This window comes from Scyliorhinus torazame, chromosome 10 (assembly GCF_047496885.1).
Source record: "Scyliorhinus torazame isolate Kashiwa2021f chromosome 10, sScyTor2.1, whole genome shotgun sequence".
In the NCBI taxonomy this organism is placed as follows: domain Eukaryota; kingdom Metazoa; phylum Chordata; class Chondrichthyes; order Carcharhiniformes; family Scyliorhinidae; genus Scyliorhinus; species Scyliorhinus torazame.
In genome coordinates, this window is record NC_092716.1 from 72,778,560 (window position 1) to 73,042,736 (window position 264,177).

At 47.9% G+C, this 264,177-nt stretch overlaps 1 protein-coding gene across 2 annotated transcripts; it reads left to right on the top strand.

The window, feature by feature from the left end:
• The first annotated feature begins 1,423 nt into the window (after positions 1–1,423).
• On the top strand, positions 1,424–241,332 carry rbl2 (retinoblastoma-like 2 (p130)). 2 transcript variants are annotated; one of them, XM_072518251.1, is made up of 22 exons: positions 1,424–1,750; positions 9,262–9,392; positions 10,281–10,484; positions 17,649–17,713; positions 120,689–120,817; positions 148,718–148,878; positions 149,602–149,666; positions 170,120–170,306; positions 173,849–174,015; positions 183,885–183,997; positions 185,332–185,435; positions 187,062–187,199; positions 191,304–191,468; positions 192,398–192,509; positions 192,939–193,214; positions 194,453–194,712; positions 196,159–196,335; positions 204,744–204,815; positions 229,682–229,784; positions 231,175–231,389; positions 234,935–235,099; positions 236,661–241,332. In XM_072518251.1, the coding sequence occupies exons 1-22, from the start codon at positions 1,604–1,606 to the stop codon at positions 236,829–236,831; spliced, it is 3,327 nt and encodes a 1,108-aa protein (XP_072374352.1). In that variant the 5' UTR covers positions 1,424–1,603; the 3' UTR covers positions 236,832–241,332. The 2 variants fall into 2 exon arrangements, with proteins under 2 accessions (XP_072374352.1, XP_072374353.1); XM_072518252.1 differs by lacking the exons at positions 229,682–229,784; positions 231,175–231,389; positions 234,935–235,099; positions 236,661–241,332 and adding an exon at positions 223,647–224,086.
• Positions 241,333–264,177: the final 22,845 nt, after the last annotated feature.

The window sequence follows — 264,177 nt, forward strand, 5'->3', positions numbered from 1 at the left end:
ATGCCCTAAGCAGGGTAAATTCCTCTTCCTCATGCGCCAGGCTTAGCCTGATTCAATTTAAGGTGCTACATAGAGCACACATAATGGGAGCAAGATTGAGCAGGTTCTTTGGAGTGGAGGACAAATGTGGGAGGTGTGGCGGGAGCCCGGCAAACCACGCACATATGTTTTGGGCGTGCCCGGCACTGGAAGGGTATTGGAAGGGAGTGACGGGAGTGATTTCGCGGGTGGTGAAGGCCCGGGTCAAACCAGGCTGGGGGTTAGCTCTATTTGGAGTTGCAGAAGAGCCGGGAGTGCAGGAGGTGAAAGAGGCCGACGTTGTGGCCTTTGCGTCCCTAGTAGCCCGGCGCAGGATCCTACTCATGTGGAAGGAGGTGAAACCCCCCGGACTGGAGGCCTGGGTAAATGATATGGCGGGGTTCATTAAACTGGAGCAGATAACGTTTGCCCTGAGAGGATTGGCTCAAGGGTTCACCAGGCGGTGGCAGCCATTTCTCGACTACCTAGGGGAACGTTAGAGGGAAGACAGATGACCAGCAGCAGCAACCCAGGGGGAAGGGGAGGGGGGGGGGGGTTTAGTTTAGTTTAGGTCAAAGATAAAGGGGTTTTGTTACTGGTGTATTGTTAAAAATTTCTGTATTGTTATTGTTGCGTTTGCTTGGTAAGAGGGGAAAAATTGTTGTTTGGGAAAAAAATTTCAATAAAACATATTTTTTTTAAAAAAGCAAAATAATGTGGACCCTGGAAATCTGAAATAAAAACAGAAAATGCTGGGGAAAGAAAAACCCAGCAGACCTGATAGCATTTGTGGACAGAGAGAATCAAAATATTAAAATTTGCTTCATCTGCAAGATTATATAATGTAATGTCAGCCTGGCACACTTCAGTGTGACCACACAGTGGTTAGCACTGCTGATTCTCCCAGTTTCTGCTTGGGTTTCCTCCCAGAGTCACAAAGATATGCAGGAAAGTTGGATTGGCCATCATCCATGCGTGGGGTTGAAATGGGGGGAGCGACGTAGAGTGCAGATTAAATGGGCCGAACGGCCTCCTTCAGATTCTATGGAAACTCTCATCTCCACAGGTAGTTTGCACATTAAGAGGGTTTCCACACTGGCAGCAGCGACTAGTGTGGGCACACAAGCAACACACCAGCCCTGGTTGGCATAGCTGCCGCTGCAGCCTGGCTCCCACATACAGCCTCCGCTGCGCACTTCCAAACAATGGGGGAGGGGAGGGGGAGGGCGGGGCTGAGCCGTGCAGGCGCTGTGATTGACGCGGCGGCCCGGCCACTCGTGGGCGAGCGAGAAGAACACAATGGAGCGTTCGGCAGGGCGGGCGGGGCAGGGGAGGAACCAATGAGGAGCCGGCGCGAGGGAGGGGGCGGGGGCCGGAGGAGCCAACTGTCAATCAGCGGCTTTAAATGGCTGCAGTGCCACCCGCGAACGCTGCCTGAGGCCGCCGGGGGGGCGGGGGGAGCAGCAGTGCCGGAGGGGGGCGCTTCCGCCACCCTCCCTACATACACACACACTGCACCCCCTCCCCCCCCCCCCACAGCAGCGTCAATGACAGCTCGATCATCCACTGCTACTCCCAACCCACCATGGCCAGCGAGGAGGAGCAGCAGCCGGGCGGCCGGCGGACCAAGCAGAGGTTCGAGGAACTGTGTCAGAAATTGAACATGGACGAGGGTGCAAAATGCGATTCTTGGGCCAGTTACGAGAGCATCAGCAGGAAGTACACGCTGGAGGTGAGGGGGCGAGAGCCGGCCCGGGGAGGGGGGTGGAAGTGGTGACATCCGCCCAGTAAACAAACAACGCTGCCTGACAGCTGGAGGGAGGGGGCGGGGTAGAGGTGACCGAACGGCTGGAAATCAGACTGCCCTCCAGCAGGCGAGGAACACACATCGCTGACACTCGGTCGGCTCGCAATTTAACGTTTGTCCGCGTGAGGGGAGGGGGAAGGAAGGAGGGAGAGAGGGAAGGAGGGAGGAGGGGGCGGCTGGTCTGCGTTTAAAGGCCCGACCTCCCCACACACGACTCCGGCAGTCTCCCGAGGATCCAGTCCCCAGCGGCGCCCTGTCCTGACCCAGGCTGCCGGAGCAAAAAAAAGAGAAAGTTTCTAACCGCCCACCTAAACAAATAAATAGCCCCCCCCCCCCCCCCGGGGGTGGGGAGAGGAAGAAGGTGTGGGTTTGTTTACGCTCGGGCGGGGGGCTTCCGAGTGACAGCTGCGCGCAGAGGCAGTGAGAACAGTGCGAACAACTCGGGAATATCACACCCAGCACAGCATCCCGCCGCCCATCCCTCCCTCCGGCAACTCCAGGGCTTTTGCAGCTACTCCCCATGCCTAGCAGTGTACTCCCAGTGCTGACCACACACACACACACACACTGTGTGAAGCTACTTCTGTGACAGCAACTTTGAGTATGTGTCCTGGACAGATTGAGGGTGGCGCTTGCTCCCAGTGCCACAGTTGGCTTTGGGGGGGGGGGGGGGGGGAAAGTTGCATTTAAATAGCACCTTTCGCGTCCTCGGGTACACCCCGAAGCACTTTTTACAGCCCATTTAGTACTTTTTGAATTATTCGCTATTGTTTGGAGGCATCATATTGCACACAGCAAGGTCTCGCAAACAGCAATGTGACAAACGATCTTTTTTTGTAGTCTTGGCCCAGATAAAAAATGTTAGTTATGACACCAGGGCACCTTTTGTAGTGCCCATTGAAAGTTGTGTGTCTATTTAGGAGGGCAGACAGGACCTCTGTTTAATGTCACATAATAGTTAAACAACATAGCAATTCACTCAGTCCTACACAAAAATGTCAGTAAGAATATGCACAAATTATGGACTGAAGAGCAAATGTATTGATTTAGCAGAGCTCAGTGCTTATAACAACGTTCTGGATTTATGAAACTAAGTCTCCATGGGCGGAATTCTCCATTCCTGAGGCTAACTGCTGGCGCGAACGGAGAATCCGCGGGAGTTTTACGACGGGAAAATCACGTGAACCCCTCACCGATTCCATGCCAGTGAGGGGCTAGCATCGGCGCCGCATGAAACGCCTGTGGATCACGCGGATAATGGCCAGAGAATAGCCAGGTCCCAGACCGCGCATGCGCAGGGCTGACGGCCAGCACCGGTCGTGCTGGGAAACATGGCGCCGGCCATGCTGGAACCGTAATCCGCCCACCCGACCGCACAGCCTACCCCCTATTCACCCCCCATCACTTCCTGCAGCCCTAGCAGAAGCCCTCCCGGGCCGCGGCATGGATCCCAGCGAGTGTGGCAGCGCTGGACACTCCGCAGCCAGCACGCCAGGTTCCTGGCAGCTGGGGCCACACGTAGCCCGCGCCGTCAGAAACCCGGCCCATCGGGGGTGGAGCATCACGGGTGGGCCGGCTGATGACGCGCCAATGGCATTGCGGCTGTGAGCGACGTGCGCCCTGGCGACGCCAATTTGGAGAGGGTGGAGCATCAAAGCGGTCCTGCCTCGGATTGGGCGTCGGAAGCTATTCTCCGCCCTGTACCAATCCTGATTTTTGCGTCAGGCTACGGAGAATCCACCCCATGTTTCTCTCATTTATTTTGTAATTTCACACTTGGGATCAACCATGTGTCTTTTCTCTGCAAAATTTCCAGAATTTGTATCAGCTCAATTTTGCTAACTAAAACTGGACTTGCTGATTTAGGGGGCCATTGTTAATATAGATGGTAGACACAGCTACACAAGGACATAGATTTCAGCACAGACTTAAAAATAAAATCATGATTCACACCAGTCTTCATTTCCTTTTCTGTCCAAGTGGTGGGAAGAGAAAGTCAGAGAGACCCAACCGTATACTGACTGTCATGACTTGTAAAGCTTTTAGGAGCCACCAGGGCCATCTTTAGACCAAGGTTAAATCGCTCCCAGGATAATGTTTCAAGGCGTACAATGCCATTTTTCAATGCTGCTAAGAATATTCCCAACAACTCATCGATTACAAAACTACAGTGGCAGTTGACATTCTCCAGTCTGTCCCCAAGTGTCTATCCAAGTGCCCTGTGCTAGAATCCATGGATGAACCAGAAATGGGGGAGCTGCAACAAACACGGATGAAATTCAAAGCCTATAGCTCCAATGGTATTCCAGCTGAGGTCTTAAAAGCTGGTGTGCTTTTGCTCACATCAAGACTCCGGAATATTTTGAGCACTTCTCATACATGGCATCCACTTCTCTCACAAGGCCACCATTGACGAGGAGATCCAACACTGGGTCAGCAGTGCTAGCTCAACCTTCTACAAACTACTGCAGCAAAAGAGCTCTGCAAGTCAACAGAAGTCCTAGTGTACAGGGCAGTTGTTGTCACCACACTCCTGTACTGCATTGAGACATGGGCTGTGTATCAATAACACAACATCGCTAGAGAAGCTCCACCAGCAATGCCTCTGTTGCATCCACTGTATTCTATGGAAGGACCATTAAAGAAATGCTAGTGACCCTCTTAAAGCCAGTTCCATACGCATATAGGCAAAACGCCTGCAAAATCAACTATGATGGACAGTCCGGATGGCTGAAAAACCATCTTCCCTGCCAGTTCCTGTTTTCTCAACACTCAAATGACCAGGGTTGGAACGGGCAAAGAAAATGCTTCAAAAACACAAGCTCTTTTTGATGCATTGCAGCATTGATATTAATGACTGAGAGGAGCTCACTACCAATCGTTCAAAGTGGCAACAACTTGTCCATCAAGCTGCATCGTGGTTTGAACCCAAAAGCCTTGGTGATGAGATGGAGCAACAGCAGAGGGTGGGGGGAAGCGGGGTAATGGAGAAAGAATAGGAAGTCAATCCTGCACTGTGGATCCCTTTACCTTATAGGATGTCCTATCCCTTGTCCCAAAGATCTGCATTTAGACAATTAGCTTCTTCTGTCACAAGACCCACAGAAGAAACAAGTGTTGCTGAGGAGTTAATGATAATAATGTCATGAACTGGTACAGAACAGGATTTTAAAAAGTGGGCAGCACGGTAGCACAATGGTTAGCACAGTTGCTTCATAGCTCCAGGTTCGATTCCCGGCTTGAGTCATTGTCTGTGCGGAGTCTGCACGTTCTCCCCGTGTCTACGTGGGTTTCCTCCAGGTGCCCCGGTTTCCACCCAGAGTCCAATGATGTGCAGGTTAGGTGGATTGGCCATGATAAATTGCCCTTAGTGTCCAAAAAAAGGTTAGATGGGGTTACTGGGTTACGGGATAGGGTGGAGGCGTGGGCTTAAGTAAGGTGCTCTTTCCGAGGGTCGGTGCAGACCCGATTGGCAGAATGGCCTCCTTCTGCACTGTAAGTTCTATGATTCTATTCTATGACAGAATAGATGTCATCCTCTAATTGAGGGACATCCCATGACAACTTCCTGTCCAAGGTTCTGGAATGTTACTTCCCACCTCACCTATCTCTCAATTCCATTTTAATCCCTTCAATATGGTTCAGCCCTCAACAATGGTGACCATCCTGGTGAAAGTAAAATACATCCTTTATAACCTCTTCATGGTCTCCACATAGTATACGGTAATTGGCCAACTTCATCACCTCACAGAGCCTCTTCTTTGCAGCCTGTGTTCACAAGTCTACCTATTTCATTTCTGTCAGATAATCTCATTGGTTTTTCGACCCACCTCAGCACAGTTACCCAGTACCCTTTCGTTATAGCCTTGTCTGCTTCCTTTTCCTCTTTTACATGTTGCTCCATATTGACACTATTCATGTGTTCATCTGGCAGCCATTTCTGTTTTGTCAGTTGGCAGATCTGATATTAAGACATGGGTGAGCTCTAGCTCCCCCAAAATGAATCTGAGGAAGACTGAAATAATTTAATTTGTCCCCCATCAAAAAACTTACCTCTAGTGCCTTGAAATGAAACAATGCTACGTTTAGGACTTTCCTCACTAGTGTCATCCAATCCTAGCTTGCAAGCACCTACTTACTTCCCAGCTGTAGGCCTCCACTGACCTCCATTACAAGCTCCTTCCACCCAGTAGAGTTGTCAAACTTGAAATTCCCTTTACTACTGCTGTGTGTTTAAATATTTCCACAGTACGCCATCTTTTCAACTATGTTTTTGTTTTTATTTTCTTAACCCTTCCAATACTGCTTGGTGTATGTTTTACATTCACATGGGAGTGAAACCTTCTCTGTAAAGCTGCAATATAATTACAAGTTGTAAGGTGGGATAGAATGTGAAAAGAACAAACATCTTCAGATCTTCAGCACTCCACATTGCCGAGTCCAGCTTGAGCTGCTTGTAGCTTAAGAGTTGTGTATCTATTTCTTAGGGGCAGGACGCTGGTGTAGTGGTTAGCACTGATGAAGCATGGCGCCGAGGTCTCAGGTTCAATCCCGGCTCTGGGTCACTGTCCGTGTGGAGTTTGCACATTCTTCTCATGTTTGCGTGGGTTTCACCCCCACAACCCAAAAGATGTGCAGGATAGGTGGATTGACCATGCTAAATTGCCCCTTAATTGTAAAAAATGAATTGGGTACTCAAAATTTATTTTTAAAAAGTGTATCTATATTGTGTTTAGTACTATGAAGTCAGTTCATAGCTTTGCATGATGTGATGGTATATTTCAGAATATGCATAAAAGAGTTTCACAATCAAGTAGCAGTTGAGAAAGCATTGGAGTCAGTGACATGACTGATTCTCAAAATGAAAATATATATCCAATATATTATTAATCAGCTGTAAGAAACAAGGACAGACTGGGGGAAAAAAAACTTGAGCCATTTGTTTGTAAGCTGAAACAAAAACGTTTTCAATACAGTGGAAATAAGTACTCAATTTAAAAGTGTCCCTGTTGCAGCAATTGATATTTTTCTTTCAAACTTACTCATCTTCGTTCACTATATTAATACTTCTTCACCATCCTTTACTTTGAAGCAGTTAAAGCAATTAAATGGTCCAATCATGGATTTCTCCATATTTGCCAGGTAAAGTCAATTTTTAAAAGTTTTTGAGTCCCCACAAAAACCACTATTGACCAGCATAAGAACCCAATACTTCAAAGTTTGATTATTTTGAATTTTAAATTTATCTCTGTACCGTAACATGCAAGGGAAATTTCCCATTGTAATCACACAAGTTCACTTGTCTCCATGATCTTAGCAAGGTCAGAAACATGGTTCCATTTTTGACTTTTGTCACATTGACAGTTTGCATTTATACAGTGCCTTTAATGTATATTGTTCCAAGGTGCTTCATGGGCATTCACAAAGTTTGCCAATAAACTACAGGAGGAGATGGTAGGAGAGGTGCAAAAGCTTGGTCAAAGAAGTAGGTTTTAAAGGAGCATTTTAGAAGGAGAGAGAGGTCGAAAGTCCAAAGGAGGGAATTAGAGTTCCGACTTGTGCAACTAAAGATACAGTTTCTAGTGGTGGAGCGATTAAATTCAGGGATACTCAAGGAGGCCAGAATTGGAAGAGTGCAGATAGCTCGAAGGTTTGTAGGTCTAAAGGAGTTAGGGAGGGGCAAGGGCTTTGAAAACCAGGATGATTATTTTAAAAGGAAGGCATTGCTCTTCGAGACCAGTTTTCTATTCTCACTGTTGCTTTATTTGGTTTGGAATCAAAAATCTTGACGAGAGTTTCCAATTAAAAGTGGCCCAGTGAAAAATTGATTTTTTTCACTGATCCAGCAATGCCATCATACCTCACCTATCACACCAGTGTTCTGTTTCACCTTCTGCCTGAGCATTAGCGAAATTTGAAATCTCAAGCAGCCAGTCCAAGTACATGTCATAAACACAAGTAGCTGGTTTCATATTTCAGACAGAAAAATTGAACTTATTGAATGCAAACCTGCATTGTGGTAAATTTTAAAAATACTACTTAGCATCTGGCATTAAAATAGGGACAGATTTGCAGAGTAACTAGATCCAGACTATCTAAATTATATAAGGAAAGAGACAAGTTTCTCCATCCACCTCCCCAAACCAAAAATGTGAGTATGGATGATGACAACCACATCATTCGATCAGTTTAATTTCTAAACTAACCATTTGTATTTCTACCCAAAATAGCTACAAGGAAGGACAATTTATGTAATACACATACTTTGAAAAGGAGCAATCTGCATGGCTATGGACAAAGAACACGGAAGTGGAACTAATTGGCAGCTCTTTCAAAGAGACATAATGCACAGAAACAATGGGACAAGTGCCTGTTTCAGTGTTGTCTATTATATACTTGTATTGCAAAGGCCAAGACATTTCTGACCATGCTTAGTTCAGTTCACACAAAGATTGGATTAAAAGAGAAAGGAATATCTTTTACTTGGCCCAAGAACCTCCTAGGTTTCCTTTGAACCATCCACTCAATAAAGGCAAAGGTGTTTTAACAGCAAGTAACTTGTGCCGCATAATAATCTATAATAATCTTTATTGTCACAAGTAGGCTTACATTAACACTGCAATGAAGTTACTGTGAAAAGCCCCTCATGTCAACATGAGTTTTTATTTGCTTTTCAATTGCTTTCTCTCGTCTCTCTGCTCTTTGTCAATCACAATACTATTTGGGTCCCATTCCTCTATCTCATGCCCCACTGGTTTACCACATTTTCTCTTCAGTTTCTTGTGTTTTCTGTCGTATAAAGGATCCATTTACAATAACAGCAAATATTCATTATAATTCCCAGAAGCACAATCATCTAGATATACAGACCCACCTAATAAAAAGCAGCATACTTGAATTTTTAAAAAAATCCTCATATTGTAAATTAGATATGTCAGTTTGTGTATTTTAAAACAATGTATGTTTTGGAAAGCTTGCCATTTGCAATGTAGGTTAACTTAAGTCTATGACTGGAAATAAATCTCAAAACAAAAATCCATGCCTGAATGGAAATAATTAACTGCACTATATGATAGGGTTTTTCTTGTGTTTGAATTTTCCTCAACACCTCTGCCCGGAAGCTGAAGCTAACTAATCTGGTTTTACAATAAAATTCAGATCACTTTCACTTGATCAAATGAAAGTACATCAGAATCAAAGTTTCCAAAAATCTATTTTTCTCAGCTCTCCATTTCATTGGTTTTTCTTTTTGCAAATTGGAGCAATAATACATGTTGTTTAAAAACCCCAAATCAACAATAATTGAGCTAACTGAACAAACTAGAGACAGTTGCTTGTAAATCCCTGTTTGTAAATGATAAAATGAAGTCATTTAACTGAAAGGTTGTAGCTATTGGTAATAGTTGTATAATTCAAAGAAGGTTATTTTCTTTCAGGGAGAAGATCTTCATTGGTTGGCTTGTGCCCTGTATGTTGCATGTAGAAAAGCCATTCCATCAGTGGGACGAGGAACTGTGGAAGGGAATTGTGTCTCCTTGACAAAGATCCTACGCTCTTCTGAACTCAGGTAGGAATATATAAAACAACGTTAGGTTAACATGATTATTGCTTATCATGCCTCACGTGCAATTCATCTACCTCATTCTTACCAAGGGTAGATTTATGCTTCATAATAGATTCCCTGAATAACTTATCTTCAGTCTCTCGAGGTTGCCTAGAGTGACAAACAATGTGGTATCACTTTTATGTCTATACTGAAGAGAAATGGCATCAGGATATACATAGGCCAGCTACATTCTGTAAAAAGCAAATTTTGGAAAAATTATGGTGGTACAGCTATACTATTTCCTACCCTACCACCAATTAGTAGGAGAAGAATATTGCACTATTTAAATCATTAGATACTTAATTTCCATTATAATGTTGAATATCAAAAACATCATCATTCTGAACTGTCCAGTGCTGAACAATAAAGTTACAGATCGGCACAAAAATGGCCTAGAGATAATTCATGCAACCTCAAGATCAACCATATTTTGTGAATAAACCCCTTCACGCACAAGGATCTGCCACCAAGGTGTGCAATAATCAAAACCAGTCAAGGAAAAGTACTGTAGAGGGATAGGAAGGAACAGCAATCGTATTTTTACCTATCCATTGGTTATGGAAACTGGCTTGAGATCCCAGAAGCGAAGCCCCCATGCAACTTAAGAAAAGTATTGCAAAAAACTGTGTAAAGGTACCTTTGGGGGCCTGTCTATACTACATTTATCAAGGTCAACACTGGGTCAGTCATGTGGTAGAAGCCGTTCCTACTCCACTTCTGACCACAGCAGGATGATCCTGCTCTGGAATTCTCTCACTAGAAGAGCTTTCAAACCATAAATATATTGGAATGTTAGTGCATTAAATTCAGGAAAGCATTTACTTAAATGGAGTTTTGTATGTGGAACAGCTTGATCGAATTCTTCAATAAGATGCAAAAATGGGCAGACATGGCAGATCTGTCCCAAGAATTCAGGGAACGTACCGAAAAGCTGGAGAGGAACTTCACAGTCTCTGCTGTCATATTCAAGAAGTGCGAGCCTATCTTTCATGACCTTTTTAAGGATCCTCAAGAAGAACAGCCACCGCGACAGCATAGGGGTCGGAAACAGAGGTGAGATCTGAAACACCAAAATAAATGTTCTATAGTCTGTTCAGACGTGGTAGTGATTTGCGGCATATTTAAACGTAGTCCTAATTGGCAATATTACAAATTTGCACAAAGCTGCTTCTGCTTCAAATCTGTTAGTAGCGCAAAGTGTTTAGGTAAATAGTACATTTTACAAATTGTTAGTGAACTGTTTTATGTTTTTACTGTTGTACTTGATATCTGCTCATGCTCCGTATAGAAGCTATTTACAGTTATCGGTTAGTAAATTAATTGTAGGAGAAATTCAACTTAAATAATTGATATTTGGATTTGAAAAATATAACTGCCATGGACATAGTTTAATTTTCTTAATCTTAAGAACAGAGTATTGAGGTAAATGTATTCGATTAAGGCGTGGGGACATCAAATTCTGTCTCGGCAATATCCTGAAACAAAACAAGAATGTTCCCCTTTGCCTCCGTGAGTGGTTCTCTACAAACTCTAAATTCTGTCTATCCTTACACATATCCATAGCTCTGGTTATCCCTGTGTACAACTTGGATGGGGTTTTTAACCCTTTGCATTGTGTTTCTACCCCTTTGTCTCCAAAAGATATCTAGGTTGTATGTACAAAACCATTTCTTGGTTTATTAACACAAATGATTTACAATTGCTAGGTCTTTGTCACATTTAAGAACAAACTAAATGGTTTGGAAATAAATCAATGTGTCACCCTGGTCATTAAGATTTAAATTTATATCAATTAGATAAGCACAGGAACTACAGTACAACAGATGCCGACTTTGAATTGAACAGGATCTGGTAAAGATCAGCATGGCATTGTATAGTCTATCCTCTTTAACTCAGTCAATTTCTTCCCTGAATCAGAAACTATTCCTGTGCAGCTTTATTTTAAAAAATGAATTATCCAGTATTTTGAATTGAGCACAAGATTTTATTTTATTTATTGTCACGTGTACCGAAGTACAGTGAAAAGTATTTTTCTGCGGCCGAGGAACGTACACAGTGTGTACATGGTAGACACAAGGATAATCAACAGAGAACATTGGCAAATGGTACATCTCCAAAACAGTGATTGGTTACAGTGCGGAACAAGGAGCCAAACAAAGCAAACAAGAGCAGCATAGGGTGTCGTGAATAGTAGAAATGGCTGAATCAATAATAAATTCCACATACAAATGAAATCCTGGAAATTCATAGCAGGTCTTCCAGCATTTAGAGAGCAAGGACAGATTAAAATTAAGTCATGCAAAAACATTGCACGTGCTAACTTTCTAATGGCAAAGGTTTGGTACCAGCATTCACCAATTTACAGCACAGCCTTCTTTTGCAAACACTGACTTTATTGCTTTGCTTTTCTGAAGTTAGACAAAGGAGAAAAAAAAAGCAATTGGACTCAGATATACAAATTTGTGCAAAATACTGGTAATCAAATGTAAAGATGTTTAAAAAGGAAACACATTTGTTGCTCACGTGAAGTCGTGCAAGTACTCCATGCTGTGTTCTCAGTTAAAACCCTACCAGTACTGGTAGTATAACTGCAGTGTGGAATTACCCAGACTAAAATTCACAATCTGTTGTACTGTCTGCAGAAAGGTAGGTGTTAATCTTAGAGGGGGGAGAAAAATCATACTGATCGGTTCTATTATCTACTGGTTTAACAGTGGCCCTGACTGAAGATATGTGGATCATCTCAGATTGCTGCTGCTCGATTTAGTGGCATTCCATAATATGTTGGCGCAATACCAGTTATTCGTGGAACCATGTGAATGAACAGCACAGGGTTGGTTATGCTCTGCAGCTGTACCATTCTGCTTGAAGACATCTACACAGCATTTCACACTAAGATGTTCAACTACTTCTAGTGGTGCCAGTTCTTATAACACCGATGTTAGTCAATTGCCCATTATTGCAAACAATTAAAAATTATTTTTCATAAAACGTTTTTAAATTATAAATTTAGAATGTTAAGCTCAAGACTTCACTAGACATTGGGTGCAACAGAAATACATCATTTAACAAATGAGAGACTCTTGTTCTTGATTCATTGGCAGCATCGCAATAAAAGGACAGGAAGAGAGACAGAGGTAACCTAGCTAATGATAAACCAGTTTGTTAAATTAAATATTAATTTAAAAATAAAAGATTGTACATGATAAAGGAGTTATTTCTGTTATGGTGGATGGTAAAAAATAGTAGGCCTGATGTACATGGATTGTCAAAACAGTGGCCGATGGAATTTAATATCAGTTAGTACAAATTGGTAGATTTTAGTTTAATTATATTTTGGGAGTCATTGAGTGATGTGGCAGAGAAAGTTGGAGGTTTAGACATTAGGAGATGCATTGAGTGGAAATTATCATAAAAGCCAATTGAATTCTAGGTTTTATAACACAATCAAGGTAGGGCAAACAAATCCAGATCCTTGGATGACAAAGAGATACTGGTTATGATGCAGAAAAAGTGAGACACATGTCAGGTGGATAATACAGGGGATTGAAAAAGTAAATAAGATAAGCAGAGAGAGTATGAGAAGAAATTGGCAGCTAACTTAAAGGGAAAAGTCTTCTATAGGCATAGAAGTAGCAAAAAAGGTGTGGGGTTGATAAGGGCCCAAAAAGCGGATTTACGCATGGAGACAGGACGCATGGCTGAGGTATTAATATTTTGCAGTAAAGAGGAGATAGTTCAGACACTTGAACGGTTTAAAATTCATAAAATGTTGATACAATCCTTGTGGAGACATAGAAATTCTAACTTCTAGTTAGTAGTTGAAAGAATGCCGTGCCAAGATTTAGTATTTAAGACATTCATTGTAACAAATGACTAAAAACATTTAGCTAAACACTATCTTTGTATGCAACTTGTGCATTAAACCACAAAATGGAATAGTCTCTTGGCAATATGAACCACATGGACCTTGTACCCAGGTAGAAATGCTAATTAGCTATTTTTTAGTCTGCAGTCGCCACGCCGGGTTCCCGACCACTGAGACCACACGTCAACTGCGCAGTTGGGAACTTGGCCTATCGGGGGCGGAGCATCGGGAATGCCTTCAGGTGATGAGCTAAGGCCGTCCTAACGCGTGCGGCGCGCAACGCGATGGTGCCATTTCAGAGGGGCGGAGCATACAAAACCTGCATAAAACAGACGCCCCCCCCCGATTTTGCAGTCAGAAGGGATTCTCCGCCTGATTGCCGATTATGAAATCGGCATCGGGGAACGGTGACTCCCGCCATGGACTTTCTACAGGTCACAAAGTTAGTTACTCTTTAGTTTTGTAACCAGGAGGTGAGTTTTCTGTATTGATGGAATTTCAAAATGGAACAAGCTTGGAGACCTTATGATGTTGTAGTTTTCAGCAGTTATAGATATTGCTGCCCTCTCTGCTGCTGTTGCTGTTTCTACCATTATTGCATCTTGCAGACAGCACTTACAGATTAAAACAGTTATAGATATTGCTACCCTCTCTGTTGCTGTTTCTACCCATAATTGCATTTTGCAGACAGCACTTACAGATTAAAACAGAGACCAACATGGCTGCCTTTCTAAGCGGTTTCTCACAGTCCCCTTTTCCTACTATGGTGTTGTACTTCAATGGATTAGGCACAACCTGGACTATTGTTGCAGAAATTTACCCTGGGGGATTGAGACAATCACTGTCTTGGTTTCAGAAAGACCCATTTAAACACCTATTGGATGGTTTCAAGAGATGAATAATGACACTCTTAGTCAGGAATGTGTCCTACTGTTCTTTCAAGAATCCAAGAATCCACAGAGCAAGTCTGGTACCTCTTGGCGACCATCTGTTGCAACATTTTAATCCCATTTAAAAAAAAATTTAGAGTGCCCAATTCATTTTTTCCAATTACGGGGCAATTTAGCATGGCCAATCCACCTGCCCTGCACATAGATCATAGGGTTTACAGTGCAGAAGGAGGTCATTTGGTCCATTGAGTCTGCACTAGCTCTTGGAAAGAGCACCCTACCTAAGTCCACACCTCCACCCTATCCCTGTAACCCAGGAACCCCACCTAACCTAAGGACAATTTACCATGTCCAATCAACCTAACACGCACATCTTTGGACTGTAGGAGGAAACCGGAGCACCCGGAGGAAACCCACGCAGACACGGCGAGAAAGTGCAAACTGTGCTAGCCATATCTTTGGGTTGTGGGACGAAACCCACGCAAACAGGGGGAGAATGTGCAAACTCCACACAGACAGTGACCCAGAGCCAGGATCGAACCTGGGACCTCGGTGCCGTGATGCAGCAGTGCTAACCACTGTGCCATCATGCTGCCTTTAATCCCCATTTTAAAAGAAAAGTTAATTTCAGAAACTTTCACGCTGCATATGGTTTATGTTTTAAAGTTATGGGTATGATGTGCCTTTACTGGACAGGACACCTGTCAAACCCTTTCAAAATCTGCTGTGTTTCAATGAGGCTGGCTTTCATTCTTCTAAACCCCAGAGCATTTTGGTCCAATTTACTCACCTTCTCATCATAGGTCAACCCTCTCATCCCAGGAACCAATCTACTGAACCTTTACTGTACCACCTCCAATGCCAGTAAAGCTTTCTTTAATTATGGAGATCAAATCTGCATACAGTACTCCCGGTCTAGTCACACCAAAGCCCAGAACAATTGTTGCAAGACTTTTTTAGTCTTGTGCTCCAATCCCCTTGCAATAAAGGCTGACATGCTATTTGCCTTCCTAATTGCTTGCTGTACCTGTCTGCTAACTTTCTGTGTTCCTTGTGCAAGTTCACCCAAGTCCCTCTGATCATCAACATTTGGAAGTTTCACCCCTTAATCCCTACAAGAGCAATATTTACTGATTTTATTCAATTTGAATGATGATTGGTCAATGTTAATTTGTCTCAACTCGTTCCTTACTCTTTCTGAATTGTTGCCCATTTTAATTGAACCAATAAGGAGATACAGGGTTGCTCCAGTGTCATGAAATAGTAGTCCCGGCAAAATTAGTGTCTTAGAAGGGGGCACAACCTAAAGCCCAAATCCTAAAAAAGGCAAAGGAAATTTAACAGTTTAAATTTCCTTGGAATATTGCGCACAATTCTGGTCGCCACATTACCGGAAGGATGTGGAGGCTTTGGAGAGAGTGCAGAGGAGGTTTACCAGGATGTTGCCTCGTCTGGAAGGTGTTAGCTATGCGGAGAGGCTGAATAGACTCGGACTGTTTTCATTAGAACGACGGAGGTTAAGGGGTGACCTGATAGAGGTCTACAAGATTATGAGGGGCATGGATAGAGTGGATGGGCAGGCATTCTTTCCCAGGGCGGAGGGGTCAGTCACCAGGAGGCGTACGTTTAAGTTCAATGGGGCAAAGTTTCAAGGAGATGTGTGTGGCAGGTTTTTTACACAGAGGGTGGTGAGTGCCTGGAACGCGTGCCAGGGGAGGTTTTAGAAGCAGATACATTAAGGGCATTCAAAAGGCATCTCACCAAATACATGGATAGGATATGGCACTAGGAAGTGCTGAGGGCTTTGGCTAAGGGTGGTATCATGACCGGTAGAGGCTTGGAGGGCCGAAGGGCCTGTTCCTGTGCTGCATTGTTCTTTGTTCTTAAATTATTTTTCCTGTGCCCTGTACAGACTGCAGCCCATGTGATGCCCACCAGTCACAGAAGACACTAGTTTTGTACCAGCAGATTCCATATTGTCACACGCGCTCCACACATAGCACAGTCCTGCTCTGCTGTATTATATCTTGGAACTTTTTTTTTCTCCTCACACTTCATTTTCTTCTCTTTGACATTCATCTCTGACTGGACTCTTCACTGGGCATTCCCATTCTGTCAGCTTCCATTCTGATTCTGACTGCTTGTTGCTTGTTCTGATATTGTTGTGATTTTTTTTACCACCTCATAGTATTCAAGATTGTACTGTGCGAAATGTTTATCTGTACTTGTATTGTTATTTATACAGTATGTCATTAATTCATGGAGTGCTGAATAACTTTGGTATATCTTACCTCAACAAAGAGCTGCAATACAGATTATAGAACTCTTCTGATGACTCGTTCTAAAGTAGTAATAATGAAATGCAGTGGACACAAAGGTCAATAGCTTACTCACTGAACTCGATTTTAATTCACTCAAAACCCATTAGAGTTAAAATCCGGCCCATTGTGTTGTTGGAAGCAACCGGGGTTGTTTCATTTTTGACTTTGATGCAGAAATACTACAATAGTTTTCAAAGTGTTAGTATAGTAAAATAAGCTGCACAAATTCATGAAGCCAGTAATTGCTAAATTCTGAAAAATCCTTATATGGATAAACAGACATGAATAGAAATATATAACACAGACATTTTTGTATTGGACCATAGATCAATAGCCATAAATATTTTTGAAGAATAATCAGTTTTTACTTATTTGGCTGTTTTTTATGTCTGCGTTGCCAGCATAGGACTCCTTGGGCGAGATTCTCCGACCCCCCCGCCTGTCCCGCCGGCGTGGATTAAACCACCTACCTTACCGGCGGGACAAGGCGGCGCGGGCGGGCTCCGGGGTCCTGGGGGGGGATCTGGCCCCGGGGGGTGCCCCCACGGTGGCCTGGCCCGCGATCGGGGCCCACCGATCCGCGGGCGGGCCTGTGCCGTGGGGGCACTCTTTCCCTTCCGCCTCTGCCACAGTCTCCACCATGGCGGAGGCAGAAGAGACTCCCTCCACTGCGCATACGTGGGAAGCTGTCAGCGGCCGCTGACGCTCCCGCGCATGCGCCGCCCGGAGATGTCATTTCCGCGCCAGCTGGCGGGGCACCAAAGGCCTTTTCCAACAGCTGGCGGGGCGGAAATTCGTCCGGCGCCGACCTAGCCCCTGAAGGTTGGGGCTCGGCCCCCAAAGGTGCGGAGCATTCCGCACCTTTGGGGCGGCGCGATGCCCGTCTGATTTGCGCCGTTTTGGGCGCCAATCGGCGGACATCACGCCGTTTCCGGAGAATTTCGCCCCTTGTTCTTCTGTCCCTTTTCACACCACGTTTTTTTAAAAAAAAAAAAATTGTAAAACCTTTATGCGAAAATGAACAATCTGCTGCAATGGTCTGGTCAAAGAATGCTGTTCACTCGCTGTAAGTAATATGTCCTTCAGCATGTAGTGAATTATGCAACAAGTGCTGATTTTATATGTTCTTTCTCTACAGACGACAACCTTGTACAGTTTCTGAAGTGTTTAACTTCTGCTGGGTGCTGTTTGTTCAGACCAAAGGTAAGTGGGCAAATCATTGTGAGGAACCAGCAGAGATAACACCTGTTTTTTGGCCTGTAGCGCTAAATTATTAAATCAACAGCAGAGATACATTGAACTGAATGGCATGGATTATTGCATAAATTATGACAGTTAAAAAGAATAATTCATCAGAGAATGTAAATCATTGTATCATCCTTGCAGTACATTACTGCACCTTTTATAATCAGTGACTAGGACCAATTTTCTGTCTCTGCTGAAATGCTTTTACTTCCTTTTTTTCATAAATTTAGAGGAGCCAATTATTATTTTTTCAATTAAGGGGCAATTTAGCGTGGCCAATCCACCTAACCTACACATCTTTGGGTTGTGGGGGTGAAACCCGCGCAGACATGGGGAGAATTGTGCAAACTCCACACGGGCAGTGACCCTGGGCCGGGATTCGAGCCCGGGTCCTCAGCGCCGCAGTCCAAGTGCTAGCCACTGCGCCACATGCCACCCCAAACATGTTGGGCGCGATTCTCTCATGCCACGCTGCATGGGAGAATCGCCGTTCGCGCCATTTTTTCCCGCGTCGCCGGTCCACACCCGTAGGCGATTCTCCGAGGAGCGGAGAATCGGCGCCATTTGCGCCGGCGCGTTTGGCACGGCTTGGGTCGCTGTCCGCAGCGGGCTGCCGATTCTCCGGCCATGATGGGCCGAGCGGCCGCGCGGAAACGGACAGAGTCCCGCCGGCACTGTTCACACCTTGTCGCAGCCAGCGGGAACTCTGCGCGAAGGGTCGGGGAGGCCTGTGGGGCAGGGAAAAGCACTCCTTCACCGGGAGGGGGGCCTCCGATGGGGTCTGGCCTGCGATTGGGGCCCACCAATCGGCGGGCCCGCCTCTCCAGCCCCGGCCCTATTTTATTACGCGGCCGACCCCTGAACCCCCACGCCATGTTGCGTCGGGGGAAGTCCCCTGCGCATTCGCGGCTTGGCGCGGCGCCCATTTGGCGCCAGTAAGGGAGGCAGGAGTGGCATGAACTGCTCCAGCGCCATGCTGGCCCCCTATGGGGGTCAGAATCGGTAGTGCCCACACCCGTTTCACGCCATCGTGAAACGGACGGCATTCATGACGGCGCAAACACTCTGTCCATTTCGGAGAATCTCGCCCATTATCGCTATAGTTCCTGAGCAGATCTCAAATATTATTACTAGTCCCACACAAATATTTTCAGTTGTGACTGCTCTGTATGTGGAATATTTTTAACATGTAGAATTAGGTTATACAGATACCAACAAAAATGCTTGTGTTGCCCGAACTAATAAAATAATAGTAATCTGTAACTGCAAATAATTTAGAATAGTTAAGGAAACAAGGCATATGATTGCCAGTATGAATATCGCAGGTCAACAATGTTTTTAATGCCACAAATTTCAAAGGCAGTTCATTATTTTTATAGTAAGCTAGGTGTACATGCGACATGTCTGTAGCTTTTTATTTCATTTTGGTATTTGTAATCTGATGTTTATTAAAATTCAAAGTTTCAATATTTGTCAAATCTCTGAGGTTTTGACCTTTATCAATAAGTAAGTTACATACTGAACCTGAAGTTCCTTCCTTCCTAAATTCTAACAATTACTTCAAGTTATCATAAACTCTTCCTTTTGATTTCTTATTGCAATTACTGTTCATTTATAATGCATCATCTGATGTTGTTCTCATTGCATATAGTGTGTCTGGTTCAGTGTAGGTAACGCAGATTGACACAGCAAGTTTATGTAGTTGCTGATGGACAGTCCTATGGGTTGGTTCCGGTGACTCATTTCAATATTATTATTATTTTGGTGTTTTTCTGAGGGTTTTTGCTACCCACTGGATTTATTTCAGTTGAATTGCCATAGTCAGAATATATTCCTTGTCAGAGAACCTAAATACTTACTTTAAGCTTTTGTACCACACTGTAGTCTTCTGGGGTTTAATCCAATTTGTTTGAAGTTTCACTATGTAGCCACTGTTGTGATGTACGAAACAGAACAGCCACGTTGCGCACAGCAAACTCCGACAAACAGCAAGGTGACAATGACCAGATTATCTATTATTGTGATGCTGATTGAGCGATAAATATCGACCAGAACACCAAAAATAACTCCCTTGTTCTTTTTCAAAATAGTGCCATGTGAGAGGGCAGACGGGGCAGCAATTTAACATTCCGATCAGTGCAACACTCCCTCAGTATTACAGTGGAGTCTTAGAGTGGAGTTTTGTGCTCAAATCTCTGGACTGAGACTTGAACACACAGCTTCTTGACATTGAGCCTGAGCCACAATCTACATTAACACAGCTGTACTGAGGAAGGAATTGCTGCATTTTTACAGGATTCATCCTCTTGAGCAATATGAAACCATTAGCTGAAATCAGTGGTTCACAGTGGATGTTAATAATGCCATGACAATCTATTTTCAATTCTGCCAGTGTGCTCTCTCAGCCACCAACAATGAAATAAATGAATCGCCCATTCACAAATCATTGGGTGCTATTCTCCCACTTTTGACCACTCTCCAAATTTTCCCCATGTTGCCCCTAATGATGCCCATCCCTGCCAGGGTCAAATATTCCTGACCTAAGTTTTCAAATTCAGACATTTTATATTTCTGACTTGAAAAAACAACATATTTATTATGAATCATCTGACTCTCACAGTTGAGTGATGCAATCTGTATTTCTTATATTGAAATGACAGTAACAGGATTTGAGCTGTAGTTAGTGAGTGACACTAAAGAAAAAACTGAGCATAAGGTGGACTTTTCATAGTAAACTTTGGTGATTAATTTAAAACCCAAATAATATAGTTTCCACATGTCGCATGTTTTCCTTTTTGTATTATAACTATGATACCCTTTGATGTTGAAACAATTTTTGTCCTGAACTGTGCCAACTATTTTAATAATATGATCTGCTTTAGCGACTCAATTAATGGAGTGTTTGGGTACATCAAAACCACTTATAAAAAGCTACTAAATAAGCTAAATTATGCAGTTAATGTTTTCGAATGCCCTTATCTCTCACTGAACCCAATCCAAGTTTACTCAAGATTATATTTTGCAATGCTAGTTGCTCAGTTATATAAGAATGCATAAAGCTTATTTGGTACTTGTTTTGCTACTACAGTGATTGGCACTCAGTATTTAACAATGCAGAAATGTGTAATATTCAGTGAAGTGTGAAGGTCACAAACATCACCTCTCATTAACAACTGCACCAGAACTACTTGAAATGAGCCATAGAAAACAGGAATTCCTTCCCCCTGCCAATACTGCTTATGGAAATTATTTGTTTTTCAATGTTCCAGTGACCCTAGTTCGTTCCTCTCCTTATCAGTCCTATCTCCTCCCTGTTAACGTAATTCCTTGGAAGATCATTTTTGTTTTAATCAGATTTCATTGTTATCTGTGTTTGTTATCACACTCTGAAGTTTAGATGCCAAAGTTTGCTTTCTGAAATTGCTAAATACTTTTAAACGAAAAATCAGATTGGCACAACTCGTTGGTGTCTCAGCATACTGTTCCATGGTGAAATACGTGCACGGTGAGTTCTTTAGTCTCAGTACATTACTCTAAGGATTGGTGAGCTGAAGTCAGGCTTCTCCATTTGAAAAAAGGGAAAACTACAACATTAGCTTCATCACCTGCATGCCTCCTTACTCATAGAATCCCGTCAGTGCAGAAGGCCATTTGGCCCATCAAGTCTGCACCGACCCTGTGAAAGAGCACCCGGGCCCATTCCTCCACTGTTTCTCCATAACCCTGTAACCCCATTGATGCGACCATCAATTCACACAAAACCAGGAGTAGACGTGAACTGTGGCTTTAATCAACTAGAACAGTGCCTGCCTGCGACTGGTCTGTTAGTGAGAGCCGCCTACAGGGCTACTGCTCTTTATACCTCTCCTCAAGGGGTGGATCCAGGGGCGGAGCCCACAAGGCACCAACATGATACATTACAGGTAATACCTTACAGTGGTCCATAGGTGGAGCCCACATGGGCAACAGCGTGATACAGTTACATACATGGTGAATGGTTACTGCAAAACATTAACTACACCCATCTAACCTTTTCACACTAAGGGCCAATCTACCTAACCTGCACATCTTTGGACTTATAGATGGAAATCACTAGCCAGGGAATGTTCATGGCATGGAAAAGCTCCAAGTGAAAAGAATTAAAGAGAATGATTTGTCAGTAGAAAGAGGAAGTATATTTTTGGATGTGAGAATGGGTGAATTTTACCCAAAGGGAGAGCTGTCTATATAAAAAAAGTAAAATTTTTGTACCCATGCACCAAAAGGTAATAATCATTAATTGAATATTACACAATTGTTTAATGCTAGATCAGACATGCTGCTGTCTTTTTTAATCCATTCATGGGATATGGGCATTGCAGGCCAGGCCAACATATATTGGCCTTCCCTGATTGCCCTTGAGAAGTTGGTGAACTGCCTTTTTGAACCGCTGCAGTCCACATGGTGTAGGTACACCCACAGTGCTATTAGGGAGGGAGTATAAGACCATATGAAGTAGAGCATAGTTGCTCTGGAAAGAGTGTAGAGGAGATTTACAAGAATGTTGCCAGGGCTTGACAACTGCATCAATGTGGACAGATTGGCTCGGCTAGCGTTGCTTTCCTTCAAACAGGGGTGACCTAATTGTTGCTTTCCTTCAAACAGAAGTGATCTAATTGATGCATACAAAATTTTGAGGGGCCGAGGCAGGGTAGACGAAAAAGACATGCTTCCGTAGCCGAAGGGTCAATTACCAGAGAGCATAGATTTAAGGTGATTGGTAGAAGGATTAGAGGGGCCATGAGGAAAAACATTTTCACCTGGAGGGTGGTGGGCATCTAAAATTCACTGCCTAAGTTGGTGGTTGAGGCTGAAATGCTCAACTCTACCTGGAACAAAAAAATGACTACGTGTCACCTTGGCAGGTTTGCAGGGTGATTCCAGCTGGGTGTTTGAGCGCATTCCAGATCTGTATTCACCCGCAATTAGTCATTTATTTGGATTTTGGGAGTTTCTCATTGAAAAATCGCACACTTAGAATTTCTTTCTGCAGTGGGGAACTAAAGACACTGAAGGGATTGGCACCTCAAAGATCAGAGCACCATTTTGAAGGGTGACAGATCTCATTAGTTTGGGGGAGCCCACCCCACCCCACCTATGGACATTGAGACACCCCGCAGACATGGGCAACACCCTCGACCCCAGATGTGCAATCTCCCCCTCATTATTAACAGTGCGCTTGCATGACCCGGTCCCACACAGCATCCATCCTCGTAGACATTGGGGCATCGACCCCCCCCCCCCCCCCCCCCCCCGGCCCCCTCCTCCCCAAATTAACATATCCCGCTCTGCTTTGGAGTCACAGAGGGCCCACACACTTTTAAGACCCCCCCCCCCCCTTTCATGGACATGGCCCACCTCCGGCCCTGCACCCCTGGCACTCTCAGTGCCAAGTTAGTACTGCTCAGGCTCCAGGTTGGCACTGCCTGGGTGCCAGGCACAGTCCTGTCCCCGACCACCGAGGGACTCCAATGACCTCCAAGCTCCCCGGTGTGGCCTTCACACCTAGTTTCAGTTTCTGGAGACTAGTACTAATTCACGCCGGTGTGCGGCCTTGCTAGTGGGGCTGGTGAATGCCAGGAGCCGGGAGACTGTAGCTTTGAATGGGATGTGCATATTTAAATAAGTTGTATGACTCATTTAAATATGCTGATCTGCATCATGGTAGTTGGGTGTAGCGGGTCAGGTGCACCACGCCCAGCTCGGGGCCCAGTGCTAAACCCGTTTTTGACCTCTCCCGCAAGGCACCTGACATAATGGTATCAGCGGCAGGTGCTCTGCGGTCGTAAAATTGTGCCCAGGTGCTGGAATGTGGGATTAAACTTAGTGGCCAGTTTCTTTTTATGGCCAGCACAGACACTGGGCTGAATGGGCTCTTTATACACCATAACGTTTCTATGGCTCTATTCTTTGGTTCTAGAACATTTGGCCACTCGAGCCTGCTCTGCTATTCAATAAGATCATGGCTGATCTGACTGAATCATTAACTCCACTTTGCTACCTGCACCATAATCCATGACTCCCTCTCAATCAAAAACTTGTCTAACACAGCCTCGTGTATATCTAATGACCCAGCCTCCATTGATCTCCATGGAAGAGAACTCCAAAAGACTCTAAGAGACAGTCAAAAGCCTGAGCTGGAACATGGGCGCAATTCCACCAAAATATTTCCAAGTGTGGTCCCCGGTTCGGGTACAGTCGGTTAAAATGAACGTGTTGCCGCGATTTCTGTTTATTTTTCGATGACTGCCGATTTTCCAGCCAAAGGCTTTTTGCAGAGAGATTGAGGGAAGGATTACATCGCTCATATGGGGAGGGTAGGTGGCCAGAGTTAGAAAGGTGCTGCTGCAGAGGGGAAGGCAGGCAGGAGGTTTGGGTCTTCTGAACCTGATGTATTACGACTGGGCGGCAAATGTGGAGAAGGTGCGGAGCTGGGTCGGAGGGGTTGATTCCCAGTGAGTCAGAATGGAGGAGAGTTTGTGCAGGGGGTCGGGATTAAAAGCACTAGCAATAGCGCCGCTCCCGATAGTCCCGGGGAAATACTCAGGGAGTCCAGTAATAATAGCTTAATTGAGAATTTGGAGGCACTTTCGCCAACACTTTGGGTGGGGGCAGGGTCAAGGGAAATGCTGATTCGGGGGAACCACCGATTTGAACCAGGGAGCTGGGATGGAGATTTTTGGAAATGGGAGGAGAAGGGGATTAAGACACTAAAAGATTTGTTTCTTGGGGGTCGGTTTGCAGGATTGAAGGAGCTGGAAGCGAAGTATGGGCTGGAGCAGGGGGTAATGTTTTGATACATGCAGGTTCGAGATTTTGCCAGAAAGGAGATATAGAACTTCCCGGTAGAACCGGCCTCCACATTGCTGGAGGAGGTGCTGACGACAGGGGGACTGGAGAAGGGGATAGTATCAGTGGTTTACGGAACTATTTTGGAAGAGGAGAAGACACCACTGGAAGGGATCAAAGCAAAGTGGGAGGAAGAATTGGGAGAGGATATGGAGGAGGGGTTCTGGTGTGAGGTGCTCTGGAGAGTGAATGCCTCCACCCGTGCGCGAGGTTGGGGCTGATACAACTGAAGGTGGTATACAGAGCTCACCTCATGAGGGCGAAGATGAGCCGATTCTTTGAAGGAGTAGAAGATGGGTGTGAACGTTGCGGGGGGGACCCCGCTAATCATGTTCATATGTTTTTGCCCTGTCCAAAGCTAGAGGATTACTGGAAGGAGGTTTTTGGGGTAATTTCTAAAGTGGTGCACGTGAAACTGGACCCAGGCCCCCGGGAGGCCATATTCGGGGTGTTGGACCAGCCAGGGTTGGAAATGGGTGCGGAGGCAGATGTTGTATCCATCGCCTCGTTGATTGCCCGAAGGCAGATCCTGTTGGGATGGAGAGCAGCCTCTCCACCCTGTGCCCTGGTGTGGCGGGGGGACCTGTTGGAATTTCTGACTCTTGAGAAAGTTAAGTTTGAACTGAGGGGAAGGATGTAGGGGTTCTACAATTCATGGGCATCATTCATTATGCACTTTCAAGAACTGGATAACATCGAACATTAGTTGGGGGTGTGGTTGGGAGGGTTGGGGGGGGGGGGGGGGGGGGGGGGGGCGACTGTGTGTGTTAATGGCGACTATGGGTGATCCCTAATTCCTTTTTGTCATTTGTTTGTGTGAACATGCGGGCTAATGTTTGGGGTTTGGTGGGAGGATGGAATCGTTGTTATTCATATGGGGATTGACATATTTGTTACTGATTATTGTTTATTGTTGGTGGGTGTAAATTTGGGAGAAAATGTGAAAAAGAATAAAAATATTTTTTTTTAAAAGTGGTCTCCAGCAGCGAACGAGGTGCAATTCCCACTGGGTAGTGCAACCCACCCTCACTTTATATACATGTTTTTGGAGATTGGGGTGAACCGTGCCGTAAAGGAGGTGAGCGGGACCTGAAGATGCCATCAAGGACACTCCTCTCCCCCCCCCCCCCCCCCCCCCCCCCCCCCCAAGAAAATACCTCCCACCCTTCCCGCTGGCAAAGGCTCCCACCCTTCTCACCAGCAAAGGCACCCACTTTTCTCACCGGCATTTGGCCCCAACCCCCAATCGCAGGCATCAGGCATCCCACTCCCCCAATCGCAGGTATAAGCAGCTCCTCCAGGTGAGCAACACCCCGCAATGGGATCACCTAATGTCTCCACCCCCTTAATGCTCCCCCCCCCCCCCCCAGGCTCTGCCCACTTGGGCACTATCCCTTGGCACTGCCAACCTGGCCATGCCAGATCACGCCACCTGGAGCAGGCCAGGAGCTTTGGAAACCCGCACCCGACTCAATTCCTGTTTCAGGCCGCTCCCGAATTCTCCAGATGTGCCGGCGCAAACCCTGCTACAATGTGGCGGGGGAATCACCCACATTGTTGAAGGCAGGTTTGACCAGCACTGTGCTCAGGCAATAAATCTAGCCACAAGTGCTAGGGGGTACCTTTGTCTGCCTTGACCTCAGTACATCCTTATCAGCCATCTATCACCGGATTGATTTTGTTTGGTGACCTTCAGATTGTCATCAATGTGCAGAAATTTTTTTTTAAATTTTTTTTAAAATAAATATTTTATTGAAAATTTTTGGTCAACCAACACAGTACATTGTGCATCCTTTACACAATATTATAACAACACAAATAACAATGACCTATTTTATAAACAAAAAATGAATAAATAATAAATAACAAAAATGAAAACTAACCCTAATTGGCAACTGCCTTATCACAAGTAACACTCTCCAAAAATATAATTTAACAGTCCAATATATAATTATCTGTCGCAACGACCTATACATATTATACAGTATATATTAACAACCCTGAGAGTCCTTCTGGTTCCTCCTCCCCCCCCCCCCCCCCCCCCGCCCCCCCACTCCCCGATCCTGGGCTGCTGCTGCTGCCTTCTTTTTTCCATTCCATCTATCTTTCTGCGAGGTATTCGACGAACGGTTGCCACCGCCTGGTGAACCCTTGAGCCGACCCCCTTAGAACGAACTTAATCCGCTCTAGCTTTATAAACCCTGCCATGTCATTTATCCAGGTCTCCACCCCCGGGGGCTTGGCTTCTTTCCACATTAACAATATCCTGCGCCAGGCTACTAGGGACGCAAAGGCCAAAACATCGGCCTCTCTCGCCTCCTGCACTCCCGGCTCTTGTGCAACCCCAAATATAGCCAACCCCCAGCTTGGTTCGACCCGGACCCCACTACTTTTGAAAGCACCTTTGTCACCCCCATCCAAAACCCCTGTAGTGCCGGGCATGACCAAAACATATGGGTATGATTCGCTGGGCTTCTCGAGCACCTCGCACACCTATCCTCCACCCCAAAAAATCTACTGAGCTGTGCTCCAGTCATATGCGCCCTGTGTAATACCTTAAACTGAATCAGGCTTAGCCTGGCACACGAGGACGACGAGTTTACCCTGCTTAGGGCATCTGCCCACAGCCCCTCCTCGATCTCCTCCCCCAGCTCTTCTTCCCATTTCCCTTTTAGTTCATCTACCATAGTCTCCCCTTCGTCCCTCATTTCCCTATATATATCTGACACCTTACCATCCCCCACCCATGTCTTTGAGATCACTCTGTCCTGCACCTCTTGTGTCGGGAGCTGCGGGAATTCCCTCACCTGTTGCCTCGCAAAAGCCCTCAGTTGCATATACCTGAATGCATTCCCTTGGGGCAACCCATATTTCTCGGTCAGCACTCCCAGACTCGCGAACATCCCATCCACAAACCGATCTTTCAGTTGCGTTATTCCTGCTCTTTGCCACATTCCATATCTCCCATCCATTCCCCCCGGGACAAACCTATGGTTGTTTCTTATTGGGGACCCCCCCAAGGCTCCAGTCTTTCCCCTATGCCGTCTCCACTGTCCCCAAATCTTCAGTGTAGCCACCACCACCGGGCTTGTGGTGTAGTTCCTCGGTGAGAACGGCAATGGGGCTGTCACCATAGCCTGTAGGCTAGTCCCCCTACAGGACGCCCTCTCTAATCTCTTCCACGCCGCTCCCTCCCCCTCTCCCATCCACTTACTCACCATTGAAATATTAGTGGCCCAATAATACTCACTTAGGCTCGGTAGTGCCAGCCCCCCCCTATCCCTGCTACGCTGTAAGAATCCCTTCCTCACTCTCGGGGTCTTCCCGGCCCACACAAAACCCATGATGCTCTTTTCAATCCTTTTTAAAAAAGCCTTCGTGATCACCACCGGGAGGCACTGAAACACAAAGAGGAATCTCGGGAGGACCACCATCTTAACCGCCTGCACTCTCCCTGCCAGTGACAGGGATACCATATCCCATCTCTTAAAATCCTCCTCCATTTGTTCCACCAACCGCGTTAAATTTAACCTATGCAATGTGCCCCAATTCTTGGCTATCTGGATCCCCAGGTAACGAAAGTCCCCTGTTACCTTCCTCAACGGTAGGTCCTCTATTTCTCTACTCTGCTCCCCTGGGTGCACCACAAACAACTCACTTTTCCCCATGTTCAATTTATACCCTGAAAAATCCCCAAACTCCCCAAGTATCCGCATTATTTCTGGCATCCCCTCCGCCGGGTCTGCCACGTATAGTAGCAAATCGTCCGCATACAAAGATACCCGGTGTTCTTCTCCTCCTCTAAGTACTCCTCTCCACTTCTTGGAACCCCTCAACGCTATCGCCAGGGGCTCAATCGCCAGTGCAAACAATAATGGGGACAGAGGGCATCCCTGCCTTGTCCCTCTATGGAGCCGAAAATATGCAGATCCCCGTCCATTCGTGACCACGCTTGCCATCGGGGCCCTATACAACAGCTGCACCCATCTAACATACCCCTCTCCAAAACCAAATCTCCTCAACACCTCCCACAAATAATCCCACTCCACTCTATCAAATGCTTTCTCGGCATCCATCGCCACTACTATCTCCGTTTCCCCCTCTGGTGGGGCCATCATCATTACCCCTAACAGCCTCCGTATATTCGTGTTCAGCTGTCTCCCCTTCACAAACCCAGTTTGGTCCTCGTGGACCACCCCCGGGACACATTCCTCTATTCTCATTGCCATTACCTTGGCCAGGATCTTGGCATCTACATTTAGGAGGGAAATAGGTCTATAGGACCCGCATTGTAGCGGGTCCTTTTCCTTCTTTCAGAGAAGCGATATCGTTGCTTCAGACATAGTCGGGGGCAGTTGTCCCCTTTCCTTTGCCTCATTAAAGGTCCTCGTCAATACCGGGGCGAGCAAGTCCACATATTTTCTATAGAATTCGACTGGGAATCCATCCGGTCCCGGGGCCTTTCCCGCCTGCATGCTCCTAATTCCTTTCGCCACTTCTTCTACCTCGATCTGTGCTCCCAGTCCCACCCTTTCCTGCTCTTCCACCTTGGGAAATTCCAGCCGATCCATGAAGCCCATCATTCTCTCCCTCCCATCCGGGGGTTAAGCTTCATATAATTTTTATAAAATGTCTTGAACACTCCATTCACTCTCTCCGCTCCCCGCTCCATCTCTCCTTCCTCATCCCTCACTCCCCCTATTTCCCTCGCTGCTCCCCTTTTCCTCAATTGGTGTGCCAGCAACCTGCTCGCCTTCTCCCCATATTCGTACTGTACACCCTGTGCCTTCCTCCATTGTGCCTCTGCAGTGCCCGTAGTCAGCAAGTCAAATTCTACATGTAGCCTTTGCCTTTCCCTGTACAGTCCCTCCTCCGGTGCTTCCGCATATTGTCTGTCCACCCTCAAAAGTTCTTGCAGCAACCGCTCCCGTTCCTTACTCTCCTGCTTCCCTTTATGTGCCCTTATTGATATCAGCTCCCCTCTAACCACCGCCTTCAACGCCTCCCAGACCACTCCCACCTGGACCTCCCCATTATCATTGAGTTCCAAGTACTTTTCAATGCACCCCCTCACCCTTAGACACACCCCCTCATCTGCCATTAGTCCCATGTCCATTCTCCAGGGTGGGCGCCCTCCTGTTTCCTCCCCTATCTCCAAGTCTACCCAGTGTGGAGCGTGATCCGAAATGGCTATAGCCGTATACTCCGTTCCCCTCACCTTCGGGATCAACGCCCTTCCCAGCACAAAAAAGTCTATTCGCGAGTAGACTTTATGGACATAGGAGAAAAACGAGAACTCCTTACTCCTAGGTCTGCTAAATCTCCACGGGTCTACACCTCCCATCTGCTCCATAAAATCTTTAAGTACCTTGGCTGCTGCCGGCCTCCTTCCAGTCCTGGACTTCGACCCATCCAGCCCTGGTTCCAACACCGTATTAAAATCTCCCCCCATTATCAGCTTTCCCATCTCTAGGTCCGGAATGCGTCCTAGCATCTGCCTCATAAAATTGGCATCATCCCAGTTCGGGGCATATACGTTTACCAAAACCACCGTCTCCCCCTGTAGTTTGCCACTCACCATCACGTATCTGCCCCCGTTATCCGCCACTATAGTCTTTGCCTCGAACATTACCCGCTTCCCCACTAGTATAGCCACCCCCCTATTTTTCGTATCTAGCCCCGAATGGAACACCTGCCCCACCCATCCTTTGCGTAGCCTAACCTGGTCTATCAGTCTCAGGTGCGTTTCCTGTAACATAACCACATCTGCCTTAAGTTTCTTAAGGTGTGCAAGTACCCGTGCCCTCTTTATCGGCCCGTTCAGCCCTCTCGCGTTCCACGTGATCAGCCGGGTTGGGGGGCTTCCTACCCCCCCCCCCTTGTCGATTAGCCATCACCTTTTTCCAGCTCCTCACCCGGTTCCCACGCAGCTGTATCTCCCCCAGGCGGTGCCCCCCCGCCCATCCCCTCCCATACCAGCTCCCCCCGCTCCCCAGCAGCAGCAACCCAGTAATTCCCCCTCCCACCCCCCCCACTAGATCCCCCGCTAGCGTAATTACTCCCCCCATGTTGCTCCCAGAAGTCAGCAAACTCTGGCCGACCTCGGCTTCCCCCCGTGACCTCGGCTCGCACCGTGCGACGCCCCCTCCTTCCTGCTTCTCTATTCCCGCCATGATTATCATAGCGCGGGAACCAAGCCCGCGCTTCTCCCTTGGCCCCGCCCCCAATGGCCAACGCCCCATCTCCTCCACCTCCCCTCCTCCCCCCATCACCACCTGTGGAAGAGAGAAAAGTTACCACATCGCAGGATTAGTACATAAAACTCCTCTTTCCCCCCTTTTTAACCCCCTCTTTGCCCCCCACATTCGCCCCACCACTTTGTTCAAACGTTCTTTTTAATAACCCGCTCATTCCAGTTTTTCTTCCACAATAAAAGTCCACGCTTCATCCGCCGTCTCAAAGTAGTGGTGCCTCCCTCGATATGTGACCCACAGTCTTGCCGGTTGCAGCATTCCAAATTTTATCATCTTTTTATGAAGCACCGCCTTGGCCCGATTAAAGCTCGCCCTCCTTCACGCCACCTCCGCACTCCAGTCTTGATAAACGCGGATCACCGCGTTCTCCCATTTACTGCTCCGAGTTTTCTTTGCCCATCTAAGGACCATTTCTCTATCCTTAAAACGGAGGAATCTCACCACTATGGCTCTGGGAATTTCTCCTGCTCTCGGCCCTCGCGCCATCACTCGGTATGCTCCCTCCACCTCCAACGGACCCGCCGGGGCCTCCGCTCCCATTAACGAGTGCAGCATCGTGCTCACATATGCCCCGACGCCCGCTCCCTCCACACCTTCAGGAAGACCAAGAATCCTCAGGTTGTTCCTCCTTGCGTTCTCCAGTGCCTCCAACCTTTCCACACATCGTTTCTGATGTGCCTCATGCGTCTCCGTCTTCACCACCAGGCCCTGTATGTCGTCCTCATTCTCGGCTGCCTTTGCCTTCACGACCCGAAGCTCCCGCTCCTGGGTCTTTTGTTCCTCCTTTAGCCCTTCGATCGCCTGTAGTATCGGGGCCAACAGCTCTTTCTTCATTTCCTTTTTGAGCTCTTCCACACAGCATTTCAAGAACTCTTGTTGTTCAGGGCCCCATGTTAAACTGCCACTTTCCGCCGCCATCTTGGTTTTTGCTTGCCTTCCTTGCCGCTGTTCTAAAGGATCCACTGCAATCCGGCCACTTTCTCCTTTTTTCATCCGTATCCGGGGGGATTCCCTTCTGGTTTACCGCACAGTGTTTTTAGCCGTCAAAATTGCCGTTGGGGCTCCTATCAAGAGCCCAAAAGTCCGTTTCACCGGGAGCTGCCGAAACGTGCGACTCAGCTGGTCATCGCCGCACCCGGAAGTCAGAAAAAAAATAAAAATTATTAACTGTCCCTTGTTCTCCATCAGTGAACTGTTGCGATTGTTTATTTACTGTGGGCTGCGCTGGCAGTCTTGAGAGGGATTTGTCCCTCCAACTTGATTTCAGTTTGCTGAGACTGTAATAGAAGTAGCTTTCCAGGAACAATGTTGGATTGTGGTGATAGTCACTCCAAACCATCATGTTCTCTCAGTAACCTTATTGATGTCAGTGTTTTTCTTGGCATTGTCAATGATATATTATTCCCCTCACAACTATGGGCGGAGGGACATGTATAATTAGGTGGGAAGGAGTGGGGTGGCGAGTCTGTTGATTTGCACATACCAGATTAATTCAAGGGCAGGGAATGTTGAAGCTGCTTTCATCCCCTATGCTAATTGAGGCACAAGTGACCAATTAAGGGCCATTTGAGGCCTTCATTCCACTTTCGCTACTTTCTACCAGCAGCAGGATAATGCTGCTGGGGTTAAAGAGCTACCGGCCATCTGATTGGAGGGGGGATATTTGCCTTTAGAGACGAGTAAACCCCGGGGCAGGCAGTTAACTGCCTGATGGGCATTTCATCACTCGGGATCTGTCGCAATTGGCTGTGGTGGGTTTGCCACCAGATTTCCAGCTAGTGGAAATTTCCATCACTGCAGCTATTAAATTCAGTATATTGTGTGGAAGGTGGAAAGATGAAAACTTGCTGATCCAAATTGGCACTGTAGCTATTACGAACAAAATCAATTTTTGCCCCATTATTCTCCAACATTTGGCAGAAGAGTGCCATTTCTAAATTGGTCCACTTTCTAATTGTATGATACATTTCAGATGGAATTCAACATCATAGAAACGGCAGGAGGCCGCAAACTTTCATTTCCCAAAATTTTACACTGAATATAAAATATATCTGTTTGCACTAAATTGTAATTTGACTCTTAAATTCATTCCTTTCTGGAGCAATTACTTTGTCACCATAGGGACATAGGACATAGGCACAGGTGTAGACCATTCAGTCTGATCCAGACTGATTTTGTACTTAAATGCCATTTTCATGCACAATCCTCATATCCCTTGATACCTTTAATATTGGCACACATGTACACATGCCATAATTTATTTTGATTCGAGCATAACTAACAAGGTTGGCATTTATTGCTCATCCCCATGCCCCCTCAATTCCCCTTAAGAACCTGATTAATTTCTTGACCCACAGCAGTTTGTGTAAATTATAATTTTTCATAATAGTTTAGATACATCCGAGTGGCTTGCTAGGCCATTTCAGAGGGCAGTTAAGGATCAGCCACATTTCTGTGTCCGCAGTCACATAAAAACTAGAATGGGTAAGGACAGCAGCTTTCCTTCCCTAAGGACATATATGAATCAGTTAGCTTTTACAACAATCGGTAGTCTCATCGTCACCATTACTAATACTAGCTTCTTCTTCCAGATTTATTTATACGGTGGGGTTGATGTTATTACAGCATAATACATTTACATCAGCAGTGTTTATGCTCAAAATTAACCCAGTAATTTAGAATAGAATAATAAAGTTAAACCGCAGAATGTGTGAATTTAAAATAGGGATTTAATTACACAAATTTATCTTCATGTTCTAAACCCATTTAATCCCTAAGTCTGTAATTGATCTGATTACCCCAACGTGCAATTCTATTAAATATACATATAATATATATTCACCCGCTGTGACCTTGAGGGTGATTAATGCGTCTTCTCCCACTGGAATCTACTTCAACCACCCAAACCCTCTGTCTCTAGTTTATTACTAAAGGGCCTCTAATGAAGGTTGATCTTTAAGCCACATTTCCTTGTCCCTTAAAAATTCTTTATTAATCATTTTGCCTTGTTACCTTCCTGTAAATGCCTCCAAGAAACCTATCTTTGGAATCACACCCCCCCCCCCCTCCCCACTCACTCCAAATGTTTTCATATCTTGTTATTATTCATTAAATTATGTTATAGTACAATGAGACTCGGTGAAGTCGCTAAGTTAAAGCTTCTTTTCTAGTTGCCCAATATGAGAGGACCACACACCGATACGATCTTAGTATGAAAAGAAAATTGGTTCAGCAAAGGTTGTTTTAATCCTTCACATTGTTGAACTCAATTGCCTAACTGTTAGCAACATTGTTAACATTAAGGTGTTGTTGATTCAGTATAACTTAGAAAATTCTTACAGATGGATTGTCACTGATGCTACCAATACTGTCTAAAACCCCTAGCTGTAGTTGAGGTTTCAGTTGGAAACACCCTTTTTCCATTACCTATCTTCAACAGTATAACCTAGGAAAATGCTCCGTGCGGTTTCGGACAAAGCTCGGCACAACATCGAGGGCCGAAGGGCCTGTTCTGTTCTGTACTGTTCTATGTTCTTGTGCATGTCTGAATGCACACATCTGTAGTTCTTGCTACTAACGGTAATGATTGATGTTACTGTTATTTAGAGTGGAGTGGGCGAAAGTCCCTGCCCTCAGTTGATATCAGCTAAATTTGAAAAGCACCCAGGAGGCCCAGCGGTTCACTGAGTAGTTTGTAAACTAGGTATGAGGCATTTCTTCATGTGGTGTCAAATCAAAGTGATAGCAAACTCTCACTCTTCTTCAAAGGAGTGTTAGTTTGAGCTCTAGCTCCAGATTTAACAAACAATTTTATTGAGATATTTTTGGCATTGTAAACAGTTACAGATAACAGAAATGTGCAAACATCAATATAAAACCAATACTTCAATCAAACCATACTGCACGTGTCCACTCCTCTCCCATAGACACTACCCGCCTATTTATCCCTCCTACTCTACTCTAATCTCCCCCTCCCTCCCTCTTCCTCACCCCCCTTCCCCTGCTGACATTCACTCTCCCGCAAAGAAGTCAATGAATGGTTGCCACCTTCGGGCGAACCCCAGTACAGATCCCCTCAAGGCGAACTTAATTTTTTCCCTACCCAGAAAACTTGACATGTCCGAAAGCCATAGTTCGGTCTTCAGGGGTTTTGAGTCCCTCCATGCCAGCAGTATTTGCCGCCGGGCTATTAGGGAAGCAAAGGCCAGTACATCTGCCTCTTTCTCCCCCTGGACTCCCGGGTCTTCTGGAGTCCCGAAAATTGCCACCCCTGGACTCATCAGCACCCAGGACATGACCCCCGCAAATCCCTCCCAGTACCCCCTAAGCTTTGGACATGATCAAAACACGTGAACGTGGTTCGTTGGTCTTCCCGCGCATCTAGCGCACTTGTCCTCTACCCCCAAAAATTTGCTCATCTGAGCTACCGTCATGTGGGCCCGGTGAACGACGTTAAACTGAATCAGGCCGAGCCTGGCACATGTTGCGGTTGAGTTTACCCTACTCAGGGCTTCCGCTCACAGCCCGTCCTTCATCTCCCCGCCAAGCCCCTCCTCCCATTTGAGTTTCAGTTCCTCCGTCTGGGACTCTTCCCCCTTCATGAGCACCTTGCAGATATCCGAGACTCTACCCTCTCCTCTCCTCTAGAGACTATTCTGTCCTGGATCCTTATTGGCGGAGGCGTGGGAAGGATGGGACCTGTCTGTGCACAAAGTCCTGCATCTGTAAGTACCTAAAGTCATTTCCCCTTACCAGCCCAAATTTCTCCTTCAAGCCCCTCAAACTCGCAAAGCTCCCCTCCAGGAATATATCGCCCACCGTCCCTACCCCCGCCGGCCGCCATGTTCAAAACCCTCCATCCATGTTCCTGGGGGCAAATCGGTGGTTATCAGACAGACGCACCCACCTCCCCTACATGCCTCCTCCACTTACCCCATATCCACAGGGCCGCCCCCACTACCGGGCTGGTGGAGTACCTGGCTGGCGACAGCGGTAGGGGAGCCGTGACCAGGGCTGCCAAACTGGTGCCCCTGCACGAAGCCGCCTCCACTCGCTCCCAGATAGACCCCGTACCCACCATCCACTTCCTTATCATGGCTATGTTAGCCGCCCCGTAGTAGTTGATCAGACTCCGCAATGCCAGTCCCCCCTCACTGCGGCTCCTTTCAAGCATCGCCTTCTTCACCCGTGGGGATTTTCCCGCCCAGACAAAGCTCATGATGATTTTGCCAGTCCTTTTGAAGAAGGACCGTGGGATAAAGATTGGGTGGCACTGGAAGAAGAACAGAAACCTAGGGAGGAGTGTCATCTTTACAGTCTGCATCCTCCCTGCCAGTGACAGCGGGAGTGCATCCCATCTCCAAAACTCCCTCTTCATTTGTTCCACCACTCTAGTCAAATTTAACTTATGCAACCTGCCCCAGTCCCGTGCCACCTGTATCCCCAAGTACCGGAAGCTTTCCTCCACCAGCCTAAATGGCAGCACCTTCAGTCTATTCTCCTGGCCCCTTGCCTGCACCACAAACATCCCACTCTTGGCCATATTTAATTTGTACCCTGAAAACCGGCCAAACTTGCTCAATGTTTCCAGTATATTTTCCATCCCGGCCAGTAGGTCCGACACGTACAGGAGCAGGTCGTCCGCTTAGAGAGAGACCCTATGTTCCACCCCCCCCCCCCCCCCCCCGCCCCCTCCTCCCCCCCCCCCCCCCCCCCCCAGTCATTCCCTTCCACCCCTTCGCAGCTCTCAACGCAATCGCAAACGGCTCTATGGCCAGCGCGAACAGCAATGGGGAGAGTGGGCACCCCTGTCTGGTCCCGCGATGTAGTCTGAAATAATCTGACATTATCCTGTTCGTCCTAACACTAGCTTTTGGGGCCTGGTACAATAATCTGACCAAATTAACCAGTCACTCCCCGAACCCAAACCGTCCAAGCACCTGCCACAAATAGCCCCACTCCACCCGGTCGAAGGCCTTCTCAGCATCCATTGCCACCGCTACCTCACCTCCTTACCCGTCGGGGGCATCATGATCTCATTAAGCAATCTTCTCAAGTTAACTGTCAGCTGCCTGCCTTTCACAAACCCTGTCTGATCGTCCCCAATCACCTCCGGTACGCAGTCCTCCATTCTAATCGCCAGGACCTTGGCCAGGAGCTTGGCATCCACATTGATCAGGAAGATTGGCCTGTATGACCCACAGGATTCCGGGTTCTTGTCCCGCTTCAATATCAGCGAGATGGTGGCTTGCGACATCGGCGGCGGCGGCAGGGTCCTTCTGTCCCTTGCCTTATTAAAAACCCTTGTCAGGACCGGTCCCACTATCTCCGAGAACTTCTTGTAAAATTCTACTGGGTATCCATCCGACCCCGGGGCTTTCCCCAACTGCATGGCCTTTAGGCCCCCCAATACCTCCTCCGCTCTAATCGGGGCCCCCAGCCCGTCCACTAGTCTCCCGCCTACTTTTGGGAAGGTTAGTCCATCCAGGAACCTTTTCATCTCCTCCGGCTCTTCTGAAGTTTACAGCTTACTATAGAAGTCCCGAAATACCTTATTCAGTCCTGCCGGATCCTCCATTCTGCTCCCCTCCCCACCAACCACTCTACTTATTTCCCTGGCCGCCTCCCTCTTCCTGAGCTGCTGCGCTAGCAATCTGCTGGCCTTCTCCCCATGCTCATACACCACTCCCCTCGTCTTCCTAAGTTGTTCCACGGCCCTACCCAGTTCCGCTTGCAATCCCCGTCTCACCCTGAGTAGGTCCTCCCCGGGGACCCCGCATGCTCCTCGTCTATCCGGTGAATTTCCCTAACCAATCTGTCCATTTCTGTTCTGTCCGCCCTGACCCTGTGAGCCTGAATTGAGATCAGCTCCTCCCTCACTACTGTCTTCAGCGCCTCTCACAGGGTCCATAGCCCCCATTTGCTCCATGAACCCTTTCAGCTCCCTTGCCATGCTGGGAGTCTACCCGTTCTGGGACATGACCGGTCCAGCCCCGGGTCAAGGACCGGAATTAAAGTTCCCCCCATTATCAACTTATGTGAGTCTAGGTCCGGGATCTTCCCCAGCACTCTTTTAATAAAGTTAACGTTGTCCCAGTTTGGCGCATATATGTTCACCAGCACCACTCTTCTCCCCACCAGCTTGCCCCTTACCATAAGGAATCTGCCCCCCATGTCAGCAAAATAACACCCCCCATTTCCCCCCCAGCAACACCTCTAGCTCCAGATTTAGCCAACAAGTTAAGTCTCAATGCAAAGCGGAAGCCTCTTTGTATCACACTTAAATTAGAATGAATGTGCACCCTTTTGTACCATTCATCGTTCCAGTTGGGATGATTGCAGCCTTGCCACTTCTGTCCAGAGACTTTTGATATGAGTGAAAACAGATGAAAATGCAGAATAGTATTGTTCTTGTGCAATTTTTTTTTAAATAAACATTTTATTGAGGTATTTCTTTGGCATGGTAACAGCAACAAAATCAACAATGTACATAACAAGGAAAATATTAACATAGTGAAAATACCGCCTCCCACTCCCACAGGTCCTACCATTGTTTACCCCCCTAATCTATGCTAACCTAACCCCCCCCCCTCCCCCCTTCTGCTGATGATTAATTCTCTGTGAGGAAGTCGACGAATGGTTGCCACCTCCGGGCAAACCTTAACAGAGACCCTCTCATGGCGAACTTAATTTTCTCCAGGCAGAGGAAGCCAGCCATGTCCGAAAGCCAGGTCTCTGATTTTGGGGGCTTTGAGTCCCTCCATGCTAGTAACATGTGTCTCCGGGCTACCAGGGAAGCAAAGGCCAGAATATCTGCCTCTTTCTCCTCCTGGATTCCCGTATCCTGCGACACCCCAAAAATCGCCACCTCTGGACTCATTGGTTCTTGTGCAATTTCAACACAACATAAACTTTATAGCCTGGTTTCAAAGCTGTCACAGCATAAAGACTTTAAATAGTAAAAATATCAATGCATTGCACCCTGTTTCAACCAGGATTTTGTGATAATGGACACTAAGCAGACTGTGGTATCACTATTTTTTATTTCAAATTTCTGCTGTGTTTTTACCAATGCTGTTGCATAGATTGAAGCTAAAATTGATCTGTGTAGAAAGGGCCCGGAATCATGCAATTTTCACTCAGGAAGGTGGCGTGGGGGTTGAGGGTGCAGGTACAGGATGACGTTGGATCCAGAAGCAGAGCACAGCAGCGAGTGTCAAGGCAGGCTGGTTAGACGGCCTACCTTGGTTCTCTGGAACTTCATCCTAGTTGTGTGATAAGATTTTAAGCCCTCCAGCTTCGCCTCCTCTTTCTCCCTCCCCCCATGACCCTTTATATCCCCCATGCCAACTCATTCCAACTCCTGTTCCCCAAGCAATTTCACGGTCCCTTCTATTTCCATGCCAACCCACTTAGTATCCATCCTGGAATACCTCCGAAGGCACGCGGAGATCAAATATAATAAGTTCTAAAAATCTAATATCATTTTCACTATACAGATTTGATGGGTTAAAAAATAGTAATGAAAGAACATTCCATTAAAAAATTTAAACAAAATCTCGAGTGCTTAACCTCTTATAAAAACAAATTTTATTCATACCCCACATCAAAAACATCTAATCCTTTGATATGTGCACCTAAAAATTAGGAGGAGGAGTAGGTCATGGGCGGCACGGTAGCACAGTCGTTAGCACTGTTGCTTCACAGTGCCAGGGTCCCAGGTTCGATTCCCGTCTTGGGTCACTGTCTGTGCGGAGTCTGCACGTTTTCCCTGTGACTGCGTGGGTTTCCTCCGGTTTCCTCCCACAAGTCCCGAAAGACGTGCTGTTAGATAGTTTGGACATTCTGAGTTCTCCCTCTGTGTACCCAAACAGGTGCCGGAATGTGGCGACTAAGGGCTTTTCATAGTCATTTCATTGCAGTGTTAATGTAAGCCTACTTGTGACAATATAGATTATTATTATTATTTGACCCTTTGTGTCTGCTCTGCCATTTAATAAGGTCGTGGCTGATCTAATTGTGGCCTCAATCTGTTTATCCCCAATAACATTTGACTCTGCTGTTAATCAAGAATCTATGTAACTCATCCTTGAATATATTCAAGGACCCTCCCTCCACTGTTCTCTGGGAAAGAGAATTACACAGACTAACGACCATCTGAGAAAACAATTTCTCTTATCTCCATTTTAAATAGGAGACCTCTTGGGCGGGATTCTCCCTTCTGGGGACTAAGTCCCCACGCCCGCCGGAAAACGGACGAGAATCACCAAACCTTTTCCTAGAAAGTCCGGGGCGATTCTCCATCTTCAAGGGGGCTAGCAGGGCCCCGGCCTGCGTCCCGCAGCTCTGGCTGCTGGCGGGGCCCTGCAGTTCTGCCCACGGGTCCGTGCATGCGTGCAGCGGCCACCTTTGCGTCGGCCCCAGTGCAACATGGCAGAGCCCTACAGGGGCCTGGCGCCGAGGAACATAGGCCCCCCCCGGAATCAGCGTGCCCGCCGATCGGTAGCCACCAATTAGGGGCTTGGCCACTGTGGAGGCCCCCACCCCCCAGAGTCGGATCCCCCCTGCCCCCCACTAAGACGGCCCCCACAGCCAGAACGCCGAGGTCCCGCCGGGTGGGACCACATGTGAACCACGCTGGCGGGACTCGGCGGAACTCAGCGAGCACTCGGCCCGAAGCGGCCCCCGACTGGTGCCGCGTCGGTCGCTGGAGAATCGCGTGCCGGCGTGGGAGCCTATTTTGGGTAATTCTCCGCCCCTGCACCGAGCGCAATTTCAGCGCGAAGGGTCGGAAAATCCCGCCCATGATTTTAGTGTCGAGTTCTAGTTACTCCCATAAGGGGAAACATCCTGTCAGCATCCGCCCTATCAAATCCCCTCAGGATCTTGTATGTTTCCGTAAGATCACCTCTCGTGCTTCCGAAGGTACTATAATTGAAGCTTTTGGAAATCAGCCAAGCAGTCATAATTATATACTGATAGCATGATAGCTGTTCAGGAAATATCGACAAACAGCTGCTGAAACTAATAGAACAGAGTTTTTAACTCTCACTGGTAACGTTTGAAAAACCATATAATTACAGTTATACTTATGACTCTCACACTGTAGGTTATAGCCCTCGCATCAGCCAAAGTGCATCTGTTTGAACTCCGCATTGAGTTCAAATGAACTGCTGAGTTTGGGTTTGCCTCGTGCGGGAATCATGCTCCACATTCTTTCCCCTACCAGCAAAATGTTGACCTGTGAAAATGGGTAGGGCTTACACATTCAGATCTCATTCCGAGCCATTGAATCTGAAGAAACAGAAGAGAAAGTATCTGTCACTGGAATTTAACTCATAAAATGAACTATTGGCCTTAATGGTACTCACTTGATAAGAGAGATAGAGTGTATGCTATACAAACTGCCAGTTCCTATATTGAACAGATCAATAATGATTTGAATAATAATAATATTTTGTTATTGTCACAAGTAGGCTTACATTAGCACAGTGAATGAAGTTACTGTGAAAAGCCCTTAGTCGCCACATTCCGGCACCTCGTCAGGTACACTGAGGGAGAATTCAGAATGTCCAAATTACCTAACAGCACCTCTTTAGGGACTTGTGGGAGGAAACTGGAGCATCCAGAGGAAACCCATGCAGACACGGGGAGAACATGCAGACTCTGCACAGGCAGTGACCCAAGCCGGGAATCAAACCCTCTTTGAGCTGTAAGGATGCTCCTGCAGTGCTTCTATAAAAAAAGTAGAGTAAATAAGAATCAGGAAACTTTAGGTTCATTCACCTAACAACAGTTCCAAGCAAATTTCTAGATGGTGTGATCAGAAATGTGATATAGATAAAGAGCAATGAGAAATTATTAGCATGGCTTCTCGAAGGGAAGATCCTGTGTAACAATTTTTTGAAGATTTTACATATTTGGTGGATGATGGAAAATAAGCAGATATTGTGGCCACAAAACTTGAAAAACGGCATGGGGATTGCAATGCACGATTACGGATTACGCCATGCCTGTTCCATTCAATGCACTCTGGAGTGATCGGACATGCATCTCCAGTCAGAGGTAAATGTTTGTGGGATTAGGGTGATAGGCAAGGGGTTACAAACCAGGAGAGAGAAGGGAGTCGACAGCAAGTGCAGAGAGTTGGCTTCTTGCAGCACTCCCCTTCCTAATGCTGGGTCCTTCAATTGAGCACAGGGAGTCAGTGCACCTAAGACACAGCGTCGCACCCCAACCACCACTCCGTTATGCTACTGGCAAACTTAACATTGCTGGGCAGCCTCCCCGGATGGTGGATCCCCCCGCCCTCCGGTTAAATGCGATTGGTGGTGGGATGGCCTCCACCCTGCCTGTCTGGAGATTGAACACATTCCCAGCTGTGTGAGGTTAAGAGAGGGCTTTAATTAGAGCTTATTCTACTACTTTCAGCTCATCCTCCCCACCTTTTCTAAAATGAAAAGTGGTGCGCACAGCACAAATACGATTTTGCACCCAGAGCACTGAAAATACAGATGCTATGCAATCAAACATTACAGATTATGCATCTATATTTTTAACAAACCTTTAATAAAGTGCCACGGAAAAGGCTGCTAAGTAAGATTAAATAAAGTAGGTTTGGCAGCAGATTTTTGATTGATTGCATTCATGTAGATATTGTAGTTGTCAATGGTAGTAGCTGTGTGTGGGGAGTGGTCATTAGCAGAGTCCTGCATTGATCCTTATTCGATCTGTCATTCTTTACCAGTTTTATTGATGATATGGCATCAGGGGAACAGTCCATACTTGTTGATGATATAATTGTATATTTAGAGTTAGGACTTTAAGTTAAATAAATAGTCCGCATGCATATCTAGATGGACTGGGCCCACATGCGGCAGATGTCTTACAGTTTATACAAGTGCATTGTGATGCCTTTGGGCAGGGGGAGTTCTAGGCATATACCATGAAGGATTGTATGTTCATGGCTGGTTAGCAAGAGAAGAACCTTCGGTTGTACTTCACAGAACATTGAAACTTTGTGGGGTGGATTCTTCGCCTCGTGACATCAGAAAGGCGGATCGTGATTGGGCAGAGAATCGGGCGTCTGCCGAAAATTGCGGCTGGCGCCAAACCGACCGCTATGCTCTGGGACCTCACTGGTGGTGACAATGTGCTCCATGCCTGCGCCGGCATCGTCATGCAAAACTGCCGTTTGCATTCACTAACATATCATTACTGGGGTCAGCCCAATATTCTCTGGGCCTCCACGATGCTTCGCCCTCGCCAGGCAGAAGTGACGCTGACGCAGTTCACTACAGGCATTTAAAAATGGGGATGGGCACCATGGTGGCTGAGGGAGAGGGAGGAGGTAAGAAAAGTTTCCAAATTCTCAAAAGTGTGCTGACAGTTGTGCATCTGGCTGGTGGCGTCTTCCAGGGCTGGTGGGGGGTAGGTAGGCAGCGGGGCCCGACTCAGAGACAGGCCATGGATTCAGGCTCCTCTGCGTGGGATTGGGGTGACTGGGCATGGACGGCCATTACACAATCCACAAGGCCATTGTGTATAGTTTACAGGCCCCTGGCTGCGCACTCCGCTGACTGCCACTGTGTCCTGTAAATGTGCAGAGTGCCACCCGTTGTTTGGGTACTCCCCCCACACACACACCGTGGGAATCCTCAGAACCCAGCTGACTCATCAAAGGATGGGTGTGGTTGCGCAACCAATAGCCCACCAGGTATTGGCACTCAGGGAAAGTAGGGCAATAGCAGAGCGTACCATGAACACAGGCATGCACCATGGCCTTTGGCACCCTCCCTAGCACTGCCCCTCTCAAGGCAGCGGCCCCACCAGTCACATTATCAGCTAGCCCACTCCACAGGTCCCTCAGCTGTCTCCAAGCCCTGCCTGCCTACTGTGCCCCTGCTCCCATCCAATACCTGACCCCTGCCTTTGGTATCACATTCCACACTCTGCCTGGGTGATCTACGCATATGTGCTGGTTATTCCATCTCCTGGGCCCATAGACTATGGGGAGGTAGGGGGGAGGAGGGGGTGGTTGGTTATCGGGGTGGTGAATAGTGATGGGTCACACACCGGGTATGCTGTACCACATGGCGTCCTCACATCTCTGGCCCCATCCCCTGCCGCCTCTGAGGGAGACTCCGGGTGGGACATCGGACTGTCTTCCTCCAACTCCCATACCACCAGCCTCCCACATTCCCCGACCCGGCACACCCTCTGCACCCAGCCCAGCCCATCCCTCACACACTTCAGAGAGAGTACCGAGGCAGTTTGGATCGTCGGTGAACGGGTGTTTAATTTTAATAGTGCTATGTACAATTATTGTGCTCTGTCCCCGAACGTTTGCGTGGACCAGTACTGAATGGCGCCCAGCTGCGGCCTCACTGGGGAGGCGGGTAGATTTTGGGAGGCCGGTAGATCCTGGGATGCTCACCTAAGTAGGTTTAAAAGCTAATGGGGCGTGTGCTGTTTGATGAAAATGAAATGAAAAAATGAAAATCGCTTATTGTCACGAGTAGGCTTCAAATGAAGTTACTGTGAAAGACCCTAGTCGCCACATTCCAGCGCCTGTTCAGGGAGGCTGGTACGGGAATTGAACCGTGCTGCTGGCCTGCCTTGGTCTGCTTTCAAAGCCAGTGATTTAGCCCTGTGCTAAACCAGCCTCTGATTGGATTGAATTTGTTTATTGTCACGTGTACCGAGGTACAGTGAAAATTATTTTTCTGCGAGCAGCTCACAGATCATTTAGTACATGAAAATAAAAGAAAAGAAAAAGAAAAACGCATAAGAGGGCAACACAAGGTACACAATGTAAATACATAGATACCAGAATCGGGTGACGCATACAGGAGTGTAGTATTAATCGGGCCAGTCCATAAGAGGATCATTTAGGAGTCTGGTAACAGTGGGGAAGAAGCCCCCTTTGGATGGGATTCTGATTTTGACGCTTCACAGGACTTGTGTATATCCTGCAAGGCGTAAAAGCTGCCGGAACGCCCGCAGGAAGTCTCTCCCGTGACCTACTGGCCGCATTGCGCTCGAGAGAGAGAGAGCGTTACGCGGCCGGTAGATCGCACCCATAGTTTCTCAAACAGAGAATTGCAACCCATAACCAGTGATATGAAGCTTTTGGAAAAATGAATAGGGTGTGAGGAAGTATTGCTAGGATGAATATAATACTATTCAAGGTAGTAGCGCGTACCAGGATTTTAATTTGGCCATGTCTGGGATACTGTGTCCCAGTTCTTTTCTTACCTCTCTCGCAGGTGATTGCATGAGTGCTGGGGGCAAGGGGAGAGCAAGTAGGTGATTATTAGTTCACCATGTTGGAATGGCAGGCTTGATTGACCTGTTGTAATGCTCAATAGGAATAAAAAAAAGTCAACTCACGATTTGAAAATAAGTTGCTTGCATGTAAAAAAAGGCAATATTACAATAATCATGGGGGACTTCAATATGCAGGTGGACTTGGAAAATCAGGTTGGTAGTGGATCCCAAGAAAAGGAATTTGTGGAATGTCTAAGAGATGTTTTTTTGGAGCAGCTTGTGACAGAGCCTACTAAGGAACAGGCAATTCTGGATTTGGTGATGTGTAATGAGGCAGACCTGATTAGGGAACTTAGGTGAAGGAACCCTTAGGGAGCAGTGACCACAATATGATAGCATTTACCCTGCGGTTTGAGAGGGAGAAGCTGCAATCAAATGTAACGATATTACAATTAAAAAAGGGTAACCACAAAGATATGAGGGCGGAGCTGGCCAGAGTTGATTGGAAAAGGAGCCGAGCAGGGAAGACAGTGGAACAGCAATGGCAGGGGTTTTTCGGGGTTATTCGGGAGGCACAACAGAAATTCATCCCAAGGAGGAGGAAACATGCTAAGGGGAGGACAAGGCATCCATGGCTGATGAGGGATGTCAAGGACAGCATAAAAGCTAAAGAAAAAGCATACAAAGTGGCCAGGATTAGTTGAAAGCCAGAGGATTGGGAAGCCTTTAAAAGCGAGCAGAGGACAACTAAAAAAGCAATAAGGGGGGAGAAGATGAAGTATGAGTGCAAGCTAGCTAGCAATATAAAGGAAGATAGGAAGAGTTTCTTTTCAATATTTAAAAGGTAACAGAGAGGCAAAAATAGACCGCTGGAAAATGTGGCTGGAGAAGTAATAATAGGAAACAAAGAAATGGCAGACGAACTGAATAGTTACTTTGCATCAGTCTTCACGGTAGAAGACATCAGTGGGATGCCAAAGCTTCAGGAGAACCAGGGGGCAGAGGAGTGCAGTGACCATTACTAAGGAGAAGGTTCTGGGAAACTGAAAGGTCTGAACAGGTGGATAAGTCACCTGGACTGGATGGACTACACCCCAGGATCCTAAAAGAGATAGCTGAGGAAATTGTGGAGGCACTGTGATGATCTTTTAGGAATCACTGGAGGCAGGAAGGGTCCCAGAGGACTGGAAAGTGCTAATGTAACACCACCGTTTAAGAAGGGAGTGAGGCAGAAGACGGGAAATTATAGGCCGGTTAGCCTGACTTTGGTCATTGGTAAGATTTTAGAGTGTGTTATTAAAGATGAGATCGCGAAGTACTTGGAAGTGCATGGTAAAATAGGACTGAGTCAGCACGGCTTTGTCAAAGGGAGGTCGTGTCTGACAAATCTGTTAGAGTTCTTTGAGGAGGTAACAAGGAAGTTAGACAAAGGAGAACCAGTGGACGTGATTTATTTGGATTTCCAGAAGGCCTTTGACAAGGTGCCACATAGAAGACTGTTAAATAAGTTAAAAGCTCATGGTGTTAAGGGTAAGATCCTGGCATGGATAGAGGCTTGGCTGACTGGCAGAAGGCAGAGAGTGGGGATAAATGGGTCTTTTTCAGGTGTTATGGGCGAGGCATTTTCAGAACCCTAAAATGTATCATGGAGTTCAACCAACCTCCCCCTTTAATGCTATTGTTGCTTTTCCGAGCACACGGCTTGTTCCCTAGGAGTGGGATTACAATTATGGACACGTGGGTTTTTAAACACAAAACAATGTTTATTCCATGAACTCAACTTAACATCTGAAATAAACATTGGGTCTCTTAACACCCCTTACTTCAAAGATAACCCAGAAAATATTACAACACTAAATAATCCTTCAGTTATTCCTTTCAACATCGATGAGACTTAAGGGGCGTCATTCTCCGACCCCCCGCCGGGTCGGAGAATGGCCGTTGGCCGCCGTGAATCCCGCCCCCGCCGAAGTCTCCGAAGGGAGAAAAGTCGGCGGGGCGTTAATGGCGCCGCTGCCGCGGAGAATGTCACGGGCCTGCGCAAGGCAGCCGATTTTCGGCCTGCCGATATTCTCCCTTCCGGATGGGCCGAAGTCCCGTCGACGTGATGACCGTTCACGTCGACGTCAATCAAACCTCCTTTTCATCGGCGTGACCCGGTGCTCCAGGCTCACGCCGACCAGCGAGGAGGTGAGTGACGGCCTGGGGGGTTGGCTCTGGGCAGGAAATGGCGTGGCCGCAGACTGATTGCCTGAGAAGAGGTGTGTCTCGGCTTGTGTGTGTGTGCGGCGGGGGGGGGGGGGGGGGTGGTTAGAGTAGGCTGGGCTCCGGGGGAGTGCCGGGAGGGGGTCCGTGCCGGGGTGGAGGTTGTGGAGGGGGTCCGTGCCGGGGTGGAGGTTGGGGGTTGTGGAGGGGGGTCCGTGCCGGGGTGGAGGTTGGGGGGGGGGGGTCCGTGCTGGGGTGGAGGTTGGGGGTTGGGGAGGGGGTCCGTGCCGGGGTGGAGGTTGGGGGTTGTGGAGGGGGTCCGTGCCGGGGTGGAGGTTGGGGGTTGTGGAGGGGGTCCGTGCCGGGGTGGAGGTTGGGGGTTGTGGAGGGGGTCCGTGCCGGGGTGGAGGTTGGGGGTTGTGGAGGGGGTCCGTGCCGGGGTGGAGGTTGGGGGTTGTGGAGGGGGTCCGTGCCGGGGTGGAGGTTGGGGGTTGTGGAGGGGGTCCGTGCCGGGGTGGAGGTTGGGGGGGGGGGGTCCGTGCTGGGGTGGAGGTTGGGGGTTGTGGAGGGGGTCCGTGCCGGGGTGGAGGTTGTGGAGGGGGTCCGTGCCGGGGTGGAGGTTGGGGGTTGTGGAGGGGGTCCGTGCCGGGGTGGAGGTTGGGGGTTGTGGAGGGGGTCCGTGCCGGGGTGGAGGTTGGGGGGGGGGGGTCCGTGCTGGGGTGGAGGTTGGGGGTTGTGGAGGGGGTCCGTGCCGGGGTGGAGGTTGTGGAGGGGGTCCGTGCCGGGGTGGAGGTTGGGGGTTGTGGAGGGGGTCCGTGCCGGGGTGGAGGTTGGGGGTTGTGGAGGGGGTCCGTGCCGGGGTGGAGGTTGGGGGGGGGGGGGTCCGTGCTGGGGTGGAGGTTGGGGGTTGTGGAGGGGGTCCGTGCCGGGGTGGAGGTTGTGGAGGGGGTCCGTGCCGGGGTGGAGGTTGGGGGTTGTGGAGGGGGTCCGTGCCGGGGTGGAGGTTGGGGGTTGTGGAGGGGGTCCGTGCCGGGGTGGAGGTTGGGGGGGGGGGGTCCGTGCTGGGGTGGAGGTTGGGGGTTGTGGAGGGGGTCCGTGCCGGGGTGGAGGTTGTGGAGGGGGTCCGTGCTGGGGTGGAGGTTGGGGCGGGGGGGGGTCCGTGCCGGGGTGGGTGATGGGAGGGCAAATGAGTTGGTCCACCTGGCCAGGTGCCAGCCTCCAACAGTTGGACCCATGCGGTCCATGCCACCTGGCTGGGGGGAGGAGGGGATATGGGCAATGATGACATGTCGTCGTTCCCCTCCCCCCCACCAGGTCGTCATGTTTTCAGATCATCCAGCGATGTTGGCCGCCGTGGTGGCAGCCGCTCATGTCTATGTTGCCCTGGATGAGGAGGAGGAGGAGGAGGAGGAGGAGGAGGAGCGTGCCAGAGAGGCGGCGCAGGCTGCCGCAGAGGGGCAGGCGGCAGCCGCCCAGGCTGGAGGGACACCTGACCGACAGGACGAGGAGGGGGAGGAGGACGTCGCGGCCCCACGGCAACGGAGGCACCCGAGGGCGCCCCGTGTGTACCGGCCCCGGCAGTCATACCAGGACCTCACGGACCGGGAATGCAGGAGGAGACTCCGGATGAGCCGGGAAACCGTGGCACACATCTGCCACCTGCTGGCACACCTGTCACCGCGTGGCACTGGCGGGGGACACCCTCTCCCCGTGTCCGTCAAGGTTACGGTGGCCCTGAACTTTTATGCAACGGGGTCATTCCAGGCACCGAGTGGGGACCTGTCCGGCATATCGCAGACATCGGTGCATCGGTGCATCCGGGCAGTGACAGATGCCCTTTATGCCATGGCGCACCGCTACATCCGCTTCCCCGTGGACCGGGCCAGCCAAGATGCCCGGGCCGTGGGCTTCTCTGCCATTGCCGGGTTCCCCATGGTCCAGGGCGCGATCGATGGGATGCACGTCGCCGTGCGGCCACCTGCAGATAACAGGGCCGTGTTCACTAATAGGAAGGGGACCTATTCGATGAACGTACAGGTGGTCTGCGACCACCGCATGATGATCCTGCACGTCTGCGCCCGTTACCCAGGCAGTGTACACGACTCATTCGTGTTGTCGCGGTCATCCATCCCCGGCATGTACGAGGGACGCCATCCCCGGCTGAGGGGCTGGTTGCTGGGCGACAGGGGCTACCCATTGCGATCGTGGCTGATGACGCCTATACGGAGGCCACGCAATGAGGCGGAGAACCGCTACAATGATGCCCATGTAGCGACAAGGGGAGTGATCGAGAGGTGCTTTGGCGTGCTGAAGATGCGTTTCAGGTGCCTGGACCTCTCTGGGGGCGCCCTCCAGTATCGGTCAGATAGGGTCGGCCGCATCATTGTGGTGTGCTGCGTCCTGCACAACATAGCCCAGCAGAGGGGCGATGTGCCGCAGGCAGAGGAGGGCGGAGTGGAGGAGCAGCAGGAAGAGGCCCAGTCCTCCCCAGATGAGGGGGATGGGGGCAATGGTCAGGGCAGACGGGGTAGACACAGACGGGTGGCTGTCCACCGTTACCGGCTGGCCCAGCGGGCACGGGACAGACTGATAGACGCCCGCTTCACTGACTAGATGGGCGTGGGAATCGGGTAGTATGGCCACAGACCGCACACCATGACAACAGCCGACCACCCACACCCCCCACCCATCCATCCACCCAGCACCATCACCCCCCTCCCCAACCCCACACACCCCACCCGCATGCACACCACCCCCCCACTCCCAATTGCCGATCCACCGGCGGCACAACGGGCCGGGCTCACCCAGTTGCGGGTGGACGCGTGTCTATCGCAGGCCATGGAGAATGATGACAGCCCGCCTCCGATGAGCTCCTGGCTCTACATCGTTGGACTATGTCTGACCCATGGCCACAGTACCACCATCCACCCGGACCATCCCTGCATGCGGCTGTGATACTGCAGCGCACGGTCCCGTCCTCTGCCCGGGGGATGTTGATGGCGGCCCAGGGGGAAGGGGGCAGACTCACCTGGGGCTGAGGTAAGACCACCCCTCACACACACACTTGCGCTCAACGTACATGACACCCCCGCACACTTTGGACAGAGCATAAAGGCAGCTTCGGTAGGTGTAACATTGACTTTAATAACCAAAGGAGTTCATGCACGTGCCCTAGCGCCTAAAACTCATCTGTGCCCTGCACCCGTGCCAACTTACTCAGTGTCTAATTGTTTGGCCTTACGGGCCCTTTGACTACGTCTACGTGGTTCCCCAGACGGTACAGCAGAACTGGAGGTGGACTCCTGTGATTCCTGCCCTCTGACACTGGATCCCTTTGGCGGCCGTTTCCTGGGGCGTCCTGGCCTAGATGGGCCAGGCTGCGGCCCGGGCGACTGGGATGGCGAGCTGCCAGCCTGTCCTGCCCGTTGCCCACCCGATGCACCTGGGACGGAAGGGGGGGAGTCCGAGGTGTCGCGGTGTACCGGGACCTCCCCTACAGAGGGAGCCGGGATGGACCACACCACCTCCTCCTCCCTCGGGGTGCCCGATGGCCCCCAGGCCTCTACATGGGTGGGGGATGCGAACGGACTGGCCATCCGACGCGCCCCCGACATCTGGCGCTGCCAGTCCTGGAGGCCCGTGCTGGTATCGACAGGGGTCTGCAGGTTTGCAGCCATGGAGCCCAGGGGGTTGTCGAACCCTGTCTGCGACAGTGCGACGCCAGCTCGCACATGGCCACTGGCGCCGATGCCCTCAGCGATGGCCTGCTGAGACTGGGCCATGGCCTGCAGAGACTGGGCCATGGCCTGCAGAGACTGGGCTATGGCCTGCTGAGACTGGGCCATGGCCTGCTGAGACTGGGCTATGGCGTTGAGCGCCTCTGCCATCTGGCGCTGGCACTGGCTCATGGCCTCCTGTGAGAGGGCAGCCATTTCCTGGGCCACAGACGCCGCCTGCACGGAAGGCCCCAGGCCTCGCAAACCGTTCCCCATGTCTGACACCGTCGCACCCATTGCCTCCACCGCGGACGCCACCCGTGCGGTGTCAGCCTGGGTGGCACGCATGACCGGGACCACTCCCAGCTCCTGGACGCGGGTGGACTCCTCCACCTGCGACCGCAGCCGCCGCAAGCCACCCGTCACCCTATTCGCTCGTCTCCGTGTCGGTGGTTGCATCGGATCTATGTGTGGGTGTGGTAACTGCAGGAACCCGGGATCCATCTGGGCGGCAGATGTTCGCTTGGCCTGGGCTGCCCTCCGACCGCCCGGTCCCTCTGCTGCTCCTACCTCCACCTGCTGTACCGGGACGGCTGTGTTGTGCGCACCAGTGAGTGTACCAGACGCCTCATCACTAAAGTGCCCAACCGTGGTGAGTGTTTCTGCGATGGTGGAGGGTGTTGGTGACAGCAGTGGCGTTGTGTCGTGCTCTTCGTCCCACTCTGAGTCCATGGCACTTTGGGGTGGGGGTTCGTCTCCACCCATCCACTCTGAGTCACTGTCCGGTATTTCGTCTTCCCGGGTAGGGGTGTCCTGGGTAGTGCTGTCCCGGGTAGTGCTGTCCCGGGTAGGGGTGTCCTGGGTAGTGGTGTCCCGGGTAGGGGTGTCCTGGATAGTGGTGTCCTGGGTAGTGGTGTCCTGGCTCGGATGTGACGGGGGCCTGTGGCTGCCCCCCTCATCGCTGGGTGGTCGCTCCCGCACGTGACGGGGGTGTCGTCTCCCTGTTGCTCCAGGTCTCTCCGTCTCCCGTGGTCTCCGAGGGGCATCCTGCGGGCGTCGCATGCTGGAGGGTTCGGGTCTCTCCGTCTCCCGTGGTCTCCGAGGGGCATCCTGCGGGCGTCGCATGCTGGAGGGTTCGGGTCTCTCCGTCTCCCGTGGTCTCCGAGGGGCATCCTGCGGGCGTCGCATGCTGGAGGGTTCGGGTCTCTCCGTCTCCCGTGGTCTCCGAGGGGCATCCTGCGGGCGTCGCATGCTGGAGGGTTCGGGTCTCTCCGTCTCCCGTGGTCTCCGAGGGGCATCCTGCGGGCGTCGCATGCTGGAGGGTTCGGGTCTCTCCGTCTCCCGTGGTCTCCGAGGGGCATCCTGCGGGCGGTCTGCATCTGCGGGGATGGGTGCCTGGACGTTTGGTCCTGCGATACACAATGAAGCATGCATGGTTAGACATCAGGCAGTGATCAGGTGATACGGGAGAGGGGGATATAGGGGAGGGGGGATATGGGGACGGGCTGTTGGTGGCTCACTTGCTCGTGGGGCCCCGACCTCTGCATCAGCAACCTCCCGGTCGTCAGGTCCGCCAGCCAGTTCCAGGGCCCTTTCCTCGTGTACGGTCAGCGGCCTCTCATCAGCGGGCCCTCCTCCAGTCCTCACATGCTCCCTATTGTTGTGTGCGCGCTTCTCCTGGGGGGGGGGGGGGGGGGGGTGGTGGCAGGGGTAAAAGGCAACAGTGTTAGGCAGGTATATGAATGCACGCCATCGGTTGCGCGTGCATTGCAGAGGTTAAGGTTAGGGCTGGATTCACTTGGGGATATGGGGGATATGGGGGAGGGGGGATATGGGGGAGGGGGGATATGGGGGATATGGGGGAGGGGGGATATGGGGGATATGTGGGAGGGGGGATATGGGGGAGGGGGGATATGGGGGATATGGGGGAGGGGGGATATGGGGGAGGGGGGATATGGGGGAGGGGGGAATATGGGGGATATGGGGGAGGGGGGATATGGGGGAGGGGGGGATATGGGGGAGGGGGGATATGGGGGATATGGGGGAGGGGGGATATGGGGGAGGGTGGATATGTGGGAGGGGGGGATATGGGGGAGGGGGGATATGGGGGAGGGGGGATATGGGGATATGGGGGAGGGGGGAATATGGGGGATATGGGGGAGGGGGGGATATGGGGGAGGGGGGAATATGGGGGATATGGGGGAGGGGGGATATGGGGGATATGGGGGAGGGGGGGATTTGGGGGAGAGGGGATATGGGGGATATGGGGGACGCTCACCCTGCCTGCTCTGACGAGGTCGTTCACCTTCTTGTGGCACTGGGTGCCTGTCCGTGGTGTCAGGGCCACAGCGGTGACGGCCTCTGCCACCTCCCTCCACAGACGCCGGCTGTGGCGTGGGGCAACTCTGCGGCCGTGCCCGGGATACAGGGCGTCCCTCCTCTGCTCCACCGCATCCAGGAGCGCCTCCACATCGCGTGACTCGAACCTCGGGGCTGAGCGACGGCCAGCCATCAAGTCGGGTGTTGCGGTCGGCTGTTCCGGTCGGGTGGGGGGGGAGCTGCGCGGCCTTATGAGCCGTCACGCCGTGCAGCGCGTATGACGCTGCACGGCGTGAACCACTGCGCAAGCGCGGATCCCGTTACGTCGCTGCTAGCCCATTTCGGGCCGCAGACTATCGGCCCATTTTTATGACGTGACGCAAGTGGGATTTGCGCCGTTTTTTGCGCCGATCGGCGGAGTTTCCGCCGATAACGGAGAATTTCGCCCAAGATCTTTAAACAGAAACACATCAGGTTAAAGGCTTTACTATTATGAGTTTAAATCACCCAAAAGATCCAGAGATAGTCTTTCATAGCAGAGATCACAGCAGATCCAGCTCACTGCAAACACAGACACACACCCAAGCTCTTTTCCTCAAAACTAAACTGCAAAATGGCTGAACTAAAACCAAGCTCCACCCACACTCTGACATCACTGCATTTCTTAAAGGTACATTGCTTAAACATCCATTTCTTAAAGGCACTCTCACATGACACCTCCCCCCAAGAACAAGAAACCCATCAACTTCAAGATGGTTTTATTTTTCACTTTTGCACCATCCACTAAGAAATGTACACAGTAAATATACCTTTTCATTTAAAAAAAAAACAACACACGCAAACAGGTATAATAATATAGTCCATTTTCCTTTGTTCTTCTTCCTTCAACCGAAATCCTTCTCGATTGACCGTCTCTTTGAACAAAGTCTCTGCACGATTCATCCATTCCTCTACTCCTCGGCATTTCTCTTTAGAATCAGATACTTTAGTTCAATCTGACAGTCCCTTGCAATTCTCCAATATAGGAGCATTGGCGATCACAGCTTTCAGGCAGTCAAATGCCTGTTGAACGTCCGCTGTCCATTGAATGTTTTAGGTTTCTTCAGCAATTCCATCAGTGCAGTAATCACGCCACAAAACTTTTGCACAACTGTTCGATCAAATCCACTCATGCCAAGAAATCACATTAGTTCCCTTCGTCTTGAGGGTATTGGAAACTCCGCAAGGAAAGTGATTCGGGCTTCTCCAAATTCACTTTCGGCTAGGTTCGTCATTAAACCCGCCGCCTGAAGTCGATCGAAGAACTCCATACGATGTTTTAAATGTTCTTTCCATGTCTGTAAGTTGAAAATACAAGCAGATTGTCCCACTTTCTCAATGCAAACGTGGGATAGGATAAGAGTTCGTTCTTGTAACTGCATTCACCTTTCGATAGTCCACACACAACCGTTGGGTACCGTCTGATTTAGGTACCATCACTATGGGTGAGCTCCATTGGCTGCAACCCACTTCAATTATGCCATTTTTAAGCATACTCTCAATCTCTTTGTTAACCTGTGCCAATTTTAAAGGATTAAGTCTATATGGATGTTGTTTGATAGGAACAGCATTTCCCATATCTACATCATGTATAGCCATTTTTGTACTTCCCAATTTATCTCTACAAACTTGCCCATGTGATATCAATAACCCTTTCAGGTCAATTCATTTTTCCTCTGGAGGGTAACTTAACAATTCATCCCAATTGGTAAGAATATCCTCATTTTCCAATTTAATTTGAGGTATGTCATATTCACAGTCATCTGGATTTGGTTCGTCATTTTGAGTTTGAGTTAGAATCACTAAAACCTCCTTTTTCTCTCCTTCCTTTTCAAAGTACCTTTTCAGCATATTCACATGACACACTCGGTGAGTCTTCCTTCTATCTGGTGTTTTTACCACATAATTCACCTCACTTAATTTCCTTTCAATCGGATACGGTCCACAAAACCTAGCTTTTAAAGGTTCACCTACCACTGGTAACAACACTAAAACTTTATCTCCACTGGCAAAACTACGAACTTTGGATTTCTTGTCCGCTACCCGTTTCATCACATTTTGTGCAACTTTCAAATGTTGTCCAGCCAATTCACCTGCTCTATTTAATTGTTCCCTAAAATTTGACACATAATCCAATAGTGTAATTTCCGATTTCTCACCCACCAATTTTTCCTTAATCAATTTAAGTGGTCCTCTTACCCCATGACCAAAGATTTGTTCAAAAGGACTAAATTTGGTAGACTCATTAGGTGCATCCTAATTGCAAACAATACGAATGGGATTCCTTTATCCCAATCCTCTGGATCATCTTGACAATATGCCCTCAACATTGTCTTTAATGTCTGATGCCACCTTTCTAACGCTCTTTGCGATTCTGGATGTTACGCAGTTGATTTAAATTGTTTTATTCCTAAGCTATCCATAACTTCTTTGAATAACTTTGAAGTAAAATTTGATCCTTGATCCGATTGAATTTCTGTGGGTAGTCCATATTTAGTAAAGAATTTAAGTAACTCCTCCACAATCCTTTTAGCTGTAATATAACTTACTGGAATGGCCTCTGGAAACCTCGTAGACACATCCATTATAGTAAAAAGATATAGATTCCCACTTTTTGTTTTAGGAAGCGGTTCTACACAATTGATTAGGACCCTTGTAAAAGGTTCCTCAAATGCTGGAATGGGTATTAAGGGTGCTGGTTTTATCACTGCTTGAGGTTTCCCTATCACTTGACATGTGTGACATGATTGACAAAATGTAACTACATCTTTATGTAGTCCAGGCCAATAAAAATGTATCTGGATTTTAGCTTGAGTTTTCCTTATTCCCAAATGACCTCTCACTGGTACCTCATGTGCAACTCGCAACACCTCCTTTCTATACCCTACCGGCAATACTACTTGATGAACTTCTGCCCACTTTTCATCCGCCTGCATATGTACAGGTCCCCATTTTCTCATCAAGACATCACTTTTACGGTAATAACATCTGGTATACTCTCAGATTCCTCTTCCGTATATGCTTTCTGATATATCCGTTTTATTTCTACATCTTTCTGTTGTAACCCCGCCACTTTTCCTGAACTAAAAATATCCGCCTCATCCTCCACCTGTTCTTGTTCTTTTTCAACCATCTGATCAAAAATCGTTTCTGATTTCTCCTCTTGTCTTAACCTGTGACTTTGCGACCTTGTTACTACACAATCCAGAAATATCCCAGGATATTCGTCCTTCAACACTTCAGTTGACTGATTTTCCACTGGCTTATCAACCGCAGTAGGCATCACTCCCACCTGCGATCCAGCTATATCATTACCCAAGATAAACTGTATTCCTGGGCAAGATAGTTTATCTCTTACTCCTACTACCACTTCACCACTCTTCACTGGACTTTCCAACCTTACCTTATATAATGGAACGCTACTCCTCTCACCCTGAATTCCACATATCACCACCTTTTCTGGCAACATTCTTTCCAAACTACATAATTCCTCATCTCTTACCATTAAAGATTGACTAGCCCCTGTATCTCTTAAAATTGTGACTTCTTTACCTGCTCCTCATGATACACATGAGTAAACTTTACCCACACAAGTAAATTCTTTAAAGACATCTGGCACCTTCATAACAATTACTTCTTGAACAGGCTGTACAATCGTTTGCACCTCCTTCGCTTCCCTTGGGGCTTTCTTTACCACTTTAACAAATCCCACTGTCTTATCCTGTTTTACCACATCATCCTTCCCAGTGCTTTTCTTCAACCACCAACACTGTGACTTTACATGGCCTAGTTTATTGCAGTGAAAATATTTGAAACTTTTCATTTCTTTTCCACCCTCCTGGATTTCTTTTTTAGTCTGAGGTACACTCTCTTTATTGTCTCCCATCAGATCACCTTTACCTATTCCACTTGAGTATTTCTCATGTCCCCAGTTTCTATCCCTCACCGGCTGAAACTGATGTTGGAAACCAATCTTTGATTTATGAACTAATTCATAGTCATCTGCCATTTCTGCTGCTAATCTCGCAGTTTTAACCCTCTGTTCTTCCACATGAGTTCTCACTACATCAGGAATTGAATTTTTAAACTCCTCCAAAAGTATAATTTCTCTGAGAGCTTCATACGTTTGGTCTATTTTCAAAGCCCTTATCCACCTATCAAAATTACTCTGTTTGAGCCTTTCAAACTCCCTGCATGTTTGACCAAATTATTTTCTTAAATTTCTAAACCTTTGTCTGTAAGCTTCAGGCACTAGCTCATATGCACTTAAGATGGATTTCTTCACCTCATACGTTCCAGATACCTCCTCCGGTAGTGATGCAAACACTTCACTAGCTCTACCTATCAGCTTTGTTTGAATCAGTAATACCCACATGTCCTGTGGCCATTTCATTTGTTTAGCTACCTTCTCAAATGAAATGAAAAAGGCCTCCACTTCCTTCTCGTCAAACCTTGGCAATGCTTGGACAAATTTAAATAGGTTCCCACCAAGACTTCGACTATGACGCTCTTTCTCACTATCCTCATCACTATCCTCCAACTGTACGTTTCCCTTTACGTCTGCCAATTTTAACTGCCTGTCATGGTTCATGGCCATTTTCTGAAGTTCAATCTCCCTCTCTTTATCTTTTTCCCTTTCTTTTTCTTTTTGTTCTGCTTGGGCTATTCTTTCTTTTCTCCTTTCTTCTATCTCCTTTTCTTTTTCCTCTCTCTCTCTTTCTTTCCCCATCTCTCTTTCGTATTCAAGCCGCTTTAATTTTTTCTCATGTTCCATTTGTTCAATTTGCAACTGAATTTTTGCCATTTCCAATGAGTCAAACGGTATCTCAGGCAACTTTAAATGCTTAACCACCGCCATAATTACCTCATCTTTTAGCATTTTGTCAGGTAATGTTAACTGCAATGTTTTTGCCAGACGTAACAGTCTGTTTTTACTCTCTGAAAGTAAGGTATTACGTGTTATCGGGTCCATCCCCAAAAACTTCTGAGCCTCTGAAAGAGCCATTGTCCACGACACACTTAAACTAAAATACCACAGCGGAAAAGCAAAAATCCTTCACTGTCTTTTAAGTTCACAAAAGCCAATCCAATAGATAGACTTCTATCCCCCTCGAGCCCCCAATTGTTATGGGCGAGGCGTTTTCAGAACGCCAAAATGTATCATGGAGTTGCTATTGTTGCTTTTCTGAGCACACGGCTTGTTCATTAGGTATGGGATTACAATTATGGACACGTGGGTTTTTAAACACAAAACAATGTTTATTCCATGAACTCAACTTAACCTCTTAAATAACCATTGGATCACTTAACACCCCTTACTTCAAAGATAACCCCGAAAATATTACAACACCAAATAATCCTTCAGTTATTCCTTTCAACATCCATGAGACTTAACACCTTTAAACCGAAACACATCCGGTTAAAGGCTTTACTATTATGAGTTTAAATCACCCAAATGATCCAGAGATGGTCTTTCATGGCAGAGATCACAGCAGATCCAGCTCACTGCAAACACAGACACACACCCAAGCTCTTTTCCTCCAAAACTAAACTACAAAATGGCTGAACTAAAACCAAGCTCCACCCACACTCTGCCATCACTGCATTTCTTAAAGGTACATTGCTTAAACATCCATTTCTTAAAGGCATTCTAACATGACACAGGATGGCAGCCGGTGACTAGTGGTGTGCCTCAGGAGTCTGTGCTGGGACCACAACTTTTCACAATATACATTAATGATCCGGAAGAAGGAACTGAAGGCACTGTTGCTAAGTTTGCAGATGATACAAAGATCTGTCGAGGGACAGGTAGTATTGAGGAAGCAAGGGGGCTGCAGAAGGATTTGGACAAGCTAGGAGAGTGGGCAATGAAGTGCCAAATGAAATACAATGTGGAAAAGTGTGAGGTTATGCACTTTGGGAGGAGGAATTTAGGCATAGACTATTTTCTAAATGGGGAAATGCTTAGGAAATCAGAAGCACAAAGAGACTTGGGAGTCCTTGTTCACGATTCTCTGAAGGTTAACTTGCAGGTTCAGTCGGCAGTTAAGAAGGCAAATGCAATGTTTGCATTCATGTCAAGAGGGCTAGAATACAAAACCAGGCAGGTACTTCTGAGGCTGTATAAGGCTCTGGTCAGACCCCATTTGGAGTATTGTGAGCAGTTTTGGGCCCCATATCCAAGGAAGGATGTGCTGGCCTTGGAAAGGGTCAAGAGGAGGTTCACAAGAATGATCCTTGGAATGAAGAACTTGTCATATGAGGAACGGTTGAGGACTCTGGATCTGTACTCGTTGGAGTTTAGAAGGATGAGGGGGGATCTTATTGAAACTTACAGGATACTGCGAGGCCTCGGTGGAGTGGATGTGGAGAGGATGTTTCCACTTGTAGGAGAAACTAGAACCAGAGGACACCACCTCAGACTAAAGGGACGATCCTTTAAAACAGAGATGAGGAGGAATTTCTTCAGCCAGAGGGTGGTAAATCTGTGGAACTCATTGCCGCAGAAGGTTGTGGAAGCCAAATCACTGAGTGTCTTTAAGACAGAGATAGATAGGTTCTTGATTAATCAGGGGATCAGGGGTTATGGGGAGAAGGCAGGAGAATGGGGATGAGAAATTATCAGCCATGATTGAATGGCAGAGCAGACTCGATGGGCCAAGTGGCCTAATTCTGCTCCTATGTCTTATGGCCTTGTATACCTTTGACATGGAGCAAGCACGCCTCCAGAGAATTGTGTTCTACTTTACCATTTGCTTGTTAAAATGAGTCAATATATAGTTCCAGATGGATCTTAAATATGTATTTAAAATGTTTTAAGCTGTATGATATGGATCCTGGACTTCGTACTTGCCATTTGTAGTTCTTTTCCCAAGAGTTAAAGATCTTTTTATGAAAAGCAGTTTTAGCAAAAAGAAATACACTTTACATGCTCACAGATGACAGTAATACATCAATTGTACACCATCATGCATTTATTTATTTTGCATTTCAGTAAGGAAATGTGCTGCTGAAAAATTGGTACCTTATCCAGAATAATCCATCTGGTTTCTCTGTATTGAACTCATTTGGAAAATTGTTTGCCATCTCATCAACATGGTTACAGGGATTAGAATGTCATACTTTTGTTGACTTTGGATGGGGAGTCTCCTTTTGGCTGAAAACGCAGCTAAAGACTTAATTGTACAATGACATTTCAGTACCATTTGCCAGGTAATTTGCTTCAGCCTAATTTGCTCCAGCTGGGACTCTCCAGCAGAGGCAGTGTTTGGTCATGCTGGAACTTAGATGGACTCTGCAGCGATGGCTAATTGTATTTACAGAGATTTGTGTTGACTTGTGCAGGCTTGCTCGCTTCCTCCACAGGGTTCATCAGCTGAAGTCTTCAGTGAAAGCTTGAGCTACTCTTTTCTTTTAACTTTTTCCACTTCACGGTTGATTCACTAATGCTTTTCCAGTCTCTGGCCTGGAAGAAATGCTTGGGAGCTGTAAACCCGAGTTCATTGCATTTAATATTCTACAGGGGATGCTAACAGCTCCGACAGCTCTTGATTGCTGAGGTAAGAAAAGTTATTTTCAAGCTTGTTGAAAGCATCACACATCATGAAACTGGTGTGCAGCACCAACTTATGCCTAATATCAGTTTTACAAAGCTAGTGATTTGAATACTTTTGAAATAATCTATGCATTTTGGGGAATTTGAAGGGAAATGTTGTGACTTCAACTGCATTTTTAAAAAAAGGGTACAAGTAAATCTAATTTCAAATGAGAGAAAATCAGAAGGAGGAGCCCGCAGGAAAAGCACTAACCTCTTTCTTGTATATTAGCTGCATGCTAAGTGCAACCTTGCCATGGAGTAAGGTAATACATTTGCAGCTTTGATTATGCAATGAGCAGTATTGATGCAAGCTTTGAGTAGATCATTTGCCTCAGTTCTCAGTAAGTCTCCCATTTTCAACCACATTTTGCTTGAGGTGAAGCAGGAACAGTTAACTGTAACACGGGGGGAATAACTGCAGAAGTGAAGCCAATATATTTTCTGTTCACTGCAACAAAAAGAATAAATCAAGTCATAACATCTTTTTAAATAATTCCCGGACACTGGTTGGGGAAACGAATGGGGGAAAATGGAGCTCAAATGATAGAATTTCTGCTGATTTTAACAGGAAATTGAATGAAAGCGATAGCTTGCATTTTTAATTTTTATGAAAGTCAAAAGATCGTGCCAAGTCTTCAAATTATGTGTAAATTACCATAATTTGCCTTTGCAGTACATCTGTGAAGACATTCACCTCACAACTCTTGCGTCTTTGAATCTCCGATAGCGTGGTTGAAGCTGCAGCTAGATTTGTATTCATTTTCTCAGACCCATTAATTTGGTGACAAGGAGAATAATTCCTGTTGTAAATTTAATGTGAGTTTTTTTTTTAGAAACAGGCTATAATTTAAAACTGAAACCTTATTTTAATGTAAACTATTTTGGTTCTCGAGTTTAAAAAAAGGTTTTAATTTTGGATGATGGGAACTGCTAAATGTTTTTGCTAAATTGTTTGGTCCAAGCATGGCCAAAGGAGCCAAACTCAAAGAGGTGAGGTGAAACATCAAGGCAGCATATGACCAAGCGCGGCATCAAGGAGCTCCAGCAAAACCAGTCAATTGAGAGTCGGGGGTAAACTCTCCACTGGTTGGAGTCAAGATGTGCAGGTTAGGTGGATTGGCCATTCTAAATTGCCTTTAGTGTCCAAAAAGGTTAAATGGGGTTACTGGGTTACGGGGTTAGGGTGGTGGTGTGGGCTTAAGTAGGGTGCTCTTTCCAAGGGCCGGTGCAGACTCGATGGGTCGAATGGCCTCCTTCGGCACTGTAAATTCTATGAATTCTATGAATACCAAGAGCAAAGGAAGGTGGTTGTGGTGGTTGACGGAAATCATCTCAGTTCCAGGCCATCACTGTAGGAGTTCCTCAGAATAGTGTCCCAGGCCCAAAATCCTCAGCTGCTTCATCAATGACGTTCATCATAGATTATCATAGAATTTACAGTGCAGAAGGAGGCCATTCGGCCCATCGAGTCTGCACCGGCTCTTGGAAAGAGCACCCTACCCAAGGTCAACACCTCCACCCTATCCCCATAACCCAGTAACCCCACCCAACACTAAGGGCAATTTTTGGACACTAAGGGCAATTTATCATGGCCAATCCATCTAACCTGCACATCTTTGGACTGTGGGAGGAAACCGGAGCACCCGAAGGAAACCCACGCACATACGGGGCGGATGTTCAGACTCCGCACAGACAGTGACCCAAGCCGGAATCGAACCTGGGACCCTGGAGCTGTGAAGCAATTGTGCTATGTGTGCTATCCACAATGCTACCGTGCTGCCTTATGATGTTCATCATAAGGTCAGAATGGGAATGTACACTGATTTCAAATGTTCAAGTTCACCATAAGGTCAGAATGGGAATGTACGCTGATTGCAAATGTTCAGCACCATTGTCTGCACCCTCCCTACTAGCGAGAGTGGGAGTGTGCCCCACCTCTGCAGGTCCCTTTTGACTTCCTCCACTAGACACGTTGGATTCCATTTTTGGATCTATGTCCAGTCGTGGGCTATTTGTATCCCCAAGTAGCGGAATTTGGTTTGGAATTTTGAATTTAGAGGGCGATTGCTAGTGGCTCGATTGTATGGGCGAACAGCAGCATGGACGGCAGGCATCCATGCCTCATGCCTCTGTGCAGCTGGAAGTATTTGGAGCTGTTTGTCTGTACGCCCACCATGGGAGCGCTGCACAGTAGTTTCTGGCCCAAGCCCAAACCACTCCAGTTTCTCTATGAGGTACTTCCACTCGACTCTTTCTGCATTCAGGGAGATGGTCACTTCTGGTGATCTCTCCCCAGATGGGGTCATTATCATATTCAGCAGGCGTCAGATGTTCGATGTTAGCTGCCTGCTCTTGACAAAGCCCCTCTGGTATGCAGCTCTCCAGCCGCTTAGCCAGGGTTTTTGCCAGGATTTTTGCATTTACACTAAGTAGTGAGATGGACCTGTAGGTCCCGCACTCAGTCGGGTGTTTTGTCCTTTTTGGGTATCAGCGATATTGAGGCTTGTGCCAGTGTTGGTGGCAGGGAGCCCCTTACCAGCGAGTCTGTAAATATCTCCCGCAAGCGCAGGACCAGTGCTGTTGCAAATTTTTTGTAAAAGTCCACCGGGAATCCATCCGGCCCCGGCGCCTCCCTCGCCTGCATGAAGTTGATACGCTCCATGACTTCCCTCAGTCTGAAGGTGTTTCTAGGCCCCGTCTCCTATTTTCCCCCATGATCAGCATGTCCAGTCCGTCAAGGAACTGCTTCATCTTCATGTCCCCCTCGGTAGAAGGTTGCAAAGGCTTTGTTGATCTGTTCTGGCTCTGCAACTAGCTTGCCGCAGTTCTCTTTTGACCTGAGCTATTTCTTTCATGGCTGCCTGCTTCCTCAGCTGCTGAGCCAGCAGAATGATGGCTTTGCCTGCAGGCTTATAGAAGGTCCCTTGTCTGGCGGAGCTGGTGATCTGCTTTCCCCGTGGAGAACAGGTCAAAGTCCATTTGTAATTTTTTCCCTCTCCGCCGTAGTTCCACGGTTGGGGCCATGGAGTACCGTCGTTCCACCTCCAGCATGGAGTCAACCAGCTGTTGCCTGGCTGCCCTCTCCTTTCTGTCTTTGCGTCACTTGAATACGATAATTTCCCTGCTGATCACTGCCTCCAGTGCCTCCCAGAATGTGGAGGGTGAGACCTCCCCATTCTTGTTGTTGGTAATGGCCTATGACCCGTGATATCCGATCTCAAAATGCCTTCTCGGCAAGGAGGGCAGTGTCCAGCTTCCTGCATTGATCCTGTCGCCGACCACACATCTGCATTGTGTGGTCGGAGATTATGATTGTGGAGTATTCCGCTCCTACTACCACAGGAAGTGACGATTTTTCCACTACAATGAAGTCAACCCTAGTATAGACCCTGTGTATCTGGAAGCGTGAACCTCCAGGGATCCGCTGCTCCATGAAGGCATTCAGCTCTCTTGCCATATTCGTTAGTTTCCCCGATTTGGAGCTGGATCTGTCTGTCCATGGGCCCTTTTCCCAGTTAAAGTCCCCCCTCATGATGAGTCAGTGTGTGTCTATGTCGAGGATTTCTGCCATGGTTTTTTTCATGAATTCCGCATCGTCCCAGTTGGGAGCATACACATTTACAAGGATCACTGGTCCCCCTTCCAATGTGCCACTAACGATGACATACCGCCCCCTGGGTCTGTGACCATCTTTGTCACCTTGAAGGCTGTCCTCTTATTTAATAGTATGGCTACCACCCTCACCCTTGTCCCTTAACACGATTGGTGCATCTGACCCACCCAGCTTTTTCTTACCCGCAGTCGGTTCTTCTCCCTCAGGTGTGTCCCCTGGAGGAAGATAACCTCAGCCCTCAGACTTTTCAGATGGGCAAAGACTCTGGATCTTTTCACTGGGCCGTTGAGGCTCCTCACGTTCCAGGTGACCATCCTGGAGGGGCTTTCTGGGGGTTACCTTGTGGATGCACCCCAGTACTCCGGGGTTCCCCTTTATCTGGGGGCCATCCAAATGGCCATGGTCACTGTGCTCACCATGTGCTATGCCCCTGCACTCCAAGGTTTCCCTTTGTCCAGGGGGCATCACGATGGCCACCATTGGCATTTACTCCATGTGGATATGCCCCTGCACTCCGAGGCTTCCCTTTGTTCGGGAGTTCGCCAAGCTGGTCGTTCCTGGTTTTGTTTTTTTTCGCTGCCGCCATGTGCGGCCTGTCGTAGCCAGCATTCTACCCACTCCCCCCCCCCCCCCCTCTCCCCCCGCCTCCCTCCTACCCCCAATTTCCCCCTATTAGGTCTGTATATCTCCTTTGTCATCCCCACCCACCCCTCCAGTCCTTTCCCACCTAACTTTTTCCTCTCCCCTTCTGCCAGGCATTCCCTCCCTGTTGGGAGCTGGCCGCGTTCCCCCACCCGTAATTCCCTACGCTGGCTTGCCCGCTAGTGGAGTGACCCTCTGAGTGGCAGTTCTCCCCATGCAATTGTTCTTTTCTTCTCATTACACAGAGTTTGTTTCGACTCTTGCCGATGTTGTTGCTGTCTTCCCAGCCTGTGCACGAACCCGTCCATCTCGGTCTTAAGGTGAAGTAGTACTCCTGCCCCTGGAAGGTTGCCTACAGTTTGGCCAGGTACAGCATTCCAAACTGCACCCCACTCTTGTAAAGGACCACCGTGACTCCATTAAATTATCTCTCCCGACCAGCTTACTCAGCATCTGGGCCACATATTCCGTGGGGTTCCTGCCCTTGTTACCCTCTGGCAAACCTATGATGTGGAGCATCCTGGCCCTTGACCTTCTTTTCGGTGTCCCTTGCTTCGCCACCAACCTGGCCATTTCTGTCTCCAAGGAGGCAATTCGGTCACTCTGGTAGGTCGCCGCTTTCTCCCAGGTCTCTGATTGTCGCCTCTTGTGTTTCCAACCATGGCTCTGTCTTTTCTAGCGCCACCTTGAACGGGGCCAGGATGTCTGCGACCGTCGCCCTCACTGTTGCCACCATTTTGAGCTTGATGACGTACCTGTGTTTTAGTAGCTCCTGAGTCAGGAGGTTCATCCATTCGCTTATCGGTGGGTAGTCCGGCGTGCGCCCCGGTGACCCAGCCTGATCGGGTGTGATCGGCTTCGACTCGACCTGTGTGCTCGCCGCGTCCCTTTCCTCCTCTCTAGGCTTCTGCTGATTCTGCCGTCTTTTTGGGTCCGGGAGTTATTCCCGGGCATTTCCCGGTAGTTGTGGTGGTCTTGGAGGTGGGGTTGTTGGGGACTTTTCAACAGATTTAGTGGCCTATTTTTGTGCTAAAATGTGCCAATTTTCTGAGTTCCCAGAGAAGAGCCACCTTCCCTGCGTCTGCTCAGCACATCCCTGTCACCAGAAGTCCGGGTTACATAATTTCTTGACGAACAAGGGATTCAAAGGATGTAGGAGATTGGCAGGAAAGTGGTGTTGAGGCCATGAGATCAGCCATCATCATAAAATGGTGGCCCCAGGTTCAAGGGACCCACTTCTGCTCCTAATTCATATCTTTGTCCGGTTTCACCGCATAGCATGGACAGGCATTTCGTGGCTCTCAGTTATGTCATCACTGATTTCCTCCATGAGAACTTCATAGAATTTACAGTGCAGAAGGAGGCCATTCGGCCCATCGAGTCTGCACCGACTCTTGGAAAGAGCACCCTACCCAAGGTCAACACTGCCACCCTATCCCCATAACCCAGTAACCCAATCCAACACTAAGGGCAATTTTGGACACTAGGGGCAATTTACCATGGCCAATCCACCTAACCACTTCCTTTCAGACCTGTTAATTTAACAACAGCTCTCAATAAATACCTGAGCACATATCATTAAAATAAACTCTTTAACCAGATGCAAGGAATTAAATAAAGACCCTGATTAATTTTGCAAGCACCACTCCTGCAATAATATTATTTCACGGATTATTGTAGAATTTTATAGCACCCCTCCTGAAAATCTAATGGTAATTTTCCTTCCTCCACCCCATGCCCTCAATGTTTTCTTTTGGCTCGATAGGGCTTTTCCAATGCATTTGGAATTAGTAGAATATGAGAACAAAAAAACTGCATGGAATTAATTATGATTAACAGAATCTATGTATACAAATTGTCACTTTGAATGTAAACTGGGAGAAGGTATGATGGGGTGCAGTGGGAATTTTCCTGGCAACTTTCCCTCCCGAACCTCTTGGCTCAAACACCTGCGAGTGTTGACTTGGCTAAGGGTGGAAAGGGAGCGCAGTGAAGGTTTTGAAATAGTTTTGGTAGGTATTTGGCCCCCTGGAATTAGGGTTTTATTATTCTCTCATAATTCCTTGAGACATGAATGTTACTTCCTGTAAGTTAACCAGACTTAATGTCGGTATATGCAAGTAAATCATTTACGATTGAACGTTATACAGGCTATTTTTTGTAATTAATGAACTGTTTCAGAATGCTGCATTATTCACCGTAAAGTGAATTAACCCGCACTTGGGGGTATTATACAACTAAATGATATGGTTGAATTCCACTCAAATCTTCATGTGTTAACATCACGATCAAATCAAACTAGTCATTGTTGGCAGGTAAAAACTAACCCACTGATATTTTATTGCTGACACAAAGCTCTAATCATGTATTACAGCTTGATAGAGAATTTTATGTGGCCTAATGGGCATTTAGTGGTCAACCTCTCACATTAAAATAAAAGGATTAAACTTGGGGGGGGGGGGGGGCAATTGCCGATTGGCCGGCAACTCCAGCAGTGTCACGAGTGGCCACTACCTGGACTACAACCAGTGTCAAGTGGTAAATCCGGGTTATTGGGCAGGGAGGGTTCATCCAGCCTGGTGGGGGGGGGGGCTTTTTCTTTTAGGAGGGATACCCCCCAATGCGCAAAGGGTAACTCCCGAAGATAGTATCTTCCCTTCTTTAACACCCTTTTAATGAATTTTCTTACTAAAATAGCCTGCCCATTTCCACCCAACTGCCCATGGCAACCCCATTATGACATGGGCAGCAAATATTATTGGGGTCAATTGGCTTGTTAACACAACGGCAGGGACATATAAAAAAGTCACACAGTCTCTGTTATTTTTGCCTGTGTTGTAACGGCTTTCTGTATTGTACTGGGTCACATTTAGAAGCTGCCTTTGGACAGGAAACCGTTGTTAACCATTTTTCAAAGTCAGCTGTGCTCTTTTACCTAACAAACCTTTGCAAATAGATAACGAATGACTAATGAAGCAACGATGGCAGCATAATTCTGATGTAGATTTTAGATGGAAGGAAGAGAAGAGCTGGATAAATCCCTTGCCATTTTCATTGCAAAATGTCATGAACAACACCATAATTAGCCTGTAATTTGACCGAAATTTGCATTATAGTAATAGCGCATCTATGGTACATGCTATTATTATGCTGCAGAAATTCCATAAATTTAAATTCAATAAGAAAATCCGGAATATAAAGCAACTCTCAATAATGGTGATCATGAAGACTATCATCGATTGTTGTAAAAGCCCATCTGATTTATCAATGTCCTATAGATAAGGAAATCTGCCATCCTCAACTGGTCTGGCTTACATGTGACCGCAGCTCCACAGCAACTCTTAAATGCCCTTTGAAGTGGCCTAGTAAAGCACTCCGTTCAAGGGCAATTACGAATGGGCAATAAATGGTGGCCCAGCCAGTGATGCCCACATCCCATGAAAAAAGAAAAAAATACTTTGTGTCTTTCCGTAACCATTATTGTGCCGATTGCAAATAAACCAGTCTGACAGGCTATCTTGAGTTTAAAACAATGAGGGTTTTATTAAGTAAAAATACTCATCCAAGATGCAATAATATGTAAAAAGATAAACCCACATCTTGACCTTTCGACACACACATACAAAAGCATACACAATTTAGAAGTTATATTGCAGGTAGTTACTTTCATAACAAAATTAAAGTTCAATGCTGAAAGGTTAAAAAAAATGAGACTTCACTGTTTGAGACCTTGGCTGTGGCAGATGTTTCTCCATTGTGGTCTTGAGATTTCGGGAGTTGAAGCCTATGTTAAATGGCAATTGCTGGATAATTGCTGGAAACTAAGGAAATTCGGCTTGTCCACAATGACTCTTACCAATTTTTACAGATGCACCATAGAAAGCATCCTATCTGGCTGCATCACAGCCTGGTATGGCAACTGCTCGGCCCAAACGTCGTAATAAATTACAAAAAGTCATGAACACTGCCCAGTCTATCACGCAAAACCACATCCCATCCATTGACTCTGTCTGCACCTCCCACTGCCTTTGGAAAGTGGGCAGCATAATCAAACACTCCTCCCACCTGGGTTATTTTCCAACCTCTTCCATCGGGTATGAGGTACAAAAGTTTGAACACGCACTAACAGGTTCAAAAACAGATTCTTCCCGCTGATACCAGACTCTGGAATGACCCTCTTATAGACTGAACTGATCTCTTCGCACATCTTCTCTACTGAATAGTACGACACTCTGTATGCTTCACCCGATGCCTGTATCTATGTATTTACATTGTGTATTTATGTGTTCGTATGTTTTTTCATGCATGGACGATCTATCTGGACTGTACGCAGAACAATACTTTTCACTGTACCTCGGCACATGTGACGATAAATCAAACAATTTATTTTTAAAACATATAATCCAGCTTTCCCAGAAGTTGATGATTTTTTGCATCCAAGGTTCTTTTCGATGGCAATTGACCATTTTTGTGCTGGATTTTTAACTGGTATATTAAAGAGTTCAGTCACATGACCTCTCTCCCTAAAATGATTTCAGAGGTGATTGATTAGCTGATGTATGAACTGACTCAGGCTTTTATTTCATGGCCAAGGTGATTAGGTTCTGTAATATCCCGACTATTAACTCCTGAATATCCATTATCCACCCACGGCGAAATAGGAAGAGCGCCTTTCTGTGTAGCGGTTGTCCTAGTATACTTCCTGTCTTTGCTTGATAGATAGCTTTATAGAAAAGCAAATGTGAGGCCCAGTAAATCTTCTTGAAGGAATTATTGACATCAACAATTTGCAGAGAAGGATGTTGTGACACGTCTGAATTCTAATTCACTTTGGAAGTTTCCAGAAACCGGTCAACTTGCACTAGACACAGCTGACTCACGGAAGCGTAATGGGGGGAGAGTTAGTGTTAAGCTGGTGCTTGACTTGGGAGATTGGGATCGTGGGGCTGTTGGAGGGGAGGGGGATGCTGATTTGCTGATAGAAAAGGAGCCAACTTGGGGCAACAGATGGAGAGTTGGGGAGGGCTTGAGTAAGTGGGGGACATGGGCTCGTGGCTCGCCGAAAAAGGGGGATGGCTAGTTGGCAGGGGAGGGGGGGGTTAACCCCTCATCCAGGTTGATCACGTGGAATGTGAGGGGTCTGAATGGACCGGTCAAAAGGGCTCGCGTGTTCTCGCTCCTAAAGGGGTTAAAGGCAGACGTAGCCATGCTACAGGAGACGCACCTAAAACTCGCAGATCAAACAAGATTGAGAAAGGGGTGGTTGGGCCAGGATCCTTCGGGGCTGGATTCTAAGACCAGAGGGATAGAAATTCTGGTCAGTAAACGGGTGGCATTCGAGGCAGGGAGTATTGTGGCTGATAAAGGGGCCAGATACATAATGGTTAGTGGGAAGCTGCAGGGGACCCGGGTGGTGCTAGTGAACGTCTACGCCCTGAACTGGGATGACGTGGAATTCATGAGACGCGTGCTGGGTAAAATTCCAGACTTAGACTCCCACAATTTGATCATGTGGGGTGATTTCAATACAGTCATTGATCCTGTATTGGACCGGTCAAAGCCCAGGTCGGGAAAGCGACCAGCGGCGGCTAAGGAACTGAGGGGTTTCATGGAACAGGTGGGGGGGCGTAGACCCATGGAGGTTTGCTCGGCCGAGGGCGAAGGAGTTCTCTTTTTTTCTCCCACGTCCACAAAATGTATTCCCGTATAGATTTCTTTGTTGTGAGCAGGGCGTTAATCCTCGGCTATTGCAGTCTCTGATCATGCTCCGCACTGGGTGGATTTGCGACTTGGTGAAGAGAGAGGACAGCGCCCATTATAGAGGCTAGATGTGGGACTGCTAGCGGATGACGAGGTTTGTGGGCGGAGACAGAGAAACATTCAAAACTACTTGGAAACTAATGATACGGGAGAGGTAACGGCGACTACGGTTTGGGAAGCTCTAAAGGCAGTTACTAGAGGGGAGTTGATCTCTATCAGATCCCATAGGGAGAAGAAAGAAAGAGCGGAGAGAGAGAGGCTAGTTGAGGAGATACTCCGAGTAGACAGGGGTTACGCGGAGACCCCCGAGACGGGGCTACTGAAAGATCGGCAGAGACTGCAGGCGGAATTTGATCTGCTGACCACAGGGAAAGCGGTAGCACAGCTGAGGAAGGTAAAAGGGGCTGTCTATGAATATGGGGAGAAAGCGAGTAGAAAGCTGGCGCACCAACTTCGTAGGAGGGAGGCGGCCAGGGAAATTGGGGAAGTTCGGGATAAGGATGGTAACACAGTCTTGGACCCAACGAAGTCTTTAGGGTGTTTTATGGTAAATTGCATGAGTCAGAACCCCCAGCGGGAGGGGAAGGGATGAAGCAATTCAAGGACCAATTGAGGTTTCCAAAGGTGGAAGAGGATCTGGTGGAGGGATTGGGAAATGTTACATATTCTTGTTCTTTTTTTTCTGCATATAATAACGTTTACCTTGTGTTAAATGTTGTTAATGGTTATGCAAAAATTATGTTTTGATAAAAATCTGAATAAAAATAATTTAAAAAAAACTTGTACTAGACATTAGGTGACTTGAGGTTGCCATTTTACATCAGTGTCTTTGCTGGTGTTTTAAAAGTCCTTTTTAAATAGTTCAATGCATGTTTGATCAGCCAATTAAGTTCAAGATTAATATGTCTTGTGCGCAAGCCACATTATCATGACACTACCATGAAGTAAGCTGAGAACTAACCCCAGAGTGGTGACCAGACATTTTGCTTTGTCATCCAGGACTTGACCTGTATTTTGAACCTCTATCACTTTTTAAAGGTGGTTTATTTGAATAATATTCTTACTGTTTGGCAATCTTTTTTATAGATCAAATCTCTTATGGGATAGTTTGCTAAGTTCATGCTTCCGACATAGTAGAAAATCACTGGTAATGTGTTGTGCTTTCTTAATATGTACAGTGGTGAGAAGGCCACACATTCTTTTTAAAAATTAAGTTTAATTTCTGACTATTCTACAGGATACCTTATTCCATCATCTTATAAATTCTCCCTGTCTCTCTATTAGAGTCATAGAGAGTCGTTGAGTTTTTACATCATGGAAAGAGGCCCTTCGGCCCACCATGTCCATGCTGGCCATCAAACACCTCTTCACTCTAATCCCAATTTCCAGCACTTGGCCCATTGTGTATGCTATGGCATTTGAAGTGTTCATCTACATACTTTTTAAAAGTTGTGTGGGTTCTCAACTCTTACCAGCCTTTCAGGCAGTAAGTTCCAGATTCCCACCATCCTTTGAGTGATAAGGCTTTTCCTCACATCTCCTATAAACCTCCTAACCATTACCTTAAATCTATGCTCCTGATTATTAACCCCTCGCTAAGGGGAAATGTTCCTTCCTATCCCCCTATCCATGCCCCTCAGAATTTTAAACACTTAAATCAGGTCTCCCCTCAGCCATTTCTGCTCCAAGGAAAACGATCCCAGCCTATCCAGTCTCTCTTTTAAAAAAAATTTTGAGTACCCAATTCATTTTTCCAATTAATGGGCAATTTAGCGCGGCCAATCCACCTACCCAACACATCTTTGGGTTGTGGGGGCGAAACCCACGCAAACACAGGGCAAATGTGCAAACTCCACACGGACCGTGACCCAGGGCCGGGATTTAACCTGGGACCTCGGCGCCGTGAGGCAGCTGTGCTAACCACTGCGCCACCGTGCTGCCCTCTATCCAGTCTTTCTTGATAGCTGAAACGCTCCAGCCCAGGCAACATCCTGATGAATCTCCTCTGCACCCTCTCTAGTGCAATCACTTCCTTCTATAATGTGGTGACCGAACTGCATACAATACTCCAGCAGTGGCCTTACCAGCGTTTTATACCATTCCATCATAACCTCCCTGCTCTTACATGCCCGCCTTGGTTAATAAAGGCAACTATCCCATATGCCTTCTTAACCACCTTATATACCTGTCCTGCTGTCTTCAGGGATCGATGGACATGCACACCAAGGTTCCTCTGATCCTCTGTAGTTGCTAGGGTCCTACCATTTATTCTTTATTCCCTTGCCTTGTTAGTCCTCCCATAATGCATTACCTCACACTTTTAAGAGTTAAATTCCATTTGCCACTGTTTTGCTCATCTAACCAGCCTGCCTATATCATCCTGTAATCTAAGGCTTTCCTCCTCACTACTTACCCCATCACCAATTTTTGTGTCATCTGTTCATAAATCCTACACTCATGTCTAGATCATTAATGTACACTAGAAACAACAATAGACCCAGCATCAATCCCTGCGGAACACCACTGGACACAGGCTTCCAGTCACAAAAATAACCTTCGACCTCTGCTTCCTGCCACTAAGCCAATTTTGGATCCAATTTGCCAAATTGCCCTGCATTCCATGGGCGCTTACCTTCTTGACCAGTCTCGCATGTGAGACTTTGTCAAAAGCCTTACTGAAGTCCAAGTAAACCAGATCAACTACATTACCCTCATCTACACACCTAGTCATCTCCTCAAAACATTCAATCAAATTTGTAAGACATGGGGCAAAATTCTCCCCCAACGGCGCGATGTCCGCCGACTGGCGCCAAAAACGGCGCCAATCAGACGGGCATCGCGCCGGCCCAAAGGTGCGGAATGCTCCGCATCTTTGGGGGCCGAGCCCCAACATTGAGGGGCTAGGCCGGCGCCGGAGGGATTTCCAACCCGCCAGCTGGCGGAAATGGCGTTTGTTGCCCCGCCAGCTGGCGCGGAAATGCGGCGCATGCGCGGGAGCGTCAGCGGCCGCCGACAGTTTCCCGTGCATGTGCAGTGGGGAGAGTCTCTTCCACCTCCGCCATGGTGGAGACCGTGGCGGAGGCGGAAGGGAAAGAGTGCCCCCACGGCACAGGCCCGCCCGCGGATCGGTGGGCCCCGATCGCGGGCCAGGCCACCGTGGGGGCACCCCCGGGTCAGATCGCCCCGCGCCCCCCCCCCAGGACCCCGGAGCCCGCCCACGCCGCCTGGTCCTGCCGGTAAATACCAGCTTTGATTTACGCCGGCAGGACAGGCAATTTCTGGGCGGGACTTCGGCCCATTCGGGCCGGAGAATTGAGCGGGGGGTCCCGTCAACCGGAGCGGCCCGATTCCCGCCCCCGCCCAATCTGCGGTACCGGAGACTTCGGCGGGGGCGGGATTCACGGCGGCCAACGGCCATTCTCCGACCCGGCGGGGGGTCGGAGAATGACGCCCATGATCTCCCTTTGACAAGTTATGACGACTATCCGTTATTAATTCTTGCCTCCCCAAGTGGAAATTAATTCTGCCTCTCAGAAATGTTTCCAATAGCTTCCCCACCAGTGAAGTTTTGGTAACTCTCCCGTGGCCAGAGAAGATTTGAAAATTATTGTCAGAGCCTCTGCAATTTCTTCCCTTGCCTCCCACAGCAGCCTGTGATACATTTCATAGAATTATAGAATTTACGATGCAGAAGGAGGCTATTCAGTCCATCGAGTCTGCACCGGTTCTTGGAAAGAGCACCCCACTTTGGATTGGATTTTGTTTATTGTGTACCGAGATACAGTGAAAAGTATTTTTCTGCGAGCAGCTCAACAGATCATTAAGTACATTAAAAGAAAAGGAAGTAAAAGTAAATACATAATGGGGCAACACAAGGTACACAATGTAACTACATAAACACCGGTATTGGGTGAAGTATACAGAGGTGTAGTGTTAATGAGGTCAGTCCATAAGAGGGTTGTTTAGGAGTCTGGTAACAGCGGGTAAGAAGCTGTTTTTGAGTCTGTTCGTGCATGTCCTCAAACGTTTGTATCTCCTGCCCGATGGAAGAAGTTGGAAGAATGAGTAAGCTGGGTGGGAGGGGTCTTTGATTATGCTGTCCGCTTTCCCCAGGTAGCGAGAGGTGTAGATGGAGTCAATGGATGGAAGCCAGATTTGTGTGATGGACTGGGCTGTGTTCACGACTCTCTGAAGTTTCTTGCAGTCTTGGGCCGAGCAGTTGCCATACCAGGCTGTGATGCAGCCAGATAGGATGCTTTCTATGGTCATCTGTAAAAATTGTGGACATGCCGAATTTCCTTTGTTTCCTGAGGAAGTCTAGGCGCTGTTGTGCTTTCTTGGTGGTAGCGCCGACTTGGGTGGACCAGGACAGATTTTTGGAGATGTGCACCCCGAGGAATTTGAAGCTGCAAACCATCTCCACCTCTGCCCCGTCAATGCTGACAGGGGTGTGTATAGTACTTTGCTTCCTGAAGTCAATCACCAGCTCTTTAGTTTTGCTGGCATTGAGGGATAGATTGTTGTTGCTGCATCATTCCACCAGGTTCTCGATCTCCCTCCTGTATTCTGACTCGTCGTTATTCGAGATCCAGCCCACTATTGTCGTCAGCAAACTTGTAGATGGAGTTGAATCAAATTTTGCCACGCAGTCATGTGTGTACAGGGAGTATAGTGGGGGGCAAAGTTTGCAGCCTTGCGGGGCCCTGGCATTGAGAACTATTGTGGAGGAGGTGTTGTTGTTTATTCTCACTGATTGTGGTCTGTGGGTCAGAAAGTCGAGGATCCAGTTGCAGAGTGAGGAACGAAAGATAAAATGCTGGAAAATCTCAGCAGGTCTTTGACAAAGCTTTGACAAAGAGTCATTGGACTCGAAACGTTAGCTCTTTTCTCTCCCTATAGATGCTGCCAGACCTGCTGAGATTTTCCAGCATTTTCTCTTTTGTTTCAGATGCCAGCATCCGTAGTAATTTGCTTTTATGTAGAGCGAGGAGCCAAGTCCTAGGTTTTGGAGTTTTGATATGAGCTTGACTGGGATTATGGTGTTGAAGGCGGAGCTGTAGTCAATAATCAAGAGTCGTAAGCCCACACTTCCACCCCATCCCCATAACCCAGTAACCCCACCTTACCAAAGGGCAATTTAGCATGGCCAATCTCCCTTACCTGCACATCTTTGGACTGTGGGAGGAAACCGGAGCACCCGGAGGAAACCCACGCAGACATGAGGAAAACGTGCAGACTCCACAGACACTCACCCAAGCCGGGAATCGAACCTGGGACCCTGGAGCTGTGAAGCAACAGTGCTAACCACTGTGCTACTGCGCCGCCTGGGCATGGGAATTTGTTCACTTTTAAGCTCGCTAAAACAATTAATACCCCCTTCATTTCAATGTTAATTAGTTCAAGTACATCACAATCCTCCTCCATGATTTCTATACCTATTTTGTCCTTCTCCATGGTGAACACAGATGCAAAGTACTCATTTAAAACCTCCCCTACTTCCTCTGGCTCCACACACAGATTGCCACGTTGGTCCTTAATGTGCCCTACTCTTTCCTTGGTCATCCTCTTGCCCTTAATATACTTATAAATAACCTTTGGATTTTTCTTTATTTTACCCGTTAGTGTTTATTTCTTCGCCCTCCTAATTTATTTTTTAAGTAACCTCCTCCACTCTCTATACTCCGCTGTTTTGAGCATTCGGATCTGCCATAAGCCTCCCTTTGGTATTAGACAGGCTAATACAACTGCCTTTCTATTTTAAGTATAGTCCACGGAGTGTCTCGAATGCTTTATAAAGTGGCCCTAACACTTCATTGAATTTATAGGGCCAGTTTGAATTTATAGGGCCAGTTCTTATTGGAGTGGGGCATCTCGTAACATGCTCTGTTAGTTATACTTGTTTCCACACCATGCAGCTCAAAAATATTTGTGCCAACATGCTGGAATTGTGAACTGATAACCGTATGGTGAGAGCAATGGGGCATCTGGGTCCTCAGCAAATCTCTGTAAACTGAGGGATTTAAGGATTGAGAATTAAACTGAGAAGACCAACTGAGAAAAAGGGTCAATTCTAGTAAAGTCGTGTACAGAAAGAGGAAAAGCGCAATTAGGAGACATAAGGGAAAAGTACGGACATCCGGTGATGGCGGATGGAGGCAGCCGCACACTGGTGGGCTCCTGCTCGGGAATAGAAATTTTGGGGTTTTAACGTCCGGTCCCAGGGGCAACGGAGGCTGAGAAAGCTGTAAGAAGGCACAGGGAGGAGAAATGTCCAAGCTTGGGAAAAAAAAGGCTGTGAAAAAGAGGGTTAATGAAAGTCTGCTGATGAGTGGAAAAGTCAGCACAGGAACTTTAAAGAAAGCGGAGGCTGAAGCACCAGGGAGGCCGCATCACTCACAGCAGAATAAATGACCAAAGTGATGGTTGTGGAACTTGTAAAACAGTTCACAAAGCACATGGAAGTGATGAAGAAGGAGATGGGAGCAGTATTGAAAGTGCTGGTGGAGGAGGTGATTGCCCCGGTGAGGGCGGCGGTATCAAGCGCAGCGGCGGAGGTGCGGGAGCAAGGTGAGACACTGAAGGAAGTGGAAGAGGTATTATCACAGAACAGTGATCAACTCACCTCGATGGGGAAGGAGTTGCGGAAGGTGACAAGAGACCAACATGGGTCTGCGAGCCAAAATGGAAGACCTGGAAAACAGATCCATGGGCAGAATCTGAGGATTGTGGGTCTGCCCAAAGGGGTGGAAGGCCCGAGGCCGACGGAGTATTTTGCCACGATGATGGCGGAACTATTGGGGGAGGGGAACGATTCCTCTCGATGCGAACTGGATTGGGCTCATCTGTCTTGGAGGCCTTATACCAAAGGCAAGTGAGCCGCCAGAGTAAAGGCAAGTGAGCCGCCAGAGTAGTAACTGTGTGTTTCCGTAGGTACAGTGTGAAGGGGAAGGTCCTGTGCTGGGCAAAGCAGAAGCGGGTGGTGCAGTGGGCTGGAGCTGGTAAACGCATATACCAGGACTTTACGGTGGAGCTGGCGAGGAGGCGGGCTGCCTTCAGCCTGGTGAAGAAGGCATTGTACATCAGCAAGGTGCAGTGCGGCATAGTATATCCAGCTAAGTTAAGGGTGACCTCCAAATCCAAGGACTTTTATTTTGGGACGGTGGAAGCGGCGGAGGAGTTTGCGAAGGCAGAAGGACTGTGGCAGAATTGAGAAATGGGACTGAGAGCGGGTCGTGTACTGAAGTAGCCTCATGTAACTTTATTTTTTCACTGTGTGTTGGTGTATGTACTAAATGAGTCAACGCTGTGTATTTGGGCAAGGGAAGAGTTGGGACTTTCATTTGCAATGATGGTTCTTTGGGGCTTGGGTGTGTATGCGGGGTTTGTGTGCTAAAGGGGATTCCTTGGTTTTCCTGGGACCGGGCAAGGGGGCAGGAGACCCGGGCGGGGGCTTCCACGCTTGCCGGTTTAAGCCGGCCAGTGAACGGGAGTGAGGTGGGGGGGGGTTGCGGCCATCGGAGCCTGGTGGAACAGGTTTCGGTGAGTCTAGCCGGGGTGAAAAGTTGGGGGAAGGTACTGAGGTTGGGGGGAGGAGCTTACAAGAGGAAGTGGAGGGGAGGAGTCTGGGAGGGGGTAGGGGGGTGTCTACAATTCGTGTGTGCCATTCACGGTACTCTTTTGGGGATTGGATGGCATTGAATATTAGGGGGGGGGGTTGGTGGACTATACATGTCAACGGTGACTTGGGGCGATTCCTGATTCCTTTTACTTTTTTACTTTTTTCCTCCTTGGGAGGTTTAGTTTTATTTGATGCTTATATTGTCAGGTGGGCCGTTGTTTGGGGTGGTGGGAGGATGGGATCGCTGTTGTTGATAAGGGGATTGACCTTGTATTCGTTACCATTTACTGTTTGTTGGTGGGGTGTAAATTCTGAAGAAAATGTGAAAATGGAGAATAAAAATATTTTTCTCCGCACCTTTAGGGGCCAAGCCCTCACCTTGAGGGGCTAGCCCCGCGCCGGAGTAGTTGGCGCGCCGCTGGCCAGCGGGAAAGGCCTTTGGCGCCACACCAGCTGGGGCCGAAGGGACTTCACTGGCCGGCGGAAGTCCGCGCATGCGCAGGAGCGTCAGCGGCTGCTGATGTCATCCCCGTGCATGCGCAGGGGGCGGGGATCACTTCCGCTATGGTCGAGACTGAAGGAAAAGAGTGCCCCCACGGCACAGGCCCGCCCCCGGATCGGTGGGCCCCGATCGCGGGCCAGGCCACCGTGGGGGCACCCCCCTGGGGCCAGATCGCCCCGCGCCCCCCCCCCCCCCCCACCCCAGGACCCTCCCTGACGGCCTGCCTGCGCCGCCAGTTCTGCCGGTAAGGGAGGTGGTTTGATTTACGCCGGCGGGACTGGCATGATAGCGGCGGGACTTCGGCCCATCGCGGGTCGGAAAATCGCCGGGTGGGGGGGGCCGCCGACTGGCGCGGTGCAATTCCCGCCCCCTCCAAATTTTCAGTGCCGGAGAATTCGGTGGCCGGCGGGCCGGGATTCACACCGCCCCCCCCCCCCGACGATTCTTCAACCTGGCGGGGGGTCGGAGAATCCCGCCCCTGATATCAATAAACTCTCAAATGTAATTTAGCATTAAAAGGAATATTCAATTTGTGGACCAGAGAGGTTGATTAGTCGTGTGTTAATAATTACCTCATAGTTAAAAAATGTTCTTGTGCTGTTAACTACCAAACGTAAATTTCTTTGAGGGATTTGTTGGGCAATTAATGTGCAAATAAAGCAACTACTTAAAACCAATGAGGGGGCTAAGAGCGAAAAGCTAGTTGTGTGAAGCAAATAGTAGAGCAGAGTAAATTGACCAGCAAGTTCTGGAGCTTTGCAACTCATGGCGTATCTTTAATTCCCTGCAATATTCCATCAAGATCTGGCCCATGAACTATCCATACACCACAAAGTGATATTTTCTCTTGTGACATCATTTTGGGTATAATGTAGAAAATCCATTTGTCTCACTTATCCCTCCAGTGCATCCAGAGAAACAAAAAGATAACTATATTATATTGTCATCCTTTAAGTCGCCAAATCTGTGGTAAGGGCCATGTGTTTTGCAGTCTTCTTCAATATGTTGCTTTTCATTTACATGAGTGGTTCCAGATATTGCCAAGTCGGAACTACTTAAGTTAACATGTTTGTGCTGCAAATAGTCAATTTAAAAAAATATCTTTTATCAGATAAGAATTAGTGAATAATTAATTTTATTAGCTTTTGGGGGGTCTGTACTGGTTGGGGATGAGAAGCTGAAATGTTTTGCTTATTTTCAGTTCTTATTGACATATGGTTGTTGTCAGCTGCAAGAACCTCACTACTACATTTGATGGTTGACCTTGGTTTATGTTAGTCAGGGGACCAGTGACAATTAGTGCATGCTCTTAAATATATTTCTTATTTCAGTTTAAATGTTGAGAATGACCAGGAGTTACATATTCTTGAGGATTTTCTTGGGTCACTCGCCAGCAATGGTCAGACTGCTGCATTGTGCAGTATGAATAATTTACTGTTTCTGTACCACCAACCTTTTCTGTCTCTTATCATAGCAACGCCACATACACAACAAGTCCAGACTTGTCTGCAGGATTTGCCCCGTAACCTGGTGGTTATAACTTACTTTTTATTTAAATAGGCATTGTAGCGTCATATAGATATCTTCCAAAGCAGCATGTAAGTATACTTGGTAGTTCATTTCACAGTATGTTAGTTTGAAATTATCATTAATGTAGCCTTTGTTAATTTTCTGCCACTTTAATATAAATAGTCTGTAAGAAATGTTACTATAAATTAAATAAATCTAAATACCATTAATAGTAAGAGAATAGGTGAAGATTTTCCTCTATGTCATGCCTCAGGAACATTTAATTGCCAATACAGTGGGACGTGGTGTCAGAGAACTATTAAATCAAGTTTCCTGGACTTCTTAGTGTTAATGTTACTGGGACTGCACATGCAGTGGCCCAGTGTTAGGAAATGGAAGAGTGAGGGACATTCAAAGCTTTCTGCTCAACATTTCTCAGACTTCATCTGTGAAGTCTCCAAATGGAGGAATAGCCCAAGAAATCTGGTGATGGCATTTGCATCAGGATCACCCATGAGCTGCAGGATCTAAGTGGTCTTAGGAGCACATGGAAGAAAAAAATAACAAGACACTTAAAAACCTATTTCACCCAAGACAGTCTTCAGATCATGGAGCCTATGGCCACTGTTCTTCTTAATACTGGTTTTGGCCAAAAGTAAAGCGGCAGGTTGCTAAGGCCTGTAGTGTTACTCCTGTTTTTGTTTCCTGATGCTGGTGCATTACACAATTTAGCCGACTTCTCCCTTCGCAAGTGCATTACCCCTCCATTATTCTGCATTTGCCAGGCAGCCAGTGGGGCTGACAAATGAAAATCATTTCTTGAAAGCTTGTGACGTCACATTGGATTGATGGGTTACAATCATATAATTATAGGTTATGATTAATATTACTTGTGATGTTTTAGAAGACATTGCCTTTATTTTGTAAATTAGTTAGTTCATGAAATTTATTTTTAATGTGTACTGACAGAGCTACTATCGATGTCCTGGTTTATGAGACTAGGAACATTATATTATGTGAAATGAAAACGTGTGTCCCTTTCAGGCTGCAAATCTAATTGCTGTTATGGCTTACCACCACCGTCTCGAGGGCAATTAAGGATGGGCATTAAATGTTGACTTGGCCAGCGATGTTCACGCATGTGAAAGAATTAAAAAACACTGGGTTCACATGGAATCATTTTAGAGACTGCAGACACGCTAACTCCAGCAAATTGTGTTCTTGGAGAATTTCTTTGTTTCTTTATTTTCTTTGAAGTGTGATGAAGTTGAATGTAATGCTTGAAATGCCAGAGAAATGTGATGGACAGAAAATACATGCTAGAAAAATCAGTTTTAGAATGAAACTTGCTATCCTTTTGCTTCTGCTAATTTGGAGGTTTTATCAGAAAACGTTAGGTGGAGTAACTTTATTAGGGGAATTAAATAATTACACTGGGGACAGCACTAGAATCTGAGACCACTGGGAAGGTAACCCAGAACTGGCAGTAGCGTGTTGGTCCTCAGGGTTTACATTACTCTGAGGGATTCAGGATCAGGGATTAGAGGGTGCAAAGCATGGAAAAAGGTTCCACTATTTGGAACCCTGACTGAGAAAGGGACCAAAAAAGAATAAGATCTGAACTGCCATGACCCTCTTGAGCCATTGGGCACTTCCACAGTAGGCTCCCACTCTTCACACTCCTCTCTTGACAGATATCTAACCCTTAAGAACCATCAACCGCCCCCACACCGTTTTACCCACCATCAGCACATTTTTTACCTTAAAGATTCTTCATTGGTTGATGCTGAAATCAGGAAATGTGATTGGGCGGAGAATAGGTTCCAACCCCAAAATCGCGCAGGCGCCGATTTCACCTTGACAGCGGCGTCAATGTGTTCCGGAGCATATGAACAATAAACACCGTTTGCATATCATTAGCGGACCTGACCTGTCATTCTCTGGGGCCTCTGCGAATCTCCTCTTCCAGTGGGCTTCATGGCTGATGAGGGAGCGAGAGAGGAGTAAGGACACAGAGAGGATTGAATGTGGGCTGCCGGGCCAGACACTAGCCAGACTGGTTGGGGTGGGATGACTGGGGTACAAGCCGAGTGGCCGGGATGACCCCCCACAGAACTGGGGCGGTGTCCAGTCCCAGACTGCCATTACCGCACGCTACCTGCAAAGCAGCCATGTTGCTGCGCACCCCACTGATGACCCACCTTGGGTCCCTGATTCTGCAGAGTGACACCGGCCGTATGGGACTATAATCACCCATTGACTGTGCCACCACCTTCTGGGTTTGTGTTACATCAGCCAGTGACTGCGCCATCTCCCTCTGGGACTGGACCACCTCCCTCTGTGTCTGCACCACGCCGGCCAGTGCCTGGGCAATGCTGCAGACGTTCCCAGCCATGGCCCGCTGTGAGTGGGCCAGGCTCAGGAGCTCTGCTGCGATTTCCAGGTGGACCTGGCAGATAGTTGCCTGTCCAAGTGGCTCTGGCACATGGCTGCCTGTGAGACGGCAACTCTGCCCTGGGCCTCGGCCAGCGCTTGCACAGAATTCCGCATGCCTTGGACATGCTGATCCATAGCCAAAACCATCGCCCCCAATGCCTCCACTGTGGACGCCACCCGTGCGGTGTTGGCCTGGGTGGCACGCATTGTTGGCACCACCTCCTGCAGCTGCATGCAGTTGGACAGCAGGTGCTGGATGCCCGCCGACAATCCCTCATGTAGTCCCTGGCTCTGCGAGTGCATCTCCATGATTGATGGAAATGTCCGTTCCAGAAGCCCGAAACCCATCTGGACAGGAGCTAGTTCCTGGGGTCGGCCAGCCCTCCAAGGCAGCGGGAGGTGTAGACCGAGTCGATGGATGAGAGGCGGGTTCATGTGATGAACTGGGCGGTGTTCACGACTCTCTGTAGTTTCTTCCGGTCTTGGGTCAAGCAGTTGCCATACCAGGGTGTGATGCAGCCAGATGGGATGCTTTCTATGATGCACCTGTAAAAGTTGGTAAGTGTTAATGTGGACATGTCGAATTTCCTTAGTTTCCTGAGGAAGTATAGGCGCTGTTGTGCTTTCTTGGTGGTAGCGTCGACGTGGGGGGACCAGGACCGATTTTTGGTGATGTGCATACCTAGGAATATGAAGCTGTCAACCATCTCCACCTCGGTCCCGTTGATGCAGACAGGGGTGTGTACAGTACTTTGCTTCCTGAAGTCAATGACCAGCTCGTTAGTTTTGCTGACATTGAGGGAGAGATTTTTGTCAATACACCACTCCACTAGGTTCTTTATCTCCTTCCTGTATTCTGACTCATCGTTGTTCCAGATGCAACCCACTATGGTCGTGTCGTCACCAAACATGTAGATGGAGTTGGAGCCAAATTTTGCCACGCAGACGTGTGTATAGGGAGTATAATAGGGGGCTAAGTACACAGCCTTGTGGAGTCCCAGTATTGAGGACTATCGTGGAGAAGGTGTTGTTGTTTATTCTTATTGATTGTGGTCTATGGGTCAGGAAGTCGAGGATCCAGTTGCAGAGTGAGGAGCCAAGTTCAAGATTTTGGAGCTTTGAAATGAGCTTGACTGGGATTATGGTGTTGAAGGCGGTGAAGGTGGTGTGGGTGTGCGGATGGTGTTAGTGGGGGTTGACACACATGTCACAGGTTACCACAACTAAGCGGGGTCTCTCACGTCCTCGCCCATGGCCGAACTCTACTCAGCGACCTCCCTTTCCTCCGGGCGGCCGACCACGTCCAGGGCCCTCTGTTCTGCCACAGTGAGGGGCCATAGGTCCGGCAATCCACCTCCTGTCTTCTCTCGCTCCCGTAGGCTGTGCGCACCTTCTCCTGGGGAAGGGGAAACAGAAAACGACAGTGTTAGACAGCCCAGGGGTAGGTAGCTGGTTGCCTCAATGGCCAGGACACCCGATATGGGTGCCGGCATATGGTGCAGAGCAGGGGTTTGCCCACCCTCGGGGTTCGGTGGTGGGTTGGTGCCAGGGGCACAGTGTTGCTTACTCACTCTGGCCGCCCTGCAGTTTATTGCAGCAGTTCTGGCCGGTCCGGACGATGTTGCCCATGGCGCTGACTGCCTCTGCCACCCCAGGCATGGCGAATGGCGGCAGCCTGCAGCCTCCTTCCTCGCCCGGGGTACAGGGGCATCCTCCTCTCATCCAGTGCATCCAGGAGGGTCTCCAGTGTGGTGTTGGGTGCTCTGGTGCACAGATGAGCCAACACAGTTGTATGTGGTACAATTCTATTTTATTTTAACTCTTATAATACAGTTCGTTCTGGATACTCTGCACGTGCTGTCTCCCTGAGTGTGTTTGGTAACAGATCTGTCCTGGTCCTCCTCTGCAGCTAATACTGACCACCGGGGGTCGTGTCTGTGCTTTTATATCTTTCTGTCATTGGTTGTGGTGTTATGTGTTCTGATTTGTCTGTTGGTGTGTCTATCATGATGTGTGTGTTTGAATATCATGACATCCCCCCCTTTTTACAAAGATATGTGCCTACGTGGTTATAAATATAATTGTGTCGTGAGTGCATCTAAGAGTGTGTGTTGTGTACAGCGTGTGTATATGACGTAACTATTTACATGGGGCGATGTCGGGTGCGTCACACTAACAAGGTTGTACCATAACAAAACTTGGATGCGAGAGAAGAAAAAAACTTGAACATTGGTCTGGTCAGACGATATCTGGAACAATAAACAACAACAGGTTATAATACAGAAGTGTTTGACTTTTTGAACGTATGAACAGCGTTATAAGTCCAGTCTAATGGGTGACCGCCTCAAGAATGGGCTGGTCCTCAAGCCGGTTCAGCTGTGGAGATTTGGGGTCACGCTGGTTCACCTTGGACTGTTGGAGGTGATGCTGTTGCCGAAGTCTCTACTTTACCATTTGTTGTACTTCGTGCAGTGCTTGGTTTTTTCATTCGTGCAAATATAACATTCAACATCTTTGTTAGTGGTGCCTTGGCTGTGGTTTGGTTCTGGTGGCGATGGAAGGGGCATGATCCGTGGCATCTCCACGAAGTCACCCTTGGGAACCAGTGGAGGATCCGGCGTGTGCGTACGGTTCAGTTGCGAGCGTGGAAGGTGGCGCAAAGCTCGCTGATTGCGCCTACGCACCAATCCATCCGCCCTGCATGCCAGGAACAAGGTGGAGTCTTTTTCTTTTTATGTTTGTGGTGGACGGCATCTTGTAGCCGATGGGTCGTTGCCATCGAAGTAGCACCATCACTAATATCATGCAAGGCGATGACTGTGCCAGATGTGGAAGTTGGCCGAGACCGTGCACGCTGGTTCCGGCCACCTGCTGTGCCGGAAGGGCGACTCCGCAGAGAAACGTCTAAGCATGTCGCCTTGGAGAGAGAATTGTTGCTCGCATCAACGTCTGGCGATGGCGCGAATTGGTGTGTCCATCTTGGACCGCCGGTGCTGGTTGCCACTGCCGACCCAGTGGGACTGCCACGCGATCCATTCCCTGTCGCCGTGGCATCCGGCGTCACCCTGAGCGTGCCATCACCGAGGCCGCGACACCGCCCGTCCGGAGCAAGGTCTGGCGTGCGCAAATCAGAGTCGGCGCTTGGCTGCTCCCCATCTGGAGTCCGGTCTGCCTTCCGTCGATGCCCCCCGTCCGGAGTCCCAACAGGTTCACTGGAGGCAGCCGAGATTCCCTGAAGCTGCACTTCTGGAGTCGGAACATGCAGGAATGCACCAACCAGTGGAGAGGGTCGAGCCATCGAGGGAGGAAGCGGTGCGCCGCCACCGCAGTCGTCAGTGGTCCCACCGTGATCGTCGAGTGCCTCGGTACGCACTAGGCGAGGTCTGTCACCTTGCACCTTTTGCATGGGAAGTGGGATGCTGTCGTCACTCGTCTCGCATCCCGTGGATAGATCCTCATTAGCAGCTTGCTGTTCACTAGGGTTAGGTAAATTGTCAGAGTTTTCATCTGGTGGTGCACACCATGTCGGTGGACTGTCATTGTCTTGCCGTTGTCCTTCATTTGGGCTTTTCTTCTTTGGAATTTTAAATCTTCCCCCAGACATTGCAGAACCTTGTTTATTACCCCCAAATTCTCCCATATGTATGGTCTCGAATATAGGATCCAATGTTTCTATCGACATTGTACTATTTTCCAAAGAACATTCCGTTTCACTTTTCTTCTCAGGTACCTCATATGTATCTTTGTCTAATGTACATGCCTTCATGGTCTCTGGGTCTGATTTTGCTGGGACTGGCATGGTCACAGTCTCTCTTTTACTGTTCTCAATTGCCCACATTATACTCCCCATACATAACTGCTTAATCACTGGGGTTAGTGTGGTACAATGGATAATCGGGTCGACCTTATCTGCATCTTCACCATTAGTGGAAAGCACACTTGGTTCACTTGAAACTGCTGTGGGTTTTAAATTCGTTATCTGGCTACTCGATGTCGGTGTCCTCAGGATTCTTGCTCCAATGTTCTGCTCAATAATCAGTGGAGTGTGTATAGGTTCAATGCAATTAATGTTCCCCTCAAGGTTTGAAGAGTCATTACTGACTAACTGCTGGTCTCCGAAGTTGGGATTTTGCGGCGTTGTGTTGAAGGGAGACATTTGTCCCCGCTGTAGATATGATTCAGGTTGTGTTATTTCCATTACCTGCGGATCAATGTCTTGTCCATTTTTTCGATCCGTACTAAAACACTGGCAATTCTCAGTCTGCTCCTTGCAAGTTAAACATTCAATTAATTTCGTTAGCAAATCCTCAGCATCCTTCTGTGGCCGTGCAGCATTATTAATCTCTGTTCGGCTATAATGATCCTGAAGGTCAGCGAATAAACCTTTTTACTTCGGGCTTGGACGAGGCGATTCCTTTGGCTTGTCTTCAGTTGGGCTTGAACAGTCTTCAGCGCTGTGCCCTTCATTGTAGCATGAGAGACCGTCATGGTCATGCTGCTGTGTAGTGGAGCATGGTAGGCCGTTATAGCCTTCTTGCTGTTCACGTGAGCATGGCAGACTTGCATCGTCTGCCGCTGGTTGGTCAGGAGAGGTTGCTAGACCCTCGTGGTCTTGTTCCTGCAAGGACTGCACATTGGAGTCTTGCGTTGCTTCTATCGTGGAGGCTGTCCACGAGCTCTCTGTGGAGGCTTGTGACACTGGAGTCACTTCTTGTTCGTGCAAGGACTGCGCTCTGGAGTCTTGCGTTGCTTCTATCGTGGAGGCTGTCCACGAGCTCTCTGTGGAGGCTTGTGACACTGGAGTCACTTCTTGTTCGTGCAAGGACTGCGCTCTGGAGTCTTGCGTTGCTTCTATCGTGGAGGCTGTCCACGAGCTCTCTGTGGAGGCTTGTGACACTGGAGTCACTTCTTGTTCGTGCAAGGACTGCGCTCTGGAGTCTTGCGTTGCTTCTATCGTGGAGGCTGTCCACGAGCTCTCTATGGAGGTTTGTGACACTGGAGTCACTTCTTGTCCGTGCAAGGACTGCGCTCTGGAGTCTTGCATTTCTGCAATTGTGGAGTCTGTCCACGAGCTTGCTGTGGAAGCTTGTGACACTGGAGTCACTTCTGGTTCATGCGAGGACTGCACTCTGGAGTCTTGCATGTCTTCTTTCATAGAGTCGGGAACGTTGAGCGGGACGTGGACCACGCTCTGTGTGGCAGCAGGGCGCTCGCCGTGTGCTTGCACCGCTCCCTGTCTGTTAATGTCAGGCTGCAGCATCATCCGGTACTGATAAGTTGGAACGTCATATCTGCTGGATTGAAGATCCTCAAATCCGAAAAATGAATCCGCATCTGCGTCGGATTCAATGTGGGGGCCGCCAATGTGCAACACGAAAGGTTCGTCCGAGTCATAGTCGTATCGGACCACGGAGCTATCATTGGGCTCGCGAGGTCCGGAAACACTGTAAAGATCGTCATCGAAGTATTCAAGGTCGGAATCATCGGCTTGTGCGTAGGTAACTGCTTGTCGGAGGGTTCTTCGGAGGTCAAATTCATCTCCTGGGTCAATTTGCGGCAATGTGCTGTCATTCCAGGTGAGGGAAGGTTGTTTTACAGCTTTAACAGATTTTTGTTTTTTTGATTTGGGACGTTTCCCTTTTAAATTGGATTTGGGACATTTCCCCTTTAAATTGGTGCAGTCTGGGGCCTCTGACATCCTGACGCTCGGTATGTAGCACGTAGGAAGCGACTGCGCATGCTCAGATCGCTGTTCCTTTACCGATGGCCGTTTTCTTGACTGCGCATGCGCAGCATCTCGCGCATGCGCAAACGAAACTTCCAGTTCTGCGCACTGCTCGCGCAACTGTGCTAGCGTGATACCTTTAGCAAGATGGCCGCCAACCTCGACCCAGCCCTCTCTCAGGCCCGGGATTTCGGCCTCTGGGAATTCGGGCTCCGGGATCCCAGCCACGAGGTGAGTACTGCAGCTTTTCTTATCTTTACTTGCCGATTGGATTGCGTTTTCTTCACAGTACTTGGAGAATTTGTCCAGGACTGCCTGGTAATCGTACCTTTGCTGCCTCCTGAAGAACCTGAACCTTGTGAATATTTCTCTTGCCCTTGCACCGGCGATGGTGAGGAGAAATTCAATTTTTTCGCTATCATCCAGGTCTTGGAGTTCAGCTGCCACCAGGAACAATTCGAACCATTGCCGGAATCGCCGCCAGTTTTCGCGGAGATCGCCGTAGCACTGGAGCGGCTGCGGAACCGGGAGCTCTATCATTTTGCCTGGGCACTGCTGGTTGTCTCTGTACACTGAGGTATGCCGGCAGGTATCGATCCACTCCTGTACCATGTGGTGTTGGGTGCTCTGGTGCACAGATGAGCCAACACAGTTGTATGTGGTACAACTCTATTTTATTTTAACTCTTATAATACAGTTCGTTCTGGATATTCTGCACGTGCTGTCTCCCTGAGTGTGTTTGGTAACAGATCTGTCCTGGTCCTCCTCTGCAGCTAATACTGACCACCGGGGGTCGTGTCTGTGCTTTTATATCTTTCTGTCATTGGTTGTGGTGTTATGTGTTCTGATTTGTCTGTTGGTGTGTCTATCATGATGTGTGTGTTTGAATATCATGACATCCAGCTCGGCATCCGTGAATCTTTGGGCTGCTCTCCTCACTGCCATCTTGTTGGCTGAGATGGTGTTTGTGGGGAGTGAAGTTTGCATATGTGAGCTTGTCAGCCTCCTGAGTGTCAATTGTGAAACCGGTGAATCCGGCACCGTTTCTCATTAGGATCGATTGTGTTCCACATGGCACTGTTGCTAGCCCTTAACAGTAGTGGAATCGGTCCAGGTGTGGCGCCAGTTTTGCTGTTGTGGAACTCCACGAATTCTGAGTCGGCGTCAACACTTAGTCTCAGAAACGGAGAATCCTGCCCTCTGTCTTGAAGCACAAGTATTTATGTTTGCTCACTTACATAGTCTGTGATAAACTCACAAATCGATCTCCGCAAAAGTGACTTCTGAGAACAATACATAATTCTTTGTTCATTTTTCAGGTTATATGCATTTAAGTCCTAAAATGACTTTCTTACAAGGTTGCAAAATTCAATGACCCCTAAAAATGAGGGTGGGCTTGCGCTCTAGGATCATTGCTTCTGACACAGGCAGTACACAAACTTTCTGATGCCTGCTCAAATAAATGTGCTGTTGAGTGGTTCCACATCTGAACAGCAGGCACTGAATCATGAGAGGTTAACACAGATTAAACTTCACTTCTTAAAGCAAATCTGCTCCTCTTAAAGGCGAGGTGCACTTTGGCTGGCGCAGGTGCTGAAAGTTATTGTAAAAGTGAGTTTGGTCTGGGAAATGCACAAGATGTAAAGGGTGGGCTCCAAGATTTTCTGCGCTGTACTGGGGATTCGCGAGGTGGAGAGCAGGAGAGATGTCACCTATCCACATGGCCAGGAGGTCCTTCAGACAAATTTCCAATAAGTAATTGGGTCAGATAGCCATGACGGTCAAGAATCAAATCCTGAGGACCTGGATGGAGCGCTGCAAGATGTTCAGTAACCTCACAAGCGTGGTCAAGGTAAATAGACTGCACTCCGATCATATACCAACCAACCATTTCTATCAATCACTGCTCTGACTTCACATTCAAAACCTCATCGCACCCTCACACACTTCAAACTGTTGCAAGCCTCACGCCGATATCTCACAGTTTGCATACAACTGTGACAGCTGCACCACCCAAACACATTGCACCACAATCATTGACGCACTCTCCTGTCTCTTGCAGGACAAGGTTGTCACACTATTATTATCCCAGACCAGACCCCAACAATAACTAGGATACTGGAAGAAACCCCAGTATTTCATTTTAATTTTGTAAGACTCTGAGGAAAGAGTACTTTGCCCCAGGGGTTACTGCACAAAGAAATAGGGATATAGTCTATTAAAACAAACTTTATTACTAACACAGTATTAAAATCTTTAACATCACACCAGAAAATAACTTACAATTATCTTTTCAACCCTACTACTCAATAGAGTAAATAGAATACCCATAATTGCTATCTTTATTCCCACTTAAACAACAAGAAAATAAACCACCTCAATGCTCAATTTGCCTTAAACACAGAGGAATACTTGCTTTACAGAGTTATTCTTTGAGAAAGGGACCTCTTGACACTGCTTTACAGAAAAGATGTAACTCCGGTCAAACCCATTCAGAAACTCTGGTTGTATGTCTTCAAAAGCAGTTTCAACTGAATTGTTTCAGCTCCCCCTTGTCCTCAGACAAGTCTACATTGCTATCAAGACTGTTAATTTCTTTTAACTAAACTGCAGAGAGCAAAACCTGACTTGTAGTTCTAGCTTCATCCAGAACAGAACTGAACTGAAAATGCTTTCCCAAAGAGCCTGATGCCTTAGCTCCACCAAGCAATGACATAATTTCACCAAGCTGAAAAGCTAATTTAACTCCCTCTTGATCAAAACAAAATTGCATTAGCCCAAGCTTTTTACAGTGATTAATTGCACCTCTGGTTCCCAAAAGCTTTGTTGTCTTTTAACCTAAGAATATTCTAAAACATGATTTCAGCAGTCAAACACACTCTAACCCAGACTTTTAACTCTTACTTTACCAAATGCTTACAATACACTATAGCTGAAATTCCACGATCCATCACAGCACAACCTGAGGCAGCAGCACCCAACCAGTGGGGAATGACATGGCTATATGTTCTCACCAGCCAGGGAGGAGATGATGGTCACCATTATTGGAGCAACTATGACTGAGCCCATGGTTGTGGTGGGGTTTAAATCATTGAAGGGGCAGTGTCTTCTTCTTACAACTCACTTCCTCCTTATGTCACAATTTCATCTGTTGTATCCATCACCACAATCCTACCCCTGTGCCTTTCTCCTTTCAGATGTCCAAGAACTGCAACCTGGTCAGGCAGTAATGGACAAGAAATAGGTGGAAGATCAGGAAGACTATGATGAGGAAACACTGTCTCTCACTCTCACACTTTGATATTGGCATCACAAGTACTTTAGAGGCTGGCGGATACAGCATGTGGTGGGACACTGGGCATGAGTGGCCTATTGCCAGGGCAGGTGGATAGGAGTAACTTCGGTAACAATTTGCTTGAGATGGTTGCCCACGTGATCTGCTGTAGAGGCACAGATGAGAATTTTGATGGGGAAACCTACAGAAGAAGGCTGATGTACATTGAAGTGATTGGAGCATTGGCAGACCTACTAAAATGTCTGCGGTCGCTGCCAAGAACATGAGGAATCCAGCACCACCTTGGTACAGGGCTTTGCCCAGAGCTTTTAGCTCAACCTCTTCAGTGTGAATGTAGTGGCCAACTCCATGAGAACCTTATGGACGATCAGGTGGCCAATGTCTCCGTTTTCATTGCAGCACAAGCAGCTGCCACATGTTGTCTAGGGGTTGCAGTAGAAGTTCCCACTGAAATAGTGTCAAATTTATTGCAGTCGAACAAGCTCCGGCTGCTCTCAAGCAAGCTCAGCTTGTTGAAATGACAGAACAGACCGTTGCCATCATACTGTGGAGTCCATAGCTCAAATCAGCTTGCAGCTTGTCACAGCAGTCCAATGACCTGTTGCTGGATTGCTGAGGTACTGCCCTGGGGATGAGGCAGTAGCACCGTGAACCAAAATCTGCCATCTTCTCTTGTGTTCCTCCCTTCATCACTGCCAATCTACCAATGCCTTTGCTGTTTCCTCTCAGCCAGCCAGTCCACACTGCTGTTGCCTGCACCAGTGTGGTGCAGTCTGAAACCGGGTTATTAAGGCCCAAGGTTGCTGATAGCCATCAGCAATCTCTCCAAATGTCGGCAGTCTTCCAGCAGCCATACTTAGCCACTGGCAGCATAGGAGGAAGTAGCACCAACATGGATAAATGGGAACCTGTGGATGTGTTGTACTTAGATTTCCGGAAGGCATTTGACAAGATGTTCACTCAAAGATTTATATGCAAAATAAGAGCTCATGGTATACGGGGTAACAAATAGAGAATTGGTTACCTAACAGGAAACAGAGAGCAGTCATAAGTGGGTAATTTTCAGGTTGGCAATCTGTAATGAGTGGAGTGCCACAAGGATCAGTGCTGGGACCTCAACTATTTACTATTTACAATTTATATCAATGATTTGGATGAAGGGACTGAATGTATGGTTACTAAATTTGCTGAGGACACAAAGAAAGGTAGGAAAGTAAATTGTGAAGAGGGCATATGGGAGTCTACAAAGGGCATAGATAGGTTAACTGAGTGGGCAAAAATTTGTCAGATGGAGTATAATGTTGGAAAATGTTAATTTGTCCACTTAGGCAGGAAGAATAGAAAAGCAGTGATTATTGAAATGGAAAGAGATTGCAGAACTCTGTGGTACAAAGGAATATGGGTGTCCTGGTACATGAATCAAGAAAGGTTAGTAATGCGCAGTACAACAAATGATTAGGAGGGAAATGGAATGTTGTTTATTACAAGGAGAATGGAATTTAAAAGCAAGGATTTTTTGCTACAGTTTTACGTGGCATTGCTCAGACAATTTCTACTGCAGAGTTTTGGTCTCTTCATTTAAGAAAGGATATGAATGCATTAGAAGCAGTTCAAAGAAGGTTCACTTGACTGAAAGTGATTCCTCAGTTGGGGGTTGGGGGTTAAGTGATTCCTGAGTTGGGGTGGGGGGTTATCTTATGAGGAAAGGTTAGACAGGCTGGGCCTGTATCCATTGGGGTTCAGAAAATTGAGAGGTGATCTCATTGAAACATATAGGGCTGGATTCTCTGATTTGAAGACTTAAGTGCTGACGCCGGCATGGGAACACTGGCGTTTTACGCAAGAAAAAAAGGCTCAAAAGCGGCACCGATCCTCCGTCCAGTGGGAGGCTAGCAGCCTAACATAACTGCGGATACAGCTGGAGAATTGCCGGGTCCGTGGCCGTGCATGCGCATGGCGGCTGCGGCAGCGCCGTGCAACACGGCCTGCCAGAAAACTGCCCCCCTCTAACCAGCTTTGCCCCCCCCCCCCCGCCAACGGAACAGCTCCGTCTCCCCCCCGACCGTGGCCACGCAGGGTCCACGAAACAAAATAGCATTAGTGACCCACACCGTCAGGAACTCGGCCCATCGGAGGCGGAGCATCGGGGGAGCGCCTTGGGTGACATCCTGAGGCTGTCCATACGGCATGCGGCTTCCTCGGGGAGTACACCACTTATGAGGGCGAGGAGCATCACAAAAGCAGCGCCGTCCCTGATTTCAGCGCAAACAGGGATTCTCAGGCCGATCGTGAACGCGATTTTGGTGTCGGCGACCGGAGAATCCCGCCCATAAGATCTTGAAGGGACTTGACAGGATGGATGCGTAAAGGATATTGCCCCTGTGGGAGAGACGCAAAGTAGGGGACACTATTTAAAAATAAGGATCTCCCACTTAAGACAGAGATGAGGAGAAATTTACATCGCTGCGTGTCTTGAGTCTTTGAACCTCTCTATGCAACACCTGGTGATGCGATGTAAGGGGAAGACGTGCACAGGGTGGCTCCCATGGGAAAACTGGGACTGGATTCTCCGCTGTCTGGATTCTCCGTTATGCCGGCAGTGTACCCTTACCAGGGGATTTCCCGACGGCGTGGGGCTGCCCACAACTGGTGCGGCGGGATGGAGAATCCTACCCAAGATCCTTTTGCCCTTTTTCAAGCCGCCATGGGTCGTTTACTCCTTGGAAATTCATGAAAGTAATGGGGTGGAGTTCTCTCTCAGCTTAATGGGGTAGAGTTCTCTCTCAGCTTAGATACCCAGATGAAATAAAGCCAAGAAGGTTTTGGGCAGGAACCTGTCAAAGGAGTTGGAAGCCAGGGTGGCACGATGGCGCAGTGCGTTATCACTGCTGCCTCACGGCACCGAGGACCCCCATTCGATCCTGGACCCAAGTCACTGTCCATGTGGAAATTGCACATTTCTCCCCGTGTCTGCGTGGGTCTCACCCCCACAACCCAAAGATGTGCTGGGTAGGTTGATTGGCCACGCAAAATTACCCCTTAAGAGGGACTTCCGGTGACGGCGGGCGGGAGGCGGCCGCACAATGGAGAGCTCCCGCTCGTGAACGGCATTTTCGGAGCTTTAAGCCCGGTCCCAGGGTCCACGGTGGCGGCAGAAGCAGGGAGAAGACACGGAGGAGGCACAGTGAAGACACAGGAGAGAAAAATGTCGAGGGTGAGCAAAAAAACGGCCGAAAAAAAACCAGCTGGAGGTCCGTCGGGGAGTGGAAAGGTCACCGCGGGGTCACCAGGAAAAATGGAGGCTGGAGCACCAGGGAAGGCCGCACTGCTTACGGCTGAAGAAATAACCAAGGTGATGGCTGCGGAATTTGAAAAGCAGTTGGCGCAGATTGCGAAATGCATGGAGACGGTGAGGAAGGAGATGAGGGAGGTTTTGAGTGTGCTGGTGGAGGAGGCGGTTTCCCCGGTGAGGACGGAGGTGGCGAGCGCAGTGGCGGAGGTGCGAGAGCAAGGGGAGGCGCTGAAGGAAGTGGAGGAGACGTTATTGCAGCACGGTGATCAACTTGCCTCGATGGGGAAAGAGATGCGGAAGGTGATGGATACTAACAAGGATCTGCGAGGAAAAATGGAAGACCTGGAAAATAGATCCAGGCGACATAACTTGAGGATTGTGGGGCTGCCCGAAGGAGTTGAAGGACCGAAGCCAACTGAGTATTTTGCCGCGATGCTGGCAAAGCTATTGGGGGAGGGGGAGGATCCTTCCCGATATGAACTGGATCGGGCTCATCGGTCGTGGAGGCCTGTACCAAAGGCGAGTGAGCCGCCAAGGGCAGTGACTCTGTGCTTCCGTAGGTACAGGGTAAAGGAGAAGGTCCTGAGCTGGGCCAAGCAGAAGCGGGTGGTGCAGTGGGCTGGAGCTGGCATACGTGTATACCAGGACTTTATGGTGGACCTGGCAAGGAGGCGGGTTGCCTTCAACCGGGTGAAGAGGGCACTGTACATTAGCAAGGTGCGGTGCGGCATTGTATATCCAGCGAAGCTGAAGGTGACTTACAAGCTCAGGGACTTTTATTTTGGAACGGCGGAAGCAGCGGAGGAGTTTGCGAAAGCAGAAGGACTGTGGCAGAACTGACAAATTGAGGAATGGCCATGTGCCGATGTAACCTCATGACTGTATTTTCTTCTTTTTTGTATCACTGCGCCCGGGTGTAGAGATTAAAGGAGCCAATGTGGTATATATTTGGACAAGGGAAGGGACGGGACTTTCACTCGAAATGAGAGCTCTTTGGGGTGTAGGTGGATATGCGGGGTTTGTGTGCTAAAAGGGGATCTTTGGGCTTTCCTGGGACGGGCAAGTGGGAAAGGGACCCGGGCGGGGTCCTCAACGCTGGCCGGTTTGTGCCGGCCAGTGAACGGGAGTGAGGTGGGGGAGGGGCTGTGGCCATCGGAGCCTGGCAGAACAGGGTCCGAGTGGTCTAGCCGGGGTGGAAAGTTGGGGGGGAAGGAACCGAGGTTGGGGGGAGGAGTTTTACAAGAGGCAGTGGACGGGAGGAGCTGGAGACCTGGGGTGGGGGGTGGGGGGGTGGGAGCTGTGTAAGATTAAGGGTGACTACGGGTAATCCCTGATTCCTTTTTGTCATTTGTTTATGTAAGTATGCGGGTTGAGGTTTGGGGGTTGGTGGGTAGATGGGATCTTGTTATTATGGGGACTGACGTATCTTGCTGATTATTGTTTATTGATGGATGTAAATGTGGGAGAAAATGTGAAAATGGAGAATAAAAAAATAAAAAAAAATTTTTTTTTTTTAAATTACCCCTTAAGAGGCAGGGAGAATTTATAAAATAGATGGAATAAGGTATCCTGTAGAATAGTCATAAATTAAGGAAACCACAATTAGCATGAAGAAGAATAATTAACGATGTGTGGCCAGGGCAGCACCGTGGCACTGAGGACCCGGGTTCGATCCTGGCCCTGGGTTACTGTGTGGAGTTTGCACATTCTTCCTGTGTCTGCGTGGGTCTCACCCCCACAACTCAAAGATGTGCTGGGTAGGTTGATTGGCCACGCTAAATTACCCCCCATTTAAAAAACAAAAAGGAGTCCGAAGTGTCTTGGGGCTCAACGGGAGGTAAGATGGGGGAGGGGCTTTTTCCCCTCCGTCCACTTCGCTAACGGCCGAGGCCTCACTAGTATTTTAGCGAAGGAGTTCAAGAAACACCGACAAAACATGTTATAGGATCTTAAAAGATCAGTTGAAGAGGCCTTGGCCGCCATTTGTGTGGTTCTGGAATAACATAGCGAGACCGTCGACATCTATGGAGTCATGATTAAGAGCATGGGGTGGCATTATCCGATCATAGGGATCGGATTGCCGCGCTGGAGACTTTTCTGACTTTGGTGATTGAACCAATAGTTGTTAAGAAACAAATGGAATGACCTGGAAAACAGATACAGAGGCAGAACATCCGGATTGTGGGTTACCAGGCAGATCGCAGGCCATACCCCCCCACAAAATGTTTCCTTGACACGTTCCTCAAAATGGTGGGTGAGGGTGGATTCGTATCCCTGCCTGAATTAGATCAGGCCCATCGCTCACTTCGACCGATGCCTCGTGCAGTGATTGTAAGATTCCACAGCTTTAAAGAAAAAGAGAGGGTTCTTCAGGCAAGGGAGCACCGTGATCACAAATGGAGAGGCCACTCCATTAATCTGTATTAGGACGAGTGCGGCGTTAGCGAAAAAAAGTCTCTTGTTTAATGGAGTGAATGCTGCCCTGTACAAAAGGGAAGTCCGGTTCGGGATGGTCTATCCAGCTTGCCTAATGTCGCGTTTGAAGAAAAATACAACTTTTTACACATGTTAAAAGATGCGGTTTCTTTTGTTAAAAGGCACAAGTTGTGTTATGTGTAATTTGGTTTGTGGCTCTGTTGATGGGCATTTTGTATTGTTTGCATTTCCTGTTTTTTTTCTTGTTTTTGGGTTATGTTGTGTTCCTGATGCCTTTGATTAGATTTAAGGTTCTTTAATACTTGTTTTTTTTTTTTACATTAATATATTGTTTCCTTCCCCTTTTCAATGTCATTGTTTGGCACAACATTTATTTGCTCGTGGGTTGTTGCAACTTAAATGGGGTTTTAGGTTTTATTTTTTAAATTTTTCTCCAGTGGGGGTCTCCCTGTTAAATCAGGAGTTAGTTAACGGGAGTGGTTTTGGAAGCTTCGCTGCAGCTTATTATAATCGTTTTAGAAAATGAGCTCAGAGCTTTTGTTTGGTGTGGTTCTGTTATAGATAGTTTTCAGATTTTGTATGAGTCTTTGTTTCCCATGGTTTTATTTGGTTTTGGATGTGGTTGCATTCAATGTGGTGGTGCTTTTGGGATGGTGGGGGTTTAGTCTGCTGACGGTGTCTGCTGGTTTTCCTTTGTCTTCTGACTTGGTTTGGTGGCCATCTTGGGTGGATCTTTTTACTGTATCTTTTCAGTGCCCCTCGTTTTATTTCTCCTGGTGGAAAATGGTTGACTCTGGAGAAAGGAGCAGTGGAACACCTCCAATCCGTTTTAGTGACATGTAATGCTAGAGGTTTAAATGGCCCAATAAAACAGTTGAGGGCATTTGCACATCTTAAGATCTTAACTCCGATGTTGTTTTCTTGCAGGAGATCCACTTGCGTATCAGGGGTCAGACCAGGTTGTGCAAGGGTTGGGTTGGGCAGATTTTTCATTCCTCTTTCAAGGCAGGGCTAGGGGTACGGCGATTTTAATCAATAAAAGAGTTCAGTTGAGTTCAGTTTTCCTCCTCTCAGATTATAGCCAAACCCAATGGTCGATATGTTATCTGTCCAGCTTGGGAAAGCAGGCAGCATAATCAAAGACACCTCCCACCCTGGTTATTCGCTCTTCCAACTTCTTCCATCAGGCAGGAGATACAAAGGTCCGAGAACACGCACTAACAGGTTGAAAAACAACTTCTTCCCCGCTGTTACCAAACTTCTGAATGAACCTCCAATGGACTGAACTGATCTTGTCACACATCTTCTCCAAATATATAGTGTACAGGCATCAGGTGAGCATAGGGAGTGTAGAACATTGAGTAGTCTATACTCCCTATGCTCATCCGATGCCTATATCTATATATTTACATTGTGTATTTATGCATAATCTATATTTCTTCATGTATGGAATGATCTGTCTGGACTATACTCAGAACAATACTTTTCACTGTACCGTGGTACATGTGACAATAAATTATATCCAAATACCCAACACCCACCCTGGAGATTAGATGCTATATTATTGGAGGATACAAAATTTGGTGAGCGTTTGTCAACCTCCATAGACGACTATATAAAGTCGAATGGTCCGACTCAATCTCACCTTCTTTACTATGGGAGGCTCTTATGGCAGTCCTTAGGGGGGAAATTATCTTTTACAGAGGTGGTAAGAGTAGTCAGTTGGACTCCCCGTTACATCCTGACAAAATTTTAAATGTATTGGGTTGATGCAATCTCACAAGGCCCCTGGTCTGGATGTCTTTCTGGTTGAATTTTACAAGAATCATAGAATTTACAGTGCAGAAGGAGGCCATTCAGCCCATCGAGTCTGCACCGGCCCTTGGAAAGAGCACCCTACCCAAGCCCACACCTTCACCCCATCCCTGTAACCCAGTAACCCCACCTAACCCTTTTGGACACCAAGGACAATTTAGCATGGCTAATCCATGCACATCTTTGGACTGTGGGAGGAAACCAGAGCATTTGGAGGAAACCCACGCAGACACTGGGAGAACGTGCAGACTCCGCACAGACAGTGACCCAAGCCGGGAATCGATCCTGGGACCCACGCGATGTAAAGCAACTGTGCTACCATGCCCCCCACGGTACCTTTATTATTGGACCTATTTAATGATTCCCTATCGCAGGGGTCACTGCCTCCGACCATCACTCAAACCTCTATTTCCTTGCTCCTTAGAGGGACAAACACCCGATAGTCTGGTTCATACCGTCCTATCTCGCTTATGAATGCAGATGGCAAGCTGCTACCTAAGGTTCTTGGGAGCCTTGCTCCCAAAGTATAATTTCAGAGGATCAAACAGATTTCATGAAGGGCCAACATTGTCGGCCAATATATATCGCCTACTAAGTATCATCAATCCCCCTCCCCAGTACCCGAACCTGAGGTGTTGGTATCTCTGGATGCGGAAAAGGCATTTGTCAGAGTGGAATGGGAGTATTTATTTTAGATACTCAGGAGATTTGGATTCCGTCATAAATTTGCTTCTTGGATTCACCTGATATGTAATGCCCCTACGGGCAGTGTTCACAAATGCTTTATACTCTGATTATTTCCCTTTGAATAGGGACATTAGACAGAGCTGCCCACTTTCTCCACTCAAGGTTCGTCCTGGCAGTAGAACTGCTCTCTATAATGCTGAAGTCCTCTAGTCCACGAAGGGGTATTAGTCAGATGGGGTAGAGCAAAGGGTGTCTCTCTGTGCGGATGACCTACTTCTATATATTACAGACCCAAATCGCTCCTACGATAGCAAAAAAGTGTTAAAACCGATTTACAGAGTTGGAACGACCTTCCTCTATCTTTGGCAGGTTGGATTCAAACATTAAAATGACGTGCTCCTGAGGTTTTTCTTTTTCTTTCAAGTCTTCCCATTTTTCTGCTCAAATCCTTTATTATCAGGGTTAACAAATTTATATGTACTTTTATTTGGGTGGGTAAGAATCCCATAATTCGTAGCATTCTACTCCAATGGGATAGATAGATGAGGGGGGGGGGTCTTCGCCCTACCCAATTTATTGTTTTATTACTGGGTTGCTAATCTCCAGATAAAACCTGTTGTGGATTAGTTACCCCAATTCTATTTGGGGACGAATGGAGGCTCGCTCCTGCACCACTTCTACTCTTCTTGACATGGTCACTGCACCATTGCCCTTTTCCCCCACTAAACTTTCCTCAAACCCATTGGTGGTCTCCTCTCTTAGGATTTGTAAACAGTTTAGATAGCACTTCAAGTTCCTTTCCCTGTCTCCCTCCACAAGCCCCTATTTATTACAATAACCTTTTTCTGCATTCTGGTTTGGACCCAACATTTAAATCTTAGAAAGTGAAGGGCCTGGAGCATTTAGGGGACCTGTTCATGGAGGGGTGGTTTGCTAATTTTAGGGAGTTAATTGATAAATTTCAGCTGCCCAGCTCTAGCCTTTTTTGTTATTTTCAAGTTTGCGACTTCTGGTGTATGGATTTTCCTTCCTTTCATTTGGCGCCACCTTCTTCCTTGCTGAAGAGGATGTGTCACTGGCGAGGGTCTATTTCGGACCTATATGGCCATATTTTCTCGCTGGATCCCTTCCGAAAAGGATGAGGGTGAAATGGGAGAGTGAATTGTGCCCTATACTTACTTATAAGTGAGGTTTGGAGGGAGGCCCTTCACAAGGCTAACTCCACGTCCTCATGTACTTGGTTGAGCCTAATTCAGTTTAAGGTGTTACACAGGACGCACTTGACTGGAGCAAGGATGAGTGGGTTTTTCCCAAATGTTAAAGATAGATGTGATCTCTTTTCTTTTGGCCCAGATAGCCACAGACATATGTTCTGGTTCTGTCCCAAACTCATAGGCTTCTGGACCTGCTTCTTTAGCACCATGTCAGAGATACTCATTTGGATTTGGACCCATGTCCGCTGGTGGCCATATTTGGGGTGTCGGATTCCATGGAGATTCAATCTGGGGTAGAGGCGGATGTTCTCGCCATTGCCTCACTGATAGCCCGAAGGTGAATATTGCTTGGTTGGAGTTCTCCCATTCTGCCCTGTGCCTCTGCTCAGTTGGATGACTTAATGTTATTCCTACACTTGGAGAAAATCAGATTCACCATCGGGGGTCAGTGGACAGGCTTTACCTAGGATGGTAACCATTTATTCCCTTTTTAAAGGATCTAGTCACCGTTAGCTGAAAGGGGGTTTAGTTTAATTTTAGTTACTTATGTATTTTTTTTTTTTTAACTTTCATATTTGCTTGTGATATTTTTGCAATTTTTTTCTCATGTTGATTATTATGTAAAACTCTAATAAACATAGTTTTAAAAAAAGAAACTCTTCGTCAGGGTCATTGAATATTTTTACAGCAGAGGTGGATAGATTCTTAACCTTTGATACTCTTGTTAGTCATCGGGGCTGAGATGGCAGCAAAGTTAGTTAATCTTACAGCCTAGCTGACTTCGTCCAGAGCAAACCTGGCATAATGATGGATCTTCCTGCAAAGGACATTAGTCACCATCTTTATGCATCAATGTGTTGCGAACTGAGAAATACCAAACAGGCCCCCTGTTGATCCCTGAAAAGACCCAGAGTGCTGCCATAACCTTCAAGCCACTGTCAGGGAATAGCCTCATACTCCATGTGGCATTTGTGATGTACCAGATCTTGGGACAAGCATAGAGGTGCCAGGCACAACCTTTCACTCATTTGTAAATAGGAGTCTTTTCTACAATAAACCATCAATGACAAGTCGCCTCCTTTGTCCAGGCCTCTCCTCCTGACCCTCCTGCTCTGGTTCTTTTTGACCATGTCCCTCAGGCGAGTGCTCCTGCTGGAGCTGCACTCTGCATCACCTCTCCCTCCTTCTGGCCAAGGCAGCATTGAGCTCTGGATCTGTTTGACTTTTTGCCTTCTCCCCGAAATGAAACGTTGAAGACAAGAATGATTGAAGGGATGAGAAAGTGAAGCTCAGAATAAGAAATCAATGGGAAACTTGGGCCACTCTGGTCACAATGCTAAAATAAAAGTCAAGACAAAGCAATCATTCGTGCGATATTAACGAATGCAAATGGCGTTCATGCCACTATGCAGCAGTACAGCCGATCCACCATTAAACCTCCATTGGGAGAATTGAAAACTGTTTTTATGCTCGGCAGGTTTCTGACTTTTTGCCTGCTGCTAGATTCTCACTTTTGCCCGCCACAAAACATACCATGGGCTGATAGGAGAATTATACCCTTCGAACATAGAACATAGAACGATACAGCGCAGTACAGGCCCTTCGGCCCACGATGTTGCACCGAAACAAAAGCCATCTAACCTACACTAAGCCATTATCATCCATATGTTTATCCAATAAACTTTTAAATGCCCTCAATGTTGGCGAGTTCACTACTGTAGCAGGTAGGGCATTCCACGGCCTCACTACTCTTTGCGTAAAGAACCTACCTCTGACCTCTGTCCTATATCTATTACCCCTCAGTTTAAAGCTATGTCCCCTCGTGCCAGCCATTTCCATCCGCGGGAGAAGGCTCTCACTGTCCACTCTATCTAATCCCCTGATCATTTTGTATGCCTCTATTAAGTCTCCTCTTAACCTTCTTCTCTCCAACGAAAACAACCTCAAGTCCATCAGCCTTTCCTCATAAGATTTTCCCTCCATACCAGGCAACATCCTGGTAAATCTCCTCTGCATCCGCTCCAAAGCCTCCACGTCCTTCCTATAATGTGGTGACCAGAACTGTACGCAATACTCCAAATGCGGCCGTACCAGAGTTCTGTACAGCTGCAACATGACCTCCTGACTCTGGAACTCAATCCCTCTACCAATAAAGGCCAACACTCCATAGGCCTTCTTCACAACCATAGCAACCTGGGTGGCAACTTTCAGGGATCTATGTACATGGACACCTAGATCCCTCTGCTCATCCACACTTCCAAGAACTTTACCATTAGCCAAATATTCCGCATTCCTGTTATTCCTTCCAAAGTGAATCACCTCACACTTCTCTACATTAAACTCCATTTGCCACCTCTCAGCCCAGCTCTGCAGCTTATCTATATCCCTCTGTAACCTGCTACATCCTTCCACACTATCGACAACACCACCGACTTTAGTATCGTCTGCAAATTGTTTTGGAATGTTTGTTTTGTCTTGACTTTTATTTTAGCATTGTGACCAGTAGGCACTGTGATGTTCAGTCGTAAAGGAAAATAAAGGTGAATGAGGAATTTGGATTGCATTCACTGGTACTGTGGCTGGTTGAGTTGATAATGGACAGCCTGGCCACAAATGAATTGTTATGGTTACTTCCTCCATCCCTCCACCTCCTGCTTCTCATCATCATTCCACTCCTCCCCCTTAGCCGGGTGCTATAGAGATAGTGGCAAAGGCTGTGCCCTCACAGCCTTTGTGGTGAGGTTTGGCAACATGCGACAGACCATCACGAATCATGACACATGCGCTACCAAGCACTGCAGTGCCCTTCGAGAGCAGGCCACACAGTGCAAAAGTTGTTTCAGCACCCCTACGGTTCACTGGATCACACTTTATGTGGTAGCATATCTTTTGTTGTATGCGTGCTGCACATGTGTGCATGAGTTGTGCATCAGAGTCCTGAACCATGTAGTCAATAGATAGTCTTTGTCACCCAGTAGCCACCCTCCTGTTTGTTGTGATGGCACATAAGCAGACAGCACATTGGACTGGCACAGAATGAAGGTATTGTGACTGCTGCCAGGATACTGGATGTTTCAGTCTAATTTTTAAAGCTCAAGCCCCCTTGTATCTCATTACGCAAGTAAAACTTTCGGCTTGCTGATGCTACATTCTGGAGTTTGCTGTCGTGAACTAATTATTCCCTTGGCTGAGTTTAAATGGTTACAACCCTGTCTGGCTATGCTCTTGCCCATCTAGATTTCAGCAAAGTGGAAATGTTTATGTACAAGCAGGTGATAAATGATTTTACACCAACAAAATGCAAAGTTCCATGGTTGGTGTCGGTATGGATTGCTGGAATGCTTGTGATCTTCAGAAAAACATATTTTGACTCCTCTTGATGTTTATGTGTGGTTTAGTTTTTTTAGTTCTGTAGTGGAATTTTTAATCCGTTCAGATTTACAAAATAGGCAAATGCTTGGTACAACGTAAATGGAAGTGTACGTCAGTATTCTGTGCACCAGTGAGACGTTCCAATTAATCAAGCAACAGTTGTCCTTTCTGTGAATCTTGCTAATGAGTGAGTAGAATGTGTCATATGAGTTGCACTGAATATTTTACCTGTAAAATGATAACATTTTGTGTAGTATTTTAATTGTGAATAATGTTGTATAAATATTCAGATGACTTGTCAGTGCTTTCAGTAAGTCATAGGATGTGTTTCTATGCCAGTGAGGTAGATATTCATCCCTATCTGTTTGGGTTGTGATTAGTCACTACATGAATAATATAATACATGAGCCAATATATATTCGTTAGCTAATCTGTGCTGGCAATGATCTTCATTAGTCTGGAGGATCTGGAGCACAATAGTGTTGATTGCACACTAATCCAGCCTGTCGCCGTAAGGCCATTGCTCAAGTAATCCCTGTGGGAGGTAAAGATTAGGTAAAGAACTCCAGCGGCGGTATTCTCCGACCCCCCGCCGGGTCGGAGAATCGCCGGGGGCTGGCGTGAATCCCACACCCGCCGGTTGCTGACTCTTCCGGCACCGGATATTCGGCGGGGGCGGGAATCGCGCCACGCCGGTCGGCGCCCCCCCCCCCCCCCGGCGAATCTCTGGGCCGCAATAGGCCGAAGTCCTGCTGCTGGAATGCCTGTCCTGCCGGTGAGAATCGAACCACTTCTCTTACCGGCGGGACTAAGCGGCGCGATCTGGTCCCGGGGGGTGCCCCCACGGTGGCCTGGCCCGCTACCAGGGCCCACCGACCCGCGGGTGGGCCTGTGACGTGGGAACACTCACCTTCACCATGGCCGACGCGTAAGAGACCCCCCCCCCCTGCGCATGGGTGGGGTTGACGTCAGCAGCCGCTGACGCTCCCGTGCATGCGCGGACTTCCGCCGGCCGGCGAAGTTCTTTCGGCCCCGGCTGGCGTGGCGCCAAAGGCCTTCTACGCCAGCCAGTGGAGGGGAAACCACTCTGGCGCGCGCCTAGCCCCTCACGGTGAGGGCTTGGCCCCTAAAGGTGCGGAGAAATCCACACCTTTGGGGCAGCCCGACGCCGGAGTGGTTCCCACCACTCCATCCCGCCGGGACCCCCCGCCCTGCCGGGCAGGGGAGAATCCTGGCCCAGGTCATTATCGGAGCTTGTAAATTCAAATTGGTCAGGAGACAGTTGTAACAGGAATACATTTCAGTCTCCAGGTGAATGACTGACTTTCTTTCTGGCTTTGCATACTGTCTGTAACATGTGTGCTAGTGTGAGATGCCTACAAGATACAAATCTCAGAGATGTTTGGCTTAAGTTAACTTGCTAAAAGTGACGGTAGGTGAACCCACACCTCCACCCTTCTTTTCCCAACTTGAAGGTTCAACTTGAACCATTCCAAATGGAGAAAATTGTCAATGTGCGCAACTCTTCTTTTCAATAATTTATTGTGACATTGATAAACTTGCAGAAGTCAGTACCCTATTCCCTTTTTAAATTTTTAGCACTTACAAATGAGCTTACAAACATTAATACCCTGATCCCCCTCTTTAAGTTAAATCCGTATCATACATGTATACCAGTGTTTTTGAAACTTTTTTGCCTGGGACCGTTTTTTACCAACTCGCCATCCTTTGGGACGCACATCGGCCAGCTAACCTTTGCGACCCACGCCAGTTGACCTTCATGACCCACGCTGACCGACCTTCATAACCCATGCAGCCCGAACTTTGTGACTGACTTTTTTGTTTACTTTTAATGCGACAGGTGAGCCTGTTTGGTCCTCATAATTTCACCTTGCTTTGTCTCAATGTTACATTTCTGCTAAGGGTTTCAGCTGATGATTTAAGTTCTCGCTGTATCTTTTGAAGGAAATCAAGAGGTTTGTCCTCAAACTCATCATGCTTAGACTTCAAATGCTTTTGAAGTTTTGAGGGCATAATCTTTCATTTGCCAGTACATCCCTGCACATACTCCACAATTGATCCCATCGCAAGATAATTTTAATGTTTTGTGCAACAATTCCCACCTCACTTTCTTTGTTTTAATTCCCACAATACACGCTGAGTTATGACAAGATCATTCAGTAATTTAGTTATTTTAGCCTGAACTTAAGGTTCCATTAGATCTATTTCATAGCCAAATTTATTATAAAATCTTCCAGCTTCGACAATTTTCCCCAGATTGGTGACTGTCAAGAAACACCAGTCCAGTTTGCTGATCATACTTCTGCCCCACATTGTTCCCAAGAGAAGCAATGACACATTCTTTATTGTTTCCTCCTGTAATATCCCAGACGGGACCTTTGGGTTGGGAATGCTTGTCTTTCCTGATTATCCAGTGTATATTGACCAGTAAGGCATTGACCAGAGAGGAACCCGGTAGGGAGTGTTGTGTCTGTAAAATCTCAGCCACTTCAACCAGTTTATTAACCAAACGTTTTACCCAGGTATCTTTATAGATGAGGTGAACAAAGGACAATGCAATTGCATAAATCAAATAACTTTATTCAACAAATAGTAAAACAGTTGCTCTTAAATTAGCCCTTAAATTATCCCACTAATATCAGCCCCAAGATTCTTTTTTTAAATGGATTTTATTCCAAACATATTCAGAGGGGCAAAACATAAATAAATCAAAGGACATTCTCCACTCTTCACAGTTTGTGTAAGTTTCCCTCCTGGTTTAGCACAGGGCTAAATCGCTGGCTTTGAAAGCAGACTAAGGCAGGCCAGCAGCACGGTTCAATTCCCGTACCAGCCTCCCCGAACAGGTGCCGGAATGTGGCGACTAGGGGCTTTTCACAGTAACATCATTTGAAGCCTACTTGTGACACTAAGCAATTTTCATTTCATTTCATTTTAATGCCCCCTCCCCCCAGCAACGAACAATTCCTCAAACAGTCCATGAACAGTCCCCAACAGTGTCTCAAAACCCTTCGCTGATCCCTTCAATTCGAAGTTAATCTTTTTCAGCCGGAGAACGTCGTACAGGTCCCTGAGCTAGCTCGCCACCCTTGGTGGCATTGTCGATCGCCGTTCCAACAAAATCCTTTGCCAGGCAACAAGGGAGACGAAGGTCATAACGTCGGCCATCCTCCCCTCCAGCAGCTCGGCATTTCCGATACCCCAAAAATCGCCAACAGAGGGTCTAGCCTGAACTCTACCCCCAAAATCTTCGCTAGCATCCCCTCCCTTATCTCTCCAACTTCTCACAGCCCCAAACATATGCGTATGTTTTGCTGGTTCTCACCTTCGTCCGCCACCCCCTGGAATAACCCACTAATCTTCCCCCGAGTCATATGCACCCTCTGCACCACCTTAAACTGAATCAAATTCATCTTCGCGCACGAGGAGTTGAATTCATTCTATGCATCGTCTCCACATCCTATCTCCGCTTCCCTAGTTCCTCCTCCCATTTCTCCTTGATCTTCACCATCTGTGCTCCCCAGCCACCCGTATATATGACCAATCCTACCTTCCCCTTCCACATCCGGGAGCAGCAATTGCTCCAATAAGGTATACTCTGGCATCTTTAGGAAACCTTCTCCATTCCTTCCGCGCAAAGTCCCTCACTTGCATATACCTGAACTTGCGGGAGCGGAGTGTGGCATTGTGGTTAGCACTGCTGCCTACAGTGCTGAGGTCCTGGGTTTGAATCCCGGCCTTGGGTCACTGTTCATGTGGAGTTTGCACATTCTCCCCGTGTCTGCATGAGTTCCACACCCACAACCCAAAGATGTCCAGGTTAGGTGGATTGGTCACGCTAAATTGCCCCTTAATTGGAAAATATAATAATTGAATATTCTAAATTTATATATTTTTTAAAAATACCTGAACTTGCTTCCCTTCAGAAGCTCCATCCTCTCCCTTTTCCGGACTTGCAAACCTCTCCTCCAGTTATAAATCCCTCGCCCTCACCAGCCCCACCTCTCTCCACCTCCTATACATGCCATCCGGCTTAAACCTGTGGTTCCCTGGTGTTAACACCAACATCCCCTCCACCCTAAAGTGTCTCCTCAACTGGTTCCATGTTAAGTAATGGGTTAAGAGTTAAGTAATGCATGAAGAGACATTGCAATTAGTTATCTTGACTTCCAAAAGGCCTTTGATAAGGTGCCTCACGGGAGACTGCTGAGTAAAATAAGGGCCCATGGTATTCGAAGCAAGGTACTAACATGGATTGACGATTGGCTGTCAGGCAGAAGGCAGAGAGTTGGGATAAAAGGTTCTTTTTCGGAATGGCAACCAGTGACAAGTGGTGTCCCGCAGGGTTCAGTGTTGGGGCCACAGCTGTTCTCTTTATACATTAACAATCTAGATGACGGGAATGAGGACATTCTGGCTAAGTTTGCCGATGATACAAAGATAGGTGGAGGGGGCAGGTAGTATGGAGGAGGTGGGGAGGCTGCAGAAAGATTTAGACAGTTTAGGAGAGTGGTCCAAGAAATGGCTGATGAAATTCAACGTGGGCAAGTGCGAGGTCTTGCACTTTGGAAAAAAGAATAGAGGCGTGGACTATTTTCTAAACGGTGACAAAATTCATAATGCTGAAGTGCAAAGGGACTTGGGAGTCCTAGTCCAGGATTCTTTAAAGGTAAACTTGCAGGTTGAGTCCGTAATTAAGAAAGCAAATGCAATGTTGTCATTCATCTCAAGAGGCTTGGAATATAAAAGCAGGGATGTACTTCTGAAGCTTTATAAAGCATTAGTTAGGCCCCATTTAGAATACTGTGAGCAATTTTGGGCCCCACACCTCAGGAAGGACATACTGGCACTGGAGCGGGTCCAGCGGAGATTCACACGGATGATCCCAGGAATGGTAGGCCTAACATACGATGAACGTCTGAGGATCCTGGGATTATATTCATTGGAGTTTAGGAGGTTGAGGGGAGATCTAATAGAAACTTACAAGATAATGAATGGCTTAGATAGGGTGGATGTAGGGAAGTTGTTTCCATTAGCAGGGGAGACTAGGACCCGGGGGCACAGCCTTAGAATAAAAGGGAGTTACTTTAGAACAGAGATGAGGAGAAATTTCTTCAGCCAGAGAGTGGTGGGTCTGTGGAATTCATTGCCACAGAGGGCGGTGGAGGCCGGGACGTTGAGTGTCTTTAAGACAGAAGTTGATAAATTCTTGATTTCTCGAGGAATTAAGGGCTATGGAGAGAGAGCGGGTAAATGGAGTTGAAATCAGCCATGATTGAATGGCGGAGTGGACTCGATGGGCCGAATGGCCTTACTTCCGCTCATATGTCTTATGGTCTCATTTATGTTAAGTATCCAATGATTGACACTGATATGTAAAGGGGCTTCAGGTGGCCCTTGGGTCAGGTGGTGTGTTGTTGGAGTTTTGTGCAGAGGCTGTGGAAGTGAAATAAATGGTGTTTGCTGAGAAGGAACAGGATTTCTGACTCTTCATACAACGGTAACTAAAACGTTTAACAATGGTAGCAGAGGATGGTTGCTGTGCAAATGTGAAGTTTTGAAAGATACAACTTTTCCTGATCAAACCAAGGAGTGAGTGAGAAGAAAAGAAATAAGGTACATGGCTGAACCCAGGATAAAGATGGCTGGATATGACTATCCCCCCTTATTTTCTGAAAGGAAATCGTACGACCAATGGAGAAGTGCAGTAGTTATGTGGACTAAGGTAACTGCCTTGGGAAAGAGAAAACAAGGTATGGCATTGGCTTTTTCTTTACCTTATGACAGTAAAATCCGAAACAAAGTTCTTTCTGAGCTGGAATTGGCAGAGTTAGACTCAGAAGAAGGTCTGGGGACTCTATTACAATATATGGATAAGATTTACAAGAAAGATGACTTGTTAAGTGCGTATGAAGCATGGTCGGAATTTGATAAGTTCTGGAAAATAGAGGAATTCTCCATGGAAGACTATATAATGGAATTTGGCAGGCTATATAAAAGGCTGCAGAAACACAACTTGATATTTCCAGTCTGTGTTGGCCTTTAAATTACTTGACTGTGCTAGAGTGAGCAACATGGATAGGCGCCTGGTTTTGACAGGAGTTCAGTTTGCGGATGAGGATACCTTATTCGATCAGATGACAAAAGCTTCAAACAAGTTTCTGGGGAAACATTCGATTCCGATGGCTCTGATGACTCAAATAGGTCAGCCTGCTATAAAGCAGAATATGGAAGATACACTACTAACAGGATGGCGAAATTGTACAGCTACGAACAGGGCCCAAGACTATAGAAGGAGATCGAGACAAGGAAATTATGAAGACAGAAACCCAGTTAGAACTTGCAATAGGAAGATGAACCCCAGAAATGCACGGGGCATGATAAATCTATGTTTTCGATGTGACTCTCAATACCATTATGTCTTCAACTGTCCAAAACGCTATGATAGAGTGTTTGAAGCGACACATGACACGGAAGAGTCAGAAGAGGAAAAAGATAGTGTTCAGAGAGAAGACATTGTCCTATTAACAAGTAGTTTTACGCCGGTAATGAGGGTGTTGGTTGCAGAATCCTTCAATTGTGCTGTATTGGACAGTGAGTGGCTGCACATCTACTGTGTGTGGAATTGACTGGTTAAAATGTTACCTGGACTCTTTGAATGCTGAAAGTCATAACAAGGTTAAGGAATTTGAAAGTTCCACAAGTTTCAGGTTTGGGGATGATAATACTCTGAAGTCGCTGAAAAGAGTGGTGATCCCTTGCAATATTGCAGGAGTGAATCATTTCATTAGCATGGATGTTGTATCAAGTAAGATACCTTTGCATCTGAGCAGACCGTCGATGAAGAAAGCACACATGAAACTGGATATGGAACAGGATGAGGCAACAGTTTTTGGAAAGATGGTGGACTTACAATTTACACAGTCGGGACACTTGTATTCCATTACTGACAAATAATATTTCAAGTAGAGTGGTTAAGTATGTGTTAATGGCAGTTGAAAATGGGACTTTCACTGATTAAAAAGCTTGTTGTATTAAAACTGCATAGGCAGTTTGCACATCCGTCTCCTTGGAGGCTGAAAAAGGTATTAAAGGATGCAGGGGTAAGGGATGAAGACTATACTAAACTGATAGAACAGGTTAGTGATCCTCCCCCTCCCCCAATAGCTTTGCCAGCATCGCAGCAAAATACTCAATCGGCCTCGGTCCTTCCAACTCCTTCGGGTAGCCCCACAATCCTCAAATTCTGTCGCCTGGATCTGTTTTCCAGGTCTTCCATTTTTCCTCGCAGATCCTTGTTAATGTCCATCACCTTCCGCACCTCCTTCCCCATCGAGGCAAGTTGATCACCGTGCTGCAATAGCGTCTCCTCCACTTCCTTCAGCGCCTCCCCTTGCTCTCGCAACTCCGCCACTGCGCTTGCCACCGCCGTCATCACCGGGGAAATCGCCTCCTCCACCAGCGCACTCAAAACCTCTCTCATCTCCTTCCTCATTGTCTCCGTGTATCTTGTAAACTGCCTTTCAAATTTCGCAGCCATCACCTTAGTTATTTCTTCAGCCGTAAGCAATGCGGCCTCCCCTGGTGCTCCAGCCTCCATTTTCCTTGGTGACCCCGCGGTGACCTTTCCACTCCCCGACGGACCTTCAGCTGTTTTCTTAACGGACGATTTTTTGCTCACCCTCGACATTTTTCTTCACTGTGCCTTCACTCTGCCGCCTCTGTGCCTTCTCCCGGCTTTTGCCGCCTACGTGGACCCTGGGACCGGGCTTAAAGCCCCGAAAATGCCGTTCCCGAACGGGAACCCTCCATTGTGCGGCTGCCTCCCGCCCGCCGTCACCGGAAGTCGCACATAGCACTTTTGATCCTGATAAGTACCAGGGGAGTTGAAGGCTTGCTCCTCAGAATTGTTGGAGGTGACTATGAAAGTTGGTATCCTCATGTGGGGTACGAGGGTTGTTGTCCCAGAAAAGGGCCAGGCAATCGTATTGAAGGACCTTCACAATTGACATCCCAGAGTGTCCAAAAGGAAGATGCAGGCGAGAGGATACACCTGGTGGCCCAATTTGGACACCGGTATCGAAACGTTGGCCCAGCAGTACTTCTTCTGTGAAGAGCACCTGAGGCGTCCTGTGGTGGCTCCCCTACAGTCATGGGAGTGGTCGGGGTGCCGATTTCACTGGTCCCTTCTTGGGTTCGATGTTTCTCTTCCTGGTGGACTGCCACTTGAAACTGCAGGTCCACAAAATGGCATTGATCACTTCTGGGTGATCAAGTAATTACGTATTTCTTTTTCCACCCATGGAATCCCCGAGGTCGTCGTGACCGATTTATGAGCGAAAGATTTGGCACTTTTGCGAAAAGCAACGGGATACGCCATGTCCGCACTGCCCCATACCATCCGGCATTGAATGGTTTGGCAGAGAGTGCCGTGCAGGCCGTTAAACGGGGTTCAAGAAACAAACGTCAGGCCCGATGGACACAAGACTGGCAAGATTTTTATTCTCGCATAGGACCACACCGTAACTGGGGTAGTTCTCGTTGAGATATTAATGGGCCATAGGCTTCATACATGGCTGAGTTTCGGTGCAAAGGTGCACCGTAACCAAGATTTGCATGGGAGTTGCCCAGTTCCACTCAACCTCCTCGACACTTTGTACCTGATGACGCGGTGTTCATTCGTAACTTCAACAACGGTGCTCACTGGGATTGCCATCCGTCAAACGGGACCAGTCTCTTACCACGTTCGGATCCGGGACAATTAATGTAATGGCACCCGATCACATTCTCTCATGGAGATTGCTCCTTCATGAAGTGCTTTGAAAGAAGTCTGTCCTGACTCCTGCGGCTCTGTAGCTGAACCAGCCTGTTGTAATGCCTCCAGTCCCCCTTGACACTGACATGCACAGACTGTTTTCCGAGTCTGAAATGGAGACGCAGACCTCGGAGGTCTCAGACCCCAACTCCGTAGTTCCGCCGCTTCCTGACGATCGTCTGCCAGATTGTTCCGCCACCAGCGAGGTATATGCCGCCTGATCCGGCACATCAATTCCATGAGATTTTTCTGGAGCCAAAGAGACTCTGACTCTGCCGCCTGCTGCTCCTGCTCCAGTTTCTTTCCACAGTCCAGAACTGTGCAAGTTAGGTGAATTGGCTGTGCTAACTTGCCCCTTAGCTTCCAAAAGGTTAGGTGGGGTAATGTTGTTCTGTTGGGTGCTTTTTCCAAGGGTCGGTGCAGAATCGATGGGCCAAATGGCCTCCTTCTGCATCTATTTTATGATCTACAGAGTAGTGTATATATCATGGAATCCCTACAGTGCAGGAGGCCATTGGGCCCATCGGGTCTGCACCAACCCTTCAAACGAGTCCTACCTAGGCTCAATCCCCCACTCCATCCCTGTTACCCACCCAACCCAACCCGTGGAGACTGAGGGGCAGTTTTATCATGACCAATCCACTTACCTGCATATCTTTAGACTGTGGTAGGAAGCCAGAGCACACGGAGGAAACCCACACAGACACGGGGCGAATGTACAAACTCCGCACTGACCGAGTGCGGCATCAAGGAGCTCCAGTAAAACCAGTCAATTGAGAGTCAGGGGTAAACTCTCCACTGGTTGGAGGCACACAGTTCAAAGATGTGCAAGTTAGGTGGATTGGCTATGCTAAATTGCCCTTGGAGTCCAAAAAGGTTAAGTGGGGTTACTGGGTTACAGGGATAGGGATGGTGGTGTGGGCACCAAGGGCCAGTGCGGATTTGATGGGCCGAATGGCCTCCTTCTGCACAGTAAATAATATGAATTCCATGAATACTGCCGCCGCTCGCTCGAGCAAAGCGAGGCCAGTGAATAACGAGAGAGGCCGAAAATGAGAACCACACCAGATGCCAAACAGTTTGTGATGCAACCGGCCCGCTCCCGTAGGCGAGATTGGGATCTCGCCGTAGCATGGTGAAAAAGCAATCATCACCACTTAAGCCCTATTTCCATACAATTAACGGGAGCTACCCCATATCCAACGGCCTCCCGGGATTAATCGGTCTTCCCAGCATGTGGTCACGCTGGCGCCGATTAGGATGGTATTTTGGACCCTGCAGAACATGCCCTAGTGGTGGTGCTGCTAGGCTGGGCAGCCAGACCCCGGAGATGGCGCAGCAGCAGTGTCTGCAGATGCTAGAGGCGGTGGCCCATGTGCTGGACCCCGCCCAAGATCCTGAGGACCTGGCTGTCCATCAGGTCAGGGAGGGTCCCAGAGGGGAAGGCACGAGACGGCCCAGGGTGTACAGGTGTCGCTGGTCAATTGAACAGATGAAGGACAACGTGTGCCGCAGGAGGCTGCGCCTCAACAAGGAGACATTGCGGCACCTGTGCCATGTCCTTGCGGTCCTAGCACCATGTGGAGAAAGAGGACAACCGCTCCCAATGGCCGTTAAAGTCACCGCAACCCTGAATGTCCACACCTTGGGATCATTCCAGGGTTCGAGTGGGGACCTTTGTGGCATCTCGCTGGCCACAGCCAACAGGTGCATCCGACAGGTCACAGATGCTCTGTTTGCCTGGGCGGATAATTATATCAATTTTGACATGGACCAAGCCCAGCAAGATGCCCGGGTAGCAGTATTCTCTGCCATTGCCAGGATGCCCAGGTCCAGGGGCTGATAGACTGCTCGCATGTCGCCTGGCGCTCACCAGTCCACCCCGGGCCATCTGTGATTGCCCTAAGTTAAGAGGAAGGGGTTCCACTCCCTGAACATTTAGCTCGTGTGTGGCCACCACATGAAGATCATGCACATGTGTGTACGTGACCCAGGGAGTGTCCACAACAGCTACATCCTGGGGCAGTCTGTCATCCGCGGTCGCTTCGAGGACCACCCCAGGCTGGGCGGTTGGCTCTTGGGGGATAAGGGATACTCACTGAGGACCTGGCTAATGGCTCCAGTATGGAGGCTGTAGACTGAGGTGGAGACCCGATACAACAAGGCCCATGTGGCCACCCGGGCTGTTATTGAACGGTGCATCAGTCTGCTCAAAATGCGGTTCCAATGCCTTGACCCCTCCGGTAGTGCTCTGCAATTACCCCCCCCCCCCCCCCCCCCGCCCCCCCGCAGAGGGTCGCCCACTTTGTGGTAGTCTGCTGTGTCCTCCACAACCTGGCACAGAAGCTCTGCGTTACCCCCCAGAGGGTCGCCCGCTTTGTGGTAGCCTGTTGTGTCCTCCACAACCTGGCACAGCAGCGGGGTGACGAGCTAGAGATTGGAGATTAGGAACATGTGCCCACCTCCGAGGAGGAGGATGATGAGGCGTTGCCAGATTAGTGGGGGCTGGAGGACAATCCCAGGGAGGAACCGGAGGACCAGCCTTGGGCTCGAAGGCTGCAGGACAGGCGGCTGCAGCGAGGGTCCGGCAAGCCCAGAAGGCAAGGGAGGCCCTCCAACTCGCCTGCTTCACACAGGATATGGCCTGGTCCATCATTGATACCTTACCCATCCCCCCACCCTCCCAGGGTTTGTGTCACATCACTCCAGGGTGCTGGGACTGTGTTGGCACCATCAGCAGGTCACTGTCTAGGGCAGGAGGGGGTGATGATAGCCCACAGAGAGCTGAGCGCCAGCCAGTGCTCCTCAATCTATGCCATAGCCTGATCCCTGCCTGTCTCCTGAGTGCTCGCTCACACCCATCACCTGCATGCGGTGTGCCCGGGGAAAGGGACATGCTGGAGAGATGGTCTAAGGTTTCGGAGGTCGGCCCGCATTGCTGAAGAAATGACAGGCATCATACTGGTTGTGCTCAAGGGTTTTTAATCTGTCACAGGTATCCAACAATTCCCCACTCTCCCGATTGTGCCGCCCCACTCCCCCTCAGTGATCCTCAATGTGCTTAACCTTCCTATATCACAGCTCTACCGATATCACAGAATTTACAGTGCAGAAGGAGGCCATTTGGCCCATCGAGTCTGTACTGGCCCTTGGAAAGAGCACCCCACCTATCCCCACACCTCCACCCTATCCCTGTAACCCCACCTTACCTTGCCTTTTTTGAACACAAGGGCAATTTAGCATAGCTAATTCACCTATCCCTGCACATCTTTGGACTGTGGGAGGAAACCGGAGCACCCGGAGGAAACCCACGCAAACACGGGGAGAATGTGCAGACTCCTCACAGACAGTGACCCAAGCCGGAATCGATATGTATGTGTCTCCCCAGGGTGCACATCTGAGGTGGAGATAGCCAGCTGTTTACCTCGTCCCGTGGCCTTCGATATCCCTGGTGGGTGTCCCAGGGGCCAGAGGGCCCTGAGGCACTTGTAGACGGCACATGCACAGCCATGCCACCCTGACCCGTGTGCTGACCTTGACACGTGGCCTCATCAGAGGGCTGGAACTCAGGGGAGCTGGTGGCCACCATCCCCACTCCATGGGACGGGTCCGGGTTGGCACCCAGCGCCCTCTCCCGCCCGGTGCCCATAGGGCTCTGGGATTCACCTCTGGATGGAGGGACAGCTGGTTCGAGCCCCGGCTGCCCCTGCACCATCTGGCTCTGCCAGCCCTGGCGGTTTCCCGATGTCTGCACCAAAGTTTCGATGCCCTCTGTGATGCTCCTCAGTGACTGGGATATGCTCTGCAGTGCCTCGGCAATGGACACTCACGAATGATTCCGGCATTGTGCACCAGGCTCTCTACTGCAGTCGCCAGCCTAGCAGTGTTGGCCTCGGTGCCACGCACTATCTCCTGCGCCCAGAGCCTCTGGGACTCCTCTAATCGGCTATGGATCTGCTGGAGCGTTGCTGACATCTCCCTTTGAATGTCCCGGCCAAACCTTAACGTCTCCATCGGCTCCGGGTAACCCTGTACCAGAGGCTCAGCATCAGGCTGGGACCCAGCTGGGTCCTGGGATCCACCAGACCTCCGACTGCTGCCTCGCCTGGGGGTTCCTGCGTCCACCTGATGTGCATCAGCAGCTGTGCAGTGCCCACCAGATTGTGCTCCAGAAGCCTGACCACTAACGTTTCCCACCGAGGCGTGTGTCTCTGCACTGGTGGAGGGTGGGGTTGACAGCTGTGATGTGGCAATCGTGGCATCCTCTGAGCTCTCCTTCAAGGTGTTCTCCTGGGAGACAGGAGAGGGTGCCACCCGGGATGGGCTGGCGCCATTGGCTGCAGTACCTGGGGGAGAATAGACTTGTGGTCAGTGGGATGGATGGGCTAGTCAGTATTGCAATAACAACTCAACTGTGACAGGTGCTCCGGGTGGGGCCAAGTGGATCCTCACACTGCAGTTCTGCCAACCTCTGCGTTGGTGACCGCTCTGTCCTTGGCCACCCCCGTCACCTCCAAGGTCTGTTCTCGAAGGTGGTGAGAATCCGTATGTAGGGCATGCCTCCCACCAGTCTGGGCCCCCTCCTGTCAACTGTGGGAGAACTTCTCCTGCAGAAACACAGAGAGGGCATTATTAGCCCATGCATGGTTCACAGTGGTGGGAGGGGTTGTGTGAAGGAAGGGTTCGGAAGTTTGAAGTGAGGAGGGGGTGAAGGGACCATTGGGGGCCACATGGAGGATTATGGGGTGGTGGATGCTCGTGTGGGGGTGGAAAAGTGTCGGAGGGGAGGGGGGGGGCCTTGGTGTCAACTCACCCATGCTGCCCGGTGTAGGTCGTCGACCTTCTTACGACACTGGAGGCCAGTCACAGGCGGCACAGGTTCAATTCCCGTACCGGCCTCCCCAAACAGGCGGCGGAATGTGGCGACTAGGGGCTTTTCACAGTAACTTCATTGAAGCCTATTTGTGACCAGCTATTATTATTATTAGGGGAAGGATGGGGGTGAAGGGCGGGTATGAAGGGCTGCATAAAGGTTGGGAGGGTTAAGGATGGTGGCCCTGGAAGGGCGAGGGGGGGACCTGAAGGGAGGGGGAATGGGCCTGAATAGGGGATGCCCTCGCCGATCCCATAGTGGGGTGTTCTCACTTGGGATTGTGTGACGTAATGCCCATGTGTGCCCATTGTTGTGGGGTGGGGAGGCCATGGGGAGCCACAAACTCACTTACAGATCACGACACACTTTCAATATGGTGGCCCTGTCTCTGAGGAGCCGGTCTAACCAGCGAGTTCAGCTCCCCATAGAATCATAGACTTTACAGTGCAGAAGGAGGCCATTCAGCCCATTGAGTCTGCACTGGCCCTTGGAAAGAGCACCCTTCTTAAGCCCACACCTTCACCCTATCCCTTAACCCAGTAACCCCAGCTAACGTTTTAGACACTAAGGGCAATTTTGCATGGCCAATCCACCTAACCTGCACATCTTTGGACTGTGGAAACAAACCCACGCAGACATGGGGAAAACGTGCAGACTCTGCACAGACAGTGATCCAAGCGGGAATCAAACCTGGGACCCTGGAGCTGTGAAGCAACAGTGCTATCCACTCTGCTACCGTGCCGCCCTCAAATGATCAAAACAAGTCTCCCAGTTGGGGAGAAACTCCACAAGGCCCCAAAAAGTGTGGTTGAATAGAGCAGTGGATCTCACCCAAAAAGCCGACGAGAAACACCCCGCCAAACTTATCCCAAATGATGCTTGGGGTGCGATTCAACCAAACAATTTCTGAGTTGGGAGTTGTGGAGGATCTGTATTTTCTGCTATTTGTGTTGTTGCCGGACGAGTTCATTCATATAGTTGTGGAATTTGAAGCATATAAGGAAAGAATTGCTGTGTTTCCTCAGTGGCTTAGCTGATAAATGCACTGCCCAATCACAAACTGATACAAATTGGGAAGCTCCCAGGTAAGTGTTGCAAAACTGTTTTGAGTGATGATAGAAATGCAACACCCTTATTAATCAGCCAGGATTCCTATCTCTGAATGGTAGCTCATGTCTCTTACTAAGAAGTGATATTCGGCATGGACAAGCTTGGGTTTGGCAATGATATATTTTGCCCTACAGTTCTCCCTGCCCTTCAGATGTGAATAACTTACCAACAACCACTGTCAAAATGAGTAAAGACTGGCTATTTATGCGAGTGAGGATGTCTATCATCTGTGGAGCAGTTGCCAGTATGCAATATGCAATTAAATATAAAATATTAAATTAGGCAACAAAACATCATTGTTTATGAAATAAAATGGGCTGAATTGTTTCAATTGTTTATTAGTCACAGATAGTGTATGAGTTTTGATGCTGTCTTCATTACTATGGTAATATTCAAGGCCATGATACACTACTGTGATTTGTGGACAAATCCACTATATGAAAGATTTATTCTCCTTATTTCGGACAGAATAGCCTTCTTATTGTGTTTCTTTTACCCGGTCAGAAAGCGGAAGCAATTCCTAGACTAATTCTAGTCCCATTGTTAGTCATTATTAAGAATGAAGTTGGCATTTGTTGAGAAATGTTGTATTTGACTATAACTAAGCCAGAGTTGGGAATCATAAAACTGAATCCTCTGGCCATGCAGTCAGTATTGTCATGTCGTGGATACTGGGCTTCCTCAAACCCTATGATTCCGAATTGAGTGTGCTGAAAGGCTATTTTATGTTCCAGAAATATTGAATAGTTTTTCCAGAATCTTTCAAAATAAGGAATTACTGATTAATAGTTCAGTAACACTATATACATAACAGAAAATCGAACAAGTTTAGTACAAATTATAAAGACTTAATGATGTAAATAGTTGTGTTTAATAACAGGTGCTAACAGATTTTCTTTTTTTTAAATATAGGAAATTTCCCCATGATCAGCGATGATCTTGTTAACTCGTATCATCTTCTGCTTTGTGCACTTGACCTGGTATATGGGAGTGCACTCCTTTGCTCTCATCGTAAAGATTTACTGAATCCCAATTTCAAAGGTAGGTTCTTTCTGAAGCTACAATCTTCAACTCAATTAGTAGTTTAAGAGCCAAAAAATGAAGAGGTTTATGCAACAGGTTGTTTCCTTGAGAATATAAAGTTATTATTGTGGTAAATTTACATACAACCTAACTATGGTCTCTCAAAAAAAGTGTATGACTGCAAGGTTTGACTCCATAGCTTGACTCCATAGCCTGAGTGTTTTCGGTGCTACAGGGGAAGCCAGTTGAAGTAAAAAATGGTGATGGGATGGTCATTTCCAATCACTTCCAGCACAGCATATGCTGATCACCATGTTTTCAAGTTTATAGCATGGGTATCCTATCCTTGTGCTGAAAGTATGCAATGTGGGCACATTAGTCAGTGGCTATCCTGACATTTGTCCGACCTGACATTTTGGACCTTGCTGCTGTTGACGCTCTCTCTCAAATACTTACAGCATTATTTAAAAACATAGAACATACCGTGCAGAAGGAGACCATTCGGCCCATCGAGTCTGCACCGATCTACTTAAGCTCTCACTCCCACCCTATCCCCGTAACCCAATAACCCCTCCTAACCATTTTGGTCACTAAGGGCAATTTAGCATGTCCAATCCACCTAACCTGCACGTCTTTGGACTGTGGGAGGAAACCAGAGCACCCGGAGGAAACCCACGCAGACACAGGGAGAACGTGCAGACTCCGCACAGACAGGGACCCAGCAGGGAATTGAACCTGGGACCCTGGCGCTGTGAAGCCACAGTGCTATTCACTTATGCTACTGTGCTGCCCTTTAGTACAAACATCATCCAACTTGCAGGTGAAGTATTATTGGTTATCGACTCGCTATAGTGGAGTTAGTGGAAGCACTGTGTTGTTGGAAGAAATGCGAGGAGTTGCTTATGTCAGAAAGGAGTGGTTTGAACATTTGGAAGGAGTTGTGTGCTTCTGAAAGTCCTTTGAGTATACCACTTGTTCCCAGTCATAGAGTTATAGGTGCAATTCCCCTTGGGCCACAGCGTGAGAGGAAGATGCAGCAGAGGCAGCAAAAAAGGGAAGCTGCTCACAGAGGAAGATGGCGGAGGGCTCTTAGCAGGAGACTGTATCCACTTCAGGGGCACTTCTCCGACATCCACATAAGCCAAAAACGGTTGTGCTTCACCAAAGAGATCATTGCAGGGGGTGTCACCTCTTGGAACCATATCTACAGACTCTGGACAGGATGAGGACTCTGCTGCTCAGGTGGGCCAAGAAGGAGAGGAGCAGCAGGTGGGAGAACGCGGAGGTTTGGATATATCAGGATTGGAGTGCGGAGGTGGCGAAGAGGAGGGCCGGGTACAATCAAGCAAAGGCGGTGCTGCACAGGAAGGGGGTGACGTTTGGCATGTTGCAGCCGGCGCGACTGTGGGTTACCTACAAGGACCGGCACCATTATTTTGAGTCTCCGGAGGAAGCGTGGGCCTTTGTCCAGGCCGAGAAGCTGGACACAGACTGAGGGTCGGGATGGGCGATTGGGGACTGCGATGGATATGTTATGCCTATTTGTGGTTTGGGGGGGTGGGGGGGGGGGGGAGCCTTTGCATTGTTTTGGGTTTCTTTTTCTCTGTGTTTTTTTCTTTTGGGTTGGGGAGGGTGGATGGGGCGGGTTGGGCACTGTTTTGGTTGGTGGCGGGGCCTGGTAGGTGGAGAGCGCGGGCTTTTTTCCCGTGCCGAAGACCGGGGGGGGGGGGGAGATAGGGAAGTGAGGATTGTTTCCCGTTCTTAGAACGGAAGGGGGATATCTGGTTTTAACTACGTGTAGTGAATGTTCCCTTGGTTGGGTGCTGGTTGGGGATGGGTGAAGGGATTTGATGGGGAGGCTGTGGGAGAGTGTGGGCGCTGGTGTTGGAGGGAGGGGAGGCCCAGGGATGGGAAAATTGAGATAAGGCCGCAAAAGGAGCTGCGCCAGAGGGGGCGGGGCCAGCTCAGGAAACGCGGGCTTTTTCCCACGCTAGGGAAGGACGGCGGTGGGGGTCGGAGAAGCGCACACTGACTGAGGGGGAGGGGTGATTCCCACACAGTGGGGGGTCGATGGGAAGGCGGGAGAGGCCGGGGTCAGCAGGAGTCAGCTGATTTACGGGAGTGTTATGGGGGAGCAAAAGCGCTAGATACGGATCTAGCGGGGTGGGGGGGGGGCGCGGGTATAGGGTTGCTGCTGCATTGGCCAATGGGGAACTGGAAATAGGAGAGGTGGTCGGGGTGGGGGTCCGCCGCCTGGGGGACGGGAAGGTGCGGGAGGCGCGGGCACGTGACTGGCCTAGAAAAGGAGATGGCTAGTCGGCAGGGGGATAGAGGGGGGGGCGGTGAGAAACCCTCCAATCTAGCTAATAACTTGGAATGTGAGGGGCCTGAATGGGCCGGTTAAGAGGGCCCGAGTGTTCGCGCACTTAAAGGAACTGAAGGCAGACGTGGTCATGCTTCAGGAGACACATTTGAAGGTGGCAGACCAGGTGAGGTTGAGAAAGGGATGGGTAGGACAGGTATTCCATTCGGGGCTGGATGCGAAGAACAGAGGGGTTGCAATACTGGTGGGGAAGCGGGTGTCGTTTGAGGCCAAGAATATTGTAGTGGATAATGGAGGTCGATACGTGATGGTGAACGGTAGGTTGCAGGGGGTGTGGGTGGTACTGGTAAACGTATATGCCCCGAACTGGGATGATGCCGGATTTATGAAGCGCATGCTGGGTCGGATTCCGGACCTGGAGGCAGGAAGCTTGATAATGGGGGGGGGATTTCAACACGGTGCTGGATCCAGCATTAGATCGCTCCAGATCCAAGACGGGGAAGAGGCCGGCTGCGGCCAAGGTGCTCAGGGGGTTTATGGACCAGCTGGTGGGGGGGGGAGTGGATCCATGGAGGTTTGCTAGGCCCTTGGCCAGGGAATTCTCATTCTTTTCCCATGTACATAGAGCCTACTCCCGGATAGATTTATTTCTGTTGAGTAGGGCGCTAATCCCGAAAGTGGAGGGAACGGAGTATTCGGCCATAGCCATCTCAGACCATGCCCCGCACTGGGTGGAGCTGGAGTTAGGAGAGGAGAGAGACCAGCGCCAGCTGTGGCGTCTTGATGTGGGATTACTGGCGGATGGGGAGGTGTGCGGGAGGGTGCGGGGGTGCACTGAGAGATACTTGGAGGCCAATGACAATGGAGAGGTGCAGGTGGGGGTAGTCTGGGAGGCGTTGAAGGCGGTGGTCAGGGGAGAGTTAATCTCCATTAGGGTCCACAGGGAGAAGAGAGAGGGCAGGGAGAGGTTGGTGGGGGAGATCTTAAGGGTGGACAGGAGATATGCAGAGGCCGCGAAGGAGGGGCTACTTAGGGAGTGTCGAAGCCTCCAGATGGAGTTTGACCTGTTGACCACAGGGAAAGCAGAGGCACAGTGGAGGAAAGCACGGGGCGACGTATGAGTATGGGGAGAAGGCGAGCCGGATGCTGACACACCAGCTCCGTAAGAGGGTGGCAGCAAGGGAGATAGGTGGAGTTAAGGATAGCAGGGGGGATACGGTGCGGAGTGCGGTGAGAGTAAATGAGGTATTTAAGGACTTCTATGAGGAGCTGTACAGATCTGAGCCCCCAGCGGGGGAAGAGGGGATGCGACGATCTTTGGATCAACTGAGGTTCCCGAGGGTGGAGGAGCAGGAGGTGGCTGGTTTCGGGGCGCCAATTGGGTTGGAGGAGCTGGTTAAAGGATTGGGGAACATGCCGGCGGGGAAGGTCCCGGGACCAGATGGGTTCCTGGTTGAGTTTTATAGGAAATATGTGGACCTGCTAGGCCCGTTGTTAGTGAGGACTTTCAATGAGGCAAGGGAGGGGGGGACCCTGCCCCCGACAATGTCCGGGGCGCTGATCTCGCTGATTCTGAAGCGGGAGAAGGACCCACTGCAATGTGGGTCGTATAGACCGACAATGTGGATGCTAAGTTGCTGGCAAAAGTGCTGGTTATGAGAATTGAGGACTGCGTCCCTGGGGTGATTCATGAGGACCAGACGGGATTTGTAAAGGGCAGGCAGCTAAACACTAATGTGCGGAAGCTCCTCAACGTGATTATGATGCCATCGGTGGAGGGAGAGGCGGAGGTAGTGGCAGCTATGGACGCGGAGAAGGCCTTCGACTGGGTGGAGTGGAAGTATCTTTGGGAAGTGTTGCGGAGGTTTGGGTTCGGGGAGGGGTTTATCAGTTGGGTCAGGCTCCTATACAGAGCCCCGGTGGCGAGTGTGGCTACGAAACGGCGGAAGTCGGAGTACTTTCGGCTGTACCGAGGGACGAGGCAGGGGTGCCCCCTGTCCCCCTTGTTGTTTGCATTGGCAATCGAGCCTTTGGCCATGGCACTAAGGGAGTCCAGGAAATGGAGGGGGTTGGTCCGAGGGGGAGAGGAACATCGGGTGTCGCTGTATGCGGACGACCTGTTGCTGTATGTGGCAGATCTAGTGGAGGGGATGGTGGAGGTCATGCGGATCCTAAGGGAGTTTGGGGACTTCTCGGGCTATAAGCTCAACTTGGGAAAAAGTGAGCTCTTTGTGGTGCATCCAGGGGACCAGGAAAGGGGGATAGCCGACCTACCATTGAAAGAGGGCGGAAAAGAACTTTCGGTACTTGGGGATCCAGGTGGCTGAGAGCTGGGGGGCCCTGCACAAGCTCAATTTGACGCGGTTGGTGGAGCAGATGGAGGAGGATTTCAAAAGATGGGATGTGCTGCCCCTCTCGCTAGCGGGCAGGGTACAGTCGGTTAAAATGATGGTCCTCCCGAGGTTTCTCTTTGTGTTCCAGTGCCTTCCCTTTATGATTACCAAGGCCTTTTTTAAACGGGTAGGTAGGAGCATCATGGGATTTGTGTGGGCAAATAAGACCCCGAGGGTAAAGAGGGTGTTTCTGGAGCGTAGCAGGGACAGGGAGGGCTGGCGCTGCCGAATCTGTGCGGCTACTATTGGGCAGCCAACGTGGCGATGATCCGTAAGTGGGTAATAGAGGGAGAGGGGGCGGCGTGGAAGAGGTTGGAGATGGCGTCCTGCAGGGGCACGAGCCTGAGGGCGCTGGTGACGGCACCGCTGCCACTCTCACCGACAAGGTACACCACGAGTCCGGTGGTGGCGGCAACGTTGAAGATCTGGGGGCAGTGGAGACGGCATAGGGGCGAGGTGGGAGCCTCGGTTTGGTCTCCAATTCGGGAAAACCATCGGTTCGTCCCGGGAAGGATGGATGGGGGGTTTCGGAGCTGGCATCGGGCAGGGATCAGAAGAATGGGGGACCTGTTTATAGATGGGAATTTTGCGAGCCTAGGGGCGTTGGAGGAGAAGTTTGGGTTATCCCCGAGAAATGCTTTCAGGTACATGCAAGTGAAGGCGTTTGTGAGGCGGCAGGTGAGGGAATTCCCGTTGCTCCCAGCACAGAGGATTCAGGACAGGGTGATTTCAGGTGTATGGGTCGGCGAAGGCAAGGTTTCGGCGTTCTATCAAGAGATGAAAGAAGAGGAGGAGGTTTCTGAGGTGTTGGGTGCTCTGAGGTACAGACGAACCAGCACGGTTGCGATTGGTACAACGCAGTTTTATTCCATCTAACTATTTATACATCAGACTTGGTACTCAGCACGTTGTGACTGTGTGAGTGTCTTGCTAATGAGGTCCTGGCCCTGTGCTGTCTCCAGATGGACTGCCCAGGAAGTGTTGTGTTTCTTGTCTTATACTTTGTCTGCTCTTATCTGTGATTGGCTGTCGTGTTATGTGTGCTAATTGGTCCGTTGGTCTGTCTATCATTATGTATGTGTTATGATGTATGTTTGAATATCATGACAGTTTCGGTAGAGGAGCTAAAGGGCAAGTGGGAGGAGGAGCTTGGGGAGGAGATTGATGAGGGTCTGTGGGCTGATGCCCTGGGTCGGGTTAACTCCTCTTCCTCTTGCGCCAGGCTCAGCCTATACAATTCAAGGTTACACAGAGCGCATATGACAGGGGCGAGGTTGAGTAGGTTCTTTGGGGTGGAGGACAGATGTGGGAGGTGCTCGGGAAGCCCGGTGAATCACGTCCACATGTTCTGGTCGTGCCCGGCACTGGATGGGTTTTGGAGGGGTTTCGCGAGGACTATGTCCAAGGTGGTGAAAGTCCAGGTCAAGCCGAGTTGGGGGTTGGCACTATTTGGGGTAACTGACAAGCCGGGAGTGCAGGCGGCGAAAGAGGCCAGTATCCTTGCCTTTGCGTCCCTGTTAGCCCGGCGGAGGATCTTGCTATTATGGAAGGATGCGAAGCCCCCCAGTGTGGAAGCCTGGATAAATGACATGGCAGGGTTCATTAAGCTGGAGAGGATAAAGTTTGCCTTGAGAGGGTCTGTGCAGGGGTTCTCCAGGCGGTGGCAACTGTTCCTAGACTATCTCGCGGAGTGCTAGGAGGAGGTCAGCAGCAGCAGCAACCCAGGGGGAGGGGGGGGTCTCTTTCGGGGGGGTATTTGGGCGGGTGGGGGGGGGGTTTCCCCAAGGGTACCTTTGAATGTCATATGGGGGGGTTAATATATACGGGAGAAACCCAATGTATAAGTAGCTTATTATTTTTGATTGTGGTGTTTGTGTTCTTTTTGTTATGGGGAGGGGGGGTTTGTTTGTTACAAAAACTTTGTTGGAAAAATTTGAAGAAACATATTTTTTAAAAAAGATTATATAATTCATCTCTACATGCTTATCTCATTGTGGAAGTCATCTCTATTGGAAAAGTGAATTATTCAGGGTCAGTTTTTTTAAATCCTGCCGACCACTGAAGGGATACACTATTGGATCTTGATTCTGGACTCTGGACACACATGAAACAATAATTCTTTACTCTATGGTCTTTGCCCTGTAACTCTTACATCTCCATCCCCTCTTTTATTGTATGAGTGAAAGGAGGCCATGTTGCTACCCTCCTCCCATGCAGTGTGTATGCAAACCGAATGAACTCTGAGGCGTAGTTCATCACGAGTTAGGTGTGGAGTTACTAATGGCTGAAATTTTCCAACCGTTCACATCGGCGGGATCTTCCAATCCTAATGCGGCGCACACCCACCATTTATTTCCTGGGGGCAAGAGATACATTCAACAGGAAATCCCATTGACAACGGCGGGAGCAGACAATCCCACTTTGGCCAATGGAGGGCCGCCTCCGCCACCATGAAATACACGGCGGAAAATCCCACCTAATAGAGGGTTTGGAAAATATGCCACCACTTATAAAGCGGGAAATCAAAATCAAAACACCTTTGTGTTTATGTGAGGGAAGAAATCAGGGCTTTCAAGTTAAATCGCCTTTTGTCTGTAACAGTGAGCATATCATCAGACTTGCGTTCCCCTGAAAGTATCCTAGGACCTGCTCTACACCTCCCCAGTTTACCTTCCATTTATTAAGGAGCGTCACTCTTTACCACAATCCTGAAATAAAAGACACCACAAAATAACCGTTCCATACCAACTTTATTCAACAATACATCCAATGATGCATACAATACTCAACTGTTCACCCTTGTGTATTCCAGTTGTGCGTGTCTTGTAGGTACCTTTGTCTGGCCTAATGTTCTTTTGCAGTGTAACTCCAGCAGCTGCCATGGGACTGTTGGAAGAGTGCTGACTTTGAGTGGGCGAGACTGAAGATGGCTTTGGAGCAGCTCTGAGCCTTGTGCTTTGGATTGTCCCAGCTCAGCTGGGCAGCAGCAGTCTGGGTTGGCTGGCTGACAGGCAATAACAAAGGCACTGTCAATCCAACAGATGACAGCAGGTTCATGAAGCCACTGTCACACTCTCTTAGAGCAGCACCTCAGTAATTCAAGTAATCTGCTGGATAACAGACTTCTAGACTGCTGTCCGAGCCTGCAAGTCCCTGCGCAATCACGATGACTATTATCTGAGCCTGCATGGCACCAAGCTGGGCTTTCACAAATGTAGATCTCGGAGCTTCCACTGCAGCACATAGTCATAGTGTGGCTTTTGCCTGTGCTGCAATGGAAACTGAAAAATCAGATTCTACATTATGACTGGCTCTGCAAGTGTTCTTATGGAGATGATCACTACCTTCTTGGTCAAAACGATGGACCAAGAAGGAGTCTGATAGTTCCCTGCTCAATGACTCTGACAAAAGACTCTCTGGCAGGTCTGTCGATGCATCAAACATTTTGGCGGTCATGCCCATTCAGCATCTCATAAAAGTCCTTTCCATCAGAACTCATTTGCAGCCTCATTCCCTGGTAAACTGGCACCTGTGTTAGCTCATCCTCAGCCTGGCTGTAGCCCACTTGTGCCAGTGATTCGCCACTTGCTGATCCCGCCTCCCTCAAAGGCACATGCAGTGTTAGTATCCAAGCAGGTGGCTGCAAATATCTGATCAAGTGACCGTGTTTCTTCCTCTGGTGTCTGCTCTTCCTGTAGGTCTTCAGCCTCCGACACCACTGGCGGGCCAGGAAGAGATCATTGGGTATCTGAAAAGTATCAGTGCAGAAGTGGGGGAGGGAGGTGAGGAAAAGCAGGAGATGGGTATTTACACCATCTCTAGCCTGTATGTCAAACCTGATTACAGATTGAGTGTTGCGTTATTTTATTTTATTTTAATTTTTTTTCCAATTAAGGTGCCATTTACTGTGGCCAATCTACCTACCTGCACACATTTAGGTTGTGGGGTGAGACCCATGCAGACATAGGGAGAATGTGCAAACTCCACACGGATAGTGACTCGGGGCCGGGATCCAACCTGGGTCCTTAGCGCCGTGAGGCTGCAGTACTAACCACTGCACCACAGTGTTGCCCCTTGTTGTTAGAGTTCAGAAAATGCATAAGGCAGAAACCTACCATTGTCCTGGTTAGTTTCAGTCACACGTCTTGCCACAGCTTCAGTAATGGCCATGTAATTTATTTCCAGCACGCTCTCCTCTATGGGGGCAGCATATGCAGATATGTGCCAGTTTGTTGCTGCTGTCATCTATTATAAGCTATCTTGTCTTGCAAAACAGAGGGAAGTGTGTTAGTGAGTGCATTGCAGCATTTTGGGAATGTGTCTGCAACAGATGAATATCTGGCAAAATGTGGCAGCTCTGAGATGCGACTGTGCCTTCCAGCAATGCAAAGTGTGTGAGGGGGAGGTGAAGGATATGAATGTGACATTTGAGTTGTATTAATAATGATTGTTGATTGGTGAGTGAAGGGGATGTGGTTATTGGAGAAGTTAGTGAAGCTGAACTCCAGAAGTTAAAGTGACTATCTGTTGTAACCTGCCCAGATCCAAATGGGTAGGAACAATTGGTTTCCCCATGGATTTTATTTTAGTTTATTGACAGCTCCTTTGTACAAAAAAGACAAAGCAAATTACAAAACAATAACATAAAACAGTAACTAGGTAACAATACAATGAAGTAAGACCATAAGACATAGGAGCAGAATTAGGGCCCTCGGCCCATCGAGTCTGCTCCGCCATTCAATCATGGCTGATATTTTCTCATCCCCATTCTCCTGCCTTCTCCCCATAACCTCTGATCCCTTATTAATCAAGGTACTAACATATTACTGTTTCAAAGGAGACAAACCAAATTAAAGAACAGTAACATGAAACAGTGAACAGGCAGCAGAACAGCAAACAAGCACACAGCCTCCAGGTAGCTGCAATAGTATTCAAGTCACTCCCCCTCGTCCAATTTCTTAGCTCTGAAAAAGGCAACACTTCTCCCTTTTTCAGTTCAGTATTAGGACAACCAAGGCCTTCCATTCCCTCACTCCACGTCAAAGAAGCAGAAGGGGCAGCAAACAGAAGACCGAAACTAAGCCTGCAATCAGTTCACTGTTGAGAGCAGGAGATGAACAGAAAACACAACCTGCAGCCATTGGAGAGCTGTTGTAACCTGCCCAGTGAATTAGCAACAGAACATGCAAGCACAGCCTCCAGGTAGCCACAGTAGTATCTGAGTCACTCCTCCTCGTCCACTTTAATTAGCACTGAGAAAGACACCTTTCTCCCCTCTTCAATTCGGTAGTAGGGCAACAGAGCTCCATTGCCCCACTCTAGGTCAAAGAAGCAGAAGAGGGAGAAAACCGTAACTAAGCCTGCAGCCAGTTCGCTGCTGAGAGCAGGAGCTACACAGAAAGCACAAACTGCAGCAACTGGAGAGCGTAAAATCGCAGACATTTGTAACCTGCCCAGATCCCATTGGGTAGGAACAATTTGTTACCCCTTGGATATATTTTAGTTTAATAGTAGTTCCTTCATTCAAATACAAAGCAAATTACAAACCAATAACATGAAACTGTACACCGGTAAAAGCACAGCAAAGTCATTAACATTTCACCTCTATAAACAAGTATACAAAATACATAAACCAATGAACAATAGGAAACAAAGAAATGGCAGATAAACTGAATAGTTACTTTGCATCAGTCTTCATGGTGTAAGACACCAGTGGGATCCCAGACCTCCAGGAGAACCAGGGGGCAGAGGCGAATGCAGTGACCATTACTAAGGAGAAGGTTCTGAGGAAACTGAAAGGTCTGAAGGTGGATAAATCATCTGGACTGGATGGACTACACCCCAGGGTTCGAAAAGAGATAGCTCAGGAGATTGTGGAGGCACTGGTGATGATCTTTCAGGAATCACTGGAGGCAGAAAGGGCCCCAGAGGACTGGAAAGTGGTTAATGTAACACCCCTGTTTAAGAAGGGAGGGAGGCAGAAGACAGGAAATTATAGGCCAGTTAGCCTGACTTCGGTCATTGGTAAAATTTTAAGAGTCCATTAATAAAGATGAGATCGCGGAGTACTCATGATAATGCATGATAAAATATGACTGAGTCAGCATGGCTTCATCAAGGGGAGGTCATGGCTGACAAATCTGTTACAGTTCTTTGAGGAAGTAACAAGGAAGTTAGACAAAGGAGAACCAGTGGACAAGATGTATTTAGATTTCCAGAAGGCCTTTGTCATGGTGGCACATAGGAGAGTGTTAAATAAGTTAAGAGCCCATGGTGTTCAGGGTAAGATCCTGGCATGGATAGATGATTGGCTGACTGGCAGAAGGCAAAGAGTTGGGATAAAGGGGTCTTTTTCAGGATGGCGGCTGGTGACTAGTGGTGTACCTCAGGGGTTGGTGCTGGGACCACAACTTTTCACAATATACATTAATGATCTGGAGGAAGGAACTGAAGGCACTGTTGCTAAGTTTGCAGATGATACAAAGATCTGTAGAGGGGCAGGTAGTATTGAGGAAGCAGGTGGGCTGCAGAAGGACTTGGACAGGCTAGGAGAGTGGGCAAAGAAGTGGCAGATGGAATACAATGTGGAAAAGTGTGAGGTTATGCACTTTGGAAGGAGAAATGGAAGCATAGACTATTTTCTAAATGGGAAGATGCTTAGGAAAGCAGAAGCACCAAGGGACTTGGGATTCCTTGTTCACGATTCTCTTAAGGTTAACGTGCAGATTCAGTCGGCAGTTAGGAAGGCAAATGCAATGTTAGCATTCATGTCAAGAGGGCTAGAATACAAGACCAGGGAGGTACTTCTGAGGCTGTATAAGGCTCTGGTCAGACCCTATTTGGAGTATTGTGAGCAGTTTTGGGCCCGCATCTAAGGAAGGATGTGCTGGCCTTGGAAAGGGTCCAGGGGAGGTTCATAAGAATGAGCCCTGGAATGAAGAGCTTGTCGTATGAGGAACGGTTGAGGACTCTGGGTCTGTACTCATTGGAGTTTAGAAGGATGAGGGGAGATCTTATTGAAACTTACAGGATTCTGTGTGGCCTAGGTAGAATGGACATGGAGAGGATGTTTCCACTTGTAGGAAAAACAAGAAGCAGAGGACACAATCTCAGACTAAAGGGACGATCATTTAAAACAGAGATGAGGAGGAATTTCTTCAGCCAGAGGGCGGTGAATCTAAGGAACTCTTTGCCAAAGAAGGCTGTGGAGACCAAATCACTGAGTGTCTTTAAGACAGAGATAGATAGGTTTTTGATCAATCTGGGGATCAGGGGTTCTGGGGAGAAGGCAGGAGAATGGGGATGAGAAAAATATCAGCCATGATTGAATGGCGGAGCGGACTCGATGGGCCGAGTGGCCTAATTCTGCTCCTATGTCTGATGGTCTTATGTTCTTGCTCTGGATGGATTCCAGCAAATGTTTATCAGGCTGATTCCTGGGATGGCAGGATTGTTAAATGAAGATGTACCAAATCGGTTAGGATTGTATTCATTGGAGTTTAGAAGAGTTAGCGGGGATCTGATAGAAACATATAGAATTCGAACAGGATTAGACAGGGGTAGATTCAGGAAGAATGGACTGGATTCTCCGCACCCTTGCGGCAGGCACAGGGACGGAGAATTTATGGTCGCACAAGAAATCGGGACCGGCGGCGGGTCACCGATTCTGCGGGCCCCGAAAAGCGGCGTCACCGGGGAGTAGGCTGCGCTGCTAGGGCCATTGCCAGAGGTCCGCCCAGCAGGCCTCCGCCCCCGATCGACTGAAGTCCCGGCGACGTGGAACTAACTGCTCCAGCCGGTCGGGATACTCGCGTGGCGGCTGCGGGCTCAGTCCTGGTTGGGGGCAGGCGGATCGGAGGCCTAGGGGCCTTAGAGGCGGCCGGGGAATGATTGTGCAGGGTTTGAGTGTTGAACTTGCGGCCGATTTTGAGGGGGGGGTGGGGGGGTGGGGGGGGGGGGGGTCTCCTTTGTGGATCTACCTCCATGGAGCACGGCGAGGCCGCCACCGTGCAGCCTCCGACCCGGAAGTGCGGGGGCCCATATCTGCAGCAAAAGCTGCAAGATTTACTTCTGGTCCCTACTAGTCCCCTGCAGGGCTGTGAATCCGCACCCCTTTGTTCCAGGATTTTCAGGAGTAAAACTTCACTGTTTTGACGCCGGCGTGGGGGCATAGACCCAATAATGGTGAATCCAGCCCCATGTTTCTGATGGTGGAGGAGTCCAGATTTAGGATAAGGGGTGAGGAGAAATTTCTTCACCCAGAGAGTAGAGGAATCTGAAATTCACTACCACAAAATGCAGTTGAGGCCAAAACGTTATGTAATTTTAAGAAGTAATTAGATATAGTTTTAAAGGGATCAAAGGATATGTGGTTAAGGTGGGTTCAGGGTATTGAATTTGATTAGCGATGATCATAATGAATGGCAGAGCAGGCTCGAAGGACCAAATGGCCTCCTCCTGCTTCTATTTTCTATGCATGTTTCTATTTTCCATCTGCTTCAAAATTTATCCAATTTTCTCTTAAAAGACAATGTCTGCCTCAACAAGCTTTACAAGCATCAATTTTAAATTTTTAAATATTTCTTTATTCTCCTCCTTTTTCGCATTTTCTCCCAAATTTACACCCACCAACAATAAACAATAATCAGTAACAAATATGTCAATCCCCATATCGAAAACAATGATCCCATCCTCCCACCAAACCCAAATGTTCACATAAACAACTGACAAAAAGGAATCGGGAATCACCCATAGCCACCATTAAAACCCACCCCCCCAACTAATGTTCGATGTTATCCAGTTCCTGAAAGTGCATAATGAATAATGCCCATGAATTGTAGAACCCCTCAATCCTTCCCCTCAGTTCAAACTTAACCCCCCCCCCCCCCCCCGGCAACGTTCACATACATCTTCTACTCCTTCAAAGAATCGGCTCATCCTCGCCCTAGTGAGGTGTGCTCTGTATACCACCTTCAGCTGTATGAGCCCCAACCTCGCGCACGAGGTGGAGGCATTCACTCTCCGAAGCACCTCACACCAGAACCCCTCCAACATATTCTCTCCCAACTCTTCCTCCCACTTTGCTTTGATCCCTTCCAGCGGTGCCTTCTCCTCCTCCAAAATAGTTCCGTAGACCGCTGACACAACCCCCTTCTCCAGTCTCCCTGTCGTCAGCACCTCCTCCAGCAATGTGGAGGCCGGCTCCACCGGGAAGCTCTGTATCTCCTTTCTGGCAAAATCTCGAACCTGCATGTATCTAAACATTTCCCCCTGCTCCAGCTCATACTTCGCTTCCAGCTCCTTCAATCCTGCAAACCGACCCCTCAGAAACAAATCCTTCAGTGTCTTAATCCCCTTCTCCTCCCATTGCATCAATTTTAAATTGATGAACTCTTGTCACTGTTACCCCAGAGGAAGCAGTATTTTCCTCTTCGCCTGTTTAGCGATTATATTAAAAGCCAATATTAAATCTCCTCTTAGCCTTCTTTGCCCGAGGAAAAATGGTCCTAGGATCTCAATTCTCCCTCTTAATTATATTTTTCTACCTCTGGCATCACCCCAAGATTTAAGTTATTTAATTGAACCTGTGCAGCACGCTAATCCAGCTGCTGAGGGACCAAGCAATCCCACAGCCTGATTCTACTTTCATTATATTGTTTGGTGCAAGAACAGACACAATAAAATGGATTATGCCTGTGAGATGGTTTGAGTTCAATCAATGCTTCCAGTCTATCTGAATGTTGTGAGTTGTTTTACCTTTTTGTAATCCGAAGATGAGCATTAAAAAACTGAAACTCAAATAAGGACGACATGATGGTGACAATAAGATAAACTGGTTAGTTATATATATTGCTCGAACCTCACATTGGCAGACAGCCATTGCAACAGTCAGTTCTGTGGACTGACCTGATAAAGGCATGTGCAAATAATTAGTGGGCAATAAATAAATCTCCATTGAGTCAGAGTGTAAATTTTAACTGTTTCCAACTGATCCCTAACTGTTAGTAGAGCATTGCAGTTTAAAGTTTCAGAATGATACCTGAATAGTTCCAAACTGCCTTCTGTTTGAATACGAGCAAATATTCTATATTCTGTGCTACTTCTTCCAGTCTTTTTTTAGGAGATTGCAAGGTGCGTATAACTTTGAAAGCACAGCATGTGCAGTTTATAAGATTGTTATTTGTTTATTATACTTATTTTCAACTAAATTTAGTTAATTGAATTTTTGCTTGATGATTTATCTAGTACGCTTAGTTGATAGAAAATATTGGATGGCTGTAAAGAATTATTTTCTGTGATTTAAGATTTAAGGTGGCAAAATTTGACCCCGTAGCAGCTGGATATTTGGTGTTGGACATTTGGATGCCAAAATAATGTCTGTGACATGTGTGCAAGTTTCTGGTGCGAATTGTGCTAGCCAACATTTTAGTGAGGCTACTGGTATGCGCGCATGTGGGGTGACCTTCGGAAGTATGCAGAATAGTCAGATTGTAACATCAAAAGGCATGTAGCTCCAGCTAATGCCAACTCTTAAACATGCAGAGCTGAACATGCATTTATCTGCATGAAGGCCCCGCAACTAGCACTATTTTAAAGGAGCAACATCTACTTTCTGATTAGTCACTGAATGATTTCTACTAGCCTGCGCTGTGAGTATAAGTGTTCAGTGGTTTCTAGAGTTATTTAAAGTTGCTGAAATCCTCTGGGAATGGTGTGGCATGAACTGAAGGACTTTGTTCTGATTTCAAGGATTCTGAATTAAACACTTGCTGCCAGTCATGAGCGCAGTTGGTTGCATCCCCTTGGGACTACAACATGACAGAGGCAACACCGAGCAAGGCAAGCTAGTGCAGGAAGGAGCAGAGGGAGAAAGGGATTCAACAGGAGGCTATATTATCCCAGGGAGCAATTCTCATACCTCACCTCAGGAAGGAACAATGTACTAGTTGTCTCTGCTTTATGAAGGATGCCATCCGGATGAGGACTACTTTTCCATTGTTTGTGAAAGTGACTCTGATGAACATCTTTTATACATTGGCTCCTTCCAGGCTGGGGAGCTGCCGATATTTGTAACGTCTCCCAGCTTACCATCGATTTTGCACAAGGGAGGTAACTGCAGCTCTATAATCCATGAGAACCGGATACATTTCATTCCTTTTACCAACAAGAAGCAGGACGGGCAAACACACGGCTATCTAGTGTGCTATTGACACTGATGCCACAGCTATCTGGACTCACTACCTTCGGACAAGTTTGTCTGGAGGCCCTCCTCACAGTCCCATGTGAATTGATTACAGATGGAATTCTCCCTTTGGGAGACTTGAGTGTTGCTGCTGAGACTGAATAGCATGCGATCCGTGTTCCCGGTGAGGGCACTATTCAGGAAAAAGAGTGAGGACATGCAAATGGTCCTTGCACCAATTCAGAGCTATTCCCAGCCGACCGGGAGTTCTAGCCAGTGGGCTGGAGTTAGCTCTAAAGAGCCTGGCAGCTGAAAACCACTTACCACACACTCACTGCAGCCACGAAGAAGGCCCACAGGGGACCTGCCCCCAGGTTGGGAGCCCGACGTGGACCCACAGCTCCATGCCAATAAGGAGCGGAGGGACACTCTCTTCCCTAGGGTGGGCTGCAGACTCGACCCTGCCCTCCTGAACACCACCTGGAGGTGGTGGCAGAGGCAGGCAGTGCTGCCAGCCTCACCGAGACAGCTGGTGGGGGTTACTGGTGAGGCCTCTGCCCTGAGACAGGCAAAGAATCAGGGAGGGCTCCAAAGGCCTTGGCTCAGGTGTGCTCCGGTTCGAGTGAGCTTTGCTGATTTACTGTTTCTTTGTAGTGGGACAGCGCTTCTGAGGAGTGCCACCACCTGGTGGGACCCTGATTGAGCTTGGCCATTGCCATCCCCTTGAGCAAACAGCAAGGCTATGAAGGTGCCCAGAAGGACATCCTGGATAGGCTCCAGAGGTTCCCTGAGCATTTAGAGGACACAGGCAGCACTCAACAGAGTGAACAGCCAGGGATCCGTAAGTAGCACCAAAGGAATGTAGTTAAAAGACAGACTGCAGCAATGGCGATCTGAGCCAAGCCACCCCCATCCTATGGGGGACACTCCGGGCTGGATTCTCCGATTCTGGGACTAAGGCTGATGCTGGGGTGGAAACGGTGCCCTTTTATGACTGAAAAAACGGTGCAAAACAGCCACCGATCCTCCGATCGGTGGGAGGCTAGCAGGCACGCAACGTAGAGCACCTGTCGCTAGCTGCCGATACGGCCGGAGAATTGCCGGGTCCGTGGCCGCGCATATGCACGGCGCAGGCCTGCAGCGGCCGCGCCATGCAACATGATGCCGGCCGCGCGTGGACTTGGCGTGCCAAATAGTGACCATCTTTGGCCTTGCTCGCCACCCCCCACCAGTACCCCCAGCTCCCACCAAAGCCCCCCCCTGCCCGCAGTTTGGCTCCGCCACCCCACCCGTGGCGGCACTGGACTTAGTCCGCAGCCGCCACGCTGAGTTCCCAAAAATAAATACCATGAGTGACCAACGTCATCGGGGGGAGGGCTGAGGCACGATCAATTGGACAAAGACGATAGCTGAATCCAACTGAGGCTTTATTGCTATCAGATGTGTGGCCTCCCACAGCAGCGGGCAAAATGGCTGCTGGCTGGAGGACACGCATATTTATACAGGCAGGGACTACTGGCGAACCTGTAGTACAGGTCCTACCGTACATCACCTAATACTGGTGCAACAGTGGTTTACCACATTCACCCCCTGTTAAAAATTGAGTCTGGCGGGGGTGGTGGATAACTATATACACCAATGAGTTAATACTTACAAGATTTAAGCAAACAAATGTCCTTTGATGTCCGGTGGACCGGTCAGAGGTTTAGCTGGTCCGGGGCCTTGATGTTCCTCTGGGAGCGACGCAGTGGTGTCGGCGATGTTGGTGCTGATCTGGTCGATGGTGACTCCGGGAGCGTGTCAAAATCCTCTTCATCGTTGGGCATGGGCAGGGGGGGGACGGATGGTCCTGGGGGGGGTGCTGTTGGGAGCGACGGGAGAGGGGAGGGTGGCGCCGGGGGTGGAGGGGGGGTGGGGATGGAACCTGCTGGTGCCAGGTCCCTGAGGGAGACCGTATCCTGGCGGCCGTCAGGGAACGCCATGTACGCGTACTGGGGTTTGGGTGGAGCAAGTGCACACTCTCCATCAACAGGTCCGCCTTGTGGAGTCGGATGTGCTTACGGAGAAGCATGGTTCCCGGAGCTGCGAGCCAAGTCGGGAGCAACACCCCGGATGCGGACATCCTGGGAAAGGCAAAAAGACGTTCATGGGGTGTATTGTTCGTGGCAGTGTAGAGTAATGAGCGAATGGAGTGGAGTGCATCAGGGAGGACCTCCTGCCAGAGGGAGGCCGGGAGGTTTCTGGACCGTAGGACCAGCTGGACGGCCCTCCATACCGTCCCATTCTCCCTTTCTACCTGTCCGTTTCTCATGGGGTTATAGCTTGTCGTTCTGCCGGAGGCGATACCCCTGCTGAGCAGGAACTGACGCAGCTCATCACTCATGAATGAGGATCCCCTATCACTGTGGATGTAGGCGGGGAAACCGAACCGAGTGAAGATTGTGTTGAGGACTTTAATGACGGTGGCAGACGTCATGTCGGGGCATGGGATGGCAAAGGGGAATCTGGAGTATTCATCGATCACACTGAGAAAATGTGTGTGACGGTTGGTGGAGGGGAGGGGGCCTTTGAAGTCCACGCTGAGGCGTTCAAAGGGACGGGAGGCCTTCACCAGGCGTGCGCTGTGTGGCTGGTAGAAGTGCGGCTTGCACTCCGCACAGACCTGGCAGTCCCTGGTGATTGTCCTTACTTCCTCGACGGAGTAGGGCAGATTTAGTGCCTTAATGAAGTGGTACAACCGTGTGACTCCTGGGTGACAAAGGCTGTCATGCAAGGCCCGGAGTCGGTCTACCTGTGCGCTGGCACATGTACCTCGTGATAGGGCGTCTGGAGGTTCGTTGAGTTTGCCGGGGCGATACATAATCTCGTAATTATAGGTGGAGAGCTCGATTTTATCATTTTTGATCTTGTTGAACATGAAGGCTACCGACCGTTGGTCAGTGAGGAGGGTGAATCTCCTGCCGACCAGATAATGCCTCCAATGCCACACAGCTTCAACGATAGCTTGGGCCTCCTTCTTGACGGATGAGTGCCGAATTTCTGAGGCATGAAAGGTGTGGGAAAAGAATGCCACGGGCTGCCTGCCTGATTGAGGGTGGCGGCAAGGGCGACGTCTGATGCGTCGCTTTCTACTTGGAAGGGCAGTGTCTCATCTACAGCATGCATTGTGACCTTGGCAATATCAGCTCTGATCCGGGCGAAGGCCCGTTAGGCCTTGGCCGTCAGGGAAAACTGGGTGGACTGTATGAGTGGGCGGGCTTTGTCCGCATAGTTTGCGACCCACTGAGCGTAGTACGAAAAGAACCCCAGGCAGCGTTTGAAGGCCTTTGGGCAGTGGGGGAGGGGGAGCTCCATGAGGGGGCGCATGCGGTCGGGATCGGGCCCCAGAACTCCGTTCTGGACCACATAGCCGAGGATGGCTACGCGGTTCATGCTGAACACGCATTTCTCCTTGTTGTAAGTGAGGTTTAGGAGGGTAGCGGTGCGGAGAAATTTAGCAAGGTTGGCGTCGTGGTCCTGCTGATCATGGCCGCAGATGGTGACGTTGTCTAGATACGGAAAGGTGGCCCGCAACCCGTACCGGTCGACCATTCAGTCCATCTCCCTTTGGAAGAACGAGACCCAGTTTGTGACGCCGAAGGGGACCCTAAGGAAGTGGTATAGGCGGCCGTCTGCCTCGAAGGCGGTGTATGGACCGTCCGATTTACGGATGGGGAGCTGGTGATAGACGGATTTCAGGTCTACTGTTGAGAAGACCCGGTACTGCGCCATCTGGTTAACCATGTCAGATATGCGTGGGAGGGGGTACGCGTCGAGCTGCGTGTACCGGTTGATGGTCTGGCTGTAGTCCACGACCATTCGGTGTTTCTCCCCAGTTTTAACTACTGCCACTTGAGCTCTCCAGGGGCTGTTGCTGGCCTTGATGATGCCTTCCCAAAGCAGCCGCTGGACTTCGGACCTGATGAAGGTCTTGTCCTGGGTGCTGTACCGTCTGCTCCTGGTGGCGACGGGTTTGCAATCTGGAGTTAGATTGGCAAAGAGGGAAGGTGGGTTGACCTTTAGGGTTGCGAGGCCGCACACAATAAGGGGTGGTAAGGGCCCGCCGAATTTCAGAGTTAGGCTTTGGAGGTTGCACTGGAAGTCCAGGCTAAGGATTAGTGCAGTGCAGAGGTTAGGGAGGACGTAGAGGCGGAAGCCGCTGAATTCTACGCCCTGGACCATGAGCATGACTGTACAGTACCCCCGGATTGCTACGCAATGGGATCCGGAGGCCAGGGAGATTTTGTGGTTGGCTGGGTGTATCGTGAGGGAACAGCGCCTTACCGTATCCGGGTGTATGAAGCTTTTGGTGCTCCCGGAGTCCAGCAGGCAGGAGGTTACATGTCCGTCGACTTTCATGCTGTTGGGTGCGTTGGCCGGGTTATGCAGATGTGACTGGTTGATTGACATGGAGGCGAGTCTTGGTTGGTCGTCGGGTAAAGGGGCGGCTGGTGAGCCCGGGTCCTGGAACGCTGGTGGTGCCCATGTGCTGAGGGATAGACAAGATGGCGGCGCCCGACGATCTTGAGGGTTACAAAATGGCAGTGCCCATGGAACGCACGTTGCGGGGGTGGAACAAGATGGCAGCGCCCATGGAATGCACGTGTTGCGCGGAGGGGAAGATGGCCGCGCCCACTGGCCGCACGTGGTCTGCGGGGGGGGGGGGGGATGGCGGCGCCCATTGTCTGTGACCGAAGGGGTGTGGGCGATAGCGGCTACTGAGCGGGCCTGACACACCGTGACGAAGTCGCACTTCTTCCCGCAGGCTTTACAAAGGGCAGCGTGGGCCGGGCAGCATTGGCGGGGGTGCTTCTGTTGGCCGCAAAAGTAGCATCGGGGGCCCCTGGGGTTCGCTGGCAGGCGTGCAGCACAGGCTCATTGGGTGGGCACGCCCCCTCTGGGGCGGCTGTCTGTGGGGTCTGATGTGTTGGGTGCTCTGGATCACCTACAGGTCACCAACACTTGAAATAGTGCAACACTATTTTATTGAATCACTAACTGTTTAAACATACTTAGACTGTGGGTTAATACGATACTAGCTTTAACTAAAGACCTCTGCCTTGTCCTAACCAGTCGATGCACTCAGCACATGGTGAATGTCTGTGTTGCAGGCTGTGAACTCTGTCCTCCTAGCTAGCTGCAACTCGAATGAGCGGGAACTCTGATGCTCCCTGTCTTTATAGTGGGTGTGCTCTCACTGGTGATTGGCTGTGGTGTTGTGTATGTTGATTGGTCCCACTGTGTGTCCATTAGTGTGTGTCTGCACCATGATATACTGGTGTATATTATGACATCCCCCCTTTTATAAAAAATGTACCTGCGTGGCAATAAATAGTGTATAGTGAATGTTCCTGACTACATGTGTGCGAAATATTTACAGGACTATGTACATAAAAATTTAGCTATTTACATGGGAAGGTGCCTGGTGCAGAAAAAAACAGTGTGTCACAAGAATAACGAGATGAACACGATATACAAACCACTTGAACGATTAAATGGAAGAACAGAACAAATCAGAAAGTCCATTAATCCACAAAGTTGGGAGCTGGCGGCTGAGGAGCGGGCTGGACTGCGTCAGAGTGAGGAGGATGCAGAGTGACCGGAATCTCTGCATAGTCCAGGTCCGGGTCAACAGGAGGGCGTGGCAATGGTGGAAGATCACGTAGCGAGGGCAGAACGAGACGAAGGGCACGTCGATTGCGGCGCAGAATGGAGCCATCCGGTCGACGAACCAGGAACGAGCGGGGAGCCACCTGCCGAAGGACCACAGCGGTTGCAGACCAGCCACCATCTGGAAAATGGATGCGGACATTGTCATTTGGAGCCAGAGCAGGGAGATCAGCTGCACGGGAGTCATGAGCAGCCTTATGCTGTGCACGAGACAGTTGCATTCGTTGAAGGACCGGAACGTGGTTGAGGCCTGGGACATGAATGGACGGCACCGTCGTCCTCCGGGTGCGACCCATGAGTAGCTGGGCTGGCGACAGGCCAGTGGACAGTGGGGCCGAGCGATAGGCCAGCAGGGCGAGGTAGAAATCGGACCCAGCATCTGAAGCCTTGCAGAGGAGCCTTTTGACTATGTGGATGCCCTTCTCCGCTTTGCCGTTGGATTGGGGGTACAGGGGACTGGATGTCACATGCACAAAGTTGTACCTCCTGGCAAAGTTGGACCATTCCTGGCTTGCGAAGCAGGGGCCATTGTCCAACATCACAGTGAGTGGGATGCCATGTCGAGCAAAGGTGTCCTTACAGACATGGATGACTGCAGACGATGTGATGTTGTGTAAACGTACCACCTCCGGGTAGTTTGAAAAGTAGTCTACAATCAGGACATAGTCCCTGCCCAGCGCATGGAACAGGTCAATGCCGACCTTGGACCAAGGGTACGTGACCAACTCATGGGGCTGTAGGGTCTCACGTGGTTGTGCCGGCTGGAAGCGCTGACAAGTGGGGCAGTTGAGCACTGTGTTGGCGATGTCATCATTGATGCCGGGCCAGTACACTGCCTCTCGGGCCCGTCGGCGGCACTTCTCCACGCCAATTTGGCCCTCGTGTAGCTGTTCCAAGATGAGCTAGCACATGCTGTGTGGGATGACAATGCGCTCCAGTTTCAGGAGAACACCATCGACTACCGCCAGATCATCACTGATGTAGTACTGCGGGCATTGGCCCTTGAGCCACCCGTCTGTTAGGTGGCGCATGACACGCTGTAGCAAAGGGTCAGCCGCTGTCTCGCGGCGAATTTGGACGAGGCGTTCATCCGTGGTCGGTAGACTGGAGGCCACGAAGGCCACATGGGCATCAACCTGGCAGACAAATCCCTCTGGGTCACACAGAGTGTTGACTGCCCTGGAGAGAGCATCAGCAATGATTAGGTCTTTGCCCGGGGTGTATACGAGCTGGATGTCGTATCGCCGGAGCTTGAGCAGAATACGCTGGAGGCAAGGCGTCATGTCGTTCAAGTCTTTCTGTATTATATTGACCAGCGGGCGATGGTCGGTCTCGACAGTGAATTAGGGAAGGCCGTACACATAATCATGAAACTTGACGACACCGGTCAACAGGCCCAGGCATCCTTTTCTATCTGCGCGTAGCGCTGTTCTGTGAATGTCATGGCGCGTGATGCATATGCAATGGGGGCCCATGATGAGGCCTCATAGCATTGCAGGAGCACTGCACCAATGCCAGATTTGCTGGCATCGGTCGAAATTTTTGTCTCTTTCGCTGGATCAGAAAAGGCTAAGACCGGGGCCATGGTGAGTTTGGTTTTGAGTTCTCTCCATTCGCGCTCGTGGGCAGGAAGCCATTGGAAGTCTGTTGTCTTCCTGACCAGGTTCCTGAGAGCCGTGGTATGAGAGGCAAGGTTAGGGATGAACTTCCCTAGGAAGTTGACCATGCCCAGAAATCGGAGGACCCCCTTCTTGTCGTCTGGCGTTTTCATGGCTGTGATAGCAGCACCTTGTCCGCATCCGGCCGCACATCCAACTGGGAGATGTGGTCCCCTAGGAACTTGAGTTCTGTCTGACCAAAGGAGCATTTGGCTTTGTTGAGGCGTAGGCCCTGCTCCCGTATGCGTTTGAACACGCGCTGGAGGCGACTGACATGCTCCTGCGGGGTGGTGGACCAAATGTTTATGTTGTCGACATAGACGCGAACACCTTCAATGCCTTCCATCATTTGTTCCATGATCCTGTGGAACACTTCTGAAGCCGATATGATCCCAAACGGCATCCTGTTGTAACAATATCTGCCAAAGGGGCTGTTAAAGGTACACAGTTTCCTGCTGGATTTGTCGAGCTGGATTTGCCAGAATCCTTTCGAGGCGTCAAGTTTGGTGAAGAGCTTGGCGCGAGCCATCTCACATGTGATCTCTTCACGCTTGGAAATTGGATAATGCTCCCTCATGATATTGTGATTCAGATCCTTGGGATCAATGCAAATTCTCAGCTCGCCGGAAGGCTTTTTTACGCACACCATGGAACTGACCCAGTCGGTTGGTTCCGTAACTCTTGAGATCACTCCTTGGTCTTGGAGGTCCTGCAGCTGCTGCTTGAGGGGGGCTGGGACTCTGCGAGGTGCATGCACCACAGGCGTGGCGTTCTGTTTGAGTAGGATCTTGAAAGTATATGGGAGAGTGCCCATGCCTTCGAAGACATCGCTGTGCTGGTCGATGATGGCGTCGCGTTGCGCCCTGAAGTCAGCGTCCTGGAAGGCAGGCGTGTCATCAGGAGAGAGAGAGTGAACTCTTTGAACAATGTTCAACAGCTTGCATGCATGTGCGCCAAGCAGGGAGCCTTTCGAGGAGCCCACAATCTCGAAAGGAAGGGTGGCTTTCCGTGACTTGTGCGTCACTTCAAGTTGGCACGAGCCGGTAGCAGGAATGATGTTGCCATTGTAGTCCAATAGCTGGCAGGCCGATGGAAGGATGGCTGGTTTGACATGAAGGCTTCGGAAAGCAGACCACGCCATGAGATTGGCGGAGGCACCAGTGTCCAGGTGGAATCGTATATGGGACCGGTTGACCGTCAGGGTGGCACACCACTTATCGTCTGGATCGATGCTGTATACCGACAGCGGCTGGTGTTTTTACTTCGGGGACAGCCTGTTTTTCGTTACGACACCGACTCGAAAAGGCCCCTTCGGGTCCTCGGTGTCACTGCTATGTGGGAGGTCCACATCGGACCTGGTGACCGTGGGTTGAATTGCCCGAACATTCCTGCGAGGTTGGCTGAAGCGATGGGAGTTGGCAGGCTGAGCTGCTCAACAGAAGGCAGCATAGTGGCCAAGTCTTCCACATCGTAGACATTATCGAGATTTTGCGGGGCATTGCCGCTTTAAATGGGCGGAGCCACAGTTGCCACACGTCGTGATGTCGCCACGTTCGCTGCGCCACCGCGCATGCGCGGTGCGGTCATGCGTGGTGCGCACCTGCGCATTATGTTCCTCAACGTTTGGTGCGTACATGCACGGGAGTCCGCGAAAAGCGTGCAAAATGGCCGCCCGCATCTAGGCTGAAGCCCTGGAGGTGCTCAATCACTTGGACCCGTTCCGCCTCGTGAGGACCTTGCCGCGCCGTTTCAGCAGCTTGTATATGGGAATACCGACTGGTGGCATTTTCATGTAAGACACAGGTCTCGCTGGCGGTCGCTAGGGTGAGTTGCTTTACTTTGAGGAGCTGCTGACGTAGGGGATCCGACTGAACACCGAAAACGATCTGGTTGCGTATCATGGAGTCGGAGGTGGGCCCGTAGCTGCAAGATTGCGCAAGGATGCGGAGGTGCGTGAGAAAGGATTGGAAAGCTTCATCCTTACCCTGCAAATGCTGCTGGAACACGTGGCGTTCAAAACTTTCATTCACCTCTACACTGCAGTGATTGTCAAACTTGAGGAGGACCGTCTTGAACTTCGTCTTGTCTTCATCATCTGCGAAGGTGAGAGAGTTGAAAATGTGGATGGCGTGGTCCCCGGCCGTGGAGAGGAGAAGAGCAATCTTTCTGGTGTCCGAGGTGCCCTCCCTGTCCGTGGCTTCGAGGAAGAGCTGGAAGCGCTGTTTGAAAAATCTTCCAGTTGGCCCTGAGGTTGCCGGCGATATGGAACGGCGGCGGCGGGCTGATGTTGTCCATGTTGCAGGATGACGGAATGCTGGCGGAAGGCAGATCACTTGCAGGTAGGTCTAAGAAATGCTAGTATCCCACCACTCCTGGTATCATGATGTGTTGGGTGTTCTGGATCACATACAGGTCACCAACACTTGAAATAGTGCAACACTATTTTATTGAATCACTAACTGTTTAAACATACTTAGACTGTGGGTTAATATGATACTAGCTTTAACTAAAGACCTCTGCCTTGTCCTAACCAGTCTATATACTCAGCACATGGTGAATGTCTGTGTTGCAGGCTGTGAGCTCTGTCCTCCAAGCTAGCTGCAACTCGAATGAGTGGGAACTCTGATGCTCCCTGTCTTTATAGTGCGGGTGCTCTCACTGGTGATTGGCTGCGGTGTTGTGTATGTCCCACTGTGTGTCCATCAGTGTGTGTCTGCACCATGATATACTGGTGTATATTATGACAGGGTCCACGAAGTGTAGGAGGGGTGGGCCGCGCAGCTGAGTGTGTAGGACTGGACGTTGCGCAGGGTGACCGTCATGGAGAGCGCTAGCGTTTTAGTCTCTGCGGGGTCGTGCGTGGCCCCTTCTAGGAGTCACTGGCGTATGAGATCTGACCCAATTCCAGTCACAAAAACATCCCGCATAAGGAGGTCTTAGTGTTCCGTGGCCGTAACGGCCTGACAGTCACAGTCCCGGACTAGTGGGATTAGGGCCCGCCAGAAGTCTTCTATGGACTCACCACGGAGTTGAGAGCGAGTGGCGAGTGCGGCCTGGCGAAGAGCGTGTTCGTTTTCTGTGCGTAGTTGTCCTCGAGTAGAGTCATGGCTTTACGTAGTTCGGCGCGTCCTGGGTTAACGGAAAGACTTTGGAGCTCAACCTGGAATATAAAATCTGAATATAAAATACGGATCAGGGGTTGGTGCCGCGTTGATATACGCTTCGAAGCAAGCTAGCCAGTGTTGGAAGTCCTTTCTGGCGTCGCTTGAGTGAGGATCCAGCTGCAGGCGATCCGGTTTGATACGGAGGTCCATCCTTAGAAACTGATAGCAATAAATTGAGGCACGATTAATTGGACAAAGACGATTGTTGAATCCAACTGAGGCTTTATTGCTATCAGATGTGTGGCCTCCCACAGCAGCTGGCGAAATGGCTGCTGGCTGGAGGACACGCATATTTATACAGGCAGGGACTACCAGCGAACCTGTAGTACAGGTCCTACCGTACATCACCTAATATAGGTGCAACAATGGTTTACAACAAGGGCCCCGGGAACGTCCTGAGGCCATCCATATGGCATGCGGCATACTCAGAGTATGCCGTTTTGGAGGGAGTGGAGCATTGCAAAAGCGGCGCCGCCCCCAATTTTGCCGCCAACGGGGCTTCTCCAGCCAATCACCAAACGTGAGTTCGCAGTCGGAGACCGGAGAATCCCGCCCCCCGGGTCCACGGACTTGGTTCCCCCTCTTGCCTGCAGCCCAGGTAGCCACCTCCCAGCAAACCCGAAAATATCCCAGGATTTTCCAATGGTTTTTTTTTTAGCCTCCTGTTCCCCCTCCACAGCTTCATTAAATTATTTTGAATTGCATATTTATGCAGAAGAGGCACATCTAACAGTTTCTAGAATTATATGACCGCACCTAGAGGTGTAAGTTCAGCTTAGTCGGTAGCATTTCTGCCTTTGAGTTAGAAGGTCATAGGTTCATGCTTCACTATGGATTTGGTGCACAATCAATTCTCGGTTATTACTTAGTTTCAGCACTGAGGGACTGCTGCATTGTTGAAGATGCTGGGAGTGGCCTTGTGTTTCCTCAGACTAATGGGTTATTAGTGAAGTGCAGTCATTATTTTTTCAAAGGGAAACATGGCATTAGTGGATTGATCTCCGTGGAAATGAAAATTGGTCAGGATACCAAAAGGGGTGGCCAATTCACTATCATCCAATTTGCACTGCTGCTGAAGGCTAATTTAATCTGCGCTGTCTTTTGAGTGAGATGTTAAACTATGTGTCTGTCTACCAGTTAAGAAGTATATAAAAGATCCCCAGATACTATATGAAAAACAGCAAGTACTTTTGGTGTCCTGGAAAATATTCTACCTTCAGTCTGCTAAAAACAGATTTTCCTGTCACTTATTTGTGTTTGTGGGATCTTGCAGTGTACAAATTGGCTGCTATGATTATCTATGAAATTACAATGATTTATCTTCAATAATAATCCACTGATTTGAAGACATGATATGGTGCTAATTGAATATAAGCTCTCTTTTAATGAGAGCCAATTTTATAAGAGCATTTATTTGTAAGTCTGATCGATGGTGACTCATGGTGAGGTGAGATCTGTAATTAACATTGTATTGTTCTATTGATTCCAGGTTTACCGGAAGATTTCCACAATAAAGATTATAAACCACCTTCAGAGCCGCCGTGCATTATTGACAAGTTATGTTCCGTGCATGACGGATTGGAATTGGAGGCAAAGGGTATTAAACAGCATTACTGGAAGCCATACATCAGGAAACTTTTTGAGAGAAAGGTTTGACAAGTGCATTTCATTCTTCAAAGGATTACTACTTGTAAATTATAGTGTTTGTCAAGTTAATTCAGACTGCAATCTGTGATGGGATCAGCGCTCATCCGTTCAGATGGCTGTTAATCCTACATTGCCTACCTCCATTGCTGCACACATTAACTAGAGGACTGGTGCTAATGCACAGACATTGAGCTTCATACTCATCAAGGCGAGCAATATTAATGCTGAGTTTCGAAAGCTGCCTTTCTTGAATATGCATTGCCAGAAGCACTGCGGAATAAAGTGTGGTATGGTTTAATGCAGCGTAAAACGCACCCTCCTCTGTGCCAACAAAGTTTCTTCATCTCAGCTTTGTACAGGAATCCTGTGCTGAACCACTCTGACATTTCTAAATTTATGCAGCAGCAATCCTTTGAGCTCCCAAACATGGTAATTCCACATCCGAGGCAGCTCTTTCCTTTACATATAATCCATAAGAAGCTAAAATTGCCTAAATACAGAAACTGTAGGAGTTTTGCAGAGGCACAGATGCAGACACATCCATTAGCATAGGCTACATTTGAACAGATCCAAGAGATGATCAATTAGTATCGAACCCACTGCATCACCCATTTGTCAAATTTCAAACTTTAAAATAATGGTTTGTGTCAATTCAAAGTGAACAACTTTTAGGTTTACGAATTAGTTATCATTTCTTGAAACTGGTGTATTTGTAATTGATCATAGATCCTGAAGGGAAGAGGAGAAACTTTAACTGGCTTTCTGGACCCTGGAAACTTTGCAGAAAGTGTGTAAGTCATGCAGAAATTCTATCTCTCAGGCTTCAAAGAATTTTGTTTCCTGATTGGGTTCAAAGGTTTAGTAATTATGTGAAAAGCAGCAAACTGTACTCGTAGAGGATTTGGGACTCTTCTCTGTTAAGTGAAATTTCCAAGTTCTTTTGATTAGCTCCATTCAGAATTGCTGTTCAGATATAATGACCATCAAAATTGATCAGGTCCAAAACTGGGCCCAGTGATCACAACACGTGAATAAACCTGTTTTATTTTAATATTTGTTCTTGAGATACGAGTATCGCTCATAAGATGAGCATTATGTCCTACCCTAATTATCTTTAAGATGGTGGTGGTGAGCCACCTCCTTGAACCCCTGCTGTCCATGTGGTGCTGGTACACCCACAATGCTGTTGGGGTGAGAATTCCAACATTTTGACTCAATGATAAGAAAAGGTGATATAGTTCCACGTCAGAATGGTATGTGGTTCAGAGGGGTGTCGTTCCCATGCATCTGCTGAACTTGTCCTTCTCGGTGTCGAGACCATGGGTTTGGAAGGTGCTGTTGAAGCCTTGGTTGCTGCAGTACATTTGTAGATGGTACACACTGATGACACTGCGCTTCGGAAGTGGAGAGAGTAAATGTTTCAGGTGATGGATGGGGTGCCAATCAAGCAAGCTGCTTTGTCCTGAATGTTGTCCAGTTTCTTCAGTGTTGATCCCTCTGATCTCTCCGGTGCCAGAAAGTCTGACTGAGTTCTCCTGTTAAAAATCTAAATCTTCATAGCACAATTTACTATTTTGCAATTTTTTTAGTTCCTCGCTTCCTCAGCATGACTTAAAGGTATATATATGTCCATTAAATATCCATGGATCAAAAATGATAATGACAAAGTAAAAGAAATGGGAGCTAAGGGAATCAACAGAAAGTGCCCTTACAAAAGGGAGATCATGACTCATTTATTAGAGTTATTTTTGAGGAATGTCGTGGAAATAGCGAATAGACTGAGGCTTCGAGCTTCGTTTTAAGATTTTATTAACATGATGTCGTGGAGAGGCTGCAGTAGGCTAAAAAGCCATTCCACAGCACTCTGAAATTACACAGCAGAAACCATTATCTTTATAGTCTAAAATAAAGAAGTAAACAGCGAGCTTCCGGTTGCGGCGATGCACTGCTAAGCCGCACGTTTCGGCAGCTCCCGTTCTAATGGACTTTTGCGCTCTTTTTGGGAGGCCCAACGGAAATCTTTTTGGGACCAAACCCAGCGTGGGGTGACGAAGGAAGGAGCCCCCGGGTGTGCATGGAAAAGATCGGTGGTAGTGGCCAGATTGCGAAGGATCCTTTGGAGCAGCGGCAGAGAAGAGAAGGAAGAAGCAAGATAGCGACGGATGGGGCCCGGACCAGCAGGAATTCCTCCGACGGTGTGTGGAGGAATTAAAGAAGGAGGTGCTGGCGCCGATGTTATTGGCAATCAAAGGGCTAAAAGAAACGCAAAAGGCCCAGGCGATAGAGCTCCGTGGGGTGAAGGCGAAGGCCTCTGAGAACGAGGATGAGATTCTGGGCCTAGCGGTAAAAATGGAGACGCACGAGGCGCTACATAAGAGATGTATCGAAAGGCTCGAAGTCCTGGAGAACAGCTCGAGGAGAAAGAATCTCCGGATCCTGGGTCTCCCCGAGGGAGTGGAGGGAGCTGACGTTGGGGCTTATGTGAGCACGATGTTCCATTCGCTTATGGGAGCTGAGGCCCCCCCGGGGCCCCCTGGAGGTGGAAGGGGCTCACCGGGTCCTTGTGAGGAGACCAAAGGCTGGAGAACCACCAAGGGCGATAGTGGTGAGATTTCACCGACAGAGGTGGTTTTGAGCTGGGCCAAGAAGGTACGGAGTAGCAGGTGGGAGAATGCGGTGATACGAGTGTATCAGGACTGGAGCGCGGAGGTGGCGAGAAGGAGGGCGAGCTTTAATCGGGCCAAGGCGGTGCTTCACAAGAAGAAAATAAAGTTTGGGATGCTGCAGCCGGCGCGATTGTGGGTCTCGCACCAAGGCAAACATTACTACTTTGAAACGTCGGAGGACGCATGGACCTTCATCCAAGAAGAGAAATTGGACCAGAACTGAGGGACTGATGCTGTGGGGGAGACGACGATGTTGATGTATAGAAATGTAAATTGGGGAATGGGAGGTTCACAGTATCGGGACGATAGACGGGGTTTTTTTCTCTTCTTGACGGGGGGACACCGAGAAATGTGGGCGCCGGTGGAAAAAGGGACAGTGGGGGGGGATGGGGAATGGTGGAACTGCGCCATGGGGGGAGGAAAGCGCGGGTTTTTTCCCACGCTAGGGAGATAATGGCGGGAAGATAGGCGCAAGGAGGATGAGAGTTCCACACACGGGGGGTGGGGGGGGGTCAAGGAGAGAGCGGGGGAAGCCGGGGTCAGTTGGAGTCAGCTGACTTTCGGAAGCATCATGGGTGGAGTAACCATGCTAGATGGGGATCTAGCGGGGGGGGTCAACTGGGTTGCTGCTGCTGGGAGCGAGAGGGAGCTGGCAAGGGAAGAGGTGGTCGGGACGGGAGTGCGCCGCCTGGGGGACAGGTGGGTGCGCGGGAGGGGGGGGGCGGGGGGACCCCCTCTTCCCCTTCCCCCCCCCCCCCCCCCCCCCCCCCCCCCCAAATCCGGCTGATCACGTGGAATGTGAGAGGCCTAAATTGGCTGATCAAGAGGGACCAAGTGTTCATGCACTTAAAAGGACTGAAGGCAAACGTGGTCATGCTTCAGGAGACGCATCTGAAGGTGGCGGATCAGGTTAGGTTAAGGAAAGGATGGGTGGGACAGGTGTTCCACTCGGGGTTGGACCCGAAAAATAGAGGGGTGGCAATATTGGTGGGGAAATGGGTGTCGTTCGAGGCTAGGAATAAAGTGGTGGACAACGGTGGTAGATATGTGATGGTGAGTGGCAGATTGCAGGGAAAGGAGATCGTGTTGGTAAATGTATATGCCCCGAACTGGGACGACCCGGGATTTATGAAGCGGATGCTGGGACGTATCCTGGACCTGGAGGTGGGAAGCCTGGTAATGGGGGGGGATTTCAATACTGTGCTGGATCCAGGGTTAGACCGGTCTAGATCCAGGACCGGAAGAAGGCCGGCAGCGGCCAAGGTCCTCAGGGGGTTTATGGAGCAAATGGGGGGAGTGGATCCGTGGAGATTTGCCAGGCCGTTGGCCAAAGAGTTCTCCTTTTTCTCCCATGTCCATAAGGTATACTCCCGGATAGATTTCTTTGTTTTTAGCAGGGCACTGATTTCGAGGGTGGCAGTGTTGATCTCCAAATTTCTTTCTCTGTCAGTCTGGCCTCAATAAAAGTTGAGACGGATTCGCACGTAAACAGAAGTTATTTATTTAGCTTGCAAGCTTAATCATCTTACAGAGATGTAAGAGACATCCAGCCTCTTTCATTCCAGAAAACGACTGAACTAACAGACAAAGGGATCTCTGCAAAATCAGTTCAAATGGTATCAAGTTTCACATACTCGACGGACATAGGTCAGCCTATGTCCCTCCTGACCTGTTCGATCTATTCTGATTGGCTCACTTCCAATCCCTTTCTCTGGCCCCTATCAATGAAGCATCACCCTCATAGACACACCTCTTCCTGCTTTTTCCATGCGGTCTCAAATTCCTTTGTCCCTAACTGCAAAAATCAAAGTGGCTTATTTCTACATTACATTAACTAGTAACTCTAAAGTAACTATTTTATATCACATTCGTCATTCCCTCCTTTTATCATTCCATGATAACCGAACTATCCAATCTATAGCTACGGTTCCTCATCTAAAAAGATTTGTCGCTGCATTTCCAATTCCTGTCTTAGCCCCCCTTCATCTGCTTCACCCTCATGGATTTTAACAGTTAAATTTTTTTCTCGGTGATTGGGGCGGTGATCTGATCCAGTGCACCCAGCATTCTACCCATCACACATTTAAGGATGGCCAGGCCCACAAAGATGCAGCCGATAGCTACCACTAGATACATGGCCATATTTATCAACCAGTCCTTCCATCCTCCAAATCCCCAGTTACCCCAAGAGTCAGGATCCTGCATCCCGTCCAAGTGATCCCGTATGCGATCCATAAATTTAGTAATGTTAGCAGTCAAGTCCTGAATCCCCATAATACACTTGCCCTGTACTATGGCGCATACCCCACCCTCACGGGCCAGAAGATAGTCAAGAGCATACCGGTTGCGTAAGGACCTCCCAGTAGCCCAGTTTATCCAATTTTGAAATGCCCATTCGGGCCGCCCAGCAATGCAGAAAGCCCTATTCCCAACAGTGATATGAGAGACATTCGCCCAGCCACAAAGGAGCTGGAGGCCAGCGTTCAATGGAACGCAAGTGGTGCTATAACAAACGCATTGGCCAGACGCCTGGGTGATATGGCACCTCCTGTCCGTACAGGTGGGAAACAGACATGTTATATTTGTGTCCACCTCTACCAGCAAACAGCCATATCCTTCACTGCTGAAGCAATTCTCGTACGACCGGGAATCCCTATTGGGAGTGAAGTGGCTAGGTATGTACGCCCTCCACCGTCGCAGCCTATCGTACTGTGAATGGGAATTATCCCGAGGGAGGGGAAGGCAAATAGCCGGTGGTGCTGAATCCGGATCGTAAGGAAGAGTGACTTGCTCGGGCAATGGCTCGGAACGCTGACAATGAACCACCGTTTGGGGAGTGCCCCAAAGCGGTGAAACAGAAAATAACCTAGACACCGCTGCGGGGTTTGGGTAGCAGACAACCCGTCCCTGGCCATACAGACGGTGGTAAATCTGGTAGAAGAGATTCATACTACCCGGGTTTTCCTCAGTTTGGCCTTTAATTAACTTAAGTGCATCTCCCGGTAACCTACGTTCTAGCTGTACTTCCCTTCTCACACGCCCCGTCCTCTCTCTAGTCCCTTTCTCTTTCTCATGGTCTCTTCCTACACTCTTCTGACAGCCTGATGTTACCTTTATTGTACCACTTTTAACACATCCAAAATCAAATTTACATGTATTCCAAAAACAAGGCAATGTCCATATAATGTTCCCTTCCCATCGCCGGGGCCGGTGCAGCTGCTTCATGACTCCCGCATTCTCCTTAACTTTGATGACCTTCCATGAGTCGATACCATGTCCTCGTATATGGGGGCAGTGAAGAACATCACCTGTGCATAGGTGATGTATCCTTGTAGATTGGTTGGGGCTACACAGATACATAATATTCCCCTTTTCCATGTCCATCGCCAATAACACGCCAAGCGAAGTGAGGCCAAATATCAGACAGACGATGCGTAGCCACTCCATCATGCTCCACACCTGTAAAATAGCACTGGAGAAGGGAGGCAGGTTAGTATCCGACCTTTTACAGTAGTGGAGATGGGCTCAATTTACAGTGATGTAGGTGGACCCAAGCACTTCGCCCCTCCACTTTAACTGCTGTGGGGGTGGTAAGGAGAACTTGGAAGGGCCCGTCCCATCGCGGCTCCGACCCCTTCCTAGTCCAATTTTTGACCATTACATAACTACCGGGCTGGACTGAAAGTGAGCTAGGTACTGGGCAATGGCTCGTGAGCCGCGCGGACTTGGCCATGGAGTTCCTTGAGCACTTGCGTAAGGGCTAGAACATAGGTGGTCATTTCCTCAGTCATCTGATGAAACTGAACCCGTCTGGGAACCTGCAGGCTCCAGGGAGTTCTAAGAGGCCTGCCATAGAGCCCGCAGCTGGAAGAGGGCAACGGGGAGCAACTTAAGCCATGTCAGTCCCGTGTCTGCTCTTAATTTAGCCAATTTAGTTTTGAGGGTCTGATTGTGTCTTTCAACCACCCCGGCTGCCTGTGGTCTGTAAGCACAGTGTAACTGCTGGCGTATGCCCAACTGGGAGCAAAACTCCTTGTTAATTTGTCCAATAAAATGAGGCCCATTATCAGAACTTAACTGAGCTGGTATACCGTACCGGGGAATGATTTCCCTCATCAAGACTTTAACCACAGTAGCAGCTTTACTATAGATAGTCGGATACGCCTCAACCCATCTGCTGAACACATCCACAATGACCAAAACATATTTATAACATTGACACCTTTCCAACTCAATGTAATCCATTTGGAGCGTCTCAAAGGGACTACTGGGCAACGGGGTTTGCTCCTTCCCACAAGGGATACCTTTTCCGGTGTTATATTGCTGACAAATCAAACACCGATTACTGATACTTTGGGCCAACCCCTGCATTTTAGGGTGCCACCAAGTGTCCAGCAACAAATCACTAGTCCCCCGAGCCCCACAATGAGTTGCAAAGTGTACACATTCGATGACCCATAAAGCCAGTACATCAGACATACAAGTCTGATGTGCAGGCGTGGTCCATAAAGAGGAAACAGAATCATATGTACAACCTAACCGTTTCCACATTTGTTTATCACTCTCAGGAGCGTCCTCCTGTAACCTTATGACGTCTTGGATGGTTGGCATTGGCTTGTCAGAAGCAGACACATTCATAGTAGATCGTTTAGTCTGACTTAACATTTTAGGCACCATCACTTGCTGAATTTGTGCGGCTGTGCGCGCTGCACAATCTGCTCGTTCATTACCAACGTCAACTGGGGTTGTACCATTCGTGTGGGCAGCGCATTTAATAACGGAAATCTGCGCTGGCAGAAGGAGGGCCTGCAGTAGGTCATTAACTAAACCCCGGTGGGATATTTGACCACACATAATCATGTCAGGTTGTTCTGACGAAATGTCACTCAAATCGCCCCTTATTGTGGTAGTTTCCTGAATCAAGGCTAAACAGTCGTGGCCAGGTGCGTCTTCATGGACAGGGGGACCACTAAGAAAACAGGCTGGATTGATAGTGGTACAGTATTTAAATGTCAGACGTGGATTGTTCAAAAGGTATATCTCATACCTATTCTGACGAGCTGCGGTAAGATGCTGACCATTCGCCCCATATCCCTGGCATGGTACTGGTCATGGACCTGACGTGTAATATGAGGGCTTACCGAAGCTGACTGTGGCCATAAATGTGGTGATATTGTAACAAAATCGGCTGTACCTTCTTTTCCCGTGACTGTGGCTGTAACCTTGACTGGCCATTCGGTCTCAAGTAATGGCCAGTATTTGTCCTCCAACTCCCTGTTTCGTCCAGTTCTGTCATAGGCCAGGGTAACGTGATGCAGTGATAGTGGCTGTTCAATGTCTAACGTCCACCACTGGGGGGTGATAGAAATATAGCACTGTTGTCTCATCCTCCTCTTCGCTGATCCACCCACCCAAAGTCACTATATTGGAGCTCCTGCTGGTAAACTACCATTTCTGCCGCTTGTTAGGATCGCAGATCATCCTTTTTCATTACATACTCAGTCTTAACCTTTGTAACTGAGCCTCCTTCTTGGCCTACACCCTCCTTCCAGTAAAATCTGACTGCCCTTGCCATCTGGGAAGGGTCGTTCTCTGTCCAATTCATGTTATTACATTTCACAGCAGTAACCACAGAAGGTGGTAGGCAATGCATTAACATAGCACAGTATTGAGGGGAATTCTGACCATTTTGATACAGCAAATCGCCTGACTGCCCCCGGTAGATTTCATTAAAACGCCCCAGACATTCCTATGGCTCATCAATCTTCCTAGGTTTTAGGTCTAAGATAACAGAAAGATTTATGGGCCTTTGAAATGTGCTATTCAACGCATTCAAGATCTGTGTCCTTCTTTTCTCTATTTGCTCTCCTTTTTTTTAAAACTTAAAAATGTTTGAAAATTCAAATTGAATTACTGCAACTTGCAAGCTTAGCTCTGATCTCAACTCAGAACTAAATTTACAATTTGCTTAATACAAACTTGTATAACATTCACAACTTAATTATTTTTTTATCTTAACAATTTTTTTCTTTTAACAAGTTTTTTTTTCTGTTACATACACATAAGTATTAGCAAAATCAACTATCATAAGTATTAGCAAAATCAATTATCATCTTCAGATTGACACTTTTTAAAATGGTGTCCATGATCTTCTTTAAGTTTCTATTAATCGCCAGATAAAATGAGATAAACCTTATTTCAAGTAAGTAAAATTTAAGATTCTGGCAATTTCAATCAATTGCTTTCGAAAATAATAACTTTTATCAAAGAGGTGGAGAAACCCACTGGTTTCCTTTAATTAATTCAAAACGTAACTTTGCTGGTGTTCACTGACTCAAAGGAAAGGTATCCGATTACACTGCAGACTGTTATCTCAAGGCCTGAGTGAGAAGCACTGTCTGTTTTCAACTCCGCCTGCTGCTGTTAACCCTTTGAGAAACTTCTGCTTCAACCTCACAATCTCAACTAGACCTCGGAACTTTACAGTCCAAGGAGACAATTTTAGCTTAATCAACTATATATTTAAAACACTCACACATAGAGTTGAACCATCTTCAGATTTAAAAACAGTTATACTGGACTGAACCCCCATCTATTGAAGTCCCATCAGCCCCTGAACCCATATAATAGACTGAACCTTTATTATTTAAAGTCCCATCAGCCTCTGAACCCTAATAATAGACTGAACCTTTATTATTTAAGTCACATCAGCCTCTGAACCCCGATAATAGACTGAACCTTTATTATTTAAGTCACATCAGCCTCTGAACCCCGATAATAGACTGAACCTTTATTATTTAAAGTCACATCAGCCTCTGAACCCCGATAATAGACTGAACCTTTATTATTTAAAGTCCCATCAGCCCAAAACCCTAACCCAAGCCGAAACAACAATATGAAATCCCATCAATTAAAGTGCTAATCCCCAGACTGACCTGTGATTTCGTCGAGGCGGTCTTTCTGTGCCAACCGCGAGTGACCAGACTAATCAGACGATAAGAAGAGGGGAACAATCAATGCTGGTCGTTTTCCATTTCTACATTGAGGGCCCTTTGTTCCCGTCCTCCTGTTCATAATCAGTCTAATTCTGATTTCGCAGTTGGAACAGGATCGCCCAGAGAAATCCCGGTTTTCGGCACCAAATGTTGATCTCCAAATTTCTTTCTCTGTCAGTCTGGCCTCAATAAAAGTTGAGACGGATTCGCACGTAAACAGAAGTTATTTATTTAGCTTGCAAGCTTAATCATCTTACAGAAATGTAAGAGACATCCAGCCTCTTTCATTCCAGAAAACGACTGAACTAACAGACAAAGGGATCTCTGCAAAATCAGTTCAAATGGTATCAAGTTTCACATACTCGACGGACATAGGTCAGCCTATGTCCCTCCTGACCTGTTCGATCTATTCTGATTGGCTCACTTCCAATCCCTTTCTCTGGCCCCTATCAATGAAGCATCACCCTCATAGACACACCTCTTCCTGCTTTTTCCATGCGGTCTCAAATTCCTTTGTCCCTAACTGCAAAAATCAAAGTGGCTTATTTCTACATTACATTAACTAGTAACTCTAAAGTAACTATTTTATATCACATTCGTCAGCAGGAACGGAGTATTCGGCCATAGCCATTTCAGACCATGCCCCTCACTGGGTGGATCTGGAACTAGGAGAGGAGAGGGAACAGCGCCCACTCTGGCGACTGGATATGGGACTATTGGCGGATGAGTGGGTCTGTGGAAGGGTGCAGGGATGTATTGAGAGGTACCTGGAGGCCAATGATGACGGTGAGATCCAGGTGGGGGTAGTATGGGAAGCGCTGAAGGCAGTGGTTAGGGGAGAGTTGATCTCCATTAGGGCTTACAAGGAGAAAAAAAAGGGCAAAGAAAGGGAGAGATTAGTGGTGGAGATTTTGAGTGTGGATAAAAGATATGCGGAGGCCCCGGACGAAGGACTATATAGAGAGAGGCAAAGACTTCAGACGGAGTTTGACCTGCTGACCACAGGGAAGGCAGAGGCACAGTGGAGGAAGGCACAGGGGATGAGATACGAATATGGGGAAAAGGCGAGCCGGCTGCTGGCCCACCAGCTCCGTAAGAGGATAGCGGCGAGGGGAATAGGGGGAGTTAGGGATGACACGGGAACTACGGAGCGGAGAGCAGGGAAGGTACATGAGATGTTGAAGACCTTTTACGAGAGGCTATATAGGCCCCAACCCCCGGAGGGAAAAGAGGGGATGCAACAGTTTCTGGACCAACTAAGGTTCCCGAGGGTGGAGGAGTAGGAGGTGGCAGGTCTGGGGGCGCCAATTGGGGTGGATGAGGTGACCAAAGGGCAGTGAAACATGCAGGCAGGGAAGGCCCCGGGACCAGACGGGTTCCCGGTGGAATTTTACAGGAAATATGTGGACTTGTTGGCCCCGCTGCTGGCGAGAACCTTTAACGAGGCCAGAGAAGGGGGGACTCTACCCCCGACAATGTCGGAGGCAACGATATCACTAATCCTGAAGCGTGATAAAGATCCGCTGCAATGCGGGTCATATAGGCCCATCTCGCTCCTGAGTGTAGACGCCAAGTTGCTGGCAAAAGTGCTAGCGACGAGGATCGTGTCCCGGGGGTGGTGCATGAAGACTAGACCGGGTTTGTAAAGGGGAGTCAATTGAATGTCAACGTGCAACGGCTGTTGGGGGTGATAATGATGCCCCCGGCGGAGGGGGAGGCAGAGATAGTGGTGGCGATGGATGCAGAGAAGGCATTTGATAGGGTAGAGTGGGAGTATTTATGGAAGGTGTTGAGGAGGTTTGGGTTCGGGGAGGGGTTTGTCAGCTCGATCAAGCTCCTCTATGGGGCCCCGGTGGCAAGTGTAGTCACAAATCGGCAGAGATCGGAGTATTTTCGGTTACATAGGGGAACAAGGCAGGGGTGCCCCCTGTCCCCATTACTGTTCGCGCTGGCAATTGAACCACTGGCCATAGCGTTGAGAGACTCTAGAAAATGGAGGGGGGGTGGTTAGAGGGGGAGAGGAACATCGAGTGTCACTCTACGCAGATGACCTACTGCTGTATGTGGCGGATCCTGTGGAGGGGATGACCGAGGTTATGCAGATATTGAGGGAGTTTGGAGATTTTTCGGGATATAGGCTTAATGTGGGGAAGAGTGAGCTTTTTGTAGTACACCCCGGGGATCAGGGAAGAGGGATAGACGCCCTGCCGTTAAGGAGAGTGGAAAGGAGCTTCCGATATCTGGGGATTCAGGTAGCCAAGAGCTGGGGAACTCTACATAAACTCAATCTGACGCGGCTGGTGGAGCAGATGGAGGAGGATTTCAAGAGGTGGGATATGCTGCCGCTCTCACTGGCGGGCAGAGTGCAGGCGGTAAAGATGATGGTCCTCCCAAGGTTTCTCTTCGTGTTTCAATGTCTCCCCATTTTGATCACTAAGGCCTTTTGTAAGAAAATAGATAGGAGTGTTATGAGTTTTGTATGGGCAGGGAAGACCCCGAGGGTAAGGAGGGGGTTCCTGCTGTGCAGCAGGGACAGAGGGGGCTGGCGTTGACGAATCTGGACGACTATTACTGGGCCGCCAATGTGGCGATGGTTTGCAAGTGGATGAGGGAGGGAGAGGGGGCGGCGTGGAAGAGGCTGGAGATGGCGCCCTGTAAAGGAACGAGCCTAAAGGCGCTGGTGACGTCGCCGCTACCGCTTTCCCCGAAAAGGTATACAACAAACCCAGTGGTGGTGGCAACCCTAAGGATCTGGGGGCAATGGAGGGGACATAGGGGGGTGACGGGTGCCTTGGTGTGGTCCCCGATTAGGAATAACCATAGGTTTGTTCCAGGAAGGATGGACGGAGGGTTCCAGAGCTGGCATCGGGCAGGAATTAGGAGATTGAGAGACTTGTTTATTGACGGGGAGTTTGCGAGCCTGGGAGCGCTGGAGGAAAAGTATGAGTTGCCCCCGGGGAATATCTTTAGATATATGCAAGTGAGGGCGTTTACGAGGCAACAGGTGAGGGAATTTCCGCTGCTCCCGACACAGGGGATCCAGGATAGAGTGATTTCGGGGGTATGGATCGGGGAGGGCAAAGTGTCCGAAATATATCAGGAGATGAGAGACGAGGGGGAGGCGCTGGTAGAGGAGCTGAAAGGAAAATGGGAAGAAGAGCTGGGGGAGGAGATTGAGGCGGGGCTGTGGGCTGATGCCCTAAATAGGGTAAATTCCTCTTCCTCGTGTGCCAGGCTTAGCCTGATACAATTCAAGGTTCTACACAGAGCACACATGACGGGAGCAAGGCTGAGCACGTTCTTCGGAGTGGAGGACCGGTGCGGGAGGTGCTTGGGAAGCCCGGCGAACCACCCACATATGTTTTGGTCATGTCCGGCACTGGATGAGTACCGGAGGGGAGTGGTAAGAGTGATTTCAAAGGTGGTGAAGGTTCCGGGTCAAGCCAGGCTGGGGGTTAGCTATATTTGGGGTAGCGGAAGAGCCGGGAGTGCAGGAGGCGAAAGAGGCCGATATTCTGGCCTTTGCATCCCTGGTATCCCGGCGAAGGATCCTACTTATGTGGAAGGAAGCGAAACCTCCCCGGCGTGGAGGCCTGGATAAACGACATGGCAGGGTTCATAAAACTGGAACGGATGAAGTTTGCGTTGAGAGGATCGGTTCAGGGGTTCTCCAGGCGGTGGCAGCCGTTCCTTGACTATCTCGCGGAACATTAAGGGGAAATAGATCGTCAGCAGCAGCAGCCCAGAGGGGGGAGGGGGGGGGAGCACTATTTTTTGTTACTTTGCTAGTTCACTATTTTATTTAAATAATGTTACATATCAGTTATTGTGTTATCTCCTATGTTGATTTGTAAAGTAGAAAAATTATGTTTGAAAATCTTTAATAAAATATATTTTTTTTAAAAAAGAAGTAAACAGCAGCTGGCTGGTTTTGTTTATGTTAAACAAACCTTGGGAATTCTCTTGGTTCCTTATCTAGTAAGTAGTGCCTTTTATCTAGTGCCTTTTCTTTAATAGCAACTAATATTAATATATTTTTTATGTGGGCAACTAATCCTCACATTAACTTCCCCAAGTAACGTGGATAAAGGGAAATGTGTAGATGTGGTGTACTTGGATTTCTGTCATGTGAGAGTACCTTTAAGAAATGGGTGCTGAAGAGATGTACCTTTAAGAAATGGGTGTTTATCAGTGATGTCAGTGTGGGTGGAGCTGGGCTGTCCGTCAGCTTTTTACTTTAGTTTTTGAGCAAGCTGCAGGGTGTGTTTTAGTTTCGTTTTCAGAGCTGTATAGCTGCAGTCACAGCCAGAAGATGTATGAATCTCTCTCTGTAATCTGAAGACGGTAAATCGAACCTGGTGATTTAAAACTAATAACAGTAGTGACTTTAACCTGATGTGCTTCTGGTAAAAGGTGTTTTAAGTCATATGGATGTTAAAAAGGAAAGCTTAAAGGTTTACTTAGTGTTGTAGTCTTTGGGGGTTGTATTTGAATTAATTGTTGCTAAGATGTTCACTGTATGTTTTTAAAAGGTTAACTTGAGTTCATAGAATAAACATTGTTTTGCTTTAAAAAATACTTTTCCATTTCTGCTCTACCACACCTGTAGAGTGGGCTGTGTGCTCCCCATACCACAATCTATTAAAAGTTGTGGGTCAGGTGAACTCCATGATACACTTTTGGGTTCTCTAAACCCTGGCCCATAACATTTCCAAAAGGCATTTGATAAGGTGCCACGTCAAAGATGCTATACAAAATAGCTCATGGTTTAGGGGTAAACATATTATCAGGATAGAGGATTGGTTGGCTTACATGAAACAGAGAGTAGGGATAAATTGGTCATTTTATGGTTGGCACACTAACTAGTGGTGTGCCACAGGAATTAGTGCTGGGGCCTCAACTATTTATGACTTGGATGGATGGACCGAATGTATGGTTGTAAATTAAGGAAGAAAAGTGAGGATTGAAAAAGATCTACAAAGGGACTTAGATAGGTAAAGTGAGTGGGAAAATCATTGGAGGATGGAGTATAATGTGGGAAAATATGAACTTGTCCACTTTGCAGAAAGAATAGAAAAGCAATATATTTAAATGAAGAAAGATTGCAAAACTCTGTCAGACAGAGGAATTTGGATGTCCTGGTAAATGAATCCATAGAATTCCTACAGTGCAGAAGGAGACTATTCTGCCCATTGAATCTAGACCGATCCTCTGAAAGAGCACCCTACTGAAGCCTATGTCCTAGCCCATAACCCTATAACCCCACTTAACCAGGGCATCTTTGGACTGTGGTAGGAAACCGGAGCACCCGGAGGAAATCCACAGACACTGGGAGAAAGTGCAAACTCCACACAGTCAGTCACCCAAGGCTGAAATCGAACCACGGTCCCTGGTGCTATAAGGCAGCAGTGTTAACCACTGTTCCGCACAAGGTAATATTATATACAGATCCAGCAAGTGATTAGAAAGGCAAAATGGAATGTTGCTGTTTATTGCAAAGGCAACAAAATATAAAAGTAGATAAGTTCTCTACAATTATACAAGGGTTGGTAAGACCAAGGGTGGGATTTACTGGCTGTTCATGCTGGTGGGAAATTCCGGCCCTACGCCATGCATAGGTTTCCGGGCTACGAGGGGTGCTGTCAACTGGAAATCCTGTTGACAACGGCGAGACCGGTAGATCCCGCTGGAGGGACGCCTCCGCCGCCAAAATACACGAAGGAGGTGGGTGGGAAAATCCCGTCCATCTTGTTATCACCTACCCGGGTCCTATTGGCTGGGGTAATTTGGTTACCCCATGTTACTTGAGGAACGTGAGCTCCCCCAGTGAAAGGGGGGTGGGGCAATCATTAGCAGTACAACTGTATAAATAGAGTTGGCCAGTGTGATACCGGCTAGAGAAGGAACCAGTAGTGAACTAATGGCCATGTGTACATATTCTTGTAAATAAAGTTACTTTCTGCTTCACTCTACAAACTCGTGCTGAATTCTTCGTGGTCCTCAAAAAACTTCTCTTTTGGTCTTCGGATTTAAGAAAGGATATAATAGCATTAAAGGCATTTCAGAGAAGGTCCACTTGACCTGGGATGTAGGAATTTTCTTATGAGAAAAGTTCTTATGAGAAAAGTTTGAACAGGTTGAGTCTGTTGCACCCATTGGAGCAGGGTTTGCCAAACCTTTCCAGCCGTGGAACCCTTTTGACCTCCCAAAAATACTGAAGAAATACCGAGAAACATTCTTATTATATTGAAAAATTAAACAAAGTTTTTTTTTTTTAATTGCGCAACAGATGCAAACGTACAAAAACATTGGGCTAGATTTGCCTCCCCGAACAGGCGCCGGAATATGACGACTAAGGGCTTTTCACAGTAACTTCATTGAAGCCTACTTGTGACAATAAGCTATTATTATTATTATTATGTCCGCAGGATCCGTCTGGTCTTAAAATCAGAAAGTTGCCGCCACCCCCGCGCGATGGGGGCTAGCAGCCTTGCAGCGTTACCTGCAGATACGGCCACAGAATGGCCGGGTTTATGGCTATGCATGAGCACGGCAACGGCCTGCGGCGGCCACACTGTGCAACATAGCGCCGGCCGCTCGCGGAACTGGCCTGCAAAAACTGTCCCCCTGTATCACCCCTGCCCCCACCAAAGCCCCCCCCCCCGCCAGCGGAAACGACATAGTCTGCAGCCGCCACGCGAGGTCCCTGAACGGTGTGAGCATACACGGGCGACACCGTTGAGGACTCGACCCATCTGGGGAGGGCCTCAGGTGATGTCTGTACTCCCCGAGTACGCTGTTTTTGAGGGGGGGGGAGCATCGCAAAAACGGCACCACTCCTGATTCCAGCGTAAACATGAATTCCCCGGGTGATCACCGAACGCGATTTTGGCGATCGGAGAATCACGCCCACTATGTCTTATATGTATACATTTATTATAATAATGTTCTATGATTCAACAAATACTTCCAAGTCTTACCACCTTTTGTAATTTTTAATGGGAGCACCCGCTGTCTCACACTCCCTCACACATACCCACCCTCAACTACAACCACCCTCAACTACAACCACCCTCTAGCTCTCCTCCTTTACTTCACCCTCTCACCGACAGCCACCCTCACTCACAGCCACTCTCACCCCCTCAGACAGCTCCTCACACACCCACTCACTCGCACACTCACTTACACTCTTATCTACACTTTCACCCACACCATCATTCACTTTTATTTTAAATGTATTTTATTCCAAACATATTCAAAGGTACAAAAATATAAATAAATCAGAAGACATTTTCCCCACCTCGCAGTTCACAGTTTGGGAAGTTTTTCCCCCTTTTCATCCCCCCCTCCCCCCACCGGATGAACAATTCCTCAAACATGGTCATGAACAGTCCCCACCGTATCTCAAACCCTTCGCTGATTCCCTCAATTTGAACTTGATCTTTTCCAGCTGGAGAAAGTCGTGCAGATCCCCCAGCCTGCCCGCCTCCCCAGTGGCGTTGTCGACTACCATCCCACGAGAACCCTTTGCTGGGCAACCAGAGAGGCGAAGGCCACAACATAGGCCTTCCTCCCCTCCATCAGCTCCGGCATTTACGATACTCCAAAAATCGCCACCACAGGAATCAGCCCGGCTTCTACCCCCACAACCTTTAATAATGTCCCAAACACCGCCTCCCAGTATCAACGTCTCACAGCCCCAGAACATATGTGCGTGATTTGCTGGTCCTCGCCTACACTTCTCGCTCTCATCTGCCACCCCGTGGAATCTCATCCTCGCCCGAGTCATATGCATCCTGTGCACTACCTTAAACTGAATCAAACTCCTCCTCACACACGAGGAGGTCAAATTCACCCTGCGCATTGCCACACTCCCCATTCTATTCCTATCCCCAGCTCCTCCTCCCATTTTTCCTTAATCCTCACCACCTGTGCTCCCCGCTGCTCACCCAGCCACCCGTATATATGGCCAATCCTACACTCCCCTTCCACATCTGGTAGCAGTAACCTCTCCAACAGGGTATATTCTGGCAGCTTTGGGAAACCCTCTCCATTCCTTCCTCGCAAAGTCCCTCACTGGCATATAACTGAACTCGCTTCCCTTCGGAAACTCCACCCTCTCCCACAGCTCTTCCAGACTTGCAAACCTCTCTTCCAGATATAAATCCATCGCCCTCACAAGCCCCACCTCTCTCTACCTCCTATACATGCCATCCGTCTCGCCCCGCTTAAACCCGTGGCTCCCACACAGCAGTGTTAGCACCGACCTCCCTATCATTGTAAAGTGCCTCCTCAACTGGTTCCACACCCTAATTGTGGACAGTACCTCTTTGTCGCCAGCAGAAGTGCCGCTGTCACCATGGCCCTCAGGCTGGACCACCTACAGGACTCCTCCTCCATCCTAACCCACTCTGGCCCTCTCCTTCCTTCCCACCACCGCCTCACCTTCTCCACATTCACTGCCCAATAGTAACGCAGAAGATTTGATAATGTCAACCCCCATTTCTGTCTCTGCCCTCTTCATCCTAGGTACCTTCCCCGCCCATATGAACTCCCAAATCACTGCATCCAGTTTCTGGCAAAAGGCCTTTGGAATGAAGATCGGCAGGGTCTGGAATACGAACAGGAACCTTGGCAGAACATTCATTTTTACCACCTGGACCCTCCCCGCCAGTGTCAGGTGTAATGTATCCCATCTCCTAAAGTCCTCCCTAACCTCCTCCACCAACTTTGTCAGGTTCCATTTGTGCATCGTCGTCCACCTCCCTGTCACCTGAACCCCCAAATACCTAAACCTGTTCCTGGCAACCCTAAATGGCAACACCCCAAGATTGGTTCCCCGACCCGCGCATTTACCGGATACATCTCTCCCTTTTCAGCTTATAGCCCGAGAAGGCCCCGAACCTCTCTAGTATATCCACAATTCTCCCCATATTCTCCAATGGGTACAACACGAACAATAGCAGGTCATCTGCGTACAACGACACCCGATGTTCCCTACTCCCCCTCACAATCCCTACCTCTCTACTGCTCCCTTAGGGGCCATCGCCAAGGGCTCTATCACCAGTGTGAATAGCAGCGGGAACAGTTGACACCCCTACCTCGTTCCCCTGTGCAACCTGAAGCTCCATGCACTCATCTTGTTTGTCCGTACACTCTCTACCGGGGCCACGTACAACTTCAAAAACTTCGGCCTATATACAAACCTTCCCAAAATCTCAAACAGGTACCGCCACTCCACCTGGTCGAAAGCCTTCTCCACGTCCACAGAGACCACTACCTCCGGTACCCGTCCCTTCAGGGTCATGATCACATTTAATATCCACCTTATGTTACTTGAAAGCTGCCTGCCCTTAACAAAATCTGTTTGGTCCCCTGCAACCACGCCCGGAAGGCATCCTTCCATCCTCCTGCCAATAACTTAGCCAACAATTTCTTTCTTTTTAAAATTCCAAACTTGTTCAAACAGTTACAAAACATAAATTATCTGGGGAACACACTCCCTAACTCACAATTTTTACAGTCTGTACAAATGTTTCCTCTTTATCACCCTGTGCCACAATCGCCACAATAGGGTTCGGCCCGACCACTCCCACAGTCTTTGCTAGCATCCTGAACATGTCTTGCCAGTATCCTAGCTTCCCTCACCTTCATCAGCCCCACCCCTTTCCACTTTCTGCACATACCAATACCACCCCCCCCCCCCCCCCCCCCAGGTTCCACGCAGCCCAGTTTGGGGACCCCTGCTTAGAGTTTAGAAGAATGAGCTTTTGATCTTGCTGAAATATGTAAGAGCATGAAGGGACTTATTAGGCTGGATGCTGAGAGTATGTTTCCCCTTTGGGCAGCACAATGGTCAGCACTGCTGCCTCACAGCGCCAGAGTCCCAGGTTCAATTCCGAGCTTGGACAACTGTCTGTGTGGACTTTGCATGCTCTCTTTGTGTCAGCATAGGTTTCCTTTTAGTGCTCTGGTTTCCTCCCACAGTCCAAAGATGTGCAGGTTAGGTGGATTGGCCATGCTAAATTGCCCCTTACTGTCCAAAAGGTTAAGTGGTGTTATGGGGATAAGGCAGAGGTGTGGGCTTAGGTGGTGTTCTCTTTGGAATGTCGATGCAGACTCGATGGGCCAAATAGCCTCCTTCTGGGCTGTAGCAATTCTATCATTATGGGAGAGACTAGGGGACGCAGTTTCTTTTAATGGGGGGAAAGCGGGAGTTGGATGATCAGCCGTGATCATAATGAATGGCGGAGCAGCCCCGAAGGGCTGAATGGCCTCCTCTTGCTCCTATTTTCTATGTTTCTATATTTCTAAATTAAAGAGTCCCACTTCAGAAGAGGATGAGGCAAATTGTTTTTCCCGGAGACTCATTAGTCTATTGAATTCTCTTCCTCAGAAGGTGGGTAGCAGGGCCGGTCATTGAGTATTTTTAAGGCTGAGTTCGATAGGTTATTGACTGACAAGAATCAAAGGGTATAATTGGTAGACAGGAAAGTGGAGTTGAGGCCACAAACCAGATCAGCCATGATCTTATCAAATGTTACAGCAGGCTCAAGGGGTTGAATGGCCTACTCCTTCTAATTTGTGTGTTTGTATACTGAAGGGAAGCTGCTGTCTGTTCATCTGTTCAGTAGCAAGAGTCATCCCTTTATAGAGACGAGGCAAAATAAATTTAGGGGATGTAAATTGGTTTGCTGGAGTTCTCAGCAAACCTTTAAGGTTAAAAAGTCTGCTGTGCCCCAGTGATGGACATTGTGTGAAAACCAGAACGAGTTCACAAGATAATCTTCCAGGAAGCCCTTCACAGTTACATGTTCGCCAGCAGGCTTTGCAATAAGCACTCAACAGGAAGAGAGAGACAGTAACTGCCTGCTGCAGCCAATGCTGTAACTAGAAATGCTGAAAATGTTTTTAATTTGGAACACACTTCTAGACTTCTAAAATTGCTGCATATATACAACGTTAAAATGTTTTTTTCCAAGTGCTTGATTGTGTATCAGCTTGCCAGTAGCTTATTATCCTACCTACATTTATATGCTGCAGTTGGGTAGAGGCTGTGGGACAATTTGACTGGGCTCTACATGTGGGTTTCGAAAACCTGCTTTACACCAGTTTGATATTATTCCAGAGACTTGGCCAACATTTATCCCTCAGCCAGTATCACCAAAACAGATTATCTGGTTAATTTTCATGTTGCTAATTGTAGGATCTTGACTACACTATGATTCTATGATTTTGGGAGATACTAGAACTAGGGAACACAGTTTAAAAATAAAAGAGAGTCCCATTTCAGAAGGGGATGAGGTGAATTTCTTTTCTCTGAGGGCCATCAGTCTGTCGAATTCTCTTCCCCAGAAAGAGGGCCAGCAGGGTCATTGAGTATTTTTAAGGCTGAGTTAGATGCATTATTGACTATCTAATAGTCAATGCACTTTATTGGTTGCGAGATACTTTGCAAGATCTTGAGGACATGAAAAGTGCATGCGCTTTAATTAACTCGCAAGTATGGAAAGTACCTAAATAACTGTGTCTGGCTTTATTTTACAACAATTTATGTTATTTTCTATCTCACTTTTGTTACAGTAAAGCCATTAACAAAGCCTATGATGAATATGTGTTAACTGTGGGAAACATTGATGAAAGGATTTTCCTGGGAGATGATGCAGATGAAGAGATAGGAACCCCAAACAGGTTTCTGAGCAACATGTCAAATGCAGAGACAGCTGAAAGGATGCAAGTGGAGCACAATCTTCAACAACATTTTGACAACGTAGGAATTGAGCTTTCTAGTGAAACTATGACAGAGATGTTAGATTTACAAAATAATATTGGAAAATATCTGGACTGCGATTCCAGAAATTGCAATGGGGTGGCAAGCACATATGACCAGAGAGTCAGTACTGTTTGCTCCTTTGTAGGAAGGAGACCAATATTAACAATTTTTAAAATTATCCATCCTCCGTGGTGAAGGCTACTTACCTGGCTATGTCACATTTCTGCCAGCCTGGTGACTAGTACCAACTCCCTCAGTACACTGACCTCCAGTTTTAGGCTGGGCTCCTTATGGAGGCAGGAATGCTCAGTAAAGGCCTTGGGCCCTGTTAGTTCTGACATGGGTTTCCTCCATAAGGAGCAGGATTTCCCCAATAAGGTAGGAACTACTGTATTTGATCTCCCACCTTTTTGCAGAATTATGCAAGAAACGTGCTGGAGTAGTTGTGCAAGTACAACAGATGTATTGCGGATATTTAATTCTACGTAGGCTAATAAAGTACTTCAACATTAGATCTGATTTTATGTCAGTTTGTGTGTATAATTTTAAATACTTTTATTGACTGAAGTCATAGAATCAAAAAACTCCTTTCGATTAAAGTCAAGCTGTGTGACATCACTGAGACACTTTAAGCTGCACAGTATAAAACGTACAGAATCACCCTGAATCAAATAATGAAATGTGATTGAATGAGTTGTTGGTTGAGTATTGGTTGGTTGTTGGTTGGTTGGTTGGTTGAGTCACTGTCTGTGAGGAGTCTGCACGTTCTCCCCGTGTCTGCGTGGGTTTCCTCCGGGTGCTCCGGTTTCCTCCCACAGTCCAAAGATGTGCCGGTTAGGTGGATTGGCCATGCTAAATTGCCCTTAGTGTTCAAAATTGCCCTTAGTGTTGGGCGGGGTTACTGGGTAATGGGGATAGGGTGGAGGTGTGCGATTTGGTAGGGTGCTCTTTCCAAGAGCAGGTGCAGACTCGATGGGCCGAATGGCCTCCTTCTGCATTGTAAATTCTATGAAAACTATGAATCTTGATCGTGAAAATGGGTCTTTCTGTACAGAGGATTACATAGTGGGCTACATTGCACTGTGAGACATTAGTAACATTAATGTGTTCATGTGAAATTCCATTTTCCATATTTTAATGAGGATATTAAAGCATTTAAGATAAATTAGTTAAGATAGCAGATAAATGAATTTTATCCAACTTAACATTTGCTATTCTATTTATGCAAAATCCATTTTGAAAATCATGCTGCCCAAACACCTAGGAATAGTTTTGACTATTTAAAGTGATTATGTACTTTTACGTTACACACATGGGAAACTGAACCTTATGAAGAGAACAAATTCCTGCACTGTGTTCTCAGCAGCACCAAACACGTATATCTGGCCACAACTTCTTTGGAGTGGCAATCAGTGTCAGATTGCTGTGCCCAATTAATTACTTGATTTTTTTCTCCAAGCTTGTTTCGCCCAGCCTCTTGACTCGGGCCAGGTGAGATCCAGGCAGTGCAGCTCATTGTCGAGGTCCAGGGTCGAAGTCCAGCTCCCATCAAAGTGAAGGAGGACATACCCCCTTTTTTTGCAGCACTAGCTGCCATAAACCAGTTTAGGGAAAGGTCCCACTGCAATTTAAAGATCCTTTACAGGGGGCAGCACGGTGGCCTTCTGGTTAGCACAGCTGCCTCACGGCGCTGAGGTCCCAGGTTCGATCCCAGCTCTGGGTCACTGTCCGTGTGGAGTTTGCACATTCTCCCCGTGCCTGTGTGGGTTTCGCCCCCACAACCCAAAAATGTGCTGAGTAGGTCATGCTAAATTGCCCCTTAATTGGAAAAAATAATTGGGTACTCTAAATTTTTTTTTTTTTAAAAGATCCTTTACAGGCCAGGGAGAAGGTAATAATAATAATCTTTTTATTGTCACAAGTATGAAGTTACTGTGAAAAGCCCCTAGTCACAACATTCCGGCGCCTGTTCGGGGAGGCCGGTACGGAAATTGAATCCGTGCTGCTGACCTTGTTTTAGCCCACTGTGCTAAACCAGCCCTGCAGATTGTAGGACGAAGTACTGGCCAGACGGGATGCCCTGTTCTCCTGAGGGTCTTAGAGGGTCAGCCACGGTTCAGCCAGTGCCGCCTGGGAGGAAGTGGCAGCGGCAGTCAGCTCAAGAGAGCGTCACCAGGAGGACCGGCACGCAGTGCCAAAAGACGATCAACGAACTCCGCTGGGCTGCACACGCAAGTTGGCACCGGACCCCTGACTTGACTCTCCAACCCCACCCTCCCCACCACTCCCACAACCCCTCCCCGACTATGCGTCTGGCACCGCACCGTGCCCTCATAGAATCATAGAATTTACAGTGCAGAAAGAGGCCATTTGGCCCATCAAGTCTGCACCAGCCCTTGGAAAGCGCACCCCACCCAAGCCCACACCTACACCGTAACCCGATAACTCCACCTAACATTTTTTTTTGACATTAAGGGCAATTTAGCATGGCCTATCCACCTAACCATTTACAAATTTAGAGTACCCAATTCATTTTTTCCAATTAAGGGGCAATTTAGCGTGGCCAATCCACCTAGCCTGCACATCTTTGGGTTGTGGGTGTGAAACCCACACAAACACGGGGAAAATGTGCAAACTCCACTGGGACAGTGATCCAGAACCGGGATCGAACCTGGGACCTCAGCGCCGTAAGGTAGCAGTGCTATCCACTGAGCCACCGTGCTGCCCCAATCCACCTAACCTGCATATCTTTGGACTGAGGGAGGAAACCGGAGGACCCGGAGGAAACCCACGCACACACATGGAGAACGTGCAGACTCCACTCCACACAGACAGTGTCCCAAGCCGGGCTCGAACCTGGGACCCTGTGCTAACTACTGTGCTACCGTGCTGCCCCCACCACTGTGCTACTTTGCTGCCCCCTTAGTGATCCTCAGGTTAAATCACCGCCGGTCAGCTCTCCCCCTCAAAAGGGAAAGCAGCCTATGGTCATCTGGGACTATGGCGACCTTACGTTTACCTGTGTAACAATATCTGAAAGTAGTCACAAGGCTGGATTAATGATCTTAATGCAGAGTGGCCAGTGAATTATTTTTTTAAAGCCTTATAATTATGAATGTTAAGTCTGAAGGATACTTTTCTGACTCAGTGGGCTGCGAGGGCATTGACAGAGTCGGTTGGAGAGGATGGTGTGCAGGGAACACATGCTAGAAATTTGAGTGCATGCTGTTAAATTAATGTTTGGAAGATCATGCAAAGAACCTCCAAATTCTTGAAATGTGCTCGGATAGACAACAATCTCCAGCAAGTGTGTGCCATTGGAAAATTACTCCTTAATGTAATTTTAAATCCAAGTTCTAAGGATAGACACGCAAATATAAATTCCTTGAATTAATTTTCAATAGCCCATTTTGAGACAGTCACCAAGTATTTTGCAATTTGCAGACTCCTTGCACAATATTTAAATTTGGAATATTCTCTAGATAGATTAGGATGAAAGATTTTTTTAACACCTGAATATTATTTATTTTCTTCAACAGTCCCGGGCACTCTCCGTTTCAACACCACTTACTGGTCGCAAGTATATGAAGGAAAGCAACCTTTGTGTGACCCCGATTTCCTCTGCAACACATTGTGTTAGTCGCCTTCATGCCATACTAACAGGGCTGAAAAATACCCCAAGTGAGAAATTATTACAGATTTTCAGGTGAGCGATGTATGTTTTCATAGAATTTACAGTGCAGAAGGAGACCATTCAGCCCATCGAGTCTGCACCGGCTCTTGGAAAGAGCACCCTACCCAAGGTCAACACCTCCACCCTATCCCCATAACCCAGTAACCCCACCCAACACTAAGGGCAATTTTGGACACTAAGGGCAATTTATCATGGCCAATCCACCTAACCTGCACATCTTTGGATTGTGGGAGGAAACCGGAGCACCCGGAAGAAACCCACGCACACACGGGGAGGATGTGCAGACTCCGCACAGACAGTGACCCAAGCCGGAACCGAACCTGGGACCCTGGAGCTGTGAAGCAATTGTGCTACCCACAATGCTACCGTGTTGCGGTACAGGTTGTATTCTTTCCGATACTATAATATACTTAGAGATGTCCGAAGTAACACCCTGGTTATTAATATTTGCTGAATGTTTGAGATACTAGGTAGGATTTTATGGCTGGCTGGGTCCTAAAACCCCTCTCCTGCCATTTAATGCTTGATGGGACATTAGGTGGCTCGGGATGAGACCTCCGCTTCTAATGTCATTGGATGGCAGCTCGTTGGTCCTGGGGCAGTGGGCACTACTGCGACTTCTGAAAGAGAAGAGGCAGGAGCTCGATGACAGGTACATTGGCAGTTCTCGGCGGGGCCATAGTAGGATGCTTCAGGGTGCAATGGGGAGGGGGGGGGCAAAGGGGCAAGGGGGGTGAGGACCAAGGTGCACAAGCATGGAGATTGGAGTAGGGGTCACCTGGACCGGGACAGACCTTGGTGTGGGCCTCCAGTTGGAAAAGAGGATCCATGAAGATGGCATCCTCCTTTCCCTTTCCCATTCAACACCCAAGCAGGCTCACCTGCCATACTTCGTCCGTGTCACTGAACTCCTCTAGGCAGCCGAAAAACTGTGGCAAGGTGGAAAATGGCCCTTAAGGTCCTCAATCGGCACAATGGCAGATGAGCTGCCTATGGCCTCAGTAGCCACCCATTCTATTCTGGCCAAGTTGGGGGTAGGCAGGTAGATGGTGGGAAAGGCACCCATAAAGTTCTACAGGCACCTCTGCTTCTGATCCATCTACAGAGGGACCATAAAATTCAGAAGACTCGGTCATACAGAATCTACAATGCTATAGATCACTGTTCACTATCTAGAAATATTTCTGTAAGGGTTGAAATGTCTTTAAATGAGTATTCATACCACTGCCAGAAATATGAACTTGGAACAGTTGGTTCTGATTATCTCATTTTGCAACAGATCACAGCCAATCTGCAGTCACGAGAATTGTGGAAATTATTATCTCAGAGACTGTTATTCACAGTGGATTGACTAAAGTAACTGAACAGGTAGAAGTTGTGTGAGTTAAAGAACTGCGATCCATTCAAAGTTCATAGGAACAGGTGGAAATGAATGCTTTGTGCTGTAATTTTTCTTTGTTCTTTTAGGCAATGGTTTTAGATAGAGGATCTGGATCGGCGCAGGCTTAGAGGGCCGTAGGGCCTGTTCCTGTGCTGTAATTTTTCTTTGTTCTTCTTTGTTCTTTGCTAGCTTTTCAAACATGCAATAGTTTGTATGGAATCTCTAGCTTACTAAAGTTAAAAGTTTAAATATGGAAATTGCCGCAGAGGGAGCATCGGTTTGGACTCCAATCTGCAGTAATCATCGGTTTGGCCCGGGGAGGCTGGATGGAGGGTTTCGGAGATTGCATAGAGCAGGGATCGAGAAGATGGAAGATCTGTTTATCGAGGGGAGCAGTCCCGCAGCTGCAGATAACAAAATTCGTTCCCCTCCCACCAATGCAAACTTCTCCAGCGCCCTCATACTCGGAAAGCTCCCCTCTATAAACAAGTCCCCCATTCTCTCAATCCCCACTCTCCGCCATATTCGGAACCCCCCGTCCATCCTCCCCAGGGCAAACCGGTGATTATCGCAGATTGGGGACCAGACCGATGCTCACTCTGCTCCCACATGTCTCCTCCATTGCCCCCAGACTCTCAAGGCCGCCACCACCACGGGGCTGGTGGAGTACCGCGCCGGCGGGAACAGCAGAGGCGCAGTTACCAGCGCCCCAAACCTGTGCCCTTGCGAGAAGCCGCCTCCATATGCTCCCCTGCCGGCCCCTCCCCAACCACCAGCCGCTTCCTAATCATGGCTATGTTAGCCGCCCAGTAATAATTGCTAAAGTTCGGCAGCACCAGCCCTCCCTCTCCCCGACTCCGCTCAAACATTACCCTCCTCACTCGCGGGGACTTGCCCCCCCCCCCCCAATAACTTTATTGACCCGCTTAAAAAAGGACCGCGGAATGAAAATACAAACAGGAATCTCGGGAGAACCGACATTTTCACCGTTTGGACTCTCTCAGCTAGAGACAACGGGAGCGCATCCCATCTCCGGAAATCACCTTTTCCCTGATCCACCAAGTGGGCCAAGTTCAATTTATGAAGCCGGTCCCAATCCCGCGCCACCTGAATACCTAGGTACCTGAAACTGTCCCCTACCAATCTAAACGGCAGTTCCCTCAGTCGCCTCTCCTGACCCCTCGCCTGGACCGCAGACATCTCGCTCTTTCCCATATTAAGCTTGTACCCCGAAAACAGGCCGAATTCCCCTAAAATTCCCCTCAATTGGATCTGAAACACACAGAAGCAGGTCATCCGCATACAGCGAGACTCTGTGTTCCACCCCCCCCCGGACCAGCCCCTTCACCCCTTCAGCCCCTTGAGGTCCTCAGAGCAATTGCCAGCGGCTCTATAGCTAGCGCAAACAGCAGTGGGGAGAGGGGGCATCCCTGTCTCGTCCCCCGGTGCAATCTAAAATAGTCCGAAGTCGTCCTGTTCGTCCGTGCACTTGCACAGCAACCTGACCCATTCAATAAAGCCCCTTCCAAACCCGAACCGCCCCAGAACCTCCCATAAATAATTCCACTCAACCCGGTCAAAAGCTTTATCCGCATCTATCGCGACCACTATCTCCACCTCCCTCCCTACTTTCCGGGGGCATCATGATCACATTTAACAGCCTTCTTACATTGGCCTCCAGCTGCCTGCCCTTAACGAACCCCGTCTGATCCGAGAGTATACCTTATGCACGTGGGAGTAGAAGGAGAACTCCTTCACCCTTGGCTGCCTAAATCTCCATGGATCCCCCCCCCCCCCCTCCCCCAATCTGCTCCATGAACCCTTTCAGTTCCCTTGCCATTGCTGGCACCTTGCCCGTTTTCGAGCGTGACCGATCCAGGCCGGGATCAATAACTGTATTAAAGTCCCCTCCCACGACCAGCTTGTGCAAGTCCAGGTCTGGTATCTTCCCCAACATCCTCTTTATAAATTCCACGTCATCCCAATTTGGCGCATATACATTAACCAGCACTACCTTCATCCCTCCAGCTTACCACTAACCATAATATATCGACCCCCCACATCTGAAACTATTCTACCCATCTCAAATATCATCCGCTTATTAATCAAGATCTCAACCCCTCTAGTCTTTGTGTCCAGCCCCGAGTGGAAGACCTGCCTGACCCAGCCTTCCCTCAATCTAACCTGGTCCACTACTCTAAGGTGCATCTCCTGCAGCATTACCACTTCCGGCTTCAGTCCCCTCAGATGCGCGAACACACGCGCCCATTTAACCCTCGAACATTCCAGGTGATCAGCCTATGTGGGGGGCAAAGTGCCCCCCACCTCCACCGATCAGCCATCCCCTTTCTTGGGCCCGCCTCTAGCCAATGCTCTGTGCCTCCTCCGGCCTACCCCCGGCAGCCTCCGCCACCGACCTTCTCTCAGTCCCCCAACTGAAGTCCCTCCCTCGTCAGCAAAACAACTACCTCTCTTTCCCCCCCCCCAGCAACACCACTCTAAAACCTAACCCATACAATAAACTAAACATATGCACACCCCCCACTGTGCTTCCTTGAGCTAGCTCACCCAGCTAGCTTGGTGGCCCCCGGCACCAAAAAGTCTCCCACCTATTGTTCCCTCACTCCCTCACTCCCCCCCCACTCATAGAAACAAATTCCCTCATCTAACGATCCCCACACAATCACCCAGCTGAAAAGAAAAAACACCGAAACACAAACAAGCACGTCTCCATCCCACAAAAGTGCACATCAAAGAAAAAGGCATTGCCAACATTCACCAAAAAGAAAGCCCGAAAACGAAAAAACTTTCCCCCCCCCCTTCTTAAACAGAACTCAAAAACAGAAGAGAAACAATAAAAAAAAAAATTTTAAACCCAATATGAGCCAACAAGTTGCATCAAAGTTCGAGAGTTCTCAGCCCACCACCAGTCCTTTTCTTTCCGCGAAGTCCAGCGCGTCTTCGGGCGACTCAAAATAATGATGCTGGTCCTCATATGTGATCCAGAGACGAGCCAGATACAGCAATCCAAACTTCACCTGTTTCTTGACGAAGATTGACTTAACTTGGTTGAAGCCTGCCCTTTTCCTAGCCACCTCCACACTCAGGTCCTGGTAAACCCGCAAGATATTGTTGTCCCACTTACAGCTTCGCGTTCACTTCGCCCACTGAAGAATACATTCCTTGTCCAGGAACCTGTGGAATCTCACCACCATTGCCCTTGGAGGGTCCCCCGTTCGCGGCTTCCTCGCAAGCGCTCTGTACGCCCTGTCCACCTCCAAGGGTTGGGAGAATGTCCCCTCCCCCAGCAGCTTTTCAAACATACCCACTATGTATGCCTCAGCATCAGCTCCCTCAGACCCCTCCGGGAGCCCGACAATTCTTAAGTTCTGCCGGCGGGACCTATTCTCTAGGTCCTCCACCTTCTCCAGCAGCTTCTTTTGCTGGTCCCTCAGCATCCCCACCTCCAGCTCCATGGCAGTTTAATGCTCATCATGCTCAGCCAGCACCTTCTCAACCTTCTGGATTGCCCGATCCTGGGCGTCCAATCTGTGCTCCAGCCGATCAATCCACTCTTTAATCGGGTCCAGGCAGTCCCGTTTCTGCTTGGCAAAGCCGTCCTGGATGACCTGCATCAACTGCTCCGTTGATCACTGGGCTGACACACCAGGAGTCCAGTCCTCAGCCATGCTGTCTCCTGCTGCAGCGTCAGCACAGCTCTTGCCTATCTTTCTATTTCTACCTTTTCGTGCACTTCTGGTCCTTTTCTCCATACACCGATACGAGGAAACGGAGCCTAATTGCTTCAGCCTTCGACTTTACAGCTTAAAACCGAAAAAAAAGTCGGGGGGGAAAGGTCCAAACGTCCGACCAGAGCAGGAGCCACCCAAATGTGCGACTTACTCCTTCATAGCCGCCACCGGAAGTGGTGTTGAGCTTCTTAAGTGTAGTTGGAGCTGCACTCACCCAGGCAAGTGGAGAGTTTTCCATCACACACCTGGCTAGTATCTTGCAGATGGTGGCCATGTTCTGGGGAGTCAGGAGGTCAGTTACTCACTGCAGAATTCCAGTGCAGCTTCTGGGCTGTGCCAACCCCCAGGATGTTGGCAGTGGGGGTTTCAGTGATAGTGATACCATTGAATCTCAAGGGGAGATTGTTGGATTCACTTTAGTTGGAAATGGACATTGCCTAGCACTTGTATGGCACACATTTTACTTGCCCCGTATAAGCCCAAGCCTGAATGCTGCATAAGGACACGGCAGCTTCAGTACCTGAGGAGTCATGAATGGAGCTATATATTGCAGAATCATGAGAGTACATCCCCACCTCTGACCTGATTATGGAAGGAAGGTCATTAATAAATAAGCTGATGGTGGCTGGGCCAGGAAACTCCCCCGAGGGACTCCTGCAATAATGCCCTGGGACTGAGATGATCGACATCCCACAACTATCTTCTTTTGTGTTAGGTATGACTCCAGCCAGTGGAGAGTATCCCCCAATTCTCATTGACTCCAGTTTAACTCAGGCTCCTTTTTGCCACACTCGGTCAAATGCTACCTTGTTGTTAAGGACAGACAGTTTCACCTCACCTCTTCAATTCTGCTCTTTTGGTCTTGATAAAGTGGACATGGAAAGGATATTTCTTGTCGTGGGTGAGTCCAGAACCAGGGGGCAGTGTTTTAATATGAGGGCTCTCCCTTTCAAGACAGAGATGGGGTGCGATTCTCCCCCAAAATTTCTAAGTTAATATGTGGTGGGTTTTTCAGGGAGTTTGCCGCTGGCTGCGCCGGCGAGTTCCCCACTGCTAATCAATGACACTTAGTCACCTTTTTGGGTCCTGGGGAGTTTCTCACTGGTTTAGCCCACACTTAGGTCGGGATTCACCGTTCCCCAACGTTGATTTCGTAATCGGCGATCGGGCGGAGAAACCGTTTTGACGCCGAAATCGGGGGTGGCACCTGTTTGACGCAGGTTTTGACCCCCCCCCCCCCCCCCCCCCCCCCCCCGAAATGGTGTCAATGGGCCGCGCACCGTGCACTGTTGGGACGGCCGTAGCGTGTCACCTGAAGGCCCCCTGCCCCCAATGTGCCGCATTCCCGACCGCGCGGATGACGTGTGGTATCAGTGGTCGGGAACCCGGCGTGGCAGCTGCAGAATGTGTCCAGAAGTCGGGCGGGAGCCATGCTGCTGGCCGGGGGGGGCTTCCATGAGGGCTGGGGGGACTGGTGAGGGGTGGCCAGGCGGTGGCCATGGGGACACTATCTGGCAGATCGGGTCCGCGCACGGCCGGCGTCAAATTTTACGGCGCGACTGCTGCAGATCGTCGCCTGGCGCATTCGCGGCCATGGACCCGGCCATTCTCCAGCCGTTTTTAGTGGGAGCCGGCGGGTTTATGCAGCACAGCTGCTACCAGTCATTCAGCGACCAGTGAGGAGGCGCCGCCAATTTCTTTGACGTAAAATGCCACAAATCCTCCGCACTTAGGTTCAAAAACTGTGAAGCCAGCCCTTAGAATTCTTTTTTAGCATTGGAAGGGAGGTTTAGGCAGGGAATTCCAGAGCTTCGGGCATAGACAACAGAAGTCATGGTTGACAATGGCCAAACAGTTAAAATCAGGAATACACAAGAGGCCAGTAATGGAGGAAGGCAGGGATCTCTTGCGGGCTCAATGAGGTTAAGTGATAGAAAAGGGTGAGGCCATATATGGTATAAGCAATCAAAGATATGGGGCGGGATTCTCCGGCGCTGGGGTGAACCCCGCTAGCTGCCGAATCCTTTGGCGGGGGCGGGAATCGCGGCGCACCGGTCGGCGGCTGCTGGCAGCGCCCCCCCCCCCCCCCCCCGGCGATTCTCTAGCCCGCGATGGGCCGTGTGGCCACCCGTTTTCGGCAGGTCCCGCCGGCGTAAATCACAACAGGTCCTCAGCGGCGGGACCTAGCTCCACGGGCAGCCTGCAGAGTCCTCGGGGGCGCGCGGGGGATCTGGCCCCGTGGGGGTGCCCCCACGGTGGCCTGGCCCGTGGGCGCACTCTTTCTCTCCATATCGGCCGTTGTCAACCTCCATCATGGCCGGTGCAGAGAAGAACCCACCTGCGCTGGGATGACGCCAGCACATGCTGGCGCTCCTGCGCATGCGTCAACTTGCGCCGGCCGGTGGAGGTCCTTCGGCGCCAGTTGGCGTGGTGCCAAGCCCTTCCGCGCCGGCTGGCGCGGCAGCAAACACTCCGGCGCCAGCCTAGCCCCTGAAGATGCGGAGGATTCTGCACCTTCAGGGCGGCCCGACGCCGGAGTTGTTCACGCCACTCCTCGGCGCCGGAGTGGCCCGCCCCGCCGGTTCGCAGAGAACCCGGCCCTGAATTTTAACACTGAGGCCTTGCGAAACCGGGAAGTGATGTAAGTCAGTGAGCACAAGGGTGATGGATGAACAGGACCTGGTGCACGTTAGGATGCTGGCAGCAGTTACATATAACCTTTATTGTCACAAGTAGGCTTACATTTACACTGCAATGAAGTTGTGAAAAGCCTCTAGTCGCCACATTCTGGCGCCTGTTCGGGTACACAGAGGGAGAATTCCGAATTCTCAGCTGGTACGGGAATTGAACCCGCGCTGCTGGCCTTGTTCCGCATCACAACCCAGCTGTCTAGCCCACTGGGCTAAACCAGCCCAAGCAATCCAGTTTCGGATGAGCTCATGTTTTTGGAGGGTAGAAGGTTGGAGAGCATGGAAAAACCAAGTCTGGAGACAAAGGCATGGGTAAGAGGTTTAACAACAGGTGAACTGAGACAAGAATGGGGAGGGGCGCTGTTACAAAGACGGGTTAGGCAGTATTAGTGCTGGAGCTATCATGTTGCTGAAAGCTCCTCTCAGGGCGAAAATTAATTCATTGGATGAAAAAATTGGATTTTGAGGCTGCAATATTCTTTTCCCAAGAGGAGCAAATTGAAAGATGGTAAGATTATAGTTTGAGAGAGGAATCAGCTACATTCAAAGTGTCTCAAAAGGTTTGGTGTAGAGAAACCCTAGCAAAAGATGGAGTTTGAAGGCATTCTGAAGGTACTGTGAACTGGACTGAAAATAAAAATGAAGCAGCCATCAATAAAGCAAGTAAATGCAGGATATGTCAGATATAACATACAACTACTGGTGATGATTTTGACTTTACAAGTTCGCGCATAGTAGAGGATAATGAATTAGCATCACTTGTTATATCTCTCTTGATTTTTATTTGCATTGACTTTAGGTCAAGTGAGGCACTTTCCATCATTCTGTCTGAAACAGAATCTTGGGGAAAATAAAATTGAAATATTTAAAACATTGATCAGTACAGAAGGAAAACATTAAGGTGGCATGAACTAAAGATAGGAGATCAAGAGCTGAAATTTTAAATATGGCTTTCCTCCCACAAAAATATGTTACTATATGGAATAATCTACCAGCTGCAATTGGCATGAAAGTTGTTAATTTATTTTCCAAAATGCATGAGTTCTGTTTGAAGATAAAGATACTAGAAAATTACGAAATAAAGACCAGTGAATGTAAGCCCATGCCTATGTATGAATGTTCCAACCTGGGGCGGAATTCTCTGATAATGGGGCTATGTCCCCAAGGCCATGAGAAAACGGCACAAATCACTCTGGACTTTTTTCTAGAAAGCCCAGAGTGATTCTCCATTTTGAAGGGGGCTAGCAGGACGCGGAGTAGTTCACGCAGCTCCGGCTGCCGATACGGGGCCCTGCACTTCTGCGCCGGCCCCGACAATATAGGCCAACCTCCCCGCCCCCCCCCCCCCTCCCAGATCGTGCGCTCCGCCGATCGGTGGCCCCTGATCGCGAGCCTGGCCGTCCTGGAGGCCCCCCCGGTGACGGACACCCTGCCCCCCACCACTGTATCCGCAGCCGCCGCTCCGAGTGCCTGCCGTTTGGAACCATGAGTGAACCACGCCTGCAGGAACTCGGCCAGTTGCCGGCGGAGAATCACCGCGGGGTCCTCTTTCAGTGGCCCCCGACGGGTGCCACAGCGACCGTGTGTGTGTGATTGGCGTCGATTCTCCAGTCCCTGGAGAATCGCGGGACGGCGTCGGACCCAACTGTGGGTCTGACGTCCCATTCTCCTCCCCCGCGCCGAGCGCGATTGCGGCGCGGAGGCTCAGAGAATCCCGGTCATGGTGTTAAACTAAGGGAATGGGGTGATTTTAAAAATGATCTAATGGAGTGATTTTTAAAAAATGATCTAACTGATACTGGTCTCTATTATGGTGCCATATGACATGGAAGTTATCTAGTTCTTTAGTTACGCATTTGTAATTTAAAGATGCACGGCAATTTTTCTTCACAATTAACAGTCTGCTAACAGAGCTGCAGATCTCTGCAGCTTTGTTCACAGTTAATTAATTATGCAGAACATTTTCTCTTATTGAAACAGGAATCCACACTCTGAAGGAATCGGATTTCAATTCACAACTGTTCAGATACATGACAATTGTGTTTATCTTTTTGTCAGGTCATGCTCCAGAGATCCCACACAGTCTGTCCTCAACAGAGTCAAAGAGATGGGTGAAATATTTTGTCACCATTACACACAGTCCACCAAGGATCACTCTGGCTTCTCAATAGGTCAGTACGGGTGATGCTAAATACAATTAACAGTTTAAGTTACTGAAAAATCACTACCAAATGGAACAGGAAAATCAGCTACATAATGATCCTGGGGGTCAACAGCAGGGTTATCAATAACCAGAAGCTTAATTGGAACAGTCTCAAAAGGTCTGTGGCTATAAGAACTGATCAGAGGCTGAGTATTCTGTGATGCGTAACTCGCCATCTGACTCCCCATAGTCTTTCCACTATCTCTGAGTAATGGAATACTCTCTGCTTGCCTGAATAAGTGCAGCTCCAGTGACACTCAAAAAGCTCAACACCATCCAGGACAAAAACCTGCTTGTTGGGCACCATTTCCATCACCGATGCACAGTGGCAGTAGTGTGTATCACATACAATTTGAACTGTAGCAACCCGCCAAGGCTACTTCCAAATCAAAGACCTCTACCACCTGGAACAAGGACAGCAGGCCTAGGGATGGGCAATTAATGCTGGTCTAGCCAGCCACATCCACTTCCTGTGAAGGAAAACATTTTTAAAAACAGTCAACGGGAACACCACCTGCAAGTTCCCTTGCAAGTCACACCCCATTCTGACTTGGCATTCTATCACTTTTCCCTTAATCTTGCTGGGTACAAATCCTGGAACTCCCTCTCTTAACTGCACCACAAGGACTGCAGCGGATCAAGAAGCCCGCTCGCCTCCATTGGATGCTGGGCAACAAATGCTTGTGTTTCTGGGGATGCCCACAACCCATGAATGATGAAAAAATACATTGATTTTTAATATATTGTATTGTAAATGCATTCTTCCATAGAAAAATGAACACAAATGAACATATTTGAGAAAACATTACTAGGGACATGACTGGAACAGATTTTTCTCACAACCTCTTTATACATACCATTAGTCATAGGGTAAGAAATCTTGATTGGACCTTAGGTTATTGAGTTGTTCTGTCATCCATTTCTTCTACAAATTCCTTGAGCTCAGGATGTCTACAACCCATATCAATCAAATCCCATCCCTCTTAATTTAAATTCCTTTTCTTGCAAGTTCTAATCGACCTTGTGCTATTCTTAGCCCATCTTCAACATGTCCCTCCAAAGCTCACTTTGATTCACTCAGATGCATTTCTCACTACCTCCAGACATTCCTGCCTGGGCCCTTCTTTATCTTTTATGTTCATCTTTTCCTATTTTCCTATGAGTAAGAATGAGGGAGTTTTTATTGAGTTAAGGAGGGTTATCCTAACTTGAGTTGGAGTAAATTGTTTTGTTGGAAGAAAGTGATAAATAGTGGTTTGTTGTGGATGGGTCTGCTGATATGGTTGGTCTTTAATTGCACAGATAATACTACAAAGCGCCTTCGACTTGCAGAGATTCTTTACTACAAAGTCCTGGAGACAGTCATTGAGCAAGAAAAGAGGAGGTTAGGAGAGATGGATCTGACTGTAAGTGCAAATCAAAATATTTTAAAAACAGATTCAAACATGCCAAGTGGATTCCCGTGGGTGGACAGGCCATGTTACATGTGGGAGTCATTACCTAGCATCCCAATCACACCTGATGCCTGGACACTGTGCTTGAACAATGCGGGAGGCAACACCACATATGCAACACCCGAACACCCAGGGGATGGGACGCAGCTTTGGGGACATGCCCACAGCTGGAGGGTGGGTCAGCGCCACGTGGAGAGGGTGCCTGGAGAGATGGGCAAGGGTCTGGAGGTCAGTCCGCATTGTGTGAAGTGGCAGAGGCATCATAATTGTTGTGCAAAAAGGAGTTTAATGTGCTGTACAAGACCCACTCCCGTAGTGGCGACCCCCCAACCCCCCCTCCCCTCCCCTGGTGCCCTCAGTGATCCTCAATGTGCTTGACCCTCCTAGTTCTACCGCTACGTCTAGGTATTTCCCCAGGATGCACATCAGAGGTGGAGGCTGCCAGCTGCCTACCTCATCCCGTTGCCCTCGATGCCCCTGGCGGGCATCCTCTGGGAGCTCTGGGGCCGGAAGGCCCCAACTCACTTGTCAGCGGCACATGCACAGCCATGCCGCCATATCCCATGTGCTGACCTCGAGAGGCGGCCACATCAGAGCGGTGGATCTGGGGGCAGCTGGTGCCCACCGACGCCACTCCATGGGATAGACCTGGCCTGGCATTCAGCACCCAGTCCTCCCGATAGGTGCCCTAATGGCCCTGGGGTCCACCTTGGGACGGAGGGATAGCTGGTTCGAGCACCAGCTGTTTCTGCATCATCTGGCTCTGCCAGCCCTGGCGGTTCTCCACGGTCCACACCATCATGTCAACACCCTCAGAGATGCTCCTCTGTGACTGGGATATGCTCTGCAGCCTCAGCCATGCCCACCTGCGACGGGGACAAGCTCTGCAGCACTTTGGCCATGCCCATCTGCGAGCGGGACATGTCCTGCAGAACCTCATCAAGGTCAGCCTGGTGCTGGGTGACATCCCCCAGTGAGGCGGTCATTCTGCTGAGGTTATCAGCCATGGCCGTCACCGACTGCGCGACGTCTTGGACACCTTCACTCATGTTCCGACATCATGTACAAGGCACTCCACTGCGGTCGCCACCCGAGCAGTGTTGGCCTCGGTGCCACTCATTGCCGCTGCCACCTCCTGCGCACGTAGCCTCTGGGATCCTCCAAGCTGCTATGGATCTGCTGGAGCAATGCTGACATCTCGCTCTGAATGTCCCAGCCATTCCCTAACGTCTCCATCAGCTCCGGGTAACCCCCTTCCACAAGCACATCATCAGGCTGGGACCCAGCTGGGTCCTGGGATTCAGCAGACTCCGACTGCTGTCTCGCCTGGAGGTTCCTGCCTCCACCTGATGTACATCATCAGCGGTGTGGTGTCACCAGATAGTGTAGCCAATTATGAACAAACGGCCACAGGAAATTAAAAGCATTAGTGTGAGCTCTCATAATAGCCACTTGGACCTATATGTGTTATACAGACCACCATATTCATATGTACGATAAAGAATCAACCAAATTAATGTCTGATGTTCATAGTTTACATTTAACAATCTCTGGCAAATGTCTCTGCTCTTTATACAGGGTATATTGGAACAAGATATATTTCATCGATCACTTCTGGCTTGCTGCCTTGAAATTGTTATCTTTTCCTATAAACCTCCAGGAGACTATTCTTGGATCATTGAGATCTATGACCTTCCACCCTATCATTTTTATAAGGTAAGCAATGCATAGCAGTACATGTTGACCTTCTATCAGTTCTTTTCAATTTAAACTTCAGGATGAGCCTCTGTGTTATCCTTGAGTGATTGCATGAAGAAAGATTATGGCTGGGATATTCTGTCCCTGCCCACCGCCAGGATCTTCTGGTCCTGCCGAAAGTCAGTGGGATTTTGACTGGCCTACCACTTCACCGGCCTACCACATCACCAACAGCAGGCCCTGCCATGGCAGGGCCGTGAATTGCCGATCTCCACCTTTACTTTGCTGGTAATTATTGTGTATTGCAGGTTGAGCATCCCTTATGCGAAATTCCAAAAACAGAAAAATTCTGAAATCTCACTTTTTTTCAAGCATGCTACACAGTTCCCAACGCACGAAAGCAATGACAGTGGACATGGGTGTGTCCGGGGCTGCTGGGGCAGTCGACAGCAGATTGATGGTTTCCTGCTCGGACCGAGCATAGAATGCATTGAGTACATCGGGGAGGGGTGCGCTACTGCCAGAGATACTGCTCGGCTTCGCTTTGTAGCCCGTTATGTTGTTTCGGCCTTGCCACAACCACCAAGAGTCTGTAATGCTAGTCTATGACTCTAGCTTGGTCTGATATTGTCTCTTGGCATCCCAGATGGCTTTGTGGAGGTCGTACCTAGATTTCTTGTATAGGTCAGGGTCGCCTGGCTTGACAATATCAGACCTGTCTTTCAGTAGGGAGTCAATCTCCCAATTAAGCCATGGTTTCCAGTTGGGGAACATACATACTGCTTCCTTTGGCACGCAGTCGCCCACACATTGCTGATGAAGTCTGTGACGGTGGTGGCATATTCATTTAGGTTGGTTGCTGAGTTCTTAAATATGGACCATCCACTGTCTCCAAGCAGTCACGTAGGAGCACATGCGCAGTTTCCAATCCGCACCACACATGTGCTGTTCTCAACGTTCCGCACAAGCGCAGTTCCCAAAGCGCACCGCACATGTGCAGTTGCCAATGCGCCCTGTCTGCGCGGTATATTCCGAAATCTGAAAAATTCCGAAATGTGATACACACCGGGAGGAATTCCCCCCCCCCCCCCACCACGCCGGGTGGGAGAATTGACGCGGCGCCGCTCGAGTCCCGCCACGCCGCCCCGGCACCCGCACGCGATTCTCCCAACCCCCCCAAACCGGCGCTGTGAGAATCGCGGCTGGCCGCTGGGAGAATCGCCGCTCGCCGTTTGTAAAGGGCGAGTGGCGATTCTCCGGCACGGATGGGCCGAGCGGAATGCCGAACACAATGGATTCCCGCCGGTGGCGTCCACACCTGGTCGCTGCTGGCAGGAATAGCGCGGGAACGCTAGGGGACGGCCTATGAGGGTGGGGAGAGCTCCTGCACAGGAGGCAGCCTCAAAAGAGGTCTGGCCCGCGATCGGTGCCCACCGATCGGCGGGCCGGCCTCTCTGAAGGACCTCCTTTCCTCCGCTGCCCCGCAAGATCTATCCGTCATCTTCTTGCGGGACGGCCTCAGGGAGGATGTCAACCACGCATGCGCATGGGCGGGTGACGTCATTTACGCGGCGCGGCCGTTTTGGATAGAAAATTTTCAACCTGTATTGAAATTGCAATCTGTTCTTCTTTCACAATTGCGATCACCATTTTCTTCATGTATGTCTATATTTTGAAGACTCGGATTACAAAAGATGGCCCTATTTTACTTCACCACTGTTGTGTATTCATGTTTGATCCTAGTTAGAACAAGGTCACTAAGAATTTGAGCATGTGACATACTGATGACATCATCAGCAGTTTGGGCAGGCTAATAGTCCGTGTAGTCTAGCAGCCTGTAGAGAAGATGCCTTTCCAACAAAGCTCTTTTTTGTTTGTACCTTTGTGGTCTCCATGATTCTCTTTTTTTTTTTAAAAACCACACCCACGGTAATATAAATCTAGTGGTGCACTTTTAAAATGGCCCCTCTTAACCTCGGCCGAACCCACCTGTAATTTTTGTTCAGTCACTTAAGTGCCTTGTGTGAGCAACAGGCAGGCTGTTGCCTGGAAAGTGAATTTGGGGAGGAAAAATTGTACAACTCTTGCAGCTCTTAAAGTCAGCACAGGATCCCGACAGTGATTTAATTGGCATGCATGCTGCAGTGATAAACAGCAGCTCAATGAACTCCAATCCTCATTGCAGTCTTTCTATAACCTTATAAGAGAAAACAAAACATTCCAGAGGGTTTTATAGGTCTTTGGCTGCCTTTTCACAGAATTATCAATCTGACAGAGAAACCAGGAACTTCTGTTTCCAGTTTTCCTGGGTAGTCTTCAGTGAAGACACCTGCCAGTGATGTGAAAGGTGTTAAAATTGTCACTCTCACTTCAGTTATATGGGGTTGATCTTAAGGGTTACCAGCAGGCGCAAAAACAGATGGGTGTAGATCCTTAGGGGCTGGTTTAGCACAGGGCTAAATCGCTGTCTTTGAAAGCAGACCAAGGCAGGCCAGCAGCACGGTTCAATTCCCGTACCAGCCTCCCCGAACAGGCGCCGGAATGTGGTGACTAGGGGCTTTTCACAGTAACTTCATTTGAAGCCTACTTGTGACAATAAATGATTTTCACTTTTTATTTTCACTTAAATAGGGATGCTGTGCCATTGGCAGCATCCCTCTGGCCTGGTCACCCCGCCTCCCTCCCAATGATTTTACAGGAATCAGATGGGTCACCCGCACATGACTCAATTGAGGCCCAAAAGTAGGCAATTAATGCCCAACTCAGGCCCTCATCTCGCTGCTACTCTGATACAATGGGTGGTGTGGCCCAATGTATAGCCCAGGAGATTTAACCCAACAGGCTGCTTCTCAGTTGTCTTATACCCAGTCTCCTGTGTCATTCGGAAATGCCAACCCCACCCCCCTCAGTTTGCCTCCCTACATCTGCCCTCACCCCTGCCCTGTCCATCATGCAGCCTCCCCCCCCCCCAACCACCACCACCACCACCACCACCACACACACGCACCTTCCACCTCACCTAGACCTGTCAGCCTGGCCCCAACGAGAACTCGTATTTACTGAATGTCCAGCAGGACCATCACTGAATCCTATCTCCAAGGTCACCGTTCCTGCTCGTGCAGTCAGTGGCCAGCAGCAATATGAGGTGGACAAAATTCCTGCCTCATGCTAATTAAAGGGCTGTCACCCTTTAATTAAAGGGGGGCAGAGCCAGCTAAGTAAAAGGAGGAGTTGCACGGGAGCCCACCCGCAGCATAAAATCCAGCCCATAGAATTTAAATGCTCTCACCCACATCGGCAATTGGTGTTGTGCACAAAATGCATAGGATCCTAATAAAATAGATCTCTGTTCCTGCTGCCTCTGTCGAAAGTCTCCAGAGCTGGTGCACGCACAGTACTAAACACAGAAAAGAGCCATATGTCTTAGCATAGCCACCAGAAAACCTTGCTTTGACTTATCAGAGCAGAAAGGGTTGCTGGAGCCAAGGATAAACAAAGATCTATCATAATATAGTGGCTCAGCCTCAAAAACATTGAGAATTCAGTGATCCTGCTGCAGATGGTGGAATTTTGTCCATCTCTAGGAAGTTGTCACTGGCTGCACGAGCAGGAGCGGTGATCATGAAAGTGAGATTCAGTGATGGTTCTATTGGCCATTCAGTAAATTTGAGTTCTCGGTGGGGCCAGGCTGACAGGTCCTAGTGAAGTGAGTGTGGGTTTATTTCCATTTGTAGGCAAGAACTTTGACAATATGTTTTTTAAATCGGAACCAGGACAAACAAACACTTTATGAAAATGTCATTGTTTCACCGTTGGTTTGTGAGTAAATTTGACAGGCTGTCTTCTGATCGGGAAGTGACTTTCATTGACATTTTTACTCTAAATCAATCCAAATGCCGATCCCAAACATAAACCTGTTCAGTGTAATTCATAATGTCGCACACAATCGCAAATTATCCCTGGTTATAGAGCGCCTCAATCTAAAATGATCCTACCTTGGGGGAAAAGGCTTTGTAATAAATTCAGGTATATTAATGTGATGGCAGCGACAGGAAATTCTTTGATGTGCTTTTATGTGCAGTATATTTTGATATAATATTTCCAAAGTTAATTGCCTTGTAGGTGATAGAGGTACTTATAAGGGCGGAGGATGGTCTCTTCAGAGAGGTAGTAAAACATCTAAATCATATTGAGGAAACAATCCTGGAAAATATGGCGTGGAAACAAGAATCCCCCCTTTGGGATGGAATTAAAGATGCAGAAAACAAGGTTCCAACATGTGAGGAGGTGAGTGTCCATCTACAACTTATTGTTCAGTGAATAGCATAAATAAGGTGGTTTCACTCGAAAACTGCTGTGCAGAGCTTAATGCCCCTTTCCTATACTGCGCATACTGCACCCATTACTGCCTAATCAGCAGTAATGAAAAGAACTGCTAAAGCCACTCAGAAAATGCAGCTAGCCATGCAATTTTGTCAGATCGTCCATAAGATTATTGTAGCAGATTGGAAGAAGCACTGCGAAAACTCTTTTCCCCCCCCCCCACACACACACACACACCCTCCAGTCTGAGTGCACTTCATTCTTAGGATATGTTTAAAGAGCTGGCAGTGGCTTCACTTGACTTTCAAGGTGATATGATTGAGGTTTTTAAAACAATATAGAAATTAGATTTCAAGAATAAAGGACAGCATTCCATTAACCTTCTTGGTTACACGCTTTACCTGCAAACTAACCTTTCGTGACTCATGCAGGTGGACACCAAGATATCTCTACACCTTGATATTTTGCAACTGTTTTCTGTTTAATTTTATTCTTTCTGCCAAAGTGAACAACTTCGCATTTTTTCACATTATACTCCCATCTGCCAAATTTCTGCCCACTCACTCAACCTATCAATATATATCTAAAAATGTCTTATGTCTTCTTCACAACATACTTACCTATCTTTGTGTCACCTGTAAATTAAGCTACCATGTCTTTGCTCCCCTCATCTAAGTCATTGCTGTGAGTTGTAAAAAGTTGAGGCCCCAGCAGATCCTTGCAGGACTCCACTTGTCACATCCTGATGAATTATAACACAATGTATTTTCTTCACAAGAAATTTAACATTTCATCTTATTAACAGAAAACAATTAGAAGTAACCAGGGTGAAGTATGAAATGGTGAAATATTGGAACAAACAGAAACAATTTCAAATTTGTACATTCTTTCAGGTGATGCCGCCACATTACTTTGAAAATCTGGAGAACACTGGAAACAGTGAGATGTCCTCTCCCATTACTCATACGCGGTTGAAGGAGGTTCGCACTGAGAGTGGCAGGAAAGGTATGAATTTACACCCTACACCTTGGCTCTCATTGTGCAGAGATTTTCTGCCCGGGAAGCACAAATCAGGAATTCTTGTGTCATCACCGCCACAGCTCGAATCCCCATCCCCCATAACTTGGTAGCGTCATTTGGGGCACTTGCATGAGTTCTGAGCTGTTTGCTTCACTTGTGCTGTTCTTCTTCACGTTGGCTCTGTGGACAAGTGATACTAAGCCAAATAAATCATGAAGTGCAGCCTGTAGCCCGTCCTGAATTGTGAGATTTTGGGCAGCAGACGATCATACCGTTGCATTTATTAAAATACTAACAAGAGTGTCCTTTCTCAGAAAATGCATCTGGTGAAGCTACTGAATAGCAGTCCAAAAATATTTATTTATTTGTTTTAACAATTATTACTCAAGTGCACTCCTGCTGCTGTCTCTCTAGATCCCATTGCATCACCTACCACACTGCACGATCGATATAGCTCTCCGACTGCAAGTAATGCGAGGAGGAGACTGTTTGTGGGTAGTGACAACAATCCAGACTCTTCAAGCAACACGCTCAGAATTTCCCAGCAACAAACAATTAACACCGTTCCAGTCCAGAATGTGACCACTGAGACTGTTTCTATTGCACATGTCCCTGGACAGACCTTAGTCACCATGGCAACTGCAACTGTCACAGCTACCAATGGACAAACTGTTACTATACCAGTTCAAGGCAAGTGATTTATACATAAATTGTTAGCATTTACCTACTGCCTTGCCCCTATTATTATGGATATTTAAACTTTAACATGGGACTGCAGATAATTTTAAAAGCCAATTCTGCAGAATATTTTCAAATATGAATTTTCTACCTGCAGAATTATAAACTAACGATAGAGGGAATCTTTCAGGAACTACTAAGTGGTTGATTTGTAAGACCAGCCAAAAATTATTATTAGCTCAGAAAACCCAACTGGGAACCTTGGGCGAGATTCTCCGACCCCCCCGCCGGGTCGGAGAATCGCCGGGGGCTGGCGTGAATCCCGCCCCCGCCGGTTGCCGAAGTCTCCGGCACCAGAGATTCGGCGGGGGCGGGAATCGCGCCACGCCGGTTGGCGGGCCCCCCCGCTCGATTCTCCGGCCCGGATGGGCCGAAGTCCCGCCGGCGTAAATTAAACCACTTACCTTAGCGGCGGGGCAAGGCGGCGCGAGCGGGCTCCGGGGTCCTGGGGGGGGGGGGGCGCGGGGCGTTCTGGCCCCGGGGGGTGCCCCCACGGTGGCCTGGCCCGCGATCGGGACCCACCGATCCGCGGGCAGGCCTGTGCCGTGGGGGCACTCTTTCGCTTCCGCCTCCGCCACGGTCTCCACCATGGCGGAGGCAGAAGAGACTTCCTCCACTGCGCATGCGTGGGAAGCTGTCAGCGGCCGCTGACAGTCCCGCGCATGCGCCGCCCGGAGATGTCATTTCCGCGCCAGCTGGCAGGGCACCAAAGGCCTTTTCCGCCAGCTGGCGGGGCGGAAATTCGTCCGGTGCCGACCTAGCCCCTCAAGGTTAGGGCTCGGCCCCCAAAGATGCGGAGCATTCCGCACCTTTGGGGCGGCGCGATGCCCGTCTGATTTGCGCCGTTTTGGGCGCCAGTCGGCGGACATCGCGCCGTTTCTGGAGAATTTCGCCCAGGTTTGGAATTTTCTTATTTCTTTGCATAAGTTCTGCTAAGTTTCAATTGAAGTGTTACTGTTGCAGGCAAAAAGATTTATTTGGATTTAAAGTTGGAAGTTTAGGGCTCACAAAGATCACAACGTATTTTGTGCACTTTTGACAATTTTGATAAACCTCGTTCACAAATATCTAAGATCAGTTCTTAGGACATTTTGATTATTTGAACTATTCTTGTCAAGTGACGTTATAAGGTATTTTTGTCCATGCTTTGTCTTTAGCAAACTGCCAATTATTTTTTTTTTAATCCTCAGGTATTGCAAATGAAAATGGAGGAATTACTTTCATCCCGGTTCAGCTCAGTGTCACTGGACAGGCCCAGTCTGTGGCAAATACAATTCAACCCCTTTCTGCCCAGACCCTTGCCAGTAGTCACCAGTTAGCTGGTACTGCAGTGCAGATTGTTGGGCAGGTGCCAATTCAACAATCCCCAGGTCAAAGACAAAATCAACATCAGGTGTCCACGAGTAGCAGACCCAAAAAGACGGGTTCTGTAGCTTTGTTCTTCAGAAAGGTATGTTTCATTGTGGGTATGAGAGTGAACGTTTATTATGGTGAGGTACTTCAGCACTGGAGAAAGAAATACTTTTTATACCCAGTATTAACTTCAGGTACTTAGGACAGAATTTTCCCATAAGAATGTCAGGCCCTGACTGAAATCCGGCATGTATCTCTGCAGATGCACTGCCTTGTTCCCAGGTCAGATTTCCTGGTACTCTGACAAAAGATAAATCAGGGGGCGTGGTGTATGTTGCCAGTCTGGATGGTTGGGGCCCGATAGAGCCAGCCAGAGATCGGGCACCATCTTTAAAGGGCGCCCTTATCAGAAGAGATTTGAAGTGACCCCTACCACAAAGGTATCAGCAATTCTTCTCCCTTCTTCGCCCCTGCCCCCATCCTCCATCCACGGCCAACAATTCTCTTCCACCCCTTCTGTGCCTGCAAGTTCCCTCCCTCAGTAGCCGCTTCCCTGTCACTGACAAGTTCCCCCTTCAAAGATAAAAGCAAATTATTGTGGATGCTGGAATCTGAAACAAAAACAGACAATACTGGACAATCTCAACAGGCCTGACAGCATCTGTGAAGAGAGAAGGAAGCTAACATTTTTGAGTCTGGATGACTCTTTGTCAAAACTCCCTTCAAAGGCCTTGGCCCCCTTCTCCTCCATCACACATAACAGTGACATCACATGACATATGAATATTGATTGAGCGGGCCGCCTCCGCAGCTGTGAAACATGCGATGGGTTGTGCAGAAAATCCCACCCTAGATTTCAGTTGCGTTAAACATCAGCTTTCAAACTGAGGTCTGGGATTCCTATTGGGACTACCAGAGGGAATATTTTCTTTGTTACTTGTAATAAAGCTGTAAATGCAAATTCATAGAATACATTTGTGATTATGGTTTGAATAACAAACATGTCACTCCTATTCTCAGTAATATAGGGCAAAAGCAGTGTTGAGGTTTGAAAGGTTTTTAATATGCCAAAGTAACATAGTGCAGTCATTCTTGTATGTTCAACACTTCTTCAAACTGCGGGAAAATGATTTATCTGAGAGGCTGGAAATAACAGTTGGGATTTGTATTGTACCTTTTTCCAACTGGACATACTTTCACCCTATCATTTTCTGTCTGCCATTTAGTTAAATAACATTTGTAGCAAATAAATGGTAAGTTAAGCCTATTTGCTGAATTAAAATTGGACAACAGCTTGTGAATTCTTTACCATGCTTTCCCTGCTTTCCGATGTTATGTTTTCTTGGGGTTGGGTAACTCTGGATCTGTTCTTGGGCTTTTTAAAATGAATAGAGCTGCTCTGGGTTGGAGGTGGCTGCATTTCATCACTCTCCAATGTAGTCCAGAGAGGAGGAGACTGGATATGGTAGGATGTCATGGGGTAGATAGTTTAAAATGATTTTTATAACCAAGTATGCTTCTGTTTGCACTGTTGTTAAACTAGGTTTATCATTTGGCAAGTGTTCGCCTGCGGGACCTCTGTGCAAAACTGGACATTACTGATGACTTGAGGAGAAAAATCTGGACATGTTTTGAATATTCTTTGGTCAACTGCACGGATCTTATGGTTGATAGACACTTGGACCAACTATTGATGTGTGCTGTTTATATAATGTCTAAGGTAAAATCTACATTGAATACATCACAGTGAATAGTTAGAATAAATGGCTTGCATGAAGATTTATATATTTAGCTTCATTTTATTAATTTTCAAATTTTCCTTTTAAAATGTTATTTTAATTATCTATTTATAAATTAGTCACAGGAAAGACTTGAGGTATTTTCACAGAATCCTTGCAGTGCAGAAGGAGGCCATTCGGTGCATCAAAACCGCACCAAACTCTGATAGAGCACTCCACCCAAGTCCACTTCTCCGCCCTATCACAATAGCCCCTTATCCTAACCCACACATCCCTGGACACTAAGGGGCAATTTAACACGGCCAATCCACCAATCTTTGGACTGTAGGAAGAAACTGGGGCACTAGGAGGAAATCTACGCGGACATTGCAAGAAAGTGCAATCTCCACACAGTCACCCAAGGCCGGAATTGAACCCAGGTTCCTGCCGCTGTGAGGCAGCAGTGCTAACTACTTTCTTTTTTAAAAAAAAATATATTTTATTAAAGTTTTTCGATCAAAAAGAATTTTCCATTTTTACAACTTTGTAACAAAATGTACATTGACCGTTATTTAAACAATATATTAAACTAACAACAAGTGCAGAAAAAGAACAAAAAAAGAGAAATAATGATACTGAAAAAATAAATATAAACAACTAGCATGGAAAGAAAGAAAAGAAAAAAAAAACAACTCAAACACCGAATACACCCCCCCCCCCCCCCCCCCCCCCCCCCGGGTTGCTGCTGCTGTCTTTCCTGTTTTCCCTTATCGCTCTGCGAGGTAGTCAAGGAACGGTTGCCACCGCCTGGTGAACCCTTGAGCCGAACCTCTTAGTGCGTATTTTATTCGCTCCAATTTTATAAACCCTGCCATGTCGTTTATCCAGGCCTCCACGCCCGGGGGTTTGGCTTCTTTCCACGTAAGTAGAATCCTTCGCCGGGCTACTTGGGACGCAAAGGCCAAAACATCGGCCTCTCTCGCCTCCTGCACTCCCGGCTCTTCTGCAACCCCAAATATAGCTAACCCCCAGCTCGGTTCGACCCGGACCCCCACCACCTTTGAGATCACTCTTGCCACACCCACCCAGAACCCATGCAATACCGGACATGACCAAAACATGTGGGTGTGGTTCACTGGGCTTCCCGCGCACCTCCCGCACCTATCCTCCACTCCAAAAAATCTACTCAGCCTTGCTCCCGTCATATGTGCCCTGTGTAGAACCTTGAATTGGATCAGGCTAAGCCTGGCACACGAGGACGAGGAATTTACCCTACTTAGGGCATCTGCCCACAGCCCCTCCTCAATCTCTTCCCCCAGCTCCTCCTCCCATTTACCCTTCAGCTCCTCTACCATCGTCTCCCCCTCGTCTCTCATTTCCCTGTATATATCGGACACTTTACCTTCACCGACCCATGCCCCCGAAATCACTCTGTCCTGGATCCCTTGCGCCGGGAGCTGCGGAAATTCCCTCACCTGTTGCCTCGCAAATGCCCTCACTTGCATATATCGGAAGGCATTCCCAGGTGGCAACCTGTATTTTTCTACCAATGCTCCCAAACTCGCGAACGTCCCGTCCAAGAACAAGTCCTTCAACTTCCCAATTCCTGCTCGCTGCCAAGATTGGAATCCCCCATCTATCCTCCCCGGGACGAACCTGTGATTGTTCCTTATCGGGGACCACACCGAGGCACCCGTCACTCCCCTATGTCATCTCCACTGCCCCCAAATCTTCAAAGTCGCCACCACTACTGGGTTTGTGGTGTATTTTTTCGGGGGGAACGGTAACCGCGCCGTCACCAGTGCTTTTAAACTTGTTCCCTTACAAGACGCCATCTCCAGCCTTCTCCACGCTGCCCCTTCTTCTTCTCTCATCCACTTACATATCATAGACATGTTGGCGGCCCAATAATAGTCACTCAGACTCGGCAGTGCCAGTCCCCCTCTGTCCTTACTGCACTGCAGGAACCCCCTCTTTACACTCGGGGTCTTTCCAGCCCACACAAAGCTCATAATACTCCTGTCCACTTTCTTGAAAAAGGCCTTTGTAATCAGTATGGGGAGGCACTGAAACACGAAAAGAAACCTCGGGAGGACCACCATTTTAACCGCCTGTACTCTGCCCGCCAATGACAGGGGCACCATGTCCCACCTCTTAAAGTCCTCCTCTATCTGCTCTACCAGTCGTGAAAAGTTAAGTTTATGCAAGGTTCCCCAGTTCCTGGCCACCTGGATCCCTAGATATCGAAAATCCCTTGCTACTCTCCTCAGCGGCAGATCGTCTATCCCCCTGCCCTGTTCCCCGGGGTGCATCACAAAAAGTTCACTCTTTCCCACATTCAATTTATATCCCGAGAACTCTCCAAACTCCCTGAGTGTCTGCATTATCTCTGGCATCCCCTCCACTGGGTCCGCCACATACAGCAGCAAGTCATCCGCATATAATGACACCCGATGTTCCTCTCCTCCTCTGAGCACCCCCCTCCACTTCTTAGAGCCCCTCAGCGCTATGGCCAATGGCTTGATTGCCAACGCGAACAGTAACGGGGACAGGGGGCACCCCTGTCTTGTGCCCCTATGTAATCGGAAATAGTCGGATCGTTGCCTGTTTGTAACCACGCTTGCCACCGGGGCCCCGTACAGGAGCTGAACCCATCTGATGAACCCCTCTCCAAATCCAAATCTCTTCAGTACCTCCCACAGGTAGTCCCACTCCACTCTATCAAATGCCTTCTCTGCATCCATCGTTACCACTATCTCCGCCTCCCCCTCCGGTGGGGGCATCATCATCACCCCCAGCAACCTTCGTATATTGGCATTCAATTGCCTCCCTTTAACAAACCCTGTCTGGTCGTCATGTACCACCCCTGGGACACAGTCCTCTATCCTTGTCGCCATCAATTTGGCCAGTAACTTGGCATCTACATTTAGGAGGGAGATGGGCCTGTATGACCCGTACTGCAGCGGGTCTTTGTCTCGTTTCAGGATCAACGATATCATCGCCTCCGACATTGTCGGGGGTAGCGTCCCCCTTTCCTTAGCCTCATTGAAGGTTCTCGTCAGGAGTGGGGCCAGTAGGTCCACATATCTCCTGTAAAATTCCACCGGGAACCCATCTGGTCCCGGGGCCATTCCTGCCTGCATGTTCCCAATTCCTTTAATCACCTCCTCCACCTCAATCTGCGCTCCCAAACCTGCCACCTCCTGCTCCTCAACCCTCGGGAACTCCAGCTGGTCCAGGAAGTGTATCATTCCCTCTTTCCCCTCCGGGGGTTGTGACTTATACACCCTCTCATAAAATGACTTAAACACCCCGTTCACCCTCCCCGCTCACTGCTCCATCCTTCCGTCCCTGTCCCTAACTCCTCCGATCTCTCTCGCTGCCCCCCCTCTTCCTATATTGTTGGGCCAGCAATCGGCTCGCCTTTTCCCCATATTCATATTGTATTCCCTGTGCCTTCCTCCACTGCCTCTCCGCCTTACCCGTGGTCAGCAGGTCAAACTCCGTCTGTAGTCTCTGTCTTTCCCTGTATAGCCCTTCATCCGGGGCCTCCACATATTGCCTATCTACCCTCAGAATCTCCCCAATCAGTCTCTCCCTTTCTTTACCCTCTTGTTTCCCCCTGTGGGCTCTTATGGAAATCAGCTCCCCCCTAACCACCGCCTTCAGCGCCTCCCATACTACTCCCACCTGGACCGCTCCATCATCATTGACCTCTAGGTATCTTTCAATACATCCCCTCACCCTTCCACATACCCCCTCGTCTGCCAACAGTCCCATGTCTAATCTCCAAAATGGGCGCTGCTCCTTCTCCTCTCCTAGATCCAGATCCACCCAATGTGGGGCGTGATCTGAAACAGCTATAGCCGACTATTCCGTTCCTACCACTTTCGGGATCAGCGCCCTTCCTAGGACAAAAAAGTCTATCCGGGAGTATACTTTATGGACGTGGGAGAAGAAGGAAAACTCTTTACTCCTCGGTCTAGCAAATCTCCAGGGATCTACTCCTCCCATCTGCTCCATAAACCCCTTAAGCACCTTGGCCGCTGCCGGCCTCCTCCCGGTCCTAGATCTGGACCGGTCCAGCCCTGGGTCCAGCACCGTGTTGAAGACCCCTTCATTACCAAATTTCCCATCTCTAGGTCCGGGATGCGCCCCAACATACGCTTCATAACACCTGCGTCATCCCAGTTCGGGGCATATACGTTCACCAGCACCACCGCCTCACCTTGCAATCTGCCACTTACCATCACGTACCTGCCCCCACTGTCCACCACTATGGTCTTAGCCTTGAACGATACCCGTTTCCCCACCAGTATTGCCACCCCTCTATTTTTCGTATCTAAGCCTGAGTGGAATACCTGTCCCACCCATCCTTTCCTTAATCTGACCTGATCCACCAATTTCAGGTGCGTCTCCTGAAGCATAACCACATCCGCCTTCATTCTCTTTAGGTGTGCAAATACCCTTGCCCTCTTAATCGGCCCATTCAGCCCTCTCACGTTCCACGTGATCAACCGGGTTGGGGGGCTCTTTACTCCCCCCCCCCCCCCCCCCCCATCGTCGACTAGCCATCCCCTTTTTTAAACCAGCTCCTCACTCGGGTCCCACGCACCCGTTTGTCCACCAGACGGCACCCTCCGGTCCCGACCATCCCATCCCGTATCAGCTCCCCCTTACCCTCAGCAGCAGCAACCCAGTTAATCCCCCGCTAGATTCCCTTCTAGCTTGATTGCTCCCCCCATATTGCTTCCGGGAGTCAGCAAACTCTGGCTGACCTCGGCTTCCCCCGTTTACCCTTGGCCTCCCTGCGTGTGAGGCCCCCTTCCTTCCTGTGCCCACTTTTCCCGCTGCAATTTCCATAGCGCGGGAAAAAAACCCGCGCTTCCCTCTCGGCCCCGCCCCTAGTGGCGCAGCTCCCTCTCCCCTTCCCTGTCCCCTTCCCCACCGGCGCCCCCATTTCTTCGTGTGTGTACCCCTCGGGGGGGGGAGAAGAAAAATTCTCCCGTCTAACATTTTTACAGATAAACCCTCCTCCTCTCCCCCCTTTGCATTTCTTTGCCACCACCTCGCTACTTCTTTCCAAACATCAATTCCTCAAATCTAGTCCAACTTCTCTTCTTTAATAAATGTCCACGCCTCCTCTGCCGTCTCGAAGTAGTGGTGTTTGCCCTGGTGTGTAACCCACAGTCTTGCCGGCTGCAGCATTCCAAATTTTACTTTCTTCCTGTGGAGCACTGCCTTGGCCCGATTGAAGCTCGCCCTCCTTCTCGACACCTGCGCACTCCAATCTTGATACACGCGGATCACCGCGTTCTCCCACCTGCTACTCCGTGTCTTCTTTGCTCATCTCAGGACCATCTCCCTGTCCTTGTAGCGGTGGAACCTCACCACTATTGCTCGCAGTATTTCCCCTGCCTTTGGTCTTCTCACGAGGACCCGGTATGCTCCCTCCACTTCCATGGGGCCCGTCTTGGCCTCAGCTCCCATTAAAGTATGGAGCATCATACTCACATACGCCCCAACATCAGCTCCCTCTGTCCCTTCGGGAAGATCCAAAATCCTTAGATTCTTCCTCCTCGAGCTATTTTCCAGGGCTTCCAGCCTTTCTATGCACCTCTTATGTAGTGCCTCGTGCGTCTCCGTCTTCACCACCAAGCCCTGTATCTCGTCTTCGTTCTCGGCTGCCTTTGCCTTCACTCCACGGAGCTCCATCGCCTGGGTCTTTTGCGTCTCCTTCAATCCCTCAATCGCCAGCAACATCGGCCCAGCACCTCCTTCTTGAGCTCCTCCACACATCGTCGGAGGAACTCCTGATGTTCCGGGCCCCATACCATCTGGGCTCCCTCAGCCGCCATCTTGCTTCTCCCCTCTCTTCTCTGCCGCTGCTCCAGAGGATCCTCCGCAATCTGGCCACTACTATCGTTTCTTTCCATCCACACCCGGGGGGACTCCTTCCTTTGTCGCCTCACACTGGGTTTGACCGTAAAAAATTTCCGTTGGGGCTCCCGATAAGAGCCCAAAAGTCCATTGAAACGGGAGGTGCCGAAACGTGCGGCTTAGCTGGTCATCGCCGCAACCGGAAGTTAGCAACCATCGCCGGAAGTCTGCTAACTACTTTCTAAAGAACATTGGGCGCGATTCTCTGAAATGGAGACAGAGTGTTCGCGCCGTCCTGAACGTCGTCGAGGTTCACGACAGCACGAAATGGCCCCTATCCCGACCGATTCAGGGCCCGAATATGGGCTAGGAGCAACGCCGCGTCATTTACGCGTGCCTGGCGGCGCCGCATACATGACGCGGCCGGGGTTGGTTTAGCACACTGGGCTAAATCGCTGGCTTTTAAAGCAGGCCAGCAGCGCGGGTTCAATTCCCGTACCAGGCTCCCCGAACAGGCGCCGGAATGTGGCGACTAGGGGCTTTTCACAGTAACTTCATTGAAGCCTACTTGTGACAATAAGCGATTTTCATTTTTTTTTTCATTTCATTTCATAACTGGTGTCACAACTGATGCCGTCCTCCCCGAGTCCGCCCCGCAAGAAGATGTCCGATGGATCTTGCGGGGCTGCGGAAGAAAGGAGGTCCTCTTTCAGAGAGGCCGGCCCGACGATCGGTGGGCACCGATCGCGGGCCGCCCGCCCCAGCGTTCCCGCGCTGTTCCCGCCGGCAGCAACCAGGTGTGGATGGCGCCGGGCGAAACCCGCCGTTTTGGGCAGGCCGCTCGGCCCATCTGGCACTGAGAATCGCGGGGGTACTGGTGAATCGCCGTTTTGGCTGTCTCGGGCGATTCACTGGACCGCGCCACGCAAAACGCGATTGTGCCGATCTGGCCGCTTCCGTGAATCGTGGGAGGGCGTCGGACCGGCGTCGCGGGAAAATGTGGCGACCCAGGCGATTCTCTGAAACGGCGCGGGAGCAGAGAATCGCGCCCTATATACCACACCCTTTAGTAGTTGCACTTCCGATGTAGTGAGTTGCGAAGTATGAATAATTAATTCATTCAAAGTTAATTGTGTGCACTATTTTTTAAATTACAAACTGAATGTTCGATAGCGACTTGAAGCTTGCTTCAACAGATCTGTTGCCCCTCTCTACAGTCCATGGGCTTGACATTCCTGTGGCTTAAATGTCAACATTGACCTTGTAGACTCGATTGAACATGTAAGTTCTTATCCTTTAGATTGTCATTAAAAGCAAATTGGTGCTACAACATATGAGAAGTCCAAAGTTCAAGCTTCAAGTCTATTCAAATATACACCCAATATGTATGCTTTCCTGCCACTCTTTGTGTATTTATTAATTCTTGATGAAAATAAAATGCATTTTACGTATACATTCAGCAGGAAATTTGCTAGCTGCAGTCAATAACAGATTGTGTTTGTTTAGGATCAAGGTAATTAGTAAGGCATTTTTGACCTCCCCTTTCTCCAAGTGTGAGGATCGAGGTATCATGTATTGGAGTAGAACTTCCTACAGGAAAGTAATTGGGGATTTACACCTAGACTTTGGGTACCCATTTTGCTGTGGTATGTTTACACCCCAATGTCCTCCTAATATCGTTAACAAAAGATGGAATCTAAAAATGACTGAAAAAAACAGAAATCAGTGTGGCCTGAGAAAAGCACCAAACCTGTGCCAGATAGTCTTTTTTAAGTGTGAAAGTTAGAATTTCATATCATCTAACTATCGTTCATGCACATAAAGCAAAGAGACAAATACACCCTGGGAATAAGTCAAAAAGCAGCCGAAAGTATCTTGAGAATTTTGGTTGTGAGTTATGCATTTAACTACAACCCAGCCAATTGGCCTTGATTTTTTTCAATTGTTTTATCAGATCCCTCTGCCTGAACACTTCTCCACCCATAATAATGACCCTGACCCCAAATTTCCCAACATTACCATTGAATCCTTACAGTGCAGAAGGAGGCTATTCGGCCCATTGAGCCTGCAGCAACCCTTTGAATGAGCACTCTACCCATTTACACAATCCTCCGTCCACCCCACCCTATCTCTGTAACCCCATAACCTAACTTGCACAGTCCTCGACATTAAGGGGCAATTTATCATGGACTGTGGAAGGAAACCGGAGCACCCGGAGGAAACCCACGCAGACACGGGGAGAACGTACAAACTTCACACAATCACCCAAGGCCGGAATTGAACCTGGGTCCTTGATGGGGTACTTGATTGGCAGTACTAACTACTGTGTCACCATGCCACCCATTATATGTGAGTTTTCTGCAATTGTGCTTGCTCTGCTGGATAGTGGAGAGTAGATTTTGACTGTAGTGTAAATTGGCAACCTGCTTACATTTCCCCTGATTTTTATTTACATTGATTTTCATGTGTAAGGAAAACAGTACCTTGTGCTACGTTTTGAATCAGTATAAAATAACTTTTTTATTTTCAGGTAACAAAAGAAGATAGATCCTTCCAGAACATAATGCGTAGTTATAGAACCCAGCCACAGGCCAGCAGCAATGTAAGTGTTACTACTAACATTTTGGGATACATTGTATAAGTACCATCAGACATAGGAGCGGAATTCGGATATTCTTCTCGTCAAGTCTACTCCGCCATTCAATCATGGCTGATATCTTTCTCATCCCCATTCTCCTGCCTTTTCCCCATAACCCCTGATCCCCTGATTAATCAAGAACCTATCGATCTCTGTCACAAAAACACTCGGTGACTTGGCTTCCACAGCCTTCTGTGGAAATGAGTTCCACAGATTCACCACCCTCTGGCTGAAGAAATTACTCCTCATCTCAGTTTTAAAGGATCAACCCTTCAGTCTGAGACTGTGCCCTCTGGTTCTAGGTTCTCCTACTAGTGGAAACATCCTCTCCACGTTCACTCTATCTAGGCCTCACAGTATTCTGTAAGTTTCAATGAGATCCTCTTGTTATCCTTCTAAACTCCATCGAGTACAGATGCAGAGTCCTCAACCGTTCCTAATATGACAAGTCCTTCATTCCGGGGATCATTCTTGTGAATCTCCCCTAGACCCTCTCCAAGGCCAGCACACCCTTCCTTAGATATGAGGCCCTAAACTGCTCACAATATTCCAAATGGAGTCTGACCAGAGCCTTACACAATACATCCCTGCTCTTGTATTCTAGCCCTCTCGACATGAATGCTAACATTGCATTTGCCTTCCTAATTGCCGACTGAACCTGCATGTTAACCTTAAGAGAATCCTGAACTACGACTCCTAAGTCCCTTTGTTCTTCTGATTTTTGAAACCTTTTCCTATTTAGAAAGTAGTCTATGCCTCTATTCTTCCTACTAAAGTGCATAACCGTACACTTCTCTACATTGTATTCCATCTGCCACATTTGCCCACTCTCCTAGCCTCTCCACATCCTTCTGCTGCCTCTCTGCTTCTTCAACACAACCTGCCCCTCTACATATCTTTGTATCATCTGCAAACTTAGCAACAATGCCCCTGGTTCCTTCTTCCAGATCATTAATGTATATTGTGAATAGCTGTGGTCCCAACACTGAGCCCTGCGAAAGGCCACTAGTCACCAGCTGCAATCCTGAAAAGGTCCCCATTATCCACATTCTCTTTCTTGTCCCTTGCCCCTAACATCATGAGCTCTTATCTTATTTAGCAGCCTCCTGTGTGGCACCTTGTCAAAGGCCTTCTGGAATTGCAAATAGATCATGTTCTCCTTTGTCTAACTTCTTCATTACCTCCTCAAGAATTCTAACAGATTTGTCAGGCATGACCTCCCCTTGACGAATCCGTGCTGATTCAGTCCTATTTTACCATGCACTTTTAAGTACTCTGCAATTTCATCCTTAATAATAGGCTGTAAAATCTTACCAACAACCGAAGTCAGTCTGACTGGCCTATAATTTCCAGTCTTATGCCTCCCTCCCTTCTTAAACAGGGGTGTTACATTAGACATTTTCCAATTCTCTGGGACTCCCTGCCTCCAGTGATTCCTGAAAGATCATCACCAATGCCTCCAGATCTCCTCAGCTATCTTCTTCAGAACCTTGGAGTGTAGTCCATCCGGTCCGGGTGATTTATCCACCTTCAGACCTTTCAATTTCCTCAGCACCTTCTCCTTAGTGATGGCCACTTCACTCACCTCTACCCCCTGACTCTCTTGAAGTTCTGATATGCCACTGGTGTCTTCCACTGTGAAGACTGATGCAAAGTACCTATTCAGTTCCTCGGCCATTTCTTTGTTCCCTATTACTTCTTCCCCAGCTTCATTTTCCAGTGGTCCGATGTCCATTCTTGCCTCTCTCTTACCTTTTATATATCGCAAAAAACTCTTGCAATCTTCATTTATATTACTAGCTAACTTACACTCGTATTTCTTTAAAAAAAAATAAAAATTTAGAGTACCCAATTAATTTTTTCCAATTAAGGGACAATTTAGTGTGGCCAATGCTTGTTCCCCAGTGGGCTCTACCACAAGCTGCTCCAAAAAACCAACTTGTAGACATTCCACAAATTTCTTTTCTTGGGATCCGCTACCAACCTCATTCTCCCAGTCCACCTGCATATTGAAGTCCCCTATGATTTTTGTAATATTGCTTTTTTTACATACCTTTTCTATCTCCTGATTTATTTTCTGCCCCACATCCTAACTACTGCTAGGCGGATTGTACGTAACTCCCATCAGGGTCCTTTTTCCTTTGTGATTCCTCAACTCTACCCACACAGATTCTATGCCTTCCGACCCTTAATCACTTATTGCTATCAATTTAAGTTCATTTCTTACTAACTATGCAATCCCAACCACTCTGCCCATCTGCCTGTCCTTTCGGTAGGGCACATATTCTTGGATATTTAGCTCCCAGCCCTTATCCCCTTGCAGCCACATTTCTGTGATGTCCACAACATCGTATCCACCAATTTCAATGTGTGCAACAAGCTCATTTACATTGCCTCATATACTATGCGCATTTAGGTACAACACCCTCAGTCCTGCATTGACCACCCCCTTTCTCATAGTTGTCCCCTTTATTGCTGTGCCTGAAGTTGGATTCCTGCCACTTTCATAGAATCATAGAATTTACAGTATCTATACTGTATACTGTTTCTATACTTTGCTCTATTGCGTGTTCTGGAAACTTTACACACCTCTCCTGAGCCCTCTGCCCCTTTAACGCGTTAACGTGCACTCTTTTTTTTGAGGACGTTACCAGTGCAGTAGATAACGGGGAGCCAATGGATGTGGTATATCTGGATTTCCAGAAAGCTTTTGACAAGGTGCCACACAAAAGGTTGCTGCACAAACTAAAGATGCATGGCATTGAGGGTAAAGTGGTAGCATGGGTAGAGGATTGGTTAACTAACAGAAAGCAGAAAGTGGGGATAAATGGGTGTTTCTCTGGTTGGCAACCTGTAACTAGTGGGGTCCCTCAAGGATCAGTGTTGGGCCCGCAGTTGTTCACAATTTACATAGACGATTTGGAGTTGGGGACTAAGTGCAATGTGTCAAAGTTTGCAGACGACACTAAGATGAGTGGTAAAGCAAAAAGGGCAGAGGATACCGGAAGTCTGCAGAAGGATTTGGATAGGTTAGGTGAATGGGCTAGGGTCTGGCAGATGGAATTCAATGTTGCCAAGTGTGAGGCTATCCATTTTGGGAGGAATAACAGCAGAATGGATTATTATTTAAACGGTAAGATGTTAAAACATGCTGCTGTGCAGAGGGACCTGGGTGTGCTGGTGCACGAGTCGCAAAAAGTTGGTGTGCAGGTGCAACAGGTGATTAAGAAGGCTAATCGAGTTTTGTCTTTCATTGCTAGAGGGATGGAGTTCAAGACTAGTGAGGTTATGCTGCAATTGTATAGGGTGTTGGTGAGGCCGCATCTGGAGTATTGTGTTCAGTTTTGGTCTCCTTACCTGAGAAAGGACATATTGGCACTGGAGGGAGTGCAGAGGATATTCACTCGGTTGATCCCAGAGTTGAGGGAATTAGATTATGACGAGAGGTTGAGTAGACTGGGACTGTACTCATAGGAGTTTAGAAGGATGCGGGGGATCTTATTGAGACATATAAAATTATGAAGGGAATAGATAGGATAGATGCGGGCAGGTGGTTTCCACTGGTCGGGGAAAGCAGAACTAGGGGGCATTGCCTCAAAATAAGGGGAGGTAGATTTAGGACGGAGTGTAGGAGGAACTTCTTCACCCAAAGGGTTGTGAATCTCTGGAATTCCTTGCCCAGTGAAGCAGTTGAGGCTCCTTCTTTAAACGTTTTTAAGAAAAAGATAGATGCCTTTCTTTTTTTTTTAAATATATTTTATTAAAGTTTTTTGATCAATCAAACAAAAATTTCCCATTTTACAACTTTGTAATAATATATACATTGATCGTTTTTTAAATAAATAATATGCTAACTAACGGCAACTGCCAACAACAAAATAAGAAACAACAGAAATAGTAACTAAAATAGTAACTTTGTGAAATCAAATATAAATAACTAATATATAAACACACACATAAAACCGCTGAAGACCCAAATGAGCCCCCCCCCCCCCCCTCCCCCCTGGGTTGCTGCTGCTGCCTTTCCTATTTTCCTTTATCGCTCTGCGAGGTAGTCGAGGAACGGTTGCCACCGCCCGGTGAACCCCTGAGCCGAACCTCTTAATGCATATTTTATCCGCTCCAGTTTTATAAACCCTGCCATGTCGTTGATCCAGGCCTCCACACCCGGGGGCTTAGCTTCTTTCCACATAAGTAGAATCCTTCGCTGGGCTACTAGGGACGCAAAGGCCAACACGTCGGCCTCTCTCGCCTCCTGCACTCCCGGCTCATCTGCAACCCCAAATATAGCCAACCCCCAGCTTGGTTTGACCCGGACCCCCACCACCTTCGAGATCACTTTTGCCACACACCCAGAACCCATGCAATACCGGACATGACCAAAACATGTGGGTGTGGTTCGCCGGGCTTCCCGCGCACCTCCCGCACCTATCCTCCACTCCAAAAAATCTACTCAGCCTTGCTCCCGTCATATGCGCCCTGTGTAGAACCTTGGATTGTATCAGGCTGAGCCTGGCACACGAGGATGAAGAGTTTACCCTACTTAGGGCATCTGCCCACAGCCCCTCCTCAATCTCTTCCCCCAGCTCCTCCTCCCATTTTCCCTTCAGCTCCTCTACCATCATCTCCCCCTCGTCTCTCATTTCCCTATATATATCTGACACCCTACCATCACCCACCCATGCTCGCCCTCCTTCTCGCACTCCAATCCTGATACACGCGGATCACCGCGTTCTCCCACCTGCTGCTCCGTGTCTTTTTCGGCCATCTCAGGACCATCTCCCTGTCCTTGTAGCGGTGGAACCTCACCACTATTGCTCGAGGTATTTCTCCTGCCTTTGGTCTTCTCACGAGGACTCGGTACGCTCCCTCCACTTCCAGGGGGCCCGTCGGGGCCTCAGCTCCCATTAAGGTATGGAGCATCGTGCTCACATACGCCCCAACGTCCGCTCCCTCTGTGACTCCCTCACAGTAACTTCATTGCAGTTTTAATGTAAGCCTACTTGTACCACTTATAAAGATTATTATTATTAATGTAAGCCTACTTGTGACATGAATAAAGATTATATCTACGGCTCTAGTTATGCGATTCGCCAGGACTCTGGTCCCAGCTTGATTCCATCGGAACAGCTCCCTCCTTCCCCAGTATAGGTGCCAATGTCCCATGAATTCAAACCCATTTCTCCCACGCCAAACTTTGAACTGTGCATTTACATCTTTAATCTTATTGACCCTGTGCCAATTAGCTCGTGTCTCCGGTAGTAATCCAGAGATTATTACCTTTTTGGTTCTCCTTTTTATGCTTTTTATGTAATTTGAGAAATGCCCTGTGTGCATGCATGAGAAGAAAATGTTGACTTTGAACCTGAGGCTGTCAGTGCTGTCCACCACTTGGGTATTCCTCGTGTTACTTCTGGGTCTGTTATACACTAATTTAAAGTGATTGATTGTCATGCTCAGTCTACAACTCCATTACCATTGTATCTACCACAAGCTGGATGAACCTTCCTGTTTCTTTGTCTAGCAATTTCCATTTTCCTATTGGGGCAGCACGGTAGCATAGTGGTTAGCACAATTGCTTCACAGCTCCAGGGTCCCAGGTTCGATTCCTGGCTTGGGTCACTGTCTGTGCGGAGTCTGCACATCCTCCCCGTGTGTGCGTGGGTTTCTTCCGGGTGCCGGTCTGATTTCCTCCCACAGTCCAAAGATGTGCAAGTTAGGTGGATTGGCCATGCTAAATTGCCCTTAGTGTCCAAAATTGCCCTTAGTGTTGGGTGGGGTTACTGGGTTATGGGGATAAGGGGATATGGGCTTGAGTAGGGTGCTCTTTCCAAGAGCCGGTGCAGACTCGATGGGCCGAATGGCCTCCTTCTGCACTGTAAATTCTATATGCAAATTTACTGAATTACAAAATTCTAGCAGTTTGCATTTGAAGGCCTTGGCCAATTTTTATGCAAGAGGAGTTAAATTTAATAATGTTACAAACACTAATCTACTTTCAGTAATTTACATATGTATTTTATTACAGTTAAAAGTTTTTTGGCAGAAACTTTGAACTATTAGAGCAGTATAAACGTAGAAAATAAAAACCATGTGGATAAAAATAACCAAGTTACATTGCAGCGATATTCATTATAAATGATTGTATAGTTTATTTGCAGCAAATAATGCTCACATTAACATAGGCTCTCTGGTTGCATGAGGGTATTTTTCGCAGTGTCTCCTTTGGTTTGCAAGTTGATATTGTCGACCTCAAGATTGTGCTAGTATTTTCTTTCTAGTGAGGAAAACCTAAAAGCAGAACCATCTCTGGATTGTTGTGAAGATTTTAATGTTAATAAACAGATCAGTCTGGCCTGTCCAAACACTAAAATGTCACCAATATTTGATGACTGTTAGTAGAACTCTGTATCACGTTGACAATAGACTGCTCAGGAGTGTGTGAGAAAGTCACATTACAGCAAAGACAGCTGGTGCCACTGTTGAACAGCATCACTGCTACGTGAGATTCTGAAGCAATCCTCTATTTCTGTATTGCTTAATTAGCACTTTAAAAAGATCCAAAACAAACAGATTTAAATCCAGTGGCTATTATAAAAGATTTTCATATCGCTTCTCGGCCTTTTGGCTAAGATGAGCATGGGATCAGGTGTAAGGCCTGGTATGTCTCTCTTGTGGAGACCATGAATTGGATTGAATTTGAATTGGTTTTTGGAGCAGGCAAGGAGCTGGATTAGGGGTTCGCCCCTGTCCACACTCTGAGCTCTGGCTTTGTAACTCTGATAAAGTAATGGATATTTAAAAAAAGATTTTCATTTTAAACAACGAGTGTGACTGCAGGAGCAGTGCGTTAACACATTCTCACAAAACTATTTTATCAAGTATACTATCTGGCCAGTATCACTCTGTAGCTGTCAATCCTCAACATTCACACTTTATGGATAAAATAATTACCCAAAACAGAAATGTTAAAATTATAATATTAATATTACTTTAATATCAATATTTTAAAGGCAAACATTGTCAAAAATGCTTAAATATAAAATCATTCAATCACAAAGCGTTGAAACCCATTATAATCCCAAATTCTACCACTCTTGTACATAAAAATATATCATGATGACCACATGAAAGTCCTTTTAAGAACATTGAAGTATTTTTCTGGATTTAAACATGTCTACTGAAATTACCTGACCAACCATCATACATAGCTGTCAGAATAGCAGCTGAATCACCACATATAGTTGTCTTCCACAGTGACATGCATCACTAGTTTCAAAAAATAAAAGCACTAAAATTACTTACCTGTTGAATACCATATTGATACCAAACTTAAAGAAGTTTAAGGCACAATGAGATAGTTCATTGATTATGTGACAATAATCTGTTAAATCCATTAATTATCAATCAATTGGTATCCGTCTTGGAACCTCGAAGCTTTTCTCGCAGTGGCTTAAACAAAATAAGACAATTATATTTTTTAATCAGTGCAACCTACTCCGACATTATGCAAATACAGTAACTGAGACATTATAATAATATTGGGCCTGTGCCATCTGTTTTAATTCCAGTAGTTTAATATATTTTAGCATTTATCATGTGCACATAGTTGTGTAGGACATCAGACTGAGGGCCACGGCTCCCGAAGGGGTGACAGGAAGTGAGCTGCACTTTCGCATTCATGGCGGGAGCCATAATGCATTCAATAACTATTAATATTACTTTAATATCAAATGTTAAGTGCACAATGTGGGCACATGTCCAACATGCAATAACATGGTGGAGCTCACTCTCCGGAACCTGTCTCCTCATCAGCTGCTGATTTCAGGTCGCACCAACATGTAGTGGTTGTGAAAGAAAAATGACAAAGTATTGAGGGAACAATGGTGGCATAGGTACTGAGATGCTGTTATCGTATGCACATGTATATAGATATCACAATATATTTTGTTCCCTTGACTATTGTGTGCATTGTGTAGATTTGTGGGGCCATGCCCCCTTGGAGAGCATATTGCACTAGCATGCTTCATGCTTGGCAGTCGTTGTTGAGTGAAGGGGTCTGAGGGACATCTCACTTGTGCCAGGAACAATGTGGTGGTGTGTTAGAGCTCAACCTTTATTGGGTGGTGTCAAGCGCCACATTCTAGGGGATAGCCCTTGTCACCCAGGATCTATTCCTGCACTCGGGCAGGGGCATCAAATAACTGCTGTAGCTGGGAGTTCTTTAAGAAGTATGTGTCATAGGAGCTCACTGGGAAACAAGCACACACCTGCTTAATTCTTTTTCAGATATTACAGACAACCTGGATGCAAGGGAATCAATCCCCTTCTGATTTACAAACGCAGCTGACTATTTGAGGAAGATCTAATGGTCATACATTTGCAGTTGATTACACTGTGTTGAGAATCTCACAAATTTGTTGGCCTTTCTGAACAGGGCATTTTTAACTTCTCATATGCATTTATATGTTGCAGCCTGAGAAATGCCATACATGTCCCTTGGGGAGCCCTGAAATGAGCCTCTGGTGCAGAGTTTTAGGGCCATTGTTATAATAAATCTGTCAACACAGGATATAAGTGCAGGAGTAGAATGTATGGCCCCTAACCCTAACCTGCTTCGCCATTCAATATGATTATGGCTGATCTTGGGCTTGAATTCCATTTTTCTGCTTGCTCCCCATATCTCTTAATTCCCTGAGACCAAAAATCTCTCTCTCCCAGCCTTAAATGAATTTATTGATGGCGAATCTATGGCCCTTTGAGGTGGAGAATTCCAAAGATTCACAACCCTTTGAGCGAAGTCTTTTTCCCTCATCTCAGTCCTAAATTATCGATCCCTTATCCTGAGACTGCCTCTGTATTTTAGATAAAAGCAAATTACTGCGGATACTGGAACCTGAAACCAAAAAGAAAATGTTTGAAAATCTCTGCAGGTCTGGCAGCATCTGTAGGGAGAGAAAAGAGTTAACATTTTGAGTCCAGATGACCCTTTGTCAAAGCTAAAGACAGAGAAAGTGGGAAATGTTTATACTGTGGAGTGAGAATGAAAGATGAGTCATAGCCACAGAAACCCAGGGAAACGGGTGTTAATAGCCACAGAAAGCAAGTAGAAAGATTGCTAATAGAAGTCCCCAGAGAGAACAAAAGTTGTGAAAGGCCAAACTGCAGAGAAACTAACATCAGAGGGTAAACTGTGACAAATGTAGATGTGGAGGGAGGGGAAGGGGGAAGCAAAGGGGAGAAAGGGTAACGAAAGGTGGATAAGATGGGGGGGGGGGGGGTGAAAGACAAGAGAGAAAGAAATGGTAAAAAAGTTAAAATGAAATGGGATGAAAACAAATGGGTCGAGGTGGGGTAGAGCTAATCATCTGAGCAGCGAATGTAATAGACCAAATTGGAAGAGGTGCAAGTGAAACGCTGCTTAACCTGGAATGAATGTTTTGGCCTTGAATGTTAAGCATGGAAGAGGTAAAGGGGCAAATGTTACACCTTCTGCGATTGCATGGGAAGGTGCCATGGGTGATGGGAGAGGTACTGGGTATGGTGGAGGAGTGGACTAGATTATCTCTGAGGGAACGGTCTCTGCAGAATGCTGACAGAGGGAGTGAAGGGAAGATGTGTTTGGTGGTGACATCAGAGTTGGCGAAAATGGCAGAGGATTATGCTTTGCATTCTGAGGCTGGTGGGGTGAAATGTGAGAACGTGGGGTCTCTATCCTTGTTCTGGGAGGGAGGGGAGGGGGCGAGGGTAGTGGCGTGGGAGATGGACCGCACACTGTTGAGGGCCCTGTCAACATCTGTGGGTAGGAAATCACGGTTGAGGAAGAAGGAACACATTTTCGGAGCACCATTTTGGAAAATGGCATCATTGAAACAAATGCGACGGAGATGAAGGAGCTGAGAGAAAGGGATGGAGTCCTTACAGGGTGTGGGGTGTGAAGAGCTGTAGTCTAGATAGCTGTGGGAGTCGGTGGGCAATTAGATCACTGAGCTATGGCTGACCTGGACAGTTCAGAAAAGGATTTTAGTTTGTTAAATAATTGCTTTCCTTATCATTTTAACAATTTTTAAAGGTGGAGACAGTAATATAACTGATAATTTATTATTGTTTCAAAACATTCATCTTAAAACTTCATACAAGACTGAGCCACATGTCTAAAATTTACATGTATAGGATTTTTAATGGGACATTATAAGCAAGGCTTACCCAAGCCTAAGCACATTATCTGTTTTTGAAGGTAATTAAGTTTCTGTTGACTGAAACATAATGGGCTGGATTCTCCATTTGAGAGACTTAAGTGCTGACGCCAGGATTGAATCGCAAGTGTTCTACGTTCACTAAATTGGTGCCGGTCAGGGAGCATTTCAGGTCCTGTTAATGGGCTAGCATCAGCGCCACATGGAACTCATGCAATTCCAATGCATGCCAACCTTCACCCCAGCCAAGAAAAAGGCATGGCTCTCGCTGGAGCTCACCCATCCCATTGATGGGTCTGCCAGGGCAGAGGGTACTTAGGGGGGGTGGCCTGTGTTAACCACCCATACGCCCGTGCCGTTGTTCACAGTGAGCAGTCAGTGGACATGCACAGCTGGATGGCTGCCTTGCAGGCTGTGGCAATGGTGGTCTGTACCCGGCCACCCCGACCCCACGACTCACCTCCTGGCCAACCCCCATTACTCTCCCCAACCCTGGAAGACACCCGGAGCTGACGGCACAAGTACAGCACATTATAGTGATGTTGGGCAGTCTTTGTACCTCCTCTCTCCCCCTCAGCAACCATGGCGTCTGTTTCATGATTGTAAATACCACAAGTGAACCTCGCCATCAGTAATTCCTCCTGGTAGAAGCGGAGTATCGTGGAAGGCCGGAAAATACCGAAATGGGCCCTTTAATGATATGCCAATGGAGTGTCTGTGCAATTTGCATGCCCATGCTGGCATGCAGCGTAGAACAAGTTCACACCGTTGTCGAGGGACCGCATGGCATTCCGCTCGGTGCCTGGCACCAACCTCAATTTTTGGCTAACACAAATTCTCCGCCCGATCTTATTTCACTATTCCGGCTTCGCTGGACAGAGAATCCCGCCCAAGAACTCTTCATTTTCTTTCAATGTTTGGCTTACAGACGGATGCAGACTTTGCAGGGTATTTTTTATGACCCTTTGATCTTTGAACAGGTTGCTGGAAAATTATCTAAGTAGCTTATTTGTTTAAGCTATATTTGCTTATCCTTATGGTATAATATCCTACAATGTATCCATGTCAGCAAAGGGAAAATATAGGATTTGCAAGCACAGAATTTAACTCGATTTGGCCATTTTTAGCTTTTCTATCTTGCTTGAAATAAACATAAGTAAAAGCATTAAAACATGTAAAAATACAGTAAAGTGAGAAAATGTTAATCTAGGTTTTCTGTGTACATACAAGGGAATCGCTGCTGGATCTGAATCTGGATGGTTTAGCTTAGAAATGACTGTAGAGATTCCTATCAACATATTTTAATGGTGGCACTAACTTACCAAACCATTTTAATATACTTCTTAAAATAGTGGCAATGGAATTTGAGATCAATTTATTAAGCATTCATGCAGTAATATTACAAGTTGTAGTTTCCAGGCTTCTGTTTCCTGACCGCAAATAGTTGACTGGCAGAGAAATGCTAATTTAGACCTGGAGATACCCAGTGCAATAGCAGCCTTTCAATGGAAACGTAATTGTGGCAAGCAAACTATTCCCTTTATTAAAATATTACTCTTAACAAAATACTGCTAAAAGGGTGTGCATTGATCCCAGTTGCCAAAACATTGTAACTGCACGGAAGTCAGTAACACTTGTGGGATATATAGTGTCAAAAAGACTGCTTTAGAGTTGGATTTATTACATGGTAATAGCAGGAGGTTGAATACAGTCTATTCAATGAATTGTGTTGGATGTACTTCATGTGTCTTAGAGCACAGAGTACTTGTATTTGCTTGTTCAGTAATGGATCGGTTACAGGGCAAGCTATGAATCATGCTAATGAAGCTGAAACCTGTCTGGGTTGCAAGTGGCAACCACCTGTTTTCCTGTTGAAATGTGCACAGAATGAGCTTGTTTCTCAGTAATCTCTTCTCAATCAAATATTAGCTGCAATTCTTGTATATTCCGAGTTTGCTGGGGTAAAAATGATGGTTTCCATTTCATTTCTGCTATTTCCAGATCTTGAGAGATTTGGTCATAATAATTTAGCAAGGTTACTTCAGTGCCCAGTGTTGCTGTAATCCTACACAGACGATACATGATGAAAGAATATCACACTAGCTGTGTTACTATAAAACAAGAGAAAAGATATTCCTTTTTAGTTTCTTTTTCAGTTCCTTGTGATTCCAGGAGTTGGGATCTTCAAGGAAACAGCCATACTAAATATATGGCCCATGAGGTAGAAAATGGACATCAGCGTTCAAAGCTGTAAAGAAGTACTTTCACAGATTTTGTGAATGAACGGAAAATATATTTATTTATCAGTATTGTACAGCAGCCACATGGCTGTAGCTAGATTCCAAAATGCCTCTGCCTAGGTGCCATGTGGTGATTCCACACTGAGTCCTGATTGGTCACCCAGGCCATGTGATACTTGTCTCATTGTGTTTCCCTGGTTTCTTCTGGCTTTCACTGTATATATCTATTCATGAGAAATGTTAGCAACGTGCAGATAACAGGAAAGTGATTTTCCATTGTGTAGCATTTCCAGAAAATTACAGCAATTAGATGCGTTCCTTGGATTTGGCTCTTGTTGTATGATGCATTAGAACTTATATCTGGGAGAAAAAAATTACTTTCTAACCTGGTTATAAGTGTGTAGTTACATTTCAATGCTGTTATCTTGGTTAGATATGAGGAGGATAAAATATTTGGTGTGCTCTCTTAGTTTATCCATGATTCTCCACTCTCAGTTCTGGGGCGAAATTCTCCCGAAACGGCGCGATGTCCGCCGACTGGCGCCCAAAACGGTGCCAATCAGACGGGCATTGCGCCACCCCAAAGGTGCAGAATGCTCCGCATCTTTGGGGGCCGAGCCCCAACATTGAGGGGCTAGGCCGACGCCGGAGGAATTTCCGCCCCGCCAGCTAGCGGAAACGGCCTTTGTTGCCCCGCCAGGTGGCGCGGAAATGACATCTCGGGGCGGCGCATGCGAGGGAGCGCCAGCGGCTGCTGACAGTTTCCCGCGCATGCGCAGTGGAGGGAGTCTCTTCCGCCTCCGCCATGGTGGAGACCGTGGTGGAGGCGGAAGGGAAAGAGTGCCCCCACAGCACAGGCCCGCCCACGGATCGGTGGGCCCTGATCACGGGCCAAGCCACCGTGGGGGCACCCCCCCGGGGTCAGATCGCCCCGCGCCCCCCCGGACCCCGGAGCCCGCCCACGCCGCCTTGTCCCGCCGTTCAAAAGGTGGTTTAATCCACGCTGGCGGGACAGGCAATTTATCGGCGGGACTTCAGCCCATACGGGCCGGAGAATCCAGCGGGGGGGCCCACCAACCGGCGCGGCCCGATTCCCGCCCCCGCCGAATATCCGGTGCTGGAGACTTCGGCAACCGGCGGGGGTGGGATTCACGGCGGCCAACGGCCATTCTCCGACCCGCTGGGGGGTCGGAGAATGACGCCCCAGATGTTTAATTAATTTATCATATTCTATTTATATTTTAAGATTACTCATTGACTCAACCACCTTTAGGTCCTCCCGAGCCCTGCAGCATTTCAAAAGCATGCAGCTTTCCTGATCTCATGTCAAGATGTCAAAAGGCACTTTGGAATCATGGAAAAGCACCCGTATTGCTCAGTCTGCCTCCCCAGGCTAAGGAGAAGTACCCACATCTGTTAGCACCTCTGTCTGGCTTGTCCCAACGTCCAGGAGTTGTCATACAATTGGAGGCCATTAAGACCACTCTGCTTTGCTGGCTCTCCACTCAATCCCATTCCCCTGTCCTTATCTAAAACATTTTTTTAAAAGTCTCAAATATTTATCTGCTTCCCATTTAAAGGTTATCATGGATTCTGCTTCCACCATTGTTTCCCTTCTCCCTTTGCTCTTTGGATGGTGAGCTTAAATTTAAAGGGAGATAAATCATTGAATACTCTGGGTCCAGGCAGTATTGTGCAACCAGTGCAGCTTTCCTCATTTATATCATTTCTGTGACCTGCAGTACCATCTACCCCACCCCAGCCCCACTCCCCCAGTGCTTTGACAGTCACTAAAAGCAGTGCAATGCCAATTAATTTCTTCCCTGTCCTTTATTTACTAATGCACCGACCACCAGACATAGTGAAATCTTCTTACAATTTTGGACACTTCAAAGCAAGTGATGATTATGCCCAACTTTCATGAATAAGTCCAGTTTCTCCAGTCTGTCTTCCTAACTAAACCTTTAATTTCTGATATCATCTTAGTAAATCTCTTTTGTACCATCTCCTTGGAATGGATACAACAGTTGGAATGTTCCGTTTCTGCAGGAGAGTGAAACGGGCAACTCCTGATCATTCGTCCATGATTACACCCTGCCTGTTTTCTTTTTCCATGAAAGTCAATGGATTAAATATAGAGTGGGGTATATCATCCACAGTCAATTAATTATTGCCCCATCGAAAGTTGACGTTAGGCCTAATATTCTAACGATGATTTGTTTAAGTGTAGTTTGTTTTTGTAGTCAGCGTAATGAAATCTATTATCACTCAGTAGCTAAATTGGGGTCTGCACTGCCCAAATGGTTAGGTGCTACATGGCCACCTAACGCTTGGAAATGGGTCTGAGGTGCGTGTATGTCCATCCAACCGGAAGCACACAGGACCCCAGTTAGCTAAAAGGGGTTGTGTGGCAGACCTAATGAGCATTGACAGGATGCAGAGCAGCCAGATCACAAAACAAATTGGTTAACTGCATAACTGAACATGACATTAACTGGAATGCAGGATCTGTCACCAGCAAAATATAAAGAATCATGAAGTACGTGCAGTGGGCAGAACGGTGGTGCAGTGGTTAGCACTGCAGCCGCACGGTGCCGAGGTCCCAGGTTCGATCCCGGCCCTGGGTCACTGTTCGTGTGGAGTTTGCACATTCTCCCCGTGTTTGTGTGGGTTTCGCCCCCACAACCCAAAGATGTGCAGGTGGATTAGCCACGCTAAATTGCCCCTGAATTAGAAAAAATGAATTGGGTACTCTAAGTTTCTGGGAGAAAAATGAAGTACTTGCAGGCTATTACTGCATTATTTCCTCTAGCAGGTGGTGCAAGTAAACATGCTTTTTTGCAGCTTTCTGATACTTTAAAAAATATATATTTTTATTCTCTTTCTTTTTCGTATTTTCTGCCAAATGTACACCCACCAACAATAAACAATAATTATTAACGAATATGTCAATCCCCATATCAATAACAACGATCCCATCCTCCCACAAACCCCAAACATTAGCCCGCATGTTCACATAAACAGATGACAAAAAGAAATGAGGAATCACCCATGGTCACCATTAACACACACAGTCCCCCTCCTCCCAACCCCCCCCCAACTAATGTTCAATGTTATCCAGTTCTTGAAAGTGCATAATGAATAATGCCCATGAATTGTAGAACCCCTCCATCCTTCCCCTCAGTTCAGCTTTCTGATTCTTGACTAAATTTTGAATAGTCAACAGGACTGGTCCAATTCTTTGATCATTTAAAATACTGTGTTGAAGTTGTATCCAGATATGGGTGCCTGTTAGAGCTTCTTCTGGGAATCAAACATTCTGGGAGAATGAAGAAAGGCTGCGCAAAGCAGGACAAGTTGCTAGAAGATGGAGGAGGAAGGGTAGGACTCTCAGCAGATGGGGCAATATCTGCCGAGGGTCTTAAAGAGCAATTTACTTACCTGAGCCTTGGAAGGATGATGCATTTGACATCTTCACTTCATTAAAAAGGTAATTGACTGAAATTTGCCAACTGCTGAAGCCCAACTGTTGGCTCAAAGACAACATTGCCTGTGGCTGTTAAGATGATCACAACTCTCAACCTTTATGAATCCAGTTCCTCCAGGTTGCTGGTTGAGATACAAGCTACATTTCAATTTGCAGTTCACTGCTGCAGAAGAGAAGCCACTGAGAATCGCTATACACTGCGAGAAGGCTTCATCTCAGTCCCTCTTCTTGCCAGAGATAAGCAAGCAGTGCGAGCATGAAACTTTACACTATTTGCAGATTTCCCCTATCCTTGACTGCATGCACAGTTCTTTGTATGCATGTGATATGAACTTGGCCATATTCATGAATTGAAAGCAGGTCTGTGCTGAGAACTACATTATAGAGCAGATCATTGGAGTCCTAAACAACTCTTCCACTGCCAGGGCTGCTCTGGGGGATTCCTGCAGTACTTACTGAATGGGTATCAAGATTTTTGATAATGTGCTGATGCTGCATAACGCTTGCCATCACCATTCAGGTGGAAGCTGAGGAGAAGGAGGAAGTGGAAGGGAGGGGAGACAGCCCCTTTGTGCCTAGGCTCCATGTAATCCAATAATCCATGAGCAATAGGAATAATCGCAACCACAACTCCTCATTCATCAATAGTCCCATACTTCTTGCATTTCTTCCTCTATTGTTGACCATCACTTCCAGCAAATTCATGTTCCACGGAACCATGGACATTCTCCAGGAACAGTGCCTTAGCAGTTCCACTGATCTGATGAAGAGCAGGTTGAAAGACTGCTGTGATTCCCTAGAAGCATCTTTGAACAGAGCAATGATGGCTGCAATTTAGCTTCCACTATTGTACTGTGACATTGGCCATCAGATGCTGCATCCTGATGGGTTTTCACAGGAGTGCTGATGGTGCTGACCACCCATTGCACCTCATGTTCTCCCAAAACTTGCTTTAGTCTAGTCATTCCATCTACAGCTGTATTTTGAAACTCACAAAACTGTAATTTAGACATTAATCTTTGATTAGCAACTTTATTAAAAGTTTTCCAAATCCAAGTTTATTTAAATTATTTATTTTGAGGATGTGGGTGACATTGGCATGGCCCTATTTAAAATCAAACGGCCTCCTCGGACTCTTCAGCGGACACGAACAATTAACAATGTCCGCAGTCACATATAGTCTAGTCTAAAGTAGCCTGTTAGATCCCTACCCAGAGGTAGTAAATCAGCTATGTTTTTGAGTTCACCTGTTTTTTGGCCACAAGTGGTCAAATTTATTGAATTTATTGGGATTACAGCTGGCAATACAACAATGTATTTACATGGCACCATTAATATCGTAAAATCGCCCAAAGCATTTAACAGGAGCATTATCAAACATAATTTGACACTGTCGCTCAAGGTGATTTTGGGATAGGTGACCAACAACTTGATCAAAGAGACAGGCCTTGGAGGAGGAGAACAGGTCCAGTACTATAACCCATTATACTGTCATACCACAGCCAGCATAACCTTTTTGCAACTCTGCATTTTGAAAATAATTTCAGCAGATTTGTTAGGCAAAATCTGCCAATCGTGAAATGACATTGATTTGGATTTGTTGCTTTTGTTTTGACCAGGAGTTCTTGAAATGCTTTTCTTTTAATGTTGTCAATGTTTTCCCGCATCAATGTAAAGTTAAAAGAATTGGCATCATTACATGTCCAATTTCTTAATATATTCATATTAGTTGTCATCTAATCCTGATTTTTTTTTTTTCCCCCAACTTTAATGAACATAACAAAATAGGAGCAGAAGTAAGCCCTTCTAATCCGCTCTACCATTCGATCAGATTATTTGTGTTTTGAGTTTCACATCCCTATTTATCCCCGATAACTTTCAATTAACTGGAAAGTTTTAAATTTACGAGTCTCTTCGCTTAGAGATTTTAACAAGGGTTGTGAGTTTAGTGAGTGAATAAACCAAATGCATTTCTAATTAATTCCAAGAAAAAAATTTTTGGAGTGGCATGGTGGTTAGCACTGCTGCCTCACAGGGACCCGGGTTCAATTGGTTCAGCCTTGGGTGACTGTCTGGGGTTTGCACATTCACCTCATAACTGCGTGGGTTTCCTCTGGGTGCTCTGGTTTCGTTCCCCAGTCCAGAGGTGTGCAGGTTAGGTGGATCGGCCATGGTCAGTGCGCAGGGTTACGGAGATGGGGGGGGGGGGTGGACCTAGCTCTTTCGGAGGGTTGGTGCAGGCTCGATGGGCTGAATGGCCTCCTCCTGCATTGCAGGGATTGTATAGATACTTCCCCCACCTTCTGAGGGAAAGTTCCAAAGTTGCACAGCCCACTGAAAACAATTCTCCTCAACTCTGCCCTAAGGGTGGTCAATGCCCCATTGTTCTGGACTCGTGCACAAGAGGAAACATCCTTTCCACATTCACCTTGTCAAGACCATTCAGGATCTTATGTACTTCAATCAAGTCACCCCCTCACTCTTCTAAACTCCAGTGGAAACAAGCCCAGCCTGTCCAACCTAATCTCATAAGACTACCCATTCAGGAAGGTTTTGCCAGTGCACTTAACCCAAATTTATTTTTTTACTTTTGGATAATCTTTAGATCTGATAACTTGTGAACTTTTGAACATTCAATTTATTTTGCCTACAAAATTGAGTGCAGCACCCCCAGACCTCTACCCCCACACCCCACTAATCTCTACCTCCCCTAATTAAGTTATTTATTAGAATTACAAGTAGTCCAGTCACTGAATGATTCTTGTTGACAAAAACATTTCTTGGCAAGTGACAATAGAGTTCATTGTATTTTCCATTTCTGGATAATTTCAGAATAGCCACTGTTCAATAAGTAATCGTTTTATGCCTTTAGCTAAATTGCACTCTGAAGCACTGATCAATCCAGGTCACCATGACCCAACCTGAATGTGAAACCCTGGAGTACATGCAGTGGGCTGCTGGAATATGTTGAATTATTAGCCTGAATTGTGAGCTCCAAAGCTGAAGCACATTCTGTAGAGCAAAAGGACCTGAAAAGAGGAGAAAATAACAAAAAACAGGAAACAAAAATAAAATATGTACTCTCTTGAAATCCCAACACAATGTTTGAGTTAACTTATGATTTTCAGCTGTAACCAGCATGACATTTGGATTGGGTATTTTTGATAAACCTGACTTGGGTCTCTTGCTTTGCTGTCTTGGGCAAATCCATGGACTTTTCAAATTTACCATTAACTTGAATTTACCATTGAAATCGAAAGGACATTACTTTCAACAGACGAGGAATTCCATTCACTTAACTACATTTCCTTCAAGTCACTTTTTGGTAAAAGTAACTGGTTTATAGTTACAAATCGGGGAGTTGCACTACAAATGTAATTAAAACTCTTATAAAATGCGCCTGTTGTGTTAAAATGTTTTGTGTTTATTTTTAAAAGACAGTAAGCTTTATGTGATAATTACACGTCATGAATTTGATCCTTTGGGGCAATTGATTTAGTTCACGTGGTGCTTTAAAAGTTTCACATTTCTGGAAATGGTTTATGTTGGCTCTTTTATTTCTTCTAACGGGCACAAAAGACCGACACCTGGGAAAATAATATTTGAAAAATCACTGGCAGTACATTTACATTCTTTCCGTGTTAGTTCATGTGTTTTAGATCTAACTACCAGATTTACTGTAGCTCAAACTAGAAGAGAAGAATATGTTTGTAGGCAGTATCTAACATGGACTTTAAAAATAACCATATCTGTTTCATATAAAATGCAAATAGTGTTACACATCATAGCTAGCAAGACATATGTTCACCTGTTCAATAAAATTATGAAATAAGTTGAAAGAATAAGTTGTTCTAATTTTTTTAATATAAATTTAGAGTACCCAATTCATGTTTTACAATTAAGGGGCAATTTAGCATGGCCAATCCACCTACCCTGCACATCTTTGGGTTGTGCGGGTGAAACCCACGCAAACACTGGCAGAACGTGCAAACTCCACACTGACAGTGACCCAGAGCCGGGATCGAACCTGGGACCTCGCCGCCGTGAGGCAGCAGTGCTAACCACTGCACCACCGTGCTGCCCTAGTTGTTTTTAGTTTTTAAGTTAATTCATTCATAGTTCCTTCTACTTTAAAAAAATGTGTAGGAGTCGAAGAAAGTAAGAATAAAGAAATGTAGAGCATGAATTGTCATTTTCAGCAACTTATTTGCTGCATGTTCTTTTCATTATAGTGACACCCTCTTATTGAATCTTCCTCTCCGAAAACCCGATCTTTAGTTGGACTGATCTCTCAAAAAAACAGAGAATTCTGAATTCCAGCCCAAAATATTTATTGAGATTATGATTAAGAATCATCATCATGATAATAATGGTTGTAATGACAATTCAATGCTTAATGCACTGGGTGGTATACTAAACGACCAAGCAAATTAGACGGCAGCCTGTATCAAATTAAATGATCTGAGCCAAGATATAATTAGTTGTATTGGTTCAGCATCCTTGGACTGCGAAAGGAAAAATAAGCTAAGATTCCAAATCTTGATCCCTATCTTTTGGTCCCTGTGGGAAATATGTACGTCAAATATTTGTAGCCAAAAGCATAAAATATGCAAAAGAAAATGACCATTTCAGTGAAGCATTGAGGCACCATTCATGCTTGTAAAACAGCAGCCAATTATGAGCTATTGCCTTCTGGTGAGCAGCAAGCACTCAAAAGCTACTTTTTACTATAGACAATTGAAAGAGATTTGATTTGAGGTGTCAGGAGCTACATATATCAAGAACCCTTGCTTATCCTAATCCTACTGCTTATCCTACCTCCCGTGCCTGTTCAGTAAAGTGTTACATTCCAGGTAGTCCCAAAGAACAAATGGACACCAATAAGATGTGTTGTATGGTTGGGTGTTAGGCTGACCCTGCGTGTTACTTGTTGGTGCATGAAGACAGTCAGGTTCTAACACACGGTTTACATGACATTTGCAAGATAGCTGTGTAACACCTTTATATTTTACAAAGGTATAATGGCTAAAAAGGCACAGATGGCTAGATCATAAACAAACTAGCCTTCTCAACTCCCAGTTAGCCACAAAACCTTTAATGTCCATTTTTACAAGACACCAACAAGGATGAAAAGAGCAGCAAAGGAGGTTAATCAGGACAAAATTCTTAACTAAAAAAAAAAAAAATTCAAATCAGGAACTAATGAATTGATGGTTCCAAACTTTTTTTCTAAAGCTTGTAGATTGTTGTAGGGTGGAATGACAGACAGGAGAGATCTCCATTTCTGGAACTAGGAAAGGAGACATTTCCATGAGACTTGACTTAACACCAAAAAGGCAGAGGAAAGGGTAAAAACTGGAGTAATTGCCCTTAAATGGAACAGTAAGTTTCAAGGAGCACTGTTAATACCAGTATTGATATAAGAAAAGGAAAATAAGAAATGTTGGAATAAAGAGTTGGTTGCAAAATTAGACTTGGTAGAAAAATCAGATATTGGGCAAAAACCATTTCTATATATCTTGTCCAGGTGAAAGGTGTCAGAAGAAACGCCAGGCGCGATTCTCCGGCCTCGTTACGCTCTTGTTCAAACAAAACGAGGCCAGTGAATAGCGGGAGAGGCCAAAAACGAGAACCACGCTGGGCGCCAAGCAATTTGCGATGCAACTGGCCCGTTCATCTAGGCAGAATCGGGATCTCGCCGTAGCGTGGCGAGAAACCAATTATCACCACTTAAGCCCCACAATTAACGAAAGCCACCCCATAATCCAACGGCCTCCCGTCATTCAACGGCCTCCCCAGCAAGGTGGTCTTGCTGGCGCCGATTAGTACTCCTTTTCATAAACGTGAACCTGACGGGAGGGTTTCTGTGGGGAGCCGAGAAGTATAGTATCCATCTTTGCTCACAAGCAAAGAGCCCAGCGGCGCTGGATGTGCCACCCCAGTGCTCAGTGGGGGTTGAAAACCCTCAGCTAGGGGTGGGGTACTCTCCGCAGGGGTGGTCCGCCATGGGAGGATTGGGGGTACACTCCCGGGGCAACCGCTCGTGGCACCACCATGCCAACCCTGGATCGTGTGTACCCATTCCTGTGGCAATCCCTGTCCCTGCCTGTCTGCCCCACGGACCACCCATAACACCATTGTCTGCCGAGGCCTCTGGCTATGCTAATAGAGAATTGGCAATCGTGGTTAAGTGAGCACTTCGCACAACCCATGTGGATTCTCGTGGGTGGGCCATGTAGCATGTGGGAGTCATTGCCCAGCATCCCAATCACACCTTGATGTCTGGACACTGTGGTTGAACATTGCAGGAGGCATCACCACACATGCAACAGCCAACACCCAAACACCCAGGGGATGAGACACAGCTCCGGGCACATGTCCACAGCCAGAGGGTGGGGGAATGCCACGGGGAGGGGGGGAGATGCTTGGAGAGATGAGTCAAGGGATCGGAGGTCAGCCCGTATTGTGGAAGGTGACAGAGGCATCATACTAGTTGTGCACAAAGGTGTGTGACAATTCCCCACCCTCCCGATGGTGCTGCCCCCACCTTCAGCCCCCTCACCACTCCCCGCACCCCCTCCCCAGGTGCCCTCACTGATCCTCGATGCGCTTTGTCCAAGCTCTACCACTACATCTAGCTGTGTCCCCAGGATGCACAGCTGAGGCGCAGGCCAGCCAGCTGCTTACCATGTCCAGTGGCCTTCGATGCCCCTGATGGGCGTCCTCTGGGGGCTCTGAGGCCGGAGGGCCCCGGCTCGCTTGTTGGTCGCACATGCACAGTCGTGCCGCCCTGTCCCGTGTGCTGGCTGTGAGACGAGGCCTCATCAGAGGGGTGGAACTCAGGGGAGCTGGTGGCCACCATCGCCACTCAATGGGACAGGTCCGGGTTGGCACCCGGCGTCCTGTCCTCCCGCTCGGTGCCCATAAGACCCTGGGGTTTGCCTTGGGATGGAGGGGCAACTGGTTCAAGCCCCGGATGTCCCTGCATCATCTGACTCTGCCAGGCCTGGCAGTTTGCTGTGGTCCACATCATCGTGTCGATGCCCTGGACGACGCGCCTCAGTGATTGGGACAAGCTCTGCAGTGCCTCAGCAATGCGACTGGAACAAGTTCTGCAGCGCCTCGGCCATTCCCATCCAAGAGCAGGAGATGTCCCACAGAACCTCATCAAGGCCAGCCTGGTACTGGATGACATCCCCCAGCAAGGCGGACATTCTGTCGAGACCCTCAACCATGGCCGTCACCGACTGCGCGACGCCTTGGACACCTTCACTAATGGTGCCCGATGCTGTGCACCAGGCTTTCCACTGTGATCACCACCCTAGCAGTGTTGGCTTCGGTGGCATGAATTGCCGGCGACATCTCCTGCGCCCGTAGCCTCTGGGACTCCTCCAAGTGGCTATGGATCTGCTGGAGTGTCACTGACACCTCCCTCTGAATGTGCCAGCCACACCCTTTCATCTCCATCAGTTCCTTGATGACCTTTTCCACAGGCTCAGCATCAGGCTGGGACCCAGCTGGGTCCCGGGATCCAGCAGAACTCGGAGTGCTGTCTCGTCTGGGCGTTCCTGCCTTCACCTGATGTCCATCAGTGGCAGTGCAGTGCTCACCAGATTGTGTCCCAGTAGTCTGACCACTAACATTTCCCACCAAGGTGTGTGTATCAGCGCTGGTGGACGGTGGGAATAGCTGTGCCATGACTATTGCGGTGGCCACCTCGGAGCTCTCATCCAAGGTGATCTCCTGGGAGGCTGGAGAGGGTGCCGCCCGGGATGGGCGGCGGCATCGGCTGGAGGACCTACGGGAGAATGGACATGGTCAGTGGCAGGGATTGGTCAGTCAGTAAGGCAATAACAACTCACGTTTGACAGATCCTTCGGGTGAGGCCCGGTGGTTCCTCACCTCTGTGGCACCCGTCAGCCTCTGCATTGGTGACCGCCCTGTCCTCTGCAACACAGGTCACCTCCAGGGCACACTCCTCAAAGGTGGTGAGGATCCTGATGTCTGGCACACCACTGCCAGTCTGGCCCTCTTCTGGCAATTGTGGGAGATCTTTTCCTGAGGAGACACAGAGGGGGGCATTGTTTGCCACACACATGCTTCACAGGGGTGGGGGGGGGGGGGGTGAATGACTGCAGGCCAGTCCTCCTAGTCACACTCCCCGAGGTCACTGCCGCCACCACCTCGTCCCAGGTAGCACTGGCTGCCCTATGGCTGACCCTCCCGGACCCTCGGGGGAACAGAACAGGACATCCCTCCTGGCCTCCACAGCGTCTAGCAACCTCCCAGGTCAGCGACACAAATCTTGGGGATAGTCTCTTTGGTGCCATTGTTGCGAGCTGGCTGGGGTTAGCTGAGCAAGTGCAGTTTAAGTGCTACTTGACCTTGTTAGCAGGGGCCTGGCGAACGCGGACCCAGCAAATCAGCTAGCGAGACTTCATTTGCGAGAAGCCCGTGAGGCCTCGTTAAGTGGACCAATTAATGTTGAATAGTGTTCCTGGCCTCGCTGGGCCAAGCGCCGGGAAGCACACGGCAATTCCCGCTCACTACAACGCTTAGAAATCTTCCTGGAGAATCACGCCCTTCAGGTATGTGAGCAGTATTGATTTAAGCCTTAGACATATAGGGAATTACAAATGAAGTAATGGTAGATTATTGACCACTACACACCATGATACTCAATATTTAAATGAAATTATCTTCCATATCACTGGGCCCTACATACTTCCATTGGATCAATACTTTGATGCATACAAGGCATTCATTATAATTTGCTATGTTTTCCATTAATGCTGTACAAAAATTAACAAACTCACTTCTCACTGCTTTTAATTGTGATTTAAGTTATTTAGTTTTTACAGTCCTCTTTAAGGTGTACTGTGACTGATGTTGTATTTGTCCTTGTAGATTTACAGAAGTGTGCTATTAAAAGCTCGCAGAAGACGAACATCTGGCAGTAGTGACAGTAGTGGTCGTCAGGGTTCACCAACTGAGACTAACAGAGACAGGAGTAAGTATCTCAAACATGTTTCATTTTGCTATTCAGATATTCAGGTTTTATTTTATGTTTAATACATTTTTTTAATACATTGTGGCACCTTGCAGCTCATATATATGGTTTCAGATAAAATTACTCTAACTTGTCTTAAAACAAGTATCTGAGAACATTCACCTGAGAAAGGAGCAGTGCTCCGAAAGCTAGTGTTCGAAACAAACATGTTGGACTTTAACCTGGTATTGTAAGACTTCTTACTGTGCTCACCCCAGTCCAACGCCGGCATCTCCACATCATGTCTTAAAACAAGGCAGGGTTTCTATAAATTTGCCAATTTTAAATATATTGTTCTGCCTTTGTGCAGATCAATACACAGAAAATTTGTATGGCATTGAGGTTGTATAATACTGCTCTACTCCACTGGGCCACTGCATTATCCTGTTGGGGCAGCACGGTAGCACAAGTGGATAGCACTATGGCTTCACAGCTCCAGGGTCCCAGGTTTGATTCCCTGCTGGGTCACTGTCTGTGCGGAGTCTGCACGTTCTCCCCGTGTCTGCGTAGATTTCCTCCCACAGTCCAAAGATGTGCAGGTTTGGTGGATTGGCCATGATAAATTGCCCTTAGTGACCAACAAGGTTAGATGGGGTTATTGGGTTACGGGGATAGGATGGAAGTGAGGGCTTAAGTGGGTCGGTGCAGACTCGATGGGCTGAATGGCCTCCTTCTGTACTGTATGTTCTATTTCTATGTTCTGTTCCATTGTGCATCTCTAGGGATATATTTATTTTAATTAACCCATTTATGAAGAACTGTGGGTGGAATTCAACACCTGCATTTGTAATCATATAAAGTTAATTGTGAAATTATTTTGAAGAATTAGCTAACGTAGTTTTGTTGAAAGACATGGCTAATACAGCTGCCAAGAACCTTGATTAACAAGGTAATTGTAGGCACTGGCTCCAATTATAGCTGATTTATTTCATCCTCTGTGTTTGGCACAAGATAATAATACTTCAGGTTTTGACCACATTTTCTTTACATGAAAGTAGTGGGGGAAATTAAGCAGATCATTTTTTTTTTTTAAACCATATTTTTGAAATTTATCACCCTTCCCACTCCCTTGTTCATTTCTTCTTCATATTTTCCGGTGCATTTTTTGTTAGCTACTCACTGTTAAATCCAAATGTTAAGACAACACCTTGTGCCCAAAACCAGTGTGCACAATGCAGGAGCTTTAATGGGGACACTCTTTCCCGCCCCTTAACCCCCCCCCCCCACCCCCCCAACCTAGTATCTCTTTTCCCCAACTCTGCTAGTCAACCGACTGTGGTGTCATGTAATCATCTCTTTCAAGTTACATTTCTTTCGTTATTTTAGTTGTAAATTGCTTTGTTTTATGCAGCCAGCAGAGACTCCAGTCCAAACATGAGGTCTAACAGTACACTTCCAGTACCCCAGCCTAGCAGTGCACCACCTACCCCAACTCGACTAGCTGGAGCTAATAGTGATATAGAAGAAGAGGAGAGAGGAGATCTCATCCAATTCTACAATAATATCTACATCAGAAGAGTGAAAGCATTTGCACTGAAATATTCCTCATCAAATACAGAAAGTGGGGTAAGATGGCAGTTGCATGGCCAAGAGTTTTCATTTTACATGGTACTAAAGCTAACTAAATAGCAACGAAAACATTTTAACTTTTATTGTAGATCATAAAAGTATGACAGTACTCTTAAGCTCAGAAGTAGGTGGTTATTGAGTTCAAGCCACACTCCAGGACGTGAACTCAAAAATCAGTGGTGATAATCCATTACAGCACTGAGGGGCTGCTGCACTATCAGACGTGCTGATTTTTAGATGAGATGTTAATAGGCGGCATGGTAGCACAATGGTTAGCACTGTTGCTTCACAGCGCCAGGATCCCAGGTTCGATTCCCGGCTTGGGTCACTGCCTGTGCGGAATCTGCACGTTCTCCCTGTGTTTGCGTGGGTTTCCTCCGGGTGCTCCGGTTTCCTCCCACAAGTCCCGAAAGACATGCTGTTACATGAATTGGACATTCTGAATTCGACCTCAGTGTACTCGAACAGGCGCCGGAGTGTGGCGACTAGGGGATTTTCACAGTAACTTCATTGCATTGTTAATGTAAGCCTATTTGTGACAATAATAAAGATTATAAAAAAACGATGCTCAAATTGCTCTCAGATGGAAGTAAAATGTCCCATTTTAAAGTCGAGCAAGCAACCTTGATATCATGGCCAATATTTATTACTAAATCAGCACCACAAAAGCAGATTATTTGGGCATTTCAGTGGTAAGCATTTCAGTGGTAAGCCTCGCAGCGCGAAGGACCCGGGTTCAATTCCAACCTTGGGTGACTGTGTGGAGTTTGTACGTTCTCCCGGTGAAGTGTAGGTTAGGTAGATTGGCTATGCCAAATTGCTCCTTCATGTCCAAAGGTTAGGGGCGCGATTCTCCGCTCCCGCGCCGGTTTGGAGAATCGCCTGGGTCGCCAAATTTTCCCGCGACGCCGGTCCAACACCCTCCCGCGATTCACGGAAGCGGCCAGATCGGCACAATCGCGTTTTGCGCGGCACAGTCCAGTGAATCGCCCGAGACAGCCAAAATGGCGATTCACCGGTACCCCCGCGATTCTCAGTGCTAATGGGCCGAGAGGCCTGCCCAAAACGGCGGGTTCCCCCCGGCACCGTCCACACCTGGTCGCTGCCGGCGGAAACAGCGCAGGATCGCTGGGGGGGGGGGGCGGATCCTGCACCAAAGGGGGCCTCAAATGGGGTCTGGCCCGCGATCGGTGCCCACCGATCGTCAGGCCAGCCTCTCTGAAGGAGGACCTCCTTTCTTCCGCAGCCCCGCAAGATCCGTCAGACATCTTTTTGCGGGGCAGACTCGGAGAGGACGGCAAACACGCATGCGCGGGTGACGCCAGTTATGCGGGGGCGTGAATCCCGCCCCTGCCGGTTGCCAAAGTCTCCGGCACCGGATATTCGGCGGGGGCGGGAATCGGGTTGCGCCGGTTGGCGGGCCCCCCCGCTCGATTCTCCGGCCCGGATGGGCCGAAGTCCCACCGATAAATTGCCTGTTCCGCCGGCATGGATTAAACCACCTTTTGAACGGCAGGACAAGGCGGCGTGGGCGGGCTCCGGGGTCCTGGGGGGGGGCGCGGGGCGATCTGGCCCCGGGGGGTGCCCCCACGCTGGCCTGGCCCGCGATCGGGGCCCACCGATCCGCGGGCGGGCATGTGCCGTGGGGGCACTCTTTCCCTTCCGCCTCCACCACAGTCTCCACCATGGCGGAGACGGAAGAGACTCCCTCCACTGCGCATGCGTGGGAAACTGTCAGCGGCCGCTGACGCTCCCGCGCATGCGCCACCCGGAGATGTCATTTCCGCGCCAGCTGGCGGGGCAACAAAGGCCGTTTCCGCCAGCTGGCGGGGCGGAAATTCTTACAGCGTCGGCCTAGCCCCTCAATGTTGGGGCTCGGCCCCCAAAGATGCGGAGCATTCCGTACCTTTGGGGCGGCGCGATGCCCGTCTGATTGGCGCCGTTTTGGGCGCCAGTCGGCGGACATCGTGCCGTTTCGGGAGAATTTCGCCCAAGATCTTTTATATTTTCTCCTGTGTTTGGGATTATTTTTAAATATCCTCATTGATTTGACTGCTATTGTTTTTAAGTTTAAACTGTAGGGCTGCAGTTTCAGGTTTCTACCACCAGAGAGCACTGGAACATTTACCATTCATTCAAAGCTGGATATTGAGGTTATAAATTAACATCGACAACTTCATTCTCGATATGTAATGTTAACACACAAATAAAAATAAAACCCGAATTTCACTTTCTACCAATGAAAAGGATATGCAAGAGGTAGGTGCTCGGGTGCACTCAAGAAGTTGAGAGAAACAGAAACATTGAAAGATTATTCTGTTCTGACCCAAAAAAGTGCCTCAACTCCAAATGCAGAAAAATACCCCAACAATACCTGTATTTCATACTGGTGTCCCCATAACATTTGAGTTCTGTTGACAATTTAATATCCAAGAGATAGATAATGGGTAGTTTTGATTTTATTGGAATTGATTGTGGACTTGTCCCCAGTTTAGTGGTGAGCTGAAGTTCTCTCAGTTTGCTAGTTTATTGAGGAAACCTCCAACATATCAGTCTAGAGTCAAATCCAGATATTCCAGAATGAAACAATGAGTATTTTAGTCACTGCTTTGGGTCTCCTAAATGCGCACTTTGCTTAAAATGTTTCAGGCGTGCTTTTTAAAGCCTCATTTGCACATCTGCAACTTACCAATGTGTTGATGTTTGTACATATAATAATGTACATTTATATTGCACTGCAAATCTTGAACAATTTGAAATGGTTTACTTCTGCACTTTATAACCAATTTGACCATAAAGTTATAATTTATAATATGGTTCCTAATTATACACAGAGTGCCATTTATCAGGAGGGCAAGAGAATATTCAACATTCATTTTACTGCAAGTTGCATGGAGAAATCAATTTTGTTCAGAGGCCATTATAGTTTTATAAATAAATGGTCCACTTCAAAAGGGGCTATGAACCAAGATAATTTATCCAGGAACAGTTGCAGGGTTTAGTTTTGTGCAGTAGGGCATATTAATTGCTGCAAAATATATTGTATACCTCAAACATCTATTGCCTTTTTACGAGTTTGGTTGCAGTTAAATTTCATTTTGAGGTGTCTCACTGTGAGCCATATTATTTGATGTAACTACTATGCAGTGGAGAACCCCACAAAATTATAATAATAATCTTAATTAGTCACAAAGTCATGTTATTGGGAAACTGATGGAATTTCAGTCATGTTACTGGCTGTTACCATTTAAATGCCAGTGGTGCAGATTCCTTTGTCACACATCTTCTGAAAACTATAATTTGTTCAGCTCACCTTATTAAACAGGGCAACCTCTTAACAAGTACAATTTGTCATCTTATAACATTGTTGTTAAGATCTATATTCACTTCTGTAGAATTTAACCCATGGGGAAGGAGAGCTATTATATGGTGCAAACCAAGGATACCAAAATATTTTGATGTAAAAGGTGAATGAGAAACAATATTATTTCAATATCTTAATCATGCATGTGAGTGAATTTGAAGAATGTGTTTGTTTGTAGAGTGAAGCTCCATCTTTATCGCCCTTCCCATCTGTAAGGACAGGATCACCACGCAGGGTTTTACTCTCTCAGCATCACTCCATCTATATTTCACCCCACAAGAATGGGGGCTCCCTCTCGCCACGAGAAAAAATGTTTTACTGTTTTAGCAAAAGTCCATCAAAGGTAAGTTACAATGATAAGTTAGTTTCTGTATAACCAATGTTATATATACATAATTGGTGCTGTGTGTCAGAATGTGCCATAATCTCTTTTTTAAATAAACCGAGCACCCAATTAATTTTTTCCAATTAAGGGGCAATTTAGCGTGGCCAATCCACCTACCCTGCCCATCTTTTTCAGTTGTGGTGGTGAGACCCACGCTCACACGGGGAGAATGCGTAAACTCCACAAGGACAGTGACCCAGAGCCAGGATCGAACCTGGGACCTCGGCACCGTGAGACAGCAGTGCTAACCACTGCGCCACCTTGCTGCCCTCATGTGCCATAATCTTTTTGTGACACCAACAAAAAAAATTAAAATTAGGGCGTTAGTTGGGTGAAAGGATGAAAACAGGAATTGCATTAGTCGTGTGCTAAAAATACATCAGCTTGAAAGTCTGGTCCCAACTACTGGGTACAATTTGAACTTGCCTGGGAATCCTAAATTTAGCTCGAAAGCTGATTAGATGTATTTTTCTCAGAGTAGTCTGGGTGGGCACGATGCACTTACTTCTATTTAAAGTGTGAAGTGAGCAGATTTACACAGTCCCTGTACCATCCCGAAAAGTGCTACTAAGTGAGAGGGTGCTCAGGGACTTGATGCTACATTGGCAGTCCTGGTGGAGGAGGTCACGAGGAGGCGAAGGATGTGGAGGACTCCACTTTGCCCTCTGTCACTTTGTCCTGCAGACATGGTGATACTCTGCCCAGCCTCCTCCTCCCATTACTCTGCCCAGCCTCATCCTCCCATTACACCTGCAGAGGTGAAGTCACATAGTACTAATTTTTTAGGTGAATTCCTAAGAAAATGATATTTGTGAAGTCTTGACAAAGTGTCCCAGAAAGTTTCTCAATGTGTTTCAAAAATCCTCTTCAAACTTCCAGCAGCAAATGAATAAAAATCTAAATAGCATTTAAAATCCTCAACATCATCTTTTACTCCCAATCCAGTGCTAATCACCAAATGTTCTGGAGCCTCCTGAATGAGCACTGCAGCCAAAACAAGCAGCAACTAGCTGCTTAGCAATCCTTTGTCTGGCAGTTCCTCGTACAAGATTCAAATCCTTTTCCCAAGATGGCATCTTGTGTTAAACTAGCGCTTCATCTTAAGACCAGATAAGACCGTGAAGGCTTGTTCAACACAAAATATTCAGGGAAAATCACTGAAGCGAATGGCTTTCTAACATATATATATAAAATTGATTTCTGTTTCACAATAGCTTTCTTAAAACGTGGAGTAAAAAATAGCAAAGATTTGTGAAAGATACTCAAACTTTTCTTCGGATTAATAGTTTCTCTTGCTACTGTAATTAGACTAGCAGGCCACTTTGCCCTTCAAATCTGTGTTAGTGTTTGTTTCCTACATGACAAACCTCATCCATGCACTCTACTGCTCAGTAACTATCCCTTCTTTAATAGCAAATATTCAGCTCCTTTTTAAGAGAATTGAGAATGCTAGGCAAATTTTCAATTTTTTGCATCTCAAATATAACATTTGCTTCTTCCTTTGATTCTCTATCTGCAGAGACTGAGAGACATCAACAGCATGATTAAGTCTGGTGAAACTCCAACCAAGAAGCGGGGCTTGTCTTTAGATGATGGCAGTGAATTGCCAGCTAAGAGGGTTTGTCAAGAGAACCACACTGCATTATATAGACGTTTGCAGGATGTAGCTAATGACAGAGGATCACACTGATCCTGTTTGTGATGCATCACTGCTCAAGTGCTGTGAAATAATTTGTTCTGCCACAAATGTCCTCTAGTCACAACTAACTTTCATGACTTTTATCCAACATGTATCCTAGAAGAATTTCAGAAGCTGGAAAGCAAACCAGATAGGATTACAGCCAAGCTTGAAAAGCTATACAAGTAGTGAACACATGCTATAGGAAATCAAAAATTGCAAGTGACCGAGGAAGGATCAGCTGCTTTCAACACTTGCTTTGACAAGCAACTTGCTTTTTCTCAAATCCAGTAGGTGAAGGCAGAGGGGCTTTTAAGGTTGAAAAAGATTTGAAAATGTTTTAAATTGCTTTTTATTATTTAAAGCTTTTCTGAAAGAAATTTTTAAATATGCAGGCTTACAACAGCATGCACTCTTCATACCAAATTTAATTATATTAACATCCAAGGTGGATACATACTTAATATTTTAACTGGGTACTTGAAAACCATACAATTTCTTTTTAAAAAGGACAAGTTATTTTCAAAGTAAAGTTCTAATATGTACATTTATAACAGACATTTTCTGCGTAACATCTGCAGAGGTGGTGTGGAGGAAGAGAAACTCCCATGAGTTAAATTTTCATTAACCATGTACATAGCATTCTAAAATACAAGGTTATGCTTGATGTATACAAATTGCTTCCACACAAATGGATTTCTAGGTTACGATTAACGTTATAGGATGTCCAGAATTGGTAGTTGTGAGATCTTCAATGAGTTTGGAGGATTGGGATCTTTCTGGGTGGAAGCTGGTGCACCAAGCTGTGAAAGATCCTAACTACAAATGTGCAGAGCAAGGTGAACATGAAAATGCAGTAAACTAGAGAGATGGTCAAAGGAAGATGCTCAGAATTGCATGCTGGTTATATTGATCACGCTGCCAATGGACATCACATTCCCCATGAAGCATCTTGTCATTTATCTCTCAAATATCTAGGTATATAGAGTAACACCTCAATAGAACGTAAAATATTACTCTAGTTTAATAGAATATGTCATGCCTGCTACGGGATCTTTTCCATCTTTACCAGATGGGTTGAATGTACATCATCAAATCCACAGTCATGCCATACACCAAGAAGTAAACTTAATTGTCTTTAAATAGGTGTATGAACAATAGGGCAAACAGTATATTTAAAGGATTACGAAGAACCATTGATTCTATTCTTCAGTCCCAACAAAAACCTACACCCAAAAGAGAAAGGTCAATCAAAACCATATGTCAGAACATTAGGATGCTTGGAACTGAACAGTTTTATATGATTCAAGGATGTCACCATCCAGGCCTAATGCACACCTAATTTGAAGAATCAAATCAAGGATGTCCTGAATCACAAGCAACTGCGCCTTGCGTAGTCAACATATTAACCATTCAGAATAACTCTTATTGTGCAAAAAAAAAAAGCTAGCACCAAATCTTGTGTGTATTGTGGCCAATAAGAATTAAATAGATGGGAAGCACGATGGCACAGTGGTTAGCACTGCTGCCTCATGGCTCCGAAGACGCAGGTTCGATCCCGGCCCTGGGACACTAAGTGGAGTTTGCACATCCTCCCCGTGTCTGGGTGGGTCTCATCCCCACAACCCAAGGATGTGCAGGGTAGTTGGATTGACCACGCTAAAGTGTCCCTTAATTGGAAAAACTAAAATAAATAAAATAAAAATTAGAATCAAATAGAAAAAATTGGATGAAAGAGAATTAAGATAACTACACTCCACCCCATTAGAAAGCACCATTTGCATATGATGCCCTGCTTGTGAGAACTGGCAGTCATTTGGCGATTGTCCCACTGCCAGAATGCCCAAGGCTCAAAATAACAAGGTCCTATGTGACAAGCTCCAGGATAATGTGCTACTTTCACGTCCAACAATTTTGACACTGCTATTCCCTGTCCCATGTAGTGGATGTGGGCATGACATGGCTGCTGTGAAATTGCCCATGTTAGCACTCTGTCCTGGTGGCTGATAGTGCTCACAATGCATTGCATTGGATGTCCACTTAATTTGAATGGGAGTACCTGACCCTTCATCACTCCCATTAACATACAATACACACAAGATACAGCCCATAACGAATACCTAACATATTGGATTGAATATAGCTCGATCATGGACTGCTGTGATTCAATGTTCTTTCCCTCTTCCTCCATCCTTCTACCCCCTTTCCTCTTCTCCTCCTCCCCCTCATCCACCATCATCTCCCAGCCAACCCTTTGGATGGGAATCTGCAAACTATATATATCCACCATTCAAATTATCCGGCTTCACATCCATAGTGCCTGGGCACAGTAAAGAACAATTTTCCTCAAGTGCAGTAACCACACAGCCAATCTCATACTTAATACCGCAGACTGGTTCCCTAATTGCATTGCACACCATCTTGAACAGCAGTTGTTATCTTTGTTGTTCACATGGTCACATGATTTACTTCTGTTAACCATTTGTACTCTCACTTTCAGCCGAGCACCATTAATTTGCAATGATGGAGAAAGGTGTGTTTTTGCTCAGTGTCCCATGCTGTGACTTTTCCTTCAGAGTTTCCCTAGTTGAGGTGAAATGCAGATGGAAATATTCAGTAACCAAAATATAGTGTTTGAATTGCAAGAGTGGTCAGCAGTAAGAGGATATTAAAGGTACGGTGTGCAGATCTAAACCACAATGGGACGGTTCTGTGACTCAGAATCTGTAGGAACTGGTGCAACAATTTGAATGCCAACTATTCAAGAGTCACACACACTTTTCCAAGTATTCCAGAAAGAACAAGCACAATTACAGTCTGACCCAGTAAACCCACCCAGTAAGGTAGATTCATATAGAACGGACTAACTTCAATCTATATAAAAACATGCTCATGTATTTTGAAATTACATTAGAATAGGTGTGCGATTGGAAAAAATAAATCCAGTTCAAGAGGTTGGAAAAGAAATATTCACAAAGTACAATCAAACCAGTGTTGCCCACTGGAGTCAGTGGACCATAAATAAAAATGGTTGATAGCAAAGAGTTCTAACCAGAACCAGTGAGCAACTGGATTCAGTTAGCTGAAAAGGTGTTTGAGCAATGAAAGATTCTTTAATATAATCAGTGGACATCAGCTATTGATTACAACACTGATTGACAGATAAATGTAGAATTCAGGTGGAGACATCATTAACCAAGGTTTCAACAGGCAACAGACAGTAATCCAGCTGTCTTGACTTAAAAGCACCAGGTAGGAATAATTGCAACAACATGAGTCAACAGGGAAATTAATGGGAATGATATTTAATGTTTAGAATATATCCTGATTTGCTCAGTCAGAGATTGCAGCCCGTCACTTGGACACATTCAGTGGGGGGAAGATAGATTGATAGATGCAGCAATAATTCCCATGGGTTCTTCGGATCTCCTGCCAGAACCACAAACAACAAATGTAGATTTTTCTAGTTGCCACAGCAGTTAAGATGGGAAATCGGGAAAATCCAACTGAAATTGTTAATGTTTAGACCAGTTTACATTACGGTAAAGACAAATTAATATTTGGACTTTGTTCAGTTAGAATTTGAAAAAAAGTTTGAACAAGCCTCTAATTTTCTGCCCCAAGTTTAGTTTTACCAAATGTAGCAAAGCAATCAGTTTCCAGATCTTTGTCTATGATGCTTCAACCTGGATGCTAGGAAGTTCACAAATTAGTTTTTAATGCTGACAATTTCATTTGCAATGCTTTGACAGTATTAAGCTCAAACATATACAAATATTATTTAGTATGGAAGTTAGGATAACAATCTGTACATTAGTCATCTATTCTTCTTGTGGCATGAAAGAGCTGAGTTGGGACGTCACCCATGTATGCGACCATTAACAATTCATTAAATAGTTAATGTAGGATGATAGTATCTGGACTTTAAGCAAGTCGTGTCTGGGCCTCCATATACACAATGCAGATTCATCACTCTGTGCACATGTGAAACAACTATGCACACACACATTGCAAGTTCGCTCAATCACAATGAAAGTTTTGCTTTGTTTGTTGAAAATTTTGTTTTTCTCTTTCCAACATTATCCGTAAACTTGGGAGTTTTAAAGTAATGCAAAAGAATGACATTAAAGTTGATGCAGTTACATATGGAACCCATTTTCTCACAACATAGCATTCTGCAAGGATGGTTAAAAAATGTCAAAGAAATTATTTAATAAGATGCATCACCTTTTCAGTTAATTATACTACAATTGGTGATAAATGAATTGAACCCAAAAATATGGGAATTACTGCAATATGATGGGTACCTATCTAAATGAGTAACCAATCACAAATGTGACTAAAAACAAAAGTTGCTTTCAAGAATTGTTAATCTGCAAAAGTATTTAATTTATGCCGATCATAATTGGTTTTCTTTAAAAATTGTCTGTTATACTCTTATGTTGTATCGCTTTGTAAAAGTTGTGAAATCTTTTTTAAAATATATTTGTATGTGTCTGCGTTCATTTCTAAAGTGCGTTTGTATGTCATTGAAGTATAAACTTATTAGGACCAAGGAATATTTTAATAAGTGTACATTTCAGTCTGTACACAATTTTTAAAGTAGACCAGACCAAAATTGCTATAATTTACACTTCCACTCGTATTTCTGAAGAAATTCATGCCGACCATTTCTGAGGCATCTGGGCCATTCCCATTTCCTTTCTACATCACAAAGACTCAGTGTTTCATATGTGGCATCTCAGTTGCAAAATAACTATTTCCAATTATATTTGTAAAAGAAAACAATCCTGAATAAAACAAAGAGGAATAAGTCAAATTGTACATTTAAAATTGCAAGAGGCAGGAAATACTAGGAAGCATAAATCTTTTAAAATAGAAACCCTAAAGGAACTAAATTTTACTGAAAGAGGTTTACTAAATCAGAAAAATAAGAATCTAATTGATGTTAAAAAATAAAGTTCAAAAAATTAAGTGCAGAAGCAGTTAATCAGCAGAAGTGTTAACATTTTGGAAGTAACTCAAGTCAGCAATGATGAACAGGAGCCCTGGCTGAAGTTAATCAGTCTTAATCTTTCAGATACTAGCTCATCTGCAGAGCTGCTAACATTTTCTGCTTTGATACATAAATCTTTAAAAGCATTCAAGACATTTGTTACCTACCTGAAATCAGGACAACACTCAGCAGCATTTCCTGGAAAGGAAATGGTTCTTGTAAACATCAGGGCCCAGGTTTTAAGGAAGAAAAAATCCTGATGTGGTGATTGGAGGATCTTCAAATCCATTAAATAAATAATTCAACTTTTTCAATTTTTTACATAACAAAAACAAACAGATAACAAACTCCCCAACTCTCGCACTCCCCCCCCCCCCCCCCCCCCTGGAAAGTCAAACAAATCTGAACCACCCCTCCCCAACAACTGACTGTGACCAGTACAAATAAACGGCTGCCATCTTTGGTAGAACCCTTCAATTGCACCTCTCAAGGTGTACGGTCTCAAGATACAGCGAGGTGCTGGGTGAAGAAGCTGACCTCTAAACCACAGGTACCCACCTTCGAGCAATCAGCTAGGCGAAGGCCATAACATCAGCCCTGCCCCAGTCTGTAGCTTCGGCAGGTCCGACACCCCCGAATGTGGGCCCGAGTGGACAAGGCTTCAGTTCAACTAGAATCGCCAACATGGTGCCAAAGAAGGAGACCCAGCACCTCACGAGCTAAGGACACAACCAGAGCATGTGTACATGGTTAGCTTGCACTCATCCCTCACTCCCGCAAACAACCTACTCATCCTGGATTTAGTCAAATAGGCCATATGCACTACCTTCAACTGTACAAGCCCTACATGATTTGCATTCACACTATGCAGAATCTCACACCACACCCCTTCCTCCAGCTCAGACCCCAATTCCTCCTCCCACTTGGCCTTAACCCACTCCAAGAATACTGCCTCCTCCAATATAAGCCTTCCATCAACCCCCCACCTCCCGGTACTCCCCTCCTCCTTCCCTGCCAGCGACAAAACCCTCTCCAGCAACAAGATCTTTGTGAAGTCACGCACCTGTAAATATCTTGCATGTATCCGCCCATGAAAGTTCAAATTTCTCTGCCAATTCCTCAAAGCTCGCACATCAGCCCTCCGAAAACAAAGCCTTCATCACAGTCTCCGAACGGGTAGAGGGCATCCTGAAGGGGGAGGGCAAACAGGCAGAGGTCGTTGTACATATTGGTACTAACGACATAGGCAGGAAGGGGCATAAGGTCCTGCAGCAGGAGTTCAGGGAGCTAGGCAGAAAGTTAAAAGACAGGACCTCTAGGGTTGTAATCTCGGGATTACTCCCTGTGCCACTTGCCAGTGAGGCTAGAAATAGGAAGATAGAGCAGCTAAACACGTGGCTAAACAGATGGTGTAGGAGGGAGGGTTTCCGTTATCTGGACCACTGGGAGCTCTTCCAGGGCAGGTGTGACCTATATAAGAAGGACGGGTTGCATCTAAACTGGAGAGGCATAAATATTCTGGCTGCGAGGTTTGCTAGTGTCACACGGGAGGGTTTAAACTAGTATGGCAGGGGGGTGGGCACGGGAGCAATAGGTCAGAAGGTGAGAGCATTGAGGGAGAACTAAGGAATAGGGACAGTGGGGCCCTGAGGCAGAGCAGACAGGGAGACGTTGCTGAACACAGCGGGTCTGGTGGCCTGAAGTGCATATGTTTTAATGCAAGAAGTATTACGGGTAAGGCAGATGAACTTAGAGCTTGGATTAGTACTTGGAACTATGATGTTGTTGCCATTACTGAGACCTGGTTGAGGGAAGGGCAGGATTGGCAGCTAAACGTTCCAGGATTTAGATGTTTCAGGCGGGATAGAGGGGGATATAAAAGGGGTGGCGGAGTTGAGCTACTGGTTAGGGAGAATATCACAGCTGTACTGCGGGAGGACACCCCAGAGGGCAGTGAGGCTATATGGGTAGAGATCAGGAATAAGAAGAGTGCAGTCACAACGTTTACTACAGGCCTCCCAACAGCCAGCGGGAGATAGAGGAGCAGATAGGTAGACAGATTTTGGAAAAGAGTAAAAACAACAGGGTTGTGGTGATGGGAGACTTCAACTTCCCCAATATTGACTGGGACTCACTTAGTGCCAGGGGCTTAGATGGGGCGGAGTTTGTAAGGAGCATCCAGGAGGACTTCTTAAAACAATATGTAGACAGTCCAACTAGGGAAGGGGCGGTACTGGACCTGGTAGGGGAGCATTTCAGGAACAGTGACCACAATTCAGTAAGTTTTAAAGTGCTGGTGGACAAGGATAAGAGTGGTCCTAGGATGAATGTGCTAAATTGGGGAAAGGCTAATTCTAACAATATTAGGCGGGAACTGAAGAACATAGATTGGGGGCGGATGTTTGAGGGCAAATCAACATCTGACATGTGGGAGACTTTCAAGTGTCAGTTGAACGGAATTCAGGACCGGCATGTTCCTGTGAGGAAGAAGGATAAATACGGCAATTTTCGGGAACCTTGGATAACGAGAGATATTGTAGGCCTCGTCAAAAAGAAAAAGGAGGCATTTGTCAGGGCTAAAAGGCTGGGAACAGACGAAGCCTATGTGGAATATAAGGAAAGTAGGAAGGAACTTAAGCAAGGAGGGCTAGAAGGGGTCACGAAAAGTCATTGGCAAATAGGGTTAAGGAAAATCCCAAGGCTTTTTACACGTACATAAAAAGCAAGAGGGTAGCCAGGGAACGGGTTGGCCCACTGAAGGATAGGCAAGGGAATCTATGTGTGGAGCCAGAGGAAATGGGCGAGGTACTAAATGAATACTTTGCATCAGTATTCACCAAAGAGAAGAAATTGGTAGATGTTGAGTCTGGAGAAGGGTGTGTAGATAGCCTGGGTCATATTGAGATCCAAAAAGACGAGGTGTTGGGTGTCTTAAAAAATATTAAGGTAGATAAGTCCCCAGGGCCTGATGGGATCTACCCCAGAATACTGAAGGAGGCTGGAGAGGAAATTGCTGAGGCCTTGACAGAAATCTTTGGATCCTCACTGTCTTCAGGTGATGTCCCGGAGGACTGGAGAATAGCCAATGTTGTTCCTCTGTTAAGAAGGGTAGCAAGGGAACTACAGGCCGGTGAGCCTTACTTCAGTGGTAGGGAAATTACTGGAGAAAATTCTTCGAGACAGGATCTACTCCCATTTGGAAGCAAAGGGACGTATTAGTGAGAGGCAGCATGGTTTTGTGAAGGGGAGGTTGTGTCTCACTAACTTGATAGAGTTTTTCGAGGAGGTCACTAAGATGATTGATGCCGGTAGGGCAGTGGATGCTGTCTATATGGACTTCAGTAAGGCCTTTGACAAGGTCCCTCATGGTAGACTAATACAAAAGGTGAAGTCACACGGGATCAGGGGTGAGCTGGCAAGGTGGATACAGAACTGGCTAGGTCATAGAAGGCAGAGAGTAGTAATGGAAGGATGCTTTTCTAATTGGAGGGCTGTGACCAGTGGTGTTCCACAGGGATCAGTGCTGGGACATTTGCTGTTTGTAGTATATATAAATGATTTGGAGGAAAATGTAACTGGTCTGATTAGTAAGTTTGCAGACGACACAAAGGTTGGTGGAATTGCGGATAGCGATGAGGACTGTCAGAGGATACAGCAGGATTTAGATTGTTTGGAGACTTGGGCGGAGAGATGGCAGATGGAGTTTAATCCGGACAAATGTGAGGTAATGCATTTTGGAAGGTCTAATGCAGGTAGGGAATATACAGTGAATGGTAGAACCCTCAAGAGTATTGAAAGTCAAAGAGATCTAGGGGTACAGGTCCACAGGTCATTGAAAGGGGCAACACAGGTGGAGAAGGTAGTCAAGAAGGCATACGGCATGCTTGCCTTCATTGGCCGGGGCATGAGTATAAGAATTGGCAAGTCATGTTGCAGCTGTATAGAATCTTAGGCCACACTTGGAGTATAGTGTTCAATTCTGGTCGCCACACTACCAGAAGGATGTGGAGGCTTTAGAGAGGGTGTAGAAGAGATTTACCAGAATGTTGCCTGGTATGGAGGGCATTAGCTATGAGGAGCGGTTGAATAAACTCGGTTTGTTCTCACTGGAACGAAGGAGGTTGAGGGGCGACCTGATAGAGGTCTACAAAATTATGAGGGGCATAGACAGAGTGGATAGTCAGAGGCTTTTCCCCGGGGTAGAGGGTTCAATTACTAGGGGGCATAGGTTTAAGGTGAGAGGGGCAAGGTTTAGAGTAGATGTATGAGGCAAGTTTTTTACGCAGAGGGTAGTGGGTGCCTGGAACTCGCTACCGGAGGAGGCGGTGGAAGCAGGGACGATAGTGACATTTAAGGGGCATCTTGACAAATACATGAATAGGATGGGAATAGAGGGATACGGACCCAGGAAGTGTAGAAGATTGTAGTTTAGTCGGGCAGCATGGTCGGCACGGGCTTAGAGGGCTGAAGGGCCTGTTCCTGTGCCGTACATTTCTTTGTTCTTTGTTCAACCGCCTTCTCCTCCCACCCCCTAAACCTAGCTTCCAACCTCGCCGACTCAAACATGTGTTCCATACAAACCAGCACCAACTTCGATACCGCCCCCAAGTACTGCCAAATTGTCTTCATATCCCAAGTGTCTCCATATTACAGTGTGGAGGCCACCACCGGATTCTCGGAGTACTTCCCCGGAAAAAATGTAGCAAAGCCGTTACCAACGTCCTGACCCCTACATGAGCCCGACTCCATCCGCACCCATAAAGCCTCTGGATCGCCACACCAATCCAGCACCTTCTCAGCGTTCGCCACCCAATAATAATATATCATACTTGGCAGGGCCAAGCCCCCGACTGACAATCCATCTTAAGCACTGTCTTCTTCCTGGCTACTTATCCCACCAAACGAATGTCAAAATCAATCTCGCCATTGCCCGACAAAGGATTTTGATTAAAAACGGGGCAGCACTGTGGCACAGTGATTCCATCCCAGCCCCGGATAACTGACCGTGTTGAGCTTGCATGTTCTCCCCGTGTCTACGTACGTCTCACCCCAACAACCCAAAGATATGCAAGGTAGGTGGATTAGCCACGTTAAATTGCCCCTTAATTGAAAAAAAATTAAACACCAGCAAACACACATAAAAACAAAACATGGCAGGACATTCATTTTCACCGACTGAATTCTACCAGCCAAGACAGGGAGGCTGTCTCACTTCTAAATCCATAAGTCCACTTTCACCCCGTCCACCAGCTCGTAAAATTCAATTTCAGAAGCCGGACCCAATTTATACCCCAAAATCGCTTCAGCAATGCCATAATATCATCATTGTGGGGATCGGATCCTTTACGTAGAAAAGATTATCACTGTACAAAGACACCCATGTTCAATCTTTCTCCCCCCCCCCCTTACTATCTTCTCCTCCTATCCAAAGCCCACAGGGCAATGGCACACGTGAACAAGAGGGGGGAGGGCATATGGCATCCCTGTCTCGTTCCCCTGTGCAATATCCCAAGTTCATTTTGTTTGTACGAACACTAGCCTTGTATAATAATTGAAGCCACACCACAAACTTGGGCCCTAACCCAAACCGTTCCAGCATTGCAAACAAATATCTCCATTCTACCCGATCAAAGGCCTTCTCAGCATTCAAATCCACAATGACCTGCTCCTTCACTTCTGTCAAGCACAATGCCACATTCAAAGGCTGCCTCACATTGAACGAAAAGCTCCTACCCTTCACAAACCCTGTCTAGTCTTCCCCAATAACCTGTGGGAGACACCCCTCGAACCTCAGCACAATACCTTAGCTAAAATCTTAGCATCTACATTTAATAGTGAAATTGGCCATTCAACCCACACTCCATTGGGTTCTTATCCTTCTTCAGAAGTGAAATAGACTCTTGCACCATTGCCCGAGCCCTCACCAGAGCTCACCAAGCCTGGTGGCACTTGTTGATCACCAATTTTTAAAATAAAACTCCACCCGGAACCAATCCAGCCCCAGCACTTCACCGGTCTGAATTCGGCCAACTGCTGTTGACCTCCTCCACCCCCAGCGACCTCCATTCCTTCATGATCCTCCTCATGACACCCAAACCCTCCAAAAACCTTAACATTTCCGACTTCTCCAACCTATAAAGAGTCTTATAGAATGCCTCAAACGCCCCATTAACTTTACCGGCGCCGACACTAACCTACCACCCGAGTCCCGAATCCATACAATCTCTTGGGAGGCCACCTCATCTGATCAGGCAAAAGCCTACTGGCCTTCTCCCCATACTCGTACACTACCAGCCACAACTGCCGCACTGCCTTCTCCAGGGATTGAAGATCAAATTGCATCTGCTTTCTATTAGCCAGAAGCGCTGGTATCGGATCATTTGAATACCTGCCATCCACCTTGAGCTCCTCTATCTCCCTATCCTTCTGTGCCTTGTGCAAAATTATCTCCCCTAACACCACCTTCTTCACAGTACCGAGAGCGACACTTCCCCATTGTTGAATCCCACATATCACCCGAGCCATCTTCACACAAAATCCCAAATCTGCTAACAGGCCCACATCCAAACTCCATGCTGGCCCCATCTCCAAAACCACATCCACCAGATGCACAGCATGATCTGATATCACTATCGCAGAATATTCCACATTCCTCACCCCTGGCAGCAGGGCTTTCCTCATCACAAAAAGTCTATGCGTGAATATACATTATGCCCCGGAGGGGAAAAAAAAGAATTCCTACCCCAGGGTGTAAAGCCCACCATGGATTCACACCACCCATCTCCTTTATGAACGCTGCTAGTACCTTCACTGCCCCCAAAGGGGCCAGCGACTTTGGCTCAGACCAATCCAACTTGGTGCTCAAAACACAGTTCAGGTCTTCCCCCCAATATCAATTGATGCCTATCCACATCAGGTATCACAACCAGCATCATCTTCGTGAACTTCTCATCACCCCAATGTGGGACATACACACTCACTAAAAGCACCAACTTACCCTCCAATGTCCCCGTATCTATGACATACCTGCCGCCTGGTCCGCTACCACTCCATCTAGAACCAAAATCATTTATTAATAAATATTGGATTGGATTTGTTTGTCACGTATACCGTGGTACAGTGAAAAGTATTGTTCTGCGTACAGTCCAGACAGATCATTCCATACATGAAAAAAACAGTATATCTATGTATGCCCGATGTAAATATATAGATACAAGCATCGGGTGAAGCACACAGGAGTGTAGTACTAGTAGAGAAGATGCGTGAAGAGATCAGATCAGTCCATAAGAGGGTCAATCAGGAGTCGTAACAGCGGGGAAGAAGCTGTTTTTTAATCTGTTACTGTGTGTGTTCAGAGACTTTTGTATCTCCTGCCTGATGAAAGACGTTGGAAGAGTGAATAAGCTGGGTGGGAGGGGTCTTTGATTATGCTGCCCGCTTTCCCAAGGCAGCAGGAAGTGTAGACAGAGTCAATGTATGGGAGGTGGGTTCACGTGATGGACTGGGCGGTGTTCACGACTCTCTGAAGTTTCTTCGTCTTGGTCGAGCAGTTGCCATACCAGGCTGTGTTGCAGCCAGATAGGATGCTTTCTATGGTGTTTCTGTAAAAATTGGTAAGAGTAAATGTGGACATGCTGAATTTCCTTAGTTTCCTGAGGACGTATAGGCATTGTTGTGCTTTCTTGGTTGGAGCGTCGACGTAGGTGGACCAGGACAGATTGTTGGTGGTGTGCACACCGAGGAATTCGAAGCTGTCAATCATCTCCAACTCAGCACCATTGATGCTGACAGGGGTATGTACGATATTTTGCTTCCTGAAGTTAATGACCAGCTCTTTAGTTTTGCTGACACTGAGGGAGAGGTTGTTGTCATTACACCACTCCACTAGGTTCTCTATCTCCCTCCTGTATTCTGACTCATTATTGTTGGAGATCCAACTCACTATGGTCGCGTCATCGGCAAACTTGTAGATGGAGTTGGAGCCAAATTTTGCCACACAGTGTGTGTATAGGGAGTATAGTAGACAGCCTTGTTGCTTATCTTTACTGATTGTGGTCTATGAGTCGGGAAGTCAAGACTCCAGTTGAAGAGGGAGGAGTCAAGTCCTAGGTTTTGGAGCTTTGATATGAGCTTGTCTGGGATTATAGTGTTGAAGGTGGCACTGTAGACAATGAATAGAAGTCTGACGTAGGAGTCCTTGTTGTCGAGGTGCTGCAGGGATGTGTAGGACATGGGAGATGGCGTCAGCTGTGGCGGTATGCGAATTGCAGTGGATCAAGGCATTCTGGGAGTATGGAGTTGTATGTGTCTCATGGCCAACCTCTCGAAGCACTTCATAATGATTGATGTCAAGACCACCGGACAGTAGTTGAGGCACATTGCCTGGTTCTTCTTTGGCACTGGTATGATGGTGGTCTTCTTGAAGCAGGTGAGAACCTTGGAATGGAGTAGAGAAAGGTTGAAGATCTCTCGAACATATCCGCCAGCTGGTCCGCGCAGGATCAGAGTGCATGACTAGGAACCCCATCAGGACCCATCGCTTTCCAAGGATTCACTTTCAAGAAGGCCAATCTGACTTCGGAAGCTGAGACTGGAGGCATGGGTGCGTCTGAGGCTGCAGGGGCAGTTGACAACTGTTTGATGGTTTACAGCTCGAACCGAGCATAGAATGCATTGAGTTCATCGGGGAGAGGTGCGCTACCGCTGGAGATTCTACTTGGCTTTGTTTTGTAGCCCGTTATGTTGTTTAAGCCTTGCCACAACTGATGAGAGTCCGTGACATTAGTCTGTGACTCTCGCTTAGCCTGATATTGTCTTTTGGCATGCCTGATGACTTTGCAGAGGTCGGATCTGGATTTCTTGCAAAGATCAGAGTTGCCTGTCTTGAACGCCTCAGACCTGGCCTTCAGTAGGGACTCAATCTCCCAATTAAGCCATGGTTTCCGGTTGGAGAACAAATGTACTATCTTCTTTGGCACACAGTGCCATCCTTGGGCCCTGCTATCAAAGCCCGAGTGGAACACCTGATTAACCAAACTATTGCGGAACCTGACATGATCCCTGACCTGCAGGTGGGTCTCCTGAAAAAGCACATCGACCCTCAAACTTTTCAAATGAGAGAAAACTCTTGCACATTTCACTGGGCTCCCCCCAAACCCCACACATTCCACATAACCAATCGAATTGGGGGTCTCTCACAACCCCCCTCCCATCAAGTCATCCATTTCCACTAAGGGGGCTCACCCCCTCCGTCCACCGTACTCCAGACAGCAGAGCAACCCAAAATGGCCACCTGCCCCCCCCCTAAAATGGGACACCATCCTACCCTGTCAACACTCCATCCCCTCATCCCAGAAATCCCCCAGCCACTTCCCCTCAAACTGCTACTTCTCTGCTCCAACCCCCTTCCCCACCCTAAAGTCCATATTAATGGATGCAATTTTGTCCAACGTGGCGACTTGAATTGCTTACCTTAGATTCAGTCAGGTACAGTTTCCTTATCGGGCAGGTAGACATTCTTCTCCTAATGCTTCCAGAGCAGAGCTTTGGGAAAACAAAGTGGATTGGTGCACAATCGGATCTTCCTGCTTCAAACAAACAAGACAAGTTGCTGATTTTATGGTCATTTGAAAAATCCTGCGATATAATACAGACTCAAAGCAGAACGGGACATAATGCTGCTGTTAAACCTGATGAAAAAAATAATCTTACACATGCACAAGTCATGTGGTACTGTGAAAGCCACTTTAAGTGCTAATGTAACTTTTAAAGTTAATATCTGTATCAAAAACTTGGACCCGATCAAAGAGTCAATTGAGCGGCTGGAGCTTAGATTGGACGCTCAAGATCGGTCAATCCAGAAGGTAGAGAAGGCGCTGGCTGAGCAGGAGGAACATCAAACTGCAGTGAAGTTGGAGGTGGAGATGCGGAGAGACCAGTAGAAGATTGGATTGGATTGGATTTGTTTATTGTCACGTGTACCGAGGTACAGTGAAAAGTATTTTTCTGCGAGCAGATCATTAAGTACGTGAGAAGAAAAGGGAATAAAAGAAAATACATAATAGGGCAACACAACATATACAATGTAACTACCTAAGCACTGGCACGGATGAAGCATACAGGGTGTAGTGTTAATGAGGTCAGTCCATAAGAGGGTCATTTAGGAGTCTGGTGACAGTGGGGAAGAAGCTGTTTTTGAGTCTGTTTGTGTGTGTTCTCAGACTTCTGTATCTCCTGCCCGATGGAAGAAGTTGGAAGAGTGAGTAAGCCGGGTGGGAAGGATCTTTGATTATGCTGCCCGCTTTCCCCAGGCAGTGGGAGGTGTAGATGGAGTCAATGGATGGGAGGCAGGTTTCTGTGATGGACTGGGCGGTGTTTACGACTCTCTGAAGTTGCTTGCGGTCCTGGGCCGAGCAGTTGCCATACCAGGCTGTGATGCAGCCTGATAGGATGCTTTCTATGGTGCATCTGTAAACGTTGGTAAGAGTCAATGTGGACATGCCGAATTTCCTTAGTTTCCTGAGAAGCTGCTGGAGGACCTAGAGAGTAGGTCCGGCCGGCAGAACCTGAGAATTGTTGGGCTCCCGGAGGGGTCTGAAGGAGCGGAAGCTGGGGCATACATCACAGACATGAAATGAAAATCACTTATTGTCACAAGTAAGCTTCAAATGAAGTTACTGTGAAAAGCCCCTAGTCCGGCACCTGTTCGGGGAGGCTGGTACGGGAATTGAACCGTGCTGCTGGCCTGCCTTGGTCTGCTTTCAAAGCCAGCGATTTAGCCCTGTGCTACACAGCCCCTATCATGTTTGAGAAGCTGCTGGAGGATGGGGTATTCTCCCGACCCTTGGAGGTGGACAGGGCTCACAGAGCACTCGCGAGGAAGCCGCAAATGGTAGACCCCCCCGAGGCAATGGTGGTGAGATTCCACAGGTACTTGGATATGGAGCGCATTCTACAGTGGGCCAAGCAGACACGGAGCTGTAAATGGGACAACAGTAGCCTGCGGGTCTACCAAGACCTGACTGTGGAGGTGGCCAGGAGAAGAGCAGGCTTCAACCAGATTAGGTTGATCCTTTTCAAGAAAAAGGTGAAGTTCGGACTGGTGTATCCGGCCCATCATTGGGTCACGTACGAGGAACAGCACTTTTATTTTGAGTCGCCTGAGGACGCGCTGGACTTCGTGAAAAGGAAAGGACTGGTGGTGGACTGAGAAATTTTGAACTTTGCTGCAACGTTCATGGGGTTTTGTTTTTTTTGTTTTTGTTCTTTTAAAAAAAGTTTCCCGTCTTTCGTTTTGTGGAAGTTGTTTGTAATGCCCTTCTGTATTGATTTGGGACCAGTGGCAGAGCTGAGTGAGTTAAGGTTTTCATTTGCACTGTTGGGGGATGGAGGTGTGATTGTTTAGATTTTGGTGTTTTTCTGTCAGGCAATTGTATGGGGATTGTTTGATGTTGGAGTATGTTTGTATGAGTGGGGGGTGGGGGGAACAATAGGTGGGAGACTATCCAGGACCAGGGATGGGGGCCACCAAGCTAGCTGGGCGGGCTAGCTCACAGAAGCGTAGTGGGGGGTGTGCATATATTTGGTTTATTAAAGGGGTTGGGTTACAGAGTGTTACTAGGGGAGATGGGGGGAAAATGTTCTGCTGACGAGGGAGGGACTTGGGCTAAGGGACAGAGAGGAGGTTGGGGGCGGTGGCTGCCTGGGGGCGGGCCGGTGGAGGCGCGGAGCATGGGCTGGAGGCGGGCCCAAAAAAGGGGATGGTTGATTGGCGAAGCGGGGGGCAATAAGCCCCCAACTAGGCTGATCACCTGGAATGTTCGAGGGTTAAATGGGCCAGTCAACGGGGCAAGTGTGTTCGCGCATCTTAAGGGACTGAAGGCGGACGTGGTAATGTTGCAGGAGATGTGCCTTAGAGTAACTGACCAGATTAGATTGAGGAAAGGCTGGGTCAGTCAGGTCTTTCACTCGGGACTAGATTCAAAGACTAGAGGGATCTTGATCCTGATCAATAAGCGGGTGGTGTTTGAGGCGGGTAGAATAGTCTCGGATGTGGGAGGTCGGTACATTATGGTCAGTGGGAAACTGGAGGGGGTGCAGGTGGTATTAGTAAATGTGTATGCGCCAAATTGGGATGATGTGGAGTTTATAAAGAGGATGCTGGGGAAGATACCGGACCTGGACTCGCACAGGTTGGCCATGAGAGTGGACTTCACCAGTTAGTGACCCTGGCTTGGACCGGTCAAGCTCGAAAATGGACTGGGTGCCAGCAATGGCAAAGGAACTAAACGGGTTCATGGAGCAGATGGTGGTTGGGGGGGGGGGGGGGGGGGGGGGAGAATCCATGGCAATTTGGGCAGGCGAGGGTGAAGGAGTTCTCCTACTCACACCTGCATAAAGTGTACTCCCGGATTGATTTCTTTATTTTGAGCAGGGCCTTACTGGCAGGGGTGGTGGACACAGGGTACTCGGTGATCACAATCTCAGACCATGCTCCGCACTGGGTTGACCTGCAGGTTAATAAAGACAGTAACCAGTGCCCGCACTGAAGGTTAGATGTGGGACTTTTGGCTGACGAAGGGGTGTGCGAGCGGCTGAGGAAATGTATTCAGAACTACCTGCAGATCAACGACACGGGGGAAATTTCAGCAGCGGTGGTCTGGGAAGCACTGAAGGCGGTGGTCAGAGGGGAGCTGATCTCGATACACGCATAGGGAGAGGGTGGGCAGGGCAGAGACGGACCGACTGGTAAAGGAGATACTACAGATCGATAAGAGGTATGCAGAGACCCCAGAGGCAGGGCTTTTAAGGGAACGGCAGAGGCTACAGGCGGAGTTCAGCTTGTTTTTTTAAAAAAAAATTTTTAAATTAAATATTTTATTGAAAATCTTTGGTCAACCAACACAGTACATTGTGCATCCTTTACACAATATTATAACAACACAAATAACAATGACCTATTTTATAAACAAAAAATGAATAAATAATAAATAACAAAAATGAAAACTAGCCCTAATTGGCAACTGCCTTATCACAAGTAACACTCTCCAAAAATATAATTTAACAGTCCAATATATAATTATCTGTAGCAACGACCTATACATATTATACAGTATATATTAACAACCCTGAGAGTCCTTCTGGTTCCTCCTCCCCCCCCCCCCCCCCCCCCCCACCCCTCCCCCCCCCCCCCCCCACCCCTCCCCCCCCCCCCCGATCCTGGGCTGCTGCTGCTGCCTTCTTTTTCCCATTCCGTCTATCTTTCTGCGAGGTATTCGACGAACGGTTGCCACCGCCTGGTGAACCCTTGAGCCGACCCCCTTAGGACGAACTTAATCCGCTCTAGCTTTATAAACCCCGCCATGTCATTTATCCAGGTCTCCACCCCCGGGGGCTTGGCTTCTTTCCACATTAGCAATATCCTGCGCCGGGCTACTAGGGACGCAAAGGCCAAAACATCGGCCTCTCTCGCCTCCTGCACTCCCGGCTCTTGTGCAACCCCAAATATAGCCAACCCCCAGCTTGGTTCGACCCGGACTCCTACTACTTTTGAAAGCACCTTTGTCACCCCCATCCAAAACCCCTGTAGTGCCGGGCATGACCAAAACATATGGGTATGATTCGCTGGGCTTCTCGAGCACCTCGCACACCTATCCTCCACCCCAAAAAATTTACTGAGCCGTGCTCCAGTCATATGTGCCCTGTGTAATACCTTAAACTGAATCAGGCTTAGCCTGGCACACGAGGACGACGAGTTTACCCTGCTTAGGGCATCTGCCCACAGCCCCTCCTCGATCTCCTCCCCCAGCTCTTCTTCCCATTTCCCTTTTAGTTCATCTACCATAGTCTCCCCTTCGTCCCTCATTTCCCTATATATATCTGACACCTTACCATCCCCCACCCATGTCTTTGAGATCACTCTGTCCTGCACCTCTTGTGTCGGGAGCTGCGGGAATTCCCTCACCTGTTGCCTCGCAAAAGCCCTCAGTTGCATATACCTGAATGCATTCCCTTGGGGCAACCCATATTTCTCGGTCAGCGCTCCCAGACTCGCGAACTTCCCATCCACAAACCGATCTTTCAGTTGCGTTATTCCTGCTCTTTGCCACATTCCATATCCCCCATCCATTCCCCCCAGGGCAAACCTATGGTTGTTTCTTATCGGGGACCCCCCCAAGGCTCCAGTCTTTCCCCTATGCCGTCTCCACTGTCCCCAAATCTTCAGTGTAGCCACCACCACCGGGCTTGTGGTGTAGTTCCTCGGTGAGAAAGGCAATGGGGCTGTCACCATAGCCTGTAGGCTAGTCCCCCTACAGGACGCCCTCTCTAATCTCTTCCACGCCGCTCCCTCCTCCTCTCCCATCCACTTACTCACCATTGAAATATTAGCGGCCCAATAATACTCACTTAGGCTCGGTAGTGCCAGCCCCCCCCTATCCCTGCTACGCTGTAAGAATCCCTTCCTCACTCTCGGGGTCTTCCCGTTCCACACAAAACCCATGATGCTCTTTTCAATCCTTTTAAAAAAAAGCCTTCGTGATCACCACCGGGAGGCACTGAAACACAAAGAGGAATCTCGGGAGGACCACCATCTTAACCGCCTGCACCCTCCCTGCCATTGACAGGGATACCATATCCCATCTCTTGAAATCCTCCTCCATCTGTTCCACCAACCGCGTTAAATTTAACCTATGCAATGTGCCCCAATTCTTAGCTATCTGGATCCCCAGGTAACGAAAGTCCCTTGTTACCTTCCTCAACGGTAGGTCCTCTAATACTCTACTCTGCTCCCCTGGATGCACCACAAACAACTCACTTTTCCCCATGTTCAATTTATACCCTGAAAAATCCCCAAACTCCCCAAGTATCCGCATTATTTCTGGCATCCCCTCTGCCGGGTCCGCCACGTATAGTAGCAAATCGTCCGCATACAAAGATACCCGGTGCTCTTCTCCTCCCCTAAGTACTCCCCTCCACTTCTTGGAACCCCTCAACGCTATCGCCAGGGGCTCAATCGCCAGTGCAAACAATAATGGGGACAGAGGGCATCCCTGCCTTGTCCCTCTATGGAGCCGAAAATATGCAGATCCCCGTCCATTCGTGACCACGCTCGCCACTGGGGCCCTATACAACAGCTGCACCCATCTAACATACCCCTCTCCAAAACCAAATCTCCTCAACACCTCCCACAAATAATCCCACTCCACTCTATCAAATGCTTTCTCGGCATCCATCGCCACTACTATCTCCGTTTCTCCCTCTGGTGGGGCCATCATCATTACCCCTAACAACCTCCGTATATTCATGTTCAGCTGTCTCCCCTTCACAAACCCAGTTTGGTCCTCGTGGACCACCCCCGGGACACATTCCTCTATTCTCATTGCCATTACCTTGGCCAGGACCTTGGCATCTACATTTAGGAGGGAAATAGGTCTTCAATGCGGGTCCTTTTCCTTCTTTAAGAGAAGCGATATCGTTGCTTCAGACATAGTCGGGGGCAGTTGTCCCCTTTCCTTTGCCTCATTAAAGGTCCTCGTCAGTACCGGGGCGAGCAAGTCCACATATTTTCTATAGAATTCGACTGGGAATCCATCCGGTCCCGGGGCCTTTCCCGCCTGCATGCTCCTAATTCCTTTCACCACTTCTTCTACCTCGATCTGTGCTCCCAGTCCCACCCTTTCCTGCTCTTCCACCTTGGGAAATTCCAGCCGATCCAAGAAGCCCATCATTCTCTCCCTCCCATCCGGGGGTTGAGCTTCATATAATTTTTTATAAAATGTCTTGAACACTCCATTCACTCTCTCCGCTCCCCGCTCCATCTCTCCTTCCTCATCCATCACTCCCCCTATTTCCCTCGCTGCTCCCCTTTTCCTCAATTGGTGTGCCAGCAACCTGCTCGCCTTCTCCCCATATTCGTACTGTACACCCTGTGCCTTCCTCCATTGTGCCTCTGCAGTGCCTGTAGTCAGCAAGTCAAATTCTACATGTAGCCTTTGCCTTTCCCTGTACAGTCCCTCCTCCGGTGCTTCCGCATATTGTCTGTCCAACCTCAAAAGTTCTTGCAGCAACCGCTCCCGTTCCTTACTCTCCTGCTTCCCTTTATGTGCCCTTATTGATATCAGCTCCCCTCTAACCACCGCCTTCAACGCCTCCCAGACCACTCCCACCTGGACCTCCCCATTATCATTGAGTTCCAAGTACTTTTCAATGCACCCCCTCACCCTTAGACACACCCCCTCATCTGCCATTAGTCCCATGTCCATTCTCCAGGGTGGGCGCCCTCCTGTTTCCTCCCCTATCTCCAAGTCCACCCAGTGTGGAGCGTGATCCGAAATGGCTATAGCCGTATACTCCGTTCCCCTCACCTTCGGGATCAATGCCCTACCCAGCACAAAAAAGTCTATTCGCGAGTAGACTTTATGGACATAGGAGAAAAACGAGAACTCCTTACTCCTAGGTCTGCTAAATCTCCACGGGTCTACACCTCCCATCTGCTCCATAAAATCTTTAAGTACCTTGGCTGCTGCCGGCCTCCTTCCAGTCCTGGACTTCGACCTATCCAGCCCTGGTTCCAACACCGTATTAAAATCTCCCCCCATTATCAGCTTTCCCATCTCTAGGTCCGGAATGCATCCTAGCATCCGCCTCATAAAATTGGCATCATCCCAGTTCGGGGCATATACGTTTACCAAAACCACCGTCTCCCCCTGTAGTTTTCCACTCACCATCACGTATCTGCCCCCGTTATCCGCCACTATAGTCTTTGCCTCGAACATTACCCGCTTCCCCACTAATATAGCCACCCCCCTGTTTTTCGCATCTAGCCCCGAATGGAACACCTGCCCCACCCATCCTTTGCGTAGCCTAACCTGGTCTATCAGTTTCAGGTGCGTTTCCTGTAACATAACCACATCTGCCTTAAGTTTCTTAAGGTGTGCGAGTACCCGTGCCCTCTTTATCGGCCCGTTCAGCCCTCTCACGTTCCACGTGATCAGCCGAGTTGGGGGGCTTCCTACCCCCCCCCCCCTTGTCGATTAGCCATCACCTTTTTCCAGCTCCTCACCCGGTTCCCACGCAGCTGTATCTCCCCCAGGCGGTGCCCCCCCACCCATCCTCTCCCATACCAGCTCCCCCCTCTCCCCAGCAGCAGCAACCCAGTAATTCCCCCCTCCCACCCCCCCCCCGCTAGATCCCCCGCTAGCGTAATTACTCCCCCCATGTTGCTCCCAGAAGTCAGCAAACTCTGGCTGACCTCGGCTTCCCCCCGTGACCTCGGCTCGCACCGTGCGACGCCCCCTCCTTCCTGCTTCTCTATTCCCGCCATGATTATCATAGCGCGGGAACCAAGCCCGCGCTTCTCCCTTGGCCCCACCCCCAATGGCCAACGCCCCATCTTCTCCACCTCCCCTCCTCCCCCCATCACCACCTGTGGGAGAGAGAAAAGTTACCACATCGCAGGATTAGTACATAAAACCCCCCTTTGCCCCCCACATTCGCCCCACCACTTTGTTCGAACGTTCTTTTTAATAACCCGCTCATTCCAGTTTTTCTTCCACAATAAAAGTCCACGCTTCATCCGCCGTCTCAAAGTAGTGGTGCCTCCCTCGATGTGACCCACAGTCTTGCCGGTTGCAGCATTCCAAATTTTATCTTCTTTTTATGAAGCACCGCCTTGGCCCGATTAAAGCTCGCCCTCCTTCTCGCCACCTCCGCATTCCAGTCTTGATAAACGCGGATCACCGCGTTCTCCCATTTACTGCTCCGAGTTTTCTTCGCCCATCTAAGGACCATTTCTCTATCCTTAAAACGGAGGAATCTCACCACTATGGCTCTGGGAATTTCTCCTGCTCTCGGTCCTCGCGCCATCACTCGGTATGCTCCCTCCACCTCCAACGGACCCGCCGGGGCCTCCGCTCCCATTAACGAGTGCAGCATCGTGCTCACATATGCCCCGACGTCCGCTCCCTCCACACCTTCAGGAAGACCAAGAATCCTCAGGTTGTTCCTCCTTGCGTTGTTTTCCAGTGCCTCCAACCTTTCCACACATCGTTTCTGATGTGCCTCCTGCGTCTCCGTCTTCACCACCAGGCCCTGTATATCGTCCTCATTCTCGGCTGCCTTTGCCTTCACGACCCGAAGCTCCCGCTCCTGGGTCTTTTGTTCCTCCTTTAGCCCTTCGATCGCCTGTAGTATCGGGGCCAACAGCTTTCTTCATTTCCTTTTTGATCTCTTCCACACAGCATTTCAAGAACTCTTGTTGTTCAGGGCCCCATGTTAAACTGCCACCTTCCGACGCCATCTTGGTTTTTGCTTGCCTTCCTTGCCGCTGTTCTAAAGGATCCACTGCAATCTGGCCACTCTCTCCTCCTTTTTCCATCCGTATCCAGGGGGGATTCCCTTCTGGTTTACCGCACAGTGATTTTAGCCGTCAAAATTGCCGTTGGGGCTCCTATCAAGAGCCTAAAAGTCCGTTTCACAGGGAGCTGCCGAAACGTGCGACTCAGCTGGTCATCGCCGCACCCGGAAGTCCAGAGTTCAGCTTGTTAACCACAGGAAGGGTGGTGGAGCAGCTGAGAAAGGCGAGGAGGGCGATGTTTGAGCATGGGGAGGCCAGCAGAATGCTTGCACAGCAGCTTAGAAAGAGGGAGGCAGCCAGGGAGATAGGGAAAGTAAATGACGGAGATGGGAACCTGGTTGGAGATTCAGCAGGGGTGAATAAGGAGTTTAGGGATTTCTACAGTAGGCTGTATAGGTCGGAACCCCCTATGGGGTCAGAGGGGAGCTAAATTGGGGGGGGGCTAAATTTCCCAAAGGTGGACAGGGAGCTGGTATAAGGGCTGGGGCCCCGGTCGGGTTGGAAGGGATAGTGGAGGGTCTGAAGGCCATGCAGTCGGGTAAAGCCCCGGGGCCGGACAGGTACCCAGTAGAGTTTTATAAAAAGTTCTCTGGGACATTGGGGCCGGTGTTGATGAGGATGTTCAATGAGACAAGGGAGAGAGGGGTGCTGACCCCCCCCCCCCCCCGATGATGTCACAGGCCACGATTTCGCTGATTCTGAAGTGGGACAAGAACACGGAGCTGTGTGGGTTCTACAGGCCGAAATCCCTGTTGAATGTGGACGCCAAACTGCTGGCCACAATTTTGTCCTCCAGGATTGAGGATTGTGTTCCAGCTGTTATTGAGGAAGACCAGATGGGGTTTGTTAAGGGTAGGCAGATGGTGGCCAATGTAAGAAGGTTGTTAAACGTGATCATGATACCCCCCGAAGGTAGGTGGAGGTAGTGATCACAATGGACGTAGAGAAGACTTTTGATAGGGTAGGGTAGAATGGGATTATCTGTGGGAGGTACTGGGACGGTTCGAATTTGGGCAGGGCTTTACTCACTGGGTCAGGTTGCTGTATCAGGCTCCTGTGGCAAGCGTACGGACGAATAGGACAACATCAGATGATTTTAGACTGCACCGGGGGATGAGACAGGGATGCCCACTCTCCCCACTGTTGTTCGCGCTAGCTATAGAGCCGTTGGCAATTGCTCTGAGAGCCTCAAGGGGCTGGGGGGTGCAGAATCTCACTCTATGCAGACAACCCACTTCTGTATATATCGGACCCAATAGAGGGGATGGAAGAAATCATGAGGATGAGGATTCTGGGGGAATTTGGCCGGTTTTCAGGGTATAAACTAAATATGGGGAAAAGTGAGATGTTTGCGATCCTGGCAAGGGGACAGGAGAGGCGATTGGGGGAGCTGCAGTTTAGATTAGTAGGGGAAAGCTTTAGGTACCTAGGCATTCAATGGGACCGGCTGCATAAATTAAACCTGGCCCAACTAGACCAAATGAAGGACGATTTCCGGAGATGGGACGCGCTCCCGTTGTCATTAGCTGGGAGGGTGCAAACGGTGAAGATGACGGTCCTCCCGAGTTTCCTGTTCGTGTTTCATTGTCTCCCCATCTTTATTCTGTGGTCCTTTTTTAAAAGGGTCAACAAAGTGATCACTGGCTTTGTTTGGGTGGGCAAGCCCCCGCTTGAGCAGTCAGGGAGAGGGCGGGCTGGCGCTGCCATATTTTAGTAACTAATTACTGGGTGGCGAATATAGCCATGATCAGGAAGTGGGTGGTGGGAGAGGGGTCAGCATGGGAGCGTATGGAGGTGGTTTCATGCAAGGGCACCTGTCTGTGGTCATTGGTAACTGCACCTCTGCCAATCCCGCCAGAACGGTACTCCACCAGCCCCGTGGTGGTGGCGGCCCTGAGAGTCTGGGGGCAATGGAGGAGACATGTGGGAGCAGAGGGAGCATCGGTTTGGTCCCCAATCTGTAATAATCACCGGTTTGCCCCGGGAAGTATGGATGGGGGGTTCCGGATATGGGGGAAGAGCAGGGATTGAGAGGATGGGGGATATGTTTATGGAGGGGAGCTTTCCGAGTAGGAGTGTGCTGGAGAAGTCTGGGTTGGCGAGGGGAAACAAATTCAGGTATCTGCAGGTGCGGGACTTCCTACGTAAACATCTGTCAACCTTCCCGCTCCTACCGCTAAGGGGGATTCAGGACAGGGTAGTTTCCAGAGGGTGGGTAGAAGGGAGCGTCTCTGACATTTACAAGGAACTTATGGGGTCAGAGGAGACACAGACTGAGGAGCTGGGAGGAGAGATAGAGGATGGTCTATGGGCGGACGCGTTGAATAGAGTCAATGCGTCAGCAACATGTGCCATGCTCAGCCTGGTACAATTCAAGGTCGTTCACCGAGCTCATATGACAGCGGCCCGGATGAGCAGATTCTTTGGCGTGGAAGACAGGTGTGCAAAATGTGCGGGAGGGCCAGCGAACCATGTCCACATGTTCTGGGCATGTCCGAAGCTTAGAGGATTTTGGCAGGGGTTTGCAGATTGTCATGTCCACGGTGTTAAAAACAAGGGTGGCACTAAGTCCAGAGGTGGCGATTTTCAGGGTGTCGGAAGACCCGGGAATCTAGGAGAGAGGCAGATGTTCTGGCCTTTGCTTCCCTGGTAGCCCGGAGACGGATACTATTAGCTTGGAGGGACTCAAAGCCCCCGAAGTTGGAGACCTGGTTATCAGACAAGACTAGCTTTCTCTGTTTGGAGAAAATCAAGTTCACCTTGAGTGTCAATGTTAGGGTTCGCCCGGAAGTGGCAACCCATCGACTTCTTCACGGAAAATTAATCGTCAGCAGAAAGGGGGGGTGGGGGGGGGGTTAGTTTAGCTTAGGGGAGGGGGTTAATAAAGGTGGGACCTGTAAGGGAGGGAGATGGCTTTTGCACTATGTTTATAGTTTCATGTACAATGTTCATTTTGTTGTTGTTATACCAAAAATACCTCAATAAAATGTTTATTAAAAGAAATACTTGCTCTGGACCAAATACCTACATTAATTTGACACATTAGAAGTCCAAATATAGTCTGGGGAATGTGGTCTTCATTGAATCTTTTCAGAATCTCTACTGTGCGGCACGGTGGCTAGCACTGCTCCTTCGCAGCACCAGGGAGCAGGGTTCAATTCCGGCCGCGGGCGACCCTGTGTAGTGTTTGCACTTTGTCCCAGTGTCTGCGTGGGTTTCCTCCAGAGACTCCGGTTTCTTCCGCAGTCCAAAAATGTGCAGATTAGGTGGATTGGCCATGCTAAATTGCCCCTTAGTATCCAAAAGTAAGTGGGTTTACTGGGTTATGGAGATAGAGTGCTCTTTCCAAGGGTCGGTGGAGACTAGATGGGCTGAATGGCCTCCTTCTGCACTTTAAGGATTCTATGATCTTATGCATTTTTCAAATTGTCATTAAAGCTGCTAATCTCACTTTATGCAAGCCCTTCCATCATTTATTAAGTAGCCAATCTCTGTGGTTTTGCACATGGAATGATCATGTGCAAGTTCAAGGTGAAGCGGAATTAGATACATAATACAGCCTGAATAAAAGATAACCCCAATACTACACTGGTAGTTACAAAAGACGATACAAGAAAGGTGAGGAGAGGAGGTAAGATTGTTTGAAGTGTGCAGAGGATGTGGTGATGGGTAGGAAAAGGTTAAAGGGAGAGGGCAGTTCATCAAATAAGTAGTGGCTTTAACCTTATGAGCATGTTGCAATCATAAACATAATTTTTTTTTAAATGAAGGGCACTCCACAGAGATCCAGATAATTATTTTTGTGGAAGTGGTGCAACAGGCTCAGATTTTGGGGAGAAGTTGTGAAGGGGCAGACAGCTGGGCATAGAGAAGCAGAGTACTGATAACTGCAGTGAAGAGTGTGAGGAAAGGAGCATCAGGGAAACCCTCATTTGCTGGTGTGGGAGGAAGCTGATCGAAGGAACAAAGCAGGTTGAAGGCAGAGTATGAAGCGGGGAGGGGCCAAG

Bases quoted from the DNA above. Each gene is read 5' to 3' on its own strand.
- rbl2 (XM_072518251.1), top strand. From the start codon at position 1,604: ATGGCCAGCGAGGAGGAGCAGCAGCCGGGCGGCCGGCGGACCAAGCAG. The intron at 174,016-183,884 runs GTGAGCGATGTA...TCTTTTTGTCAG, and splicing joins AAATTATTACAGATTTTCAG to GTCATGCTCCAGAGATCCCA. The intron at 185,436-187,061 runs GTAAGTGCAAAT...CTCTTTATACAG, and splicing joins TAGGAGAGATGGATCTGACT to GGTATATTGGAACAAGATAT.